General features: G+C 36.2%; 3 protein-coding genes and 1 pseudogene across 5 annotated transcripts; 3 read left to right on the forward strand and 1 right to left on the reverse strand.

Moving 5' to 3' along the window:
- Positions 1-35,503: 35,503 nt before the first annotated feature.
- On the reverse strand, positions 35,504-46,110 carry TSPAN19 (tetraspanin 19). The gene is given in 9 exon segments (XM_069877388.1): positions 35,504-35,575; positions 37,008-37,091; positions 38,003-38,146; positions 40,534-40,644; positions 42,141-42,215; positions 43,420-43,552; positions 45,122-45,192; positions 45,296-45,388; positions 46,087-46,110. Coding segments are annotated over 9 exon segments (807 nt in total).
- A 2,775-nt stretch (positions 46,111-48,885) lies between these two features.
- On the forward strand, positions 48,886-157,535 carry LRRIQ1 (leucine rich repeats and IQ motif containing 1). Of its 3 annotated transcripts, none has more exons than XM_069849815.1 (26): positions 48,886-49,014; positions 50,223-50,334; positions 50,975-51,069; positions 52,270-52,375; positions 53,086-53,315; positions 55,059-55,133; positions 55,310-56,515; positions 57,443-57,595; positions 59,709-59,859; positions 65,021-65,214; positions 65,595-65,722; positions 71,164-71,237; positions 71,524-71,617; positions 76,734-76,904; positions 84,492-84,968; positions 86,934-87,072; positions 89,585-89,704; positions 104,089-104,178; positions 104,895-105,019; positions 105,630-105,725; positions 106,069-106,154; positions 114,105-114,206; positions 135,263-135,395; positions 136,988-137,048; positions 141,901-142,021; positions 157,057-157,535. In XM_069849815.1, the coding sequence occupies exons 1-26, from the start codon at positions 48,886-48,888 to the stop codon at positions 157,194-157,196; spliced, it is 4,608 nt and encodes a 1,535-aa protein (XP_069705916.1). In that variant the 3' UTR covers positions 157,197-157,535. The 3 variants fall into 3 exon arrangements, with proteins under 3 accessions (XP_069705916.1, XP_069705917.1, XP_069705918.1); XM_069849816.1 differs by having other exon boundaries at positions 135,263-135,392; XM_069849817.1 differs by lacking the exon at positions 104,089-104,178.
- Positions 157,536-170,946: 13,411 nt separating this feature from the next.
- ALX1 (ALX homeobox 1) lies at positions 170,947-190,727 on the forward strand. Its single transcript, XM_069849818.1, has 4 exons — positions 170,947-171,357; positions 173,878-174,182; positions 177,839-177,967; positions 190,197-190,727. Exons 1-4 carry the CDS (start codon positions 171,129-171,131, stop codon positions 190,515-190,517), a joined length of 984 nt encoding a protein of 327 aa, XP_069705919.1. The 5' UTR covers positions 170,947-171,128; the 3' UTR covers positions 190,518-190,727.
- An 85,457-nt stretch (positions 190,728-276,184) lies between these two features.
- Positions 276,185-277,282, forward strand: LOC138731923 (centrosomal protein of 85 kDa-like pseudogene; annotated as a pseudogene).
- Positions 277,283-288,358: the final 11,076 nt, after the last annotated feature.

Below are 288,358 nucleotides of genomic sequence, written 5' to 3' on the forward strand. Positions count from 1 at the left end.
AATATACCTGGAGTACTCTCACAATTCGGTTTCTTCAGTTAAGCACTATTTCCCTCACAGCTTTGGTGGCTGTCCTATTATTTAACTAGTAGCCTGAACAATTTATGCACACTACATAAGGAAATATAAACCCTGTGAAGTGCTAGGCTGAACACTCTCTCTTTACCCTGAAGAAATCATTGCTGGTGGTAGGAACCTTTAGCCACTTGGGTTGTTATTTGCCATGAGAGAGGCACAATGAAGGGCATATGGTAACTATATCTATCTACCTTGTAGTTAAGCAGTCAGGAAATTGAGATCACTCTCTTGGGAAGTGAGAAACCTCTCTTGTAGGTCCCACACAACCTAAAAGTGAGTCAAGCTACATCTTCCACCTTGCAGATTCTTATAATTAGTAGTCCATTAGGTATCTTTGGTATAGATGCTCAGGAGCACTCATCCTAGACTTGATGCAGGTGAATATCCAGTGGTAATGCTTCCCAGCTAAACAACAAGAGTGAGTTTGTCACTGCTGAATTCCCGTTCTGATTCCCAGATCTTTCCGTCATCATCTGTAAAATAAAAAGAATTGGCAAGATGCCTCTACTTATTCTCTCTTGTCATTCCAAGTCACTACTGAATGCCTAGCTAGCTAACTAATTGGAGAAATAAAAAGCATAGCACATACTGAATATCTCCTGAGAAGCAGAATGAATATCCTGCCCATACTGCACTCAGCTGCAGTTTGGGTGTGCTGCCAGCAGTGTCTCAGCCAGCTAATTTCAATTTGAGATAGGCCACACTTAGAGCAGTCTTCTATACTGCTTTATTCAACATTAGACTGAAATGCCTCAGTGGATGTTGTGGTCATGCAAAACCAGGCCCATCTAGCACTTTGCAACAGAAATTACAGAGCTTTTGTTTTGAGATGGCTTCTCTCAAATGCATGGTTCATTCTATGGTTTTGATACAGTAAATAAACTAAATGTCATTTGAAGACTCTATTTATAAGTATTAATAATGTAATTTAATGCCAGAAGTGTGTGCATCTTTAAATAATGTGATTAATTGAGCATGTATTTACAGTACACGCTGCAAATTAGGCTTCCAAATATATTTACAGAAACTCTTTTTATGGAACATCTGCAATTCAAAGGTGCTTATGATCTCTTTCCATCATTTGGGGTCATAAGATGAACATAAAAAGTTTGTTCCCTTCTGAGTATTTTGAGCTCATTATTTTTGTCATACTGGTCTTTCCTCATATTTCTTTCTTTCATTTCCCCTGCAACACAATGAGTTAATCATTCGCAGACAGCATGTCCACAGAAAAATAACATTCTTTAGCAGATTTTTTTAAGTGTTCTCCTAAGGTTCATCTTAATAATTCTTCATCTGCAGTGTGGACATTCACATGATATTCAACATTCCTCTGAGAGACCACAATTTATTCTCTGTCATTTGTTCCTCTGTGCCGTTTCAAAGTATTTATCTTGTACAGTCATACAGGAAGGTTTAACACTAGTGATATTTTGGTAACCTCAGGAGAATGTATAACATAAAATTCATACCCTGCAGAAATGTATTTGAAAGATATAGAAATAAAACTTTTCAACAGTATCTTACTGTTTAATCTTTGGCAATGCAACTATTTGTATTTAAAGTATGTGTGGAAATGTTTTTATATCCTTGCTAACCTTCATAGCTGAATGCTATTCTTAGATATAAGTTCTGTTTATACACTCATGATCCAGTGACACAGGCAAGAGATGGTGACCCAACAACAAGACACAATTGCTTAGCCTAGCAAAAATCATTAAGATTGTATCCTGGACAAAGGAGACACTTTATACAATACATGTAAGAGAGCCTGATTCTGCAACTGTTGATCAGTTGCAATATGAAATGGAGTAATACCCTAAATAGTAAAATATACCTTATGATAAACATATGTGGACAGTCGTGGGCTTTTTATAATCAAAATTCACACTTTCTAGGATATTTCAAACTGCCTTTTAAGAAGAGATTTTTGGGTAGTGAAAATTAAATCCAATTATATCACAAGATTAATTGTTAATACTTGGCTAATATAAACTATTTCTGTCAGGTCTCCTTGTACAGCCTGAGCAGCTCAGACATAACCACAAAAAATCCCTTTTGGAGACTAATTTATAATCTCATCTAATGTGTGCATATGAATCTGTCAAAGGATATTTGTCACCTGATTACCAGGTTTCAACTACAGACTAAGAGTCAGGTTTTCGGTTCCATTTGAATGCTCCAGTATATTTATATGTTAACATATTTGTGCTAGAAATGTTGTATATTGTGAAGCAAAAAAATTCAAAAAAAAGGCGTTTAAAACATTTAAAGGGAAGGTGATAAATCAAGTGATTATTACGTTACAACTTCAGCAGAGGTAACAGGTCTGCTAACAGGTCACACAGCAGCTTAGGAAACTGAAATATTTCAAGGTTTCACAACAGTGTGGGCAAATAGTATTTCACCACTTCAAAACTGGGTGACCAAGATGAGGTTGCTTCTGCCGTGGTAAGGAGAGGTAAAGAAAACATGGAAGGACAAGAGCAGGAGCAGGCAGATATACTGCCCTTGGAAGCATGGGAAAGTTGGACTGGATGACTACAGGGAATCCTCCTTCTCAGCTCTAGCAGTTTTCCTCAGCAATTTCCTATCTCGCCTCCTCCTTTGGTAGCTGAGAGAACCAATAAAGTAAAAGTAAAGATGGGTTTGTGCCAATTATAGTAAATGCTGGTCATGTGGAAAAAAAGTCAAGTACCAAAAGTTATAGAAGAGAATAAGTTAGGAAATCTACATTCTGAAGTATTCCTAGGGAAACAGAATATCCTTTGGTCCTGTTCCACTCCTGCTGAACTCAGATGACAAAATTCCCGCTGGCTTCAAGGGAAACAGAACCAGAGCCTATTTTACAAGTTGTGTAAGTGTGTTGCATTGAAATTTCATGATTCATTTTCAAATGTAACTTCAAAAAATTAAATATATATAAATATTAAAATATTAGATCTGGTATTTCAGATTTTAAGGTTAGATAAACACTCAGAAAATGGATAATAAGGGATTATTGAAAAAAAATTGGATATGGAGAATGAGATATTTAATGGTTATGTAATTTTACTTATGCTCAGGAGAAAACAAATGCATTGTTAAATTATTAAGTGTAATTGTTAAAAGACAGGAAGTATCAAATACAACTTGCTAGCATAGCTGGTGCAAATGAAAATGTTACTCTCTCTTCTCTCGGTAACAGGTAATATCTAAAATAAAGAATGCCTTCAGAGAACTTTCTAGCAATAATAGAAGGTCATTTGGTATTTTTACAATATGGAAAGATTAGAGTCTCACCGATAATTTTTTTTTCCTGGAACCTGGTTAAAAAATCACCTTCACAAATGCTAGCTTCAATGAAACAACTTTCTGACAAAATAGCTGCCTTTGCCTAGCCCTGGCCAAGCTACTGACCTTGGCCTCTGACTGCCAAAGGGTTTTATACCACAAAAGAGAACACCAATGCTGATGCTTATTTTACCTTACACTTCCCGTCCAAAAACAGTATCTGAGTAATTATATTGCAAAATAAGAGTGTGGTTTAGTTTTCAGGACTTATTTTGAATTTTAGGAAATAAAACTCTTCTTGTAAATGGTCTTAGGGGCCAAAAGAACTCTGGTTTTAGGTCATCAGAGCAAAAATTAAGTTTCTCTGATTCAGAGGAAAGTGAGAGTAGATTACATACATGTATGAAATTTCTTATTCTGAAGGCTTTTTTTTTACCTTCAAGTGGAGCAATGTAGAGGGTATTACTTCTCCCTCCTTTTTTTATGAGGAGGGCTTTTTTTCTCCCCCTTCTCTTGAAGCAAGCAGTTCTTTTGTCTTGCTTGTCCATAAAAAAATGCATGCCTTCTAATAAAGCATATGGGCTTACACAGAGTAGTTCAGCAGACTGATATCTATACGGTGGTGAAAGCAACAGTTGAAGGGAAAACTTATTTTTCTATCCCAAAAATCAACTATCAAATGAATCCACTTCAGTCATCAAGGAAGTTTTTCATTGGGTCCATCAGGACTTGGAGCAAACAGGTAAAACCTGATGGAATCTTATGTTCACAGGGACTTATGCTTTACTCTAAAATGTAAATTCTTAGTATTCTAATGAGTTAGAATTAAGGGGAAAAATGTTCTTTCATACTCTGGCTACAGGATTTTCTTGAGAAGCTCTTTGTCTTTCCTGTTCAAACATTCATAAGCAAGCCTCATTTTTCCTCTGTAAGTAGAAATAGCAAAAGTAATAATGAATAATAATGTGATCAGGGTCTGCCAGCAAGCCTGGACTGCATGAGCCTTTCATACAGTGATTAGGAGTTTTGACTCTTTCCTTTGATCTCCAGTCTCGCCCTTGGCAGCTGAAACATTGCCAAATGGACCTTGACAACACTTCATGTCCACCCTGTGCTCATATGCTCAGGCTTCTGTGAAACTGTGCCGTAATTAAATCTGTCTCTATCAACAATCATAAGAGATTTTCTTAGCCTGTTGGGTGGAATGAAACATCTCTAGCATCTTATCCATTTATATAATGACCACAGGTTGAAATTAGAAGCAAGGATTTACCTTTCTCTTGCTTACACAGAATCTTAGATTCACCATAAAATGCAAGAGAACATAAAAGGCACTGATCAAAATTCTTACAATAGCAACAAATAAAAACAATACACAGAAAATTAGGGTCAAATGTTAGTTCTGCTCGTGTCAAAAGCAAAACACCTATCTCTTTCACAACTGACTTCATTTTAATTAAAATAGCATGAATGAAAATACATTTTGTAAATATATACCTTCAGAAGTTTTTTTTTATTTTGTTGCAGATAATTGTTCTTGAAATGAACAGCTGAACAAAAGAAAAGATTCAATTAATCCCTGAGGAACCAATTGTTATTTTCTTCTGTAACTTCTGCTCCCTGAGGTGACCATCTCAAGTAGGGTGTGTCATACATACCCATTTTAATTTTTACCAATGACTAGTTTTCTCAGTCTTTTTTCTTTTTTTTTGTATATTTTTTTCTTGTGCACCATTTTTTACATGCTTACAAGAACATAAAGTTGTTTGGGAAGGAATAAAAAGTATTTCTAGTACTATAGGGTAGAATTTAGTTTTAATTTAACTATGACTAATGTTTTTTCTGTGCTCAGTCTACTTGAGTGCCCTGTGTTTGCCATGGTTAGTTTTATTCTTGAACCTGGTTTTGCAAAAAAAACTCTTCATTCTTTATCATTAAGGGATAGTAAGATAGTATATATGTTTATTGCTTCAGCTTTGTATGTAGAATCTCTAATAGCTACAGTGGACTCTTATTACTTTGGAATGGCACAAGTGTTCAACACAGATCTCAGAATTAGGATTTTATATAACATGAGTAAAAAATTCTTAATTGGCTTTTTCCATGGACTTTTATTAAAGAGATATCATATTCATTCTAAAATCTTCATCACTTCCACGTGCTTGTCATCTCCAGGCTGCATTCCTGTATGCCATTATATCTCTGGCAGGGAGTGGGGCACAGCACCAGCTGGATGGCATGGGACAGCTAGCTCCTCAGTTAGGCAAGTTTTCCTTGTAGATCTAATTCATCCACCGGCTTCTAATCATTTCCCATTCCCTGTTCAAGAAGTTGCATTGGTCAGCTTGCTAACAAATTCAAGGATGTGTCAACACTTTGGCAGCAGATTTGCCAGATTTGCTGCACATTTCAGGATTTCAGAATAGAATAAGACCAACTGCTTTGGTTTCTCTTTATTTTTTTGGGGGGCGGGGGAGTCTGTGTTGAGGAAAGGGGATTTTATAGTGAATAGAAGAGGAATTTCCTCCCTCTCCATCTAATAAGCAATAGTTTTACAATCATCGTGCTTGGTTAGCCTATGGGGGCCAGGGCTTATAATTCTCTTTTTGATGATTCTGGTCATAAATTTAGTTCCCCCATTTCTCAGGCTGCGTACATAATTCGGTTGAGAGGGATACTCATCATAGGCTCCTGAGGTATAAGGAAGACGACCTCATGTCTTGGTTTGAAATCATTAAACCAAAACTTAAACTTAGGACTCCTGTAAATGTCTTTACTACAAGGTGATGACCTTTAGGTTATGAGTATTTAATCATTTTTTCTAATTTGGGTCTAGACAGGACCTAGGTACATCAATGTCTCTGATCAAGGCAAGAAGGAAGTAGAGTTAACTACAGTAAACACAAAATACTCGTAACTTTGACAAATTCTTCTTCTATAACTGTTCCTGAGATGTGAAATTTCCAAAGCACAATCCAATAACAAAATGCCTTAATAAGTCTTTTCTACTATGGTTTTGTACTGAGCTTGAAAGGGTTCTACCTTAAAATGCTAACTGCTTATTCCAGATTTTTTGCAGTCTTGTGGAGCCAAAATCAAGGTTCCTTGAGGAAGTCCAGCTCCTAATATTTGCTGTGCTAGTTGGATTTATCTATGACTACTGACACACCATAATGACAGGATCTACAGAAAACCTTACAAGGAAAAGAAATGTAAGTTCCCTAAGCACAAATCCTAGAGATTTGATTCTGTGAAGGACATTCAGCAGTGTCAAAGGATAAATCTCAGCTCCTATAGTATTTCTAACCTTTCACCATACATTTTGCTCTGAATTTTACTGCTCATTTCCCCACAACTGATATTAGCAATATAAGTAAAATGACGTAGAACAAGAAGTGAATATCCTAGTGAAAAGCATACAATTTAGAACCTGCTATCTCACCTGGAGACTAATTCATTCCTTTAATTGGATTATAAAAGTTGCATTCCAGGGGCTTTGGAAAATATTAAACTCACTTCCTTATCAGCAGAGTATATTGATAAGGAAATGCAAAAATTTGTAAAAAATAAAACATGAAAGAAAAAAAAATTTAACTGGATGTCCGATAATGCAAAGTTCATTGTGGGTGGTTAATTATGGACAGTGGAATCACTTTCTACATTTTTTTCTTTTTTATTGGAAGCTTGCTGTGTGAATTGTAAATATAATAGAGAGAAAGGGCTTTCATGTGCCCCAGCATGCAGCAGTAATGATTAAAAAGACGAAAATTTAAACCACAGATTTTCTGTGTTTTGGAGACAGTAATTATTTTAATAGGCAATTTTTGTTTGTTTGTTTTCCAGATCTGGGGTTATGGCTTAATTCAGAGACTATGCAACTATTAAACATTTTCCCATATTTATCTTGAAGTGAAAGAACGAAAAGTCCTCTTTCTACATTTCTTCCACTGGATAAATATACATGTTCTGTGAAGTTCAACTAGAGAAAGAATAGATGAGACATGTTTTTAAAATGTGTGAAATGAGATGACAGTAACATTCCAGTGAGGATAATGAGTCCTCTAGTTTTCCTGCCTTGGGCATATCCATTCTCACCTGTAGCCATGTACAGACTCAATTCCGTACTGACATTTCAATGCAGGCATTTTGAAGAGAGGCATTAATAATCTAGAGTACAAGGGACTATTTTGTGATGATTACTAGATGTGATAAATAGTTATGAGTGGCTCAGCTGATTTGATAAGCACCTTTCTTGAAAAGCAGGATTTCACATTCCGAAAATGCTCACATTTTTCTTGACATCAGAGTGGGACTTATATTCACTATTTACCCTCCCAAACAGTTTAAATACTTCTGGCTCTTGTCACGTTCTGCAGGTTTCCAGCATTCTGGAATCTACAAGTCCAGTTAACAGCAGCCCCTACCAGCCCCAGTCTGGGGTGGACCCAGAGCTTTTTGCCCAGGGAAGGAGAGCCAGATCTCCTAGAAGTGCCATACCAGAAATCATCTGCTGGCAACTCTGAGTAGCACTGGATTTGCTGGAAGTTGGTGAGTGTGAAGATATTTTGCATAAAATATGTCAAATTATCTGGTATTAATGAAGGAAACATGAATTTTTAGAAAACTTTTAACCATCTCAAACAGTAAAAATATGCTGATATACCTAGTTGCTGGTTTTTGCTTACATACTTATGCCTTTGTGTGGAAAGTAAGGATATAAATCTGAAAAACAGATTCTTTCCAGTGATACTCACTGTAATTTTCATAGTAGTGACAGAAGTTCATTTTAGAACCGGGTCTTGTATATCTGCCAATGCACAGCATGCTTGACCTGCAATGCCCTTGCTATTCCAGTCCTAAGCCTCTCCTGAGCAAACTCTGACAGTCATGCAAACTATGGCAATGTAGATCTGTAGCCAGTTAACAGGAAAGTTACATCAAGAAATTAATTTCCAACTGTGACCTCAAACAATTTGCCAGATAAGACAGCTTAGAGATGTCACCCAGTGTTCCCCAACCTTTAACAGCAGTACCTAATAACTGGTGTTCAGCTGGCTGTAATTTTTAAGTCAATTCTTCAAAAATATAATTTGCTGATAAAACCAAATCTAAGATACCTTCACAGCATGAAATAGAGTCAAAGTAGAACAATACATTTTTATTAGCTAGTCGCCCCTTCCTCCTATCAGAAAAAGTCAGGCATGTGCTTTGATGTAGTTGCTACACATCTATTGCAGTAACAAAGAAGATATAATTTTATTACTGACTGGCACTAGCAAAGTTCTTGGAAGATCATGTGATCTTAACACCAGCTTAAGCAATTCAAGGAGAGGCCATCTAAAACTATGGTGTCAGAACTCACCATGTGATGTAGAGGGACCAGCTCTCACCCTGCTGCACCGTTGCCCATAGCAACAGGGAGGCATGTGATGGCTCTGGTGTGTTACAGCCACCCAGCCACAGCCAGGGCTCAGATTTAAATGAGAGAGATGGAAATATTGATTTGGACAGCTGGAGTTCCTGGTGCATTACAGTAATAACATGGATTGATAATTCTGGTGGAAAAGGGAACAGGTATTAAGAAAAAAAAAGCCCTGTGAATAGAATTACCAATTAATTTTCTAAGACATATTTCCAAGAACTATTTATCCCTCAAAAAATGAAGCAGGTGAACTTACCATTAAAAACACCAGTTTGGGGATTTTTTTTTCATCTATGCCTACATAAGAAAAAACAATGGCCAAGACATTAATGGAGGAACTATCGTATATTGAGTGATGAAAATAAAGAATGAAGTAGAATGTATAAACCTTTAAGAGGAAAAGGTAAGATTCACTCATTTTTCTGAGTCCTTTTATCCCCAGGAATTGAAATAATGATAAAACAAAGAATAAAGCTGAGAAATAGTGCTTTAATATTCAAGTCATGATATCTAGATATTAAATTTGCACTAGCCCACTATGTAAATTATATACTTCTGCAGCTTGAAAGAACGGCAACCTCCTGGCATATCCTACAACTCAAAACCATTATTTTCATTTTCCATTCATCTTAATTCCAGTAGATATATTGAAGCATTTACGTGTACAGCAAGTTAAAAGTCTCCAAGTGGAATATTGCTATATCAGAAAATGCTACACAATATATTTTGATTAGACATCACTTGGAATGTAAGAAATCAGAGTAGTCCCACAAGATAGGAATTTTTCTGTGTTGCATACTTCAGTGTTTCAACTTCTTTCCTCATATCTGCAATTTTTTTAAGGTTATACTTTTGGATACTACATTGCCTTCAGAGCTGGTTCAAATCACTTTTTAAATGTTTGAGTAACCAAAAAGACATTTTTGAAACTTCATTTATTATAAATTAATTTTTTTTATTTTTCTAAACATAAAAAAATTAAAATTTTCAAAAGTCTGCAGAAGTTCAAATCCTTTTCTGTTCATGACCTCATATTTGCAGCAAAAATTTGCTCATTAAATCATAAAAAAATATATATATTGTGGTTTTGCCTTATTCTTTCTAAAATTTTGTATATTTGATAAAGATACCTAAACCCTACACCTCTGCAGTTTTTATGAGTATATGCTAGGGAGTATGTATTGTAATAATTAATAATAGGCTTTGTTCAAACAGCAACAGCAGTAAAAATCACTCAGATGTCTGAAGGATAAATCTCTTTCAGTAAAATTTTCTAAAGTGTTGAGTTGAAGCAATAGAGAAAATAGAAATATTTTCTCAGGAAATACTTTTTTTCAGAAATTTCTTTTTGTAAGAACAGAATTACATGCAATTCATAGAATTCTATGCCATTTAGCCATCATAATGTGCAACTGCTCAAGTGCCTAATTCAGTCTGCAACAGGACCTTTCCATTAGATGCAGTAGAGGACCTAAGCTAGATTTAGGCAGATTCAGCATGACTAAAACAGAAAAATCCCCTTATACTCTCTACCTCATTGGTGTCTAAACATGAAGGCTGTTAAGCTCAGCTGGTTCCTCTCTGTTTGATTTTCAGGTTCTCTTAAAATCTTGTTTCTACCCCAGCCCCAGAAGATGCTTATCTCCTGTCTAAGCCTGAAGAAGATCCAGAAATAAGGTCTTTCTCTGCCAGGCTCCTTCAGGGTCTGACACAGGCTGACAGGACCTCACAATAGTGTTTTGGCTGCTTTCTTTCTAATTGCAGCTGGCAGGGGTTGGTAGTAGCCACAGAGATTCATCAAAGAAACAGGTGATCTAGACTGAGTTCTCTTCTTCGCCTGAGGGATTCAAACCCACATCACCTACCTCCCAGGAGAGTCATGTACGAACAAAGCTGTAGGTTATTCAAGGGAACAGGAGCAAAGCAAGTATGTGAAGGGGTGCTCTTTGCTTATTCCTCCTGCATTTTACCTCTGTGGGTTCAAAACAGAAGTCAAATGGGTTTACGGGTTTTAGTTGGGCATCCATCTGAATACAGAGAGCCAGAGCCATGTTTTATTTGAAATACAGAAGCAGTCTGGAGAAGGGACTCAGGAAACCCTACAGCACTGTTCAGGTCTTGGCCATCAGTTTAGGACACGAAGCTCCTCTTTTACTTGCCTCATGTGCTAACACAAGAGAGTGAAATGGGATCTGACCATGTGTAATAATTGTTGTTCAGGGACTGTGTGGCCTTGCTGCCATATAATGAAGCTTTATGACTCTAAACCAATCTTACTAAGGAGAATTTTGAACCCAAGCAGCGTCCACTTTATAACAGAGGCATAAAAGATAAACTACTTCCATCTCTCTTTTTGCTCTTTCTCTCCCTACTGACGCCCTCTTTTTTTTTTTTTTTTAATAAGAAGAGTAAGCGCTACAGCCATTTAAAAGACTGGATAGCCATGTCTTCCTGTCTTCCATAGTTTGCATCTACCTACCCGAGCCTTTTGAAAACAGTGTCCTACAGCCCTTGTTCTTCACTTACAAACTACTTTTTCAAATGCACTGTTATTCAGTGTGCTGTGCAGACTGGTCATTTCCAAGTGTCTTATCCTTCCTGGATCCCATTCTGAATCAATTTTCCTTTTCCTCTTTGTTGGAAGCCTAAGTGCCTCACTCAAAACTTAGTTTCCACTAAGAAGAAATGCCTAAACCATAACGAAGTATACATATATCTATGTATTAAACATAGTTCTTCATTAATTGCAGAGATTCAAGAAATGGAAAGAACCTGGCTTAATGCTCAAAGTGTGTAAAATAAGTACTTATAAAAAATCTAAAATATTATTATGCATCTAGGCTTAATATTTGTGATGTGAAAAGCCTTGCAGTACTCTCTGAATTAGATAATTTCCTCATTAGGTTTGCTTTCTTAGTGCCATCTTTACTGGAAATCACTTGTAAGACATATTTGGATGCTGTACATCCAGCCAGTTAGAGTGAAAGCGAAATGCCGGTTTGATATTGAATGATTATAGTTTTTTTCCTGCATAGACACTCAATCACAGTAATATTAAGTAGTTTAATTCTGTGAACCTTTGTATATCTCCTATTAAGATTAATCTCTTGATTGCTTGCAGATCAGAGATTTCAGAGCAGCAAAGAGAGGGTATCTTAAGGAGTGCTTTAAGTATCTCACAATTGGGAAGGCCATCAAAGGAAGAAAAAAAGCATATGATTGTAATAAGTCCAATAGTCATAAAAGTTCTATATCGTTTAGCGCCAGGAGGCTGAATTCATTTCAGTGGTAAAAATATTACAATGGACAACAACATGTCCATGCGTGTATGTAGGTGTATGAATGAACACACAAGCATATGAACATACAGAGGAATATAGCTAAAAGACAGTGACAAATATACTTGTATGTACATAACAGACAGTTTCCTTTTCCCTTCATGCACTTCTTGTTTCTGTATCTTCATATTCTTAAATAAAGTCTGAATGGTTATAGATAGACAACATTTTTGTCAACCCTCAAGTTTACACTGGATCTTGACTTTTGGCTTGCCTTGTCTAAGTGCCATTGTGTAACCTTGTATAGTTGTTTCACTGAAAAACAACATTTAAAATAAAGGAACAATAACCAAATGTATTTGAAGAGTCTAATGCTAGGCAGAGTGATATTGTTAAATCATCTATTGTTTAGCCTATTTTATTGGAAAACCTACAGATGAAATAATTTACAAGGAAAGAACCTGAACATTCCCTGACATGATCCTGAATTTATTTCTCATAGCTTAGGAATTTTAAACTGTAGGGGATCCTGGCCAAACAATATAACACAACTGTGATTTGTATTGCTATAGACATAGTGCAAGCTAGTAGATTTGAAGACTATAATCATAATACTTGCTACTTAGAAGCAACCCATGCCAAATGTTTGGAAGGATTTAAGGACTAGTTTTACAGTAAAGTGTGGATTAATAAAGAAATAAAAAAAAAAATGAGTAAAGAACTTGACACTCAGAATCCTGATTTCAGTTCAGTGTTTCCATGTCTTCTCTAGTCACATATCAGGTGTCAAAAACTCTTGATTTTGTTCCCAGTTCTGCAAATTATTGCTAAATGGGGGTAATGTTAGAAAGTGCCAAAACGGAAAGAAAACATTATTTTCCTTATCTTGTTCTGTTAAAAATTGCAGTGATGCCTAAAATACGGTATGGTTTCCTTGAAGATTTCACAGGCTGAGAAGAGCAGATTTCACAGGCTGAGAAGAGATAGTTAAAGTAGTTTCAAACCCTTGGACTTCCGCAAAGCATTTGACAGTGTTTCCCACAGAACGGTTGGACTCGATGATCCGGTGGGTCTCTTCCAACCTGGTTATTCTGTGATTCTGTGATTCTGTGATTCTTCTAGACAAACTGGCAAGATACAGACAGGATAGGTGGTTGGAGAGATGGCTAGGAAACTGGCTTGCAGGCTGCATGCAGAGGGTGGCAATCAATGTTTTTTACCCAGACTGGCAGCCTCTCACATGTGGGTTCCCCCAGGGATCAATACTGGCCCAACATCAACATCTGATGGATCTGATGGATCAACATCTTCATAAATGATCTGGACAATGGGATTGAAAGCACCCTCACCGAGTTTGCTGATGACACTAACATGGGTTGTGTCTTCTTTGCTCAAGGAGGTTCAATTTCTTATTATATATGTTCTTCAGAGTACTTTTTAATGCTGTCTTTATGTCCAGCATCTTCTTTTGATATCACTAGTCCATCACTCCTAAGAAAAGATGCTACCAACATTTAGTCTGCATTAACTTTCTGATTTTGATATTGTATGCACTCTGCTCAGCAGTGGTAGAGAAAGAGAATAACAGAGAGCAGTCCTGTTGGACTTGTACTAAGGCTTAATATTTTATCTGAATTAGAAATTATGGAGCCAGTTTCCTTATATATTTCTATATGAGGAATGGATTCTTTGGTGTCTACTTAGGAGAAAGAGCAGTTTGAGGGAACTTTCCTCTGTGCAAGTTATTTTTTTCCAGAAATGGTGGATTTCTATGAAAGTAACTATTTTGACATTTGTGTTTCTTTTACATACTTGGTGTCTGCAAGGAGATCCAAAAGAAGGGAATGTGCCTCCAAAAGCACTCAGACATTAAGTATGATGGTATAGAACTTTTTATCTTGAGGAAGTTGAAATCCCATTCTCTCATTGTTTTGAATCACAACAGGAGAAAAAAAATTAAAAACCATTTTCATTGTTAAATATGTATTCTATTATAAATCAGATAATTTAAAAAATGTAGCTTATCCCTAAATGTTACCGGAAATCAAACTTAAGTCTTCAGAAAGGTGTTATGTCTGGTTAGAAATATGTACTACATAAGAAGCTGATTTATTTAATTTTATGGACAATCTGAAGGGTTCATCTAGTGAGAATCACTTCTCACCATGCAAGAGCTGCAAATTGTATTTGAAACTAATATTTCTGATTAAACATGGCACTTCTGAGCCTCCTGTTGACTAACCCCAGTTTACTTAAGCAGTAAACTCATTTCAGCTGAGAAAGCACACGCACTTCCAGTTCTGTACTTCACTCCAATCTATTTTTGCAGGACATATTTCAAACACTTATCCCAGACATAGCCACCAGGCTATGGACGTGCCTTGAATGTTTTCCCTGCAGTTTTTGCAACTGCTGTGATGAAATAGTAGGCAGTGTAGTAGCTGAAAATTTCTGCTTTCCTCTCAGTTGGTGTCTCTTACAATTCTTCTCATCACCTGCTGTTCTACTACTGCCTTGTGATCACTGGCCATCTGGACCTCCTGGTGCCAGCCCTACTATTTTATCTTCTGACATCATTCTGATACATTTCTACATTTTCCTAGATGTGTTTTAAGATACAGCAGCAGCCAAGCAAAGAGTTCACTGCTATACTTCTCATTCTGTGAATATAAACACTTTTCTACCCCAAACCCAGATAATTATTCAAAAATAAAAAAATTGTGCTATATCTGCCTTCATCTTCTAAATTCCGATCTTTTTGACTGCAAAAATCCACATTTTTACTTTTGAAAATGTTGAAATATTCCTCTGCGAACTGCTTTGTATACCTCCAGAAGATAAAGCAAGTCAACATTTCTTTCTTTTCTGGACAGAAATTATCACTCCTCCAAAGTGAAGAATGTAAAAGAAATATAGCAAAGGATATGTTTCCAAAGATTTTCTTCTCAGATTTTTATTTTTTTAAGTACATTCTGTCTCACCTTAAAAACTGTAGCTGACCTTATGCAATTTCATCTTCATAATATCCTTTCAGAAACACTTCTAGCATTATCGTCTTCTGACCTGACATGGTGACAGAATTTTTATTGTGATTCTAAAGCAACACGGTCCTTCAGTCAATATACTTGGCATCTTCTGGTAATTGCTATTCAGAGGGATCTTGACAGGCTTGAGAGCTGGACCTGTGTGAACCTCGTGAAATTCAACAAGGCCAAGTGCAAAGACCTGCACCTGGGTCAGGGCAATCCCAAGCGCAAATACAGGGTGGGTGGAGAATGCATTGACAGTGGCACTAAAGAGAAGGTCTTGGAGGTGCTGATGGATGAGAATCATATAATCATAGAATAACCAGGTTGGAAGAGACCCACCAGATCACCGAGTCCAACGATTCCTATCAAACACTAAACCATGCCCCTTAGCACCTCGTCCACCCGTGCCTTAAACACCTCCAGGGAAGGTGACTCAACCACCTCCCTGGGCAGCCTGTTCCAGTGCCCAATGACCCTTTCTGTGAAATTTTTTTTCCTAACGTCCTGCCTAAATCTCCCCTGGCGGAGCTTGAGGCCATTCCCTGTTGTCCTGTCCCCCGTCACTTGGGAGAAGAGGCCAGCACCCTCCTCTCTACAACCTCCTTTCAGGTAGTTGTAGAGAGCAATGAGGTCTCCCCTCAGCCTCTGCTTCTCCGGGCTAAACAACCCCAGCTCTCTCAGCCATTCCTCATAAGGCCTGTTCTCCAGACCCTTCACCAGCTTTGTTGCTCTTCTCTGGACTCGCTCCAGAGCCTCAACATCCTTCTTGTGGTGAGGGGCCCAGAACAGAACACAGGATTCGAGGAGTGGTCTCACCAGTGCCGAGTACAGAGGGAGAATAACCTCCCTCGACCTGCTGATCATGCCGTTTCTGATACAAGCCAAGATGCCATTGGCCTTCTTGGCCACCTGGGCACACTGCTGGCTCATGTTCAGTCGGCTGTCAACCAACACCCCCAGGTCCCTCTCCTCCAGGCAGCTTTCTAGACAGACTTCTCCTAGTCTTTAGCACTGCATAGGGTTGTTGTGCCCCAAGTGCAGGACCCGGCACTTGGCCTTGTTAAACCTCATGCCATTGGACTCTGCCCATCAGTCCAGCCTGTCCAGATCCCTTTGCAGAGCCTCCCTACCCTCCAGCAGATCAACACTTCCACCCAGCTTAGTGTCGTCTGCAAACTTGCTAAGGGTGAACTCAATGCCTTCATCCAGGTCATTGACAAAGACATTGAACAGGGCTGGATCCAGCACTGAGCCCTGGGGAACCCCACTTGTCACTGGCCTCCAGCTGGATTTCACACCATTTACCACCACTCTCTGGGCCCGGCCATCCAACCAGTTTTCCACCCAGGAGAGTGTGCGCCTCTCCAGGCCAGAGGCTGACAGTTTCCGAAGCAGAATGCTGTGAGAAACTGTGTCAAAGGCTTTACTGAAGTCCAGGAAGACCACATCCACAGCCTTTCCCTCATCCCGCAGCCGAGTCACTTTGCCATAGAAGGTGATCAGGTTACTTTGGCAAGACCTGCCTTTTGTGAACCCATGTTGACTGGGCCTGATCACCCGGTTCTCTTGCATGTGCTTCATGATAGCACTCAAGATCACCTGTTCCATGACTTTCCATGGCACTGAGGTCAGACTGACAGGCCTGTAGTTTCCTGGGTCCTCCCTGCGACCCTTCTTGTAGATGGGCACGACATCAGCCAGCCTCCAGTCCAGTGGGACTTCCCCAGTCTTCCAGGACTGTTGGAAGATGATGGAAAGGGGTTTGGCCAGCACATCTGCCAGCTTCTTCAATACCCTTGGATGAATCCCATCCGGCCCCATAGGCTTGTGGGTGTCTAGTTGGGCTAGCAAGGTTCTGACCACTTCCTCTTGGATCATGGGAGCCTCATTTTGCTCCTCTAGCTCCTGGGTTTGTACAGAGACGCAACAATTTTCTTTACAATTAAAGACTGAGGCAAAGAAGGCATTAAGTACCTCAGCCTTTTCCTCATCCCCTGTCACTGTTGTTCCTTCTGCATCCATTAGGGACTGTATGGTCTCCCTAGTCCTCCTTTTATTATTTATATATTTATAGAAAGAGTTTTTGTTATCTTTCACAGACTTTGACAATCTGATTTCTAGCTGAGCCTTAGCCCTTCTGATTTTTTCTCTACACAATCTCACTTTCCTCCTGTAGTCCACCCAAGAGGCCTGTCCCCTCTTTTGTTTATCAAGGAATATAGTGATAAGGTGAGAAGTAATGATTTTAAGTGGTAAAAGGGGAGATTTAGCTTAGATATTAGAATTGTAGAAACATAGAATCCTAGAATGGTTGGGGTTGGAAGGGACCTTAAAGATCGTCTAGTTCCAACTCCCCTGCTATGGGCAGGGACATGTTCCACTAAATCAGACTGCCCAAGGCCCTATCTAACTTGGCCTTGAACATCTCCAGGGGTGGGGCATCCACAACTTCCCTGGGCAACCTGTTACCGTGCCTCACCACCCTCATTGTGAAGAATTTATTCCTAATGTCTAGTCTAAATCTTCCCCCTTCCAATTTAAAGCAGTTCCCCCTCGTCCTATCACTACATGCCCTTATAAAAAGTTCTTCCACAGCTTTCTTGTAGGCCCCCTTCAGCTACTGAAAGGCTGCTATGAGGTCTCCCCAGAGCCTTCTCTTCTCCAGGTTGAACAGCACCAACACTCTCAGCCTGTCCTCATATGGGAGGTGCTCCAGCCCTCAGATCATCCTTGTATCTCTCCTCTGGACCCATTCCAACAGCTCCATATCCTTCTTATGTCGAGGGCACAATACTCCAGATGAGGTCTCACAAGAGAGGAATAGAGGGACAGAATCACTTCCCTCGACCTGCTGGCCACACTTCTTTTGATGCTGCCCAGGATGCGGTTGGCCTTCTGGGCTGTGAGCATATCTTACCGGCTCATATCGAGCTTCTCATCAACCCACACCCCTAAGTCCTTCTCTGCAGGACAGCTCTCAGCCACATCATCCCCTATCCTGTACTGAAACTGCGGATTGCCCTGACCCAGGTGTAGGACTTTGCAATTGGCTTTGTTGAACGTCTTGAGGTTCACATGTATTATCAGTGATTGTTTGCTCTTAGAAATATGCTATAGCTGATTAATGAATTAGAGAGCAGATGTAAAATGGCTAGTCCAGGAAATAAAAGGTGTTCATGGGAACATGTGTAATTACCTTCTCAGTGTAAGTATTAAGAGCTTAAGTCCTCACACAATGCACAGGATTAACAAAAGTATTATTCTCTACTGAGGGCCAATACCTAAAGTTGACTAAAACTCCATGAATCACACTGAAAATTAAATAGTTCTGTAGAAAAAAACCTGCAGAAACACAGAACACAAAGTGCTCGCAGGGTATTGATGCAATCATGGAGACACCCTGCTCAGTCCATTTAGTGATTTGTGTATTTGATGATGACAACTAGTCAACAGTATCTGCGAAACTACTGTTTTCTTTCCCTGCCCCACTGCTTCACTCCATTACTCTAGTTCTCCAGAGGCGCTTCTTGTCTTAGTAATGCTGAGCTAAGAGATTTCAATGGAAGAGCATATGATAGGACAGAAAATGACAGCACATGAAGTGCTTTAAAGAAAACACATGAAGAGAGAAGTTTGTGATCTATATTGGGAATATTCTTGGGACAGCATGACAAACACTCAGGCTTGAGGAGGTTTTCATCCACAACGTTAGCACAACTAGTAGTGGTTTGGAAGGGGCTAAAATAACAAAAGCTCTTTGGAGCTGTGGGAAAGATGAAGTCTGGGAAACAGTACAAGAAAGCACCCACCAAGTGCAAAGCAGTACCTAACTCATCTGCCTGCATTACAGATGCAATAAAAAGGTCATGGCCCCCTTCCTGTTTGTCTATTAGGAAGCTTATGTTTGCTGAGTCTTTAAGAAGCTACAGGTTTAAGGTTGTATTCATTCTTCCTCAGTGAGATAGTGTGCTTTTGTAACACAATTTTTTTTGCAATTCATGTTATTATGACAAAAAGTTGAGACGTTCATTGAGTCTTATCCTTCTTCTTTTAATTTTAAGCTTCTCTGTAGGACAATAGGCTGTATTTTCCTGTCATTATTACAGCCATTATTACATGAAAATAAAGAAGATTATTGTAATGCAGGTGTACTATTGTTTTGGAACAGTCTACTGGGCTTTTCCAACACTTAAAAGTGCTTTCAGAGTCATGGCTTTTCATTCATAACACAGATTCAATCAATCTCTAATTCAGGTGCAAACTGCAAGTCTAAACCTCTCCTAAATGAGAGTTTATTTCAAGTCAAGCACTAATTCAAGATAACCTTCATTTTGATGTAAATATTTCCTATATTCTTTTAACAGATGTGTTTCAGAAATGCCTCAGGCAAAGTTACTTATAAGATATTAGCATCTTATTGCAGAAACCTAGGCTTTCCTGAGAACAGTACTTCTAAGTTTGAATATCGTTGCTTTTCCACAATTCTTTTTATTTCTCATATATGCTGTGCTTTCTGTCTGTACTAATCACTCACAAATAGATTGGATATAGTCCTGAAATCAAATTTTTTGGCCATTTTTGTTGGCCCCTGGGTATAACTACCATTTCTATTTATTTTTTCATGGATTGAAATCCCTAATTTTATTTTTCAGCCCTAGCAACTCTTTCCTCTGTTATAACCACATGAAGATTACCCACTGTCTCACACAGAAAATACATCAACTTCTATTTGCAAGTAAAGGCAGGATGTAAGAGAAATTTGATTCTTCTTCAATGTAATGCACCAGCCACTACAGCTCGGTCAAGAACTAGAAGGCATAAATAACCATCACCAGACACAAACACTTATGCAATATACTTCCTCCTGAAGGAAAGAGAGACAAGAATATGAATTACAATTTAATGCAAACATTAATGGTTCAGAGCAAATAATTAGATGTTCTCTCTCATTAAGGGCTGGAGATAAAAATTGAACCTACAATCACATTATGCAACCTTTGGACTCAGGACCATTTCTTCCTGTGTTTTCATAACAGAAATTCACAGCACAGTCAGATTCAGAATTCTGCTACAGATGGCAAGACACTTGAAAATATATGTTTGTTGGACTTATTTCCAGTCCTTGCAGGAGAATAGCTGCATTTATGTAATATTTTTCTGCCTATGTGTATGCAAAGAGTAATTTTGTAAACATCACTTTTATTTTATTTTGAATGTGCTCAGAGAGATCTTTGGCTCATAGATTAAAAAGTTTTTATGAGAAAAATGAAGATATAATCGGTTTATTTAAAATAATAAACCCCAGCCATTTTGATAGTGCTGGTTTAAGAAAGCTTTTATTAGAAAAGGTAATTTTACCACTATAATTCTTCTAATCTATTTAAAAAGAGTTTTAAAATCAGGATAACAAACAAAGTTTTCTGATATATTTTTCCCAGAAATTTGGGGAAGAATATATCACTAAAAAAACATACAAATTTTACCCCAAATTGAATTCTCTGATTTAAAATGTAATCTGTTCAATTGTGCTGCTGAAAGTAATTACTCCAGTAATGAGGGTAGTAGAGAATAAGGTATATATCACTATCTTTTATGCTGTGTTAGGGGTGCAGCTGTGATTCTCTGCTCCAGCTGTAGTGGGTGAGACAGTCTGAAGGGGAGCAGGAAGCGTGCTAGTACCAGATTCTACATCCCATTCTCTGCTGTGTCTGCTATGAGGACAGACAGGTGCAGCAGACCATGGGACAGCTGCCTATGCTTCAGTAGCTCCAGCATGGGGGTGCTGATGTTTGACCTGTTTGCGGCTGCTGCAGCCATGGGGGAAAGAGTTCATGGCAGACGACAGGGCTGAGCCCTTGAAGCTAGCTTGTAAGAGCAAATTGTTATGAAAGCAGAGATTTTTTCTTCTGATCTTGTAGAATTTCCTCTGAGAGTGACAAGCATAGCTTCTCACTTTGCTCTTCTTCTGAGAGATACTGTAGCAGTGGCAAATTGTTCCCTTCCCTTGATATTTTAGCTTGGCTAGCAGCCTGTTGCTCCCTCCTCTCTAATTTGTCAGTTCCCATTGCCTTTATGGTATTTTCTACTTTTTAAGTTCTTGCTCCAAAATGGTATGGTTACCTGCTGATTTAAGCATTGCTTTATCACCGTATACTGCTCTAATTTTAGTATACATGAAAAAAAGCTTGAATATGTAATCTGTGTGTAGTCTGGAGACTCAGAAATTATACATCAAACAGAAATTAAAACTGTTTATTTCTTTTTCCATTTTTTTAATCCTGTGTCAAGTCAGACAAATGTTATTTTCAGACTTGACTCATTATTCTCACACGCTTAAGACAGCAAAATTAACCTCCTTTGCCACAACTAAATCAGCAGAACAAGAGAGAAGCAAGTATACTGATATCATTACCTCCAGGATCCTGCATTATACATGTTGTCTTACAGGACAAATGTGGTTGAACTTCTTTTCCTGATCCCAAGTCAGTACAGATTTCCTAAAACAGAAACTACCTTTAAAACCTGAACAGAGACAGGGATATCAGTTCAGTAGGACATTGTACTTCTAACTATTGAACATTACTGCCTTCTTACCTTTACAGAAACAGCTCCTGCTTCAGAAACTATACAAGTCTGTAGTACGCTATTAGAGAATAATGGATCTTTCTCAGACAAATTCTACTGATAGAAGTCTTGGACAAAAAAAAAAATTGTTCCTGTAACTCGAAAGTGATACAAGAGGCTGAAATACAGAAATACAGCTAGCATCAGGAGGGGCTGAATGGTTAAATCATCACATTTATTTCTGAAAAAGAGAGCCCCTTGAAAAACACTGCATGAGGAGATCTGAATAGTTCTGGTTTAGGGTTATTTGTCAAAATAAAATGCATGCATACATAAGATTGCTGACCAACAAGGTCAGGTTCTTTTATTGCTTACTAATTTGTTAGGCTCTGCAGGCCAGGACAAATAACTTCCTCACTAATTATGCTGTAAGATTTTCCTTGGTAGTGGAAATCATTATAAGCTTTAGAACATCCTCACGGGAAATGTATATCATGGCAACAGCATCACTTCTGTAAAGAGAACCATCATCTCATGAACATTTACTGGCTAGAGAGGAAAGAAACCCAAGAGATTACCCTTAATGGAGTGAATTAATATGACACATTTGTGATACAGAAAAAAGAAAAATACATAAGAGTAAGGCAAAGTACCAGACATTAAAAGATGTGCGGTGAAAGCTGAAGTATGTGGAAGTCAAAGAAAATGTTATTACTGGTTTCCAGGGCTGAAGTTTCCACTCCAGAATGTATGTGCACTGCCAGAACCTCCTGTTATCATCACGCATATTTTCTTACTCAGAAAACATTTACCTATTTGCTTAACTTTAAATGTATGAGAACTCTACTTGGGCTTTCTGAATTTTTCTTTATCTCTGTGATTAGTGTGAAAAAGACTTTGTTGCCAAGCACATGAAGATGACTTGAAGCAAAATTAAAACTGTTGTCTGTATATAAGAAGCAGTCCGGAACATTAATTATCTTTGTAGTGTATATGCAGAATCTGTTCTGGTGACTTACAATACTCATCCTTCCATGATAGAGACACCATGTCTGAGGCTCACTTTTATAATGTGTGCTATTATCAAGCTTGTCAGACATCAGTTAAGAATGAGTCAGCCCAGATACAGATATGGGTACAGGCTCTTGGCACAGCAGCAGGAAACATTTCTGAGCCCCTCACAGTTAACCCTCAAAAACACCATGCAGGAGAGTGAATGGCCAAACTCATGAGGCTAAGCGTCTTCATTTTCACCTTATTTAATACTACCTGAATGCATTTTGTTCCTCCCAGGAGACATAGCTCTTGAATACTCTCCTAAAGGTAGTTACCGATGTCTTTCTTTCAAAGATGGAACAGAGATTGTTTTTTCCTCCTAAAACCCAGCTGCAGATGGTAATAACTCAGTGGTTAAAGCACTCACATTCACTTGCCTGAGGGCTATTTTATAACCTATCAATCCTCCAGCTGCATCTGTAGCTCTGCTCATCACTTAATAAGTCTTCCAAGAGAATGTGCAAGAGGGGAAACCTCAGCTCTGCCTTTGAAACAGCAATGGTCTGAAAGAAAATAATGCCAGTTTTGGAGCACAAATAGGTGACAAGTGAAGGCCAGTAACTGGGACAATCTGCCAGGAGTGAGCTAGTCTTTCAATGGGCTGTTAAACCCTCTTATTTACTTCTATGTATGACTGTGTCTTATTCCAGAAGTGCTCACCACCTCTGTGTACTCAGTCACATAGAAAATTTCTGCTGTTCCTCTCTCTTTCATAGTGAGGAAATAAAATACTAGTCATTGAAGGTGCTCAAAGTTCTTCAGCTGAAAATTAGATTATCCTTTATACCTTTCCCCTATTTGAACTTTGTTGCTCTTGGCCTGCATGTCCCTACCTCTGAGTTTAGTCTCAGATTGTTCCTTCCCTTCCCTTTTCAAATGTCAATGTGTCATGGTAAGAGCAGAGGTAAAGTGGAGAAAGGAAAAGGTTGTTTATTTGGCACAAACCAAACCTTTGACACCACTACTTTTCTCTCTCCCATGCTGCAAAACACCTCTCCCTGGTCCTGTCATCACAGCATGCAGTTTGCAAGCACCCAATGAATCTTCCATGTGCTGGATGAATGTGCAGTTGCACCCACAAATTTGCTTGGCTGGAGTCCCACATGATCAGTGAGCTCTGAAAACACCATCAGGGTAAAGCTCCTTGGTGGACAAGACCTAGCTGGTGAATTCTGATCAGGCTTAGAGACAAACAACCACCTCAGCTTTGGTTATGGAGATGAATACACTTCACAAGATAGAGTTAAAACAAAGAAAGAAAAAAATCTAATGATTTTACAGACCCATAGCTTTGTTTCTCTGAAGTGTCTATGCTTGTTTCTTTTTTTTATATTAACTTTGGTTAAATGTAGAGTCTGTTATTTGTTTAAACTTTGGATTATCATGCTATCTGACACCCTGAGGGCACTCAGCTGACCTTGTAAGCCTGGTTATTGCTTGATCTGTTCATAAAACAAGACTTTTCCTGTACTTACAAGTGTTCTTGTCAAGTATTAAATGATATGCTGAACTACTGTGAAACAATGTGTCTCATGACAAATCTCTCAGTGAGCATATTGTAGTAAATTTTTTTAACTGGTTAAATAAATTGCATTTCCTAGTTTTAGTTTTTTATAACTGAAACTATAGGAGTGATAATTAAGCCTCATCAAGCTATTACAATTACAGACAGGCTTGCACAACACCATTTATAAAGGACAGAAAATGCACTAAGAATGCAAGATGTATGTTGTCTTTCACTTTTTGAAGAACAGAAATAAAATGATCTACTAAAGCTATGAGCTCCCTCTTTGACATGCAGAAATCAACCTGGTATTTGTTTTGAACTCCTGAATCAACTGGAAATAAGTATGTGGAGGAATTTCGAAAGGTAGTTTAGGGAGGATAAGTTGATGCTAGATGTTTCCTCAGTTTTGTTTCTAGTTTTACTTCTCAGTTTTTTTCTCCATGAGACAGCATAGTTTCTGAATTTTTACTTGTTTCTACTCCCTTTAAAATACGAAATTTTACTGAAACCAAAAGCTGAACTCTCCTCCAGCTAAATAAGGGCTGTGATTCCCCACTCAGCTATTTATGTCCTTACCTTTTCTGATTTTAGGTAAGTATAATTTTTCAGTTTTAACTCCTAAATGATGAGGAAGTTCGTGGATGACCCTTGATGGTGAACAGATTCAGAACTGTAGCAGGAGGATAGAGAGTAATGTCCGTGCCTACATGATTATAGATGTGTTTTAGAAACACTTGGGGGGTTCTTAGAAATTCTTGGGCTCACTGGGAGAAATGCATATTATTATTCCATATGTCAGGGATCTTAGGGATTTGAAAAAAATTCAGTAGATGCCCAGAGGTAACTGAAACTTGCTGGTTTAATGGCTAAGCAGTTTCCGCGAGAAAAAAATCATGTGTTTACTGTCAACAGATCTTTCCATTGATCATGAAAAAATATCAGGATCCAAGGCTCAAATTTAACCACAGGATGGGTAATTCATATACTAAGGTTAAATTAGTGTAGAAGAGCCCAGTCTTGTTCTACTGCACAGGACGGGTACAGCACAAATTAATTTCAAAGTAATTTCTAGCAAACCTTAGAATTGTTAATGGTGACTTCAATGGCAAAGAATCCAATTACACTGTGGCAAGTCTGCCATGTGAATAAAAATCACACAGGAATTATATACCTCTACATTACTGAAAGTGGAAGAAAAGGGTTTCCTGTTTAGGAGAATTACTTCAAGCTAGACAGGAAGCTAAAAGATGTTTCTTTACAAAACATGAAACCTGGGCTGAATGTGGCTTCATCTGTTTCAGTAAAGCTGACCTTATCAACTTAGGGTTTGAATTTGCTTCCATAACTGCTGATGCAAGAAAATCTTTGGGAGCTGCTGTTAGTCAGCTGCCCTTAAGGCAAGCTTATAATTATTGAAGACAATTACAAGATATGTTATATTATTATGTGATGTTATTTGAACAGGTTAAAACTCATTAGAAACCACATAAACACTTTTTTCATTAATACCATAAAACAGTCCAGTATTCCGTTTTTGTGTCATAGGCAAATTTTTCTGATGTTACAAACACACCCTCTCATGTACTGTACTGGCCTACGATCATGGCCAAGTGGATTATGTATAAAATCAAAAACTTTAGATTTGGATTATAATTCCCTTCACTGTGACCAAGGTGTAGATTAGGGAACAATCTCTTGCTGGCAATGGACTGAATCTCTTTTGCTTCAAACTTGCATTTTCTTGCTGCCACATTTTTTACTTTGCTCTCTCAGCTACACAGACTCTTGCATAATTTATACCCATGGCCTGAGACTCTGTAAGTGATCTTACAGAAATCATTTACACTCTCTGAACAACAGCTCATAGTCATCAAGGAGTGCAGGGAAACTTTGGTTATATTTATTTACAATTAGTCCTCAATGTTGGTCTTTGTAGATGGCTATTGAGTGCTTAGTTAAGCTGACCTTACACCACAGCTCAATAAACTGTCCTGTTGAGTTATTTGTTGACTGATGAGTTTTCTCACATTTAGAAGTTGTTCCATACAGATTTTGCAGATGATTTCTACTGTTTTGCATGAAGTAAAAGTTTGGAGATTAAATAAATGTATTCATTCTATGAAACAGCATGCTTAAGTGAATTTAAATGTCAAAAGACAAAAAATAAGTTTTTAGGTATAAATACTAAAAAATAATGTCTCCATGTCTTAAATACTAGAAATAATTTAAAAAATAAAAAACAAACAACCCAACCAAAAAACCAAACAGTCATGCCATGATTTACAGATTTACAGTAAAGAACTTGAAACTACAGAGCTAGGAAATAGGATACTAACACACCTTTGATTTGGGAAATATTTGTCCTGACATGCCACTTGGCACACTCAAGTAAGGGAGGCAAAAACCATGTAAATTTATAGCACTCTATTATCTATACAATTCTTAGACCTCAGATTATAGCAATAAGTAATTCTAACAGCAAAATCTCAACAAGATTAAGCTTCTATGTCTTTAAGTTACATCTTGAGTGCTTGTTTCATCTTCACCTTGGCACAGGTAAGTAGGAAGCAAGAAAGTAGTGCTGGTGATTTCTGCCACTAAACTGGCAGAGATGTGCTGCAGGCTTCCATTTTCTTTGCGAAACAGGAAGAAAACAGGAGGAAAACTGAAAAGTGACTGTTGGTGCGAGGTTCTTTCTGAGATCATGTATTTCTCTGGCCTTGTAGAAAAAATCTGTTTAAAAACTATGCAAAAAAGCCAGTAAACTTGAAAGATGGGGTCAAAGCTTATCTGATTTAATGGAACCATCTTAATAGGGTTAGCTGATGTGCAAAAGAAAGTATTTCCCACTTTGTCAATGTTCACACTTCCAGAGGAGTTCTCGTGACTCAGGAGTTGTCTAGAAAAATCTGTAAATCTAATTAGTTATGATGATCTTAAAAACTGGTATTTTGGACAGCTTAGTCAACGCAGTTCTCTAGCCTTTGAGGTGAACTTGTCAAGAATATTCATAATTTCTGTGAAACATAAGGTCAGAAGTCTGATCTAAACTATGAAAAGGCAAGGATTCAGATTTAACCTTTAAACTCCTTCTCCTTTGCCCCTGCTCAATATCAGAACTCATAACAATACTGAGTGATTATGTGTCATTTAATGTCTTGTAGCATAACTCTTTCTGAATTGTGGACTAAAAATGTGTCTTGTTGAGACAGGCTTGTTTTAGGTCTAAAGTAAATAAGAAACCATCTGGATTAAACACACTACAAATGAGTCAGTTTAAAACTTCTTCCCAGAATCCTCTGTCAGCATGGGGAACAAAGCAGAAATTAAAGCAAACAGTTAAAAATACTAGAGATTCCCACCAGGAAACATAAATTAATCTCAACATTTACTCCACTGTACTGTCACTGACAGTACATATTTAGAAGACTTTTATTTTATGTACTTTCATAAACTCCTTGCTGCATACTCATGAAACTTTCTGCGAACATCTCCCTCAACAATGCAGTGCTAAAATGCATTTGATAAAAATACCTTGGTAATATAAACAGAAATGCTATCCAAACTTGTGTGATTTTAGACTGGATTTGCTATTGATGGTATAAGCTTTGTGTAAATCTGTGGATGAAGCTGTCTGGCCCCTGTCTGGATTTAACTGGCCACAACAAAAGACCTGAACACCTTTCTCACTCATAGAAAGCAGAAGCACTGAATGTTGCTAATAGGAGCAGACATAGCCTGCTGATGGCTGGATTTTAAGCAGCTTTACTTAAGTTTTATAAATTACTTTATTGTGATCCTACCATGTGAATTTTGACTTTTACCATTGTAGAACCCAACCTGGATAACCTTAATGGTAACAGTGGAACTATTATTTATTAGAATAATGCCCAGTGGCTCCCAACAAACACCACTAAACAAACACACAGAGTTAAAAAGCAGGCTCTGTATCCAAAAGGCATAAAATTTAAAATAAGTAAGACAAATGAAGATGAAAACTAGATGTTCTTCTTCCTTTTTACAGAAGGGAATTTGGAAAAAGAAAAGATTGAAAAGATTCACCTACAATGACCCAATATGTCAATGGTAGAGAAGAAAAATCAAGAATCAAGAATTTCTGAGTCTATGTCTCCTGTCCTAAATACAGCGTTCCAGAGGTGGTTTGAACACTTTATTTCCAAATCAAGATCCAGCTAAAGGTGGCCTTGAATAACTTTTTTGGCTTAAACCTCTCCTTTCTATTCACTTTTCTAATCACCCTCACTGTAGTTTATCCTATCTCCACATAACCCGTCCAGTATATTACATTATATATTTTATATAAAACACAATCTAAAGGAGTTCTGGTTCCCATTTGAATAAATGAACAAATATTCATCTATTGTCATAAAGGCAGCAAAGGGAATACCTTCTTTCAGTTATTTAGACTTTCCTCTCTGCTTCAGAAAAAAAAGCTGTAGAGAGCATTATGTTCAGGCTGTGTTCTTGCTTGCACTGTTATTCATCTTGAGGAATACCACTAAACATGGTGGAGTTACACCCATGTGGCCTGGAGTGAGGTGAAGAACAACCTGGCCTTTCTCTTCTTGAAGTATTCCTCTTTGGCTTTACAGCTATACAGGACACAATGAAATGTGTGCAATGCAAAGAAGCCAATTAAGGCATTATATGAAAGGTACATTTACACATTCACATATATGTATTTAAAAGAAATATGTCTTTGAGTTGGAGGAAATTGAAAAAGCTATAAATAAATACGGAGAAATATTCCAAAGGCCCTTTTCCCCTTCATGCATGCAGAGCTGTGTGAACATTCTAAATGTGTTTGCTTTTAGGTTTTTCATTTGTACTTTTTATTTCCGCAAAGCATAATAATTCCGTATAGGAAAAAAAATCTTTGCCTGGAGGTTTTAAGCTAGTGCATAAAAGCAAGTATCACAAAAAATCTATCAACTTTAGCAGAGACAGAACATAGCACTTTGGAAAGGGTATAGCAGTGATTCTGCTATTAAAATACTGGACTACTTCTGTTACTTTTGGTCTAGTTTCTCAACAACATAACTACTTTCTAACATATGGATCAGACCCTTAGCACGTGTGAATGCCCACAGATATTTGAACTCATCAGCGTTACATCAAGGGTTTGAAAACTATTAGTGAACACAGCTATCTGTCAGAGGTAATGCAAAAGAATCCTTTCTAGTCAAGGAAAATATTATTAGCATTTCAAGCCGTTTACATACAGTCATACCACAGTGTAATGAGTGTGGAGATCACGTCAGGTCCTGACTCTTCAGCTGCATTTCTTAGGAAAATGAGATCATATAGATAGTATAGCCATGCTGTAATGGTATGCCTGTGTGAGTGCACGTGGAAATAAGTGTATGTGCAGGTATATGAAAACATATCTTTGCCAGAGTGTACATCTCTTATTCTTTCCCCATATCTTTTGCATCTATTGCCACTCTTAACAAGATTTGCAAGAGAAAGTTTGAAAATCTTCAGTTTACTATTATAGTAATGAAAACAGATGACTGAGGGTAGGAGAAAGCTTCTTAGAGGAAGGGCTGCTACCTAAACGCCCTTGATTAGTAATATGAGACAATATACAAAAAAAAGAAATTATGAAAATGCCTAACCAAAAATTATGTCCAGCTGAGGCTTGTTTAAGGTAGCAAAATGCTACTCCTGTTGCTTTTGCTTTCTGTGGTGAATGTCAGGATATTACCAAAGTTTTTATTCCATTCCTTTGAACTGCTCAACAAATGAAATATATCTTTGCCTGGATCAGTGAAGTAAGTGAGGTATTTTCATGGAAATGTATCTAATCCACCTAAGTATATGAAACTTCATTCAAAATAAGGCATAAAATCTAAGATCCATTAGTCTAGTAATGATTGATGAATGGAATCACTTATAAATAAAAGCAGGATGGATGTGATATGAGAGCAGGTACCAGCCCAAGAATACTTGAGGTGAAGGTCGCAAAGGTTGTAACAGTCACAGTCATCAAATAATTCAGGACTGAATCCTGGTTAAGACTCAAGAGCCAACGGGAACTGTTTCCATGCTGCAACAATATTTTCTTTCTAGAAACTATTGCTGCTAAATGAAACAGTGCTTTGCCACACTGTGCTGCAGGCTTTCAATAATGATTAAGTTTCAATGTAGCCGTTCGGAAAGATGGGTGTTACCATCAATAGTCAAACTAGAATTACATTGCTCAAGATCATCCATTCCCCCTCAATTCATGTTGTCTACAAATTATATATTATCTAAGAATCATGTGCTGTATTAGACTTCAAGACTTCAGGTTGAAGTCTGCAATCTACCCTGAAACAGGACAGATAGCCAGAAGGCACACCCATGGCTTCCCCAGCACAGGGAAAGCGTGGAGCTACAGGCAGAGATATAAATAGGACTAAGTCTTAAAAAGCAGTAAATCACCTACATTCTGCATTTATTTCATACAATGGAGAGGACAAGGGCGCACCACCCAGCCACTTGGGACATCATTATATTCTTTACTCTACATTCAGCAAAAAGGGGAGAGGTGGGAATTGTCTCATGTCTCCTGCACTTCCCATGGGCAACATAACTGTCCAATATTACCAGTCTGTTCCTCTAAAGCTGTTAGGCCCCCTACCTTTAAGTTTCCTCTGCACTGCATGATCTCTGGGCATGATGGAATAGAACTGCATTTGGATAGAACTACATGTTCTGTATAACAACTCCAATATAGCATTTACAAAGTGACGTGCATTACCACTGATGTCTTTTGCAGCTTTTGTTTTCATTCACTGGATTTTAACTTACAGTTCATGGACAATAGGTGTCCTATTGGGTGTTGCAATAATATGTTGGGTTTGCCTGCAAACCATTCAGATCCATCTGGGAACCCAAACAGTAACACAATTTAAAACAGCTACAGCCAGACCAAAACCCCAAGAGATGCAGTATTACCAACAATTGCCAAGCCAAGTGCCCACAAAATATAATACTTGATCAATTTTTACAAGCTTTTATTAAAAGTTCAATCTGTGGCTCCCCTCCCCCAATCTTTTTTTTAAGCCTATATGTTTTATTGTAAACTTTTCAGCCAAGACTACAAATAAATTCTAATGAAAGCCACTGTTCTCACATGAGAATCTAGAACTTTAAGAAATAAATTATTATCCAACATTTAACAAATCCTAAGAATTAGCACACTCTAAGACTACTAAAAGCCTTAATTAAAATAAAACCAAAGTGTAAAATATGTTTAAATAAAAGACAATATTTACTGTAGGCTAATTTTATAGTTACTTTCCACAGGTTCAATATTTTGAAATTGTCAACAAAAACTATTTTTTTATTTAAAGACAGAAGTATTTTAAAAGGTTATTTAATGAGCCCCAAATTCCAGTAATTTACAGGGGGAAAATAATTTCTGTGCCTTTTAGAAATATTGAGATTATTTATCCAGTCGATTTGGAATAAAACATTGATCCTTTGTCTTTGGAAACTCTTAATTTAAATCAGTATTAAATAAATGCAATTTACTTAAAAATCGCTCAAACTAGGGAAAACTGATATATAAACATATATTATTTCCAAGTGAAAATTCATGATGGGAATCTATCTATTTTGCTTTACAAAGTATGAAATATACAGATCATTCTAATCGCCTTATTGTCATAAGGGATAAACTCCCTAAATTCTGTGATCAAAGCATTGTGCAGGATTGTCTGTATATGTATTTAGCATAATTGAGGCTTACAAATGTTCTTTAAAGAAAGAAAGGTCACCTTTCATTTTGAAATATCATTAGATCACTGGGATCATATGTTAATGTCACTACATCTGTTAAAGTAAAAAGAATATTATTTACTGTACTGGTTTTAGATTTCTAAACATTTTTAGTAGAGAACAGGAGCTTGGCTAGTGATTATTCAAAGAGCTAGAAACTGTAACTCATTTTTTTAAAAAAGACTGTTTACACCTTACATTTTTCTTTTATATTTTCATCTTTAGTGTTTCTTTTTTTGTTTGTTGATGGATGATAGCATCCTAACAGCTAGTGTCCTTCTATTAAAAAGCAGTTTCCATTTTTCATTACAAAAAGCTTTTCATCGTAGACAAATTCTGTCTTTAATGTGTCCTGTTGTTTTGAACTTGGATCCTCAAATTCTTGGAAGTCATACCTGAAATTATCCCATCTATTCTAGCCCAAACTAGTATTTAAAATATCTGGAGCTGTTCCCTATGACTTTTCTACTGAAGTAGCTTTATCTGTATTGTTACAGCATCTTCTCATTCAGAATATGCATATGATATTCACAGGAGAACTGACATAGACTAAATTAGCTTTGGATAAGTATCAAACACAAATTAAAAATGTCCTGTGGGAACTGCACATTCTGCTCCCTTAGGAGATGAGCACTATGCAGATAAAACTATAATTTTTATTTCTTTCAGAATATGAAAATGAAATAGCCAGGTGCCATCCACACCACTTTTTTGATGACTCCCTAGCTACATAGTCAGACATCTAGTTCATTTGTGCCTCCCTATGTTGCCCAAAAATTATTTGGGAGCTTCAGTCACTACACATTTTTAAGATACCTGCTTCATTGCTACCTGGCATCTAGCTTGTACCTGTAGCTCTATTAATAAATCAAGTTTAAACTGAGGAGAGTAGGATTTATTCAAAGCCACATTAAGACCCTGGAGGATTCCCCAAACATTAGTCACAGTGAATACCAGGACTATTTGTTTGATGTAATACTAACAGTGATTCCATCTCCTTAATTATTCGGTGTTATAATAGTTGAAGGACCCATTAGAGAGGTAGGAAATGGAGTTTTCAGTCTTATTCTCCCTAAAGGGTGTAATCCACCTTGACATTTCAGGATAGCATTCTTGTTCTTAAGTCATGAGACAAGTGAGTGAGAGGATTCAATGTCCTTTTACTGAACCTCGGGCATTGTGCACCCAAGCACAAACAGTAGGACAGATACTAAGAAAGCAAGAGGGACCTTTAGTTTAGCATGGGGGTCAGGACATGGGTAGAACTAAAATTCCAACTCTGTAATGCATATATATTTTACACTGGCCTAATATAGGCCAAAAAAGCCCCAACAAAACAAAACAAAATAAAATAAAACAAAACAAAACAAAACAGGGATTGGGGCAAAGCTAAGAACATGAAGACAGTGGAACCATCTCTTTAGCAGCAGAGTGCTTTTACGTCACATGAAAGTGACTGTTTAGCTGCACTCATTTCCTCTCTCTACTGATTTGTATAGGGAATTTATGCAATTAAGATTTTCCCCTGCACGCTCACACCAATAATCCCTTTGGGATTTATTGTAATTTTGGTGATGCAACTTCTAAATAAACTGAACTGGATTTATTAATTTCCTTACTGAGCTTTAACACAGCTCAGTTTTCCATGAATTGTTTTCCATGGCAGTCCTGTGAAGCAAGTGCACTGTTGCTGAATGTCATTTTCTCTGATGCTAGTGTCACGTGGCTATCACCTTCAGACTTATTCAATATGTTTTAAAATATAAGGTGTGTACATTATGGCATTCTGTAAATCTTGTGTTTATTTTCCCATGTCCTGTATAATTCTTAAACTCCCTGTGTCCTCTACTGTCTACCTATCAGCATTGCACAAATTGGCAAATGCTTGTTTCCATTTTCTTTCCTCAAAACTTTAAAGAAAAAAAGTTTAACTTTCCATCCTATAAAACTCTTCCTCTGTTCTTTCTTATTTCTTTTTTACCAGCTGCTATATTAGAAATGATGCTTTTATAATAATTCTTGTTAAGCACCAGCACATGTGGCAGGACTGCCAATATTTTATACAATCTTCTAGCATATACACTCATGTCTATTATCTAATCATCTTCCTGCTTACTGGAGATTTTATATTTTCTTATGAATGTTGATGACAGGTAGTGGTAGGTATTGTGCAGTATTTTTCTACATACTACAGGACATTCTCCTTCCACTTGGGCATGTCAAACTGGCACTAAGTACAATAGGAGCTGCTTCTATTAATCCTAAAATAATATTTCGGTACAGATCACTGTACATGTTTACAGAATTTTTATTTTAGCCTCCCGTGGCAAGCCAGTGTGTGAGCACATAATTGACAACCAATTTATAACATAGATACATTAGGATGAAATTCAGATTCCACATGTGACTTTATTTGGGGCCTTCTGAATTCTTGACTATATAATATTAAAGTGGGATTCGACTAATCTAGTGTTAACTATTTCAACTTGTAAATAGTATATGCTAATGCAAGTAGGCTTCCACTCAAACCAGAAAAATAAAGGTACTTCTATAGCATGTCATTCTATAATACCTACCTAGGAAAAGTAGGATGAATTACTCTGTAGGAGTATCTTACTCTCCATCTGCTCTAGAATGCTTGTCCAGCTTTTACATGTCTGCATTTACCCAAATAATCCCATCCTTATTATCCTTTTGAAACAGCGAGTGTGCATAAGAAATTATTTTAAGTGTAACAAACCAGTGAAACATGAATAGACATTTATTAGATTTGGATGCAATTTACTGCACTGGACTAGCGAAGAACCATCCCACGTGGACTGAATAGAAGTGTTTATATATCTGCAGAAGAGACTTCACAATGACTGAAGTATTCTGTTTTTCTGAAAATGTAGCTATTAGAGGGAAGAACACTCCCCTGCCAACTTAACTTGATAGCTCAGGAAGAATACATAGAGCTTTGCCTTTGAAGGTCTGATGAGCCATGTGAGAGTTTATGGATATGGATCACAGGACAAATCCATTCAGGTGATGTCATAGCAGGTATCTACCAGAGACTGCTTGATCAAGAAGGTGAAGTCCACAAACAATTCTTTAGGCAAATTGGAGGAAGGAGCCTCATAAATACTGGCCTCTGCACTCAGGAACCACCTGACATCTGCTCAAACAGTGCAAGCAACATGAGATTCCTGGTGTAGGTCAACAATCTTGGGTTGACGCAGGTAATCTACAATCCAGCTAGACAAGATGATCTTCTGTTACTCAGTTTATCAAGACATTTTATTAACCAACTAGTAAATGGTAGGCTTTAACACACATAATTTTGTAGCATATTGCTATATCCATAGCCATGAACAGTAAACAAACATATGACAGCCCAAACGTTAGTATCCTAGCAATTACTATATGTAAAGCCCAATCCAAATTTTAGTGGAAGTAATTTTGTTGACTGTTGTCACAGGCATGGATCAGATACTTCTTGCACCACAGCAATTCTCAGAAGAAGTCATTATGTATTTGGCCAAATACTGTTCTTTCTGATATTTCTAAGTAGCTGAGCAGTTAGTGTGATCAAAAACACCTGAGAAAGGAAAAAAGGTGAGTCAAAAACAACAAAGAAAATGCTGATACTCACTCATGACAGAGTCAATCTGGCACCACAGAGGGATGCAAACGAGAATGAACACATGTGCCTGAAGACATGAGAAGAATTCTCTGGTCTGCCACAGGCTTGTTGTATGACCTCCAGCAAGTCACTTAGGCCCACGTTCAAAGAAATATCTTTAAATCAATTTCAAATGGCATATAATTCAATGAAGTGTTAAGTGTTTCAGTGCTCTAGGGATCTTGGTATTCTTGAATGGGGATAACAGCTCTTGCCCACCCGACAAGGTGTCAGCGATGGTATATTGAAGACAATGAGACACTCGCCTACTGCACTAGTGAGGATTAGGTGAGTAGTAATAGAAACATTTTCATTACAGAACTTGCCCACTTCATAGCCAGAATGTTTTCAACACATACCTCTATGGAAGGTACTACATATGGAAGAGGTAAAATAGGTCATACTTTTAATTCTTGGAGAAAAAATGAACTAATCTCAAAGTCATTATTTTAGATATCAAGAAGCTGGGGAGGAACACTTTACCAGGGAGAGCAGTGATAGAGTGAGGGTAATGCTTAAAGAGGTAATGCTTTAAGCTTAAAGAGGGTACATTTAAATTAGTTAGTAGAAGGAAATTTTTTACTGTGGGGCACTGGAACAGGTGGTTCAGAGAAATTATGGATGCCCCATCCCTGGAGGTGTTCAAGGCCAAGTTGGATGAGGGTTGAGCAAGACGATCTAGCAGAAGGTGTCCCTGACCATGGCAGGAGGGCCAGGACTGAATCATTTTTAAGGTCCCTGACCACGGCAGGAGGGCCAGGACTGAATGATCTTTAAGGTCCCTTCCAAGCCAAACCATTCTGTGATTCTATGATTTGATTATATAATCCTTCTGGTCAATGGTACTCAACCTTCAGGGTGTCTCTGTGCTGACCAATTGACTCTTATTGCCATTATTCATATGATTTTGCTTTGATATTGAAAACTTTATTCCTCTTTATTCAATAAAATTTTCTCATAAATATGTGGAAGGAGCAGTTTATGATTTTGTGTTGTTTGACTTAGCATATTCCTGGGCATATTCCTTTGTACTAAAAGAGGACAAAAGAGGTCTTTGCTCCACAGGTTTTACATTTGTTTTAACTGCATCCTTTCCTTGCAATGCTCTTTGCTTCCAAAGTCAGGTCAAATATTTCATCTAACAAAATTTGGATACCAATATATGTGCTTGCGCTTCAATATATCTGATTTTGTCACCAAACATTGCTTGATCTTACTTCTAATTAAAGGTTATGGAAAGCTTTACAAAATTTTGGAGAGTGTGCCAGAGCCAAACGGCACTGGATTGATTTTTATTGACCAGAAGAATAGAAATGTTTTGTGGCATTTTGTTTAAAAGTACTCTTACCTGTGTAATTAGTATGCTGACACTAATTGCAGTTAAGATCAAAACATTGTTTTCAAACCATGTATTCAAATATTCTTCACATCCCTAAGCAAGTAAGGTCAAACAGATTGAAGAAAAATAATTTCAACTTTTGAATTCATATTGCACCTTTTTAAGAACATACTTCTAATATACATGGAATAGAACTTCCTGCATGTTACAATGGGTTCTGATATTAACTTGCCAGAAAATAAATATATCAGTAATGTGTGGTGCAGAGATTTAGCTATAACATTTTAAAATCTACCAGAACTAAACAGGTTGTACTTAAGTAAATCTGATATTCTTGTATGGAAAAGTTCCAGAGCTTGTGACTTCTTCAAAAGGGAATTTGCTTTTGTATAACTGAGAGACTACCTTACAAGAAAATGTTTGAAAGAATATTTTCAATCTTGTACCGATTCTCATGTATTATGCGTCCAGAAATGGGTGTGCAAATTTTCCAGATTACAATTTCTTCTCACTATATTGATTTTTAAAAGAAATTATAAATTATTACATAGATTAGAGTATCTATAAATATGATAAAATATATAAATATATGCTATGGAAACAGAGAATAGAAACCAGTGAAGACACTGCAGACATTCTGTAATTACTAGTGGAAAATGTACTGTATACTTTTTATATACTGTCACTTTCCATTGTGACCGATTTGCGAAAATGGAATTTTGAATGCCAAGATGCTTATTACTTCTTAAACCACTACTAAATGTCCCAGTAATATTAATCTATGATATTCACCACTCCTGTTTTCCTGAAATATCTTTAATTTAAAACTGCCCACATTACTGACACCTAATGACTAAAAGGTCCCATGAGAGTGACCAAAGGCAGAACAATTATTAATACTTCAGCATTTGTAAACCATGTTTTGGTGGAAAACACATTTTATATATTTGTTTCCAAAGCCCATTTAGTAGCAAAAGTTACATTCTTCATGTTTCATTTCTTACCATAACATGCACTGAATCCCTTGTGACATCACAAAACCATTTCTTCAGACCAGATTTTATGCACGAACATGGGATGTGAGCACTGTTTTCCTTGGTTTTATTCCTTTCCCACTGTGTGACATAGTATCTTCCACAGCATTCCATCTATAATAGAAATTCTGCAGACTGTAACTCCAGCACCTATGAAAACTGTCACACAGAGGAATTCTACCCCAACCAATGCTAGCTATTTAATTTAATTGGATTACATTAGCTATAAAGTTTCCCTCTATTCAGTACAGAGATGTTTCTGCATGCAATGTTGTACCCTTGAATATTTATAATTTCCCATTATAAGCACAGGGTAGAACAAATTTAAGAAGGATATTATGTGAAAATATACTTTTGAGAGGAATTTTCTTTCAGACTCTAAAATATTCCTGAACATATGTAAATACAAACAAAAAATTAGAAACCCATATTAAAGCAAAACATTTTGACCAACCCCATTAATCTTTCAAAGTAAATTTGGTGTAGAAAATATGTGGAAGCAGCAAGTGTATTAAGGATGTGCTCACTGTGAAGCACTACAAAAAGAAGAAAAAAGCCAATACATTACTGGAAACAACACAATGAAGGTTGTTTCATAATGAATGCAGTAAATAGGAACAGATTTTATAAAACATATTTTAATAAATAAAATTAAAAACACATACACTATTTTTCTCTGACATAGGGAATTAAATAAGGATCAGATTTTGAAAACTTTTTAGTTATTCCTTTGTCACTTCTAATGCCATATTTGCAAGAATTCTCTGACCTTAGCAAGAGATCTTTAGAAAGTCTCCCTATTACAACTTCTGTTTTAGCAGCAATTGACCTTTTGTGAACACATAGCTGAAAGTCAAAGCACAAAGCAAATACTATGTCCTGTTCAAATGGATTGTCAGATAACTCTTCACAAAAATCTATTTCAATACCAGTTACACAAGACCAAAACAAGTCACCAAACAGCTTGCAGAAGAGAATTCCTGTCATGTAAGAAATTCAAGCAGGTTTTTCATTTTGAATCAAGATGAAACTTCAGAAATGGTTGGTTTTGTTGTGGATTTTGGTTGGTTGGTTGGTTTGTTGGTTGGTTGGTTGGTTGGTCAGTCGGTCGGGTTTTTTATCAGATGAAAAGTTGGCCCTACTCTGGCTTAAACAAAAGCTAAACAAAAGCATCCAATTTGGGTGTTTTGAAAAGTCAATCCAAAATATTCCACTTCTAAATTTTGAAAAACTAGATAACCTAGCCAAAACTGTCCTTTCCATGTGAAAACATTCAGTTTCAACAACCCTATAAATTCATTTAAAAAAAAAAACTTGACATATTAGCAGCACGTTAAATTTTACCATGAATATATAAAAGTATAGTTCTTTTCTAATGCTATTCATGATCTTAGGCTTTTTATTTTTCTCATGGCAGATGCTGACGACACTGTAAAGAGCTGAAAGCATGTAACTCAAGACTTGAGGTTTTCATTCAAGAGTATGATTATTGTTCACCTTGGCAGACTTAATAGCATTTTATCTGGCATAGGTACCAACAGCAAAATATCCACATAACTTTGAGATATGCCACAATTTAAATACACCCACCAGATCAGGTGATGGGTAGGTAACTCTGCCAAAATCTGTGGTCCCACGAAAGTTCCATAAAACTGAGCTCAAGTACACCAGCACTGTCTAGCTGTACTGTTGACATAATAAGGTCACCATTAATCACTAGAGAAATTTTGAATGTAATGAGAGAAGACTGTATTTTCAAAGAACAGATTTTAAATATACATTACAAATGCATTTGTAATCTTGAGTCTAGACATACATGCTTTGTGAGTTTTCTGGAATCATAAATTATCTTCAATGGTTGTCAAGAACTACAGAGCTCACCTCTGCAAAAAGTCATACTGAGGGACTGAGAGCTGGTCTATAGAATCATGTTAAACCATATTAAAATGTTAAATTAATTTGAAGGGCCACTGGTCAAAACATTGCTAACAACTTCCAAAATAATCGCTCCAATATAAATGCTTTAAAGGACTTTTCTGAAGCAAAAAAAAAAAAATTACATTCTGCCAGGCCATAAAAATTGTTATGATTAAGTAGGTGTGCTGAAAGTATTGTTTTGCAAGCTCATTTAAGCAATATCAAGCTCATCTGTTTGTGCATGGTTCAGGTCAGTCTTGAGATCTAAGCAGACCAAGTGTTTTATGATATCTAGTATTATCAAAGATATTAGGAAACCGATCTTTAACATTCACCTGTATCAAATTTCAGTGACCACAACAGTCTGCTTTTGCATACATTGACAAATCCTTCAAAAACCTAATCTCATGTGCAATAATCAGTATAACAGCAAGGAATCTGCCCACTCACATCAGATATTAGCAGCAGATCTTGAAAAATTCATGCTTTACTACAACAGTTGTATTAGTTCTGACTGATATAAACACTTTTTTTTGGTTGATACAGTATTTTCGGTGGTGATATTTTGTGGGCTTTTTTCTTACACTGTGCTGCACAGCATTCAGAATGTTCCAGTTGGCTTCTTGCTCAGCCAGACTCTCATTCCCATATTCAGAAATAACTTCATCAATTCTGTTGTTCCATTGATTGTGGACCTGTTCATAAATATTTATAGCATTTGATATATGCATATTGATAAGAGTGTGGATGTATTGTACGATCCTTGATCTGTTAATGATATTCGGGCTTCTTCAGGGGTTATTTGCAAGCAGCAGCATCCTAATCAATTTGCCAAACATAATATAAGACATGCCATAGCTGTTGCACTAGTGGGAAAGTTGAAAGCAAAAAGGGAAGATAAATGAAGTGACTTATATCACATACCTAGCACAGGCAAACACAAGGTGATTGTGAAATACTAAATCCTACCCCTCATACTTATTTTTAATAATAAGAATAAACCCAACATTTATTCTACACATAATGCAGTACAAACTTGTGACAGCACCACACAACCTGGCCTGGACATGTATTACTTCGAGCTAGGGGAGTTAACGGCTCATGCTAGCCCAAGATTAGTCATCTTTGCAGGGACTGTTAAAATACAGCTTCAACAGTAATTGGATAAGCTGATCATAAAGAGTGTGACTATATTGTGCAACAGGGAATACATGCATAAGAGAACTCCTAGGCCACTGAAAAGTTTTGTTACAAAGCAAGAAAAAAATAAAGCTCCTCCAATTCATTCCCTTTGCTACAGCCATTCTAAAAACAAAATTCAAAAGCTTGTACAGTGAATGATGATGTTACCATCATTCATTATACTCCAGTAACACTTAATTAAAGTTGAGATCAAGTGTAATTACAGTTGATAAAAAAATAAATTTAATTGCAGTCTTTCAACCAATTTTCCTAGCACAAATAGCTGACTCCAAAATGCATCATTCTGACAGTTCAAATCTTTCAGTATGCAAAACCATCTTATAAAACACGGAGGACTCCATCATTATAAATTAACATTTAATGAAAAAATACTGATGATCGAGATTCACTTGGATGGAGTAAAACTAATTTATTTGTGGTGTACCCTGCCTGAATAGCAGCAGGATTTTGAGAATTGTATAAACCTTCTGAGATCAGTGTCTCAAATAATCAAATTAGTAATTCGTTAGCATACTTTATGTGCCATGATACTTATGACTCCTACTATCCATTGCACAACAGACTACTGTTATCATCAGTAGTGCCAGCAGATGCTAACCTATGCTAGCAGACACAGGTTAGCATCTAATGCTTTCTTCTACTACTGCTGATGTCCAGGAAAGAGGGACTTCCTGCGTCATCCCTCAGAAAAGAATAAAGCAGTCCCTTATACTGTTGTTTCCACATTCCTGAACAGGAACAGTAGGTTTTGTTGCAGAGAAGAAACTGGAACTATGTTTCCATGAACTCTCCTTTACAAATATTGAACCATGCTGAATTCCTTAAATTGAATTTTCCACAACTTTTGCTATGCCTGGTTGACATGTAGAATACTCAAGTTCAAACAGATGGTAATACAGCGTACACTGCGAACTATTAGAATTTCTTTAATTAATAGCAAGAAACTATTTTGAAATTATCAGCAGTTTCACATAAATTATTTACATGCCTCTTCTTTCTTCATGAGTATCAGCACCGATATTGCCATCTGGGCAACAAACACCAGGATCTGAAAGCTAATATACTAAAAAAAAAATTCCCAAATTAGGTATAAACATAATACTGAACAAGAGAGCAATGTAATAAAAAAATTCAGAAGCTCATGTATAATCCTTCATGACTACTATTTAGAGTAATTCCAACAAAAGTAAGATTTTTTTTTTTCTGGAAGCCCTCTGAAAGTGATATAACAGTCTAAGAGTCATGCTTCATGCAAAGCATAACTCACTGTTTTGGGCTTAAAGACAAAGCTATAACTTTCTTGGAAGCAAAGAACAAAAGCTGTTGCTCCACTGAAGAAAACTCTTATTTAATTATTTCCTGTTTGAATTATCATGGTACCTAAGTCTCATGTCTAGTCAAGAAATCTTCGAGTTACGACACACAAACAGAGCAAAAGATAGTTGATTTTGTTCATTTGCAGAGACCAAATTTTTACCCACAGTTCTTTCCATTTCATCATCTAATAAAAAATGAAGAAGCACTATATGCCTAGGGCACTAGTAGGAAGGAAGGACGAACAAGATGCCTGGTTATAGCACCTGTGCTCCTCTCACTGCTGTGACAATTGATATTTGTGGTGCTTAACAAATGAATCACCAGGTACAGTTCTCCGCTTCAGGCTCAACGTAGTCTAAAAGAGATTGCTCAAAAAAGGGTTGTCAATAAACAAAAAAACAAAGGGAAAAATGTAATCAAAGTGATCATAAGAATGCATAGTTACAGTATAATTTTTCAGAAATCAAAGCGTTCTTCCCTTAAAATCATGAATGGTATCTAAATACAGAGTATCCAGGTAGGTCTACATAGATAACAGCTTTTTAATCATACTCTCTCTGTATCTATATTGCAGACATACTGTAGCTACTTGTGCCTTCAACCCATAAAATATTATGCCAGGCTTTTGTTTATTACCTCAGGACATACTAAGCATACTAAATGAATTCTAAAACCTCTAAGTTAATAAATACTGTGGTGAAAATCTTTGCTATATCAAACTGCAAATGCTTTGTCAATAAAAGCAGGCATGCAGGGATATGGAAGGATCTTCAGTTTTGTTTAGTTTTCATTTAAGCCAGGGTTTTATGTTTCTATATTTCTAGTGGCAGATTTCTTAAGCACTGTATGTGGAAATCATGCCACCAAGCCAGGATCACAGTTTTCATGCACACAAAATCTCCTTTTTTTTTTTTATTTTATGAGAAAGATGGAATCTGATTTATACTTACTGTAACTAGTAGATACTTGATTTCCTTAACACTTCCAATGAATCCCACAGCTGATGTAAAAGTTACAGCAGATCCAATTCCAAGTAACATACAAGAAATATATGACACTAGTTGGTTCTCGCCCGAAAAAACTGTAACACAGTGCATTCATACTGTCACGTCTCTTTTTTTGATACTTCCATTTACAAAACTTATTCCAGAAAAACAATTAAACCTTTTCAATACCATTATTGAACAGACAGAAATAGTAGAATGATAAAAGGGTATTATTACTACTACTACTACTTAGGCTACTACAGTCACAGAAAGAAAGTGGTATATTTTCATAAATTCGGAGGATGATAAGAACATAGGAAGGATATGGAACTGTTGAAACTGGTCCAGTGGAGAGCTACAAGGATGATCCGAGGGCTGGAGCACCTCCCGTATGAGGACAGGCTGAGACAGTTGGGGTTGTTCAGCCTGGGGAAGAGAGGGATCCGAGGAGGCTTTATAGTGACCTTCCAGTACCTCAAGGGGGCCTACAAGGAAGCTGGAGAGGGACTTTTTACAAAGGCATGTAGTGATAGGACTAGGGGCAACGGCTATAAACTGGAGAGGGGCACATTTAGACTTAGACATAAGGAGGAATTTCTTCACAATGAGGATTGTGAGGAACTGGAACAGGTTGCCCAGGGAAGTTTTTGCTGCCCCATCCCTGGAAGTGTTCAGGGACAGGTTGGGTGGGGCCTTGAGCAGCCTGAACTAATGGGATGTGTCCCTGCCTATAGCAGGGGGGTTGGAACTACATTATCTTTAAGATCTCATCCAATTCAAACCATTCTATGACTCTACAATTCTGCGATTCTATGAACACAGGAGATGTAAACAGAAGATACTCAATTGAACAATGTGAACAACTCACAATGAAATCAGAGAACAATTATAACTTTTCAGAATTTTTGTTAGTAAAAAATTAGAAGGACATATGCAAATCCTATGTGGATATAGAGATAGTTCTTATTAAAGCCAGACTCAGATTCAGTGCTATCCTCCCTCTTTGTAACTGGCCTTTTCCTCCTTTCCACTTCAACCAATTTTGCGTAGATATAGAAAGCAGCAGCAGTTTCCACTACTTGCATCTCAAATGATTGATCCCAGAACTACTGTACTGGATGATTCCCATCCCACCAGTTGGGAACTGATGCTCCTTGGTGCAGCCAAAGTAGACAGCTCTTTAAGAGCACAGATATTGTTACATGACCCAAAACTTATTTCTCAGGGAAACAATTTAATAGACAGTTTGGGAAAAAGTAATATCTACATGGAGATAAGCTCCACCTTGGGTTCATTCCACCCAAATATCCACCTAAAGTATCTACAATCTCATCAAATATAGGCCAAATGAAATCTAGTATATTATATAAGGAAAAGACTAATAGACTTGATTTATATTGCAGTGATTCATCTATAAGACATACACCATGAGAAATAAACAAATCTAATAAATTATAATCATATATAAATTGTAGCTACACTGCTATACATTTTCCTCTATTTTGATGATCATACTATCTACTGATTTAAAGTACACACAACAGAAAAAAATGACCTGCGCATTTCAATCCAATACTGCCACCTTGTGAAAAAAATCTATAGTTATTTCTGTTGATTTACCTTGCAATCTTTTGAAACAAAAGAAAAATTCTATTTATACTCATATAATACACTGAATAAATTGTTTCTGTCAAAGAAAAGCCACAGGCCAAATGTCAAAAGCATAAGACCCAGAGCCTGGAAAAAAAGGAGGATTATTATTTTAATTCAAAATATTTTTTTAAAAAAAGCATTCGAAGTTGCTAAATAAGAAAAAGAAAACAGATTTTTCTTTTTTTACCAAGAAAATTCCATTGAGGACATTTAAGTAGTACTTCTGTGTTAGCGTTTTATCCCCTGTTTTCATTCTTAGGTTTCCAGTTTTGAATCACAGCTGAAAACATACGCATATAGTCAGTTCAATATGAAACAGATATAATTATGCCTATCAGTTAAAATTATTTTCTTCAGATAATGGTTTATACATTTAAATAGTCACTTGATAAATTGAATAAAAAATAGTGGCAACAGTAGAAGCATCAAGATGGTGTCTGGCCTCAGTTGCCGCTGATGTTATATTGTTCATTTCTATTTCTTTTTTTAGCTTTTATATCTTAAATATTAAAGACCATTGGAGGCAAGTTGCATTTAGGCAGATTTATATTGCAGAGATGGCAAGAGTTACATAGCCTGGTACACACTTGTCCTTATATTCTTTAAAACACTTAGTTTACTAATTATTAAGCACACCAGATGAAACAGAGGAAAAACATAGCCCTCCTTTGTCTATAAGACCTGATCCAATTTTTGTTGAAAATAGCATGTAAAGTATGTATTAGAACCACCTGTACCATCTGTATCGTCCTTGCAAATGTCAACAGGACTGCAGTGATGTCACATGGGCTTTCACGTCTTGAGCATGTCTAGCATATCTAAGCAGGAAAAACTTATAGCACTGTAAGATTACTGATGCAAAACTTTTGTTATATTTCATTATTACTATTATTATTATTATTGGACACCATATATTCTGGGCCTATCAAGGCTTTTGCACATGAGTGAAACATATTTCTCCTCAGTGTTCCCTTTCACCTGTCTTGCCTCTTGTGTAAACATACTCTGCAATTTTGGTCTGCCTGGCTTTGTGGTACAAGCTGAGAGGAGTCTAAGAGCAGCAGTGTTAGAAGATGGTTTCCGCAATGGCAGTTGTCTGCGGTCAACCTATACTTCTCATACATAAAGCAGGAAGGCACAGAGGTGGGAACATAACCAGCATAGGCATACTTTTCAGAGTATTTTCTAAAGCAAAGTGATTTGGTTGAAAGGAATTGTTCTTGTCTTCTGCCATAATTACTGCAGATTGATTACAGTAAAAAGTTACATCTGTTATTTGTAAAACAGAAAAAAAAATTACAAAGATGAAGCTCCTGTGGTCAAAGACCTTGCCTTTGAGATAGACTCCACACAGAGGTGATTACAGAAGACATCTGTCTGTTCAGCACAGGTCATACTTCAGACAAGACGGTATCATCTTCAAAGAAGGAACAGTGTCTGGGAAAAAAACACTGCTTGAAAGAAAACATGCTATCAGAGGGACATTCTGTCTAACTTTCAGAAAAAAAATACAATTACTTGGATGAAACTTTACTTCAGCTTGAATCAAAATATTCCACTTTTTGTAGTAGCAACTACTCCTTGTATCACTGGAAAAAACCCAGCCATGTAACCCATCTTTACTTCTTTTTGTCTTCAGATTCCTATTTTTGTTTGCTTGGTTGATTTTTTGGTTGTTTTTTTTTCCACTCTGGTTTATTCCATTAGTTGTTCATTCCATTAATGCCATTAATTGCCGGTTCCAATTTATTCTGAACATTAAATTCCAATCCACTACTTACATTAAGAAAAAAACACCAAAAAAAACCAGAAAACACTAACAGCAACACAAGACCAAAAAAAAGGGGGGGCTTCGAGTTGTTCCATCCCACTTTCGCAGCCTCTCGGGAAAACCTCCGTCCCCGTGCCCAGCGGGCGCGAAGCACCAGCCCCTGGCGAAGTTTGGATCCTCTCGCTTGCCTTCCGAGCCGCCGCTTCGCGTTGCCGTGGCGACACTGCCGCTTGGAGGCCGCGGCGGCCGGGTTCTCGCCGTCCCCGCTCAGGGCCTGACCCGGGGCTGTTGCGGGGAGCGGGATTTCAGGGCTGAGGGGCGGCCGGTCTCCCGAAGGCAAGGGCTCCGGTAGGAGTTCAGCTGAGCGAGAAGTGAGTAGCTACACGGAATGTATCGCGGAGAGCGAAAGGCTATGGGTGAGCTGAGGAGCGGACTACAACTCCCAGCATGCAAAGGGGCGGGGGTGTCGCTGTTCCGCGGGTAAACGGCGGGGCGGGCGGGCTCCCCGCCGCGGTGCCTCCTGGGAGGTGTAGTTCGAGCGAGGCACCGCTTCACACCTTCGTGGCTGACACGCGATCAGCGTGTCCCTCCTTCCGATTTAGAAGACGGTGAGGGACGACGAGCTGCTCGCTGCCTCTGGTGGAGCGAGTCTGGGCTGCCTCCCCTGTTCCCTAATCGAACAAGAGGTGAGCAGAGGGACACTGGTGGTGGGATGAGGGGTATGGCAAGAGACAACTCCTCCCGCCTGGATCCATCTACAAGTGGGTTAAACAAATTATCACTGCTTTCTCTGTATTGTTACAGCTTCATCAAGTGCTTTGTGGATTTTTATTCTTATTCTGTACTTGTTAACATATATGTTTTTAAGCCTTTTTTTTCTGTGTAGCTTTTAGGGTTGGAAAAGAAAAAAAAATCCTTTGTGAGGCTTAAGTCACAGAATCACAGAATAACCAGGTTGGAAGAGACCCACCGGATCATCGAGTCCAACCATTCCCATCAAACACTAAACCATATCCCTCAGCACCTCATCCACCCGTGCCTTAAACACCTCCAGGGAAGGTGACTCAACCACCTCCCTGGGCAGCCTGTTCCAGTGCCCAATGACCCTTTCTGTAAAGAATTTTTTCCTAACGTCTAGCCTAAACCTCCCCTGGCGGAGCTTGAGGCCATTCCCTCTTGTCCTGTCCCCTGTCACTTGGGAGAAGAGGCCAGCACCCTCCTCTCTACAACCTCCTTTCAGGTAGTTATAGAGAGCAATGAGGTCTCCCCTCAGCCTCCTCTTCTCCAGGCTAAACAACCCCAGCTCTCTCAGCCGCTCCTCATAAGGCCTGTTCTCCAGCCCTTTCACCAGCTTTGTTGCTCTTCTCTGGACTCTCTCCAGAGCCTCAACATCCTTCTTATGGTGAGGGGCCCAGAACTGAACACAGTATTCGAGGAGCGGTCTCACCAGTGCCGAGTACAGAGGGAGGATAACCTCCCTGGACCTGCTGGTCACACTGTTTCTGATACAAGCCAAGATGCCATTGGCCTTCTTGGCCACCTGGGCACACTGCTGGCTCATATTCAGTCGGTTGTCAACCAACACCTCCAGGTCCCTCTCCTCCAGGCAGCTTTCTAGCCAGACTTCTCCTAGTCTGTAGCACTGCATAGGGTTGTTGTGCCCCAAGTCATAACACTGATACTGTCCTCAAGGAGAAGAGAGCTGGCGGAATTTTTTAATATGCAAATTTCATAAGACTTGTGAAATTTAAAGAGGTAGACTTGAGAGGGCATTCTCTAATCATAAACTATTTTTTTCTTGGTTTCTTTTGCCTATTGGTATGGAGTGAGATGTTCAGAACAAACTTCTACTGTTCCTTCCCATATCTTAAGACAACTGTTCAATGAATACATCTGAATAAACTAATGCTAAATGAGCATTCCCCTTATTTTGGTTTAAGCAATGCTGAAAGCTACTGTTTTCTTTACTTAGTTTGAAAAGCAGATAAGACACTGTGGAAAGAAGAATGTCAGAAGATATTGAAGGCATTGAAAGAGAAATAGAAATTGAGTTAAGCAGAATGAGTGTTTCTTCCTTTGAAGCAGATGATCCTAATACAGAGGTATCAGATGAAGCTGTGAGTGACAGTGAGATAGTAAGTATGCAGTGGAATAAAGCTGCTTCTATCTCTGCTTGAAAATAGTATGGGCATTGGAAAGCCTATCTTATGAATGAACTTCTTGACGTACGTGATCTGAGTAGTATTGCTTCATTAAAAATGCAGTCTGCAGTGGTGACAAGAAAATATAAGAGATTAATATCAGCATTCTGCTTACAAGAGAAAATCAGATTCGTAGATCATGATTTTTTTTTTTTTTAAATCCTCTGAAGATGGAAGATTTTATTAAAGCTGGTGAGGTAGGTTAAATCTGGATGAATAAGTCAATGATTCTTCATTTAAATCTGTAATTAAATCTTACGCAAGACTGTCTCATGTTTGAAGACTTTCTGATATTAATTTCTTATAAATTTGTGCTTCAAGTCTTCTCTTTTGGATGACTTCTTATTTTGTGGAAAGATTTTCCTCTGAAATCTAATCAATTATTTGAGCCCTTTGCAGTTATTTTAACTTTTCAGACTTGTAGCAAAAGGAGTTGTCTATAGCATATTAGGGTAGATGATATTGGTCAACATGTGAGCATAAGTCATATGTTTGATAGGACATAAAGACAGGCGAAGGCATTAGTGATAACTCTTTATGCAGTCACCTGCTGAATGCCAGCAATGTTTATTGCAATTTACACCTTTGAGGAAAGGCAGTTCATTTTCCCAATTCCATGCAGTAAAGGACAGTCATTTGGACAGGAAGTACCTATGTAGTAAAGAAAGTAGAAGCATCTGATTTACGTGCATACTTTAAACATCAGTGAATTTAAAGCCAATTTATTTTTTAAAGAGTCTGAAAATTTTTAAGAAAAAGATCCTATGCAGCATAGGTATTCATTAATTTTTGTCTTAACCTTTTCCTTAATTTCTTGGTCTACCATAATTTAAAAAAAAAATGTTAATTGAAACCTGTTTGTGAAGGTTGCAGAAGATAAGTTACTAAAATTTGTTCCAATCAAAGTTTAATTAGAGTGTAATTGAGTGTAATAAGGATTATTAATTGTTTGGTAGGTAATAAGGCAATGGGTGAAGTGTAAGAATTGGGAACAATTTTGGTAGTAATTGCTACTAAATCTCCATGAATGCTTTATATGTGAAGCCAAAATCAGTCTTTGTTCTTGCATGTCAAATATCTAGGCCTGGTAATGGCTGTGAGATGAAAGTGTAGAATTTGCATCAAACATAATGCTTTTCTAGATTTCAGATGACTTGCCAGAATCAGTTGTCTCCTATTTAAACTTTATAAAGAGCAGAAATCAAGATGCTGAAAAGCTTATACTGCGAGACTCGGAAGATGAAGAAACTGCAAGTAAGGAGATGGTTAAAATATCTCGTATTGCCAGTGGAAGCTAGACCAACGATCGTTAGTAAAATAATGCAAACTTTTAAGTTGAGCAGGCTATGAAACCAGTTGCATCAGCTTCTGAATGCCTGATAAAAATATCTAGGAATAAAACTGGGCAATGCTGTCTTCTAGGATTAACATCTGTTTATGTATGAATTGAATTTTTCTAAAAATTCATCTGATATTAACCCATATATTTAGGCAAGTTGGAGGATCGTACTCTGAAATATTCTCTGAAAACCTGGGGCAGATTTTCTGTGAGAATCTAAAATGAAATCGCTTGCATCTGCAATTAAGGGTTCAGATACAATTGAACCCCATAGGCTTAATGTTTGTCTTTAGAGATACCCAAGCTACCGTTAAATGAAATTACCTTGCAATCGAGAGCAATATTTCTGTGTCAACTGTGATGTATATAAGTTGTGACTCCCATAAATATTTTTGACTAAAATAGGATGGAGGGCAGGATGGTGTTTAAGAGTTTTAAAGGAAAAAGTGCTTTCTTTTAGTTTAAAGAAATATAGTACCTAGGCAGTATAGAGCAGAACTGAGTACTACTAAGGGATTTTCTCTCTGTGTATTAAACTGTTTATTTCTTCTTTAGGTAACATCTGTGAAGTAGTTTCTTCCCACACTTCAGATTATATGGCAGAACTGGCTTCTGAATATAACAAAGATGCAGAACAATTTAAAAAAAGGGTATTCTCTATTTAACTAATATTTACAGAGAACAAAATTCTATTAAGTAATCTGGATAACTTACACTTGTTTTGTTAGCCTCCTGAGGAGACCTGTAGGTGCTTTCAGTTTTGTTTCTGTCAGACTGTCCATAAAGTATTAAGATGAGTTTGTATATGTCATTCTTTAGAACTGCGACCTGAGCTGTAATACACCATGTCTGTAAGTTTTAAAATAATATATTCTGTTTATCCGTAGTTGAGATGCTGAGCACAAAAATCAATAACAATTAGACAGAACTGAATAATCCTTTATTGTTAATTATTTGCAGAATATTATCTCCACAGTGTGATAACACTTTTGAACCTTTCTAATCTTAATTCTTTTTATGATGACCAAGAGGGTATACAACTATTAATCCTGCTCCTAATATATTCCATTATTTTATACAAAATGTAAACAGTAACATTAAACATAATGTCCCTAACTTTCAAGGACAAACCAAGTTACCAAGCTGGGTAACCCATGGGATTGACTGAATAACTTGCTGATGTTCTTAGGAAAACGCAAACCTGTATTTTAATTTAACAGCTTTAATTTGTTGCCTAGCTTTTATTAGTGAGCACTTTTGCAAACATGAGTTTTTGTTCTCAGAACACCATTGTTTAGAACAGCAAAATTACTTTATGTGACTTCAGCTGCATTACAAATATAAACATGTGCCCTGAGCATGTGATGAACAGATGATAAATGAGCAGGAATAAATTACTTCTTGCCGGCAAAGAACAATGGAAGAAATATAGCAGTCGTAGTACCCATGGCATTATTTTTCAAATAGGCTTCTTGAGAATTTACCACGTAAATAGTTCTTCCCCTATGTGCATAACAGTATTTATGCATAAATACAGTGCTTAGTTCCACAGAAAGTAAAACAAATCACAAATGCAAAACATTCATTTTTACAAGTAAAAATGTAAAATATGTTTAAAAACCACATAGAAATATTATGTGTTTTGGGATATACTCCAATATTTATTTCTCTAGAAAGCAATATTTTGACTGATAAGTTTCCATTATTCCCTTCCTAAGGATTCCAGTCAGTGGTAAGTTTTGTGATGTTGTACTTGTCATATGATGAAAAGCTTATCCTCATTCTAGAATATTTTTATAATGTTCTGCTTTTAAATTATGTTTCTGAATGACAATGTTAAACTATATTAGGTACTGTCTGAAATTGAAAATGAAGACTTGCAGACTGCTACAACACCTGGTTATCATAGTCAGTCCACCAGTGATAAAGTGGTCACTGGTGACCATCTTGTTACAGGTAAGCAGATGCGTTCCTCATGTAGTTCAGTTGATCTTTAGCTATTTCCTGCTTTTCTGTTTTCATGAGTTTCATAACATTCTTTGTTAAAAATTACACATTGCAGTATGCAGTAGGTATTGATACTTCATTAATTGGGCATGGGCAAATGCCTGTGCTTTGATCTCATTTCAGGGTCACAAAATTATTGTAGTCATTAATGTCTTCATATAAATTTGTTTCCAAAAATTTGTTTCAAAATTCCTACCCAGAAGTGATTTAAATAATCTGTGAATAAAAATGAAAGCCAGATTTGTAGGCACTAAGCAGATTGTGCTTTGGCTACAGCGTGTTTAAACTTCTTTATAGTCCCATTGGCTGGGAATGTTTCCCTCTACTATGGCCTGTGTGTGTTTTAGGGCAGAGTGCATCAGTTATGAAACCCCTGCTGATAGCCACAGAAGACTTTAATTCTAAAGTCAAAGTGAAATTCTGAAATATACATTGGTAGAATAAGCATGTTTGTAGCAGAGTCATTAAGTGTGCATTATGGTAATAAAACATCTCTGGTAGAAAAGACTTGTATTGTTCTTATTTCCTTGGGGATATATATTCCTGGCTGTATCTGCACAGAATCCGTTTCTTGTCTATACATTAAAGACTGTTTTATGTCCCCCAGTGCTTATTAGGAAATTAAATAAAATTATTTTTGGTTCATTACAAATTTGTAGCTGATGTTGAAATGTTCATGAGCTTTACCCATCATGAAGAAGAAGAAAAGTGTAGACAAGCATTTGAGCAGTGGGAGAAAAGACAAAAGGAGCTTGAAGATGAAAAGGGGAAAAAATGGAAAGCTGAGAGGGAAGCACAGGAAAAAAAGAATGAAGAGGAACATGCAAGAAGGATGCAGATTCTGGAGGAATTTGAGGCTGAAAGTATGAACTTAGAACTTCTTCGTAAGGTAATTAATGACATTGAAGCCAACCTGTTCCCATCTAGACTATCTGAATTCAAGATCTAATTTTAAAAAGAGAGTACCATCCCAAGCTGTACAACTGTCTTAAACTCTGTCTACTTGTGATAGCAAAATGAGATGTAAGACACGTGTAAGTACAATCCATTGGGTTTTATGTGTTTACGGCTTTGATAAACAGTGAATGACTTTGCTGTGTTAAATGCTGAATTATTCTTTAGGCTTTGCCCTTACTAAGTTTTTATCTTAAGACACCAAAGTACTGGAAATGAGAATTGTGCAATATTACTCACAAATGAAAAATGGTCACTGTGGTTTAATAGAAAATACTCACTTTGGAACTCCCACCCCAATTTCATGTTTAGATGAAAAATCATAGGTGAAGTATTCTGAACCAAAATTATTCTGTTCAGAAATGCTGGTGCTGTGCTTCATCTAGGTACAAGTTGCGATATTCCCTTTTCTTGCCTGTATTTGGAAAACTGAGTCAAGCTTCATCTACTGAGTTCTGTCACAAGTAAAAATGACTCCACATGTTGACTGGTTGCATTCTCAGATAACTAGTCATGCTTTGTTATAACGCTTGGTGTATACTGAAGGGTAAAATTTGATAGCTTTCCACGAAAGAGCATAAGAACATGAAGAAATGCAACCCTCAGACATTATACTGGGGAGAGGCACGATATTTTATTATTTAGCCTAAATATTTGTATTTTGAGAGATGCATTAACACTGCATTTTCAGCTAACTAATTTGTAGCTTTTTGAAAAGTTGGACATCTTGGTCCCAGCAAGGCAATTCAAGTCACCAAAGTTAAGGAAGGGCTTAGTAGGTGAATAGACTTTTGATCTCTGCAGGCCAGTTCAGTGTCTGATATGGTTCCTTTTTACACAGGTCACAAAATTGATTAGGCCTTGTCTGCTTTTTGTCACAAATAGTTTTTGGATGTAAAACGGCTTGCTTTCTGTAGACGAGGTGGGGCATGTCCCTATTCAGACCCTTGAGTAGTGCTGTCGCTAGCATACTCTTTTTGGTGGTGGGAGATGAAGACTAACTTCCCCTTTACAAAAGGATCTAGATGTCTAGTCTCCTATTGTCTGAACAGCATGTTTCTGAGCATGCATGAAAACTAGTGCTAATGCACCTGGGAGACCTTATTCTCCAGGCTGGAGGTGCTGGGTTTTTTATACTGGTTCCTCCATATCCTGCTATATATTTGCTTTGGCTGATACTGATACACCAAGAGTTCTGTTGTTCTGGATCAGCCTCTGGTTTTCAAATACTTACTGTCTGCTAATTTTCAGTCAGGTGTAATTCCAAACTATTCTATTTTTTTTTTCCTGTTTGAGAGTATTGGGCAAGGAGGGAAATGCTGTTTATTTGCAAATAGTGAGAAGATTGACTTGAACTTTCATTTTCTGTTGAGAAACAGTTTCAGTGATACTTTCAGAGTGTTTGTTTCTATTATGTTTGTATTATCTAGCTTTACTTTGAATGTTACTTCATAAGCATAAGTCAGTACCACGATGCTGGCTCTGAAGTTATGCATCTTTCAGTGCATGACCAAATCTGCATTACCAGTTGTTTATACTGATCTTCATACTGCTGAGTTTCTCTTTTTAGTTCAGCTATTCACAAAAGTGGACGTTTGGGAAGGGGGGGACTGGAGAGGGGTGTTTTGTGATGTTCCGAATTTTGTACAATATTTACTTAAGTTCATTTGTTGTGCAGAAACACCAAACTGTATTAGAAGATGAGTTACAGAAAAATAAGAAAGCTTGGAGAGACAAAATGATGCAACATGAGGTGAGGCTGTACAATGAGCTTCTGTCAAAAGACTCTGAGGTTGCTATCATATATTTGAGAATAATTTTTTTTCTGGAACATTTAATACACCAGATTCTACTTATTAATGATAAATATGTGCCAATGTTAGTCCTACTTTAAAAGTGGTTGAACCTCTCCTAATTGTTTTGGCCTAGGAATTGATCATGAAGCTACAGTTGCAAATGGAAGAGGAGAAAAATGCCTTGGAAGAGCAGAAAGCAAAAGAAAGACAACACCTGGCAGAACAACAGAATGCAGCAGCTGTGAAAATCCAAGCTAGATTTAGAGCATTTTTAGTCCATAAAAAATATGTACCCATCTTAAAAGAATGGAAAGATGAAATAAAAAAGAAACAGAAAATACTAGAAGAAATGGAGAGACAAATAAAAGAAAAAGAGGAAAAAATGAAGAGTCAAGTGGAAGAAAATAGGCAAAAGAAAGAAGAGAGAAAAAAGAGACAAGAAGCTCTTGAAAAACAGGAATATTTGGAACAAGTGAGGTGTGAGGAGTATGAGAAAAAGAAAGAAAGCCTGAGACTTGAAAGAGAAAAACAGCTGCAAACAAGAAGAGAACAGAGAAAAATAGGAGAAATAAGAGCAAAAGCTATGATGAGTGAAAGTGGAGAAGACAACAAAAAGAACATAAAAAAAGATAAGCAGACAGAAAAAATAAAAGTAATAGAAGAACAGAAGAAGGAATTAAGTAAGCAAGTAGAGGAACAAAAAGAAAAACAGACTGAAACAATGGATGAAACAGATAATTGGATGATTCCAGCAGAAACAAACTCGACACCAACACCAAATAGGCTAGACTCTGAGAAGACAGAACACTCTTCTCAAGTAAATAATGAGAATATATGCCTGAATTCAGTAATGCATGCAGAACAAAATTACTCACAAACTAAAGATCTTAATAACGCTCCGAACAGTCAGACTTCAAAGGAGGTATCTGTTAATTTTAGAGCTAATGACATGGTAGAAGGTAAGGCAAACAATATATGCTGCAGTCCACTGAATATCCAGCCAAATGCTAGTAATGGAGAAGTAAAAGATCAATTTCCTCAGCGTGAAACAATGAAGAAAACTGTCTTTCTGGTGGAAGATATTAATGAGGAAGTCAGAGTGACCTGGGACAGGATTCAAGATGTAGCTGAGTTTTCCAGTAGAGTTCTTCCTGATGATATTGAAAAGAAGAGAATAAACTGGATGAACACATGTAAATCTTGGTCTAAAATATATGAAGAACACCAAAGAAAGCAAGCGACTATGAAAAAACAACCAAGGAAGAGTTCAGTTAGCAAGATGCCTCCATTAAGCATACAAAAGATAATTCTTAGTGGCCCTTGGAGTTCTCTGCAGCAGGTAACTATACAGGAGATCTAGAATTAAAGGAGAATCCACACCGTCTTTTTTTTTTTTTTTCCTTTTTAATTTGGTGCATCAGCAAAAATGCTGTTTTTGAAGAGATTATCATTGAGCAGGATACGTATCTCAGTGCATTCCTCTGAACAAGTGCAGAATAAGGGTAATGAGAATGAGTTGAATTCTTGGTTGCATTGTGGAGAAGACTGCTGTGGTATTAGTCTTCAGGTGATTCAGAGTAAAGTCTGTAAAAGACAGGAGCTCCTAGTTCCTATTTTCTACTAAATTAACATGGGTTTGCCTTTGTATGAGGGTCTGCATTTCACCTGCTGCTAATCTAGCCCCCTCAGAGTTTTGAGAAGACTAGTGTCGTCTAGAAGCAAGACATTACTGATCAGCTTATAGATGGTTTTTTTGACATGAAGAACATCTCTTGGTTCCTAGCACTTAATTTTCTTACCGCTTACTAACTTATCACTGTATGCTTGCTCTGTCCTATTGTCTTGGTATCCACTGTGAGGTGACATGCTAGACTACATACACTTTTAGTCTGAACTATTTTTATTGGTTCTTGTGCACTCATTATTTATGAGAGCCTGATGGGAAACAATTCACACTATTAATTATGTTGCTTAGGTTTAATCTTTCATCCACTCAAATTCAATGTCATAAGCAAAGGATCAGTTTTATTTATTTTAAGGTAGGTATTAAATTCAGATTGTTTCCAGAGTAACTTCTCTCGTTTAACAAATCAAAGCTATCATTGCCATCCTGTCCTAGATTAACATTAGGTGCTTGCATTTTCTGAACTGTTAGTAAAGTGTAGTTTGTGTCTCTTTTTCTTTGTAAAGAAAATATAATATGACACTGTACAGTGAATGTTCAATATACAAACAATTGATATTATTTATCAATAAATGCATGTAGGTCACAACGCTTACGCTCGAAGATTTGCCAGCTTGTAGCCTCTCAACATTATCTGAGTGTTCAAATCTTCAAGTTCTGACTGTGAGGCGCTGTGGACTAACTGTGCTGGGAGGACTGAGTAGCTGCAAAGACCTAATGTATATCAATATGGAGGTACCAAGCATGTTTTCTTCTTTATTATAATCAAGAAAGAACTGCCAGTTTTGCTGCTTAGGTGGTTATGCAGTTGCATTCAGTTGCGCGTGTAACTTTTATCAACAGAATACTCCCAAATGTGACCAAAGCTATACCAGCAGATTTGCATTGCATTTAACAGTTTGCATTGTGCTAAAGCAACATCCTGCAAATGAATCAAGCTATACTGAGAAAAGTGCATGATAGCAGCAGTCTATGATTAGCACAGTAACAGGATTTCCTTACCTCAGTCTCTCTGGTTCATGAGTAGGCAGATGCTGTTCACAATAGCAAGTGCTTAGATTAAACAGGAGTAGGTAGAAGGAAGTGTCCTTTTCAATACACACCTTGAATTTTAATTAAAGCTGCTCATATATATCCTCAAGGAGCAGTACAATAAGTTACACTAGAGGCATAATATCTAGGTAGTTGCTACTGCACAGTGTTGTACATGGCCTTGAAAATTTAATGTCTAAAGAGAACATTTTACTCTGTGATGCATCTTAGTTGCAGAACTTGACAATTTTCATTGAACAACTCTGTTCACTTTTTTTTTTATGTATTTTAACAACACCAGTTCACAAGGAAGTTAATATACCTTCATTATTCATAGAAATCTTGACTGTTTCTGCTGTAACTGGTGTTCGTTCCAAGGTATGGGGCTTTTGTTGGTTTTGTTTTTGTTTTTTTTTTTAATTACATTTGGAGAAGAGGGTTGTTAATAATTATGCTTAAAAGAGTGTTGTCTGCCCAATAATTAGAGCTTTGCAATAGAGTAAGTTGAAATACCTATGTCCTTTTCTCAGTTTCCTTATCTATTCAGAATGTAATTTCTGGGATTTGATAATTTTGGGTACGTCAAAATGCAAGAGCAAAGTATTACTATAAGGGCATAATGTATATCTAAGCTGCTGGTCTTACTAAGATTGCAATTAATATGTGAATTTTTTTAGATCAAATATTGTCTCTTGCACAACACTTGATTTTGTGGGTTTTGTTTTTTTGTTTTTTTTTTTAAATTTATTTTGAAATGTTATGCTTCAAATAATATACAGGATTGATATGTCAAGATAATTTAGTTAAGGAGAAGATGCTTAGGTATAGTTCTGGGTATGTTCTATTTAGAATTTAATATTTATATATGTCATTAATAATAATACTTAATACATTAATTGTGCCAGCTAATGTGGCAGTTGACTTCATCCTTAGTGGTGAAACAACCTCTTTGAGACAACTGAATAAACTAAAATTGTTTCATGGCAATTCATGACATAGCTAAAGCAGCTGCCTCTGTTTCTCTTGGACATTCAGTCTTACTTGATACAAAAGCTAATGTTTAAGCCTTGAAAGGTTCAAAGGGAATTTGTATGTATCTCTTCCTGCAGCTGAAGGTAGTACCTGAATCTAGTCGGCATGTTAATTTTAGAATAGGAGTTAGACTCCTTGGCTTAATTGGCTTGTTACAAATGCAGGGAATTTAAGTTTTGTTAGTTTGAGCACCTGCAGATGAAAAGCAGAAGGAAAAAAAGCAAGGGCAACAAATAGTGAAATAAAACCCCAAGGAGGTCTTATTAAAATGGCCTTGGGAAGGGGATATTAAAAAGAGTAAGATTTCTTGGTGCAGGAATATTAGCTGAGAATAGTGTTAATATTTGTGACCAAAATATCTCTAAATGCAGATTTTAACTTATAATAAGTAAGATTTCAGCAAACTTATAGCTGTCTTCTTTAATGTCTAGTACGCATGATGGTTCCTATGCAGTTTTTAGTTTGGTCTCCCAGAATTTGGGAAGCTAGGAAAGTGTGTATGGAAAAGACCACTCTGTCCTTATGCTTTTTGTGTCAACTTCTGAGTGTGTTCAGACCTAGAATGAAGTTTGAGATATATTTTTGTTCTGTCCCAGCAGGTTACAGAAGGCAGTTTCTATGACTCATCAATTTATTTTCCTAATGATAAAAAATAGAGGTGCCGTCACTCCTAGCTAGAAGTTTAGGAAAAGAAAAAGCAATGATGGCTATCTACCATATTTTGAAGTAGTTCTGCTGTTTCATTGCAGGTGCTATTTAATATCCTCATTTTCCTTTATTGCAGGAAAACAACATTCAGTTCATTGACTGTGGAAATCTTGAAAATCTCTGTATTCTGATTCTGAATAAGAACCACCTGTCATCAGTTTGTGGCTTAGATGGCTGCATAAATCTCCAAAATCTTGAGCTATCCTACAACAGAATCACTCGAATTGGTAAGAAAATCAATGAAAAAAGATTCCAATTTTTATAACAATATTTGTGCTGTTGATGATCAGAATTATACTTCAGGTCCAGCCAGCTCCTCAGCCCAAGCAGACTTAGAACAGGCCTGGATTTCAAAGCACACCCGGGTTATCACTTATTGTAATATGGCTTAGCTACTGCCATGTATTCCATCTACCAGGTCATATAACTATTATCAGCCTAAGAGAGTTAAAGATCTTTCTAGAAGGTCCCCTTATGTACAGAAACAATTTATATAAAGCCTAGCCTTGTGGCTGCAGAGAATTCCAGTGTATTCCTGACTCACAGTAAGTAGTAAATAGAAATCATATTATCTGTCTCATATCTATCATGCTAACACTTGACCACAGCCTCTAAACTAAAATGCTGCCCATTCAGGCTCCAAACTGTTGTTCTGTATTTTTCTCGCACTCTGGCTCTTCGTTGCTGCTCCAAAGCTGGAAAAAAAGAATGAGTCTAAGGTAAAATCATACAAATCATTTAGGTACAGCAGGTGTGCCAACCTCTATTGTATTTACAAAGGCAGTTTGTTGTATTTGTTAGATTGAACAATTGTCAGCCAACGGGTGTCCTTTGAGCGTGCAGTTAACCAGTTAGAATTTACATGCACCCAGAGCACTCAGCAGATGCTGCACTAAGTGAAATCTTCCTGCCAGGGAGGTAGATGTTTTGTGTTAGCCAGCCAGCCAGGATTTTTTCATGTAATGAACAAGCGTTTGCCTCTCTGCTTGTACTCCCACTCAGACTGTAAAGTGCCTAAGGGGTGGATACTTTGTCTCAGCTTCTGGCAAGCTAAAAATACTGCATTGTGAGCCTTTTGTTACATAGGTTTGGTATAGCTCTAATGAATATCCAGAGCCTTTCCTGCTGACAAAAGGTCAGGGAAATGTAATGTGGTGAAAATAACTGATAGCTTTGCTGTGTGTAAGTAGAGAAGCCAATTTTTTGTTTCTAAAATGATGTACGGAGGGAAGACCATTAGTGGTCCCTCAAAAGCAGCATTAATGGTTGAGAAAATGTATTAGTAAATTGCCAGATCATTACTTGAAAGGGAGCTCTCAAGGCCTGAAAGTAGCAAATTTCCTTCAAGAAGGCAGCACAGCAGATAGAACCAAACTAGATTTATCTGCTGCCCTAGGGACTTGAGTTTTGGTGCATGACATACTGTGAAATTTGTGAAGACCACTAAATACAGGTGACTATAACACTGAAGTTATAGTCTCAACAGAGGTGAATCTTCAGGTATTTGTCCATTGAAATAAAATCTTACGACCTGGAAAAAAAAATTGCATGTGAAGAAGTAATTGATTTTCCGGTTTTGTGTTTCAATTTCTAGAAAAGGTGACTTTCTAGTTTTATTCTTAGTCTGCAAAATCTAAAGATATTACTTGGAAGGACTGCAGAGCTGAGAATAGAAAGGATATGAGATTTTTATTTTATTTGCCTTGATTTAGACTTTTAATTTTCTTTAATGTATGTGGACATATGTTATTTTCCTACGGGACAGCAGGAAAACAATATAAAACAATTTTTAAGCTGAGAGATGAAACACATTTGTGTAAAACATTTATACAAAGAAATGGTTTCCACTGTTAAAGAAAAAAAGGAGATAGAAGCAGTATGAACATGGATAAATTCCATGATAAATAACAAGAGCACAGCAAACAGGAAATGAGGAAGCTTAAAAAAGATCTGTTATTTAGAGGGTTTAATGTTAATATTTTTAATATTTTCTGCTGATATATGCAAGTTCAGAACGTTAGTATTTGTGAACAGAGTTTATAATACTTCAGAATAAAAGTGCTGAGATAACAATATTTACCATAAAAATATATGAGTACCCTATTGAGAAATAATAAAGGAAGCTGGTTAAAGAAGCTTCATCTGTATGCTTCTGGCCAATAATTCTGGATAGAGTTCTTATTCAAATTTATCTCATTTGATGAAAATGTCTGCAGGGTTACTGTAAGAATGACATAGTACTAGTGGATGACATTTAGGAATGTGGCATCTGTGTGGAATGTTATATCTTTGTACAGGCCCAGTGGAGTAAAATCCTCATGTACTTTCTGTACGTTCATTGTGTTGCTATGTTTACTAAGTCTCTAATGAATTTGAATAGGTAAATAAATGTTCACAAAAATCGGCTTTGAATCTGTCTTCCTCCTCTTGGGAATTGCTTTGAGGATGTCTGGTTAAAACAGATGAATAATACAGGATATATTTCATACAACAGCAGTGGTTGTAAGTAGTTGCATAGAATGCACAAAAATGGATTTATGGATTTTAAGAAGTTAATGTATCCCTTTCATCTGTAAATCTTGCAGGATGTCCCTTAGCAATTTTGGAAGCTGCAGTACTGTGCAATGTTCTCTGTTAATTCAGCTCTAAAAAAGGCTGTGGGATTTTTCCTAAGAAGTAAGGCTTATTTAGGTTTGTAATATTTATTTTTTAATAACTTATCATAGGAAACTTCAAGCATACTATGATTTCTCTTTTCTTCTTTTTCTTCTCTCATTGAAATGTAGCATCAGTAGGGGAAAAATTAGAGTTGCCAGAAAACCCTTAAAAATTACAATAAAAGTACGAGAAATATTTCTCAGTTACGGTTTTCTAGAATGCATGATTGCAAATTAAGTAATTGTGTCAGCAATACACTGAAGTTCAGTGTGTATGTTTGTATCTGGAAGTTGAATGATTTGCTTAAACATTTTCTTACACAAAAAACAGCATTTTGACTTGAGTCATAGAATATGCTTTTGTAGGATATCTGTATTGCCATAGTATGTTGGCTGAAATCCTGGCAGTGCTAAGAATAGCAATATATAGCAATGGATAGTTGTAAATGCTGCTTTGGACCTACTCAAGAAAGCACATAGAGGTTGTGTTGTTTTTTTTTAATAGACATCTTTTTGTTTGGGAAGGGCTTTTGTAGGTGTTTCTTTGTGTTCACTGTTAGCTTTCACTCCTTTCTTATCATTCATCTTTGTCACCCATAAATTACTTCAGAACTGCATTGATGGCCAAGATGGGGTCCCTGGTAAGCAGGCTCCAGCTGCCCTTTGCAAATTCCAAAGAGCTACTTATATAAAGGTTCTCCACAAATCTTGCTGAAACCTTATAGAGATTTCATTTTCCCATATGCTGCCATAGCTGTTGTTAGTTGCATCATATAGAAAACAGACAGTATCTTCTGGAAATGTGCACAAGACTTGCGTGCTTATTTATAATTTTGAGTGTGTGCAGAAGAAACATTAAAAACCATCTGTTTGTATGACATTATTCTCCTTTGTGTATATTTCTGTTGGACTGCATTTGATAGTTCCAGAATAGATTATGATCCCATTGTATGTAGCCCTAGCATGCCTGTTCCAAATGACATTCAGTCAAATTAAACAAGACAGATGAGGAGAAGGAGATGTAAAAAAGGTGCTTTACGCAGCATGCAAATTAGGAAAGTTCCAGATTCTGTATTAACTCCTTGCATTTTCTTACTGTGTACGCAGTCTCTACTCTCTATTCCATTCCAGACTACTCCAGTGCTTTTAAAGGTTCCAGAACTGCTATGCTGATAACTTAAAACTAGAGATTTAAGGACTGCTCCTGTGAGCAGGAGTCTTGGGAGATGGATGATTTTGACAGTTTGAAACGAAATTGTTTTGACACCACTAGATGGGGCTGGTGCCTTTTTTATTTTTATCGAAGCATAAAAGAAAATGCAGACCAGGATCTTACAGTTAGGATAGTATGTCATGAGCATCTTTGAAATTCTTTCAGAATAATTCAACGTTTGTACATTTATTTCATAACGGACAGTTTTTGAAGTTACAGTATGGGACATTTGTCTAAGATTTAGGATGATATTGCTTTAATATCAGGTGGCTGTGTTATTTCCACTAGGTGCTTTCCATTTTGAAATTACTACAGTTCAAAGGCTTGTATTTGATTGGGATTTTTTAAAGGTACTGTTAGTTTTGCATTTAATTGTTTACTTATCTTTTCTCCGTATCATTTTTTTTTAAAAGTTTTCTTCTGTATTCTTAATAATCTATGATGCAAATAGGTCTGTCCTCACATAATCCAGTTTATTTTCACAGGAAAATCACAAAGGCATTCATCTCTGTAAAACTCACACAGCTTCCTTCTGGGAACTTGGAAAATTTTGTGTGAGGTAAAGGTGGGACAAAGTATTACCTCAAATAGTCCCACGAAGAAGATATGAAAGAAAACTACATTCAGGAATTATTTGTTTTAGATATGTTTTGTAAATGCTGTCCTTTCAAATGAGTTTTCTTAGAGAAATACAGAAAAACTGCTTGGGCCTGTAGCAAGCCAGATGCATCAATGCCATTTCAGAACATCTAGCATGTGTAAGGCAGTAGAAATACAGTGTGATTTTTGCAGTTGTAAGAGGGTGATTGGGGAAAAATTCTGTGAAAGAAACAGACGCTAACCTTTTCCTTTGCATCTTTTTGGGGTAGAGACTACTCGTTATTTCTCTTTACACTAGTTGGCAGGAGTAAGTTTGTTGAGTATAATGGGTACAGAAGTATAGCTTCAAGGGGCTAAATTTTCTTTTTAAATATCTTCATTAAAAATATTTTATAACACAATTCCTTAAACAAGATGCATTTAAATAATAGTGGTGGTGCTGGTCTAAGTTTTAACATAATTTGTTCTCCCCTTGCTTATGGCTTAAAAAAAAAAAAGCTTTTAAAAATGAAATCATGAAAACTATCTTTGAAACATAAATACTGTTTCCATTACTGTGATTTTTAAGAGAGGTGTTAGTATTTCACAGTGACCATAGGTTCTGAGTAGCATTTATAAAGTGCTTAAAGCATGGTAAGTGTAGTTAATCACTAAAAGAATGTTCTGTTCCAGCAGAAGTGCTAAACGGGTTATGAACTGTTATTATTGCTTGGTTAATAGGATCAGAAATTTGTAAACTGTATGCGTTGTATATTTGATAGGGTCAAAATACAGTACTTATTTTTAAACCTTGTACAGGAGTAATTGCTAACATAGATAATATAAATATACTGAAAATTCAAAGTTTTCTTAGTACTTGAAACCTGACAGGTTTTTATTTGATTACAGCTTACTTCAGGTACAATCTTTAACTTTCAGGTGGTCTGGAGTCACTGAAAAATCTTCAGCGATTGATTGTGGACCATAATCAGTTAGTCAGCACAAAAGGTCTTTGTGAGGCACCTACTCTGATTCACCTAGACTGCTCTTTTAATCATCTCACACAAGTTGAAGGCATTGAGAACTGTGGCCTACTTCAAATTCTGAAGTTGCAAGGCAATAATCTCCAGGAGGTATGATTGAATGAAGTATTTTGTTGCTCCTGAGTCCTTGAAAAATTTGCCGTAGAGTAATTGTATTTCCCTCATCTGTTTATAGCATCTAGTCTGCAGTTTGTATTATATGATGCTTTATTCTTGGTTTAAAATGTAACAGAATATTATTACATGTAAGTAATAGTACAAGCTGATTTGATGCATGCTGATCCTCTGAAAGTTGAAATTCATGCTGCAGCATTTCAAATAGGAAAATGCTCATATTTACTGATGATGAGTCTCTTCAGAATCCGAGAAGAAAACAATTGTCAATAAGCATCAAATAACTGCAAAATAAAATTCCATTGTTCTTTCTCTAATTCATATTAATTTTAAATAACCATCTCTTTTCTGTTTAGCTTCCAAGACTGGAAAATCATGTTCTCTTAAGAGAATTATATTTGGATGACAATAGCATCTCTGATGTGAGAATGCTTTCTTTGCACTGGTTGCCTCTATTGCAGATTCTTTTGCTGTCTCAAAATAGGTGAGCAAGAAACAATCTTCTTCTTACAAAACAGATGCAGAGTAATTTATTAACGTAACACTTATATGAAATGTATAATAATCAATATGATTGAAATATCACTATCCTTTCCAGATATTCTGTGAAAATATGTAGTTGACAAGTAATTTTCTTGGCTACCTTTAGCAATGAGTATGAAAAGTATTTTTTTCTACTAGATGATATATGAAAATAATTTTTGAGTTTTGTGGCATCGTTAAAATCATGTTGTTTCTTTTTTTCCTTTCTTTAGCAATTGTTTCTAGAGTATGTCTGTCAAACTTCATATTTCATAGCTAGCTTATTCGAAACAGACTTCAAAGGCTGTGTTAAGTGCAGCTACTAGAGTTACAAAGGACAAATGAGATTGTTGATCTTTATTTTACATACATTTATTAGTGCCCTCCAAAACAAGCATATTTGCTTTAATTTTTCAGTCTTATTGTTCAAGTATAAAATAAAAAAAGAAGGATGAAGACAAGCAGCATAAAACTAGATCATGCGCTCAAGTACTCTGTAGTTAGATTTCCATTCGTGTTCTAGCTAATCTGTACATCTGTAGAGGTAGAATGACCACGCATTCAAGAGTCAAAATATTAATTTCCCCTCATTGTTGGGCTTTTAAGTTGTTGGGTTTTTTGTTATTTCATTAGTTCTTCTGGAGTCTGGAGAGAGTGTTTCCTGCCTGTGATTAACAAGAGCAGTAGTTGTTAGGTAGTGAATCACGTGTATTGGTTTAATTCATGTTTGTCACTTTTGGAATTTTCCTTGTCCTGTTCAGCTTTTTGTGGAACATGTAGTAATGTGACTCTATCTTCTTGTAGTTTCTTCCTCTTCCTTCAATTTGCTTTTTGTTAAAATTAAAGTGTAGCTATGCTGTGTGTAATAATAAAAAGTTTGCAAAACTGTTTGAAGAGTTCATGTGCCAGCTAGGGAAAGAACAAACTTAGAAGCGCATTCTAAGGCATAGCTTGAATGGAGTCTCTGGATCTAGGTTGTGCTAGACTGGCAGTGTAGATGCACCGTATATCACCCACCTGTCCCATGATCCTACAGTTTTTAATGTCCACTTCAGTGCTTATTCTGCTTTTCCAGTGGCCAAGCTGAGATGCGGTGTTTTGTCCACTGAATTTCTTCTGCTGGACTGGGAGAAAGTGCGTACTTTTGCATCGGCAAGCTGGGTGTGCTGAAAATAAACACACACCTCCTCCTGAAACAATTAATTAACTTTCTTTCCTTGATGTATCTATAGTTTATCTCAAATCTTTTTAACAAACAGGATGAAATAGCGTTAAATGCATATTAAAAACCTCAAAATTTCTGACAATTCAGTAGCCTGTTCTGTTACACTCACTTTATGTACGCTTATAAGCAGCTCCATATGTGTGTGCTATAACATAAGTAACTTGATGTTCTATAGAAACAGTGAATGTAATGGAGTAAGCTGTTGAAAGAAAAGCTGTTTCTTTACTTTTATCCTACAGCTAGTGCAATTTTGTGAATTTTTTTCAAGTGTGCACTGAGTGCCATTTCCTTTTCACTGATTGTGGGAAGCCCATAATGGCAATTCTATGAATCTGTATTCTTTCTAAAAGTGAAGTAATGTGAAAAGAAAATTCTTGCACTAATGCGCAGGGGTTTTTTTTGTTCCTGAGATGCTTTGTGTGTATCATAAACCCAAAACTGCCAAAGGTAAAACTAAAAAAAAAAATTAATCTTTTAAAGCCTACAATCTAGCAACAAGGAGTTATAGTAGGTAGTGATTAACTTCTTCTTATTAAAAAATGGCAGCTACTTCACCAATAGTGCTTTTATGAAGTGTTTTATTGGGGCTTGAACATAAAAAACATGTACTTGGTCAATTGACCAAAGTCAGTGATGAATATCCTTCTGACTAGGTTACTGCAGAATTGGGACTATGAAGATCTGTGCTCTATTTTACAGCAGCTGGAGAACACTAATGTTGTTAGTTTTAAAAAAGGCACCATTTTTCTTTTGTTGTGGATAAAGATTTATGTGTAGGAGAGAAAAACCTTGCCCCTGGAACTAAAATTAATACATTTTCAATATGTTAAGAGTTCATGTGGTATTTAAGTGGGATTGCATGTAAATATAATTATATAATTTACTTGTTAATGTCTTTTTCATTTAGATGTTTTACAGTGAGACACTAAATCCCTTTGCTGTTCAGGTAGCCGTTACCTTTTTTTTTTTCCCCCAACTTCAAACTGGATAAATTTATCCTTCTTAGAATTTCTCTTTTAATGTGGCATTAATGTGACCAGTTTTGGGTTTTTTTCTGTCTCTTCTTTTCATTAAGATAACCTAAATGTGGTAGGAAAAAAATCAGTTATCTGCAAAAATTCCTATTTTGGGAGATGCTGGTTTGGCCAGAATCAAATTCTTCATGAATGTATTGCTCCTATGTTTGCAAGTCTTCCTAAAAGAATCCTATTCTTAAATGGCTTATAACTGAAATGCTAAAAAGTCGACTCAACTCTTTCCTAGTACTTATTGTTCTCTCTGCTTAAATGTATATGGTATCGGTTAAAAAACCAAATTTCTGAGATGTAAGAGTTGAACACGCTGTCATTACAAATCATGATGATTTGGAAATTTGACAGCTTTTCCAGTGTCACCATAATAAATCTAAATGTCATCGGATGTCAGTGATAAAAAAGCTATACTTATGTATGGTGTGTTTTCCTCGCATCTCATCCGTACCAGTCTAGATTTTTTTTATAACTTTCAGTAATTCTTCGTTGTTGATAAGTTTATCTCCAAGTGCATCACACTATAGAGAATACTGTTGAAGTACTGTTTACCAGAGCATTCCAGAAACAAGTGGTTAACTGATACATTTCTTGTATTATATTTGATTATTCTTATAAATATGGTGAATACTGCAGAGTAAAAGGTTTTTATTTTTAAAGAATGTAAAAGAAATACAGGTATTATCTAAAGATATAGATTAATATAAATGTATTTTTAATTATTTTGCTCTCCTTGCTAACTTTCATGTTAACATGAATGACAGTTTTTCTGGAGAAAAGCAGATGCACAGCAGGATTCAGACCATTCAAAGCAGTAACTGCTATTCGTATTCAGAAAAAAAAATCTTTATTTTTTCTGATGCAAACTTGCAACTATTCTGGTCTCTTAAATCTTTTTTTCTGTTGCTCTCTGTGTCCTGTCCTGCTACAGCCTTAAATGGGAGCAGAAAGAGGAAGCTATAGCTTGCATTTTTTTGAATATCTTTTTACTTTTGTGTCTTCTTTGTAATTTATATCTCTCTTATGCCCAGGGCTAATGTGACAAGGTCAAGTAGTATTAAGTTTTCAGTAATGTCCTTTGTCTTTCTGGTTTGAATTTTCTTAGGAAAGAAGTTAACAAAGAATGTCAGTAAAGGAAGGCTATAGAACGATGGGGAAACATTTTAACTCTCATAATGCCAATGGCAGGCAAGGGTAGTCTAGTACAAGTATAATTTCTAATTCACCAAAGCATGTACTGATAAAGATTCAGAGAACTCATTTAATATAAATAAAATACTATGTTATCATTCACCCCTTGTGCAAATTAGGATATTTATTTTCCTGAGTATTTCTGAATATGTGACTCTGTAATGTGAATAGTGGATTTTCAGTCTTTGCAGCTGTACTGTTAGTCACTAATATCTATGATGATATTTGTTACAAGTATTATATTGGCTACTGTCAATAATATTATTAATAAATTTATTATATTATGCTACTGAGAACCTAAAATGCTGATATTTGTAGTGCTATGTACAGATCTAAGTTTAATTATTTTTAGAGTTAATACTTCATATTTATTTGATTCCATGGAAGGCTGCCAAGGAGGTAATAGAACTAGATAGGTCTAGACCCAGGAGAACTTTAAACTGTGGTTTCAGAAAGAAATGGAAGCATAGTGACATATACTTAATTGGCTTTATATCTGTTTCTATGTTATTATTAAATATTATGCTGCCATATAAAAGTAATTGTCAGCTGAATGTGATTTTTGTTGTTTTGCATATTGTCAAATTTTCAACAAGATTAAAGTATCTACAACAAGCATTTTGTTTGTACCAGTGACATCCAGCTCTGTCTTTCAGTTGCAATGCCCATGTTAGAAATAGGACATAGTCGCACATTTCAGCTGCAAATAAGTATTTTTGACTCTGACTAGTTGCAAGTTTGTAGAGTGAGTGGGTCTTTTTTTTTTCTGACCATAAGAATTCCGATTTATAGCTTTCAAAGGCACTATACCCTCAGAAAATACTGCTTTCCATAAAAATTAGCAATTACAAAGTGACCACACATTTGACAATTAGTGTTACCATTCGTCTATTATGCTTAGGCCTTGTTCATTCAGAGATGCACCGAGTTACCAAAACGTGTTTGGTTTTTTTTTAACAGATATTGTTGATTTAGTATGTGCTTATATATAAGCAGTCTGGTTTTAGTTGAAGAATTTATTTCTTTACATTATGATTTACATTATTTTTCCTCCCTCTTTCATAATTATCATAAAACAAAATAAAATTTTAAATCTGAAATGTAATATGTGGAAATAGCCTGGCAGTTGTCTCCTAGTTGCACCAATGCAAGTTTGTAAGTAAAGAAATTTGAATACACTGGACGCTAATGTTTTAATAGTAGTGATATATACATATTACAGTCCAGAATCCTTTGTACATATGAGTGTCAGATCAGTTTCCTTACATTTACTCTTCCATACTACGAAGAATTTTGTTATGGCGTTACTACTGCTTTGTTGCACAAGGAAAGTTCTGATATGCAAGAAGAGCAATTCCATAGCTGTCTGTATAAAAGGCACCTATTTGACACTGCTTTACAGAAGTAGTAGGACAGTGGAAGCCCAGGGCAGTGCAGCCTTGACTTGTTAAGAAATACAACTGTGACAACAGTTGACTATCTTTGGTAACTAGTTTTAAAATCTAGGAAGTAATACGCGGAGTGGAGAAGGGAAACAAACTGACAAGAAGTTTCAGCAATGAAAAATGAAGAAAGCGGGAAGAGGAAAAGCAGGTTTTTTTTGTTCTCCAGAATTGAAGTCTTGTGTTAGTTTCTTTCTACTTAAGATGCCTAAAGAAAAGCCAGTAGAGTTGTGTAAATCTTACAAGACTACAGATTCTCAGCACTAAATGCAAGGAACAGCATGAAATACTTAGCAGATAAAACAAAACATTAATGAATAAATATTAAAAACTGAACTATTAACAATTATTTTCAAGTTAAAATGTCAGTAATTAGTTCTAGCACCTTGGATAGCTAAGGAGTGTTTTCTTATAGAAATAAGTAAATTGTCATAACTATGGAAGATTTGGGTACCCTTCTGCTTATGAACTGTTGCTTTATTTAATTGAAAAAAACCCTCTTCTGTTTTGTTCTTAGTTTAACTGAGCTTGTGCCTTTAAATTCATTTGTGTCTTTGGAAAAGTTGGATATCAAAAATAACTACTTGTCAGGTGAGTTGTATAAAGAACATAAAGCACCATCCAAAAAAGAACTCTTAAATTATTAACTTATTTTATCTTGATTGTTCCCATTTAGTTTAAAAAGACATTTATACAGAAAATATATAAATTGCTTTCTGAACTTGGATGTTATAGATGTTGATCATAACTATGCGCTATAGATAGCAGAATTGCTTGTAGTCTTTTATGATTTTGGTACATCATATAAGATTTTATGAGAGTTAATATGATTCTGTATTCAAGTTTATATTTGATTTTCTTTCCTGCTACAACACAGATCTTAAAGATGTCATTATGTGGTTAAGTGGCTGTCATAAATTAAGGGAGTTGTCCCTCAGTGGAAATCCTTTTCTCCAAGAAAGGAATTGGAGGTAGGAAAATTAATTTAATGTAATTTGCTAAATTAATCAGCAAAATCAGCCAAAAGCTAGGTGTACATACATTAGTTAAATAGTAGAAATGAGACAAGTATGAACGCTACCACAAATTGGAGGAAAAATGTATGAAAATAACAAGTAAAATTCAGTTCTATGATCTTTATTTTCTAAGAATTCCAGTTTGTGGGTTTGTTTAAATAAAAATCTTGATGTTTCGCCTAGCACCTATAACCTTAATAGGAAGTTTGTGCTAAAATTCAACAGTGGTCTCTCTGTGCTCTTTAACTATTATCCTAAATGAGTGTTTTTCTTTATGATAATTTGTTTAAGTAAATGCAGAAATTATAATCATGATATAGACATTCTCTGTCTGTTACTGCTTCTTTGTCCACTGACCACAATATCTTCTTTTTTCAGCTTGAGATCTGGTTGTTCCTCTTTACTGATAAGTTTACCATCTTTGGTAATTTTAACATTCTGAGGTTTTGTCTGACTTTTATTACCCTGTTTTATATTTTATTAATACTTTTGCTCAAAGACATGACCATCCACTCAACCTGTCTTCTCCTGCTCTTTCAACTGCACTGTTTAAAGCCTTTATTTTTTTTCTCAGACTATTAACTGTCTTACTCTGCTTACTTGCCCTCCTCACAGCCATCAATTTCTAACTATCACATAGTTTCTTATAGTGTTTCTCTTTCTGCTTTTCTGTCTTTTTTTCTTCCCTATATACTTCTTCCATCAGTTCATCCGTTCACTGCCTAACAGTCTTGCTGCTTTGACAGGCTCACACTGCACATAGCTAGAGAAAGAGTGGTATCTATAATAAATGTATCAAGGAATCCTTGGTGTAGCATCTTTTAAGGAAAAAAATTTAGAAGAAGAAAAAATCAGAATGAATGGTTGATTTTTCCTTTGTAGCTGAAGGTTTGGCTTTTTTTCTTTTTAAAAGAATTCCTTATCGTTGCACAAAATAGTAGCTCTTATGATTATGAAAGAGTCACAGATGTAAAAATAATGTTATTCTTTGCTGAGTATTGTGTCCAGGTCTGGAATCCCCAAAGCAGGAAGGATATGGAACTTTTGGAACAGGTACAGAGGAGGGCTATGAAGATAATCAGAGGGCTGGAGCACCTCTGCTTTGAGGACAGGCTGAGAGAGTTTGCGTCGTTCAGCCTGGAGAAGAGAAGGCTCTGGGGAGACGTCATAGCAGCCTTCGAGTACCTGAAGGGAGCCTACAAGAAAGCTGGGGAGGAACTTTTTACAAGGGTGTGTAGTGATAGGATGAGAGGGAATGGCTTTATATTGTAAGGGGGAAGATTTAGAATAGACATTAGGAATAAATTCTTCACAATGAGGGTGGTGAGGCACTGGAACAGGTTGCCCAGGGAAGTTCTGGGTGCTCACCCCCATCCCTGGAAGTGTTCAGGGCCAGGTTGGATGGGGCCTTGAGCAACCTGATCTAATGGGAGGTGCCCCTGACCGTGACAGGGGGGTTGGAACTGGATGATCTTTAAGATCCCTTCCAACCCAAGCCATTCTTTTACTCTATAATACTGAAATAAAATTAGAGTTGGACTTAGAGACTGGTATATGTGTACATAGTAAAACCAGATAGGGTAGAAAGGGAACTTGACATATGAAATGAGATGCTGTCACTAGAATCCTTGAAATCAGTAGTTGTGATAGGAATGTATTTGTAAGCTATGTGAATGAATTGTACATGGATAAGGGTTTATGTATATTTTTTTGTATTTTAGTAGAAGTTGCCTGGTTTCTTGAATTCATTGGTTTGAAACCCTGTCTGAGGGCTAGTGCTATCAAGACTTAAAGCCATCTGAAAGAACTGCTCAGCAATAGAATAGCAGTACTGTTAATTTTATATCAAGTATTCTTTCAGCTTCCTTTGAATTCATGCTTTCTAGTCTACCAGCCTTCAGGAGCAGAATGACAAGTTGGAAATGCAATTTTAGATTTTTAGTTGGTGTTCCAGAATACATATGTTGAAATGGTAGAGTGTCTTTTAGTAAACTCATACTATAATTCTATTAAATGTACAAAGAATAATTTAATCAATAAGACTTTGAAAAATTGCTGGTTCTTTCAGCTAAGGGAATGAAGAATTTATCTAGGAATGTGTTGACATGATAAAATGTCTCAGGAAATTAAAGGAGACACAACAGTTAGGCTATTATGTTGTGTATAATACAAACAGGTGACTGAGATTTTTTAAATAGGGAAATATGATTTTTTTTTTAATTTTTGGTTTTTAAGCCTAGGAATTTGAAACAGTTTTCAGTCCATTTCTATCAAAGGTGTTCATTTTGGGGGGGGTTGGGCTAAATGACCTTTAAAAGTCCTTTCCAACCCAAACTGTTCCATGATCCTATGATTTCATGATTCAATGAAACTAGGATGAGTTTTACAAACATTTACTTTGTTGTTCATTTCTGTAACAATCAGAATTTTGAAGAATGACCAAACTATTCCTTGTATAATTTCAGGTCAATTAAAATGAGACTTTACACTGCACTGTTGCACAAGAATGTGTTTTGATAAATTGTGTTTACATTTGATATATTAGATTGCCTAGTACTGCAACAGCAAATATGTGTTTTTATGTATGTGTTGTATTAAGAGAAAAAAACAAAAACAAAACCACCCTTACATGTACGAGGTCTGACACAAAAAAAAAAAAAAAGAGACTGTGCCTGTATCTTCGTATTCAACAAATTAAGAAATTCACCTTTAAAATAATTCCTTTCTGAGTTTACACACAGCTGCATACAATTCTGCCAATGTTCAAAGCAATTCTGCAGATCAGTTCCTGAAAGGCTGTTCTGGATCTCCGTTGTTTTTGGTTTCACATCTTCTACTGACAAAAAAGGTGTTCCTTTGAGCACTGACTTGATCTTTGGGACCCCTTCACTGTAAGCCTCAGTCAATAACTGAAAAGTTTCTGTCACAGATTTCTTCTTTTTCACAAGAAATGTGATGTTAACTCACTGTTAAGTCTTGCACACTGACATTTTTCAACCGAGGGTAATAAGGTATCTGTATTTAAATGTGTCTACATGTACTGAGTGAAGCAATCGAGTTTAGCCTTGTCTCACTTTTGACAGGTTGGTACATGTTCTATAACTATGTCTTTTTTTCTGTCCTCCCACTCTTGGTTCCTGAGCTATAGGGTTAGTCTGAGGGATTTTTGTGTCAGAGCTTGTATATCTTCCACTAAAAGATTTTTGTGCAAATTTCTCAATAGTATATCAGTGGAAAAAAGAACTGTTTGAAACTTATAGTTGGAAATCTTAGAGTGGCTTAAAAGAAAGCTGTACAAATATATTTTCTCTTGATTTGTTTTTTTTTTTCAATGAGCATACTTATTTGCATTCCCATAATACTTCAGGTAATTTTGTGAATTAAATTCAGTGACTGTGACAATATCTTAATTTCCCATTTGCATTGTTTTAATTATCACCATTTTACAGAATTACTGTTATTTCTCATTTCACTTATTACCTGGAGGGAAAACCTATCTGAATTCCAATTTAACTATAAGAACTGACACTTTAGATTACTTGACCCAATAGAGCTCTTATGATTAGACAAGAGATTCATTTGTCTAAAGGATTTAAAGTATGGGATACTATAAAATATGGATTTGCTGAATACAGCCTTGACCATATCTTCAGGCAATATGTTCCAGTGAACTTTACATAACCCCTTGATACCAACAAAGGAATTAGTTGTAAAGTTTCCCGATTGGTTTTGTACTTTCATGTCCAGCCAGTGATAACACCAACAAAAGTGAAGTAGTAAGAAAATGCTTTTTAAAAATTAAACCCTGGGATCAGTCTGAGCACTCCTAGGGGAATGTGTTTCAGTGCTGTAATGATTAATAGATCCTCTTAAGTGACAGAATATTCACCAGGAAGTTTTCACTAAATGAAATATTGACTCAGCCCTTCACCAGGAGAAACCCAGCTGGAAAAACTAGTGTTGAGATCCCAGGGCTCTAAGACACGATACTTCCAGCATCAATCAACTTTGATATGGCGTATTTTTAATGTATCACTGTTCAACTTCAGCTTTAGTAATTCCCCTCTATGTTTTCAGGGACTGTCTGTCTAGACCCATTGCTTTATTCCAAATGTAATAGTCCTTTATATTCACAGGGAATAGTCAGGGAGTTCTCAGCTTTTGAAAATGGTATCTTTTTTTAATGGTAAGGGAACTTACAGCCTATAATAAGTGTTTCCATGTGTGTTACTTAAAACTAACTGAATGTTGATGTATTAATTTAAATAATTTTGCATTCTTGAAACTTTCAAAAAATTTGGTCTGTTATAAGAAATATTTGAAGGAAGTTTGCAGTATTAGATTATGTTTCATAATAACCTAGAAGAGACGGCATTGATACTGTGTTTTTTTAAATCAGTAGATGAGTTTCTCCTATGTATTTTTTCTTACCTCAGTGGCCCTGACTGTCCTTTTCATAGCAAGGAAATGTCATCTCTTCTGTTATCCCTTTCACTGACCCAAATTCAAAATTTCAAAGGTGGATTTTTTCCAATAAGTCATAGTTAATATTATATTGCTCTGTGTGGTATATGCAAATACTATAAGCAGTAAAACTGACAATGTTTAGTATTCTGTGAAGTTTTCAAATCTAATCCTTTCAATATGCCAACAAAGCCAGTGCTGTATCTGAATCCTGTGACTTAGCTTCCTGTCTTGCCTGCTGATCAAATGCATTGCAGGTGCCTGAGCACAGGTGTGTCAGATTTTCCTATTGGTGGTCAAGCAGGTAAAATGCTAGCTTTAGTGAATTAAGAATGTTGTCATTGACCTCCCTGGGGTCAGCATTTCAGCAGCTGTCTTTATGCCAACAAAGTATTATGAAAAATAGTTTTCTTAGTGAGATTTCTTACCAGTTTTATGGTTTACTAAGAATAAAGGTTTTTTTAGTATATCGACATATTAAGTAAGAATGAATATATGCAAATACTTAGAACTTTTACATTCTATCTCATTACACAATTGTATCAATAAATAGGGGGTGTTATTGGGACTTTATCACAAAACTAATGATGACTTTTTCATTTCTAAGGCCTTCCCTGTGTAAGGTTCTTCCTAGTTTACAGTTTCTTGATGGTGAAAACTTAAGCTGTCATGCTTTACCCACAACTGATGAAGAATCAAAAGCAAGAACTTGTATAGAACTTTATGAAGTTCAAATAGAAGAAAATATTGCTCTGAAAAAAAAGGCTGCTGAACTGGGGTATGTATTTATGTGACTATAAGTTGCTTTCAGAAATATGTTTTCATTTATCATTAGTGTAGTTCTTGGTGTCTTTCCTATGAAATTACTTAATTTTTCTCCTGGAAGTGTTTCATTCTAAGAAAGAGACTAGAATCATTCACTTCAGTGCAACAGGTATTTCAGATAGATGTTAAAATATGTGGGTCTCAACTTTTGTTTGTTTAAGTTTGAGAAAATAGATGGTACAAAACCTAGTAGTTGTTGAACAAATTCATACACACAACATGGTACAATGGTATGCAGGAATTGTAGCTTAAATCCTGAAGGTGTTATAATCATATTTAACATGACTTCCAGCTTCAGCTTAATCCAACTTAGTCTGGCTGCTGGTGCAATATGCTCTATTTTTTTTCCTGATTTTTTTTTTCATGTCTGTATTATTCATGTTCTAAATGATTGCAAAAGCTTTCACCTCTTTTTTTCTAAAAGCAGTGGATTGAATAGCTTAGTTTACAGGTCTTTGATTTTTATCATAGTTACCACCTTTATCATTGTTATCATGATTAGTTGTTGAGTGACTTCAGCTTTATCATTTATACCTGATATCTTTTCATCGCTTTACAATATGTAAACATTTCAAGTTTTTACCTTGGAAATATTGCACATTTTCTTCTTTCTTAGCTCCTTTTAATTTCCTAACAGGTTCACAATATCCTCGTAGTCCTTCTAATATCTAGCTTGTCTGCTGATGTTTGGAAAGGTAGTTTCCTTGATCCTGCCACGTACAGAATGTTATCCCAGAACAGGTGAAGCATGTGACATTTGACGGTACTTTAGTTTGAACTTCTCCTTGCGTACTTTGTAGATACAGGAAAAGTACCTATATTTTTCTCGTAATCTAGCTGATTTGCATTTACATGTAAACTTACCTATCTATAGTGTCATCTTACTATCTAATGGGACATTACATTGATGTGTTATCGGATGCTTTTAAGCTACAGTAAAATCTTATAAAACAGTTTCCTGTGAAAAGAGTTTATATTAAGAATTACATTGAAAGTAGATTGCGAAGAATTATATAGTGCAGTCTTCTAATGTTTAGGTGGCTTCTGAATCACATGTGTCTCTCCATTAAATCCCAAAAATACATCTTCACTTCTGTGATTTTTGGCTCCTGGTTTGCAGGTAGGAAGTTGATATTTGCTGATCTGTTTGCCATTTGAAATAGTGTTCTTTCTTTTTCTTAAAAGGAAAAGAGAAAAATTAAAAAATAAAAAAGGGTATTCCTCCTCCTTTATGGTAGAGAAAAATTTCTTACGTCTGAGATATAGGACCTGTTTCATCAGTATCCTTTGCAGAAAAAAATATGCCAATTTGTAATTAGAATATGACTTGTGAGAAAGCTGTAGTAGCATTTAAGGATTTAATTTTCATATATATTTCTGCCAGATTGTAAAAAGTGGGCAAGAAAGATAACATTCACAAAATTTCATGGTTTATTTAACTGCAGTCTGTATGAATCAATTAACTTTCAATAGTTAATGGCTTGTGCTACTTTCTGGAGGCTGAGACTTATCTTTATCAAGTCTCTCTTTATCAAGACAAGACCTGGGGCAGGAGTTGGAGTGCCCACTTATTATTGTTGCAGATGACAACAGTTGGGAAGAAACTGTTTATATACCTGAGGGAAGGGCTACCATTCAGAAGGACCTAGGCAAGCTGTGGAAACAGGCCAACAAGAACTTGTGAATTCAAAAAGGACAAGCACAAACTTCTTTACCTTGGAAGGAGTGACCCCTTGCAACAAAGGGGCTGGGCCTGACTGGTCTCTGCTGAAAAGGACCTTTGGATCTGTGTAGATAACAAGTTGAATGTGAGCCAGCAGTGTGCCCTGGAACCAAAGAATTTTCTGGACTGTATTTACAGGAACACAGCCAATAGATTGAGGAAGTTGTTATTTCCCTCTCTTCACCCCTTATTATCTAGAATACTGTTCCTGGTAGTTTAGGTCACCAGTACATAAAAGGCATTGATAAACTGGAACGAGATTGGTGTGTGAGATGGTCAAGGGGTTCTAGCCCATGCTCAAGAAGACAGAACCAGGGTCTTTGCAGTAATGCAAGGCAGAAGAGTGAGTAACAAGAACCTAGGATGAGACAAGAGAGGTTCAGACTGGTGTAGCGTGTTGATCTCAGCCAGTAACTAAGCACCCATCAACTGCATGCTTACTCCTCCCCTCACCAGCAGGATGGCAGAGAGAATCAGAAGACCAGAACCAAGAAAAAACAGTGAATGAAGATAAAGACAGTTTAATAAGTGAAGGAAAGAGTAGAGTAAAAAACCCAAAAAGCAATCACTCACTCATCACCTCCCACCAGCAGACTGATGCCCAACCATTCTCTGAGCAACAGCTACCTTGGAAAAAAAATTTATTTCTGAACTGACATTATAGGGTCTGGAATATAATTTGGATCAGTTTGTGTTAACTGGCTTGCCTGTGCCCCTTCCCAGCTTCCTGGCCACACAGAGCCTACTTGCTGAATGGGGCAGAGGAGGACTTCATTCTATTCAAGCACTGTTCAGCAACAGCTAAAATATTAGTATTTTATCAGTACAGTTTTGGTCACAAATCTAAAACACAGCACCAATTGGACAGCTTTAAAGAGAATTGACTCCATCACAGCCAGACACAGTACAACTGGTCATAAATAACCTTTTCACTGTTAGGACAGTGCTACATGGCATCAGGTTATGCAGAGAGGCTGTGCAATCTCTGTTCTTGGAGTTTTTCCAAGACCTGAATTGATAAAGCCCTGAGTAACCCGGTGTGATCTCAGAGCTAATCAAGCTTTGAAGCAAGAGATTGGACTAGAGATCTCCTGAGGGTTCCTGCAGTTGAGACTTCTTCTATGATTCTGTATAAGTTTTGTTTCAAAGATCTTGCAGCTGTTTGAGAAGAATAGTGGGAAGAAGAAATTATATAAAAATCCCTTCTTTCCTGAGGATATGGCTGGGGGAAGAGCAGGGAGAGAGTGGGTTGTGGGGTTTTTTGAAGTTTTGAGAATTAATTCTCAATCTGTTAAGTTGGTAACTTTGACATGGTTGAAGCAATCTCATATTAAATTTAGTCTTAAAATGAATTTCTTGTTTGTTAAAACACACTATGTTTTGGTCAAAATAAAAGTACAATTTATAGATGATTTGAAAAGTGTCGAAAACTGCAGTTCATAAAAGGAACTGTAAACAACTTTTTTGTACATAAGCCTTTAAAAGCACAGCTATTATATGTACATAATGCAATACGTTCCCTGAATTAATGTGACATTGCTAAAAAACAGGCCAACAATAGAAGAAACTTCTGTCTGTTTCACATCTTGCTAAGTTATGAGCCCCTGTAGGTGTGACCTCAAGTATGTAAGCTGCCAAAAGTAATCGCTTCTTGCTTTCCTAATCCATGTTTCATAACCACTGCTGCCCGGTTAAATTGTTTGTTGTTTCTGCCTGAAAATTCACTGTGCTTCCCATAGTTAAGTATTAAACGTATTTTAAAATTAAATTTCTCGATTCTAATGAATGCTTTCTGTAACATAATCTTTAGATATCTTGTAAAGAGTAGAAATTAATACAACAACTTGACTGCACTCATTTGCTTTCAGTCATCACATATGCAGATTTCAGGGTAGTTTATAGGCGTTTCTCCTAACACAAGTTATATTTCACCACAGTGTTATGGAATCATAGAATGGTTTGGGTTGGAAGGGTCCTTAAAGATCATCTAGCTGCAACCCCTCTGCCATGGGCAGGGACATGTCCCACAAGATCAGGCTCCACAAGGCCCCATCCAACCTGGCCTTGAACACCTCCAGAGAGGGGGCAGCCACAACTTCCCTGGGCAATCTGTGCCAGTGCCTCACCACTGTTACGGTGAAAAAATACTTATGTCTAATCTAAATCTGCCACCCTCTGATTTATACCCATAAACATTACAAACAAAAGCTCAGTTAAAATTAGGATGTGCTAGTTGCACATTCCATGTATCAGAATTTATACATTCCTTTTTACAAAACGAACCAAATGATGATTTGTGTTTGGGGGAGGGGAGGAATCTAACCCTTCAAATAATTAACTTGCCAAAACCACAGTAGAGCTGCAAACTGAAAACATGATGCTAGGTGCAATGGCCAGGAGAAAACTGCCATTGCTGGTTAGAACTGGCAATGTTTGTCTGCTGTCTCTTTTCCCTCTGAGAGGATTTTTTTCCTGTTGACTTTTCCATATAATTTTAACAGTCTCATTCTGATGAAATTATGCACTTTGAATAACCTAGCAGGCCTTGCAGGTGCAGTTACAAGAGGAAGTTTTCTAGAAAAGATGTCAGCTGTGTAAGCAAGATTCTGCTACCACCGTAAACTTTCAAAGTGGCTGCATTTTGGCTGATTTAAACTCCATTGGAACATCACTGAAAGAATGAATAACTTTTCAGTTTCTATTAAGTCAGCCAGTGCATGGATCCTTATGCCTCGTATGTGTCAGTGAGGTTTGCTTTTACCTTCCTAGACATTGCATGAGAAACTGAGCAGGTTTTGGTCTAGATTACCAAGATGACAATGATGGATATTCTTGGTTTGATGTTAGGACTAAAGTTGTAGCAGTCATTAATAAGTGCCTGACTTGAATTTCCAAATAGATTATAATTGAATTCTAATGCTTTTATCTTTCCTCAAAGTCCCTGGAAAATCCTAGCACCACCTGTGAGATATCTTTTTGGTAAGAAAAGCTACAAATGGCTTACTGCTCATAGCGTTTGTTTGTGAAAGTAATATTTTGGTCTTTAGGTACTAGCAGGGCCACTATCCTGGCACATTTGTACCTTCCTGTGAAAGACTGATATCCTCCTTTTCTGGCATATTCTCCTTTTCTCCACCTGCAAATCCAATGCATCCTTTTTGACTATGCTAAAATTTACATATGGCATAAATAACCTTAACTTGTTAAGATCAAAACAAAGCTATGGGTGGCCATTTAACGTATGGGAATGTCCTGATCAGAGCTGTAAGTCATAGTAATTTTGCTGTAGCAAGACTGCTGTATTCATTTATATTACATTATATGGTAAGCAGTCTGAGAGTATGAATACTGGTGCTTCCATCAGGATAATCGTGTTTTGTCAAGATGCCAATTTATGCTTAAAACCTTAGTTGTATCTTAACCAAGAAGCAATTCCAGAAAAGTTAGTGTGACTTGACCCATTGACTTAGAATGCCAAAAGGCCTGAAAGGCAACTTTGTCCTTTCTCTTTCTTCCTATGGGGGGTGCGAATCAGTCCTGGATGTGGCAGCTTCCTTTCTGTAGTTTGGATAAGTGATCTTTGCGAGCAAATTTCTGGTATTGAGAATTCAGTCCTTCTGACACACTTAGGAAACTGCAGTGCATTGATAGCTCTACCCCAAGCTCTTGAATAGTTGTTTTTTTCTTCAGAGCTGCCTGAAATCCCTATTTGCCTCAGGGAACCATGAAGCTAAGCTGACTGCCACCTAGCACTCAGGTTCCATCATAATACTTTGCTTTGGAGCTTCACCTTTGCAGGAGAGCCCCAAATACAGTTATCAAGCCACGTCTTTTGCTCATAATTCTCTGGGCTATCACTACAGCTTCCTTTCTTGAAACTTAGGCTGATCTGACTGACTAAAAGAAAAGCCACTGAAGCATAAAGGACAATCCGAAAATTCTACAAAATTAGAGTATAGTTGTGGATTTTCAGGGAATGCATGAGCTGGGAGATAGGGTGCATGCGCACAGTGACAGAACTATATTTTGCAGCCTTTGTTGGCCTGAACTGTTTCTGTTTGCCATATTCATAGCTACTGGAAGGGTGAAACAGCTGCACAAGATGTCAAAGGCGAGAATGCACAAGTAACCTACTTTGTTCACTGTTAAGATGTTTTGGTTTTCTTTGTTTATGTTTTTGAGGAATGAACAAGTATACTCAGAATATACTTTTCAGAAATAAATTTATTCTGTCCAGTGTATAAAACATTCTGGGTTTTTCTGCCATGTTTTAAGCCTCAAGTAAACAAACAAAACTAAAACAAGATAGAGGACAAAAGGTGGGAATGGACTTCGGTGGGGTTTTTTTTGTTTTTTCTTTTTCTGTCTTTTCCCCATAGTGTGTTTTGTAGAACTTTGGTAATGGTCTTGTACCAAATTTATCTTCTTAATTAATTTGACCAACTGTTTAGTTAAGGTGTATTTAACTAATGCTTTAAGTATTTAATGTTGAAGAAATTGCTATTCTTAGCATGTAGTTAAATTTTTTAGATCCTTAAGCAAACGTATGCATTATTTTAAATATTTTTAGGAATTGCTGCCGTATTTGTGGAACTAGCAGGAGTAGAAGTAATGTTGTTTAATGGGCAATTAAATGTACAGCTAATGCATAGTGAGTTGTGTAATTAAGGTGCATGAATTTGCCTTCTAATTTAGCCATTCATATTTTCTCTAACAGCAGTCAAGTTTTACTAGCAGAGGAGGAGTTAGGATCTTTTTTATTCTTGTGAGATAAATTCTGTATGTTCTTAAAAATCTAAAAAGATCTAGAGGAAATGGTTGTATACATAAAGATTATTTTCACAATTGAACCTTATAAAAGCCTCACTTTTCAAGAACGATAAACAGGAAGGAAAATTCTGTTATTCAAATTGTGATGTTAGGACCTGATTTTTCCAGACTCCCTAGAGAATCAATCATATTTCTACTTGTTTTCTTGGATTGCTGACCTAGAATTGACTTTGTGCACTGAAAATGGAGCTCTGTGTCCATCTATGCAATCCAAGGAAAAGGTTTTTGTGATTCAAAAAGTACCTGCTACCTAATACAATAGATAAACACTGTCTAAATACTGCCAGCCTTCTAAATCTGAAACAGTTAGTTCATATTTGCTCTTACTCGTCCTCGTCATTCAGATGGTTTAACACAAAGAATTAATGAGAGCTAGACTTTGTAAATTACTCTTGCTTCAGTCTAGCACTGTCCCTTATGTTGATAAAAATATCTATATTTAAGTTTGTTTTCCTACATTCTCTCTAGACATTGCAGTTTATTGGTTTGAATCTAAGTTTTGGGTTTGTTGCTGTAGTTTAATCTAAATTTTAAAATAACTGTTATTTTTATATTAGCTTTCATATTTTCCAGATAAAATCAGACTATTAAGGCTGTTACAGGATTTATAACAAAATTGCCTCAAATCCTCTACAATTCTCAGCTTCGTATGCCTCTAACCACGCAGAAAATTAATAGTGAAATATATGCTGTAGTGCCTATTTCAAACAGACTGAAACCTTTTCTAAAAAACAGTCAGAGTAAAATAAACAATCTAGTTTTATGAGTACATTCTAAATGCTGCCAAAAGAAGAAATATGTAATTAAGGTTTATAAATACTGTGAATTATTTTCAATCAGAGTAATTACTGTTCACTGTAAGATTATGGAAACATGTAAGGATACTGGAAGATACACGGTAGTTTAGAAAATAGTACAGGGAATATATGTTTTAAAAAGCATTCATACAGTCTGAAACATGTGAAAACGTTTTTATCTTTTTTTCAGAATTGTCTCTTCCATTGATTCTGCACAGGGACAATGCCGGTATTTTAATCAGTTGATGAAACTTAGTATTAAACATCGCTATGCACATGAGTACAGTGAACTAAACATTACTGACAGAAATGGACCAGAAGCACTGCAAAATCATTTAAAACCAACATCCACTGCCTGCCCACAGGAAAATAACCTCTTTATCATGGGTGCGACAGAAAATAAACAGGTCTTGTTGGATCCTTCCGAAAGATGGATTACTACTGGCCATATTCAGGCCACAGTCGTTAACTCCTCCATACCTGTGCACCATAAGGAAAACAAAGAAGATCAGAGGGTGAAGCAGAAGAGCACTGAATCTTGTATTAATTACAGTGGGGAGAGCAAAGGCAACAATAACATTTCAGCCCAACTCACATTGCAACAGTCAGTGATAGCGGCAAGTAGTATGAGAAGAGATCTTCAGTATTTTGTGAATGATAAAGAAAGGTAAGACGGATGTCAGTTTGATTTCAAATACATTGTATGGAGAGGCAATAGGAGTGAGGATTTCTTGTTTAAAACAGAGGCACAGGACTTGTAAGAAAACAATAATTTTAAGCTTGTTAGACAATGAAGAGTTATTTCAAGGTAGCACACGCTAGTCTATATTAACAGTACTTTGTGGTATTCTGTCAGTTGATATGTTAGAATATCATGTGAAATGTATGTGAAATAATTTAGAACCACGATATAGTACGAGAATTTGAAAACTTTCTCTTGGTCTCCTACCTTTTCCTTTTTTTTCAATAAATTTACTAATTCAATGACACATAACAATGTTAGGGAGGAAAATGCTGGATGGTTTGTCGGAATTTTGAGGCAGTTTAAACTACAAACTAGTGAAAGCCTTTTTCACTTTATTATTCGTTAGACATTCAAGAGTCATTTTTATAGAGTTTATGTTAATATTGTTTAGAAGGCAAAAAGGATAAGTTGCTTAAATCCACCAGCCAACTCCCTTAACCTTAGGCCAGTCTCCTGCTGTTATGATGACTGAATTGCTAACGGCCCGTCCTGCCCTTGGTATTCCTCAAACATGCCTTAACCTGCTTCTTAAAAGTGGAGGCTGGGGTGAGGGACCAGTTCAACTTGTTCTGTGCCCCTAAGTATTCTCCCACATGAAACAGACTGGTTTATTACCTCTTCTGAATGTATTTGCTGCTAGTCTTGGGAACACTATGAAGAGCAAGCATGGAAGGTGGGCTTCTTCATACTGTTTTGAGTTATTGTAAATAGGCAGTAGTGCTTAGTAGATACTTACACTAATAATTTGTCACAAAATTTATTGTTCAGGAAGATTATAGAATTCATCATTGTCTTCAGGAAGTTGAAATTAAGCGTATAGTAGTCTATAGATGAATGCTTCAGAAAAATCTTTTGGAAATAGTTCATTTTGAGTTTTTAGTTAATGTTTTCAACGCATTCTGTAAGTCTATTGGACATTTCTTTTCAATGCAAAATGCAAACCATTAGAGGACTGTGGGGGGTTTATTTGTTAGTTTTTCTAACTCAGCTACTGTTTTTATAGGTGCAAAGCTTATAAACAAACTGTACTTGGGGGCTGGTAAACTTAATAAACAAGTTTTAGGAAAAACCTCTGAACTGTGCATTTTTTGCCGAAAAATATTCCTCTATTGAAATAGATGCACTCCAGAAGGAAAGAAAATATGTAAAGATTGGGGGAAGTTTAGATGTCTTTTGTTAGAGCTACTGTCCAATTGAAATGAGAATTTTGTGGAGAGAAGGACTCGAAGATAGTGAAGTCATAATGCAGAGCTGCCTTTAAGCTCTTTCTCCATCAGTATAAATTAAGATGAATTCAGAAAGCTTAGTCACAGAACAAATCTAAATAGTCTGTAATCAGTGCTTGTTAAACAATGAGCAAATTAGAAAACATACACATATAACCGGTTGTCAGTAGTGTTAGATTAAAGGGTAAAAGTAAGCAAAAGATGAAATTGCACTTTCTCAGTTTTTCCTTTCTGCTCCATTGGAGATACTTGTCTCATGCACTTTTCAGGATTTAGCTCCCCTTATTTTTTTTTTAATAAAGACCGTGGAAATAAGTGAACCCCTCCAATACTTCATTCTGTCATTGTTAAACCACTTCTCCACCTAATCCTTCCTTTGAGGTGACTTTTCCTCTCCAGTGTACATACAGGCAACAGAGTCCTGCGGAGATTAGTCCTGTTACATAACTGGATTTCCAAAGTTATGTGATGTGAATGTCCTCCAGGGTTTCTGAACATATATGGCCCATCTAGATTGTAATTTCTTTACAGTTTAATGGCAAAGCTTTCCGTTTGTCTCAATGCTTAGGGCTGTGTTTTATAGGTATACTTTGGCAGCTATGATAGTCCAATTGTGCTGGTGAAACTATGTCATTCATGAAGTTCTTTATTTCTCACTGAGGCTACATAGGGCAGCATCAAGGATCCAGTCCCTCTGGCGGCGGTATTGTGCTAGGAGGAAAGTGGACTGCACCAAGACAGAGAATAATCACTTTGCAGAAGCTTTAAGACAGAAGCATCAAGCTGCCACACTAATCCAGGTTGGCCTATGGTATTCTCTTTGCTTACTTTGCAAACTTAATAAGAGAAGAATCTTACTAGTTTTGCATACTTGTCCTATTCTCTCTATTTTTGTGGATGATTTTATTAATAGTTTCATACCTTAAAACTTTCTGGTTTGTTTAATCAGCATAAACTTCATGTATCTGAAAGAAAGCCTTCTTTACAAAAAGTTCTATAAAAGCATAAATACGTTTTCCTTTTTTTCCACCGAGTATTTCTCTGAATTAGTTTTGCTTCATTCAATTCTGATATTATGTTTAAGGCATATAGTGGCCGTGTTCTTAGTGGGGGATGTTTATGCTGTTAAACTGACAGATGCTGCTTAACTGGTAAATCATATGTGGTACCTGTACAACCTATCCATTTCTTACTTTCTCTCCCCATCTCCCCAAACCAGGATTGCCTCATCCATACTGCTGTTGGGAACAGACCATGGCATAGATTGTCACATGATAGACATTGAGCGAACAGTCCAACAGAATGGATTACTAAGTGCAAAAATTTAAGTCCATTCCTTCACTGTATTTAGTTTGATAGCCAGATACAGTATTTACCTGCCAAGTTGCCAGGGTTCATGGGTTTCTGTACATTTTTAAGCAAATGGACCCTGTATTGATTTTAGATTTCAAGTTAGCTTAAAAAGGTTTGATATTACAAATCTTCTGTAAAAATGTCAGTAGTGCCAAAGTGATTTAGGAGCGTAAGTACCATCTTCAGACTGAAAATCCAAGTAATTCTTTACTATCTAGTCAACAAATGGGCAGTAGCAAAATGTTTAGTAAATGTGCATACTGAGAAACAGTACAAGCACAGAATCATATTAAGGCAGTTAGTTACTGAGTAGGGTGTGTAGCTATTATATTAACAATTTATCTCCATAAACTTATTTTAATCCACTTATGTATTTGGCCTCTATTATGCATTAAAGTTATAAGTTTCACAAATGTATATAATGATTAAAATGTGCTTCTTTTTGTTTGTTTCAGACCTGATAATTTCCAAAGTTAGTGTGAAAATAGAAGTTTTATACTATATATCTTCTGTGCATTTAATGGATTTTTAGATCACTCTTATATCCATCCTTATTTTCACTCTCTTGTAAATAAAAATGTAGTCCATTTAGTCTCTTTTGACTTTACTCTGTACTTCTTTTTATCTTTTTACCCATCTCTGAACCTTTACCTCTTTGTATTGCAATCTTTTTAAAAGAATTTACTAGAACTGAATTTCTTAAGTAGTTATATCACAATTTGTATGGTAAGACAGTTTTGTCTTGTTTCTTAAAATCTACTAAAATGTAAATTTTCTTTTTGATCTTAAGTAAGTACTGACCTGTTGCTTTCACAAATCTGTGTTAACAGCTGCTTTACAGTTTACCCTTCTGCTTATACCATTAGGATTGCTTTTCTCCTTTGCATTTTTAAAAACTAATTAAATTGTTCAATGTTGAAGTAGTTTTCATTTGATCACTCAGTAATATCAGAATATTTTATCTGGACAGTTATGAAGAGCTGTAGGAGAACAACAACAATGAAATGATATGAAAACAATTCTAATACTTTTAGTCATTTTTATAATAATAAGGAGATGTATGTGTAAAAGCAGCAACATTTTCAATAATTTATGCAGTTAGACAATCATTTTCTAAAACTTCATGTTAAACATTAAGGCAGAATATGACATTTAGCCTTCCTACTTTAGTGCCTTCATTGTAATGCCATTAAATGTAGACAACATTACATCTTTCAGGACAGTGGAAATTTTTGGCATGGTGGTTTTTAAATGCTTAGGCCATCTTGAACTCTAACTATCCCAAAAACCAATTTTAGGAAAAATTGCTGTCCTTAATTTAGTTTTCTTAATTCCATCTATATAATTTTGATCTCTGAAGTGTTTTACTGGATCTGATTCTGCAGCTTGGCATGTGTTCCTGGCACTCTTCTTTTTCTAGCACTTAATTCCTAATGTGCTTCTTTTCTTAGATATGATTATGACTGCTGGTAATATTTTTTTTAAATAAAGATCTTAGACAGTTAAGAAAGAGTAACTGACCTAGGTCAATTGCATGAGATGTCTCCAAGAATTGCTACTTGTAAACTGTAAGACTATTAGTGCAAGTGTATTTTTATTCTCAGTAATTTGAAAGTTGACACTCAGCTTTTTCTTATGTAGCCTTTCGTTTCAGTTTATAATAGTCCCTAAAGGAATTGTCAAATAATTAATTAGTTGACCCAGGTTTGTAGTTGAGGGAGTTTCAAGATTCCTTTCTGCTTACTTGTGGCGAGCCTCTTGAGTACTCTAAGCTTTAGACATGTGCTGGCATTTAATTTGTCTTGTAGTTTTAAATGTCACATAAAGTTCAAAAACCAGATCATTGAGCTATTAAACCAAGGCCCAAGATGTTTTATCTTCCTAATGGGATAACATAGAGAATCTGTATTTGGGTTTGATCTATGGCTTTGTATAACATACTTGAAATTTTTTGTTTAGGCATTTTGGAAGGGTTTTCTTTTGCGAAAGAAACTGGCCAGTGCTCTTGCAGCTGTTAAAAGTAATGAAGTGGAAGATGACTATGAAGAAGTAAATGTGGATGATTTCGTGTTTTCTGAAGTAAGCACAGTTATTAGCATAAAAATGTCATGTGAAAAATAAATATTTTTCTTCTTAAGCAACTGTTTAGGTGTTGCAAATAAAAGAAATTGAAAGGAGTACCAGGTTAGAATTAACATGTTTGATGTCCAGAAATAAAGAAGCATTTGGTATATATAGTCCATTTAAATGTATTAGTCATGGATTAATTGCTTCCTGCTCTTGGAGATACACTATTAATGTCACACCCACTGTAGAAGCCCATATATTTCTAAAGTTAAAGAACAATCAAATGAGAAAACAGAAACAGCTACTTTTGTTCTAAAATGCTTAGCTTTTTATTGTTTTAGTAACAGATTATAATGTCAACAATATTTGAGTGTGTATTGTTCATTTTCTTGATAGAATGAGAACAATAATATAGTTAAAAATATAGAAAATATAGTTGAGATTAGTGTTGCAGTATTCCAGTAAAAAGAACACACCCCCAAAACCAGAGGTAAAGCAGATTTATTAGCTCTTCTTTTGTCTTACAGGTAAAAGTGCTTGAAAGATCACAAGTCTGAATATAGTAGTAAATTACAAAGACAAGTATAGTTAAGTGAGAGAAAGAACATACTTAAAAGTTCTATGCCGCACAAAATCCAGAAATTATTAATAGTAATTTTTACAAGTTATATAGAGTTAATAATGTCCTTTCATTTTCAAAGGATGGAAATTGGCTCAGAAGTTTCCATTCTAAGAAATAAAAGCAGGCATCAAAGGAATTTGAGGAATAACATCACATTCAAAACTGAGTTTAGCAATAATTAAGTGAAAAATAAAAATGTCTACAGGATCAATACTGTCATTAATTAAGCAAGGAAAAGAATCTTTTAACTAATTTTATCTTTTATAACCTCAAGAGACACATTCTATATGGGAAGTTCTAGACTGAGTGTGCATAGCAAGGCAGCTGTTGATGACCTATATGTTTTTCTGGAGCACTGGTTTCTCTAATTGTTCATATTCATTGGTTTTTTGGTTTGTTTTTTTTTATAATGGTTTCAGGTAAAGCAAAGAAAACTGATAGCAATGTGGCCATTTGAGACCTAAAAGTATATGACAGGGTTTTTTTTTTCATGAACCCTTATCTCTGAACGTGCTTATTCAGCTGCTGCATCTTTGCAAGAGCCACTTGTCAATATTCCACTGTAATGTTGCAAAGGAGACTGATGTGACAGTCATCAAAGGAGACTGCTACTGACAGATACTATTTATGATCACGTTTGTATGGCTTATAGAGAGTTATGAAACCAAATATGCTGTTAGTTGGAGGAGTGCAGTTTACGGTTGGTCAGTATTTAGTCACCTGAGTATCAGCCTTATTTTGCCCTTTCCCTCCCCTTAGAAAATAGTTGGGCTTTGTATGAAATTATTACCAATGGCTTGATGGCTTGGAAAAATTTTATTTTTTCTTTCCCTTTCAGCAGCTATTTTAAGATACATTTTCAGGATTACTGTCTTATTGTAAGAGCATGCAAAATGTTTGAGGCAGGATTCCCAGGAATCATTTGGTAGACAGGAAATGTGTGTCTGTAAACATAGAGATCTGGCTTAAATTTTAGGATTTTTTTCATTTTAATTTGAAATATATATACAGAAAAAGAACAGTCTCATTAGTTGATGTTCTCTGATCCCTGGCTTCTTTCTGAAGTAATAAAAAGCAGAAAGTTGAAGGATTTGTTTCTTCACAGAGGAAGGAAGTATCTGTTCATATATTGAAGAAGGAAAATATCCTGTTTTGAATTATTCAGCCAGTAGAACAGTCTGATGTACTGCAAGTCAATTGAGCCATTTTTGTTTCACTCTGTTCGGCCCAAATAATCCTGTGATTTTATTTTTTTATTTAATTGCTAAACTGAAAAGTACCTGGACAGTTTTTTTCTATCTGTCTGTCAGCCAGACAATTGCATTTGGACGGGTGCTTCTGAGGCCAGGGAGAAAAGGAAGGAGTGGGGAAGGCAGGGAAAAAAGCTAACTTATTTCAGAGAGGCTTGCACATTATCACCCTCTGGTGTTGTCACACATTTCTTCCTTATTTTTTTTTTTCTCTCCACAGCATTATTGAGTTTATTAGGAAAGAAGTAAAACATGGTTTTAGGGAGTAATTCCCAGAGAAAGTGTTTAGGTTCAGATCATAACAGGAAAGCCATGACCTGAAATTGTAATTGGCACAGCAGAGCAGGCTCAAAGGCTGAACCAGTTAAAAAGTTACTTAAACCCTTAGCTTCTTGTGATGAAAATATAAGAACATCTATCTTCTACTGAGCAATATGTGCAATAAATTTACAATATATATGCCCATGAAGGATATACTTTGTTCAGTGAGTGAGCATTTCAGTATTCAAAATTGATGGCTGTAACTAGAATTATACCCAGCAATATTTGTAATATTTTTCCCATCTTTTTTTTTTTCTTTCTTTTTCAAGCATGTATCTTGTCTGTGCTAAAGAATTTCACTGTGAGGCTTAACTAAAATGGGGCTACTGGAACTGGAGTGTGAAATAATATCTGATACAGCCAGATCATGTTATTAACTGTGTGTTATACCAAGGAATACTTACTGCAAGCTTATATTAGTGTCCTATAAACTTTCTGTGATTATTTTCTTACACTCTGTTCTGTCAAGCCCAGACTAGCCATCTTCAGTATTAGGTTGCCTGGTTCCTGGTCTTTAGCTTTTCCATTCTCTGCATCTGGGCAATATTAAATCAGATGGACTTTCTACTTCTGCAGAAACAAGTAGCAGAAGCTTGGAACAGTCTATACTCCCTATTCCCTCCTTTCTGACCTCAGAGTTTTATAGCAAAGTGCTGAAGTGGAGCCAAATAATGACACGTGATATCAATGGCTATCTGTTGGCTTCAAACAAGTATGTTAGGAGGAGTACATATTGCTGGGCAAAGAGATCCCATATGCTAGGGTGTGAAAGAAGAGGAAGTTGTCTGGACATCATTTTGTATTGAACATATCACTGCTGGATAAGGTGAGTGAAATGAGAGGGAAGGACAGAAAAACCTTTCCTTATTACAAACCAATGTAAATGTTGTCAAAAAGTTTTTGGAATGGTCTGCTATTTGGTGGTGTAGTCATTGGGGTTTTTTTTTATACCAATGTTATGCAGATTTCAGTCATAAGCATTTTATTCAGTATTATTTAGCATTCTGCAAAAACACTAGTGTGCAAGCACCTATTTAAACCATTTGCAAGTGTCAGAATGCAGTAAATCATTAGGCACTAGTCATCATTAAATTACTGTTTAATATCTTCTTTATAAATTAAGTGTACCCAATGCTTTGTGGAAGGTGAGGCTGTGAAACAGCAGGGGGAAATCTAGTCTTTGCCAAAGACCTTCTTTTTACTTCATTTATGCATATTGAACAGTGATATATATTTAATTCAAGTTTGGCATGGATCACATGAAAATGGATTGCATTTTACCGAGCTCTAGGAAGGGCCTTTATTTTGCTCATAATAGTGTGAATAGTAAACATTTCACCTGAACAATTACTGGTGTCTTCTTGTATTCGTATCAGCTCCTGTATGTTGCCAAAAGACATTCAGAGGCAATTGATGGCAGTAATGTTTTGTGTCTGTTGTATTGTGCAGTGTCAAACAGGCTATCACATGAGATGAAAGATCTGGCCAACACATGTCTCAGAAAGTATGAGCCTGGTATTTAGTGATATTTTCCTGTCTTTCATGTGGACTTCGGAGAATTCCAGCCTATATGCTATCAGCATTGTTGTTTTCTTGATTAGAATATGATGTGAGTCAAATGCAAAATGGCTGAACTTGCCATAAAGCTGAACCAATTGAATATGATCAGTTTTAAGACACTTCTTTACTCAGATCAGTGGTTCAGTGATGGAAGTCTATTGCTGGTTCCTTTATCAGAGGGAATAAAACTTTTGCCCTGAGACAAAGTCACAAAGTGTTGTTCTGCTTCTGAGCTTGATTATGTAGAATTTTAAAATCCCAGTCTTTGTGACACCTTTTGAAATTATTGACCGGGAGTTTCCTTCAAATTTTTTTACATATCCACACTGAGACACATAGCTGTTCCTATATATGTTTTTTCTTCTTGAAGGGGAGGGAGGAGGAAAAATAAAACTACATAATATTTCCTGATTCTTGAAAAGTAAACAGCAATTAGAACGACAATTTCTTTACATCTCCCATCTTTGGTATTCTTATTATGCGTCCAAACTAGACACATACGATGTGTTTTGTTTTCTTTACACATAGTGCTTTGTGATGTGCTTTATCTCAAACTGTGAGCTTGTGATACTGGGCTTGTGACAGTGATTGCTGTTTTCTCCCTAGTGCCAGGAAATAAATGTAGCCTATATGCATTATAAGATCCTCATAACATTTCTTGTATCCTGACACTCTTACATATGTCTAGCTCTTGTGATTACTTATAAATGCCAGATCAGAATCCAGTCTTTCTTTATTGTGTACTGCAAAATATGATCCTTTTTTTCATCATATTTCTTACTAAGTGTTGTAGAAATAGAAAAAAGTTTGTCATAAATATTTCATTAGATATATCCTCTTTGAAATAAGAGGGAAAAAACTTGTAGGTAACATATTGGAAGATTAATCTTTTCATTGAGTGTGTATCTGCAATCTCTTGATGTTTGCTTCTTCAGCTATGTTAATGAATCACATGCCATTGTCAGTCTGTGGCATCATGAGATACATAAGGCCTGTTTTCTACCTCTTTCAGCAATGACGCTTATCTAAGATGCTGAAATCTTGTTATCTAGTTATCTGATAGATATCCTGGCCTTGGAAGTAGGTTGTTTCCATCAGTATCTGATAAAACGCACACAAACACAGCTATTAGGAGTTGAAGCTGTTGTTGAGCTTCACAGCTCATGCAGAATGTGCTGATTACTTTCTGGCCTTCTGCCGTGAGATCTAGTCCTTAATGCCACCTGAAATGCTATTATTTTTTAAACAGAAGCTGTCTTCATGGCTTGTCTTTATCTAATTCTTGATTAAATACCCAGATTCAAGCAAGTACTTCCAAAGGAAAGCCCACTAATGATGCATAATGCTAAAGACATCATTTAGAACTTGTATTTGGCGAAATGGTATAGTATTTTCCTAAATTATTTTTAGCTTATGTGGCATCTCAGAGTATAGTGATCTTATAAATTATACTTCCTATTCTTATTTCTCTAAAGACGAAGTCAGGCATCAGAATTGAATAAACGGGCCATGCAATGGATAAATGCGTAAGTTAAAACTGTCTTAGTTCTGTGGGGTTTTAGACTCATTACCGTCAACTCAAAGGAAAATTGTAATTAGCAAAATGCATCATTGTAAATGGAAGGAATAACAGAGCCATCAGTTCTTGGTGAGTACATTTGCATCTGGACTGCCTGAAAGTGAAACTAAGGATCCCTAATCATTGAATATAACTTCCCTAAGTTCTGTGATTTTTGTCTAATGTTACAACTGACGTTTTCATTTGAATATAGATTGTGTTTAAAGGATCTAATTAAATGTCTAATATTTACCATGTCCCTATACATTGTTTTCCATTGAAAATTTTTTTTAGTAATGTCTATTTACAAATTTCAGGAACTCTCAACTGATTTGTCTGTGCTCTGTGAGAAGATGCAATTGATGCAGCCAATGAGTAATTGAGTTAAATAGCAATAATTTTTGAGGAACAAAAGAGGACAGTGTTATGTCATCTTCCTTTCTCCTCCACGCTTAAATCCATACATGTCTTACTGCCTGGAGTTTGAAGTCCTTTTAGTTAGGACATAGCAGATAATATCCAACCGCAGCACGCTTTAACTCGCCTGAACACATACAATGCCCATGAAACAGACGGGATGTATCCAAGTTTGCATCAGCTGCCTGATCTCATTTTGAGGTCACTTTCTAACCTCCCTGAAAGTTCATGACAACTGAAGGAGATTACTGATGACTGGAAAAGGGCAGACATCACACCCATATTCAAGAAAGACAAGAAGAAAGAACCAAGAAACTAGAGGCCTACCCCCTTATGAGCAAATACTCTTGGAAGCCATTTCTAAACCCATGAAAGGAGGTGATTGGGAGCAGCCAGCATGGGTTTATGATGGGCTGGTCAGCTTCATTGCTTTCTAACATAAGGTAACTGGCACTATGAAAGGGGACAGGCAGTGCATATTGCATGCCTTTATTTTAACAAGGCTGTTTACAGTCCCCATGAGTCTTATTCTCTATACGTATTGAGGTATGGGCTGGACCAGTAGACAGAGTAGAGTGACAAACTGACTGAACTGCCAGGTTCAAACAGTTGTGTTCTGTTGTGCGAAATTCAGCTTGTGTACAGGAATTAATGAAGCCCATCATGCATGGGGGGGACCAAAATAGTTGATATTTTAACTAACAGTTTCTATGATGGAATAGCGTGGAATCTCAGCAAGTGTGCAGATGATACCAAATTGAGGGTAGCAGTCAGTATGCTGGAGGACCACAGTGTTCTAAGCGAAACCTGCAGAGGCTACATAAGCCTGCTGCCCAGAGCCTCATGGTGTTCAACAAGAGCAAGTACAAAGTCGGATATATAGGCTAGAGTCACCCCATGCAACACTGTTGGTTAGGAGCTGACATTCTATGAAGCGGGACCACAGAAAAGGATCTAGGATCCTAATGGACTTCACCATGGAATTCTTTAGTTTTTTAATATCAGAAACAGAGGAAGGTGGGGGGGGGGCAGAAAAGAAGTACCCTATTATTCTTAGTTTAGCTAAAAATTATTTATCTTTGTCTAGTTTGTCCTTGAACTGAGTGGGCTAATGAATCCTAAATGCTAAATTCTGGTTCTTGGTCTAATCATTTTTTTTATAATGGAAAATACTTTAAAAAATTATTTTGATGTGGAAGTGGCAGTAGCTATTGATCATTTCACAAATCTGAGTTTACAACAGGAAGACATCCCAAGGAATCAGCTCCTGAATCTTTTTAATTTCCCATACTGTGGTGTTGAGACTACAGTTATGAATCAACAAATTTCAACTTGCAGATTCATTAGTGCATAGTTTATTTCAAATAGAAGTGTTAGTGTTAGGGACAATGAAAGACAACAGTATAAGTGAAGCCAATAGATGATTAAGACATTGCTTCTTTAGAATTGAGCTTTTTTAGTCTAATTAGAGATTTGTTACCCTCAATTTCAGAAAATATATGCTTATAACCCAGTCCTTCTTTGCTCTTTATCTTGGAAATTATTTTTTGTTCTTATTTCTGAAACAGGCACTTTTAAACAAAAATGAAAAGTTGTCTTGAAATTGAATCAAATGTCTTGTGACATAAACTTTGAAACATTAAAGTTTAGATGAGTTTAAACTTGTGATTAATATACTTTCTATTACCCCGTGCTTCTGCCTGACTTCCCTTCCGTGGACAAAACTGCATGCTGAAGTGCAACTTTCTTTACTATTGTCTTTCTTCTATTCATTTGCCAAACTTAATAGAATGTTTTTGGTTGTCATCATTTAAAATTGTGTATTCTCTGAATGTACAGTATTTAAGGACTGAGGATGAGTATTCCCTTATCTGTTTCATTTAGTGGGTTTTTTTTTTAATTCATTGCCCTTGAAAGTTTTATTTGTTTTCACAGAGATAAAAAGGCTTGGGAAAAAAGGCTTATAGGGACTTACCAGCTCAAGTTTATGTAGTGTGGCAGCAAAGTCAGAGGGGGAAAGACCTGACGATTTTTGACATTTTAGTGGGGAGAGACTGCATATGGGGTCTTAGAGCCATTTCAGGGGCGGACTGAAGGTGCTAGGAGCCTGATGTTTATTGAAGTATGTGAGGGTATACATCTCAAAATAATTTTGAAGCACACTTTTCTAATGCTTACTTGAACCACATCTAACCTCTGAAGCTGAGGTTACTGTTTACCTGTATGTATTTTTTATTTCTGCATTTGAAAAAAGATGTAGGACCCAGAGCGTCCTTTGAACACTGTCAGGCTTAAGACAAAAATGCATTTCTAGAAAAGTTTGGGTCATACAGGTCATGAATGACTGACATGAACTACAGTAAGATTCAGACTTTTGAAGAGTTAATTATGTATGTACACATTCAGCCTTCTTTGTGAATGAAAACTTCTAGGGACCTTGAATTTTTCACTATTCGTTTACTTTTGTATATTCCAAAATAAATTATTTCCATAATTTCAGTCATGAATTTAGAGGAATCACAGTGGTACTTATGTGTTTTTTATATATGTATATACACACACACATATATATATAAATTTGAGAGGAAAGTTAGCTTTCTGAGCTTATTAAACAGTTTGTGAAAATGCCATTTGGAAAAGACGTTCTCCAATAACATTTTCTTGAATGTTTTTCTTAACAGGATGTTTGATTTTTCCAGTAATTTTCAATATATCCTTCTTATAAATGGACAACTACACAACTATGCTTTCCTCTAATTTTCCTACAAGAATGTGCTCTAGTAATTAACTAGCTTTTTTTAAGTCTTTTAAAATCCCTTGGGTCAATTAATCATTGTGATGTTTCTGGAAACCATATGATACTCACTACTTTTTTTTGGCTTGAAACACTATTTGGTTTTAGCAGTCATAAGAATGCAGCCATGCCCAGCTTTCCTTCTAATTCTCTTGTTTTATCTAAAGACAGGGTTGAAAAAGAAGCATTGCCAAAGGTTAAAATAACCTTTATTAGAATGGTAACCTATCTATCTTCATCGCATAAAATGCATGAAAAAGCATGAAAGACAAATGCAGAGAAAAAAGGCTATTCTTCCTACTGTTCACAGTTCAGAGATCTGTTTTCTATAAAACATACACCCACTAAACTAATTAAAAAGAAAAAGTCTTTATAAAATGGGTCAAATCAACACAGTGACTTGTAATTTTGAAATGGCAGGACTTTGACTTTCTGGAGTATTAGGAATGGAATAGTAATGCAACTAATAGATGATTCTGTTAAAATTGTTCATATTTGATCCTACCCTAGATTTGGATTTTTTTTTAGAAAGTTTGGGTCTGAATTGATACTCAAGTTCCTAACATTGAACTAAACTTTGTGCATACTTGAGCAATTATTTAACCTACAGGATGTTTACCACTAGAAAGAGTAGTTCTTCATGTGGTATGTGTTGCCCAAAAAGAAATTTTGTCAGCTTGTTTCAAATAGTCTTAGAAAGCCATTGAATGGCCTGCGTTGGATTCATGTACTGTCTTTCACTTGACTTTTTGTTTTAACTTTTTGCTTTCTTTCTTGTAGTGAACTAAACTTCAACTTGACTATTCAAATATACTCACTAAAAAACTAGGAAAGTAGAAATCAAGGACTTCACCACCCTAAAGAACTTTATTTAAATTTGTATTCTGTGGAGAAAACCAGTAGAAAGGTTCATCCTATTTTATTTATTTATTTGCTGTTATTACATACTACTCTTATTAAAAGCTAATTTGAATATAGAGAGATACTTTATAAAATCTGACTGAAAAGGGGCCATTCTCACTGAGAATGACACTAACGACCTGTCTTACTAAGGAGAGCAGAAATCCAGAAAAACAAGTTAGGCAAAACCAGGCAGGTGAACTGGAGGATGAGTCTTTCTTAAAAGAAAGGAATTCCATATGCTGTTTCTGCTTGCTTATATTCTGTTGTGTAATTTTCTTTTTTTTTTTCTTAAGATACCATATAAATAAAGGCACTGCATAAATATCAATAAAAACTTTTTTTTTGGCTATAACATTGCTGTCCTGCAAACAGTGAGTGAGTCAATAATGAAATTAAAGAAGAAAGGAGAGAGATATAACGATTTAGTTCTCTCTAATTTTCAAAAATAGTTTCACAATTTTGTCAGATGATGATTTATCTTGTGATTCTGAGGTTCACTATGTTTGGAAAACTGAGGTAGCTTCAGCTCCTATGGCAGTCAACATGTTGACCTTTTGGAGTTAAACTACAGTGCACTCAGTTACATGCTCTGAACTGTATAAATTATTTACATTCTATCTTGATCAACATAGAGATGACCTTGCAAACACATGGACTAGATGGTTGTATTTATCATAAGAAGTTAGATCACTGTTTTAAGTTGAGGAATCTTTTTCCTAGATGTTAGTAGAAAGTCCTTAAACCACCGGTTTCCAGGGTCTGAAATAATATACCAAGGGAAGAATTGTCCTCAACATGTCCAGCTTCCTTCATTCTTTCCCTAAGCGTCTGCTACTAAACTCTTCTGTTAGCAGAGTACTGATGTAGATAGATATTTGATCTGACCCAGAACAGAGCTGTCATATATCAAATACTGGCCTTTCTTTTCAGCCTGTATTGTCAATGCCTTCTTTCATGCTCTGCTTCTAACTGTAGTACAGTTTGGGGGATTAGTTTGGGATTTATTATACTCTTGTGATCCTCCTTAGTCTAAGAGAGATGAAAGCTTAAAACTGAGTGTAGGATAGACACCATGTCCTGTAAGTTATTTTTGCTACTGGGTTAAATATGACTCAAAACAGCCTAAAGTACATGTGTAGTCATTATAAAAGATTATGTGACTCCGGAACCTAATCCAAGGCGTAGTAAAGATGCCTAGAATTAAATTGTGTAACTAATGTTTGCACTAAGAATTAATCTCTGAGTTCATTGATGAGATATAAAATGAAAGGGGGGAAAAAAATCCCTATGGTGTTGCATTGTGAATCAGGATAAAAATTTATCCTAATTTTATCCTGATGGGTAAAATGAAATAGCTAATACTGTGGGTGTTTTATTATTAAAATTCAGAAAAACAGACAAACAAGGAAAACAAACCTCAAATATATTCAGACTTTCTTCTTCTTAACAATGATATCAGGAATAATTGTATTGTATTTAATAATGAATTTAGTAGTCTGTAGCCTTAGAACCATCTTGTTTGTGTCCTGAGCTAAATGAAAACTAACAGAAAGTTGGGGATAGGGAAGACAAGAAAGAAATCCTGAAAAGCTTAACAAATATTACAATAAAAATGTGTTCCAAGTAGTAAGTTAAAATTACTTTGTTTCTGTGATGTTTTAACAAAAGATTATAAAGTTCTATGTGTGTTTTGTGTGATGAAACTTTTTAAAAGTAATCAGTACAGTCTTTGATTTGAAACAAACACTGGAAATAAAGCATGAGGGATACAGAAGCATGAAATATATCTTCAGATGAACTAATACATGTTAAATCGACTGTATGTGATTTGCACATATGTGTAAAGCTATGTTATATTCCTCGCTATTTGGAAAATCAATTCCTTAATGTGGCTTTGGAAATAAACATAAATATAGTATGCTTATAACTGTTTTTGTAGACCATACAACCAAACTTTATAGTTTTATTTGCTTTGTGATTAATCTCAGATTCTTTTATTTTCTTTTACTGAACAATATTACTAGAAATTGATCTATTTTTTAGCCCTAAGTATTTCTATATCTGTCATAAGCTTTGCATTAGTTATAATTTAGCACTGTGTTTATGAGAAAGATATGGACAGAAGTTTCTTGAACTTAGTGCTGTCCAAATCTCTAGGGATAAACATAGTGGAAGAGCATATATTTGAAAATCAATTATGTGTTTATTTTTTTTGGCCAAAGCAGATGACAGTGTGGTATATTTTTATAATATGCTACACATTCATATGACTGCCAAATGCACTTAATGACAAATCAGTTATCTTTTTTTTTGCCTTACATATTTATACCTTTGAATCATGTTTTTATGTTTTCATTGGTATTTCTTTTCAACACTTACGGCACTGAAAGACAGTTTATGGGCTATGAAAGAAATAAAAACACCGTGGAGACTATTAAATTAATAAATGGCAAACACTGGGCTAAAAAAATATTTGTGAGAAAAGTTTCAACTTAAATATTGAAAGCAAAGAACTTTAATTGAGTTATGTTAAAATTATAAAGCAAAAAGATTCAGTCAGTGTACTGCTTAAGTGATTCTTGTTCCAAAAAATTGACTACAGCTTTGGAGAGTTAGATTTCCTGTTTCATGATTTTATTGATTTTGTCATGAACAATTCCATCAGAGAGATAAAAAAGGATGCAAGCCTGCCCTGAAATCTGACAGAAAAGCTTAGATCATATTCACTGTTAATGTAAGACATAGAAGTACCCAGGTAATGAATGGACACATGGTTATAACACCAAGTAAGTTGATAGACGTTTAAGTTCTCCAAGAGGTGAAAATCTGTCTCTCTTCCAGCTGCACTGATTCTTTTTCAAATAGACGAGGAGGAAATTTGCCATCTTCTCATACCTTTACATACCAGAAAGGTTGAAGATGCATCTTTTGCAGACGTTGAGTTTACCTGTGACTGGAATGCATGCTCACTCTCAGAAAATAAGTGAAAAACTCTCACCTGTAAAGACAGAAATATCATTTTCATGGTGCAATTGGAAAGTAAATTCAAGGAGGATGAGGAGGAATAGTATCACCGTCTGGTTTTGGTCAGATTTTCTCCCCCTTTGACCGTTATTTGTTTTGACCTTTTTGCTCATATACCCTAGGCAACTTCAAAACTTGAATGTTGTAGCTTTGCTTTGCTGAGATACAAACTTATTAGTTTCCTGTGTCTGAATTGTACCAATATCACAATTTTAAATGATTGACTTTGGATTATGATTTACTGCAGTCTGCTTCTGGAAGAGATTTTGACTGTGACTTTTTTTTTAAATGAAAATTATTTGAATCAAACACTCAGTGTTTATCAGCTAAGAGTAGTCACTGAGGAGAGAGAGGCTAGTGGGTTGTAGGTAAATGTAACAGGTAAAGACCATGATACATTTTATTTGTTGCATGCCTCTGCAGTTTATTTACATAGATTTCTTGATATATACAACCACATGAGAGAGGAGGTTTGATAAAAAGAATAATGTTGTGTATCTATCATGAATTGGACTAGTAAGAAAGTGAAGAGTGGTAAGGGGCATCGTCTGTTAATAATAAGAGCATAGAACTTATCTGGACTTATATTATTATATCTGGACTTTTATTTATAAGTATGAAAATCAAAACATACTTTAATCAAAGAATAGGGAATTCCAGAAAAATGGTATTAAAGGTGTAAGTATGCATCCCTTTTAAGACATGAAGATAAAGTCAAAATTTATTGAAAATTTATTTTAAAAAGCTAGATCAGAATGGAAGAAGAAGGATAATCTGGTTCATGATTACTTTAAAAAGAGTGCTCTTAGAGTCTCCCAATTGTATGCCCAATAACTGAAGTAACCTTTCTAGAACAGCTGGAATATAATCCTTTTGTCTCTCAGAATTTCAAAGTGCTTGGAAGACCTTGTTCATCAGTCTAAAGCCGTGCAAAATCCCATTTACAGAAAATACACAGTACAGTGTCCTAAGTTAGGATGAATTCTCAGGGTCAGAAATCAGTGCAATCTGAAATATTCTATGAATGGGAGAAAGTTAGTCCCATTTTATAAATCAGACATTTTCAAAAGAATGAACCTCAGGCTCTTTGCTGCTGAATTAAGAACAGCCTGAATGACTGAGCCCTATGTAAGTGAAGCCAAATTGGTCAGAGATATTTACTTCGTGTGTAGGAGTAATTTACTTATGCCACTTATCAGAATACATTCAAATAACGTAGTCAAATACTCAAGCACGCATAAGAAAAATAAGCTATATACAGGTTGAGTTTGAAACAAAATCTGAATTTTGTTATTATGAAAGAAAAATGGGTTCAGCCTTGAAGTGCTAGAGACACCAGTTAACACCTGTCACCCCTCTTCATTCCAAGCTGTTATTTTAGTTTGCAAATTGATTAATTGAAGGAACAAATGCATATAGCATTCATTTTTTAAATGTTTCTTTAACGAAAGCTATTCACCAATGCACTTCAACTCAAAAAAAAAAAAAGAAAGTTTGACAGAATCAGGCACCTACATCTGGATATAAAATACTCAGTCAAAAAAAGCAAACAAAGCTGTTCATGTTTTCTAGGCCTTTAAGTAACTGAGGTTTGTATTTTTTTCAGAGTTTGGCAGTCTTCTCTAATAACTTGGGTTTACTAACAACATTAGGGTAAAATTACAAGAATCTGGGGAGGGGAGACATCTTATTTAAAAACAAAAAAATCAAAAAACCAAAGCCCCTCAACCCGCAAATACTGTTAATCTGATTTGTGTAAAATAAAACAGTACAACCCAGCATCTCCAAGGGTGTGGTGAGTGCATTTGCTCTGCAGGTGGCAGTTCTGATATATGACTTGAAAACACTTGAAACAGTATGTAAGACAATTTAAAAGAGACTTTGCAGAAGTTATCAAAACTAAAGTGATTTTATCAGTGCACTATTTGACTTTCCTCATTCATGCAGGCTGCATTAGAGAAGGAATGGCTAACTGTAGATTCCACCCGTTTCCCTTCAAAAACACTCCTGCTCTCAAACCAGCTGCACTGGCCAAAGGTAACATGTCACAGAAACTTCTTGCTCTTCAGTCTTTATTCATTCTTTTAGGATACGCTACTCTGGGGTGATTAATACGACAATCTGTTGACTTGAAAAACACAGTTACTTTTAGAAGTCTCAGACTTCCTCCTCATCCCCAGATGCAATCATTCTTTTAGATTTTCTTTCATTTGCTTAGTTTTTTTCTTTATTTTGGATTTATTTCAACACTTCACAGTAGCCAAAAAAATGATGATGTGCTTCATCTGTACATTTGGCAATGGATTAAAAATTGCTAGTTGACACACAACTTTAAAAATACTAAGATCTGCATTATATGACAACAGCTGAGTGTTTTCAGAAAGCTAAAGGTCACAGAATTGCAATGTCTTCTAGTTATTTGATAAACTTTGAAGTTTTAGCTTTTTGTTTTGGTAGGCTTTTCTCTTCTTGTTACGAGTGCAGTATTACTAATGTTTTATTTCCTATAATTAAAAGTAAGTAGTCTTATAAATATATAATTCATTATATTTGGGGATGTTATGTGTAATTAAAGTTACATTTTGCCCTATTTAGTTAGTTGAAGGTATCGTCTGTAATAAGCACATCACAATTAAGAATCATTTCTGTTATAGTAATAGACTATGCAGATCCTGGTGTAGGTTTACCTGCATTTTTTAAACTCAAAGTGGCAGGAATCATCAACTGCACTTTTTTATTTTCTTTTACACTAGAAGTATTCTACACCTTCAAATTCCAGTGGACATTCAAGTAGTTTGCCATTGTCCCCACAAGAACATTGGCAGTGTGTTAACAGACCACGTTCATACTCAGACAAAAATATCCGCTTTCATGGCAGGTAAGTTAAATAATATATTTTTTCATTTTACTTAGTTCACTTTGATTTGACCAAAATCAGAAGGAGGAGAACTTGAGACTTTTTTTCTTATGTTTTTGCTTCTTTTCATAATTGTGATATTACTGAACTTTAAAAGTATTTACTTGCTAACCCCAAATTTATTAAATTCAGTTCTTCATTGACTACCAGATTTAAGAATATATGAATACATGTGTATTTTTGTTTATCTTGGTATCTTGGTTTGACTATAAATCATAAAATGAGTATTTTTTCACATATATCACAATATAGATGTTGAAACAGATTTGTAAGACTAGATAAAGATTAAAAGGGATTCCTTACACAGCTGCATTCTTTTGGAGAGAAAGGGCTGAAATACACTTCAAGTAATTGAAATGTAAACATTTCAAATTAATGGCAGACTTTTATTACTCTCCAAGATGAAGCCTGCCTCAAGTATTAAAATAATTATTTTGTATTATTTCCAAGCTTCAAAAGTGCCTTTTAAAATGGACAAACTTCTTGCAGAGTAACAAACACTGCAAGATAGTCACCGCAGATGCTTCATAATTTACCTACCTTCCCATACCGTTCTTATACTTTTTTTCAGGTCAGGGAGGGGAATGGTGTCACAGTTCTCTGACTGGAAGGAAAATAAGAAATTTTCATTCATGTCTGGAAAAGAAGAGAAAATTTCAGAAGAATGGTATGCTAAGCTATTTTGCTTTCATTGTGACTTCCAGGGATAAGTATAATTGGCTGTTATTGCCTGCTTTTTTTAAGTTCCACCTTTAAAAAAGATCTGTTTTCTACAAAAGTAGAAATTATTCTGATTACTTTTACCAGTGTCTGGGAGGCCAACTTAATAAGTTGTAATAATGTAATGTTAAGGTAAACATTGCAGCTATCTGTGTAATTCAGAAAGTTTCATACCATACATAAGAAGTATTATATACTTGTATTGTTTTGAAAAGTGCATTACAGAATAATATGCAGCTAGTGTAACCTAATATATATGAAACGTTGAGTTAGTTATTCTCTTCCCCTAGGGGTTTTCAGGATGTTTCTACTGCACAGCTAATGCTGAAGAGGGCCCATAAAATGAAGCCCAAAAAATATAGTGATAAAAATTCAGGTAAGTCAACAGTTAAAAAAAAATTATTTGATGTAATTTTGCTATTCTTAAATACCGAAATACTGTCTCTTTTTTGAAAGTTTGCTTGCACAACACTAAACACTAATTTGAATAAAGGCAGAGTTTGGTTTAGTAAAAACGATGCAGTTTAAATCTCTGTAAAGAAACCCATTTGTTCCAGTGATAAAACACTCAAATTTTAAAAAAACATAATACTAGATTTTGAGGTTGAGTATTTGACAGCTACATTAAATAGAAATTTTGTTTTTTCTGTTCACGTCTCTCTTTTTCTAGATGTGGAATTTATATTTCTGCATTTTGTTCTACTTATGTTTTTGCTCTTGGGGTGATCATAGGTTAGAGTTGCCGTATGCAAGAACTCTTTATGAAAATCACAGTTTCATACATATGAAATGAAATTAAATAGTATTTTTTAAATTATTCATTATGGAATAATGAATCGAAGTTCTTTGTTATTGTCTTCTGCTTCTTCTCAGATAATTCTTATGTCAATGAACCTTTCTTAGAATAATCAACTGCTTGTATGATAGGGTAATATCAATCTTAATGGAATATGTTAATAAAAATATTAATAAAATACTCTAGTATAAGAAACTTTCAGATATCTAACATTGTTCTTGACAATAGAACCTGACTCTATCTGGTCTTTGGAAAATGTATCTTTATTTACTTTTTTTAATTATATAGAAAACTACAATTATTTTTTTCTTCTTTTGTATAACTTTGCAAATCTCTTCTGAATTACATGTTGAAAACATTGAAATACATTTTGGTCTTGGCAGGGGAAAAATTCAGCCTACAGGTAAAGTTAAGAAAAGTGTTTCTCCAAATAGTTTTTTTTCTACTTTGAACAGCATGCCTATGGCTAAATATGACAAAAAGAGAAAAGAAAGAAAGAAAAATGGAGGTGGCAGAGAATGAGGCATGTAATCAATAAGCCATGCTTTATTGTTATGGAAAGGAAAAAAATAGATAAGAGGTTAAAGGTATTATATTTATTTCTTGATAGCTTCTCATGATGCACTACAGTTTACCTGAAATAGAAAAGTAGTAAATATCTGGTGTGCAGATGAGTTTTTTACATATGTTCCATTTGGTAGCCACTCTATCATTGTTTAATGAATAGAGCTTATTAAGTTATATCATCTTTTCTCCATATGCTCTCTGGTTTATGTTAGTAGTAATTAATCCAGTCCTAAATGTCTGATTGAGGATATCAAATTTGCTATCCTATTTTTACTGTGATTCTAATAGATTTTTGCAATTTGTTCTTATTCCCTTTGTTCAGGTTATTCAGTATGGTGTATATAGGCTGAGCTTTTTCATTTATTGCTTGGAGTATTCTCAATAATAATATACTAGTTTAAAAAAATTAACAAAACTTTTGCACAATATTTTTATAGGTTCAAATTTTCTTTCCTTGACACTACCCTGTATAGGAATTTTTTGTCTGACTACATCAACTAGCACAAATATAGCCTGTATATATAATTTTCATGTGTGGAGTTCCCTCAAAGTGATTAAAATCACAGTCTTTTTTTTCAGATAAGCAGAAAACATCATTTCCAGAACCAAGAAGTATGACTGAAAATATTGCACACTCAATTCCTCTTCTGTACAAGGATTATCAATCCAATTACTCTTTCTCATACAACACACAAGTCAGTCACTGAGGACCAAATAGACACTATCAGTTAAAGCAAATGTTATTTAGTCTTAAACGAATGCTAAAACTCAGTTGTTGCACTAAAAAAATATCCTGATAGAATGTTCCCCATGTGAGAAGAATCTTCATGTATATAATCACGTTATACAACAGCTACACTCTCTGAAGTGGTGAGATTAAGTCATGGTGTTGTAGAGGGTTTGGTTGAACAGAGGGATGTTGCAGCATTTAAATGAGAGCAGATACACCTTATCCTGAGGCCAGTCTGCTCCAAATCAGGAAACTAACCAGATCCATTAAGCCGCCAGAATCTTTCTTGCATCTCTGTATGATACAGCTCATACTAGAATACGTACAGCAATTCCAGTGTAATTAGGGAGGGTTCACAATCTTAGCCCATTTCTGTGAGTTTAACCCCACTGAAGCAGGAATTCCATAAGAGACTTTATTTCTTCTAATATTTAAAAGCAGACTGAAATTAATCTGAATGAAATGTCGACATTATCTTTTAATGTTTCCATAGATATTGGCATCCTATCACCTTCCTTTCCTATGAAATGAGCTTCATCCATCATGTATTTGCTGAAGCTTCAAATAAAATAATAGGATTTGTTTTCAGTATTATTATCTAGTGTTATTATTTCTGTTATTTCTTTTGAATTTCTAGGTCCTCAGTGTTATTGTTATGATTGCAACTGTTTCCTTTTTAGCTTTCTGATTTAAAATAGTTGAAGGTATACTAACAAAAATAAAATAATCTTATTAGTGTTACAGATTCCTACCCACTCAAAAATAAGCACCCAGCATCCACCTAAAAATGTGAATCATACAGTATAAAAAAACAATTTTCCACGTTATAGCCATTTACTGCCACACATCTGACTTAAAAGCAAAACTTTAAGTTCTGACAAAAATCAAAGCAATGACATCTAAAGGTTGTAGATACATATAAATTATAAATAATTAACAAATAAACTGGTAGCCCTTAAGCTAAGATTTCAGCATCATCCCAAACACCTTTTATGGTGCTGTTGAGCTCTTCCATGGTCATGATCTTATTAGTTGCAGGTAATTCTAAGGTACTGCTGGATTTTGTAGGAACAAATGGCCTGTCAGTATGTGCTGTCTGCTTCCACGCAAACTCCTTTGCATTAGGCCTGAGGTTCATAAATGCAGCGTTGAATATGCCTCCAGTCAGAGAGTTTTACAGTTGCTTTTTAATATAGTCAAGATGTCTGCTACATTGAAACTTGGATTAGTCATGAACAGCTTTGTTTATTAACATCTTCAGGTGTAACAATTTATCCCTTCTAATTTTCCATCTAAAGCATTTGTCTTCTCCTTGTGCAACACTGATGGGATTAATTTGGTAAATTATACAAGTCTGTATCTCAGCTAGTCCTCTCCATTCCTTTATGGAAAGAAATAGCCACTTTAAATGGTATTGATTTCCTCCTAAGACATAATCCAAAACCAGTATACTTGAGTCTCACTGCAAAAGCACTTATAGTTCTCCATTGCCCAGACGTAAAATCTAGAGTGACTGGCTGAAGTACAGAGCTGAACTGTAGATATCCAGAAGTAACTGAGAAGTATCTTACCTCATATTTCTGGCCATTTGCCTTCTCAGTGGTGAAAAAAATATGGAAAATTCTAGCAAGTGCGTTGAGTCGTGTGGTTTGTATTACAAGGAAGAACTTAAAGTAGCTTGACCTTATAATAAAGAGTGATTCAGGCAATGCTTATGTTGCAGTAGACTAGTCCCACCAGCTAATGTTCTTGAGGCCTGTTTTGCCCTAATCCACTACAGTTATATTTGCTTGCTGATCTAGTTGAATAAAGTTGCGGCCTGTATTTTAACGATGCCAAATGTAGACTGTGCCTGCTTCAACTATTTTTACTCTACAGCAAGATAATACAAAAGTGTGGGCAAGGGACCAGAAATTTTGCAGCCAAGTAAAACTGGCATAGTTTCAGAAATATTCCTTTCTGTCATGGGTGCATAAAATTCCATAGAAATTCTAATTAAAGATCTAAATACAGTAGACTTTAATGCACCTAATTGTGCTTAAAATTTAAACATCTGTAACTCGTAACAGTCCTGGCTTTCCAAAGATGTCTCAGCACGGTGATACAAAATTTCTTGCTTAACTTCGAATTTCCTTGATTCTGTGGATTTTATATTAGAAAAAGAAGTTAACATTCAGAGACTGAGACTTCCTCTGCAAAGGAAAGCTCTCTTGTCAGTGACTGACAGCATGAGATCATAATTCTTGCCGCCCTGTAGGTGGGGGAAAAAAAGAGATAAAAAGTAGCTGGAGTGGACCTTGACTCCTAGAACAAGAGCACAAAGATAAAGATACTTCATAAAAGTCAGCAAATATATTTCAGTTCTAGTTTAGAAGGTAAGACAGCAATGCAATACTAATCTAAAAAAAACCCCACCCATACTACAGAAAATGCAACCTACCCTGCTCAAAACCCACAACTCCAAAACAGATGATCTGATTATTCAACACTGACTTGTTGAATTTACAACAGTCAGAATAAAAATCATGGTATGTTATTGGTCCACTGATCTATAGTTTTATAGTAGCAGAAACCTACTTTTCTAATTGCTGTTCAATTATGGAACAAAATGTGGTCTTTCTTCTAAATTAATTTACGAATTAAATTTTCTTATAGATAAGCATCTGTCACTCCATGGTACTTTGACATATCAACTCTTTAAAATTGGCATAGATATGATTATGTTCTTCTAATTACAGATATTGCACAACAAAACTGATTGGCAAACACTTAATTTTTTCAGTTTCACCTATTATCAAGAAGTTGTTTAGCAAATGCGGTGCCAGATCAGGCAGTAACTATTCCTTCCATATTGTTTTTATAACATTTCTTATGTTTGTCCAGCTTATCTTCTGTATTTGGAGTCGGCCAAGTGATGTGTATTAAATTACCTCCTTGGTTCCTAGATTGCCAGCACAGATCATCATCTAATAAGCCACATTCAAATGAGTATGCCAGAATTCAGGAAGATATTTGTATGATTTTGAACTATTGGACTCTTTCACAGTTCTTTGTGTGAAATCTAAAACATTTGATTGCTTTTCATCAAAGCATACATGCGTTTCATTTCTCTAGCTCACTCAGAGACTGAAAAGCACTAGTATTATAAAGTAATCTATGTAATATTGCCTACATTTGGGACTATATAAAGAAAAGGACTCATTTTTAATAAAAAAAGAGCTGTAGGCAATGGTTGAGGTGATCCAGGTAGGTACCAATTCAAGTAGTCTGGCACTGTGTTAAATCCCTGTAGATTAAGTTATTTTGCAGACTCAAAGATAAATCTTCTGATAGAAATCTCTTAGAAGAACAATTTCCATCATTTCCCTCTCTTCACAGTTTATGGACGTTCTTTACTACTGATACACTTGTGCACAAATAAATATTTGAAAAATCTAGGTTGACACAAATAGCTTCATGTGACTTCACCCAAAAGTCATTGGTATAGTTTAACTGTGGCCTGGTTGGAGTTTTCACAGAATTGAGTGGGGTGCTGGAAAGGTGATATTTTTAAAACATTCTGGAACAAACATAGGAAAAAAGTGTGGTTTTTCAGGAACTGTTTTAAGTTAATCAAAAATAGTTTGGAAATCTTCAATCACATTTTGTCTTAAGAGGTTTTAATCAATTTTGTCACTTTATCTTTGCTTTCCTATTGAAGAAAGACACTGTTTTTGTAACGAGCATAAAGCTAGAAGAAGTTAGAAGTCTTTTTATCAAGCCTGTGTTGTATCAACACTGTGTGCTGCATGTTGGAAAAACTGTAATTGCAAAAAATGTTATTCTTTACATTTTTATCCATGTATAGTACTCACATGGCTATGTATCTTACAGGTTTAAAACCACAGTAATTCATACTTAAAATATTTTTAATAACTTGCATTACTTAAGATTTCAGAGAGAACTTTTAAAATATAATGCATTGCTCTTTCAAGATATTTTTATTACAAAGCTTACTGTGATCTACTGTCCCAAACATTTGCTACCCTGAAGAACACTTGGTTGCTACAAATTTGTTTTGAGTTGAACAGCATGTCAAAATAGGCCTACTTTATCCATATATGCAAAGTGAAAATATCTATCAACTTGGTCATCTAGTTTGTGAATAAAGTGATACCATTATCAGAATCATTCGAATAATCTACCTTTAAAACTAATGGAGCTAATGATTATTTATTCTGCTTCTTGGCTTGTTTCACTGAATTTATACTCTTGTTAGTAAGAGTGGCTAAAAATTACCCTAAATCTGACATCCTGTGGGCTTATCTAGAAGCTGTAATCATCATAGAAGATGAGAGAGGTTCTTCTAGACAATTTGAGATAGCAAAGTGTAAGGTATTGCTGATTCTGCCTTGGGAAGAAGGCATAAATTACTTTCATCCCTATTTTCCATGATTCCTTCGTTAGTCGAGTTTGCTGCTCAGTGAGAGGTTAGCCCTGTTAAGAACTTCTCTCAACCAAATACTGCTATAGTGTGGGCTGAATACCATAAATTTTTGAGGGTTTTTTTTCAATGCATTATCTCTTAACATATCCACACCCCATCAGCGATCTTCTCTGGTCTTGTAAGGCAAAGATACAGTATGTCTGCATTGTCTTACTTGTGTAAAGAGTACATTCTCTGAGTAAAAGTGAAGCTCTTAGGATCAATTTTAGTTTGATTAGTTTATAACTGGAGCCTCTACTACAAATATAGAGGCCAAAAAAACCCAACTTTAAGCTACTGTTAAACTTCATAAGAAGTTGCCCACTAACAGGCCATTCAGATCTTTTATTTCCATAAATAAGAAAACAAAAGAAAATGCTACTTACTTTACTGCAGTATTATAGATGCTTTTATAACGTCTCTCAATAAACACGTAACAAGCTCAAAATGAAGCATCAGACATAATTAGTCATGTAAATTTATTCTGCCTGAATGCTCTTTAAGACATTACGTCTTCTCTTTTTTCCTGCTTTATCTGTTCTGGCAGTGTCTTACAGAATAATTTTTGCTACATTTGTATACTTTTTATTTATTTAAATTTAAAACCTTTCCTCATCATGCCTGCTTTCTTGCTGGTTTTCCTCCATATTTTTATTAATTTCTACTTTTTCCTGGCAGTTAATAGTCACTTTTGTAGACAAAATTCTTCTGCCTCATTGTTTCTCAAGACATTCCTGATAATTTATTTGTCTGCTTTTGCTGTTATTTTCTTCTTTTAATCATATGAAGCATATATTTCATTTTTCGTTTGGCTTTCTGTTACTCATATTATTGTGCTCAAGGTCATGCATACAAAACCCTGTATACTTTTGCTCATCATTAGCTATCAGCTTTTGTTTCTACATTCTTCTCAGCACATTTCTTTTTTTTTTTTCATAACTGACTGGTTTATTCTACACTGTGTGTAGTTTTCACATTCTTTCTAACCCACTGTTTCCCTTAAATGTCCCCTTCCCTCCTATGTCAATCAAACAATTCTTCCTTCACATAGAAATAATGCATGAAAATCACCTTTCCTGACCTGGGAGGTTTTGCATTAGTTTACTGTTTGTTAATTAAACTTTATAATTTTTTCCAGGCTAGGAACATATATTATCTAGGTTTATATACAGTCCTGTGCTCATCCCTGCTTCTTTGCAAAGTTTTTAAAATAGCAGTTGTGAAACTAATCAAGATTTTATACTGTGGCATTTAGTCTATAGGCTTTTGGAGTTTTTTTTATTTCAAAAAAGGCATGACATGGAAGAAGGTTAGTTTGTTATCTTTGAATTTAGCCTCAAAAATAAACTGCATCCTGTTAACATTTTTTAGGTGCAAATGACTTGATTTAGACTGCTGAATAACTCTGAAACAAAGCTTTTAGAAACAATGCTTGGCATCTACCCTGTTAATATTTCTGCTTTAATGTTAGTGTTTAAAAACAGTTTTTTAAAATACTTTATGCTATATATGCTTTAGAATTTATTTTTAATTTGGAGATGAGTTAGCTAAAAGGTCAACAGTTTTAAAGCCCTGCAAAATAGTGACTTTGATTCTCAGTTGCATGTGTATTTATGTTACTTTATTTTGGAAAGTTTAATCTTTTGTGATTAGAAAACCTACTTTTCAAGGTATTTTCATTTATTAAGTGGCTAAAAGGTGAAAAACTGCTTGAAGGAATGAATAAGCCAGGTCTGACCTTTGATTTTAACTTGTTCTTGTCATCTAGACCCAGCTGTGCGCCTGGCGTTGTTCAAAAATAATGAAAATAAACATCTCCATGTGAAACCACCAAGGAAGACACAGCCTATAAATGCTGGTTACTTTGAAGGTATGAACAAGTATTTCACTTTATGCGTATAATCATATATATCTTGTAATGTCTTTTAAGAAGCCTACTTGAAATCTAAAGCAATATGCACAAACAGAAGAATGCAGGAGTTTAAGGTTGTTATCTTTTCCTGGGTGTCTCAAGTTACAGCAGTGAAACATTTCAATTTCAGTTCATTGGGAAGGGTGGGGGGTGCTCCTAGAGATTAATTCAGAATGAACTGGTACCTAGTTTATCTATTTATTATCATTATTAAGTCTTCATCGTAAAAATGATCATCATAAAAACCAACAAAGCATGTCACAGAGGCACAGAATACAAAGCACTAGAATGAAATTTTATGCATGAAATATAACTTCAAATTTTTCACTTATTGTCACCTTTTCTTAAGCTGCGCATGAATTCCTGACAACCATTAAAATGTTTTTAGGAAGTTACTTTCATAAGTATTCCCCAAAACCCCACCATTTGACAGAAGGCAAGAAAACAGTCTTCCCAAGTAAGCATAAAATTGGCTTTCCAAAAGGATTTAGGTACTGATGTAGCTCTTTTACTGTTGAAATTAATGTTAAAACTCCGCTTGGTTTCAGTACAATTACAATAAGGCCAAGTCTATTTAAAATACCCTTGCTGTTAGAAGCTGAGCATCTCAAGAGGCATCATTTTTAGACTGTTTTGATTCCTTTTACACCTCAGTAGTGTGCTCAGAACTTTGTCACCTCTATCTTTTTTTCTTTTTCAAAGACATAGCCATATGTGGTACAATTTAGTCCCAATCCCACAAAGTAAAATTAAAAGTAGCAGTACTATATTGACATTACCTAATTACAGGTAGTAATTAGAACCTTTATGAAACAGGTATGTAGACAGTCTAGGTATACCTGAACAGCAATTCAGTCAGTTTTCCTAGCTATATAAAATTCTAAATTTCTGTCACATTCATTAGTCCATCCTCAAATATGTTTGGACACAATTCTTATTAAATTCTGAAGAGGATATATGTGTGCACAATTATTTGCCTTGGATCCAAGCATTAATTTACCTAGAATATAGAGAGTTTTTTGTATGTCTATGCTTAGTACAGCGTTCCTAGTGTCTCATCTGTTTCTCTGGTAGATGCTCACATGCCAAAATGCATCATATGCTGTAAAAATAGGATGTGCAGACTGCCTGCAAAACACTGGATGCCCAAAGCCTACGAACAGTAGTGTGAATATTCAAAACCATGTCAGAGAAAAGCCTGATGCCAGGCTCAGTACCCTAAAGTTGGTGTAGGTTTAGCCTAGCTTTCCTGGCACCAGTTTATCTATGTGTTCCTGCCGGGAGACATTTCCCTTTGTTTTTGGAAGCCAATGTATGTATTGTAAATATTACTGAAATTACTTTTTGAATACGTGGAGTTATGGCACCATAGCAGGTTAGATGTTGAAAGATAAGCACTGAAGTGACACTCTGGTTTATCAATTGTTTCAAGAACCATTATACTCCTTTAGCCAGCAAATAAAATGAGAGGTGTTTTCCAGCAATCTTTTATTGGGTGCTTACAAGCAATCTGCTTGCTGAGCCTTCAAGAAGGCAAGCGATGTTCTTCTGCTTGACCAAAAACTTTTCTACATGAGGCATTGCTACTTCAGATGGTATGGCCAGAAGACACTAGACGATGAGTTTAGAAACCAGAGTGCAGCACAGACCATTTATTTATGGGTATGTGAGGTACCATTAGACAGAACTAAGTTTCCAAATTTAGAATTTGGTAATGGTTGGCATGTTATCTACTACAAAGCAAAGCACCTGAGTGATAATTTCACAGAGTTGCATTATTAGTCATTTCTTCCCTCACACACAGAAAAGCTTGATTCCCATTTCCCCTCTCTCACCTTTTGACCATTTCTTCCTCTTTTGCCTGGAACAGATTTCTTTGCGGTCTGTTCTGCGATGGGAGTTCTTTCTGTAACAAGAAGGTGGAATGTTTTCACTCTATATCCATAAATCTTGTGGACACCATATTTTAAGTCAAGAGAGAACACTGACCAGCCCATTGCATGGCGGAAATAAACTTCCAGCATTTAAGCCCTTTTACCTTCACTGACTGGTAGTCAGTGCTCTGGTAGAATAATTGAGCTCCAGTCCATCTCCCCATCTCCTTCATAAACTACTAAATGAATTAAAAAAAAAAAAAAAAAAAAGCACATTCTAAATATTCCCAAGTACACATGTGTTATCTGTTAAATAACAAAATCACTACTTTTGAAAGTGGATGCCCTCGGAAGTGAAACAATTAGAACAGTTTTTGATTTTCAAACTGGAACACATCATGGTAGCGAATATTTAAGGGGTAATCTAGTTAAAATGTATGATGAATGTCTTTCATCTTCATTGTGTCTTTAGTTTGTGTTTAAATGTACAAATAAGACAAAAAAGAATAAAAAATAAGAGGTATAAAAAGTAAAGGGAATGAGCTTAATATCTTATGCTTGTGTGTTTGTGAGATAAAGATTATATTCTGTCATAATTTACATTCTCATCTAAGCTACTGCGTCGTACTGACAATGTGGTATCATGCAGCATCTGTCAAGCAGTATCTAAGCATAGTGAGGACTTAGTGTTGATGCAGTATTCAACTGTTTTCCTGTTACAAAAGTTGCGAGGAGCAGATATGCAAATTTTGATATCCTATTTTGAAAACCCATGCATAACTTTGATCCCATGGGACAATTCACATATCTCTAATTTGACAATACCCATTGCAGAAAATACGTTTTCAAAAGTTGAGTGACATCATAATTTTTCATTAAATTTTAGAATTGTCATGCTTTACTCATTGATGTTATAAAAATCCTCACAGGGAACCTTTGTTTCACATTTCTATTACAATAAAACACAGAAGTTAGTCAGAGACAGTCCCTTTTGTATTACACGCACCAGCTACAGCACAAGGTAACATTCCAACACACAAGAAGTTACCATTGAAAAATACAAACAATACATAAAGGCATGAAAAGTGGGAGTGTAATTAGACGTGTGTTAGTGCAGATGTGTGTCGCCATATGCATGTATGTATCAATATGTATGCATACAACACATGTGTGTATATGGGCATATACCGTGAGTATAAGTAGGTATATGAATTCAATAAGCATAACACTTATGCTTGCTTATTCGTATATTTTGAAAGGAAGGTAAATTATGAACAATTATTCTCTGGTGTAATTTATGGTATCAGCATACATTTTTGTAATCCTAATGCTTTCTGTTTAGATGTTGTTTTGGTTTCTTCACAATTAATTTAATGTATGTGGTCATTGTATAATATCGTTACACTAAAACTATTGTTTAAATAGATAGTATTTTTAGTCATAATTATATATCATGACATTAACTTCAGTAGGGTATAAAGTAAGCCACAGACTATGCAAGTATAATATGTATTACTGCTTCTGTTAAGAAACAATAGCCTGATCAAAAACTTGACAACGAATGAAAGCCTGACTTGATGTACTTTCACTTCTGATGATCTACTGACTGTTTCCTGACATGATGTATGTTACATATCTTTTTGGTGTGATAGGATTATATTTCCAGCATGGTTGTTGAGTTTTAGTTAGTGCTAGTTACTTGACTAGCAAAATATGCCTGCTTACTCTTTTAATGAACCACCTTGGAGATTTTTGTGTATTTTTTAGATGGTGACATTTCAAAGATCTCACAATTCTGGAAACATTATAAGGAACAAAGATAATTTTCATAATTTCCTATTTTGCAGCAAAGGATATTTTTAGAAAGCTTCATGACTGCTTCTCCTCTTGCTGTCCAGATGCTATTTCAGTTATTTATTTTATGTAAAGTAGTCTTTACTATTTTGGATAAAGTAGGTCTGGAACTGAAGGAAGAATCTATCCTTGACTCTTTCTCTTTTCTTGGGAATGTGTAACAGAGCATTTCTGCCACCTGTAGGTCTGTAATTAGAGTCTGTAATTTCATTTACACAGAGAAAGGATATCTGCTTTTCTAACAAACAGTGTGAAAGCTTTGTACTGGTGCAGCAGCTCAAAACTAAAGAGGGAACCTCAGGCCTGGTACATTGTTTTGCTTTGGGAACAGTGTATATCTTTATATCTTTTGGGGTCCTCTTTAATACATCTACCTCAATAATTTTGGTGGGTTATCTAAATCATTTCTGTTCAGTGGAATGGGAAGCTGGATTGCAATGTGTAGAGCAAGTTGGAAGAATGTAGTAGATCATCTGAGAGTCCAATCAAACTATCCAAGTATTATTTTGATTTGATTCACTTAGTTTCTTAGAATTCCATGGACTATGTTTTAATTATTATGTAGATGAGGTGATTTACCAGCACACGTAGTACATTACTTTTATTCATATCCATATTCATCAGTGGCACATCTACTATACCCTTCAAAGAAGTGGAAACCATGCAACTTGACTTTACCAATAATGTGCACAATGACCAATGCCAGGAAATTTAACTATATTAAAAATGCACTGAAATGTGCTGTCAGGATATGTTTACTGTAGTTTAGGAACCTGTAGTTCTACTTGACTGTAATTTTTTTTGTGTCATCCTATGCTTATTGGTGACCAAAGAAAACCTAGTGGATGTAATGTTAAGACAGATTTCACCAATACAAATTTGATAATGCACAGATTATGCTTTCTCAGCTGACTTAATTATGGAAATATTTATTAATTTCTTTTTAAAATGTCAGTAGAAATAGCTTTTATTTTTTACATTGGAAAAAGAATAAGAGATAAAGTGATCTTGTGATTATGTCATATGATTGGAAGATAAGTATCATAAATCTGTTTCAAGTTGTCTGTTTTCCAGCTTTCTGATAGTTCACAAATATGAAACTCCTTGTAGTCTAAAGTGGCAAATGTTGTAAAAATTCTTCTAGATTAGTAGTAGTGCTAATTAAAAATTTGAGCTTGAAACTTTGGAAAGTGGTATTTTAGGGTTACCTTTGAGTAATGTGAGAAAAATCTCACTAATGTGAGATTATTAAAATATTGTTACAAAATGGTCAACAGTTTCTTAGATTTTCTGTATTACAAAAGAGGAGTACGTTGAAGAAAACATACGTGGTAGTTAAATAGGGCTTATATTGATTCAAATCATTGATGCTTTGAAATGTCTGCGTGAGAGCTGAGAGAAGGTACTGAGAGTAGAAAGCTAATATTAACCTTTTTCTGTGCTTTAAATATTTTGTTCTTTATTACTTAAGGGCATTTAAAAAGACTTCAGACCATGGTTTGTGTTTGCTGTTTTCCTCTTCTAGAAATTAGCTATTTTCAATGGAAAAATATAAATGACATCAACTCCCAGGAAGCACATTGTTTATAAACTTCCATTCCTAAAATAAGTCATCTTTTATTGAGTTATGGTCTAAAAAGGATTAATAACCACATTCTAAACCTGCCCTTGGTGCAGTTCTGCTACCTGAATTGCCATGTTTACAGTAAAATGCAATTATTACATGTCTCCCAGGCTTTAAATTTGTATGCCACATTAGGGAAGCATTTTCTAAACCATGCAGCACTGAAAAAATGACAGAATAATGCATTTCCAGAGAATATAAGATCTACCCTGAAATGTGATGAAAATGCATTACAGAAACCTGTAGTGTGGAAGGGGACCTATCTTTTAAAATCAGAATTCTATGGCTTTGTTTCTTATTATTTAGTTTGAACTCGTACAACAGAACTCTTGCATTGAAATATTTTCTCATTTTAAGGAATTAATGGCTCTCCACCAGCCCTTTAACATGTAAAATGAGTAGGTTACTTGTGTCCAGTACATCCAAAAAGAGCCAGGATAAAATAAACATAAGGAGTTGGATATCTTGGAAAAAATCTGTCATGGGTTTGAGTTAATCATCTCCAGAAGAAATTCAACTTGATGCCTGAAATGTAAGACTTCTTGGAGAAAGCAGTAAAGCCTGAGGCAGTGTTGATCTGAAGGAGTGCTCTCCATGGGTCAGAGCTGCTCTGCTGGCAGAGTGCAAACCCAGTTCACAACAGCGGTAAGCTGAAAAGTTGTAAAAGACTGCAGGGGCCTTACAGTGCACGCACTCAAGCTTCAGTTACATAGTTCTAGTGTCCCAGTTTCTTGTTATAAAATAAAACTAAAAAATAAAATCTGTGCCTAATTTTCTAACCTCCTGTCCATCAATGATACTGTAGAATATTTTCAGTATTAGTGGAATGAAGCAATCTTGAAATTATGGTATATATTTAAAAGTAGATATGTAAAACATCATTTATGCACATTTATGCAGTGCACTTCAGTATCTGAATATTTATATGTGATTTAGACAGACAACATTTTAAGTAATAATCTTGGTTTTCACATTCAATTAAAAAAAAAATAAAGGATTTTATACATGCCTAAATTTCCCAAAGAGGAGCTATTTGCCATAGGTGCACACTAACTTACTATTATGAATTCTCACTGTGGTTCCAGTCTTTAGGGTTTCTGTATTCACATATTAATGGTGGACCACACATTTCACCTGCCTGTGTTCACCTACCTCTTTGTTTATGTCTTCACTGTTGTAATTTGTGGTGGTAGCAGGACTTTATTAGAGCATTAGAATTAAATATGGCCTCTGAGCTAGAGAGAGAGTTTGTTTCTTCCAACAAGATTCCAAAACATGGATTTTATACAATGTGTAGGTTACCACGTGCTTTCATGGCATAGTAGTTTTTCAGTCTCTAACCTAAAAAGACCTTCGCATAAGTAAAAAGAAGTCTTAATGCTTTTTGGCAATAACAACTCAGTGATGTCTTCAGTCGGAATAAGATTTCACCTGAAAAGTCATCAGAGATTGAAAACTATTTTTATCTCATTGTTGAATAAGGTAATGCTATAGTTCAAATAGTCTTATTTGCATCTTCTGAGATTTGTCTCTCTGTCTTCCTCCTTTCCTTGGTATTTTATATCCAAGAACTAGGTGGTGTAGATATATGCATCTCAGGCAATGTATATGTAAACTAGTTAATTCCACATTTATAGCTTTTAATACTACATAAGGCAATCATTTTGGATGAATGGACCCCTGAGTACCAAAGCATTTCAAATCCTTTTTCATTTGACCATTCAGTGACCTGATAACTATTTCCTGTCCCTAAGTAAGGTTGTGACCCAGGTCTTAGAGTGCAAAAGACAGATAATTTTAGCAACAAGTTAAATCCAAATGGATTTGGTTGGAGGGGGTAAGGAAGAATAGGTTTGGGTAAATTCCTCTAAAATAAAGTGTTACAGCACTTGGATTTAGTACGTCTCGTTAAAAGTAATTGTTGAATTTGTTGCCATCTGTTTGGATGCCTGGGGACTGTAGTCAGTATTGAGGTGATTTGTTTATTTGTTTTGCTTTTACTAACATTAAGCAATATTCTTTTTTACACTTAAAAAACCAATTGCTAATGAAGAGGTCATTAAAAGTGCATTTTCAGATACATTCCAGTCATTTTCCAAAGTGAGTATTTCAAGCATTAAAATCACGTTGGTATGCGTATGGTGTTTTAACATAGGCAGAGCATAGTCTGTGTCTGTAGAAGTTTCGTGAATGTTGCATTGCACATATGTTCATCTTTCAAAATAATTTCCATTTGGTATGGAGCTATGAAGAAGGAATATAGTGTATACTTAGAAATAGTCTATAAGTACAAATTTTGTTTCAGTTGGACAAGATATATTTTAAATCATAATTAAATGTTTCCTATAGCTATATATTTTAATAGCAGTGCCTCTGCATATTTTAAGTACTTTCAGAGGTGAATTAAAGGAAGGCCTTCACTCCAGAACTTTCCATTGATTTGAAGATGTAATTGATTAATGTTGCTTATGAAAGATTTATTTTTTCCTGTTCTGTAGTGGAACTATGGTATTATGGACAATTATTACTGTTAATGTGGACTGAGATCTACTGTGCCATTTTCATGTGCTTAATATTGAACATATATATAGGTCTCTTTATAAGTAATAATATTGTTGTTCAGATACATACTATATTTTGGTAAAGTACATTTTTCAGGCAAAACATTAAAACAAGGCTGAATTGAAATCTATGTATTAAAAATCTTACGTTTCTCTATACTAACTCATAGCAAGGTTCTATACCTTTTACAAGTTTCATGTAATCTGTAAAATAGTATGTATTGTAGACTTAGATAATTTCACAATGAATTGCCAGTAATTGAAATATTTTAATAAAAATGTACAATTATGCACTTATTGTTATGTAACTTCTATGGTGTGTTGTTTCTATAATGTACAACTTCCAAATTCATAATTTTAGTTCAGTTCTTATCAAGTGCAATACAAAAACATTTTAGCAGTTGGTTGAAATTTATAGGTTTGTGCTGTTTTTATGTATGCACTGCAGATATTTTATCTGACTTTTGTGCATAAAAAGGCAGAAATACTGAATTTTACAGTTAATTTATATATACAAACAGTTTTTTCTCATGTTCCTAAACAACGCTGCATACATAGATGGTATTTTTTAAATCCAATTTTATAAGCATGACAGTCTGGAATTGTTCTTACTTTGCAGGTTTATTGTCAGTTTAACTAATCCAGCATGGTTATAATCTCAGAAATTACTACATTTGTGGTCCAGGTAATGAAATAAAGAAATCCAAGAAGACAGACAAAATAGTAACTTCATTTCAGTTTCACGATCTTCATTAAGCATGCATATAATTAATAATTTTAATATTTTTAATGGTTTCTAAATGCAAATTGAATATCAGACTCACTAAGAAATTGACTATGAAAAGTCATTTTGCTAAAGCACTTGCATGCTTATTTTTTTCTTATATGAAGCAAGCTTAGTAATTTTCAGTTTATGAAGAGTCATGGGATATCTTTTGTCAAAGATAGAACTTAACTTTTAAAAAGAGAGAATTTAAGCACTACTGGGTATCTCAAAGTTACTGAGAAATTGCTTTAGTAGCTGATGTATATTTTGTAATTGAGAAATTAGTAGTGAATGTAAAAAGAAAAGAAACTATGTGCTACTAAGGCAGAAAGTTTTGTTTTAACCTACCAATGACCTGGCTTTGTTTGTTCAGATGACAGTTCTAAAAGTGTGCAGAGAATATTCCCTTTTAATACAGTTATTTGCCGCAAGCCGTGACCTCACTGCCTGTCAGGGAGCAGGTCTGAATTGGCCCTTTCTCTGATATCGTGACATTGCTTCTGTTGCCTCGATTGTGACCTCTGATTGCATGATACCCCTGGGAGTTCAATTTAATAAGCGTGACTCCTGACTCTTAGCCAGGTCTGCCTTCTTAGGTTTTGTCAGACTCTACTCATAGTCTGGTCTACATATGCTAAATCACTGCATAGCCTGTCATCATACCATTTGAGTTGTGTGCACTGTATTCAAAATTCTCTTTCAGACATCTTCCTTTTATTACAAATGGAAATATTTATAAAAGCTTACTTAGAATAAATTTTAAAAGTTGTTTCTTCCACAGTTATGGCTGCTTGGGATTTTTGGTTTGTACAAGTAGTTACTATTGTTTCACTATATTACTAAGCATGCATGTTATCTATGCATCATTCTAGTTCCTTACTTTGAAATTTGTTCTATTTCTCCAATGAACGTGATATATATTTCTAGGACTTGCCATGAAAAGTGTTTGTTCATTATAGAAATGGTAGGCACAAATCCTCTTTCTTCATTGCGTAATTAATACAGTTGCACAAGGAGACACTACTAATGAGCTCCCAGAGCACTGTGAGATGTAGTTATTCAGGACTAGTCAGATAAAAGCTGAAGAATCTGTTTGGAATCCAGGAGAAGGTGAGTAGAATTAAGACTTTTTAAATATCATTGAAAACTATACATTTTTATTTTAGTGACTATTTAGCTACATCATTGCATTTTTTTTCTCCTGTTTTCCCCCTCTTCTAGCCAGAACCCTGAAGGAAAGTCTGTTCCGAGACTTGGCTGCCTTGAGGATGATGATGCTATTCAGACATTTCTCCAGTTTTAGTATTCCTTGATGCATTCACTGAACCAGAATACAGAGAAGTTCAAAGATTTGAAAGAGAGTTTCAAGAACTGTGGCACAAGTTACAGACAAGTTTCTGTATTTACTTACATACATTTTTTGTATTCTCATTGCAGATATATGCATATTTTTCTAGCCTCTTTTCTAACCTTTAGCAAATCTTCTAATCAAAGTGTTTAGCTTTTCAGAAAAGAAGGGAAATCTTACTGCAACACAAGAATGTTTTGTGCTCACTTTTGTGGTTAAATTAAAAGATTTTCTGTAAATACTACCATTTAAAATTTCCCTGTTTCTTCATCTGTTTTAAAAAGTTCTGCTGGCATTTTCATTCACATTGTGTTAAAATTGCTGTCTTGTATGAAAATGAAACTATATTAGAATCTTTCTTATAAAACAATTTCTCCAATATAAGGCAAAAAGCAGGTACTTTAATGTTACTTTCAAACTTGGCAATGAAATGCTGTTCGTTCTACTTGACAGTGACTGTTACAGTGGAAGTAAAATCTTGGTTTGGCCAGTTAAATAATATATGCTTTTTTGTCTTTTTTGACAAATTCATATGTAAGATAATAAAATTTTAATAGCTTAGTATAGTCCATATGCTTGTATATTCCCTTCTTCTGGAGTAAATAATAAGAGTAGCTATTGAAGTTCCTTAATCTCAAGTGGGAGCTTGCTCACCTAATTGAAATCTATGGGATTTTTGAATCAGACCTTAGTACTCTGTAAGTTCCTGGGCTGTTTGCAGGAGCTTAGATAACTGACTGCAAACAAACAAAGTTAGGAATGGACAACTGTTCTACCTGTTGTTAGGCAACGAGTAAAACAAAGTATACATTTGAGTTAATTAGTTATGGCTGCCTTGAAAGGTATTGTAAATATAAACAGCGTGCATATGAGGCAAATTCACCTATGCAGAATCATTATGGCATTTAACTAATTCCCTCCTTTTCAAACAAATTACACATGTATTTACATATAAACATATGTATATATAGTTATACATGTATATGAGATTGAGTTGGAGAGTTTGGTAGCAAGTTTAGCTGAAAAGCAGTAAAAAACTAATTTAAACACACCTACTCTAAGAATAAAATATTTATAATCAAGCTTAAGAAAGCTTAAATTACGTTCAATAATGGAAACAGGGTTTTTTGTTTTGTCCTTATAAACAAAAGAATTTAAATAAAGGTCTAAAAATTCTACAAAAGAACAGGAGCAGTCAAGGCTGATTTATTCCTTTTGCAACTCTGATTTCCTCATTCGTTTAGGTAAATCATTCAAACTTTATCTGCATGGATAGAAAAAACTGTGCCATTGTAACTGTAACTAATCCAAAATCAGTGTAATGAAGTCAGTTCAATTCCTGTGAGGCTGAATACCTTTGAATATGTGCTGATTTCTCTAAAATTATATACTGTGTTTCAAATATTGCATTTTTCATGTACTTAGAAGCTGAAAATCTCAGTCCAGTTAATCAAGAAATCTGTAAAATACTAAGTTCTTTGAGCCATATGAACTAAGCGTTAACCTGAGGCAACTTGTAGACAAATTGTGGGTTTCATTTGCTTTTTACCTGTCCTTCTTTAGAAATGAAATTATCTTCTTTTAATAGATCCATATGACACTGGAATTTCATATTGTTTATTTTCTTCCATGATGTATCAACCGATTAATTATAATGTAATAAGAATTAGTACTTTTCTGTATATATTTATTTGTAGTCATTCATAAGTTTAGTATTTATGGTTATTTTTAAACTGGATGTAAATATCTAAGAATTGCATACGCTTTGGGTTTAACTCACTTTAGATGTTGAGTCAGGAAGAAGATCCATGTCTATCTGAGACTTTATTTCCATTTAATTCAATGAGCATTAAATCAAGCCTTGTTTATACAGTATTTGGCATAATGACAAGCCTGATCTTCAGTGGTAACTCTGGGTTTTACTGTAAAGTAAATTAACCAGCAGCCTTGCACTTAATCTATGTAGACTTTATGTGTATATTTGACAATGTAGAGTAATTATGCTCTTATGCATTACTGCACTGACAAAGCTTTTAATTGTTGTCATAGTACCTTGATCAAATACCAACAGGTATTCAAGTCAACATCAGAAAGTAAACAAATAGTTTCACCCAATTTTTAATTTGAAAATTATATGCATACGTAGTAGATAGAATAGATAACTGGTACATAGGTATTCATAGCTGAACTACATATGGACATTAATACAATAATTTCATTATTTCACTGTCAATGTTACTGTGCACTGATAAGTACCATTCACATATGGTACTCGCGTGCATCATGTGTGTTGATGAACATGAGTTCTTAAAAACAAGTTTATATATAAATCCGTTAACTATCTAGAAAAAATGTTTATTCACAGGAGTAAGCATAACAAAGACTTTTTTAATGCACGTTCCAAAGCACATTGAAAATTTTATTACTTCATGCTGCTCCTATGTAATGATGTTTTTTGTTTTAATACTTGGTGTATGTATCTTTTTGTCACACAGAAACCTCAGATTTTTATTTTGCACAACTCTTATGTAGATTTTGATTTTTCTCTTCCTTTCTTGCACTTTTAAGTCCTTCAGTACAAACAAAGACTACATTAATGATTGTCACACTCACTAATATTTATTGTATGTTGTATTCTTTACTGTCTTGATATGAGACAACATAGTAGTTAGACCTCCTGCTCTCTCTTAATGTTCCTTTGTATTTGTTTTTTTTGAGAATACCTCTGGAGGACTTGTTGTCTTAAATAATTTTTCTTGGTTTATTGAATATAGAGAAAGGCATTTTTCTGCCTTGGACTCCATACAGGGTGATAACCTTTTCTTACTTGGGAATACTGTTTCATTACTGAGCAACTAAACGCCTCTGTTCAAGTTCTTGATTTTTTCTGTCAGTTATTCTTAAGAACTAGGAAAGTGCAGAAATAAAATACATAGAAAGATTCTGTAAAAAAAGGTTTTGATGTTATGCTTCTTAATTTTTTCCTGAGCAATGTAAAATGCATTCCTCTTTTCAGTAGAGAAGATCCACCATTAGGGGATTTCTTAATTCCCAAAGATAATGAGAAAAACTAGAGATAGGGTCTGTACTAGGCAGATTTGAGGGATGTGACAGAAAATATGTGAAAATCTAGGCAGTAAGGGTAAACAAAACAGCCTCAATCTACTTCCATCTTATTTATTCCTTCCATTAACTAATGGATAATTAAGCATGGAAACACTGAACATACCATTTAAAAATATTTTTTACTCGTTTTTGGTTTCTTTGGTTCTTCAAGGTCCTTGACTGTCCAAATATCTCTGGGTATAACCTAAATATACTCCTCAGCAGTGCTGTTGATGGAATGTGCCCATGTTGAGTGGCTGAAGCAGGTAGTTTGTAGGAGAATAAAGAGAAGAATAAGTGCATAGTACTACTGCATAGTACTATGAGGTTTTTTTATGTGATTTTTCAACTTGTAAAAGCCTGAGTGGATCTTGAAGAGTGCTGATTGAAGGAAGTTTACATCAGGAACTCATCTCTTTGTGTGCATGTGGGTAGGATATCATCCCTGTAGTTTCTCCATTTTTATAGAGTTGGAGTTTTGGGGTGTTCTTTTTTCTTGGGGGGAGGGGGGTTTTGGGTTTTGTTTTTTTTAAGAAAGAGACAACTTGGTTTTTTTTTCAAACGTGAGTTTATTTCATGTTGTTTCCCAATCTGTACATAAAAAAAAAAAAAAAATCTGCCCTTGGGTAGTTGGACTGGGAAATGTTAGTCTGTTCTTCTTAGTTGTAATTTAATTTCTGTTTAAGTTCTGGGGAACTGAGGAAGCTATGTGTGCGTCTGTCTCTGTGTGCCTGTGTGTGTAGGTGCTAAAATACTAACATTTTCTTTATACATACACTTTATCCTACTTGTTATTGCTTGTTTTACATTTAGTCCTGAGTAAAAATGCAGTCTATTTTCCCTTTCACCACAGCATTAATGCAGTAGGAGATTAATGCAGTGGCTGTAGAGTTTCTTGTATGGATGCCTTCGATATTTGCCTCAGTACAAACAAAAATAGCCAGAGCAGCTGATACATCCACTGAATGGAGTCAGTAATCATGCAGCAAGTAATCAAAAAATTGATAAATGCAAAATTGTAGATTCAGTCACCAGAGCTTGATATTTGCATTTCCAGTTTTCAAAGAAGTTAGAATCTTAACATTTCCAAATGTTTGTACAGTTTATTCTCCTGCTTTTTCTTCTGTTTTTGTACAGTGAAAAATCCATGTGGCCTTTGTCCTTCACTGAGGTTAAAATAAATAACCATAACTCTGTGTTTAATTCCAGGCTTCTGTCGCATTCAGAAGAAATAAACCAATTTTGCTGCATATTTCTTTGATATGAATGCGTTTCAACAATAACTTACATGACTCTAAATGTACTTGTTTTTAATCGAATGCCAGAATATTGGTTTGGGTTTTGGCTTATTTCTTAAAGTAAAGAATTCTTTATTTGGTGGACAAGGGAATCTCATATGATTTATTACAGAATGCAGAACAGTGTTAAACCAATGTAGCACTGTTCCTTTATTTTTTCTTCCTATCTCTATGACTTATTTTTAATTGGCCCAAGCAACCTATTCTTACGTTATTACTGTTATTAGTCCTCCACTATTCAATCCCTATATCTCTCCCCAAGCAGATCTTCGAGTTTTTATCCCAAGATTCACTGCCTGAGTCATTCCAGAGCAGTCATAATTCAGCAAAAAATGAAATCAGCAATTGTATATGTAGCAGCTTCCTGTACACACTTCAGGTGAAATATTTCTTTAGGTTTATAGATCAATTCAGAAAGTTGTTGTATGACTTTCATGATATGAAACCAATATTGTTGTGAAGGAAATTATGGAAGTTAAATGAGAAATTGTGTTTAACATGAAGGAAGGAATACAGAAAGTAGTGACAACCCATAAAAGTTCCAGAAGTTGGATAAATTGGAAGGAACAGTGTTTAATGCTACTTTGAAGTCAGTGCCAGGAAAGTTTAGCTTATGAAGCAATGCAAAGGAAAATATACCACATTCACAAGAAAAGTAAAAGGCATAAGCAATTTAATATGGAGTAGTAGTTTGCAATATATTTGTGTGATCAGAGGGTTGCAGTGAAAGAGGTTCGGTAATCAGGAAATACTGAGAGAATGTCATCGATACTGTTGTGATATGTATAGAGAGAAATAACTTAAAATGAGATATCTTAAAAATACACCGTTGAAAATTAAGACTTGGATTTGCCTCATTGTGGGGAAGGGAACAAATTGAGCATAACTAGTTAACTAGGGATAAGTACTGATTGCTACTGATAAAAAGTAATAGTGGTGTATTTGCAGAGGCAGGAACAAGTAGCAAAATAGAAAATAATGTGTGGGAAGGCCCAAGTATGAAATCCTGTTTTCCTTGAGTTCAGAAGCTGAAATTTGTACAGTTTCAGTGGTTTAGGAATCTTAATGAAAGGGTTCAGCTTTTACATAATCTAATAATAAGACATCAAAGAGAGAACACAGAAAGCATAGGCTGAAATGTGGTAACCACTGCGGCAGAATGAACTAAGTACGTGAACCTTTATTACTGGTGTTAATTACCCAGAAACAGAGCACAGTGCAAAAGACAGCAAAAAAATAGAAATGAGAAAAAGGATAGCCAAAGGATAGCCAAAATAAAGACTATGGTCTTAATTGAAAGTGTGATGAATACCTGGATTCAGAACAGGAAGAATGAGTGTGAGGTCAAGAACAGTCATATGGTAAAAAGGAGGTAATTACAGTAGCAGATGAAGAGAAGTGAAGAAAGTTTGCAGATGGAATGGTAATATAGTAGACCTTGTTTATAGTCTGAAAAAAATCTGAAATACCTCTTAAAGAAAAAGCACACAAGTTTTAGGGGAAAAAACCTCAGAAAGATTTTTTTCCTTTTACTAATTGCTTTTAGAATTTTTGTAAGACACGCCCTCATGTGTTGATCAGCACTTCCATGTTCAAAACTCCTTCTGATGTGATTGATAAATCATTTTTAACCATCAAGAAATTTTGTGAGTCATAACCTGATGCAGCGGTCTTATGAAAAAAATCTATTTCATCTTTGTTCATCTGTGAGCTCATTCAGACACTGCTGTAAGTTTTATTTTAGTGATTCTAGTCCTCAGGATGGAAGTTTATTTAATCAATAGTTGCTTAGATGAAAAAGTAACATCTAAAATTAAGCAGTCTATACAATATAGCTATGCCACAAGAAAGTTTCTAAGATAGTAATGCATATGTTTCACTATCAATTATGTGTTGTAGATAAAAAAAATCTTATCTGGAGGTACTATAATTTTAATTGAAAAGAACTATGTATCAATTACTGCCACATGGTACTACTAACTGTCCAGAAGTCTTATATATATATTGCTAATATAAATATGTTCACTGAATACCTGTAAACATGCCAAAGACTAATATAAATACCATTCAGTTTCCAAAACGAGTATGTGGGGTACGAAGTGATGGCTATGTAATGCTTAGGTGTACTTAGTGACTTCTTACAAAGTAGTCTTCGGGTAAATGTGTCAAGTTTTTTTTGTGTAAGGGAAGAAATTCCTTCTTTTTCTCTTACACTGTGCTGTAAATTTCTGGATGGTTTCAGGGTAAGGCTAGGGAATAGTGGTGTGGGGATTTTTTATTGTTTTTCAATCTGTTTCCAAATTCTTCAGTTTCTTGCCTTGGCAGCGATGTTATTACCCATATTGTTCTTGCTTTCTGTTCTGTGTATACTACCCCGATTGTGACAGAAATAACGCCATTTTCTTTGTTGACTAACATAAGGAACAAATGAGAAAAAGTTGGACCTCAGGTTAATTATTTGTTAATATGTATTAAATCATGGACTCAATGATCTTAAAGATCTTTTCCAACCTAAATGATTCTATGACTCTATAACATAATTTTACAGAAGACAAGGGAGAAATTATAAAAATCATGCAAGGTGGAGATATATATATATATATATTTATATATATCAAATTTTAATTTTCGTTCAGAAAAATTTTTTTTCTGGAGTTTGTACACTCATGCACAGACTCACCTGCATACACCCTCGTAATATATATGAGTGACCAGTAATGTATACCAGAATACTGACAGATAAGAAAAATTTCACTGTAGTAGTAGCATAGATATGAATTTTATACCAAAGCTCAGCTACTTGTTTCCCTACATAAAGAGAACCATTTCCAGAATACATGTTGAGAAAATTAACTCTGGTCACATATTTTTTATATTAAGGGAGGAAAACTTAGAATGATGAAGAAATTCCGAGCCCTTCTTTCACATTGTAGATCTTAGTTTTCTTAGTCTCTTACTTTATTGGTATTGTGCTCTGTATAAAGCAAGTTTTAAAGTGAATTAAATTGCCATTTGGGCAGCTGCTACAGCTGAGTGCACAATATGCACCAGGCTTAAAGAAAAACCTGTGAGAAGAAAACTGACTCCATTTAGAACTTAGAGCACTTATCTAGAAGTAGTTTATGGATTCTTAGCCTTTCTTGTTCAACTTACTCAATGGATTATCCAGAGATAGTCTAATTTAAAATACATAAGTAACATTCATATTTTAAACTGAACGTGGGTTGTGCTGTCTCAGAGCAAGCTCAGCAAACAAATTTGAGGGACAGATAATGACATTTTTTTGGATTTCAGAGTTCAGATTCTTTATGGGTTTGCACATTGATTCCAGGACATGGAAAAGAATTTGTTATTTTCCTGTAGTGTTCCATTCCAAGGACATTGCAGGTGCCCAGGCTGCAATGAATAAATTCTCTCTACTTAGATGCCCATATTCCGTAGGAAAATGGCAGTAGCTGCCCCTGAAAGCTGCATTGGAACTGATCTAAGTGCACAGTATGTGTGTGAATGATTCATTAACAACACCTAAAAATCATTACTGTATTAATGCCAAATGTAAGACTATTTCAATCTTAAATTATTAACGTGTGTGTCATGTAAAGAAAAAAAAGAAAAAATATTGAAAGCTTAGAATTGATAAACTAATGAGGGTACAATACTTTAAATACCTCTGTGAGTAATTTGGTTTTTGATGGACCTTTGCCTCCTTTGATGTATTCCTTTATTCTTTGATATTCTAAGAGTTTTCTGGGCTTAACAATTAAAGATTATGGGTCTGATGCATTTCAAAGATGCAAAATGCTTACAGCTCTTTGGAACTTCTGTGGAATTTGTGAGTGTTAGTACAAAATTAGGTCCAGGTTTTTAAAAAATCCAGAGCCCTAATTTAAGAAAGCTATCAAGCAAATGCATGTTAATGATACAGATACACCAGATCCTCAAACACATGACATTTATAAGTGGAACAGAAAAATGATAATACTCTGTTTTAATTTATAACAGTATTTTTTCGTAAGAATTAAAGATACACGTTACTATTAAAAAGTAAAAATATGGATGTGCCAAATAAAATAGAATACAATGTCCTGCAGGATTATTATTCAACAAATTATTGAGCAGTGTCTGCCCATTTGAGAATAAAGCTGCTGTTACCAATAGTATGGAACATGAATGCTCTGTATAATATTATTATGTGTAGTTTTATCTTGGTCACTTTCTTGTTTCAATAATTATGCAAAAGTAAATAAAAATAAAGAAATTATATTAAATAAAACAGTTGTATTTCAAACATATTTCAATCAAAAATTCAAAATGTAACTTAGGCAAATTATTAACCATCATTTTGGAAAAATAACTTTCCAAGTTAAAACTGTTTGGGTTTTTGTAAGCTTTATTGTATGCGCATCTTCTTTTGACCATCACTTATACGAGAGTCAGACATGAAGTTATACTGGCTTTGAATTCCTTTAATTTCCATTTAATGGAAGAAAAGATAAAAAACATTTTAGTAAATGCATAAATAATACATATCCTTTTTAATAGGAAGAAGTACTTCTCCTGAGAAAGATTCTAATACTGGACCAGCTTTTCTGTAAATACAGATAAGAAAAAACTAAAGATAACATCTTGAGGAGGTATTCCTCTTTGGAGAACATGTGCTGAAAAGCAGAAGGCTCAGTCTTCAGGACTGCTCTTAGGAAGTCATGCAGAATGTTTCTTACTGCTTTTACAAATCAGAATCTTCTTCATCTGGAGAGCTATAAGCGTATTAGTGTCAGAAAGCTGTACTCCTGAACCAGGAACACTGAAGGCTATATTGTAAACTTAGAAAAAAAAGAAACGGCTTCCTCTTTAGTCAAGGAGGATTATTAACTTTTTAATTGGGATTCTTTATGTTTAAATTTAGGCATTGATTGTGCAGTTCACTGCTTAATATTTTTAGACAGTCCTCACAACCTTATTTAGGTAGATATAGCAGCTTTCCGTCCAAGCTTTTAATTTTCTGTCTTCCTAAGGAGGTAAATGGGAATTCTTTACAAGAACTGAGTATAAATTCTTCTGCCTAAGTTCTAGTCTGTGAATCAATAGCAAGACATATATGACTTCATATTCTAGATGAAGACCTTGCCTAATTTTAATAGGGTAATAATACTTATTAGCAATTGAACACATTCAGCCTAAAGAATGGATAGGCATTCTCTATATGGACGTAAATCAAGAGAACAACCAACAGACATTTGTATTTCAGACTCTAAAGAAGCCATGATACTTTAACAATATTCTCTTACACCCAAAAGATTAAAGCCATGAACTTATTGTAAAGCCAGAAAAGATGCAAGTGAGGGACTATTTTTGCAGCTTATACAAAGTAAATTATAATTTTCTCAGAATGAAAAGTTTAAAAAAATCTACAAATAATGTAGCATACCTTTTACAAAGGTAAGTTGGTAAATAGCCCGTAGCTGCAGTTTATGTTGTCAGGTAATGAATGAAAACTAAAGCATAAAATATGAGGAAACCATTCATCTCAAAGGCAGTTCTGACAGGCCCCCTTTTCCTCATTTTATAATTGTTGATACTGAAATCATTTATAGTGGGCAAATGGACTTGATACAAAGTGGAGTGATCTGCATTCTCTGCTGTTTTCAGTGCAAAAGGACAGGTATGCTCCTAGTTTACTAAGTGAATTAAAGTAGTTACTAATTTACCCGTCACCGAGAGAAAGAAGAGTCTTTGAAAGGAAAAAATGATTAATTAGCAAAAGGAAAGATAACTCAATGTCATCTGAAAAGAGATTAAAGCAAAAACCAAAATACTTTGTACTGAAAAAGATATGTTTTCCGATGTCTTATAAGAACCCTGAGTCAAAGGTGCATGTATAAGGACAGAAAATAAAAAGTTATTCTAATCCATAAATGTCCGCGTGCAACAATGATACTTCCTCTGCAGGCTCTTCCAATTCTGCCATCCTATTCTTTATGCTTCAAAACATATCTGATGGTCCCCAAACCTGGATGATCTCCAGAATTTTACAGGGTTTTATAGGCTATTTAATTCTTTACTTCTTTAATTCTTTGTTTTCGGGTATCATTTTGGTCCAAAAGTAAGTAGTAATTTTTGAAAAATAACTTTATTTATGTATCTGATTGCTTTGAAAGCAAGAATCATAAAGTGCCAATAAAGTGCAAAATAAATCACATCAGTAAAAGATAGAGAAATAAGATTGCTATGTGTCTGCTGTGGCATATAATGGTGATTCTTTTACCTTATAGGTAGGTAAATAGAATTATAAATATAAATATACATGAGTGTGTATTTTTAAGCATAGAGACAGGACAGTAAGACACATTCACAGGTGCTGTGGCAAGCAATTTATGTATAATATGTATTTCCAAATATATTTCAGAATAAAGGTGAATTTTATTTCCCAATAAAAATAACCTTGTTCAGAAGGCCAGAAAAGGAAGTAACTGTCTTTTCTCTTTTGTAAAAGGCAATATAGTCAAAATTTGCCTAGGGGATCTTAAAAAAACTGATATTTTAAAATAATTATGAAAGACGCGAGTATCTTTTTTCCTCCCCAGGTAAAAAAGAAGAATTTTCTCAGCTGGGTACTACTTTAGATGAGAAATCACAAAGGAGAAAAGACTTTACATACCAATGGCTTCATACCCAGCTTTTGGATTACGAAGCTGCAAGTTCCAAAAATATGAAGTGGTGAGGTCATTGCTTTTAAATTAGATTCTTTTTTATTTTACATTTATCTTGTAAGGTGAAACCTTACCTTAATAGTTCTAAAACAAACATGACTTTGTAACTAACAGACAGTACACCATATTTCTGGGTCCCAAACATGATGCCCTTTAGATTTGGTTAAGTAGTCATTCTACAGATACTTCTTCCACATTGATAATCACATGACACACAGTTCAGAATCTTATGATAAATATCTACATAGCTTTACACTAGCAATGCAGTGGTTTTTTATATTGAAAAGAATATAGAAAAAAAGTGCTTGTTTGTCATGTATTTTATAACTTTATTGGTATGTATTTTGGTTTTATGTAATTGGATTAACTGTAACATTACCTGTATTGTTAGATTTAATTAAGGAAGTAAGAATCCTACTTTTTAACTAGATGGTATATATTTATATTTTACCTTCCAAACATAAACCCAGCTTTTACATCTTCATGGTATACCTTAGTAAAATGTTGTAAACATGTTTCTTATTTTATTTTGGTTATTAAATAGGTAAAATATCAATATAGTTAAACAAAAGATTAGTCTCATTCCCTAGACTAATATGAAGACTTAGTAAGTATATTTTGGTCATAAATTCAATGTATACCATTGATATCTTAGTGAAGTCATTAGTGATGCAATGCCAAGCACCTCTAATAAAAGCAAACAGAGTGTCAGTAGACAAGCAATGGATTTACATTTTAACTTTTTTTCATAAAACGTACTCAATAAATGTATTCATAAATGTATTTAATTTGTAATGAAATGGGCTGCATGTTGTTATGTTCTGTATGGAAAAATATTCCACATTTCTGAATTGTATCAATGACTGTAGGAATTATATGCAGCACATATTAGAAATTATTATATTAGAAATTATTTATGTCAGTCATGTTCCATAACAGAGAAATACTCCAAACATTTGTTTAAGATAGCTGTGATGACTTTTAATTTGAATGAAAACACTGGAACAGAACATGTCATGATGTTTGAAAGTAAGAATGCACAAAAATTTATAAAATAATTTATTTAAATGTTATTATACTACCTTTATAGGTGTGTGCTATGCACTAGTATTTGTAGTAACTTTTTAAGGTTATGGTGCTGTTTTTGAATGTGGTAAAAGTTGCACCGATCTCCATTGAAGCATCGCTGCTAGACTAAGCAGCTGATATATTTATGTAACAGAAAAGAATTTTATTCATATGGAAAAGTAATGTGACACCTGATTTGGCTATAATTTATGTCATGCAAAAAAATCATGCATGGTTGCATTTACTGACATTTATATTTTAAAATTACTATTCTGTCATAGAAATAAGCAATATCAGTTGTTAATAGTTTATTGATTATTAATGTTAAGCACAAACATGTTAATATTGCTTTGATATTTTAACATTATCAATTAATATTAATTACTTCAATACATCTTAAGCATGGAATTATTTTAAACAGTATCATTTCTACTTAAGCAGGAGTGTTTCCTGGAAAATATTCTGTCCAGGTATTTTAGTGAACCCAATACAGTAGGATTTATTGATATTTCTATTCTGCATTTTTCCCAGCTGTCATTTTTTGCCTGAGTTGGGTCCTATGATATGTGACAGCAGACAAGTACAACTTGTGGTAAGAACTCATTTACTTGTGGGGTTTTGCAGAATTCAGAAGTGCCTTGATGGTGTTTTCGAATGCATACTTGGTGTAAAAGCAAGCAGGACATTTTTCTGATTTAATATAATTCTTCAATGTTGTCTCTATTTAGCAATCAAGTCACCTGTTGATGGAGATCAGAAGAAAATATTTGAGCACAAGAACCCATGTGTGTACATAGGGTTCTAGTTTAATAATTTGCTACTGGTTTTATTTTTAAAACATCAAATGTTACTGCATGCTTCTTAAATTTCCTAAATCAACCTTTTAAAAAATGTTTAAAAAAATTGAAAATGGTTCAGCAGTAATTAAGTTATTAACTGAAAATATGTATTCATGTCAATCAGTTTAAACTTTCTTAAATTCTGTAAGTCACATATCTAAATCATTCTAATATGCCTACAGTATCATTTATTAGAAGATAGTAAGTTGGATTAGTATATTAACACGGTGGCAGTTCTAAAAATAGTTTAAAAAAATCAGACTTATTCCTACAATTTCTTTTCTATAGTTTTTTACATTATAAAATGTCGTCTGCTCTTTTCATGATTCATTCTTTGCAGCTTTAAAAAAAAACGTGTTTTCTGAAATGCACAGTTTTGTAGATTGGCAGGAGGGAGCATATAAGCAGTTTAACAGTCTGAAGATTTACAAAATGAGAAGATTCAATGTCAGAGACGCTCAAAAATTCCTTTGATAGTGAGCAGTGTTATGATGCCTACAGGCCAATTTATAATGTGTTACACACCACACATTTTATTGCCAGATGACCCATATTCTTTTTGATATAATTATGTAGATGTTAAAAAAATAGGACAAAAACTTACAAATTATACAGAATTAGTGTCTTGCAATCATATACATAATGTAAAATGTTGAAAGTATTTACCAGTATTTGCCAGTTAAATGATATGTCATATGTGTCATTCTGTACTCAGCAATTTTGGCCCTTTCTAACATGTCTTTACCTTAGTTTCACTACCTATATCAATATGCATGTTTTGGAAACCCTTCCATGAACTCCTCTAAAATTCCGTGTTGAAAAAGTGTTTTTATGACTTAGAAGTTACTATTTCTATTTTTTCCAAGTTACATTTTGTCAAAGATTTTTCTCGAATGTTGTCTGTGTCCCGTTCTTAGGTTGTTGTTAAAGTTTAGTGGCTGAAATTATGAACCAGGCAACCATTGTGGGTTTCAGTTTTAGCAGCACTAATAGTTATTTGTTAAAACAATAATTGCTCCAATTTGAGCAAATCATAATCTAATAATGTTATCTAAATTGCACATCATGTAATTATTGGTAAGCATATGTGCACGTAGGTAGATTGTATCTTATTTACAGAAAGCAGTTCTGTCCACAAAATTCTGCTGCAATCCCACAACAGTATTATGTGGTGTGGCCACATAACTGGCAATGTTATGGAATTGGCAAAGCCTGTGCCACATAATTACATAGCTGTTGCACATGAATGAAAAATGCAATAGAAGTTCAAAAAAATAGAAAAATGAATAAAATGTATTTCTAATGCAGAAAGCAGTACTATATAGTCAATGAAATAATGATGTGGTTTGTATGCAGGCGGATGGAGAATTATGGTTTTAAAATTTATCTGGGTTCTCTGAATCTTTAAAGGTTGAAATGGGAACATACTCTTAATACTTTCGTACAGTAATTCAGTTAAAAGCTATGAAATTATGACAAAAATGAAGTTAACGCTTAGCTGCAATTAGTATCAAAAAGAAGGGGGAAAAAAGAGAGAAATAAAAGAGGAAAGCGTTCCTGGGCATTTCCAGTAGTTTATTCATATATCATATGCTCTATCATAAACTTTGCTGGTGTAATAGGATTCCTAATTTGTACGTGTTACATAAGCCTGCTTTCTGAAAGCACAAGACTGATATAATTTTCTAACTGATATTTGTGCACATTCCAAGAATTTAAGATATTCTTTTTTCATGGATACAAAATTATATTTCAGTGGTTGCATATTAGGAATAAAGACTTAGCCCTTCTCATTGGGGAATAAGCTTTATGTAGTAATGTGCAATAAATCTATGACTTTATTATGTTAATATTCATAATTTTGATTATTTTTCTTACTACTTCTACTAATAAGTGCTTAGTAAAGCTAATAAGTGCTTAGTAAAGCAGTCTGATTTACAGTTTAATCTGGGCACTTGAAATTAATGTGATTTTGCTGAATGACAAGTAGGATAGATTTCCTAGTTCATCTTTGAATGCAATTTAAGTTACCTAAATGGTTAGCCACTTCAATATTAATCAATATCTCCAAATCATAATGATATAACTTTAATTTAAAAGCACTTTTTACCTCAGAAGGTTACAGAATATTTTGTTAACTTGACACAGGAATAGATTAATATTCAGATGCAGAGCTGGATTCAAGGCAAAGGTTCCTTCACATCAAAATTAGTTTCCAATTAATTGGTGAAGAAAGATTTGTAGTAGCAAAACTGAGGACAAAAAGTCTGAATGCTTAAATATGATCATCACAACAGCTAGAAATCCAGGACTGCTCTCTGTGAAAAATCTCTGTGAAAAAGTGTAGCACTATCTTAAATTTATTCCAAATTTTTTGCTCTAAGCTATAAATGTAAAAATGAGGATTTTAATTAGCTTCAGAGGATTTTCAATCAGGTCTTTACAAACCTGAAATTAAGTTTAGTCTAGTGATTAATACAACCTTGAATATTTCTCTATCATTGGTTGAAAACACTTGTCTTTATTTGAAAGAAAATAATGAGTATTTTATGTCAGAGAGCCAGACAGCCCTATTAAAAGCTGGCATATAAAATTGAATATTTTTGTCTACAAGGTGATAAAACCTCAGACTCTGTGATAATGGAGATTGTATAATAATGCAATGGAAAGGTTAGTTGTTTGAAATACTGTGGCCTCCTGGGTCTTTAGGAACTGGGGCTGCTGCTTGTGAAACAGGTTAGATCAGAAGAATGATCAATTTTAATGGACTGAATCTCTCTGAGTGTTACAATTATTGTATTATTTCTGCTAAGGAAAGCCTAAAAGTTTTCTGCTTAAAAATTTTGAACATATGGGGTTCTCACACGCTTAGAGCAGTTGTAAATATAAAAAATAGAAAAAATAGAGAGATTTGGCAGGATAGAACCGTTACTCTGCTCAAAGTGCCTGGATTCTGCTGTGGAAGTGAAAATAAAATATTGATGTTAATAGCAATAATTCTGCCTGCTACCTGTGCAAAGCAAAACTTTAAAATCATGGATATTAAACATATAAAAGGCAAGCTTCAGAATACAAGGGATAAACTTTCTGTGCTGGCTCAAAGTGTAAGCAGTTGGTAAGGAAGAGCATGAAATCGCTGTATCTTTGGAGTTGTTGGTTTGAAAATGCACGAACTTTTAAATGAATTTTACATTAAACAGTGACTGGCTAAAGACAAAGAAATGAAACAGGTCTCCATTTCTTCTGAGTTCTCTAAGTAGACTGGACTACAAAGCCTGTCTGCATTGGTGTCATGCTGCTTTTGGTACAGTGAGATAGTTTGAACAGGAAATCTGGAGATTGTCTCCTCCAGAATAGTCTACAACTTTGTAGTAATGGCATTTTCCTGAGAAAAAGGGAGCTGCAGCCTTCAGCCCCCCTGAGGAAGTTGTTGAGACCCAGTCTCTTGATTCTTGATTAAGCATTCTAGCTACTATGATATTATGAATAAGTTAGGTGACATTACTACTAACATAATCTTTCCTTTTTTACTGTGTATTCGTTTGTTTGATTGATTTTATAAAACGTGGATGCTACTCAATTAGACACTTAGCTTCTGAAAATACCTGGAGCTTTTCAGCCCAGAAAAAGAAGGACTTAATCTGCCTCCTGGACTCCTCTTCTGAAGGCCCACAAACTAGAAAACTTAAGTTGTATCCTTATGTTCAGTAATTCCAGCTGATGAGCTCTGCACTGGTGATTTTGTAGATGACTCTTCTGCAAGTGTCTTTTTCTCCATGCTTGTTACTGGCCTTGAATATCTAGCCAATAGTATTGTTAGGTGCTTTTGATGTTGAATAGCTTTTAATTGCAAGGAACAGGAGTTCTTGAATAAACGTGGAGCCATTTCTGCAAAACTAACAATCTGTCATTTAAGGTGTGTGGTATTTTCCAGGTCAGTATTTTTACCTTTTGCCGTGGATGTTCCCAAAAGAATGACCCATTGCTAAAATAAAGTATAACTTTCATTTTTTTGCATATTTATGTGCAGGTAACATGCTTCATGCCAAAATATACTCCTACTGGATGTTAGAATTCCATAATTAAGATAATACTCTTACCTAAAGTATAATTAAAATGCTGTCTGATGATTATGGTTAATTAGCAACAACCTAAAAGATTAAATTACTTACTGGGCCCTTGACTGATTGAACTGATACATGTCCTGGATAAAACATAAATATTGCAGAAAATAATCCAATGTGACATCCCTGACATTCAACTATAGCTTAAATTATAGACTGGTCAGTAAGTGATCTTAAGCTGTTTAAGGTTTCATCAGCATCTGCAAGATTGATTTTCTTCAAAATTACTGTACTAAAATGTTTTCTTTTGTTGTTCCACTGACTCAGATCACAAACCACAATTTTAAGATCGGCTCTTATTTACAAAAATGCTTTGACATAGTGCATTTGTTCAGCCCAGGCAACAATAAAGGATTGTGGTATCATTTTGAAGAAGGTTGTTTGACAGACCCTGTTTGTTTATTTGGGGTAATGTGAGCTGCATTCAGAAAATGTTATATTTTGTTTCATGGTTGTGTACATTCTCTCCCACTGCTTCCAGGCAAGCCCTGTAAGCAGAGAAGACATGGATTTAGACCTTGTTTCCATGGCCAGTGGAAGTGCTTTGACTGAGAACAGAGAAAAAAATAAGCAGCCCCACAGACACTCAGCAGTATCTTCAAGTAAGTTACTGTTTTTTTCAATATCAGTTTTAAAGTTCACTTTAAAATGCTAGATGGAACTGAGCATGCTTGGAATCCCTAATAACACATGCTACTTATTTTTCTGTTTCTTTCTTACTTAAAACCTTTTCCTACCTTTTCTACAGTTCTGTTTGAAAACTGTGTCATTAGTATCTGTAGACTTACCTCTTGTGATTTTAACCAATGGGAAGTTCCCTGTGACATGTACTAGGTCTTCTGATGAGTTCTTTAAAGATTTTCTTTTCTCTACACTATGAAGCAGGGTCGTGTTTTTTATGTTCTCCTTCATTTTTTTTTTCCAAAAGAGTTTTGTAAAAGATATGTTTTGTTAACTGATTACCCGAACAAGTAACTTAATCAAGCCGCCAATTTCTGTCATGTCGATTACCAATTATGCTGCAGTATATGCATCCTACTGATCTTACTGTAGCTCAGTGGCAGAAGATCCTTTACAAGCCTTGTGTTTTTACCACTCTGCTATCATGCAAATCAAAAGAAGCTACACATATGTTAAAAAAATGGAAAAATAATACTTTAAAGTCACAAAATGGTAGTGGTTTATTTTGTGTAACATAACTGAAGAAAGTTGTAATATTTTTAATAGTACAACATACTATATTTTGTCATTTATATACCATGTTTTTTCTAAATAAATAGAACTCCAATCCCAAAAATGTATGTCAGAGAATATGAGCAGTATTAAATAACTTTGGCGAAAGCATTTAAATTCCTAAAACTTTTTAAGTAGTAAAGTTTCTTGAAATGCTTTATGTCAAAATAGAAATCAGGTTAATTCATAAACTGTACATAATTGCTGGATTTTCTTCATTTGATTATGTTTTCATATATGCTGACTTTTTGCTTACAAAGAAAACCAAATTAGAATTCAAAGAAAATGTGAAAATACTTGATATCTCTATTTTTCTGGCATACTTTTTTAAAGGCTTTGGAGTAAAGATTTATTACATTATATTAGTCCACCACAGGCAAAAAATAACATGAACAATTTTTCCATTCTTGTTCACTGGATTTACATTCCTAAAATTAGATTAGATAAAATTTATCATCCTAGTCTAAGTTAATTGTACCCATGGAGAAAGAATATGATTCTTTCTTTCTGCCTGCCATCTAGAAAATAATTAATTGCGTCCTGAGTTTTTCTGTTTCTCTCCATTGGCTAGTGATGAAGCCCCACCATTTTAATTAGATGAGATTCCTTACTGCTAGGATCCTGAATTTAGGTGAGATAAGTCTAAGGTGCTGATGTCAATGGCAAAATTATCATAATATTCATATATTCAGAACAGAATATATGCATATCTTGAATAACTGTCTAGACTGTAACCTACACTATGCCTCCATCCAGAAAAATGAATAAGGAAAAGTTATTTCAATGAAGATAGACATGTAGAACTTGCCTATGTTTGGAGCTTGAGAACAGTAAAGTGGGAAAGTGTCATTGTATAATACCTTCAAAGAGAAGAGACTAGGAAAGAAGCAGGAAAGAGCAATGAACTGGCAGAGTCATAAGTGTGAGAGATGGAGAGATAGTTTAGTGTGTCTGGAAATATATGTGTATTTTCATAAAATATGCATCTACTACAGTGCAATTACATATTCATTCTTCTTTCAGTAGTGCAAGAACTAAGGGAAAAAAAGGCCCAGGCCTTAACATCTGTCCATATACTTATCTGTATGTGCATCTATACAAGGTTTTTCATCATGGATTTGAGAAATTAAGCAGCGATGATACATGAAATTGTAATGCAAATTATATTTAAAACCAGCATTACTGTTATCTTTGTGCAATTATATGCAATATATAAGCAGGTTGATTGTATTACTTTGGTTTGCCAAAGACTGTTTATTTTCAATGATGAAAAATAAATTATTAGCACTGTCGTATCCTTAATCTAAAACCATTAGGATTTGCCTTTATTAATAATGTATTAATTACAAAGTACTTTACTGTTGTCTCTCATAGTTTTCTGAAATATTTTATGAACTATTTTAGCAATTAGTAGGTGTATTCCTTTTGAGTTAGCCTGCACTTGTAGTACAGAAGAGCTTAAAAAAGATGCTGTGACCTTAGAGGTGCTCCTCTTGTAATTAATTATTCAATCAAGTTCTTGCACCATTTTTTTTTAGGTGAATTAAACCTCAATGGTTTAACAAGCTGTAATTAATAAAATGTTACTGGGTTTGCTTTGCAGCATCCATAATACTGATTGTTTCTCAGAATTATTTTTAATTATTGGTAGGAAGTCTTCAACAAACTGCACCATACAACTGAGAAATGTTAGTGTATAAGAGATGCTGGCTGAGGGTATCATATATATATCTTATATATAATTTGTAATTCAGCAATTGTATCAATAAATTGTTGAGAATTTCCAGGCTGAAGAGTGAAGTCTAAAAATGCAGGATAATTTTTAAGTATATTTATGCAAGAAGCCCTCAAATATATATGATACTGAAATAAATACATCTTATGTACCGTGGGAATGTTACTGCACATGAACATGCTTTTTGTTGAGATGAAACATGCAGTACTTCAAACTTATTCTCCATTAATTCAGAAGTTTTTTAGAAAGGCTAAGTCAAGATTTTCAGACCTGTTTTGGGGAACTGCCCAACTTTGATGTGCATTCTGTAGATCTTATTTTCCAAGGTTAGGTTCTTAGAATTCCTGGTTAAATAATTTTGCGGTTTCTATCACCCAAATTTACTATTTTTTTTCTGCAAAACCTGTATGGTGTACATTATTCCTAAACTCACTAATTGTGTTACTTGACGAAAAAAAATTAATTAAAGAATGAAGGACATGCTAGGGACATAGGACATCTCAGTTTAAGGAATGTATCTAATGTGGTTCCATGTTGTGTGTTCAAAGGGAGAATTGACTGTGGGTGAAATTCACTCAGTATTTAAAAAGATCAACAAAAAAAGTATATATAACCTAAAGAAACAGTAGCAGTTATTCAGTTAGTCTAATTGGTTACCTATGTAATTTAGAACCTTACCCTTATTGACAGCCAGTACATTTTGTTCTCAAACATACTAGTTTATAATACTTTCCAGAAATCATAGTTATTTCTTTATGCTCCCTGATAATGAATTTTTTTTTCTGTTTTTTTGAGGTGGGGTTTTTGTGGTGGGTTGTTTGGGGGTTTTTATTGTCCATTCTTGTCTGACCACTACTAAGATCTTAATCTCTGAGGTGCCTTGTGCCAATAACTTGCAAAAGTAAGTGTGTTAGGATGACCTTTTATTGATTATACTTTTTGCCTTTCAGTTTCACATGAACTTACCTTCCTTCAGAAAAAAAAACAAAAAAAAAGAGGGGAAAAAAAGTTATTTTTCCCTGATGTATAATTTCCCTGTAATACATATAGATGAGCCACGATAGTTGGTGGTTTACAGTCCTAGTTATACAAGATTTAAGTATCAGTCCTGGTGATATTTTTATTAACTCCATAAATGCTGGAGTGAATTGATAGTTGGTTTTTTTTTCTAATACTTTTCTGGACACTAGTAGTGAAGTCAGCACTAAGCTGTAAGGGGGCATAATATTTTACAAGAATTAAAAGTAATTATTTTTTTATATCTAGCTAGACAGGATGAATTTTTTTCATGCCAATGTCCAGTTTGGGAGTAGGCTATGAAAATCATCAACTCAATCATGTCATACTAATCTGGTTCTGGCCAACCACTGTTAGACGTTTAGATGAGTCTTCTGTATATTTACGTATTTTACCTATCATCATAATTTTGTGGTTTTCTTCTCTCTGAAAGTCTTAAACTTTATTTTCATTGTACTTCTTCTGTTGTGAACTACAATATTTTGACAGCAGTTTCCAGAAGAACTAGAATTAGAAAGTGGAGTGCAATGGGAGCTGTGCCTCTAATTATAATTTAAAATAATACCCACAATTCTTAATTCTTCTCTTTCCTGAGTTCTGTTCTTTCAGGAAGCTTTTGATATCAGTAAAACACTGTTTTCCTGAAAATAGAAAAAAAATTAAATATGAATCTTGTCATCCCTTAATCACTCCTAGTTCAAAAAATGGCCATAAATACTATCTCCACTACAAAAAAGAATTGTTAATTTAATTTCTCAGATAAATTCAAACTTTACCATTCTTTCTTGCAATTCTTGTTCTTGACAAAACCCCCACCTTGATTTTTATTGCCTTCCTTTCTTTTGATAACAGGATTCCTTAGAAAGTCTTCAATTCTTTTTTAAGCAGTCTTTGGTAGAGCTTCACTTTGTTAGAAAACTCCCGTTCTCCTGCTCCTTTAGTAACATCTATATATTTTAGTTCTGCAACTACGGTCTTTCATGTAGGATTTCTAAACTCTCTGTGCAATAAACATTTCAATTTTAAGCTCTCTCTTCATGCCTTTGCTCATATTTTACTGAGGGGTTCCTGGTGATATTTTTTTTCTTTTCTTCTTTTTTTCTTTTTGCGTATGCATTATGAAGGTACTTATTTACTGGTCCTTTCAGTTTCTCAGTGTTTACTTGCTTAGAAGCCTGCCCAAAAGATAATGGTAAAATCTATGCTTTCTCCTTAGAAAGCTGTAGAAATGCTGTAAATTTGTAGAGGATATTTACAGTACAAGTCTTATTATTCCCATTAAAATACTGAACCCAACTTGCCTCTGCTATTTTTAGGGATAAAGCTGTCTCTTTTGTAAGCCACATTTGATCACATGAACCTTAGCAGACAAGCATTTTGTCCAATAAAAGATAATTACATGATTCCGTACAGCTAATAATATTGTGCTCAGCAAATCAAGGCATAAAATGAATGAGTTCTACAGTTCTGAAGTAATTAAAATTATCAGGCCTTGATACCTACTAGAAAAGTGTCAAAATTGTTTTGAACATCCTTTCAACATAGTACAAAAATACTAAAAAAAATACTAAAAAATACCAAAAATTTCCACAGCAATCTCTCTGTATATCCTACCAGAATACAAAATATGCCTCAGAAAAAAAGCTGCTGATCCACTATATATTAATGCATAGCATATATTTATATGATCAGAGGAAAACAGAAACTAATAAACCCTATGATATAGGCAGAAAGAATGCAAAATAGCCTAAATCAGGAAACCCTTAGACATATGAGGACAGGCTGAGAGAGCTGGGTTCATTTAGCCTAAAGAAGAGAAGGCTTCAGGGAGCCTTATAGCAGTCTTCAAGTATCTTATAGCAGTCTTCAAGTACTTAAGGAGGGCCTACAGAAGAGCTGAGGAGGGACTTTTTATCAGAGAGTGTAGTGGTAGGATGAGAGGTAATGATTTTAAGCTGAAAGAGGGTAGATGTAGATTAGATATTAGGAAGAAATTTTTGACTGTGAGGGTGGTAAGACGCTGAAACAGGTTGTTCAGAGAAGCTGTGAATGCAGCGATGAAGGCTGGGTTGAATGAGGCTTTGATCAATCTGATGTAGTGGAAGGCGCCCCTGCCCATGGCAGAGGGGTTGGACTAGATGATGGTCCCTTCCAACCCAAATCATTCTGTGGTTCTATGGTTCAATTTTAGAATAGATACCTAGGCATAAAGCTGTGCAGAGAAATGGGTAATTTAGCAGTGGCACAACTCTACATGAAGTTCTTCAATGACTTCCAGACAAGAGCTTGCTTATATTGTGCGAACTTATGATGCAGGTAGATGAAGCTCATAATCTTAATATTCTGTCACATCCAAATTTTTCATCTGACATTGATGCTTTTTTTAAATAATTAGTGAGAAAAATCACTGTATTGGAAATTAACAAATCAGTACAATACTCTTCATTATGTTTTAAACATTCTTCAGCATACTGAATTTAACTTGATGCCTTATATGTGAAAATATACAGCACAATGGAACTTGTTCATGTGCAGACTTAAATACTAAAGCCTGCTTTTAAGTGCATGGTAAATGTATGGTGCTGACAGAATAAACTTTATCTACACAAGCTAAAGTGTTTTTCTGCAGCTTCAAGACTTTATTGTGGTTTTTTCCCCAGTTCTACCACTAGCCTGTTAGTTGATACTAGGAATGTCATTTTGAATCTATATACATCACTTTTCCTGTCTGCAGAAATAATAATAACGAGATATACCATCCTTGTATAATGCTTACGTATCTGCTAATGAAAGGATGATAGCATCATTGAGTTTTACTCTTAAGAAAGGGGAGGGGCCTCCTCCTCCTTAGTGAACTGGATAAACTATTTGGAAGCTGCCAGGTATAGCCATGCAAATGACAAACTAGTTACAGTATGGAGACAAAATCAAGGGATATGTCAAACTATGGAATGATTAATTCACAAAATAAAGATAATTGGTGGCAATGTAGTTCTAATTCTGTTTCTTTCAGAGTTTCTTAAATTCGGTGATGATTTTTTTTTTCATAACTGAGGAGATGTTCTACTCAGTAACAATGGAAGTGCAGTAGTCCTTAAAGACATATGATTTTAAAAAGTGAATGAACAGTTTATAATGATGAAAATAGAAAAAATCAGGCATGTACTGTGAATTTCTTTCCAGTACAAATGTAAATCCTGTGTTTGGAAGTGAAGTAAATAAGCATAGGTGTCTCTGTTTATGTATCTAGAGAGCTGTTTATCTTAATACTACCTACTAGAGAAGGCTTCAAAAATGGACATAAAATCATGAAGGTGAAAGTGAATTTCTGAGGTGAAATTCTGGCTTAATCAAAGCCAGAAGGCCAGATTCAGTATGATGTATGCATCTAATACAAGATGCAAAACCCTTCAATTTTTTAGTTGTGGGTTTTTTTTTCTATTCACAGGTACAATTTCTGAGTATTTCCCTGTTCTTGCACTATGCAACCTTGATAACTTTTTTTTATTTTTTTAAATTTGAGGGAACACAGGTGTAGGCCTGGCTCATCAGCATAATTCCATTGATTTCTATGTCGAAGTGTTTTAAAAATTTAACTAGTGCTGAGTGAGATTAAGAAGCAAACTCTGGACCAGGAAAGAACTTTTGCCTAATTTTGCGTAATGAGAATACTCATTCATGAAATTTGACATGTTCTGCAGGGTAAGAACTTTTTTCAAACATAGATGAAAGATGGTGCTTTCCTAGCCATTCAAAATTATTATGCAGATGCATATATGCTTTTCTATGTTTTAGTTAACTATCGAATGGCATGTGCCTAATCTTTTTGAACAGACTGCAGAATGATAATTTACAAGATGCTGCTTAATTCACTTTGAAGTCACATATTTAAAAATTGTTCTGAATAAAGATTTTGAGAATCACTTAGAACTTACTTTCATTACATTTAGCAGGCTAGGGAGAAAAATGATATATTATCACTTGTAATTTCACATCTGTGTTTTGAATTATGAAAATAAACCAAGAATTATGTATAACAGATAAACAGAGTAATTTCCTAAATTTTACAGCCTGAGGGTCTTTTAGTAGGGTTTAGGGGTCCTTGGAGGGGTTGTTTCTTTTTTTGAAAGAGAAATCAGGTTAAAAAAAAATAGGGAAAGTCTATTCTGGGATAGTGACTTACATGTAACTTAGATACCTGCTTGGAATCTTGGAAACGCAAGGATTTCTGTTATATGATGTGAGTAAATAATAACAATTTTAGATTTCTCTTGCTGTGGAATACTTGTAAAGTAGCTTCAAAAATATTTTTCAAGTCATTGCTCAGAAAGACCCAGTAATGAATGTTGGGCTACTACAGAGTTGTTGCACTGGATGGCATTTCCACACTTGTGTTTCCTAGTCCTTTCTTTTACTTAGAACAATTCTTGTTTCTGCTCCTTGAACTTCTTATTCCAGCATAAGCTTCCTCTCCCATCTACTTTTAGGTTTCCTTTCCACAGTCACCATTGAGTTTTGTGTTTTGTTTCCACAGATCCTTATCTGATTACCTTTTTCTTCTCTCTCACTATTCCTTTTTGTATCCAGCTATTCCTTGCCCATATTCCTCAGGTTCATTGTCTCCTAGTTTAAATCTCCCCCAAATCTGGCCTTATTTAATGGACTATTTAGGCAGATCTTGAGCCCAGATTCTTAACCTTGTTATTCTCTGTATCCTTTCTTATCACCACCTGTATTTTCAGTTATTTTAACTGTGTGAGTTCTGAAAGTTAGGGCCCATCTAGTGCCTTTAAATCAGTTCTTAAACTCAGCTTTCCTAAACTTTCTTCTACCCCATGGTTTTAATCTGCTCTCAGTGTCAGACTGTTTGTTAAGTTATTCTAGTTTCTTGAGCCAGCTGTGTCAGGGTATTAATTCCCAAGTAAGCCTTAGTTTCTTTCACCTTAACTCCAAGTCAGGAGTCTCACATTGTGATTCCAACCCTCTGCCTCTTCTCTCAGTCTCCTTCCTGCAGCAGCTTTGATTCTTATCTTCTCCATGGTTCCTGTATCTCGACTCCATCTGCCATAGAGAGCATGAAACAAGTGGGCTCTTAAGTTCCCTGACCTAGCGTGATCTTCAACATTATTTTTAGAAATAGTCTTGCTTAGCTGCGTGTAACATCATGGTAAAGCACGTTTCCATGTTGACTGATATGTCAGGGAACATAGCCAAAAAAATCAAGACCGTCTCCTCTGATCATGTGGAAACTTCAGTTTGTATATACTTGATCCAAATTTGGACAGATCCTGAAAGCAAAGCTCTGTTGCTTGGGGGATTGAGAGTCCCCTCCGCAAAGGGCAAAATAAATATTTGACATATTTTCTTAGATGTGACTGACCTGTCATAGAACTTCAGCCAAAGGCAGAAACTCAGTATGCAAAGTTTTGTCCTAAATGGTCAAAATTGGGAAAATAGATAAGGAGCTGAGAACCATTGTGTTTTAATAACCAATGCTGCTTGAAATCCTGTTTGTAGTTGGGAAAATAGATAAGGAGCTGAGAACCATTGTGTTTTAATAACCAATGCTGCTTGAAATCCTGTTTGTAGTTAGGAAAATGTTATACTTTACAGGAAAATATTTGGAGCATTATGTTTATTATGTTATTTGTTTTAAGTGTGTAGCATTGCAATTAAGAAATGTTTATAGCATTCTTGTATATGCTTATCTGAATTCCTTCATGCGACTGAGGCACATTTTAGACATCAGATTATTCAAGTGTGTAATTGTCAGAACATCATCAGTGTTTGATAAACAAAGGTATTTAAGTTCATTGTTTCTGTAAAATTTTAAGATTAGTTTCTATTGCTACCAACTTGAAGTCAAAGAGATTTAGAAACAAAGTTAATCATATGCTTACCAAAAAAAAAAATTAATCATGAGTATGTTTTATCTTCAAATCTCCATACAGAAAGGATATATATATAAATATGTAATAAATGCATATTATGTAGCATTTCACAGAAGATGCTCCTGAGGCTTCTGAATACTATTCAAATATGTGTGAAATAATACGAAACTTCCAGGTAAAACTGGAATACAATAAATATCTTTTTATGTAAACAATACAAATAAAAAAAAAAAGGTTTGATCCAACTTCAATATAGCCATAAGCAAATTTATTAAAAAGTACCTTTTCTGAGATTGTGGCATTTACTTTTTTCACAAACCTGCTGAATCTATCTTCCTTCCAGAGCTTAAATTGATGTAAACACTTTGCCGCTAAGGATTTGTTCTGGTCATTTTCATTAAAAATGTTGAAGTTTTTTCTCCATGCCTTCTTATGCTGTATTTGCTCTTAAGTAATACAATATGGTAAGGACTTTGTAATAAATTCTGTCTCCAGACACACAATGTTAAGTGGATTGATAAATGCCCTATGACGTCTACTATACATCATAAAATTTCTATCATAACCTGTTTAACAAAGCTTTTCTTCTTGGACACCAAGAATTTCATTCAAAGAATTTTACATATTGCATTACTTATCAAAACAGAGGATATGTAAACCTTGACATTTGTTAAAAGACCCAGGCTTTAATCAAAAAAGACCAGAACAAATCAATAGCAGAAAAAAAGATTAAGCAACAGAAAAGCGACTTCTTAGAAATAGAAGCATGTTAATTTAACCCAACACAAGCTTTCAGCACATACTCAAAAGAAATGGTTATTTGATATACACAGGCACCTGAAAATCTCTCAGACTATACTGGAGCGTCATATAGCCAAATATTGCAATTAAATGAAAGTACAGTAAATAACTGTTACAGCCTGTCTTCCAAACCCTAGTTTGGGATAGAAGTTAAACTGCTTTTATTGGCTAAGATTTTGTTCCCATATGAATGGGTATTACAATAACTGTGTATCACGTTAAATTATATTTAATAAACTGCCAGATTCTATTTAATTCTAGTACCAGTAATGGTAAAAATTATTATTATTATTATGGTTGTCAAAAGTGTCAGTACTTTACAGAGTAAAACCATTGTAATAGTTCTACTTCATATTTACAAAATATACTTATATCTGGGCTTGAAATACTGTGAATCTTTCTGTTGTTGCCTTTGGTTACGGCCTGCTACAAATAAACTCATGGAACATAATATGAAAAGAATGTGTTTATATTCATAAAACACAAATACACATATGCATACCTATGTGTGCATGTATGCATATTAATGAATTCTGTGCTTTACAAATCTCTTTCTGTTTATGACAAAGTATGACTGTAACATGATCTTTTATTTTACCAGTCAAAAAGTTCTACTAAGAGTAATCTTGTTCACTCATATGTGCTAACATATGAACCGTTCATTTGCAAGACACATTGCAATTTAGGGAAAGATGGAAGTATTGCAAATCCAAGTGTGCTGTAAAAACTGTTGACATCATTAGTAATGCTGTAAGAGAAAGCTATAAACTCTCTCAGAAAACTAATGAGGTGTAAAGTAAGACTTACAGATAAAATACATCCCCTGAAGAATAGTTAAAAGATCTCATAGATATTTTTAATATTTTAATAATACCTGAATATCTGACCTTGTAGCACTTCAGGTATATGCTTGGTAGAATATTTTTTAAAACACAAAATTTCTTTAATTGCTATCAATCATTCGGTTTTTGGTGAATCTTCACTTATTTTTCTGTATATTGAACTAAATGACCTCTCAACTTTTTATTATTTTCTACCCTTTTCTTAAAGTAAAAAATTGCATAAAGGAGTAACATTGCACAACTTTACCATGAGCAGGTGTAAATGTATTTACATCCAAGGAGAAGGTGTAAAGCACAATAAATATAAATAATACATAATATAAACACTACAAATATAAATGAAACAAATATTATAAGGATTCAATTACCTATTCATTTTAATATAATTTGGGGGGGCTGGGTTGGTTGGGGGGTTTTCACAGAAAAGCAAGGCTGTTTTTTTAAGGAACGTTTCTACACTGAGTCTCTTAATTCAAAGTGACATAGTCATGCCCTACTAGGCTCTCTTGTCTTCTCTCCTCCCCTTGATCTAAACAAAACTCTAGATTTTAGCTAATGGAGCTGTCTTTATTGAATATTTCTAAAGAAAAATTTGTCTGCTTGAATAATTTAGGATCAGAAAACCAGTTGTAAAAACAGTGTTAACAACAAAATAACTGAGGTTTAGTTTTAACTTATATGTAATATTTTGACTTCTTGCAACACTCTACTTAGACTCCTACCTTATACTTGAGTACAAAACTGCTCCTACTTTACCACAGGAGTGTTTATACCTAGGTTTTCACTGACAGCAAAAGACATGAATTAAGAATAAGCATAGTAATTTGTGAGCATATGTGTCATAGATATATCAGATTAATCCTATATTTGCATTGTATTCTGTTCTATACTTTCATTTTTGTTTCTATTCTTGCATTAAACTCTAGGGGAAAGAACTGCAATAAAAGCCTGTCTCATATTTGACCAGTACCTTCATTATAAACGAGGTGTTTCTTTGCTTTACAACACAATTTTTCAATCATAATTAACATTTAAGCCACTAGCAGTTTGTAAGTATAATGTCTGAGAATAAGGTATAATATGATTAGACGTAAACAAACCTCACTGTGCTCATATATTGGTATGACTCATATCTGTGTTTGATAGTTCTTCAGGAAATAGGCTATTGAATCTCCATGCCAGTTCTGTATTACATCATTGCAGTTAGACTGGTAACTGGAACAGCAATGCTGATGATAATACCCATCTCTTAGTAGTATTCAAAAGATATCAAAAGTGCTTTATCAGAAGAACAAGTATAATTATGCTTATTTCAATGATGGGAAGATGGGACGTAGAAATGGAGTGGTTTGCAGTGATTTACAACAAACCTGTATTGTAGATATTTCATTTTAATTTAGTTGATCACTCTCTAGAGTGGTTTTATTTTACTTGGCTGAAAGTGCTGAGAATCATGTGAAAGATGAAAAGAAGGAACACAGAGTAGTCTATGTTTTTATTTAGTTTGTCCAGGTCGCTGTTTCATAGTAAAGTTTAAGGCAGACCCTAGGAAATTTAACCAGCACTTCAGGCTAAATAAAGAAAAAGAGAGCCCTGACTGTCAGATTTGGCTGATAGCCTCTGATTTGTTAAATGTGCATTCAAGAGAGCAGAAAGCCTATACCTTCAAGTATCTGGGATCTTGCAAAAATACCTTCAGGCTGAGGAAGTCATCCTACTTTACTACTGAGGGTCGACAAATCCCAAGCTATGATTCTTACAGACATCTAAAACATTGTTTAGTATTACAGCTAATATGCACTCAAGATTAATAAGTTATTACATTTTACTCACAAAATATTTGACTACATTACCCTCTAAAAAATACATAAATCAGTTACAATTAAAAATAATTTTTTAAAAAATTGTGAACTCTTGACTCTGATGTTTAGACAAGCACAATCATGCTGTGACAGGTACGGCTGTTATTCTGCCAAAATAAAAAGACATATGAGTAATTTATGAAGACCTTTCACAGGTTTCTTATAGCAAATTACAGAAGATCTTTGGGGATTTTTTTTGGGGGGGTCAGGGGGGAAATAATATTATACATTTCGTACTAATGGAAGGAGAATATATCCTTTCCAATGAATTTCATATTCTTACATGTAGAAAGCCAGAAAATCTACATTTACATGTTTCTGAAGTCCATCATGAAAATAATATGTAGCAGTACAGACAGGTTCATAAACAAGTGAGATTGTTAGGCCAGAAATAATCCAGATTACACAGTTAGGATGTGTTTGGCTTCCTGTTTTGCTACATTGACTCTGTTGCTTTTCAGCTAGTTCTTAAATTTATTCTCACATTTGTATTTATTCTGGTTTAAGAATAATATAAAAATAGTTGTTCTGTCAAAATATAGAAATAAATAACTAGTATGTCTATTTTAGCTTTATTATTGATGCAGCCTTGAAGATGAGTGGAGAGAAAAGTTGATTTCAAGCATAATTTAGCCCCAAATGTCTTTTCCAGTCTAAACATGCAATAGCTATTTCCCCCTTTTTTTTAACAAAGTACATATTCCATATTTTTTATTGTTTAATATAAACAGATGTTTTCTGAAGTTGCAAATATTGTTTAAAGATGGGATGCAATTTTTAATAGTATTACCATGTTAGATTTATTTTGAAGTTTCACTAATCAACCACTTATTTTGCTGATTTGAGGGCTTCAAATTACTTTAGTCTTTGCTCTTTAACAAAAGCTTTTCTGCACTAGAAATATCTGTTAGCATTTGAGGTGTTAAATAAAAAGATCCAAAGGCAAGGAAAGTGGGAATGCTGTAAAGGCAACACATCAGTATTTAAAACTTTTGTCAGGTATACCTAGAGTAAGTTATATATTTTAAGAAAAAAAAAGACATCTCTTTTAGCCATAAGAAAACAAATAAGAATCATATTGAAAATCCTTGAAAACTCTTGACTGCAGAAAAGGGAGAACTATTTAGTAAGATACATTTGCAATAACTTAAAACTTCATTAAAATAAAGGAATTGTAGGCTGGGAAAAGCTACTGACGTTTATGTCTAGCAGACTACAGAACAGAGTCCATGAGAAGAGACAGATTTTCTTACTGCTTGAAATATATAACTATGTTGTATATATTAGCAGATAGACTTATATTCAATCATATGAGTTAAGCTTTAATTTATTTTTTGAACTGTTGTCAGAAATTTAATTTTGCTATTATAAAATACTAAAAAATTAAAATATGAAAAATACTGAAAATATGTAGTTAGTAATCTTTTCCTTTGACATATGGCAGAAAGATGTTTGTAATTTGTTTCTTTGATAAGCTAAGGTAGCATGCTAATTTATTTACACACACATACACATATAAAACTGCTGTGCTGTGAACAGCATATCATTCTTTTGCAGAGTTTGAGTTGTCATCCACTGATGCTTTCTTCCTTACAGATGTCTAAGAAAAACATTTTCACTTGTAAATTGTTGGTTTCTATAAAAGAAATGTCGTGCCTTTGATCACGTCTACTATATTTTATTTAAATAATTGTCTTCAGTATTTTGGAGAAACTATTGTCTAAATTACACAAGCAGTTATTTCACATATTTCTGTGTGCTTAAACTTGCTGTGGCATCATTCAGCATCGACGTTTAAGTATTCATGGACTTTGAAAAAAAAGACGTGTCTCCTTTATTTGGTCTGATATAGTAGAACAATAACATACTAATTAGATATATCTTCTGAACTAGTTTTCAGTTCGCTTGAAGAACGAATGAAATTACAAGTTTCTCTGACAAAAGCATTGTGTATCTCCATATATGTTTAAAATATGTTCAAAATTGACAGATGATGGCAATTTTAAAAAATACGATAATTTTGTTTAGTAATTTTAGTGTCTATTTTGATAAGGAGTTTGTTTTCCTAAAAGTACTACCATATGAAAATATTTGGATTACTTTTAAAACTGTAGGAAGTACATAATTATAAAAGTTGTATACTATCAAATTAGATATGTTATTGTATATTGTTACCTTAAAAAGAATATGATGCAGTGAAATTTGTGGAGGTTGGTTGGTTTTTGTGTTAATTTCACGTGTCTGTTTATTGTTTAGAAATGAATATATCAAGTCCAGAAAAATCATATTTGGGTCCATCTCGTAAAGAACGGATATCATTCCGAGACCATCCAGTGCAGCTCAGCGGAGGATGGGGAGGAGGCAAAAAAAGGCAAAAGCTTAAAAATATTAGTTGAATATTGGAGAAAATTTAACTGCTTGATTTAATTAAATATGGAGAGCATATGGAGAGCTGTTTCTGTTTAAGCCTGTGAATGTCAGTTTTTGTATGCTCATTTATTATCAATATAAACAGCTTCAGTTAGGACATTTGACTTATTTCATTAAACACGGTTACAGTGATCTGGAGGATTTTTTTAGTCCAAGTATTTTATACCTGTCAGTAAGTAATCATAGTATGTGTTTTCAATTGCTTATATGTTCATGTGGCATAGAATGCAGAACTGATTAACTCTACGAGGGTTATTGAGTCTTACTTGTAAGGGCAGTTTGAGATGTGCAGATACAATAGTGGCTCACCCTCACATGATGTGTGTCACATATTGAAACATCACATTCTCATTTTCTCACAAGTAAAATACATTATTGCCAATTGTAATGTGAGCTATACCAGCCAGAAATTACATTCTTAGAGAAGTGGGTTAGGATCTTTTTTGAAGCAGCAAAAATTTGAAGCAACCTACAAATGGTGGGGATGCACTTTTTTCATAATATTGTAAGTCCTCTAGATCTTTCGTCCTAAATTATGGTCATAATATCATAGAACAACCTGTTATAGTTTTATACTTTCATGGACTTCTAACACTTTCCTAGGGTGTTAAAGAAAAAAATTAATTTGCTAAGTTCTCATTTTGTTCTGAGATAGTGTAACATTGCATCTACGTGACACTGTTAAGCCAGCTTTATTTGTTCACGTAGCCAGACTGCTTCAGGCCCATGTGTAAAAGTTTTGTAGTACAAAGAGATCTAGAGAAAGAGAAGAAATATAATGTCAACTGTTCACGGGTATCTAATGCATTACTTCTATTGAATGCTTTATCCATTAATATACAGAACATAAAATATTCCTTGGTTTCAAAACCTAACATTATTTTAATGTTTAAGTTGCTAGTGGGATCGGGAGAAGTCTGTCTTTGGTATTTCCTCATCTGTTTTGTCCAACATTGTGAAGTCTCAACCCCCTACAGACTGAGAGAGGTGGGGAGGGTAATGGAGCTTGAAACTTCGGTCACTAAAGAACATCAATTTTTATGTAGTGTTTGTTTTCAAAATGTACTGAAATTACATAAGACATTATTTTGTGAGGTGCATTTTATGCTAACATACACTTGTGACTATGAATTGAAAACAGTTATCTCCTTTTTTTGTGAATACTCACATTCATTTCCAGATTAAAGGATGGCTGGTTTTATGGAAACTTCCAGTAAATAGTCTTGCTCATTTGAAACAGCACGCTGCTTTTATTATTTTACTTTTCAAAAGTCAGTGCAGCCTACTTCAGAAAAGATTTATCTGCTTTTCTGAGGAATGAAATTCAGTGAAAGTTGCTTGGCGTGTGATTGTCAGTAAGGTCAGTAAGTTATAAAATATCATTAGGTCCTTAAGCTATCTAGTTAGTTCCCCAATACAGGTAGACAGTATTAAACTGACTTTCCGGATCTGCTATTTAATGACATTTAGATGTCACCCACAAAGACAAGAGCTTCTGTGATTTCAGGTGTATCATCAAGGACAGAATTTTTGTAGGAAAACGGTTGTTAGTTCAAGATGTCTGCCACTATATGTGGCAGTGTGGTTGGTAAATAGATACACCACCATGATGGGTGTTAACTGGAGACAAAATGCAAAATTAAACAGTTCACAGTTTGGCACTTCATATAGATTATTCCCTCTACTTGTCTAGTGTCCATAATATACTGCACATCACCATAGCTGTAAATAACAGACATATATAGTTCAAATTTCGTGAATCTTTCTAATGTATATAATCTACGTTTATATCTACTTCTTTATCTAAAAAAGATTTGCTGTATAAAAGTTGTCATACCTGATGTCTTTTGCTTCCCAGGTGTTTCTGAATGATAAATACTTCCAAGCCTAAATAAAAAAGTTTTGTGATGTGTAATAGGATAGTGTCTTATTATTGTATCCAACGCTTTTTTTCAAGAATTGCACTGTTGAAAGTACAGTGTGTCTGGTCAGATATGAATAAACGTGCAAGGTGCAACTTCCATTCAAGCTAGCAGAAAGACCTTTATTGCTTTCAGGAATAAGTTGAAGCAACCCTAAATCTAGGGAAGTGCCTGTTGTTTATAGTCACATTCTAAAGCATCTAAGGTCAGTGGTAACACAAATACTACACGTGGCAACATACTATGACATTAATTTTTCAAGCTGTTCATGCTTTCTTTGTGTCTTTCTTGGGTTTTCTTTTTCTTCTTTCTATTTTGTTTTTAATACTTAATATTCTTTAAACTAGTTTTCTCTGGCAATCTGCTCTGATGTTGGAGTGGCTGTGAGTCACAGTGACAGCCTAGCAAAAGCAGCACCACAAATCTGCAAAACTGCATGCCTCTAGGTGCGCTCTGCCTTTGTGGTGCTCCAGACCTCTTCAAGACTCACTAGCATCTTCATCGAAGCACCTTTTTCTTTTCCCTGTACATCTTTAACATGAAGGAGGAGGCATTTCATGTGAATAAGCTTTGTAAAAAATATTCCTCAGCTTTATGGATCACAAGCCTTGGAAATGTAGAACAACATTCATTGAAAATTAAGAATTAAACAACTGAGTTGATTTTATGTATTGATCCTTTGATGGAGATCATTCATCAAATCGAACTGGAAAACCTTATATGAGCTCTCCTGGATGGATCTTTTCTTGTGCACCTTACCTGAATGTCTGTGCAGTAGTTCCATCGTTTGAACGGTGACATTAGGAGCATCATTACCTCCTGCAACAGAAAAAATGCTCCCCAGAATAGGTATTCTGAATGAGAATGAGGTGTTAATGGTACTCAGATAACCTACATCTGAATGACAAAACACTGTGAGGAAATGTTTCTCGCTGAATAATGGTCAGATTTTCCTACTGACTATTAAGACACTTGTCACAGAATGACAGAATCACTAAGTTGGAAAAGACCCACTGGATCATCGAGTCCAACCATTCCTATCAAACAGTAAACCATGTCCCTCAGCACCTCATCCACCCGTCCTTTAAACACCTCCAGGGAAGGTGACTCAACCACCTCCCTGGGCAGCCTGTTCCAGTGCCCAATGACCCTTTCTGTGAAAACTTTTTTCCTAATGTCAAGCCTAATTCTCCGCTGGCGGAGTTTGAGGCCATTTCCTCTTGTCCTGTCGCCTGTCACCTGGGAGAAGAGGCCATCACCCTCCTCTCCACAACCTCCTTTCAGGTAGTTGTAGAGAGCAATGAGGTCTCCCCTCAGCCTCCTCTTCTCCAGGCTAAACAACCCCAGCTCTCTCAGCTGTTCCTTATAAGGCCTGTTCTCCAGCCCCTTCACCAGCTTTGTTGCTCTTCTCTGGACTCACTCCAGAGCCTCAACATCCTTCTTGTGGTGAGGGGCCCAGAACTGAACACAGGATTCAAGGAGCGGTCTCACCAGTGCCAAGTACAGAGGGAGAATAACCTCCCTGGACCTGCTGGTCACACCGTTTCTGATACAAGCCAAGATGCCATTGGCCTTCTTGGCCACCTGGGCACACTGCTGGCTCATGTTCAGTCGGCTGTCAACCAACACCCCCAGGTCCTTCTCCTCCAGGCAGCTTTCTAGACAGACTTCTCCTAGTCTGTAGCTCTGCATAGGGTTGTTGTGCCCCAAGTGCAGGACCCGGCACTTGGCCTTGTTAAACCTCATGCCGCTGGACTCAGCCCAGAGGTCCAGCCTGTTCAGATCCTTTTGCAGAGCCTCCCTACCCTCCAGCAGATCGACACTTCCACCCAGCTTAGTGTCATCTGCAAACTTGCTAAGGGTGCACTCGATGCCTTCATCCAGGTCGTTGATAAAGACACTGAACAGGGCTGGACCCAGCACTGAGCCCTGGGGGACACCACTTGTCACTGGCCTCCAACTGGAGTTAACTCCATTTACCTCTTAAACAGTAACCATGCAGACTCAAAATATTATTGCTCAAGTATAATAGATTATTGTTTTAACAGATCTGTAGATAGCAGTATATGTATAGGACAGGCATTGCTTTGGCACACAGTGAATTAGTTTCACATTTTTACTTAGCAAATAATTATAATTAATTATTAATAATCCTGTTATTCAAAAATGCATTTATTAAATGACTGACTGCTGTACATAACATTTTTAAAAAATATGCTGCAAGTAGTGTCCAAATCTGTCCTCAGACACATGGGTGCAAAACTGCCTCTTGGTTTCCCACTACAACTGTTGTATGCACTATGAGGAAGATATTGGATCAATATCCTTTTGATTTTGATGTCATATAATCAAAATAATGGCAATGTATATTTATGGAAGTACAGTCTTTCCTTGATACACACTGAAGTTATTCCCATTGGCATTAATGGAAGTCAGGTTAATATTCTGGGTCACTGATATCTTAGTATGCTTTTCTTAGTGAGAAAAACACATACGAAAAGTAGCTATTACCGCATGGCCCCAAAAAGGCAGGAAAGTAGTTCAACCACATTATAAAAGATTGTGCAGCCTGATATCACATCTGAGATCCAAGCTGTTTGTACTTAGCTGTACTAACTGAAAAAAATAACCAACTTCCACAAGTGAACTTTGTTTCTTTGTTTATTTTTACAGTCATAAGTGAAAAACAAATTAACTAATTTTATTTTTTATGGGAGTTGTGAAAAACATTAGCCCAGCATAGGAGTTTTGGCTCATAGTCTGTGGTAAACAGATGAATCGCAGTCACTGCTGATTTCACCATTGCATAAGGTCTTAGAGAATGGAAATCTTGGCCCACAGAGAACTACTACAGCATTTTAAAGAACCTGTGTGGTACATATATATATATATATGAAAGTGGGATGCCAACTGGTCATGAATGTAGATGTAGTTGAATAGGAAGAGGACACCTCTTTCTTCTCACACAGAGGCAGAGATATGTGTCTAGAGTAAAGAAAGAGACATAGGTGTGGCCTGCAAGTAGAAATATAGATCAGCCTAAAGCAGCTGTTGAGTCTTGTGGAGAACCATTTCTTGATGTTCAAGGTACATAGTGGACAGGAGAGTACTAACCACATCTCCTTGGATACATTCTGAAGAGGCTTCTAGATGCCAAGTTGTGCTGAAAGTTTGTTGATACTAAAATCCCCACTGCAGAGATGAAGTTCAGTGGCCATCGATAAAGAGGGACTGGGTTTTCGAATAGATTTTTAGCAGGAATGCTGTGTAACTGTCCCAGACTGACCATCCTTACAGGGACTGGAAGCTGAAATGAATGACATTATGAACTACCTTGTTCATAGAGCAGATCACGAACGGATTGTTCTTCATGAGCACTGATACATTTCCTTCAGTATTTTGGTGACATAGGTGACCACAGAACAGGTTAGCACATACCTAATTGCCAAGGACTAGTATTTGCTCCTCTCCTGGTCTTCACTTGAATGGCAGGGTTGTTCGTTGGGTTTTTTTATTAAGCAAACTTTTCTTAGATTTTTAGTTGATTGATCTATAGCTAGTTACTTTTTTACATCAAGCACTAAAGAAGCCTGAATACCTAGGTAGATGCAAAATTATTTCTGACTGAAATGCAGTTCCTCTGTCGTTAAGAAGAAGCAAACAAGACCATTTTATATTATTTTATATTATTTTATATTATATTATCACAAAGTTGAGATAAAAAAGCCCTTTTGTCAGTAGCTGAAGGATGGATTTTCTTTATTCCTAGTTCATTCATTTGTTAAATTACTCTTAGACAAAGAACCAGAGGTTAGCATTTTATTTGGTTTGGGGAGACATTATTTCAAGCCTGAATGCAAATAAGGACCACCAATTAACTGAGCCGCAGCCAACGTCCACTATAGATATCCTGAGGTACCTGTACAAGACAGCTTTTTGGAGACATCGCTAAAGCTATTTAGTTAAAATTCTAATGAAGGATTAATGCCCATATTTCAAGTCATCTTAATTTTCTGTGCTCGTAAGCCACACTCTGGAAAGGAGAAGGTAAAAAGAATTAAAATAAGCTTTGTTTTCCTGCTACATTCCGGCATTAAATGAGATGTATCCCTTCCAAATTGCATGGGTTTTGCCACTAGCACCATGTGTTGGAGATTCGAGAAGTTGTTCATTGCGAGGACACAAGTCAGCCGTAAACTTGACTCTAATTTGCCTAACCTGTTGCCCTTCTCGCGATTTAATACAGTTCTCCAGCGATTTTTCTTTAAACGACAGTTCCCTTAATGTGAGAAAAGAAGGCGTGCCGCGGGAATAACAGCACAGCTAGGCGAGCGGCAGGAGAGAAGAGGGGAATGCATCGGCCACACAATAAACGGTAACTCCTGATGGCTTTCTCTCTTCCGTCGCAGTTTATCCCTTATTTGCGGCTCCTGCGGACACAGCAGCGGAGCGAGAAGAGCCGGTGCCCTGTGTTTTGAGGAAGTCGTTACACGCACTCGTTTCCTTTCCCACCAGCATCTTTCACCGCGGCTTCGATTTCTGCGCGACTTTTGCCTCAATAAAAGCCAATAGAGGAAGACCCTTCGCGTCGGTGCCGCTTTCGTTCGCTTCTAAGGGCAGGGCACGTCGCGGGAGGTCGTTGCGGTTGATGCGAGATGCGGTCGGTGCCGGGTCTGGAGGGATGCGCGGGATGCGGCGTCGAGTGGTCCCGGGGCGACCTGCTTTCTCCTCGCGGGTAACTCGCCCTGCGACCAGGAGGCGAGAGAAGGCTTCGGGCTTACACCGCTTCCCCCTGACTTGATTATTTGGCGACCTTCCCCCTCGTCCCAGCGCAAATGCAAACATTAAATAAGCGACTTTCCCGCTGGGTCATGTCCCCAACGCCCAGCGCTGCCTGGTGCCCCCTGTAGAAACAGCCACCACCACACAGACGGGCTAGGGAAAAGCCCTCTCGCGGGGACAGATGCCAGGTATGGGTTTTGTCAGGAAAAGTGAAATATTCTGCAGCAATTTGTACTACAGTGGATTAATTTTGATTGCCCGGGGTAGAAACAAAAAGAAGACTGTCTCTAACCGTAGGCTGGGGGCTGACTTTAGTTGCCAATATCAATATTTGTGTGGAAAGCTTAAAATATGTTGTTTTTCCAAGAGCTGAAGTTTTAAAAGGGGAGAGGGAGGAGGCTCGTAGGTGAAATATTAGAAGCATATCGGTTAGCCGCTAAGTCCTTTTTTGTATTCATCTATCCGTTTCTGGTAAGAAGGGCAGAGAGTCTAAAGACTCGGGGATAGATGCTCCTTATTGCACACTAGCTCTTCAAAAGATACAGGCAGCTCTCAGCAACGGACAGAATAAGGCTGAGACTGTACAGAGCCGAGTGCTGAAAGACCAGAATAAAGTTGCTCTGTGGCTTTCAGCATTGCTGAATTACACATTTTTTATCGGATCTAGTACACATCGCTTTGAAAAAAAAAAAAAAACTTATAAAAAAAAGCAACCGTTCTTTCTAACGAGCTAGCCTTGAAAACCAGCAGTCCCTGTCAAGGCAGCTCAATGCATCCGTTTGTTAGTGCCTCCGACCTGAACAGGGATCTATTTCTTAGTCCCCGTCCCTTCTGTCTCACACCTTCCTTTAGTTTCGTGCTTAGAAACCAGAATGTCGACCTATATTTCATGCCTTAGAAGAAATCAATTCATCTGAGATGACAAGGCAGCCCCCCACATACTCTCCAGGCCCCTCGATACAGTCAGAACCTCTAGGTCGCTGCGGTAAAGTAGCCTGTATATTTTCGGATTTGTCCCGATATTAATCAAACTGCTAGCAGGGAAGGCTGCGTTACTTCCAAAGGAAGGTTTTTCTTTTGGTTTGCTCGTTTGCAGAGTGCGCTAATGCCCGGTGCTCTGCAGTCGCTACGGGGGAGCGAGAAGGGGTCGTTGGTGAAAAAAACCCAAAACAACAACAAAACAGCTTTATGTAATTAGACTGCTACATTTAAAACTCTTAATCAGCTCCTTTGGGGGAGCCCCCTTTCCTTGGAAATAAATTCCCGGAGAGGGGGAGAGAAGCAAATGTTCCCCCGTAACATGCTGCAAAACGTACCAAGGAGCTTTTTCACGTTTGGCTTTTTTTTTTCTTCTAAGGCGTCTGTTTCTTTGATATGAAGAGTGGTTGTTGCTATTTTGCCTCGCGTCTATAAATTGTTGGAAAGCCCGGCGGAGAGGGCAGAGGGGGAATTTGGATGTCAAAGAGCAGATGCAGCTGCTGGAGCACAAGCCCCACAAGCCTCTTTCAGTCAGCAGGTTTGTCCCCCAGTCAAGGGGACTGGGACAGGCGTCTCCCCCGGGAGCCGCGACATCTCCAGCTGGAGACAGAGGGAGGCTGTGCTTGTCTTCCCTATGTTCCCGAGTGGAAATCTGGATCCTAATCTTACACGAAGTGCGGAGGAAAAAAAAAAAATCGCATCCGAGAAGCATCTTTAGGAGCAGACCTCTTTTTCCTAACGGTGCCAAACTGCACGGGGCTTTGAGTCCCACGGCCCAACTTTCAAATCCTTTCTAAACTTGATAAAGGGCTACAATAGCAGCTCGATAAAGCATAGATTAAATTCTTGTAGGATTTGTTTTTATAGCACATATGTAAGTAGGATTCATTATAATTTGAACTAGATCGAGATATAAGATTAATGGTTTTATAGGGCATCTCTGCTGAGATTTCCTATGGGGCTAAGATTAAATCCACACACTAAATATTATCTCGTTCTGGTTTGTGTTGAAAGAAACGTTAGAGCTCTCAAGAAGAGTGATTACGTGTTGCAAAAAAGGATATTGTCGAAGTTCGCCCATCTCTGACAGCGATCCCGCTTTTCTGACGGGTGGAGAGGGACAGGGGAACGCTCCGATTCACCAGTTTCTTGTCTCTCGCCTGAAAATGCCTTGGAGGTACATGAAATCTTAGTTTTATCTGTGCAGGTGTCATACGGGAAACCTCCCAAACAGCTGAGGTGCTGTCAAAGCGCCGGTCTGCAGGAACCGTGAAATGACGCCTGTCGTTACCTTTTGGGTGTTTTGTGGACTAAACCTGGGAGCGTCTGAACCTCAAGTCTGGCTGGAAAAGGCTCCAGGCTGGGGCCCAGCCTAACGAGAAAGGACACAACACTTTGCCTGTGCGAGATAAACAGGGGTCAACGGTGTCGTCTGCCACCCACGCAAAATTAATATTGAATTCCCTAGTAGAAGAGTAGTCGGTTAGCACCTACACTTCCACTTATTTCTGAAAATACAGATCCCAGGTTTTCGGTGAAGTCACTCCGAACAATGTCAACTAAACAGTTCCCCTCCGAGTGGAAAATTTGAAGGCTACCCACCTACACCAGAACTGATTTTTTAATGTGTTTTCTTAGGTGAATAAACCCTACCCTTTAGAAGGAAAATTCGTTAGATTGGGACCTTTTTGCAGCCTGGCTGCGGAGATTCGGAGCAAAAGCGTCGCTTTTAGGCATTAGGATAGTGATGCTTAACATACTAGTAAAGAAAAAAAAAGAAAGTCTCTCACAGCCCCTAAAACCCAACTTCTTTCACCTTTCATTGAGATGCATTGCACATCTTGTTGGTTTTTTTTTTTTTTTTTTTTTGCTGACAATAAGAATTTTTCACATGATCCTTTTCACAAACAGGATGTCTGGAAAATTATAACTCAGCCAAGCTAGATTTTGAATCTGTAATTTGCCATTTGCCACATTCCGCTGGGAGGGGGGATGTGGAGCGAGTGTCTCTTTACACCTCCTCTCGCCCCTAAGCTAGGTCACTCCTTCTCAGAACCGGGCGAGGTGGGCTCCTCTCTCGGAGGATCAATTTGTAGCCTAACTCCCGAACCGACCTAATGCAAAAATCTCTGGGTCTGAACGTGAAATGGAACAAATAGGTGGGGTCCCAGGGGAAAAAAAAAAAAAAAAAAAAATGTCTTGTGGAAATACTGAACGGTTTAGACACCTGTTTTTCGAGACAGCCACTTCTTTTCGTATTTCGGGGACCCTCCTTCCTCCCGCAATTGTTTCAGTACTCGATCTCATTCAAGAAAATGCATTGCTCCCCTTTCTGCCCTGCTGCCCCTCACTGCGGGGTCTGTTCTCCCGCAGGAACCCCCAGCTGTCACCTTCATAGCTTCCCCTGACATTTTCACGGATAACTGGAGTATGTGTATGTGGGAGGAAGCGAATAATACCCTCCAAATTCGTTTAGTCCAGTCCCAGGTAGGACTGGTTTCTTCCTATTCAGTCTCTAAATAAATTCCATGCAATAACTTTTCTGGAGGCATGAGAAATGCTGGTGTAAAGTAGATTTAAAAATAAAAACGTCTTCCCTGTGGCCTGACATCCATAGCTAAAAATGGGTATTAGAGAGGAATCATAGAATCATAGAATAGTTTGGGTTGGAAAAGACCTTCAAGATCATCTAGTTCCACCCCCCCTGCCATGGGCAGGAGGGACAGGCGGATGAGGATTACTGGGAAGTTGGAAGGGAGACCCTCGCCCGTATTGTCGCCGTTCTCACTTTATTTAAACAAACGCAAGGATTTGAGGAGCGCTGTCGAGGAGCCCCCTCAGAGGTGTGGTAGCGCGGTTTGGGCTGGGAGCTGCCACCCAGAGCGGCAGCATCAGCCGAGGACCAGGGCTGATTCCCACCCTCCTTTCCCCGAATCCGCTCGCTTTTCGGCAGCAGTGTGTGCGGGATCCTCATTCCTCCGCTCCGTTCTGTAACTTTTGATCTCAGGGAGGGGAGGAATGCGAGGGCGGAGGGGGAAAAGGCAGGAGAGCCCCGCGGGGAAGCCTCCCGCGGCCGGCTCGTCCCAGGGGACACGCTTCCCTCGGGGAGCTGCAGGGGCGAGCTCCTTCGCACCACCTCTGGCCACGAAACGTCTCTCCATCACACCTAACACCCTTTCACAGAAGGTTTAGGAGATACTCCATCTCTGGAAACACAGCGGCACATCTGTGCGCGGTTCTTAATAACCGGGCTGCCTGGAGGAGGGAATCAGTCCCTGAAGAAAGATGCTTTTCAAAGCTGTCTCACCTCAGCATAGGATTTTTTTTTTCCTTTGCCGCCTTCTCCCCCGGGATATGTCCAACTCCTTTTAAATGGTTGTAGCTCGCTGAAGCCAGCTTTCTGTTTTCAAGCATTTAAGGAGAACGAATGCCATACGTGGCGCCGATTCTCCCCTAGGTTACATCTCTCCTTCCCTTTGAAGTCAGCTGGGTTGCACAGAGGTAAATGAGGGCAGAATTTGGCCCCCGGAGCTAACAACGACGTGGAACCACTCTGATTCTTATTTATTTATTTTCCGGGGGAGGCGGGATGCAGATAAGATCCGGTTATAATTTGCGTCGCCGTCTTTAATACTCAGACAGCTGATCTTGTGAGCGCCTAGATAAGCCTAACTTCGTCGGGGAGCGCTTTGCGAAGACGAGGCGAGCAGCGAGGAGTCCCCACCGGGTGGGTGGGCGAGGGGAGGGCACGGAGGCAGCCGGTTCCGAGCTCGGAGCGAGCCCAGCGCTTCCCCTGCGCCGCGGCCGCCAGGTCTACCCGGAGGGAGGGGACGCGCCGGGGAGCCCGGCTGCTGGGGGCCGCCCGGCAGGGAGCGAGCGCTGCCGCCGCCCCGGCGGCTCCTCGCAGCCCGCGGGACACGCGTGGCCCCGCAGGCGGGCACCCGCGCTCCTGCAGCCCTCTAGAAAAAGCCCCGCTGCCTCTCGCTTTCTGCATTTTTTATGGGCACATGAGATGCTCCTCGTCCTCGGCTCCCCTGGAGTTTACTAGCTGCCTTTAAAGAGGGACATTTATTGGGATAAAAGTGGATTGCAGGCTGCAACAACATTGCATGTGTCTTTCATTTAAAAGACACCGAGAGCTCCTTTTTTTTTTTTTTTTCCCTTTCCTTTTTTTTCCCTCCCTCGAGGCATTTAGTGCTTTTAAGGCGCAGTTGTAAACAAGCTGCCGAAACGCCAGCACACGGAGAGGCGGGCGGCGGGGGGCAGGGAGAGGATCTGTTTCCCCGGCTCTGAAGCAGACGTCGCTCCAAGAAGTGCGAGGAGGAAACGTTCCCGGCGAGACGCTTCTTCAAGTAAAACCCAGGGACGTGAACCGCCCCCGGAGCCGGTCCCGTGTCCTGCCCCTCTCCCGGGAGAGGCAGCAGGGCTGGCCCCCGTGGCACCGCTCGCACTCCGCGCCCCTTTCCCCTGGGAACTCACGGGAACCGCTCCCTCCTCTCCCTCCCCACGGGCGAGAAAAGCAGCACCCCGTGAACACCCTGCCCGAACCCCAAGTCCCTAAGCGCCACCTCCGCAGTGTCCCCCGGCGGGCACGAGCATCCCCGCGGGGCTGGAGGGACGGGACGGGGCTGCGGTCCCTGCCAGGTGTCGGGGAGGGCAGGCGGGACGTGTAACGCGTGCCGGGCGATGCCCGCTGCTGGGGCTGAAGCGAGCATCCCTCACTTGGCCACCCCTTTCTTCGCGCAATGTCAGGCCGAGGACCAGCTGAAGGATGAGGGCAGCTGCTCTCCGGGAAACACACCGACCCCGACCTGTCCGCCTCTTCACCTTGGGCTGGGTTCACGGGAAAGGGCTCAGCATCCCGTCTGGCCATCACCGCACCCAGACTCAAGCCGCTCATTAAAGCTTCGCTTCTTCTCCCCCTCCGTGGACGAAGGGCCCATTGAATTGATTTCTAAAATAGGCTTAATAAAGCAGACAAGCTTGGGCCCACGGTGCTGAAGCACTGATCTCAAGTGATTGCAGGCTCGCTTTGACTTCACCCCGTCGAGCGCTTCTTTCACGACAAAGCAGGGAGCAGCTCTTTTCCGTAAAATGGGCCTTTTCTAAATAGTTCCCTGTGTCTCTCTTGCCTGTGTTTTAAATCCTGTCTATGTGCAAAAAGACCAAGGAATTCAACACTTCAAAGCTCACACTTTGGGTGAAAACCACCCACTTTTTCGACATCCACAGGAATGCATGCATATACGGCTCATTTCTTTTCCCTTTTACTACCTAAGACTCTGTTTTAATACTTTCATTCAGAAACTGTATTTTTTTTTCAAAGTTGGTAGTGATAATGTTTCAGGAGATTTAAAATAAAGGACCTGTTTTAACCACTTTGCACACACACGCTCAGCGGCAGACTGGAGGTCTGTTTGATAGCTGCCAAATTCTCTTTTAGGCTGATTTCTGATGTGAAGGTTGTCTAGTTTTAAGCTCCTCTTTTTCCTCTATTCCCTCTACACAAACAATTGCCTGTAATATTTCTTTCTTTCTTTAACTCCAGGACCAAACTTCTGAGCTGTTTAATACAGAAGGAACACCGACTCTTAATTTTACAGCTTCAGAGAACTGAACTGCAGCTACCGAGGCATCAGTCAAATTGATTAATGAAGATCCTTTCATTGAGGGTATATGCTCCTGAAATTACCTTGCTCTAAGTCTCTCGGGGAGCTGGGGGAGAGGGAGAGAAGCGAGGGATTACTTTCTTTCCTGGATAAACGTGAATAGGTTGCAGAGGGGAATTCTCCTTTTCTCGTCTCGTCCCCGTCTCCCCGGACACTCCTCACAAGCCTGTGTGTGTGTGCGTGTGCGTGTGTGTGTGTGTCTGAAACGGATCTGTCTGTCGAAAATGGGCCTGGAACTCCCTCCTGTGTTGGGATTAGGTCTTGGGGGACCTGGGGTGGAGTTACACTGCTTGCCTATTTTCATATTCATTAGAAATGGGAGGTTGCGTAAGGAGCCCTGCTGAGCTTCAAGATATAAATGCAACTTCGGGTTCCCCCTTTCAAGACAAGAGAAATCAAAGGCTCAGAGGCTAAACAGCTCCCTGAGCTCTGAAGGTCTTTCCCTCCCTCCTTCCTTCCTTCCCTCCCATCCACTCACCCACTCTCCCTCCCTCCCCTGCTCACAGTCCAGCCTCTGTCTAGGGAAGAGGCTCTCAAGCAGCCTTAGATGATTATGGATTTTCTGAGCGAGAAGTTTGCCCTGAAGAGCCAGCCGAGCAAGAACAGTGACTTTTACATGGGAGCAGGAGGCACTTTGGAGCACGTTATGGAAACTTTGGACAATGAGTCCTTTTATAGCAAAACGTCAGGCAGCAAATGCGTGCAGGCCTTCAACCCTCTGCAAAGGGCTGAGCATCATGTGAGACTGGAGAGGACATCACCCTGCCAGGACAACGGTGAGTTCCCATCCCTGGGTTATTCTTGCTCCTGCTCTTTGCCCTCCCTGGAGAAGTACAGAGGAGGCTACAGCTTCTCCTGCCCGGGGAGACCAAAGGCAGCTGGGCAGCCTTTGCGTCCTGACATGTGAGGGGCTTCCAGGTAGTTGCAAATAAGAAAATAAGTAAATAAGATAATAATAATATTAATAATAATAATATTATTAATAATGAAAGGCAGCTGTGTAGCATTTGGGTGGTGATGTGTGAGGGGCTTCCAGATAGTTGTAAGTAAATAATAACAATCACAATAATAATAACAACAATAACAATAATAATAATAACAATAATAATTATAACAATAATAACAGCAACAACAACAGCAACAAAGGCAGCTGTGCAGCCTTTGGGTGTTGACATGTGAGGGTCTTCCGGATAGCTGTAAGTACATAATAATATTAATAATAATATTAATAATAATAATATTATTAATAATGAAAGGCAGCTGTGTAGCATTTGGGTGGTGACGTGTGAGGGGCTTCCAGGTAGTTGTAAGTAAATAATAGTAAGAGTAAGAGTAAGAGTAAGAGTAAGAGTAAGAGTAAGAGCAAGAGTAATAATAATAATAGTTGTAGTAGTATAGTAAAAGTAATAATAATAATAAAGATAATAATAATAATGATAATGATGATAATAATAGCAGTAGCATCACTAATAGTGGCAATATTAATAATAGTCGTAATAGCAAAGATAACAGCGATCACGGTAGTTACAACGGCAAACCTGTAGATCTCAGCGGCTGGACCAGCTCGCCGCCCGCTCCGAGCCGAGCAGCGCGGCAGCGGGTCCCCCCGGGTCCCCCCGGGTCCCCCCGGGCCGGGCGGGCAGGCGGCAGCCGCAGCGCCGTGGCCCCCGGCCGCCTCCCCCCTCCCTCCCCCGCGCTCCCGGGGAAACGCCGCGGACGGCCCCGCTCCCGCTCCTCGGTGGCGCCCGGGGCTCCCGGACACCGCTCGGCGGGAGCGGCGGGGCTGCTCGCTGCCTTCACCGAGCCGAGCGGCGACTCTCCGGACCGACCGAAAACCACCGCGGTGATTCAAACCGCCTTAAATGTTATTCCTAACCGCCCCCTCCACCCCCCACCCCGCCATGACCGGATCGAGGAATGTTTCACTTTTGAAACGTTTTAAATTTTCCCCGCTATTCCAACGTGATGTAAACCAGGCGTAGAAAAAGTAATTAAAAAATGTTTTCCCAGCAGAATCGAAAAAACACGGTTAATATCAAACGCAATAACGACTCCAACAATATCTTACAGTTTTTGATCTCATATAGGCATTAAACTATTAAACAAACTACTTTTTCAAGAACATCCTTATCGTATTAAAGTTTGTAAGAAATAATGACAGATTTCTGCAAGTATAACTTAGGAAAAAACCAACTACAGAAAATTGATTTATACATTCATGTTTTTCTTAATTAGCTCATTTAATGTGTGTCTTGAGGGCTTTGGGGCATTTCCTATCTATATATGTATTGATGGTAAGTATTTAGAAATTGCTCTTGGTTAAAATGAGCTCAGACTGAAAGCAAAAGAATTACTGAGAATGTGAGAAAATTCCAAAGCAAGCTTCTTATCGCATGTTCCATGCCATCTTCGTAGACTGTCATTTCAATAGAGTTTTAAACTGGTTTTTTTTACTGTTTTTGAGAGAAAAACCCCCAACTTTTCAAATCCAATAATATATTGCATGACTTTTCTGGTGATACGAGGTATGTAAAAACAGAAAAAAATAGGAAATGTTTTCATTTCTTATTAAGAAGCTACAGAGGAATATTTCTTATCTCTACAACTCAGATTTTACCTAAAGACAAATGGTTCCTGCAATCTTTATACAAAGTATATGAAGCAATCTTTTAATAAGTTAACATTTTGCAGAAACTCTCTGTATTTTGTAACCATAACAAACTTAATTGGAAACAATTCCGCTTTACAAGTGCAAGGCAAGGTATATGGAATCTATTGAGTTTGTAAAGTGAAGTCAATTTTCGTTTTCATTTGCTTCTTGACTTGTCAGTTTACAGCTATTTAGTTTACTTCACAGTTATTTTGTATTTTCATGGAAACAGAGTTTTTTACATCTGCTTTCAAATTTGGCACGTTTGTCAATAGCTTTATGCCACTAAACCAAAAATCTGGTTTTGGGCTAAGGTTTCTTATCTGTGCAACTCCAGTTGAAGCTGATTTCATGGATTATTAACTACTTCAGTGGCAGAGTGAAAATATTCAAGTGCTCTCATACAGTCTCTTTACAGTGGAATCTTTTAGCTTCTGTTTTCCGATTCAATTCTCTGTTAAAATTCAATGTGATTTTGTACTTTTACTCTGTACGTGTTTAATATTACAGAATCCTCTTCCACGATCTCATATAGAAATACTCCGCTACATAGAATCTGATTGCTTATGAAAATGTTTTATATGAGCTCTTGAATCTAAAGCCCTCTCCTTTAACCTGTTATTTCCCTCCCCTATCTCGTGTACAGTGAACTATGGGATTACTAAAGTGGAAGGACAGCCTCTTCACACAGAGCTGAACAGGCCTATGGACAATTGCAGCAATCTCAGGATGTCTCCAGTGAAAGGGATGCAGGAGAAGGGGGAACTGGATGAACTTGGTGATAAGTGTGACAGCAATGTCTCCAGCAGTAAGAAGAGGAGGCACAGAACAACTTTCACCAGTTTGCAGCTGGAGGAGCTGGAGAAAGTATTCCAGAAAACTCACTACCCTGATGTCTATGTAAGAGAACAGCTAGCTCTGAGAACAGAGCTCACTGAGGCCAGAGTCCAGGTAGGAACCAAATTTTAGCATTTCCAGGACAAGTTGTGTATTGTAGGAACTGGTAAATGACACTCTTGGGGATTATACAAAAGCCCATAAAACTAAAGTAAATAGCTCCCTTTCATTTATTTCTTTATGGATATGAGCTGTTATTCTACAGCACTAAAATAACTTGTTATTTTTTAAAATTGCTTGTGTTGCTGTTCCAGAAACCTGTTTAAAGGATGATAAAACAACATCAATAGTAAAGCAGTGTGGGTCTCCGGGATTCCTGTTTTACTGTCAGAATTCCCAGCAGTGAATGCATAAAGCATTCTGAGTAAAGGCCCCATTAAAGAGATACGTTGCATGTAATTCAGACCGATGATGATGCAGAACTTGTCCGCAAAGGATTCTCTCTGTGTTACAGCATGAAAAGTACTGTCTGAAAAGTAATCAAATCCCTTGTTTAGGTCTGAAGAGCATGCAGTGAAACTGCACATACATAGATGTATGTGTGAATACATGTGTGTGTCTGCGTTGAGCGAGGACACAATCCTTTCATCTCTGTATGAGCTTAAGAGTCACAAAACTGAGAAGTTTATTTGCTGGCTTTAAAACTTGCATAGTTGATGGATAGTGTTGTTCTAATTTTTGGAATGAAACTTACTGCTGACCACTTAGCGCAGCATGTGAGTATTTTAACTGAGTACAAAGTTGATTCATTCAGTATGCGGTTGTACAGTAATCTCAACAATATTTATGGCTTTGGACGTGCAATGGTGAGAAAAGAAGCTAAATATCCAGAAAATGCAGCCCTTCCCCCGTTCAGACATGTTCCCTTAGAAAAGGGTCTGAACTGCATTTTGTGAGTTTTTTCTGTTTTCAGAGATTTTCCCCATTCTGGTAATATGCATCCATTCAATTTAGGGAATAGCAGTCCTATCTATTCTTACAGACTGGGATTCATTTTTTTTAATTTAGTCACTTGTATATGATAACAACTTTGCAACTTGTAATTAAACACATATTCACTCAGGCATCTAAAGTAATAGACGTCATTGCACATACATACAACTGAAAGGAAACTAGAGTCTCGTTCTGAAACGAACTCAGCTAATTAATTTTTCCAGAAGCGCTCTTCTTGTGACTATTCAACCAGATGGTATATTCACTGTTGTCACTGGAAAATAGAGTTCGAAATCAAATGGCAGTTGCATCAATATGATATAAGTGATGCTGATGGAATTTAATTCAGTGGCTTTTAACTCTTCGGGCTCTGTGCAATCCCTTTCTCTCTGAATGTGGAAGTATGACTTCCATTCATTAGGATTTAATCTCAACTGAAAAAATAGCTTGCATGATGTCAAAATGCTGTTCTTAAAATTGTGTAATTCCAGAATACGGAGAACTTCTCCAAGAATAAATTAGCAGTCAGAACAGAGGCAGGAAAATAGGGCTAAAATGTGCCAACTAACTTTTTAATCACTTTTTTCTCTTAGTTTCTTAAACTTAAGTTCAGACAGTAGAATTTTTAAAAATGAGAGTAAATGTGAAAACATGTATGTCTGCACCAGACTTTCGCACAGTATTTCTACTTTAGTAAAACATGTTATCCCCTTTCTTAAAAGAGAACTGATCTTTGCATTTCTTACACGCTAAGTATAAAAGGAAATGGTGATCATTTTTATCCAGAGTAGCGACAGTATTCCATCACAAGAATAAGCAATTTAAAAGGCCTTACATCATTAGAGGCAAGCATCTGGCAATTCAAGGATAACAAGCAGCAGATTTTTACATTGCTTTGTGGAGGCAAATGGTTACTTTATCTCTGCCAAGATCCAGTTTCTAGTAAAGTGATGTAAACAGAAACATTTTGGGGGATTGTCAGGGGAAAAAAAAATGTGTGCTTTTTTTCTCATTTAGTTACTATAAATTCAAGCAAATTGTTTGATTTAGTTTAGCAGAGTGATCAGCTGGATACCTTACCCACATTTCCCTTCACCGCCATTTCATCAAGATCCAATTTAATATTTCTGCTGCATACATGCAGAGAGCCAACCTGAACCTAATTTATCTAAGTTGTTCTCTTTCCTGCTGCATGTCAGTGAAGTAATTGGCACCCATTTTAAGGAGATTGTCAAGGTCTTTTTTCAATGAGAGAGCCTCATTACTAAATTCCCTTAGCGTGTTCTTGATGCCTCCTGTGGAGCCGGGAGAACTTTTTTTCCTTTCCTTTTCTTTTTGCTGAGCCTCAGGCATCATAAACAATACAAATTTACCAACAAGGTCCCTAACAAAATCTACTCAGCATTTACATGCATAGGCCTTGCATTGATTGCTAAGCATGTTTTAAAAGATTACACATTACTAAATTTGCAACAAGTCCTAGGGAATTAACATGAGAAAAATTATGCCCTGGTTGCTTAAGTAGTATCAAAGGACAGTTGAGTTCTCCAGAGATCAAGGCAAAAACTGAGTTATAGAACAATGTTATTTTAAATATTTTACCATCAGGGATCAGAAAATATTCATCAAAATGTGTTTCATAGGCAGTGAGTGTCTCTGTATATAAAAAAAAAATCTATTAATGTATTTATCTATCCAAGTGGATTCAAAATCAATTTAGCGGGAAGACTAATCAATGACACAGTTTCCATAAGAAAGAAAAAAATAAAGGTTCTGTTAGTAGTGTTACTTCTTTAAAAAGATCCAAAATGAGTGTGCTCAAAGCTGAACAATAAAGACTTAGTTGAATAATATTACTTTTATAAAGGACCAGTTACTTTTCTTAGCAATCTCTTTATTTGTCAGAATAAAGCTTAGCCAGTCCAAATTACATTGTCTGAAAGAAAAAATCTTGAAGATGACAGGACAATGACAGATATCAGTCGCAGAAAGAAAGGTGCCTGTAATAGGTTTTGAGATAACACCCGATGCTCAAAATATTGCACAGCAATCCAGAGGTTATTAAGCAAGAAGAAAATAGCTTTTAGTTAACAAGAAGCTACTGTTTTTCAGGTCTAAATTTGTTCATAGTGTAAACGTAAAGTGCCATTCTTTAGTTTTCCATTGCTAGAAACATAGATAACACCCACCACAAATGTGTAAAAAATGTGGCAATATTTTTAAACCTGTCTGTTCTCGTTATTTTTATTATCTTCCTGCCCTGCTAGATTTACAGAAACATTTTCTGCAGCACAGACTACCACCCTGGTGCTAGTTTTTCGTGCCTTTTTGTTACTACATTTGGTGAAGATTATGCATACCTCTAGGAGGCAGATGATATGTAGTCATATTAAGTCAGTGGGCATGTGAAATTAAAATAAAGTTTCTTTACAATTTGACTTGCTGCTGCTTGGTGATATTCCTCTTCAGAATGGAACTCTTGTCAGAATTAGCACTGCCTGGGAAATTTAACTGATCTTCCCACTGCTTTTTTAATTTTTTTTTGAAACACTAGACAGGAAATAGTATATACTTTTAAAATAGCCGGAAATAACTTAAACAGCTCTGACACTGAGCAGATAGAAGCTGCAAGAAGTTCATCTTCAGGCAGAGAACTTTCCTTTCTTATAAAAACAGAAATTTTCAAAGCTACTGTCCAAAATCTCTTGGCTTTTTCCCTAAAACTGCACAGTATGTACTTGAGTTTACCTTGATGAGTGTTTCCACATATCCTGTAGGTTTGGTTCCAGAATCGAAGAGCAAAATGGAGGAAAAGAGAACGCTATGGTCAGATCCAGCAAGCTAAAAGTCATTTTGCTGCCACTTATGATATATCTGTTCTTCCAAGGACTGACAGCTACCCTCAGGTATGGTAAAGACCAAGTAGTACTTGAGTTCTATTTTTACCTTCTCTTCCACCCATAGGCACACATATGCAGAGAAGATCCATGAAGACTTTCCTGTATTTGGCTTTCTGTCTTCTTTAGATACATCAACAGAACGTGCCACTGTGAACAAGAGTTCCAGCATCCAGTATGAATAATTAACTCTTAAACTACAACAGTTTTTTAAAGAACAATCTTAGGAACTACAGAATTTTGCATACGTTGTGTTCTGAGAATGACTGGCAATGGCAGTTATGTACTGAGAATGAGGGTGAATTTTTCTCTTCACATAAAATTATGGGGGGATTTGAATCACTTCTAAGTCCATACACAAATTCTGGATAATATCTAGTCCCATTGAGATTGAAAGTAATGAAGTAAATTTATATAATATGGTCAGATATATATCTGGTCAGATATATATCTGGGATATATATATTCACAGGCAAAACTGTCTTAACAGCTCTGGTCTTGTGTGCTTTGGTAAAATGTGGCATAAACTTTGCAATCTTTGGGCAACTTCCTTCTGACATAGTAAACATGCACAGTTTCTTCACAAACCACAACAGACCAATGAATCCACAAATTTTCTACTTGCATGGAACTGTAGTATGGCCATGTACAAACAGACTTGAATACATATGGCTGGCAGAGGGAGGCAGGAGCTCTCTCAGTCAGTAGTAGATTTTTTTTTTCTCCCCATTAGTATACAGTTAGGTATTGCTGCGGAATAAGATCAGAATCTTCTGTTTCTGTTCTCCAGTTCTTCGGTTTAGTGCCTTGCCTCACTCTCTGCTATTGTTTGTTTGCTCGCTCACTTGTTTTAGTGCATTGAATACTTTCGTTTTGAAGCCATTGTTTTTCATTATTTCTAGCTTCCCATTGCTTTTACCACATAATTAAAAAAAAAAATACCATACTAAGCAAAAATTTGTATGGGTCCTTGCAGCAGAGTCCTTCCAATACCAGTGTCCGGGTAGTCTTCTAGTTCATTAGGTAGCAGAGTCTCTGTCAGCCTTAGGAGTACACCCATGTTCTGTGCGGTCTTGCTTTGATCATGCTTTACGTTGGCTGAATGTCATTAGCTTTGAATCAAAGGTCTTGGGCTCACATGTTGTCCACCCAGGTTAAAGTGCTTTAGCTCTGAGGGGGTTGCATGTTATTAGGTTTGGTCCCTCGGCTGGATTTTGGTTTTGTTCCTGTAGCTGAGAACATCCATTTCAGATCTGGCAGCACTTACCAGTTTGCTTGTTCTTATTTTATAATGTAATAATTCATCAGCCAAAATTATATTAGAAACCACTATATGATACATTCCGTGTCTAAGTTGGAGGACACAATACTACCCAGGTGGAGGTGTGCAGTAAGACCTTGAGCACTCCTAGGACATAGATACAGTCACTCACAGATCTCACTCAAGGTGTTTAGGTATCTTTTGAAGGCCTTTCTGACTTACCTATAGTATCACAACAGATGATAAAAAGAATAGTACTTAAGCTTTGGGCTTTGTATCCCAGAGTCAGTTCTCTAGATCAGATTTTGTATCTCCAAGATCATCTTGTATTAGGATGTTTAGTAGGACTTCATCTATAAATTTTCTCAATTGACAGAAATTTCATTAGCATAAGACAATGGAATAATGGAAGTAATTGGTAAGCACTTAAAATGCTTGTCTTAAAATTAATGTTTTTTTTTTAAAAAAACCCCATAATTTAAGAATACAATCTGTAAAAATCTAAACCCAATGAAATATCTATTCTGTACTTTCAGGCTCTTAAAAAGATGAGTGAATTCACCGCACTTCTATTTACAAATTCGTTAAAAAACATCAAACATATTTCCTAGGCTGATGACACAACTAAGTTTCAGCCTGGCAAAACTTTCTATCATTAATTTTTAAGTTTTTAAAAACAGGAGATTGAAATGGAAATGCTGGTACCATAATCTTAAAATAAAGTATCTCTAAAATGTGTAGAAGTATAAAATCTATATTCATTAATAAACATGAATATATACTAATCACCTACAGCCACAGGATAACACACTGCAGGTAAACAGACAGGCATAAACATGTAATTGAGTCTGATCACCTGCAAGAGAAAGTTGTTTTGTCTGTACTATACTTCATGAACAGAAACAAAGAGCAAAATGAAGGTGTGAGTCCACTTTACACTGCCTATTTCAGTTGAGTGCGTGCACGTATAGTTTGGCTACATGATAAAAGCAAGGTATCTGAGTCGTCAGTGAAGAAGGTGGCTGCTTTGCTGTGTACTGGAATATGAATAGGTATCCAGTCAACTATGACAAAACAGTCAAAGCAAGCTCACGTTCTTGCTAGCCTGATGGCAATTCTTTATGTTTCTACATCCTTAAATCCTCACCTTCAGTAAAATCATTGTGTATCATATATGTAAGATTACCATTAAGAATGCCTGAGACAACAAAATTCCATATTCAAAACATGATGACCACTAACATCACTACATTAAAATCTTTCGAACTAGACGTCTGTTTATAAGTACCTCCTTTAGGAAAACAAATATACAGTACACGACTTGCTATAAACTCATTAATCTATCTTACAGTTTAAGCAGAAAAAGGTATTTAAAATTATGATCTGCATGTTTGGTTTTAATGTTATAGATTTTCCCAAAAATAATTCTACTATTTTAATACAATTAATGCAAGAAAGGAAATTCCTTCCTTCCTTCCTTCCTTCCTTCCTTCCTTCCTTCCTTCCTTCCTTCCTTCCTTCCTTCCTTCCTTCCTTCCTTCCTTCCTTCCTTCCTTCCTTCCTTCCTTCCTTCCTTCCTTCCTTCCTTCCTTCCTTCCTTCCTTCCTTCCTTCCTTCCTTCCTTCCTTCCTTTTTCTTTCTTTCTTTCTTTCTTTCTTTCTTTCTTTCTTTCTTTCTTTCTTTCTTTCTTTCTTTCTTTCTTTCTTTCTTTCTTTCTTTCTTTCTTTCTTTCTTTCTTTCTTTCTTTCTTTCTTTCTTTCTTTCTTTCTTTCTTTCTTTCTTTCTTTCTTTCTTTCTTTCTTTCTTTCGTACAAACACTCTTACTGTGACATTGGCATTACTAAAAGTTAGATAGTCTTTGCCATTCTTTTGAGTAACTAGTTTTTCTTGGGGATTGTGGAACAGTTCACTAGAGCTTGTTTATGAAACTTGTATTAATATGGTGGAAAACAGACATTCAGTTGCTGGCAAAAAGCATAGGACGGTGTTGAAAAAGGATAACATCAGGCTGAGATATTTACTGCTCTGTGGCAGAAGGAACAGGAACAAATTGTGAATTTCTGGTGTGCATTGGATGAATTTGCAGTCTGAAGTTTTCTGTTTTTAGCCCTACCACAGATATGTTCCCAAAACTGACATTCCACTTGCATTCCAGCAGAAACATCAATCTCTTGTACTCAGTGAAGGGTGTGGAGATCCCTGATCAGTCTCTTCACCAATTATCTTCATCAAATATAAATAAGAACATGCTGCTGCTATGCACTGTGTGACAGTATATACCTGAAAGGTTTTCCTGTGAGGAAATTTTCTTTTCAACTTATTTCAGATAGAATGTTGGCTCGGAATCAGAGAATGGTTGAGGTTGGAAGGGACCTCTGGAGCTGGTCTAGTCCAACCTCCATTTCTGTAATTCATTCTAATTTTACTGTTAAATAACACATTGTTATCTTCAAAATAATAATAAAGGATTTAGGTTTGGTTTTATTTTTCTAGACTATAACAGTTTGCTTAATTAATTTTACAGTACTTTGACTTTAAGTTTTAATTATTGAGCAAAGTAACTGCTCAGCTGGCTGCCAGGAAGTTCAGAATCTATGTACACATGGATCTTCCATTAATTATACTGGCAACACCTGGATTGCAGAGAAGGACAGTTAGCAGAATATTCCAGGACAACAATCTGTTATTCAAGTATTTTTTCTAGGCTTTGACATTAAAAATACCACTGAGTTGTTAAGTTTCCACTCAGATAAACTTTCAACAATATTATGCTGAAAATCAGTTTTTTTCTAGGAGAGTATTATGCACAGTACTTTTTGGTAAAAGGTTGCAGTTTCATTAGTTTCATGTATTTAAGCTTCAAGTTTCTCATGAAGATACAATATGTTGTGGTCTAAGTAATCTTAAGTGAACTCAGAAAACAATTCACTCTTAAAACTCAGACACTCCGAGCTTCACTAGGCAGCAACATTTTGCTGATGGTATGAAAACTAAGAGGCAGCATTCTAACATCAGTGAGAAAATGAGTGCAAGATTCACTTCATGGAGTTTACTTCAGCTCACCTGAATAAATTTTAGTGAATAAGTACTACTTGTCTCAGTCACCTAAACACAGTGCTACTTAAGATATCTTGGGATAACTGGGGCACTGTTACAGTGCTGATGAACAGGACGTAGAAGAAGTGTGCATCCTTCAGGAGAGGCAGCTGTTGGCCAGACAGATATAAGACATTTGTGTTTAGGAAACTTAATCAAAGGGGCTTACATGCCAGAGGTGGGTTTCCTTTAAAGTTGATGAAAATACGGTCAATTAAGTTGTCTCTTCCTAAAGTATAAGGTGTAAATTAGGTAAGACGATCTCTAAAACTGTATTTTTTTTCTCTGGGCCTTGGTTCAGCTACAGATATCTATAGGTTTCTAGATGGATATCAATACTATCTGCTGAGAGATGAACAACAAAAAGGATGCCTAGACTTGGTCTTATCTTATTGGTCTCTACTTGACTTTGACTACTTTTGCTGTCCTATGCCTAACGAGAAGGCTAATTTTACAAAGGGTACTTGACATTGATTAAAAGTTTCAGTATGAGAAGTAGCAAAGGACCAAAAAACCTAAGACAAACTTTCATTTTTATGGCCTCCTTATTTGCACACAAGAAGGTGAAATTTGATCAGAAGCCTATGCTACTATTACACAGATGTCTAGCTTTCCCTCTGAGTTAAATTTATAAAGATGTCTTCTTAATAAATGGAAGTGCAGCAGTATGTAAATAAACATTAAATTTTATTCTTGAAAAGCTGGTACATGGGGCAAAATTTTTTCTCTAGATGGTCTCTTTCCATACTTTAGATCTTTTCTTCTTGCTTTTCCTTTTACTCTAGTTACTTTCTTGTCATTTTTCTTCAAACTTATTTTGAAAGTGTTTATCCTGTCACACCAGTATACTTTCCCTCATAATCCTGTGTGAAGGGTAGTTTCCCTCTCTTATTTGGTTGAAAATGCAAGCAAGAGTTGGACAGGACTCTATTTATTTCTTTTTTGGGTAGAAAGCCCAGCCCAGCACAGGTGGGAATTGTGGGGAGACAAAAGCATTTCATAAGTATAAGAACTGGAGTGATACAGAAAGTGTAGAAAGAACAGAGAACATTGAAATCTCAAAATGAAAAGGAAGAGGCTGAAATTTATATTCCATCCACCAAACTGATAAATCAAATTAAATATGTTGAATAGCATGACATCACATGATTTGTTTTGGCAATCAAAGAGTGTAGAAGTGGTATCAGTATACATGTGTTATGTACTAAGTTCTAGGATCACCATTACAGTTCTGCTCAAGCCTTAGTACATATGGGTAATTCTCATTAGCAATAATCAAAGTTAAATGCTCTAATTAAATCTTTCATATGGCATGTATTAGACACCACATGTTATTTGACTTAAAAATTCTTTTAACTGTAGTAAACATACAAATGACAGTTAATCACAATAGTTCATTAAGGTTATGGGTACACTGATTAAGTAGGAGTAGATGTGGTAGACATATCTGAGCTAGCTTCAAAGAAGTTTTATTGTATACTCATGCTGTCTAGCTGTGATAGTATGGAGCTCAGACTGGGCCACCACCTGGATGGTATGTTGCTTGCTGCATATGTGCTGACTGCTGCACTGCTGTGGTTGATATTCCAACAAGCATAACACTTCTAATCTTTTTGGGTGGTGTATGTTCCACCCAAAGTAATTTGTGCACTGCACTTTTATTTTTTCTTGGTTCTGAACCATCTCTGTATGTGGTCCTTCTCACAGACTTAATATTCTGTTTGCTGCTTTAATTATTTTTTTTAATTTTTTTTTTTGTGAAACATATTTCTTTAAGTCTGTCAGGGACTTTATCTGCGGCTTAATTATAAAGCAAACCCCCCCCTTTTTTTTTCTGAGATAGAAACTTCTTTTTAGTAGTATTTTTCAAGATATGAGATTCTGTCTTTAACTGTGTGATAGATGTGAAATGTAACTAATTCTTATAGTAACTGGCCCTGAGATTGCATTTGGGAGAAGTTACAGTTTATCTACAAAACATCCTATACAGGAATGAAAGCTTGATGACTTCTCAAATCCTCATTATTTTGCACCTAGCAAACTTGTTAAGCATGGAATAAAATGAACAGGCTTTTACTTTGTTCACCATATGTAAGGCTGAAAATGGAGTGAACGGGTCTATCACATTTTTTAGAGCTGCAGCATTAAACCTTTCACTGCCAAGAGCCAGCTTGTGTTTTATGGATATATCTGAAAATGGTGTGCTGCAGCTCTGTCATATGTACCTAAACCTTATAAGGTATGGAGGATCTTCATATGTTTGTTAGGTCCAGTTACTCCTATAAAATGATCACAAATTACACCAAAAGCATTTTGTCTAGATATAAAGGAAAAAGTGCTATGAGAGTGGTAAAGCCTTTGAACAAGTTGCTCATAGAAGTTGTTGAATCTTCGTAGTTGGAGCTACTCAAAACTTGACTGGATAGGGCTTGAATAACCTGATCTAAATTCAAAGTTAGTTGTGAACAAAGGTTTGGAATAATAATCCCAGAGGGCCACTTCAGTTTAAATTTTTCTGAGAAGCTATGAATCTTTACGCTCTGGAAGTACAGGTGAATCTCTGCCCATACTTTGAACGTTCTTAAGAGTTCTCCAGAAAAGAAATACTGTGGCAAGTCATAGACCAGATTAATTATGCTGATGGACTAGGAACATCCTATAGATCATGAGTTGTAAACTAGCAGTTTTAAGTAGCTTAGCAGCTATTGCATTTAATCTGTCTATAGTAGTTCTTTGTGCAAACACAGATTTTGTGTTTTCTATCAGTACAATGATTGTCATTTCCCACAAAGAGAGAAGTGATAAAAATTTATCAAAACCAGCCCTTTGACATTTGCATGTTTTCTATAGTTAGGAAAATTCTTAACTGTATAATTAATGCCGCTGTTGTTTCTCTTATAATGCCGAGGAAAATCTGGAAAACAGAGCCTGTGTAGTTTATAATTATGTATGTAGTTTCTAATTACATACTAGAATAATTATAATAACATACAACATATAATATAACATATGTTATGTAATATAACAACAATAACTTTTAAATTCACATCTAGAAATCTTAAAGAGATATTAATTTTTTTTCCCACGTGAAGTGCTAAAACATATCCACTCAAATAGTAACTGTGTAACTCCAGTCTGGGCATGCAAGTTAAGATGTTTGGTGAGTGGAGAACTAAAGGTAACCTAGCTAAAACCCTCAGAAAATCTGGAGATTTGAGTTTAGACGTTTTCTCCAGGTGCTGCGTCAGAAGGCCAAAACTCCAAGAACTTGAAATTTTAACAAAGAAAATAAGCAATGACACCAAGTGGAATGACCAATTACCTCAACTAATTTTCCTCTGCAGTGTCAAGCAGAAGGTCATATGCTTTGGAAATGATATCTTAACCATGCTAACAACCATCAATCTCCCGTTATGTTCTTGTCATAGCTATGAAATCCTACTTTTTTTTTTTCTTCTTCTGTTGGGAAGGGTATGTGTGTGTATGTGTATAAAATGTACAGAAGGTAAATATATTGAAGGGTCTGGTAATTTCATGGTAACCACAAGAGCAAAGCTCAAGTTGTTTGTGATGTTAACAGAAACCAGAGATGTGCTGTATGTGTAGCCTCATTCACAGTCTCTGAATTGCCTTTTATATAGTTCATGGATCACACAAGAGTTTAAGAGGAAAAATATTTTGTTTAAATTCATGTACATAATGTCCCTTTTCCTTCCAACATACCAGAAGAAGGTCTGATAATTTTGACTTATTGTAAAACTTTTCTATATTTATTTTTGACATAGGAATACCTTCTGCACCTCAGTTTTGCTCTAAGATATTTATGTTGTAAAACCTTGCTAAGAAATGAAAATCTTATACCAAGAGCCAAGTCACTCAACCAACTAAAACGAACAGAAAATTGATATGACTAAAACATTCTTTTCAAAAACATCATTGTCTCATGAGAGAAGACATAAAGCTTTCCCAGCTTCTTGTGGCATTTCTGAAGTTAAGTTTACTAATTTGGATTCTTTCCTTTAAGGAAGAAACCTAGGGCACCCCTATGAAGTTTTAGGAATTAATAGCTTAGTCACATATTTCTTAAACAAGACACTAGTATATTTTAGGTTGTATAGCTGAATTCTGTTCTCATTTACACCTGTAAGATCTCACTGAAGTTAAATTGAAAGAATTTTGTCTAGGATAAAAAGATCAGGAAAATTGTTGTTACTAATCTTAGTTTTCTGCAAACCAAGTTACTAGAAATATGGAAGGAAAGAGTAACTATGTGATACCTCCAGACCACATGGGTTATTGGGCACTTTCAAGCTAGCCTCTGAACTTTTTGAAATCTTCCTATCATGATTGTATTAAGGGCAAGTTCATCATATTCTTATTTAAACAGATATTTATTTGGAAAGTTATTCCTATAATTATATCTGTGAAGCCTGGGTGACTGCTGCATTTGGGATAGTGTTTCTCAGAAATACATCTCAGTAAGCCAGATAAATAAGATTTTGTCATATGTGAATTCACTTTGGGGATGATGAACTCCTTCAGAATTAGCTCTTGTATTAGATATGGCATAGATGAACAAGTATCTCCCTAGAAAAATTCTGTTGTGAAGGTTGTGGGGCTAACCATTTGGCCCGGATAGATCACCAAAAAGAATGGGGTTTTGTGTGCCTGTGTTTGAAATATATGTATATATATTTTTCTTTCCTGGATTCTTTCTTTTTTTAGCTGTATCAGCTCCCTGTTTCACTGCAATAAAGCGTTGTTTCAGCAAAACAAACAAGTGGAACAGCATGGAAATAGGAATGGATGACTTATTTTATTGGAAGAAAAGGGAAGGAAACCGCAACAGCTGCTTTATCTGTCATTGTTGCTGCAAGAAATCTTTATGTTACCATGAAATACAATAAAGTACAATTAAAAGGTTATAGTGTTCCTGACAAAAAAAAAAAAAAAAAGATAAAGATTTTTTGGATAGGCAACTAGGTTTCTGATTTTCCCAGTCTGTGACTGAGACAGAATGTTTGCAGCTTGGGCTTTCAAGCAAAGTGAAGATATTCTACAGTTTTTATATGTTTCCAGCTGCTCTTTTCTTTACTAATCTCCTCTGTACCCTAATCACATGCTATTTGGCTGAAAATTCACTAAATCGAAGAAATTAGTGCACCTTATGAGTCTTAGTGGGTCACTTCCCTGTTGCCATACACTTAACTATCACACTTCGCAGCTCTTTCTGGGTCCATTGTTTCATTCTTGCCATATTCTGTAAATCTGTACTAGGATCTGAGAAACCTTCTAGGCAATAGGACATCCAGGAATCCCTGTATCCCGAGCCATAAAAGATGTACTGCTCTCTTTGGGAATGTTCTGCGTAGCTGAATGAAACAAACTTTTGTAGGCAAGGCAATGGTTCAAATAGGCTCAGGTACGATATACCCTTTGACCCCAGACAAGCCACCTGTTTTCTGAAGATCAAGAAAAAAGTCTGTGTGATTATAAGCTGAAACTAGCTCAGGTACGTTAATTAGGGAGCACTAAGGCAGCTGAGGATCACATTAAACTGTGGAGGACTTCCCACGAGCTGACATTTGAGAGGCTTTTAAAAGCTGCTGAAGGGAGGAGGGAAGGATGGGAACTGGAAAGCTGTGAAACTCTCACTAGAGTCTCTTTCCTCCTGTAGATCTCTGAAGGCCCACAAGAAGGAGGAAAAATCCTTGATATCCTTTCCCAGGCACCTTACTCACCCCATTACCTCTCAGCAGACCACCTAAGATATACAGGAGCAGATGCCTGAGGTGTGCACAACTAGCTGTGCATGTGTGTGTGTGTGAAAAGCAAACGACATTCATGTGAGTGGGTGTGGAAGCGTGTGTATGCCTGTACAAATGCATGTCTGTGTGAACAAGGAGTTGGGCAGACTGAGAGTTTGGGAAACTGTCTTGTTACCATGACTTTTCTCCTGCCTTCTGCAGGAAACCAAAACAGAGTGTTTACTCGTTCTTTTTGGCTGCTGGAATTGCCAAGGAGCCCAACTTACTTTGTCAGCTCCTGATAATCCCTGCTAATATAACTCTTCAAAAACTTAACTTTTAAAATAAGGCTCTGTCTCATCCTTGCTATCTGCACTAGATCTCAGCTAGATGAGTTCAGTGAACCATAATTTATCTCATTAGCTTGTTGGTGGTTCGGTGGGTGGGTATGTGTTGCTGCAACGTGATATGACAATGAGAAAAAAAATCAACTTAGCATTAGAAGCATGTTTCCATTCTGTGTGCGTGTATGTGTGGGTCTGTCATAATTCATTACTTCCCCTGACCTCTACTTTGGTAGAAAAAACCCATCACTCAGCTAGAGAGATAACCTACATATCTTAAAGCCAAAATTCCTTTGTCTATGGATTTGGAACATGAAGGCAAAAATAAGTTTGAAGTGGGATTTCACTTTACAGTGCTAACCGAAGAGTAATTGCAATTACTCCAACATATAGCAGACAACAAAAACATGTGGGCTCAATCCCAGTTCATCACAGCAATAATGTGCTGAACAGACAACAGATTCCTAGGCTGAAGACAAATTTAGCAAAGTATGGCAAAAAGAAAAGTATATAGTTAGTGACTGAGAAGTTCTGTACTGTGAATGAGGGCTACCAATGTCTTGTATAATGGTGTCTCTAGATTTTTTTTAAAAATCAGCATTCAAGGGAGAGAGATAAGTGCTGAAGAAATACAATGCTGTTTATTCTATAATGGTCAGTCCAAGTGAGAAACAATGAGGAAGTTACAGTGTGTCAGAAAATATGCTCGTATTGTACTGATAGGAGGACAGAGTAGTGAGTTTGAAAAACAGGATAGCTGATGAATGTGGAGTTTGATTAAAGCAAAGCGAACAGAGGAGGTGTGAAAGAATACACAGTCTGAGATAATGACGGAAGCTGACTTGTGCCAGGCCTTGAAAATCTTTGTCTATTCATCTAGTAACAAACAAGTGAAAATTACCTATCTGTAAGTAACACCAATTCAGAGACGATAGGAGAAGGCCTGGGACTTGGAATGAAGTTTTTACTGACTGCCAAGTAAAGAAGGCACTACATACACGTCAAAGCTTGAATACATGGTTACTCCAGATCTTTAGCAGACATTGCTGGCAACCACAAAGTTTGTCTCCTAGTCTATCATGCAATGTTTTCCAGGGATGCACAGTGGAGCCAGTTGAGGCTGAGAGCTGAAACAGAAATGCCCTCTAGCACAATTTCATATAAAAACATCACAAAAATAATTTTTATCTTAAAACCATCTTTGAAACAACTTTAGGAAAAGTTCTTGGATGCATTATCAACCATGCCTGTATTTTATGGATTCATTTGTTTTAAAGTAATTATGCAAGGATTCTCAATATTTACTTTTGCAAATATTTGCTGGGCTTTGTTGCTTGAGAAGTCTTGGTTTGTTTTGTTTACTCTTTTGTACTGTTTCCTATATTACACTGAGAAAGAATTCTGATGAGGAGGAGCTTTTATAGTAAAACCAGCTATAATACTGTGCACTCTTTTGACATCTTTTATTTAAAGTCAGTTATATGCTTCTACTAGATTTACTCACTAGCTGGGCTGATGGTATTTTGCGTTTCAATGGTAAACACTTGGGGTGGAGCCACAGAGCAAGGAATATGACTCAGCAGCCCTTGCTCTTAAGTGAATGATCCAGTATTTTGTCATATGTAATATCTTCATGATATTTTCTACTATGCTTGCAGAGAACTAGTTAAGGATGGGTTGTTTGTTTTAGAGAACTAATAATAGATGTGTTTAAGTAAAGAAAACAAAGTGTTGCAGAAAACAAAAGATGAACTATCTAAGTTTAATCTTATTCATTTTATATGTTCCAGATTCAGAACAATCTGTGGGCAGGGAATGCGGCTAGTGGTTCTGTGGTTACTTCCTGCATGCTGCCACGAGATACGTCCTCCTGTATGACACCTTATTCCCATTCACCCCGGACAGATTCTGGCTACACAGGCTTTTCAAACCACCAGAATCAGTTCAGCCACATGCCCCTCAATAATTTTTTCACTGACTCTTTACTTTCTGGGGCAACAAATGGACACGCTTTTGAAACTAAACCAGAGTTTGAAAGGAGGTCCTCCAGCATTGCAGTTCTACGGATGAAAGCCAAAGAGCATGCTGCCAATATTTCTTGGGCCATGTAATATAGCAGTACCCTTTCTTAATTTCCTTTTTTTTATTATTAGCAAACTGAAAACATTTTTATTTTCCATATTTAAAGGACACAACAATAAGCTGCAGTGAGTGGAATGCTAGAAATCATAATGCACATGATGTCTGCTTAAACAAATGCAATATAGTATTTAACAATAAAACAAAACCTAAACCAAATAGATTTACCATGCATCAAGATCAACAAGCCCTCTTTGTTTTGGTTTTTATATAGAAATATGTTTTGTTGTACCAGTTGATGAAATATGATTATACAACTTGCAAAAAGAATAAAACTATTAAGCAAAAATGTCTACTCCATTGATTTTAACAGTGTTGTATACAAAATGAATACTTCATAAGGGAACAACTCTGTAAAGAAAAATAAATTTATTATACTAAAACCATGAAGTAAATCTTTAAGAACACCATGCAGAGAAGGAAATATATGATCTTTCATGTTGTAGGTGGAATTTACAGATGTAACTCTTTCAGCACTGTGCTGCTGCTCTGAGCCAGCTCTGCTGGTTTTCCTAAATGCATGTTGAGCTTGTCAGAATTATATCAATGCATAACCAATGTAATGAGAAGGGAAGGTATTCATTCATTTTATGGACCTTAATGTACTACTATAAAAGATAATGAGATTTTTCTGCCAAACATATCACTAAAAGCAGGATCACAGTGTTTAACAGAGTTTTCAAAGACATGCACAGATTATGTAAGTCAACTAGCATTTGAATGAAATCTTTAAGGCTTCAGATAATGTATCTTGAAACTTAAGTGACTAGAAGAGAGTATGGAATAGTGCTGTGACACTTTCAACACAATCCGGATTTAGAAAGAAGTCCAGAAAAACAAAGTCTTCCTTCCAATCCAGTCAGTCTTAGTAACTGGGTTTTTTTGTAACATTATGGTTAAATTGGAAAGCAAAAAGTCTAACAGGACTTAAGGGTTTCTCTGTAACTAATCTCAAGATGTTATAAAATTACATTTCCTTTATTTTTAATTACATTTGTTGATCGTTTACTTTTTCTTCTTTTTTTCTTCCCCCCCTAGCCCTCCACCCCCTCCTTCCTCCCCCCCAAGTGGTTTGATCCCTTCAAATTTGATAGGTAAAATCTTTTTGACTGCAGTGGTAGCAGGATTTGGCTCTCAGCTCCCAGCCTATCACAAAGGAATTAAAATGTCAGCAGACTTTCTGACATTTCTGGTGGAAAAAAAATAGAGGAGAAGAAAAATACTTTACATCTGGAGAATTGCTATCTGCTTTGATTTACTTCTCCTCCCTTTTCCCCGTCACATTCCAAGCTCCTTCAGATGAGTGAAATGTCAGCCTCTTTGAAAGCAACAGTCAGTCTCTCAGGTTCATAAAGGCAAAGTAAATTAATTGAAATAAAGAAGGGCTTGCATGGCTGTGATTAGAACAAGATACAACTCTCTGGGCACCCCCTGCTCCTTCTTGCTTTTCTCTCTGGATATTAGTTAGGAACGGAGGGCTGATGGGGGCTGAATGAAGGACCAGGGAAGAACATTTCATCACAGCAACCGCTGAACTACCAATACTCACAAAATCAAACTCACAGGAACACCCAAATTATCTCTGCTCACACTCAGGAGGCTAAACTTGAAAACAAAAATAGGAATTTGGTCCATTCTGTAATCTTTCAGTGGAATAACTTTGCAACCATTAGGAACAGCTGAAAACTGGAATGCTAAAGTAAATTCTCACATAGTTGATTGAAAGGAATTTTGTCCTATTTGCCACTAGTAATAAACTCAAAATTTAACACATACGTATATTCCAATTTGTGGTTTCCTAATTTTATTCTCCCTCTAAAAATTAACTTCAACTTTGGCAAGAAGAACTGTGAAGAAATATTCCAGCTAGAATCTTTTCCTTTTTCTTAATGGTCTATTTAGACAGCAGTAAAGCGAGCCTTGTGATTTAAAGCAAAAAAAAAAAAAATTAGCACAGATTAAGACTAGTTCTATATAGACACTTTAGACACTAGTGTTACATGCAGAAGGATGAAAGTGGTGGAAATACAAGTTTTTCTTTTTACCAGGTCAAACTCCTTTCTGTTCTAAAATGTGGTGGGTTTTGTTTGTTTGCTTGTTGTTCCTTGGTTTTTTTTTTTCTTTCTCAGTTTCCACATGATAATTATTTAGGATATAACATCTAGAACATGTCAAAGTGTTTTTCAGATATTTTTTATTAGAGCATCATTAATGGATAAAGAAGAAAAAGCTTAGCTGGCAAACTTCAAGTCTTCTTTATTGTTGCCTTTCTTTCAGTTTACTTATATATTTGGATAGCAGAATTTGTTATTATTGTCTTGTGAAATTCAGAAAAAAGGTTCATTTTTCCAAAGCTTTTTATGTTAAGAATAAGACTAAAAAAAATCCTGGCAATTTACCATAGTAACAGAATATTTGGGGAGAATAAATACCCATTTTTGAAACATTAAAACATTTTCAGATGTTTGAAGCCTCTAAAATCAAAGAGGAAAACTATGTAATCTTCCTGATGATTTTAATTAAGAATAGGATAAAATTCTAATTAATTCTTCATCCTCAGTTTTAGCCATGGAAATTATTTGTTACATGCCGCTAGCATAACTTTATGCATTAGACAAACAGGGATTCAACCCTTCGTTAAACCTGAGGTGTGATAAGTTGCAGACCTGCATTAAGCTTGTCATGCTCTTGCATCAGCCTCGTCTCAAAGAATGAATGATAGTCTGTTGGTTGCAGCATTTCATTTAGCTAATGAAAAAGTATCTTCATGTTAGATGTCAAGTACTACAACAGGGTCACATTCTGCCACTTTTATTTAGTAGTGCTTTACTCCATGAGTAGATGCATTGACGTGAGTGAGACTACTCACATAGGCCAAATTGTGAATCACTTGTAAATGTTTATTCACAATGGCCCCATTCATGCAAAAAGCCGCTCAGCACAACATGAGTAATCGGTTCATAATCAGACCCAGCTTAAGGTACTATTCAGCTCTGGTAAAGATGGCAGAATCTGGCCCACTCTGGCTTAAGGCCAGACTCAGATTTTTTAACCAAGATGAGTAGCTCCTTATTCCACAAATAGTGCAAATAGAGCTAACAGGGCTATTTGTAGGGTTCTTTTTTTTTAATAAGAAAAATCTAGAAAGGAGGCATTTCAATATACACAAATAATTTCAGTAAGTTTCTATTCAAGGCAAATGATTTTATTTTCCATTGCACTATACTCCCACATTTGACAGGACTTGTGTTCTTGTGCTTTGATTTTATTCACTTAATGATTTCTTAGCAAGAGCAACTAATCTTTCTACTGCTTCTTCAACATGTGGTAAATGCACTAAAAACAAAAGGAGGTGATTTACATAGCTTTCCTGCCAAGTACTTTAACTGATGTCCGAGATATGTGATCATCATGCAATTCTGAGAAGTAAATTTATAGAACTTCTGGGCAAAGAGTCCCTATCCTGTTAAAAGAGAAAGTGAAATATTGTTGTAATTACTCCTGTGAAGAATTTGTGATGACATAGCGCTGTGCTGTTTTTTCTCCATTGACTGATTGAACAACAATTTGAAAATGTTAAGCCTGTATTTGAACAAATTTTTGAACAGATGTAAATTTATCTATGAACATTAAAAGTCCTCTTTAAGATGTGTGCAGGCTCATGTGAGTGATGGACAACACTGTATTTAGCAGCTAAAGACCCAGTCTCCATACTTTAAAAGGTGGTCCGAAAAGTTTGACAAAACTGATTTCTACCTACAGTTTAATCAGCAGTGTTACACACCACAGGAACACATCAGTGAAGGTTTCTTTAGTTGATGAGAATAATCTGAAATGAAGTGTATTTCTTACTTCATTTCTTTACAGTCATAATATTTTACACTGTCAAATGTTGAAAAAAAATCCAGTTCAATATGTTAAAGGCATTTTATTTTGAATGTGGACTTTATGATAAGGCCTTCAGGCATACAATTTAACAAATATGATCAATACTGTGAATTCAATACTAAGACAGATTAGCATTATAGTTGTAAATTATTTTGTTTGCAAAGAATAAAACATTACAGTGTTTTCAAAATAGCACAATTATTATTTTATTGATAAATTTCTAAATATCATAGGTATTTAGAAATCAAGGTTAAATCAGGCTGATCAGAGTTAAAACTCATTTAAAACACTGCTAAAATTTAAAACATTTCCAGGGGATGTTCTCTTTGACAAGGCACTGATTTTTATCTCTGCACTTTCATACCCAATTAACAAGTGGCCTACTCATCTCATCTCCAGAATACACCTTTCTTATCCCTCTACAGTGATGATATTGGAATGACAGTAAGACATTGTGAGTTACTGAAACTTGGTACACATTTATTTAATATCACTTTGAGTAGCCCAAAGAAACTGAAGTATATATCTCGTTTAACAAGGTTTACAGCTGTCAGTGCAACACGAAACATCTGTGGTACACTCATCAATCATATGAAATATTGGTGGTATACGTAAACTTATAAAGTAAACATCCAAAAAATAAAGTTGTGGTAGTTGAAAGAACACATTTTAGATTTAAATTGTGTAAAAAACCCCAGGAGGCTGAGCAAGCACTGAATGTGAGATGTGGGTGTGATATAAGGAGTGTGCAGTGAGTATGAGGATTTGATGACTGGGAATGGCAGAATAAACTTCTGGATGAGACTCAGGGTGCAAAGCGGGAGAAAGGAGGAAACCTAAACTCAGTGTAGCCCTCCCTTCTCTCTCTTGCCTAAATTCCCCCATCTAAATCTCACCAGGACCTGTAAACATAAGATTTATTTTATTGCCACTTCTCTTGTCTCTATTTGCAAGAACAGTAAGGTTTAAGGAAGGTTATAAAGAACCCAAAAAGTAAATCTTAAAGAGGGAGGGCTGGTAGGTGTATGTCTGTCACCGCCTACAAAAACACATCGGGAAATTAAAAAGCAATTATGGAGAGAAATACCTATAATCATGGATTTCAAGTTTTCCTTCCCTGCATTTTTAAGGCAGCATGAGAGCAGAACTTTAAAGCACAGTGACAGCCAAAGCAGTGAGTCTACCAAATTCCTAAGCACAGCCTTTCTCCTTTGCATTGCGAACTCATTATGCCTGATATAGCTGTGGCACGCAAATGAAGGAACATATTACATTACTCTCACAGAAGACATACTTGAGATATTGGCCTATTTCCACTTATTATTTTTACTCTATTTAAATAACAATAAAAAATTTAAATAGTTCCTCAACAAATCTGTTTTTTCAAACAGTCCAACCATGAGATGTCATTGATTTTCCAATATACATAAAGAGCCCAAACAGAGTAGTCTTCAAAATCTGTTCTCTCTCAAACAATAAGGGCTGTTGTAAGGTCTCACACTAAACTTCAACTTGGCTCATGCTGCCCACCTTCATAACAATGATTATTCCCACAGGAATAAGCAGAAGACTAGACTAAGAAAGACATTGATGTAGAGGTAATAATATTGGGTAAAGTCAATGGTGTTATTGTGAGCATGAAAAACATTATGTGGAAATGTGTATGTTATGGGATCAGGTAAAAATAATACTTTCTGACTGGTTTATACAGTGGTACTTGATGGCTCACAAGATGCTGTTACAGGAGTGATTTTCCATGCTCTAGTCCTAACTCCATAACCTAACAGCTGGCCACTCAGATTCTAGAAGCTGAGGCAATGATGGTTTCTGCATCCTTTAATTATGAAAAACAACTGAATAGGCTTGATCCTCCCTGCCTTGTACTCCTGTGAGAATATACATATCTATGTACCAACCATAGTTTAGTATATTGCCACTGTCATTGCAGCGGCGCAAAGTATTCTGCTGTAATCCAGTCATTGCAAAAGATTAGATTCTTGCCCACAAAACTGGTGAGTGAATGCACAATTTATTGCTATGGAGAGGGGTGACTAAGAGGGTAAAAGCCCCCCTTTTTTAGGTTAAAATCCAAACTGCTTGCAGGTGGAATAAGGGCCTACTTAACACTTTCCTAATGTTTTTGCTCTTCTGAGAAAGAGAAAGGTACAGTTAAAAGGAAAGGTTTGTCAAACAGTATCCTCGAAGAGAGACAGACGTATCTGAATCTGTGTAAGACTATTTACGCAGGTGGATTTACCCAAATGATTTTGTTTTAATTATTAAAGATGAAAACAGCTGATATCTTAAACTGTGAAAATGACAATTCTAAACATGTTAATTGTACTTTTGTTTCAAAGTGATATTAAGGGAACAACTCAGCTTCTAGCGTACTAAGAATGATTTTCTCATTATTGTTTATAAACGTTTTAATATATAATGAAATACATATTTATGTATGGAAAAATCTGTCAGATGTCATTTGAACACATACGGTAAATAAAATACTGAATGATTTTGGGAGACTTTTAGAAAAAGTTCTGGAATAGAGATCTGAGTTAGTGAATATTATTTAGTAAATGCTTAAGTAATATATACAATGCGAAAAGACAAAAATATACTCATTGGCTGGGAGCTTATTGAATATATATAGCCAGAAAACTCAGTGTTGGCAGGGAAGGATGAAATTTCCTTAACTCTACTCAAAAATCTCCTTATGATCATGTCCTAAGTGAAGTTAATGGGAATCTTGCCAGTGACTTCACTTGGGAGTGGAAAATGATCCCTAATAAATACGTAATAGAGTTACTATGCTAAATCAAATTGTCCTGGAACAACATTACTTAGTTTATATGAGTATTTTTTTCATAGGTAGTCCATTCTGCAATTTTTAAATCACTGGACTTTATTAAATCGGTGTTTTACATCTAGTTTACTACAGCAGTTTCCATCTCTGTGTCTGAGTTTTTTTTTTCTTTAAGAGGATCCAAGAAGTGAGGATGGACTGAGCAATGCTTTTTCTTTTTAGGGAGGCCTGTTCTAAGGAGGAGTGTTAATTTTAGTTTGAAAAGAGTTGTATGCATATGTTAAATTGCCAGTTCAGAGGCAAAGAGCATTAACCATTATATAAACTAATTGTTCTAATTATTTTCTGGAATTTTGGCAAATAATGTAACTGAGATAAACAGAGTCACTTATATGTCCACATTTATCTGCACTTCCTATTTACAGTGCTAAATGCTTAAAACAACACTGGCTCATAAATTTGCCTTTTCATTCTCGTTCTTTTGGCAGTGTTTCCTACATGCTGCACTTTTAAGAGTGTAGTTTGGTCTCCTCTCAAATAAATAAGAGACTTGGAAGGAAAAAACTGCAGCTACAAAGTAGTTCTAACCCATTAAATGCAGATGGCCCACAGGGGGTTTAATCATAAGAGAGAGAACACACATCATGCTGAAATATAGAGCTGTTTTCTATCACTTGTTACCATTTGAATGTCTGTCCCAGGAAAGTGAATTCAATATATCTTCCTGGCCATCAGTTGCCCTCTGAATACTCCTTCTCTCTCTGATGTAGCTAGATTTCCCTTTAGAACATACAGAGATGAATGAGCTCTTACCACACGTAGAAGTGAAAGAAAACATTTCTTTCTGCACCAGAACAGATGAGATTCATCATTATGAGAATGGATTTGACCTTGTCAAGTGGACCAAAGCAATTTATAAACAAACTCCTACAAGGGAGACTACTTTTGGCCAAGTACTATATTAGCAGTGTTTTACTTATGCCCACTGCTACCTTACAATAACTTCATAAACAGGCTGACTTCCTGAAATATAGGGTGCTGAGAGATATCACAGATGTACCTAGGAACACTGGGATAGCATAGGGTTACTTCCCTCCCTAGAGACTGTATAGAAATATGTCCACCCACCTTGCTATCTCGTTCTTGGAAAAAGCTGGTGATCACTAACAAGATTAAAACCCTATTTGATGTTTAACATATGTGTCAAAGAATATGTTTGTACTTCCATTTGCCATTTTTATATTGCTGTTTGTGTAAACAACACCCATATGGAAGGTAATGTCCAATATAAAATTGAATGACATCTAACTATCATAACACTAGCAGAATAGCAAAAGCAATTCAGTATGTAATTCCTCTACTGGAAAAATATTACGAAGAGTCAATGGCTTGCTACAAATTTTTTTAGACCAGCTGATACTCCCATTTCTCCTGATAATATTTATTCCTTTAATAGGATACGTACACTGCAGGTAGGAAATCTAAATCTCCTCCTCCCAAGTCTGTGTCATATATGCTTTTTAAGTAGGAGCAGTATTTAAATGGTTACAAAACCACAATGCCCCCCAACTCCTTGTCCTGTCCAATAATCATAAGAAAGGCAAAAAACTAAAGATATTCAGTGGCTCAAAGAAAACCATTTTGTGTGGGAAGAAATGACTATGTGCCAATCCAAGGGGATGGTTGTATGATAAAGTGAAGGAAATACTCATTAAATGTTTAAGCTACATCCTATCAATAAGAAAAAAAATGTTTACCATGTATACATGACTTATCTTCTCATCTATATAAACTCTAGTTGTGCTAGCAGAGCCGATAGTGTTATAATCTCTTCTATGTCTCCAAAAAGGGAATCATGGAACATTTGTAGAATGGAACTGACCAAAATATTCACTATTCTCCTAGACTCACTTTTCCTATGGCACCTATCCGAACAAAAGAGTTGGAATAACTATTTACCTCAAAGTCTACAATAATAAGACTGTGTGTATTGATAATGTTTTATTGCACTTTTTGTTGATAATGTTTTAGAAATTGTAGTTAGGATTGATGTCTGTGAGAAGGAACATTTTATTCTAATACTTGGAAGCTATAATAGACTGTATGTGGAGTCCTTCAAACCACTAATTTTCCAAAAGCTTTCTGAAAGCACAGAACCTCCATCATTTATGAGTCTTATGTGACTAGCCAAGAGCTTGATACATATTTTAGCTCGGGAGAAATTTATGCTGTCTAAGTCTTGCCTGCTTTATCATAGAAGCTCTTTAAAGTTCAAAAAATAAAACAACAGTCTCAATTATGTTTCATTGCTCGGAGATAACAATATTGACCCTCTTGGGTTCAGAACAATGAAAAGAATTTCTGAAGTCCTTAGAAGGCTCTACATTGCATATATGCATAGCTGTTTAGCAGATTTATGCTTTATTCTTCAGTAGGTCAAGTTCTCAAGGTCTTCTGCTATTAGGCTGAGAAAAGAGAAAAGGCCACTTGCCTGCTTCTTATAGATACTATTAATTATTCGTGCACCTCTCTCAGTGTGTACTAGGTGTTTCTAAGTTATATATGGAGATGAGAGACCCAGTTTTGCTCTGAATTTCTGAGGTGTAAGGAAGAACAGAGTCAGGACCTTGACCTCTGGACCCAGTATGCTTGTAATGAAAATAGGCAAGTTAAAACAAAAAGGAAAAGCTTGTGGCAAAGAGCAAGTAGTGTAGCTTATTTAGCTTGACTTACATTCTTTGTAAGTATGCATCTGTTTACACTCTTTAAGAGGAAGATCAAAGTTCATAGAAAATTTTTATTACCCTGGGAAGAAATTGTTCTTTTTTTCTTTTTTTTTTTTTAAAGAAAACTTGATTTATTAGCTGCCTTAATGGAATAAAACCAAATTTATTCCTCTCTTTGCTTTTGCACCAGGCAGAAAGCATCCAAGATGGGCAATACTTAATGAAAGGTATTCTACTATGACTCAAAATTTCTCTAAAAGCAGTATTCATCCTGAAATCAACCCTTGCACTTTTGCTTTGGCTGAAAATTCATTAGGAACTTCACGGATATGATATTTTGCTGTGTTAAATTTGGTCCTATAGATTAATGGGCTAATAACATTTCTACTGTGCTTCAGCTTTATTTAATTCTTTTGGAAATTAAAGCCTAGGACAAAAAGTGTTATCTTCTATTTATTCTTTGTGCCACTATTCAGCTGAGGGACCTTGGGGAATTGTCAGAGGCAAATATTCTACAAATTGCAATAGTTTGCTTCAGAAGACATTTTATTTAACTTCTCCATCTCCATTCCTCTCCATATGTGAAGTATTGCTGCTACTTTCCAGTGTGAGTTTCTGGTTTTTGGCTTTATATGAAATAGTTCTGTTACATTTCACAGAACCACAGAATTACCAGGTTGGAAAAGACCTCCAGGATCATTGAGTCTAAATGTTCCCATCAACCATGAAACCACATCCTTGAGCACCTCATCCACCCATCTTTTAAATACCTCCAGGGAAGGTGACTAAATCACCTCCCTGAGCAGCCTGTTCCAGTGCCCAATGAGCCTTCCTGTGGAAAATTTTTTCTGATGTCCAGCCTGAACCTCCCCTGGTGGAGCTTGAGACCATTCCCTCTTGTCCTGTCCCCCGTCACTTGGGAGAAGAGGCCAGCACCCTCCTCTCTACGACCTCCTTTCAGGTAGTTGTAGAGAGCAATAAGATCTCCCCTCAGCCTCCTCATCTCCAGGCTAAACAACCCCAGGTTCCTCACAAATTTCTGTAGTAAGTCAAAGGAAAATCAAGTTTGTTGTTACTCTTACATATCTTTGTGTAAAGGGCTTTACACCTCTCTGCTTTCCTTATGTTAATATGCAAGCTGGCTATCACCTATAGTTTCTGCTTAACCAATGTCTGCAAAGTTGTATGGCAACTTCCCTTCCCCTTTTATATTACCATGATAGAGTATTAGAGTCTTCCCATGCAAAGATTTGCCTGGATATAAAATGAGGGTTTTTTTTTTAAAACAGTCTTTCTTGTTTTTGTAAGATGTTATGGATTTTACAGAAATTATCCTGTGTAATTCATTTTCCTGAAAGTTCAACCCATGACACCTCAAAGCATATACTGTCCATAATTTTATACAGAATGATTGGCACAAAGAACTACATAAAATAATTATTGGAGGTCACCAGATTTATTACTTCCTTTCAGTTCCCTCACTTTTTAGTTTTCATTCTGAACAAAGCTTCCATATTCACTTCAGAGTGACTAGCTTCCATCTATTCAGCTACCTGATTGTCATAAACTAGTCGTCTTGAACATTATGCAGACTCCATTTCCTTTCTCAGCTGCATCCTTCTCTTCATTACCCTAACACATTTTTCTGCTTTCAGCCTTAATCTAGTTTCCATGTACTGGCCAACATATTTTTCCACATAAGTGTGTGCATTATTTGTTCTTGCTGATGCTGTTGGTAATGGGAAAATCATGGTAGAAGCAAATTAACCACAAGTTGTACATTTTAATCTGTGAATGCTGGGGGAGCAAGAAGCAATGGGCATCTGCCTGGATCTGGTTAGTTCTCTGTAAGCTGCCCTTCTGCAAAGTTCAGGGGGCTTAAGGAAACAATACTTGACTCCTTCATCACTGCACAAGTAGCTCATGAGATCATTTACATGCAGCTTTCTGTTTTACCGACAAACACATGAAAAAAGGTCATATGTTGAATATGGAGAGATTAGTGGAAAAGGAAGAACTATATGAATTATATACATCAAAGGGAATTCTACTAGATAAGGTTTTTCAAGACAGGACTTTAGTTCTTGCTTCCATGAACACTTAATAGAAGAATCTGTAAAAATCGCTGAAACAGGTTAGGAACTTTTTCACATGAGAGTCTAGTTATTAAATGATAAAAGTTATTCTCACTCATGTTTTCTCTCTTTCTCCCTTTGCATGGAGATTTCTCAAGCTTCTGGCTAAAGGACACTTCTGGCTAAAATAAACGATGTCTTGTTGCAAGGATAGTTTGGGTAAAAGTTATGATAGTTTTCAAGCAGAAGAAAGACCCGTGTCTAATCTCATAAAAAGCAGAAACCAGTGATAATCCCACTTGTACGAGGTTTTCACACACTCTGAAAATTCAAATAAATTTTTTGCAAAGAAGTTTGCAAATCCTGAAAGTTTTAGCAGTGAGCTATGCTTTGTGTTACTGGAACCTAGAGAGAAGATGGTCACACTCAGAACAGACTCCTCCACACCTGGAATACTTTGAAGTTGAAGACACATGTACCTACCTCTTGAGTTAGACTTCATCTGAGATGGGGTGTTGAAGTTGTAACTTTTACATTAAGTTATATAAAATGTCACCTAGATGCCTAAATCATCCACAGTTCCTATAAGGATCCATCATAAATTCTTGACTCTGCTCCCAAATTATTCTCTCTTTTGTCTCTTTTAAGTAATGTTTCTCCTAAGGTTCATGATTTGCAAAGCAGAAATGACCGTGTGTCTCGAAAAGTCTATGTTTTCCATATGTGCATTACATAGGTTTTAGTGTTTGTTACCATATTTATAAAACAATTTTATGATGATTAACCATATCCAGGCTACATTTTTATATTTCAATATTCAAAACCAACATAACACAAGACATTGTTCATATATTCCAAATATACCAGCAAATATTTTAACTGTCACAAAACACTTATGTTTGAATTTCTCTACATATATTTTAAACAGCATGTCAAATTCTCTGAAGAAAGTTTTGTGGAAGATATTAAAATGCAGACATTGAAATGAGTATATATGGCTTTTTCAGTGTAGGTGATATTTACATTAAAGTGTTGAGCAGTCAAAACCGCATAAATCTGCATCATTTGCAAGCTTTCAAGCAGAATTTGTATCAAATTCCAGAACCTAATCTTCATTCCTGACTTTGTCTTCCATAAAAATATGGGGGTTTTATTTTTCAGGTTTTGAAGAGTCTACACACAAATGGTATAAGAATTACAAGTGCTGTGTGGAAGCAGTGACCGATTGGTAGTCGACATTGCTTAGATGAAAACACTTGGTGCATATTATTAAGTTAGGCCAAATTTTATTGACTGATTAAGCTGGTTCCTAAACTCTAGCACCAACCATTGTATTTCATCCCTTTCCCTTATTGACAACTTTATGGTGTGTAGACATGCTGGGCGGTTGCCTCTGTGGAGGAGGCTGATGGCTACTGTGTGTTGAACCTGCAGGACCGACGTGAGCCCATCAGTGAAGCTACTGATGCTTGCACAATGCATTTAAGAAAAGGCAAAATCACTGGACAGACAAAGGAGAAGGTAACAAAAAGAGTGAGAAACAGTGGAGGGAGCACGAAGATCAGAGGAATGAGTGCGGAGGTGCTCCGGGAACCAGAGCAGCTGTATGCTGCAATCTGTGCAGAACCCCTAATGGTGTGGTTATTTCTTGAAGGTAAAAAAGCTCACAAGGACAGTCCATGCTGAGGCAGGGTAGAAGTGTGATGGGGAAGGAGGAGCAGAGAGGAGCTATTATGTACTGACCATCACCTCCCCATCCTCTCTGCGCCACTGTCAAGGTGGATAGAGGAGATAGGGATGAAGGAGCAAAGCTGAGCCTGGTAAAGAAGGGAGGAAAGTTCTTTTAATCATAGAATCATAGAATAACCAGGTTGAAAGAGACCTGCCGGATCATCAAGTCCAACCATTCCTATCAAACACTAAACCATGCCCCTTAGCACCTTGTCCACCCGTGCCTTAAACACCTCCAGGGAAGGTGACTCAACCACCTCCCTAGGCAGCTGTTTTTCTTTGTTTCTCACTACCCTAATCTGTTTTAACTGGCATTTTTAAATGGTACCATTTATGGTGCACTGCATGAAAAAAAGGTTTTAAAAGTCCGTGTTAGAGTCTGGAGAAAAGGTCCTTCTTATTTTGAGTTTAATGCCACATCCTGCAAAGATCACCTCTCAGTTTTACTTTTTTTTGCAGTATACTGGAAATCACTGACAGCTGTTATGAGTATTTGCATTGCAAAAGACTCATATAGTGAGAAATTAAACTGCTCCAAATATGTACAAAGGTGTTCAAGATAAGAATACTGCAGAATGAGGTCTTTGATGAGTAGATTGCGCTATTATAAACATCCCATTAGCCATAAATAGAAGTTCAGCATTACCTCAGGAGCTGTCAAATAAATAGCCAAATAAATATTATAAGGAGTAAAACATGCACTGTAAAAACACCAGTCATGCAAGAGGGAGTACTAAGAACTATCCCATTCGTGGATGCTATTTTATACCCTATTTCTACCTTTTAAACATTTTCTGTATATCCTAACTTCTCATGTGTGAGAGTACACGTAAAGTATAATTTCCTCATGCATTTCCAAGTGCAAAGAGTAAAAGGTGAGTTATGGGATTCCTTTCAACTCCTGTGGCGGCTAGTCCATGGAGATGTACCGATTTGCTGCTGTTAAACTCTTCTGCAAGAAAAAAGTGTCAAGATAAGGAAGCAGATACATCCTATAGTGATATAAAAGGATATTTCTGCTCAGGACACTTCTATATTAATGAAAATATAATACTAAAGGAAACTCCTAAACAATGTTTTCATCTCATAGGTATTAGAGAAAGCCTAGGAAAGCAGGCTTTGCCTATCTCCAGTTTTTGTGAACACTTTGTGAAAGTAATAGTTTTATTGAAGATTTCCCACTGGCTTACTAGGAAGAAGGTATAGATATCTTCATGAATTTAAGGCACAGAAGTGAAAGGTGATTGCAAGATTGACTACTTGTGTAAATATAAGCTTTCCTGGATTTGCAATAACTTACTGCAGCCTGTCCCAAAATGATTAGGGGCAGTAAGGAAGAATGTATAGTGAATTCTATTTGGTCTCTGTAGAAGTGATTGGTCACTGCCCAGGGTGAGCCTCATTACTCTGAGACTCTGCCAGGAGTCAGAGCAAATCTGGTTCTGCTTACCCCACATGAATCTGCCTGCTTTGGATCTTTCTTTTGTAGTGCTGCCCCCTATATTTTGTGAAGCCACACATAAAGACTAAGATGAGAAGCAAGGAAGGAAATAAGACTATATTTTTAAAAAATTACATGCATAGGCCTGCACATATATAACGTATCTCACAAAAGTTATGGGAGCTAGGTGGCTAAAGCCCTTAATATTCTTTTTGTTCTCCTGTAGCAAGAAAGTTGTCTTCCCCCTATCCTTAAAGGGGAAGGGAAACCCCTCTGGAGAGGTCATCTGTGAGGTTCATTATCTCTGAAATGCAACTATTTTATAAATCAGGTTCAAACAATGTGGAGCACACAAATGTATGCAAACCTCTGAGGGCAAGTATGTGGAAAGGTTCCTCCCTCTTCCTACTTCCTTCTCCCTCCCCACAAGCAAGGCTTGCAGATGTTTTCTTCTGCTCTTTATTCTTTTGTTCCTGTTTGGCTGTGACCCTTACTCCCAACTGATTCTTTTTTGTCAAACTTTGTTTTTTTTCTGAGCCTTTGATCCTGTGCTTTGACTCTTGCAATAATGAACATGACACTATTATTTTGCTAGATTCATTTTGTGAAGTCTTACTTCTCAGAGTTCTCATGAACAATAATATACATGTCTTCTTTTGACAGTGCCTTGCAGAAAAATATAGGGTCTCACAAAAAGCACTACCTCACCTAAGGACAGGTGCAATATAACTTTACATAGATTAAATACTTAGGTTTATGCATTATACCTATACATTTTATTATCTACTCTGTCTTTGATAATATACATTTCTGCAGTTTCCCAGCTAGGAGAAACTAGTCAAAGGTTATAAAAGATGCTAATAGAACCAAGATTAGAAGACACAGCAGACAAGAAGCTAGGGCTCCAGCACTGGGTCAGGAACAACAGTTCCTTGTTCTTAATAAGAAATGTTGCCTTGTGTCAAAATTGTATATACTCTTAGATATTCTGTTTCCTTTTTTTTCTTCTTCTGATTTTTGTTTCTAGATACCTCAGTTTAATTGAGAAAAGTGGGAGAAAGAGAATCTCTGCTTCAAGGAAATGAGCCTACACAGAAAACATCCTCGTTGTTGTAGCTGAATATCAGTTGTACAACATATGACACATGCTGTGAGAATATAATAAACTACAAATCTAGACTGACCTATATAGATCTCACTAGCAAACTAGTAATGTCTTCCTCTATACATATATTGAGTAGCATACAAGTGTAACAATATTTGTAGAAACTACAGCTTGAAAGATACTGCAAGCGGGATTTTTCATGTACCTCCTTTAAACTACTGCAGTGATTTACTAGAATCCTAAAGTTGGTGTCTTGCCTTTGAAGTAAGGTGGCTTTCTAGTCAACACAAAGTTGATCAAGGAGTCTGTCTCTCCTTTGGAACAACAGTGGAGGAAGTTATTTAAGGTTATTACTGTCAGCTGCACACAGATCTTCAGACTATTTTAATTTATGTCGTAGGCAAGCAGGCCTCAAGCTGTGTTCAGATGATCAGACGCAGCAGTAATAACTCGGGAACAATATTTTTTCTCAAGTCTATGTGCTAAGTACAACTCAGCTGGAACAGAGGGAACCAAATGCAACTTTTGATTGGGTGAAAGGCACAATCTATGTAAAGAGAGACAAGGGAGATGAAATTGGCTTGTACACATTGACTGAAGATTTATTTTACTCCTTTTCTTTCCTTCTTAAATAAGTACTTTATTTAAAAGCAAAAATTTGGTTAATTGCTATTATGTGTGGTCAGAAGAAATAAGGAAGTAGCTTGTGTAGGAGAAAAAACTTCAACAAGGAAAGGTGAGTAGAAAGGAGAGAAGGGAAGAAGAGTCTTCTGCTTCTTTCCACCTTTGTAAAGCATGTTCTCATTAAACAAACCCCAGAATGTGAAAGCAACACCAAGGGGGATGCGGGGGGGCGGGGGGGGGAGGTGGGGGTGTGGGGAGTAGGAATTATATATCCCCATAAGGTCAAATCCATATAAAGCAAAAAAGCTATGGTGGACAGTAAATCAAAATTGTCCCTGCTTCAATCTGAGATGACTTGTCTACAAAGTTGCCTGAATGCAAATGAAATGCTGGTGAGATCTGTACTTTCAGAGTTCATATTGGTTGCATGTAGCTGAGCCTTAGATAATTCCATTACTCTGCCTCCGACCCTTTACCATGGCAAGTGACACGCCCAACGAGCAGTGCTGGGAAAGGCATTTAGTACTGTAGTCTCCAGTGATTACCTTTATGTAATTTCACATTTGTGTTTCCCAGATTTAGGCAGCAGAAAATAGAGTAGTGCTTGTTGCAGAGCTGCTGGCAGAAAACATTGATTTATTGACAATAAAAATAAAAAATCCTGCTGGTAAATTGGCTGAAAGCTGGCAATCTTAGGTAGGCTTAAAGGAAAGGTTTTCCTGGGTAATAAATTCAAGAGGCATGTATACTTAAATTGTGATGTTGAACCGTTTCCATTCTAAAGGACAAACACACATATTTCTGTTACATTTTAAATCCTAGAGCAGCCAAGATTTGGATCTAGTTCAGAACTTCTCCAAAGTTTGGAAATACTCCGAAAATTTATATACTAGTAGGGAAATACTCTGAAAGTAAACTAGTAGGGACAAAAGCAATAAAAACTTCATATTTGTAAGTAAATGTCATGAAAATGCAGGCATGTTCTGTTCTGGGGTTACTTTTTTCCTAAAGAAGAAATTTTTTTAAGTATTATATAGGCTACTGCCAGATAGTAAGCGATCCATAGATTTATTCTTCTATTGCACCCTAAAAACAATTTGAAAAACTCTTAAATACAAGAACATGGAATATAGTGCTCTTGAAGGTTTTAGTGCTCCTTAATGGAGATACAATTATAAGAGATATACAGAACAGAGAAGGTTGAGTTGAAATCCTGAGTTGAAATCAAAGTAAGACTTCGCCCAGGTCCTAATATATTTATTTCAGTTCTGCGTAACCTCTACTCTCTTAATATGCTTACATTGTTTCCCAGAGGCCAAACGCGAAAGCTTTTGCATTTCTTCTCCACCTAGGTTGATTTGCTCTCAAGCCATGAAATACATTGTGGTATTATTGGTTGCAGATTTATAGCTTAGTCTGCTTTGTAGGAGCCTCTTCTTTTATGGGTGGGCTTTCTTTGAAAACTAAGAAATTTATGCTACCTCTTTTTGGTCGGAACAGTTTTTCAAATCCCACTAAGTTTTCCTTAAGATCTACAGAATGTGGGTTGCATTTTACCACTTAGATGATGCACAAACCACTTATCATACCCAGATGTTACTCCATCAAACAGTTTTTCAAGGTATGACCACACATCTATTGCTCAGCAGTGAAGCAACTAACTAGCATTAATTGAGATGCTGGAGTTCAGAGCTAGCAACTCATAATGGAGTCATCATAGTCCTGCTTCTCAGACAGTTCTCCAGATCTAAAGTTTGATGATAACATAAATCCAGCTTTTGAACTCTTGGTATTGGATCAAAAGCATCATGATCACACAATGCAAAATATTTCTCTGATGCAAATTAAGTTTAATTCTTTAAATGTAACTGATTGCCTAAAAACCTGGGTTTTTTTTCTACATTTTCTCCTATGCAATTACTTGTTATGGTTACTTTCCAATGTGTGGTTTACACCAGCAGGGTAAAGTGTACCAGCTTTGTAAGTTTGTGTGCAGGCTTTTCCTCTCAAAAGACTACCTTATAATTATTTTGAGGTCAGGGTAAATGACACATCATAAACCCACATTACAGATAATTTTTTTTTGGTAACTTTAAAATGGGACTATATCATAAATATTGTCATTGTTTATAATTAGTCTTATCTAGATAGAATATTTTGTTCAGAAACTTCCTGTGTGACAGCAGGCATATTTATTATTATCCTGGAGCACTTAGAGTTAGACTTACAAGTGCAGGCTTCTTAGTTTGAGCTATAACAAACTCAGGTCATTCGGTAGAGACTAAACAATTTGTAGCACTTGTTCATCTCTAATTTACACTTACCTGCTCTGAATGCTAATTATTTTTATTATTTTATATTCTCCTATTTAAAAATTGTGGTCCATGATTTTCCTTTTTGGAGAGAGTACTTGAGAATGCAAGACTTATTGACAATCTAACTTCTATCCTTATGAAATCATCACCTTTGTGAGCAGAGGTGAAACAAAGCATATCCAGTCCTGAGCTAAACTGGAAATCCCATCCTTAGAAAAACAATGTGGAGTTTGCACTTCCTTGATTTTCATCTGGTACACCCATTAAGCTTCCCAATATTTATTAGATAATAAAGTAACTTAGGACTGATTTTTTTTTTAAATTATTCTTTCATCAACAATTATCTCAAATTAATGGTAAAAAATAATATTTCTCAATTCTATATTCTTAGAACTGATTAGGCTATTCAGGTACTGTTTCTTTTTTTCTCACTACTAATATGAATTTAAGTTAGAAAAAGAGAATAGGAGACACAGACAAAATTCTGCCTTTTTCCTGGCATGAGGCACACAGGTTTGAGTGTTTGATCTGGGCTGTTACCAGCTTCACTTTCATATTTAATATTTTCAGGTAACAGAATTAAGCTCTATCTTCTCTCACTGGTATAAAGAATTTGATATCACCCATATATATGCTTTTAAAACTTCACAAAGGTGAAGGGAAGCTTTTGTGAATTGCCATTTCAGATATAAACTAAAAGTATAGTGCCTGATCAGTATAAAGCAGGAGTTGATAAAGGAATCACAAACATAGCTCTGGACAGACTTGGTTGGCCCAGTTGAGCAGCAGATAGAAGCAGCTCTAATTTAAGTTGGTCAAACTTTGTCTGAGTGAGATGTCTGAAACAGATCATATATTTTTTTATGAATAAAAATCTAGCATTTATCTAGAGAGATGGTCTTGTATATGAAATAAAAACAGTTTTCATGTTGCCAGAAACTGTTTAATTAGGAACAGTTAAGAACAATAAGTTGAGATGAAGGAAAGTTTCTTGTACCAAGGGTGACACCTGAAACAGAACCCCTGTAAGATCTTTGGTGAGTACAAAACGGTGTTGCAGCATGAATCTCCAGTTTCACCATAGCATATGTAAGTGTTAATATTTCTACTCTTTGACATTTCCTGGAACATGTGAAAAACTGCTGTATTCACTCCAGGAATATGCTATTGATGCTCCAGGTTCAGCTAAGCCGCTTCATGAAAGGCAAAAGACTGTGCCGCTCAGGCTGCATTTTGAATTCTAGCTGTGTCTGTGCAGAGAGTGATGAATGAGCTGCGTGTGGTGTAAATGCCTTTTAAAAAAAACCACAACCCCACTTACATCAGAGTCCTAGAAGGCAAACCAAGGGGGGAAAATCATGAAAAAACAAAGAAAAAAAAGATGTTTCCTTTTATATTTAAAGAGGAAACGTTTAATTGTAAAGCACATATAGAATGCTATGGTAAAGCTATGGTAAAGCACAGGTAAGTTGGAGTCCTCTTTTTACTTTTGCAATATTTCTGAAGGCTCTCAATGTCTTTTTCTCATTGTGACCTTACTTCTTTCATGAATGCATTTCTCCTTTGGATTTCCATGGAATGATGAAGTTGAGATAAGGATTCTTTTCTTCTTGGTCCGATGTGGAGAAGCAGAGTTTGTTCTAAAGGTTTTACACTCAAAAAGCTCAGCCTTGGAACTGGTAATGCACAAACATTAGTAAACATTGATGATAGTATCTCAGCCTCAAGTATCATATTTGTTTAACTGACACCCATAAAATTTCATTGCTTCAAGCACATTTGCAATTGCAACCATTGCTGATTCACACATTTTTTTCACTAGCTGGCATACAAATGTTTTCACAGGAGACAAATAGCAACAGTAGCAATTTGCTTAGCGGTATGGTAGATTCTGAATGTACTCCCTAAAAGCTGCTAAAACTCAGACAGAAGTTACAGGTTTAAGACAAGTTAGATGAGTTTCCATTGCCTGTGTATTTGTGATCATGCTAGTCAACACAGATAATGTCTGGCTCTGAGAGACACACATTTGTTTACTAAAAGGAGAAATGAAAAGAGAAGTTGTATTTCCAAAGTTTAATTAATTAATAATTTTGTATGTATTTCTAAATATTTGGAAGCATAACTCTCAAGGCTACTAGACAGAATAAGAAAATAAGAAAATTTTGATAAATTTTCTCTAATGATCCTTGTCATTGAGTTGGTGTTAGGGATAAAAACACAATTTTAATAACAATTTCGTATTGCCCAAGATACTCGGCCAGTCAAGCAAAAAAAAAAGTATCCTAGAAATCCTCATGCAATTTGCCTCACTGTGTTCTCAGGTTTTTGGTCTTTGGTTAAGACTGGAACATACTAAGATGCTGTAGAAAAGTTTATGTCCTTCTGGTTCTGGGTTGAACTGGGTTTAGAATAACCAGGTTGGAAGAGACCCACTGGATCATCGAGTCCAACCGTTGTCTTGTGTTGGCTTCCTCTGGGTTGCCACTGTCTGATTTGGACTGATTAAATCTATAATACTCGTCAGTCATATTTCCATCAAACAATCCAGCTGCTATATTCCCCTCCCACTGATTTATCATCATAATCCCATGCATAGCTCCAAAAAACAAGGAAAGCTGTATGATAGCTCAGTGCAGAATGCTTGAAGGTTGAATGCAACATCAGTTTCATTTTCTTTTCAGTATGTGTGCATTTGTGATTGTTTCTTGTGCAAAGTTTGTCCATCTGTGCCTCACAAATGGAGAAGACAGTAAAGACAATTTGTAATTAAGATCGCTTTTATCACTTCGATGTGGGTTATTTTTCTATATGTTGATATTTACATATGTACACCTAAGAGAATGGGTGGCCTCAATACTGATACAGTCAATGTCCTAAACATGCCGCATTTGCAATACTTATTTGCTGTAAAAAAACTACCTGAAAGTGTCTTATTTAACAAAGCAAGTAAAGCTATTCAAATAATTTATTCTGTGGAACACCTCCTTTACTTAGTTTAAATTCATTGCCTTTTATTCCACGTGTTTCCATATCAAGAATTGGCAAACCTACATACACTGCACAAAGACAGAAGCTTTCGTTTTATGTGCAGAAGCATCCATCTTGCTAGCTGTTGAAGGGAAGACTCCCAGGAGCTCATTCCAAGTGCAATGTCAAGTTTACAGTAAACAGAATAATCACACTATTTATAGGATTCATTTTATTACTATCCTTGCAATTACTGCAATTGTAAATAAATGTGCTCCTTGCCACAAATTTATTTTGTTTTCCAGAAAGAAGGACAGATTTGCTTCCTTTCCCTGCGATTGTGTTAATGGAAAATATATGTTTGTATTTAGATTTCTTTAGCCAATATAAGCCATACAGCCAGGCAGCTGTTGATGCTAAAGGATTATCATAAAACAATTTCAATTAGCTTTAGATTGTAATTTATCATTCAAGACAAAGTTCTGAATGTGTTTTTAAAACAGTTAAATTTTTAAAATGGCAACTTCTAAGTATATACAATATATTAAAAATTACGTATTCTTCCATGAGAAACAGCACTAGTCCATGGTGATCATGTTGGAATACTGAGGTTATCAAGATAAATGCATGTGTGTTATCAGCCATACAGCAATTAAACACAGAAGACCAAAATATACTGACAAGAAAGCACATTTTTCCTGGAACTTCTGGTCGTCTCAACTTAGTCAAATTGGTTTTGCACCACCTCTTCCTCTAGAAATTGGAGGTAAGATTAAGGCCATATAATGCTTGAAGGACTGTAAATGTACCATTAATGTAAATAGACACGCAGTCTACTTAGCGAATCGATAAGCTACATTTGTTTTAAGGTAGTAGCTTCTCGTGTGGGTTTTATTGTTACTTTGCCCTACAGCGTCAGCAGATCCTATGGTACTACTGAAAAATCATCTCAGTACAGGACACTCCCTTAGCACAGAAAGAAAGAAAGACAGCTGCATCCTCTGTACTTCTGGTTTAATAGAGCGACAGCAAAGAAATGGTCCCATCTTGTTTCATGCTAAGCTGACCGACACCTAATATCTTTAGTAATTAATGTAATCTGAAGGAGTATAAGGGTTTTCATGTACAGAACAGGACCAAAAGCCTCAGATCAGTTCACTGGAAACACACAAGGGTGTCATGTCATGGCAGTGGTTTGTTCAAGCCCTAAAAATGAAAAAGAATTTCATAGGGAAAATTCTAGTATAGTTTTAATATACAGAGAGGCGCAACTCATTTCACCTTATGTAAAGACTAGGGATCTTAATAGTGTCTCACTCTAGAGAATTTTTTTTCAATAAAACTTAAAAATATTTTCAATAACTAGTTTCTGATAAAAAAGTCAAGATCAGGGTTGGCAGACTACACAAACTGCATTTGATTTTAGCAAATATTTTAATGGAAAAAAATCCAAATAAATCTCAAGTGAATTTAAGAAGACCCTAAATTTCAATATTTTGATTACAAGCACATCTTAATAAAGAAAACATACCCTTTTTAAGTTCTCAGGAAGTTCAAAACTATCCAAAAGGATTTTTTGTCATTATTATTTAATTGGTCAATCTACATTTTTTGTTTGCTATATTTTCAAGCTATCATTCAATGAGAAACTGAATTCTTGTTGGAATCTATTCTGACATGATTTTACAGGATTTTAAAGGTATGTTTCATGCCATGGAGTACAAATGGGCAAACAAAAGAGAGAAACAACTCAAAAAAACCAGTTAGATTTTTTAAATCTTATATTGAAATCATTAAATACACAGTCTACCAAATGTTTTGCTTTTCTGTACAGTAAACATGAGCAATGTTCTTTTTCTGCCACTTCTACATACCCGTCAATCCATGTCTCAAGCATTTATAAGTATCTGTCATCACTTTCCTCTGAAAAAGCTTTACAAATAAACCATTTGGCTTTTTGCTATTTGATAATGGGTAAATCCTGTGGTATTACACTAGTATACAACACAGGACATCATTAGCAGAGGAAAAAAGTCAGCAATAAAATCAACTGGAGATTAAGCTTATTCACAAAACTTCAGTCCCTGTTGAACATCGTGTTAAACATGCTTGACTATTTCATTCAATAGCACAGCTATTGATGGGGTCCCAAAACTCTAGTTAAGTTTTTATGTGGCTTTTCACTGGAGAACATAATTGTTATTTCCACATACCTACATTCAATTTTCAGGGATTACTTGAAGTGTGAATTCTCAGGTATTTCTTCCAGCTGTCTCCTGTCAACCCATAATCCCATATACTGAGCTCTGTCCCTGCAGGGTAGGCACTTGATCCTAGGGTCAAAGGTCCTTTAGCTTTTGAGTAATGCACCTCATTAGAAGAGGAAAGCAGAATGTCTCCAGCAATTCAAATGTCATGAGAAGTATCAGAACTATATATTTTTAATCATGTTAAACATGTTTGTTTTATTTCAGACACAACTTAAAAAACCTGAAAGCTTCCCATTTGTAACTGCTGGAAGTACCAAATATCTAGTTAGTTGTGCATCCAAGTGTGATGCAGGACTGTGCAACTAAATAGGGAGGAAATAAAATTATTAATAGTTTAATGATGTGCATTATCTTTTTTATTGTAGTAGGAGTCTAGTTATCAATTATAAATATCATTACTCAAGTCTTTGGACTAAAATAAGCATATTAGTTAAGTCAAATGCTGGTTTTCTTAGTATTTTATGCTAATGCCAGGTAATGTTTTTATCCTGTGCTGAAAAAATAAACACCTCATAAACCAATAGTTTTTGATTAAACAATGAAACTGGAACTTAAGTACAACTGAATCCCTAAGCAAATGTATGTTGCTACATTTTCTACAAAAGCTTCTTATGAACTCACTGTAGTCACAAAAAAATTTACCTTTGCTTTAGAAATCAGACAGAGTTATTTGAATTCAGACAAGATTGTATTTTGAATATTTTATTACTTTAAACTCACATCAGCAATTCTAACTATCTGTCATCACTGCATTCTAAAGCAACTTTACAAGGTAATTACATAAGCTGACTTGTTTGTTGAATTTGAACTGTAATTATTCACTTACACACGGGCATTGAAATAACTTAAAAGAAAGAAATGTCAGCTATACTTGTACAGCAATTTATTTTTAAACAAAACAAAACAAAGCTCTTTATGTATTCTTTGGATTGAGATACAGAAGATGAAATCTTAATATCATCAAAGCCAAAACCACTCTCCCACTGATTTCAAAGTGGTCTGAAATGTCCCTAAAATTTGTTCCATCAGTGTTCTGCCTTACATGAGTTCTATATGTAGGATTTTCTGGCATTCTCGGACAGTATGTGGAACACAGGTAAGTTTTACATGTGATTTTAATCATTAGAGGAAACAACACAAGGGTAGATGTGATGTCATGATCTCAGTTGTTATATTGTGACTAGAAGAGTTTCTCTGATAAAATCTTGGTGTCAGAAAAATTGTGTCACTTCTTCTATGTTTAGTTCCTTCTAATGTAATTATGGAACATAAATGTGAGACAAGGCATTTTCTTTTGCAGCATTAACTGATAAAACTGGAAAATACTGGACAAACCAGGCATATAATTCTTTCTTTGTCTTAAGACTGTCATGGTTATAACAGCAGTACTTCTATGCCTTACTTAATGTCTCTCATTCTGAATAAAATGTGATTTCTCATTAGTTTAGAGATGCATTAGTAAGTATTTTTATTATAATTTCATAGTAAGCCTTGAAGATTTGTTTGTAACGTTAGGTTTGCTACCATTCTAGATAATACATATTATATTATTCTAACTAATTTTAACTTAAAAGACTACATAAATCGATGTTTTATTCCATCTAGGGACAGAGGAATTACACAGTGTATTATCTTTGATTTTTTCCCTGTTTATTAACAACGAAAAGAAAATACCGATTTTTATAAACAAAATGGGAGACATCTAATCAAGTGTTTTCCCTACCCACATCTCTGTCAGCCAGCATTCCTATCAAAAGCAGATGATTGTTAAGGTCCCTTTTTGAGCCAAAAGGCAGTTGTTTAAGCTTTGTAACATTTTTCTCTCAAACTTTATGTTAGTTTGCATAGTTCTGAGTTCACAACCTAGCCCATAGCCAGCGCATGCACCATTTTCTGCTAAACTGTTTGGGCTCATGTGTTCATTCTTTGGAGCAGTCTTCCACTTGTGTCTTTCTCCCATCAACTTCCTTATGTGAAAAACAGTGAACCTTAACAGCTCAGGGAGACTCAATCAGCCTCTAACAAAAATGCATTTTAATTTAGGCTATAGTAGTGAGAGTAAAGTTACTGGACAACCTCCTGTTTGTCTTACCAATACCTATTATATCAAAGTGTCATTTACTGCAGCTGTAAACTCTAGCCTTCTGGTTTGTAAAAGTTGTATTAAACCCATCCAGCTCATTGAAGAAAAACAGTTACATCTGAGGTTGCTGTCACTAACAAATTGGTTTTGTACATTTATTTTCCTGCTGGCTGTTGTTAGCTGCTATGATCCTCTCAATAAATGAGCGAAATAGCCTTGCGGGCCCTCAACCCTCTGTTTACTGTCTTGTGTATCCTAGTCTTATCTTTAGTTTTACAAATCAATCCACACACAAAAAGTTCAAATTTGCCAGAAAAGGAAATCCTTTCCAAGTGTTTTAATGATGGTTATTGGTTACAGCTAGAAATATAAAGTATTGTGATAATTATGTGTTTTTGGAGAGATTTACTTATGTATACTTAATAGGCCTGTTTGCAAGTAATCCACACAAGGACTTCTTTCCTCAAGTTTTGGTAGTATTGTATCACTTATGGTGCCTGAAGGTAATAGTAATTTTTACCCTTCATTTCACTGGGCTTGCCATCAGATTCATGCTGCTGTTGGTCCTGTCCATAACCAGTATACTGTTGAAAAATTGACAGCTAACCAGACAGCAAAGAGGTGAAGGGTCGCTTGAGGATGAACTGTGCTTTTCTGTGTCTCCCATTGAGCTGAGATGTTAACTCTGTTTATGATGAGTGTTTCTCTTGCCTGTTTATCCTGAAGCACCAAACATTTTGCATAGCAATGATATTCTGCTCTGTTCAAGCTGCTTACACAGGAAGAAGAAAGTATCTTTCTATGAAGCATACAGATGCAAAAGCACAGCAGACTTTGACAGAAAAGTAGATTCAAAACACATTTGGGTTACCAGAACACTTTTTCTTCCAAGATGTTGAAAGGCATGCATCTCTACTTCATTTCCATTATTGTAGCGAGACAAGGCTGATGGAGATGATAGTTAAGAAGCTATAATCTCAATATAATTTTCATTTGCTACTGTTCTGCATCTGCAGGCTTCCTCTTATGAGTCCTGTCTTACGAACAATATGTATGCTTTTGATTTAGGAACCATAACATTTTCAACTCTAATGCTAAATAGAGAAAAAAAAAATGCGTAGAGTTGGGGAAATGATTGAATTACATAGAACACATTTTTCTTTTAAAATGTAGTAAAAGATTCAACAGTCCAAATTGCTCAGGGGTGATCACATTTCTTTCAGAAGGTGCTCTGTATCTTGGGGGCAGTGTATGTATCAAATGCTGCTGATAGTTCAGCAGATGCTTTTTTATTGAAAGTCATAGAAGAGAGTTGCAATAAAACCTGCATTAACAGCCAGAGCTCAAACTGAGGCTGCCTTGTGATTTATGCACTATGCTTTGGTTTTGATCTTTTAATGAATATGACTTGCCACATAATATACTCTTCTGGGATTTTCTCTCTCATCATTCTCATTCTTATACTCTCACAGACTCAATCTGATCGTGCAGTTTCGAATGACTGAGGAAAAGGAAAATTAGCCACTAGTTGTTGACTTTAAGTGGTATGTACTTTTTTGTGGCCAGAGGTCTTATTCAAAATGCAGTCAGACATGTGAGAGGACTTTAGTTGTTTTTAATGGGCTTTGGATCAGTCTATAAATAGGATGCTTTTTCAAAGTATACCATTTAAGGGTATTTCTTGTGCATCTAATTTTTCTTTTAAAGACCCCTTTATCTCTACATAAAGCTAGTCACAGTAAATAAAATAAAATAATTCCACAATTTTTATACTGTTCATAATAGACAAGCTTGATTTTTTTCTTAATATTAAGGAACAAAACACTTTAGGAGCTACCTTAGACCAGAGACTGCAACATATGAAGAGTTTTTCAAGTACCATCTGTAGTTCTTGTTTACTTTTGAAACTGTTCAAGTTTTTACGTTATACTTGCCTCATAAAAACAACTTTGGGTAAGAATAATTTTTCAAATGTTATTAGTAGATAAAATGTAATCCAAGGATAAATGCTTCCAGACTGCAGCTACTGTGTGTATCTAGGCTAGACATATATATCTCAGTGTTTTGTTTTTTCAGTCTGACTAATTGTCTTTGTCTTTAATGACTCTCCTTTAAAAGTCTGCTTTATGTTTCACGAATACTTAATCATTACTTTTCTTCATCTATTTATTAATAGAGTTTAAACACACACATATGAACCAAAATGACATTATCTGAGGGAACACTGGGCAGAAATCTATATTTTTTTCCCATCATTGAAATAAAATATTTTCTCCTAGCTGAAGCTAATGAAAACAATCTTGTTTTCCTCCCTTGCTGTAAATACAGGAGTAAAAGGCTGCATAAATGAGAAGTGTTACAGCTTGAATAAAATATGCTTAAAAGGAGACCACAGGAGAAAACATCCCTGCTCAGGACCCCATCCTGGCCTGTATGAATTGCACCAAGAAGACTAGTAAGCTATTCATGCAACTAGACTTTACACATGTGTTAAAGGCTAGGAGAATGGTGTCTCATAGATGGAAGCTCTTACACTCTAATGAAACACCTTTGTGTTATGTTATGTCAATGGAACAGCATGTGGCTTTGGTACATATAAAAGCAATTATGGAAGAAATATTAGAGCCTGAATTGCCTTTTTACATTGGTTTCAGGGTTTCAGGCTTCCTAATAGCTCTAATCTGAGTCAGAATGATAGCACTTTCCTTCTTGTCATCATCTCTTTCCATTCTTTTAGTGGCCCATAAGACCTTCAGATGTGTTGTTTATGTTAGAAACATTTCCATCAGCTTAAATTTTACAATTTGTGGGGTTTAGTTCTGGTTTTGTTTTGCTGGGTTTTTTGGTCTTTTTTTTCTTTTTTTTTTTTTTTAAAAAAAGTGTAGATGTTACTTATTGACCTTCCCCCATATGATGTGTCTTGAAACATGTCCAGATTTCAGAGAAACCAAAAACTGTACTGTCAGATGATGTAGCTACAAAGAGTATGTTTAAGACCTAGCTTGACCATATTGGCCACTGATAACCTGCTCCATCTGTCTTGCCTCTGACATGTTAGCTAGGCAAGGGAGAGATGGGGCAGCCTTTAAAAGCAAGAGGCATTATGAGAATAAACAGCAGCCCAGCAGCAATCAGGTATTTCGTTGAAAAGTTCAAGAGATCATCTTTTTTTCTTCTTTTACCTGCTTTAATGTTGATTATCTCAGCAAACATGGTATTTCCTTAATGAGTTATGGAGGATGACTCAGTCTTTCTACCCTACATCAGTGCAGTGTAGTTGGTTCAGATTCCTGGAGCTCATCTGGACAGCAAAATATCCGCACTTGTCTCTTCTTTCTGTCATTTTTGTAGCTCAGGACTTAAATCCTGATCAGTTCTGGCACAGTTACACTGCTTCAACACTTCGTACCTATCCTCCTGATATGTCTTTAGGATGAGTATTCCTACAAGTAGTAAAAGATTTGTCCCTTCCTTTTCCTTGTAAATAGCTTTGAAAATGTCAAGCCTGTTTACATAAAAATAATCTGATTTGTGTACTATGCATTATGTTAGTCATTATATTAGACTGTATGTGGACTATATGCTCACATATGTGTACAGTCAGTTAAGAAAGACTATTATCACTTGTTTATGCATACACAGGAGTATTAATGTTTTAAATACTTTGTGACCTAGATGATGCATACATCTTTGCATACACCAGACTTCACTTCACTTTCCGCTTCTCTGGCACAAATACGTATGAAAATATAATTGGCCTCTAGTGCTCTAATAGAGATGGAAACACAGTCCAAACAGTCTTATTGTAAATTTTCATACTGGCAGTTCATGACGTGCTTTCTGGCTACTGACTAGATGAAGTGGGAATTTGAAACAGCAGAGTAACTGTCTCAGTACCTCAGAGCTTAGCATAAGAACCCAGGGTGAGAGGAATTGGGAAATGTTGAAAGAAGAAGTAAATATGGTATACATGCCAACTACTGAGCACTTGTTCAAATCATGCTGTGTTTTTAAGTGGTTCCCCCTTTTGGTTAAATAATAAAACTACTCCAATTATAAAAGGAGTGTAACATTCCATTTTATGGAGAAAAGTCCTCTATGAACAATAAATTTTACTTGTTCCCAGACTTCTTCAAATTCTTCCTTCCTTCTTCAAATGATACTGAACTGGAATACAACTGACGGCTTGTGATACTCATACTGAGCTGAATACAATTTCATCTCTGCTATTTTGCTTTCATAGCTTCGTTAGCTCATCCTGTGAATAGAACATGAAGCTTTGGGGTAGTCACTTGTATTTATTCAGATTTGTTTGTTTTACTTCCTTATCCTTCTGGTTTGAAAGCTAGCACTGGAAGAGTAGATGGAAATTTTCTGGAAAATTATTGTAAGCTCCTAAAAGCCACAATTACAGCCTTATGGTATCCCTAGCTGTGGCAAATACCAGACACAGCTACTGTGATATAGCAATTATGATGTCACTTTCTTTATAAGAAGCATGGCAGTTCATATGCTAATACATAGTCCTGATCACAGCCAAGATCCCTGACCTAGCCCCTCCCAAAATTCTAGGGTTGCCAAAGTAGTCCCCAAAAGATTAATAGCAGAGATTCAAGGATGCAAACCAAGCAGTGCTTTTTGTGCCCATACAAAAACTGTAACAATTTCCCTACCTTAGTCAATCATCTCTGCCACTTTTATCTGTGGTCTCATGAAGACCTCAATAAGGTGTTAATAATAGTGTGAGCATTGTATTGCAGCTTTTACTGGCCTACTGTTCTTCATTTCGATCTTAGTATGAGCTCTGTTGTTTTAAGGACTACCTACAATGAACATTAACCATTTGTCATCTCATAATATCGATCCCCAAAATGTGTGCCTAAAATTAAACTGCAGATGGTGTTCAGAAGATTAACCTTAGCCTAGGGTGCCAAATTCCCTCAGAATCCCTACACAGTCAGTGGAAAAAGGAAATGTCTCCTTTAATGCCATATTCCTTCATCTGTACTCTGGGAACCAGTAGTGATCTGGAAGACATCTGATCACCGAAAACGTTGGAAACATTTAACATTCCCCTGCAGAAAACACCTCCAAACTATATACAAAAAATGCTACATATGCACACAAGCAAACAATCTATTTGGGAGATTTTAAAAGTAATAAACAAACCTTGAAAGGGTATTTGGCTGTAAATAAAAGCCATTATGACAACACTTCATAACACAGTATTTAGATTTTGTTATTTTTTTAAATGGTTTGGTAGACTTTCAATTAGAAAAAGAAAAAACCTAAAGCTTAATTTTGAGTCTTTTTCTCCCAGGTGACTGCACAAATGTGTTAAGGAGACACACTTGCCTTTGATAAGAGTTGGTTCCCATAGAAGTCTTTATATCTTGAAATAACAAAATATAAAAATCGATGTCCATGGAGTAGTACATCCAGCATGGTACATTCAATGGTCATTTCTTGAGAGGTCATCTACTGCATAGTTAGCATTATATCATATATTTCCAAATGACAGTGTGAAGAATGTATTTAATAAAAAAATATTTAACAAATTCACCTTAAACTGAGTAAGCAGTCTTTACTTTTTGAATTAAATCTGGTGATGTTCATTTTCAATGTGAAGAGTTAAAATCAGAAGCAATATTGAATTCAAATAAACATGCTGTGTCATGTAAAAATATTCTTAAGTGTAGCTAGTAAAAATATAATCTTAATAAGTAAACTTTTTCATTTGCTATTTTATCTGACTAAAGAATCTGCTAATTACAACAGCTTTGAATCACGTAAAATTCATTGCCATGTGGAAGGCACCATAAGGATTTCTGCTTAACAGATGGGCTTCTCATGCTTGTAATTCCTTTTGGAAATCTTGACTTTGTTGTGTATGAAACAAAGAAGAAGAAGAAACCATTGTGAAGGTCCTTTTGCACAATCCTTCTCTATTGTGAGCTGCACCAGGGAATAAATCTGATGCTATATGCAGCAAAAAGTTTAAAAACCCCCACATGTCTAATGCATCCCTTTCAGTGTTCAGCATTGAATTTTCTAATTTTAGAGTTATGTATATTTACTGGCTTTTGCTCAAATCTGCACTGTAGTTCCACTGATGGTAAACTGTAATAATCTGTGCTGTGATCATAAATCACGTCCAAGAATTTGTTTCCAAACAATCTGTGGCTAGTTTCTAGTCCCATCCCCAAAGTTACTCCTAAGGACATTTGTTTCTTTTCATTTGAACTATGCTAATTCTTCTCAAGAGATTTTCTTCCATAAGTGCTCTGATTATTCATTGTTCCAGGGAAAAAAGTAGAAAAGATGCTTTATGTATGAACAAAATAGTATCTAATAGAAGTCTTTTCTTCTCCAACATTCCAGATTTTCTTAAACATGGGTAAAGTACTTAAATAATAGTTTAAACATTAATTATAAGGAACAGAGAATTGGTGACATAATAAGTTGTTAAAATTTTTGCATGCTAGGAACTAAGCTGTCTGACTAGAACTTTAGGCTACAAATAGCTTTAAACAGTGTGGCATAGAAGTCGCATTCCAGCATGACTGATTTTCTCAGATCAATCACATTTTGAAGTACACTGTGAGTGTTTACTAGATAGCAAGTCCAGAAAGGGCATTTCAGGGGAACTAGGGTGCAGGTGAGGGCAGTAGCTGCACAACTGACTCTTCCCGCAGTATGGAACATTTCTGTTAGCTCAAGATTGCACCAGGAACAAGAAATTGTAAGCATTTTTCTGATGCCTATGTGAAATTGCAGAAAACTAGATAAAAAATATAGATTTGTGAAGTCCCATTTTATTCTGGAGGAGTTTTAAATCTAGTATCTTCCGATCAAAAAGCCCTTCACATTCCTCTGTCTGTCCTAAACTAGATAATCTTTGAGGTTGTGAAGAGGTAGGTTCTCTTTTAGAGAAGAGTATGGAAAGCAAAAAGTTGAAACTAGAGTTATTTTTCAAAGGATTGATCGAAACTCAGTAATTTCTTAATATGATTTCTTTAATGTGTTTACCTAAATTTATGAACTTGTGTTTAAAGCAAAAAAAAAATCAAATATAGTCTCATATAGTTTCTTTATATAATTTACAGCAAATTTACATTTTTGAAAAAAGATGATTTTTTTAAAATATAAAAAGATATAGATTTTAAAGAATACACTCTTAACTTACATCTTTCTGGTTATTAATAGTCTTTTTCTCAAAGATCTTAAAATTTGTAATTACAGAGTAATCTTTATCCTGACCAAAAATTGCCTCCTAAAGAAGAATTTGCTTACAAACACACTGAAAACAAATGTCGGGCAAATGAGCCAGTATGGAAAAAAGGTTTATTATCAGAGAAATGAGATGCAGAGACGTTATAGATTCACGTACATGACACAGGTCATTGCTGTGTGATTTAGTTCTCAATGAGAAGCAGGGAGGTGAAAAAAAATGATTCTTTGAAAAATCCCAACAGGTTCTACAATGAAGTCGAGCAGTTCACTTATTATAATGCTATTGCAGTACCCTCTTCTAAATAAAGATTAATAGCAATGTGTTGCATTTGTACCTAAAGATGAAGATTTCCATTTAATAAGCTTACTGTGAATTATATCCTCAGTGCAACCATTTTTCCTACCTCTTGCAAAAAGTTCTGTCTTCATTGGCTTTTAATTGTAATCCAGAGCAATGTCTCTTTTACAATCTATATGCATTTTTCACAAACATGTCAACATACACTCCTCAAGGAGGACATTGTTTACTTTGGATAAACCTGCCTTATGAAGGATAAAATTATTCTTTGTAAACACTTTTTTGAAGGACAAGAGTGAGTGTGCTACTTATGAAATGTTTCATTATACAGTATGTGGTCTCCATTATGTAAATAATTCCTTCCCCTCATCTACTTCTCTGTGGGAATATTGAATAAATAATTAAAGGAAAAAAAACGAGTAGGAAGAAATAAGTATAAACAACTTGAAAGATGGGTTATGTTAATTGTATTTCCTATTGAAACATCAAAGGACATTTGGTAACATGAAATACATGCACCTTTCCAAGATTTTATATTTTGGCTCTCTTTAGGGTGCTGATAATTGCATACAATAACCTCATGGAAAATATCCCCAAAAGCTTTGTTTAGTGTTTATTTCCGCAGAGCAAGACACCACTTATAATGTCTTTTTTTTTAAAGGGTTATTTCTTTTCTCTTTGTTATGGATTATGGAAGTTTGGTGGGAAACACTTCTGAATCCACAGTCGGGATATATAAGTGCTTATCACAGTCACATAACATTTCTATTTGCTGCCTTTATGAAGCTTGTCAGCCACAAGAGAGAGAGAAAAAATCAAATCACCAAAAAGCCACAAGAGTGGCAGAGCACTATAAATGACTGCATTTTAGCTACTCTCTTTGAGAATTATTATATGCCAAAATAATTGGGTTCTAATTTACATTGCAGTAATGTATGGAGGACCTGATTAGAGAGTCAGGCTAATATTTTTCTGAAGTGAGAAAGTAATGCAGCAGCTACAGCCCTAAAAGAACAAAGAACAAATTTCACATTTTTGCTCCATAAGACCAAATTTTGGGTACTTGAAGTCTAGTTCAGATGTTTTGTTACCCTGGTAGGCCTTCGTCGCCAGTGTTTCTGCTACTGGATGTTTGCAGAACTTCTCCAGACTTGCCAACATGGAGATGTTAATATGCACCAAGAGTCATGATAGGGACTTTAGATCACCTATGTGTTCTTGTGGGTCTGCTATAGAAGACAGTTCTTACCAAATAAGAGGAGCACTCCTGTCAAATTTGGATGGACTAGAACAAAGACTGGCAAAGCAATATCCTCTTCCACTCTACTTTGAGAGCTGCAAAATACGTCTACAACTTGCTAAAACAGCAAAAAGACGCAAAAGGCAGGAAAATGATGACTATGCATTAATCAGACATTACCTTATTGTCTTTACTTGAGGATAATTTGAATGACAGAAGCCTATGAAAAATCATCAACAGGATGGAATAATACTTTAAAGACCAAGAAACTCACTTGTTAAGCCAGGTTGAAATAATATACTACGGAAAAGGTAAAAGCTTCACATTAAAGTTGTCACTTAACCTCTGTTTTTCTCCAGAATGTTAAGTATCAACAAATACACAAACTTGGCTTCCTGGGAAAATTTCTTTAACCTTTAGGACTACTGGCTATTTTGAGATCTCATTCACACTTTCTGGCTTCCATCTTATATTTACAAATGTCATTGCTGAAAATTGCATTATAAGCTGTGTTTTCTCTAAGAAAAACTCTAAGTTGGCTAAGTTGGGCAATTCCTAGTTACTCAGAACTTTTGTTGGCAAGAGTGTTGCTTTAAAAATTCAAAAATTTGTTTTAATGGAAATTGGCCAAGGTAGTTATTTTCTATAACTACTAGTGAATAATTCTCTATAACTGCTTATAATTTTCTATAACTACTAGTGAATAACTTAAGATATGTATTATCAACACTGATTTTAGATGCACATAGATACAATATTCTATCTTCTACTAGCTGAAAATTATGGATTTTGAAATGATTGTGCATGCTGTAATATATTCTAATTTTCACCGTATTTCAGGATATATTCAAGTGTTTCCAGCACTGATAATGTTTAAAAGGTGATTTGTTTGTTAAATTGAATCAGTCTGAATAAGCAGTTTGAAATCAAGCCACAAGTAACAGATTTTCTTTTTTTAAAATTAGTATACATTTTACTTGCTTGATCTCTTGTTTTATGCATCTCATATCATCATCAGCATCCATGAGAGATGCCCCATACACATTCAGGTTGGCTGCTATGGAGGAATTACCAGCCCAGCTCTGACATAAAAAGTCTTGCAGTATTTTCTGACTACAGCATGATAGCCACAAACCACTGGCAATGACAAGGAAATTAGGAGCTGGTTAGCAACACAAAATTGTTAAGTCCTGCTATGGTGCCTTGATAAACTCTCCTGTAGACAATTGAAACCCTAGATATTTTACACCAAATGTACTTCTTTTTTCCCCCCAGATTTTCACTTAGTTATGGTCTATTTTGACACTGCATTCTGTAATTAAAACATCTTAAAAAACCATGATTTTTTTTAACTATTTTCCATACTTGGAACTACTTTCAATATGTACTTTGCTGGAGAAAAGCACTTTTATTCTAAATGTAAAACTGTAGCTGTGTGGTGATTCCTATGCCTGCCATGAGGGGTCTTTTCCTGTGAGACAAAGTTGAACACAGAGAGCCAAACATACTCACTTTTTTTTGAATGCTCTTTCAAGCTCACGTTCCAACGCCAGTGAAAATTATTTGACATATTTGAAAATAAATCTGTGTCTACAGATTGCAACAGTGATCAGAATCTGATTCGTAATTTCAGAGTTGAGAAAGATCTGAACACAGAAAACAGGGATGATATTCCCATGTTGAACTTCAGCTATGCTCCAATTGCCTCTCCAATTTCTCCTTTTCCTTTTTGTTTGTTAGTCTGATTTCCTTGTTTCTTCACAAAGTGTGTAATGAGCATGTGTTATGCTCTCAGGCTCAGTGCTCCTGTGCTAGGGTTTCATATTTTTTGTAGAAATTTATGCTAATAATTTTATTTACTGCATTTTGAGATATTACAAATAAACTTCATGTATGTTTTGACAGACTTTGCATTTGCTTCTTTCTTTAATCTAAAATCTTCAGTGTTTGTATTTGGCATTTGAAAAATGTGAGATTTGTGAACAACACAGTCTTCCGGGAGGCTCTGCAACAGTGATTGAATTTTTAATGGATAAAACGTATCTCATTCTAGTTTTTAAACCTTATGTCATAGTTTTATCCACCAACTGCTGCTACAAAAGGGAAGAAATAGATAAGACAAGAAAAAATGGAAATGTTTGAAAACCAGCAGATAGCTGATAGGATCTTAGCAGAGTATCCTATCTGTCACAGCTTTAGAGTTGTTGTGTTGATTGATAAATGAGCTTTTCTGTTGTTTGTATCGACAGTGAGCTTCCTAGGTAGATAATGAAGTCACTTAGGTCTTACAAAAGTTTTGCTGCATCCATACTGGTAAAAGACATTTTTATTTAGTTAAACTATTATTAATGTGAGTACTATTGCTTGGAACTATAGCTTGTGGATGGCAAGATTTTAGTTGAAAAAAAAACCAAAACAAACCAGAAAGATCATAATCAAGTTTCCATTAATTTTTCTTCCACTTCATTGATGGTAAATGAAGTGGCCCTTGCTATCATTAATGCAACAGAGAAGAAAAATTAACCTATATCAAGCATATGCATGTTTTGTTTCTTTTTTTCCTGTGCTAGTCATAGGCAATATCTAATTATTGCCAAAACCATCACTCAAAATTAATATGCCAAGTACAGTGGATCAGCAAAAGTTTTAGATGCAGAGAAGCCAAAATGTGTTTTTAAGAAAAAAAAATATTGAAATGGTAAAGAACGATTTTTTGGCAGGCTAGAAGTCAATCTTATTTAAATTCCTTCTGCTTTTAATGTCAATACTTGGCAAAATTCCTGTAGTCAGATAAAGTCACCATGATTTCAAAACACTGTAAACTATTTATGTTACCTGATAACATGCCTCATTTGACTCCCCTTTCCACACCCACGCCAGAGGGAATTGCACATAACTTCATGGAGAGAGAAGTTGGACTATTTTGGCAGTCCTTCAAAATGGAAATAAAGTTTGAATAAAAAAATATATAAGGAAACAATCTGGTTATGCCCTCTGATTTCACAACAAGCATATATTTTTTTAAAATTTTATTTAATTTCTATTGCCTCTGGTAAAGTATATTCCATCCATGAAAAACTCATTTCTGATATTGTTCATGCACATAATCTTAGTGATTTCCCACAGCATTTAAAAGATGCTGTCCACTTTACGGCTTACTGTACAATTTGCCTTGAGTTCTTTAGCTCCTCAAAGAACCAATGTGGGACCAATGTGTTGCCAGTTATGTCCTTGATGGTAGGTGGATCCTGAACAAAGGGCAGGCTAAGCATTGTGTACATCGTAAATAAAGAATGTAAGCAGCTTGAAACAGAAAAGATTTGGCCCAGAGATAGGTGATACCCTTTTTTTCTGAATTATGACCAAGACAATTTGATCAGTGCATTCCACACAGCAGCAGAACATACCTGAGTGATTCTTGATTAATTTTGAGACAAGTGATATCATTCAACAAGTTAAAAAAAATTACTTAGATATATGTTTATAGCTTTGCAAAAGTTTTACATTGCCATAGCACATTTGCTAAATTATACGAAGGGCTAGAAGACTACTTACAGATTTGACCAGTCTCTAAATTTACCAGCAGGAGAATGAAAACAAAAGTACATTCATGCAATAGTGCAATGTACTGATGAATAGTATATACCTGGGACTCTGCCAGGCTGTTCCTAAAGAAGTATGTACCACATATGTGGTCAAGAAATAAATTACATTTATCATTCATATTTGCTTGCCCCTTCATCCATCTCTGCATGGACTACCTTAAACATTCCAAGTACTGAACTGCATCAAAGTCCCTGTCCAAAGTAAAAATAAAAGAATGAAAAGTAAGAAAACAATTAATTTTCCCCTCACTCCCAGCTCCTACAACATTCATATTTCCCTATGAAATACTGACATTTGTTGCTGGTCTATTTTGAGATGGGCAAACAGCAAAGTATTGTCTAAGTGTTTGGGTAGACAACTCCTAGAACACTTTACCAACCTAAAAAGAGATGGACCAGTTTCCTGAACTTTTAGTTTTAAACTCATTTTTCTGTTTTCCAGATGAAGAAAAAAAGACAGAATAAACTAGATCTGGCAGAGGCTTGATAGGTTGCCTAACTCCTCCCCTCTTTCAATATTCTTTCTATTATTTTCTAGTTTTTTAAAAACAGTTATTTTTATAGTATTTTCGATCTTCATGGATTAAAGATTTCTAAAAAGCTGCAGAACAACAATTGTCATGGAAAACTGCAGATCATTGATTCTTAGCTTCCTGTCTTTATTTTCTCTTTAACAGCAAGTTCAGTTTGATGTCAGATACTTTCTATGATGAAAAAAAATTCCCTTGCCTTGCCTTCTCTTCCTTTTCATTTCCTTTTTCTCTTCCTTCCCATCTGCGTAATGATATAAAAGTGGTACAGGATTCATAAATACCTTCCAATTTCTATTGGCAGATTAAAGCTTCAGTGATCCGGCACCTCTGGAGAGCAAGAAAGACTTCATCTGAGGTCCTACAAGAGGAGCAAAATATTTGACCATTGTGTGGGTGATTAACTTCGGTTAAAAGATGTGCTGCATTGATTCTACTAAATCATCCTGTCTGAATATTGAAGAGAGACAAAACGAAGAACATAATTAGAACACAAGGAATGCAAAAATCTAGCATATCATATCTCCATGCCGGCATAACACCCTCCTATGTTTACGAAACTAGGAGGAATGCAAGAGACAGCAGTTTATGGTGGGAACTGGGGAATGGGAAGGGTTTAATAAGATTGCTGAGAAGAGTAGATGAAGATTTCAATACTTTGCTAAATTTGCAATGACTGGTCTTTCAGAATAGTGCAGGCTTTGTGTAAATATTTCTTTTGGAGATAATAAATTAAATATCGAAGGGTCATACCACAAAGCAGAACCTTTAGAGAAGATGTATTCCCCTGTCATCTCCCTGCTTTTTGCACCTTCTCCTTAACTCTATCTTTTTCCCATGTCCTGCTGACATGGTGGTCTCTTTGACATACTTTTTGCTTGTCCTTCTAGGGCAGGCAGGACCTGGTATGGGAAGTGCAAATACCTTACCATCTTTGTGTTCCCATGCAGTCAGAAACACACAAAGTCCACCACAGATCCAGCAACACTGAGGTCAGTGCTCTGATGCTTCAAGATAAAAAGTTAAAACAAGAATTTTGAACCTTGCTGAAGAAGGAGTAACTGTTTAATTCCAAAACTAGGTTTAAGAACCCCACTATATGAATCACTAAATCTAATGAACCATTAAAACATTAACTACAGCTACAATTCCAGGAAAAGGCAGACTTCAGCATTTTTTAATAATGAAAAATCTATACTCAAACTCAAAACTAGAGCTCACAAAAGACTTCACAAAATGTTTGTGCTCATAGAATTAAAATATAAAAACCCTTGGAAAACTGAAAGCAATTCAAGTTTCTAGAAAGTTGAATCAGTACAGTCTAGTGTGTTAAAGGATGGTGAAGCATAGAGAGTCTTTCAAAAATCTGAATGGTATGCCATTCCCTGAATGCAGAATGGTTTTTAAGGCATTTTGCACAGGGAAGTATTCAACAAGGAAAGGAGATGCTCTTAGCATTAAGTATCCAACCACACAACTTTTAATAGTGCTTTTGTGACATTAAAGAAAGAAAAAAAAGTGAATAGCTTAACAAATATCAATAGTTCACCCCTTAAGTATCAATAACCACCCCTTAAAACAGTTTAGAATAATGCAGTGAGAATGCTTTTATGGATAATCTGTAAATTTAAATTAGTTATCTGAATAATTACTTGGTCCAGTTTTCAAAGGCAAGTCTCCTATTCAAGTCAATAGGAATTTTGCCTGTGTTCATCCTCTGTAAAGCTTGAGAAGACAGAGCCCATGATGTTGCTATTAGCAAAAAATATCCTTTGGATTTTTTACAAGCTGAAACCAGGATTTGAAAAAAAAATGCACTCCATCTGCTGTTATTTGTGGTACTGAAGCCACAGCAATGGTGTAAAGGAGATGTTTCTAATAGAGCTCTGTCTCCAGCCTGCTACGAGGCTGGAGGATTTTCAGGCTGTATCCCACCGGGAACTTCCACGTGGATCTAGAATCCCTCTGGGGAGACTTCTACCTTTGCCTGAAGCTAATTAGAATTCGTGTTTTCTTAGCGAATTAAGGACAGTGATAGCCACTCACCCTTTAATCATAGCTAAGCCTAATGGGCAGCCCAAGATGGATAGTTACCCAAATTATCTAACCAGCAAATATTTTGACACTTACCTCAATTTCACATTTACCACTGAGCACTCAGCAGGTGCTCCCATTTCCGAAAGGAGGTGCTAATGCCTCCAGTCCTTCTCTTATTCTGGTTAGTATGCATCTAATTGATGGTTCACCTCTGGGAAAACAAAGACAGCAAATTCAGGTTAATGCTTCTGAAGACTGGGAGGCATGGCTAGGGGTATTAACCCAGCCAAGCTCAAACCACTGACACCTATAACAATATAAGGAGAAATTGCAAAGTCTTCAGGAAAACATTATATATCCAAAATAGTTTCCAAATGGTATAAGATAAAGCTAAGGATAATATTTGGAATTACTTCTGTGTTCAAAGGGTATTAACCTGTAAATAAAAAAACCCCACATTTTTTTGGGAGACTTCTGAGTAAAGAAGCAAATGTCAAGGCCAGAGGATTGAGGCAAAGATAAGTGGTTCTTGTTTTTACTCTAGATACCTCCACTGAAGAGTAGCACCTCTCCTTCAACACTGAATTGAGAATGGGGCATTCTCAAGACAGACTGAGAAATTCACCTTATCTGACTGTGGGTGCCCACATTTCAGGTCCTGGGGTAGATCTGGACTAGTCATGCATTTGAAGAATGAAAAAGAAATCCACAGTTTCATGTTCTTTCAAGTACCACCCCTAGGATGAAGTGTTCACCACATTCTACGTGGTTTTTCCTCTCCATTGATAATAAAAGTCTGGACAACTCTTTTAGTTGTGGAGTCTCATTTGCTGTTCATTTCTCATCTATTATCAGGTCACCTTATGAAATCTGATATGTAAATAATGGTACGATGGTATAGAGAGAACTGATATTGAAAACACAGCTGTAGAGCCAAGTGTTCATCTGTGCAACCATGCTTCACTGTAGTTACTGTAGCCATTTATATTTACACCAGCTAAGAATCAGTGTCAGGATGATGTACAGCATGACCCAAAGCCTCAAAGATTTGTGGTTCCTGTGAGAAACGTACACCTTAATACTTCTGTAAAGTACATGGCTATTATTCAGAAATCTTCTCTTTTGCATTTAGTAGCTCATTTGCTTGCAACAGATTTCAGAAGTTACTAATTCATTACACTCTAGAATCTAGAACCAGCTGGGAAGTAAAAAGCATGAAATCATATTTATTAGCTATGCTGAATTGCCTCTTTATAAAATAAATTTACAGTTTTTCTAAAGACAGATGTTCAACATTGCATTACTAAATGGTTTAGCTCCCAGAAAGAATTTACTGATTTATGTGGTTCAAGGTTAAAGAAATCAGCAAGTAGTAATCAAACATCTATAGAAAAAAAAGGCAATGGACTAAGTCTGACCTTAGTGCCACGTGTTAAAAAAACAACTTTACCATATCTAAATTCAGCAAATCTACCAAAAAGTTGTTTAGAATCATGCTTTTTTGTGTATGAAAAAGGAAAGTGCAGGTAACCACAAAGAAGATGAACTATTTTGAAACTTCAGAAATATTCACTCTTTGGTTCTTCTGTCTCTTAGTAAAGTTGGGTGTTATCCCCAATAAGCAGACTATTAGTGTTTTGTGCTAATTCTACACAAGATTATGACATTGAAATACGCTGCTAACTATTTGAATCTCTGTTACTTTCAGTGTTTGGGAAATGGACAATGCAAAAATGAAAAATATTCGTTCAACTTAAGCTAGTAACGAGATTCTGTAATCAATTCCTTCTGTTCCTCCTACAATCCCCCATTACAAAAATATAGTGATATTGTGAATGGAAATCCTGTTGCTCCACACTCACAAAGGCATCTTCGTATTTTCAGTACTTTGGCTAGAGAGGCATCACACCTTCCCTGGTGAGATGTGCGTTTATTTTGTTGTCGGTTCCTTTTGTTTGTTTGTTTTGGTTTTCATTGTACAGATATTGTTGTTTAAACTCATTTGGATGAAAAAGACTTTGCACACCTGACGTAATGATATTCTTATTATTTGGACCTGATGTAATGTAACTTTATGAGGTTTTTCACAAATGAGAATTAAGCCACCTCTGTATTATTTTTCCCCAATATTTATGAGTAGCATTTGACAATAGAACAAAGTAAAAGAGTTGGCAGTGTATCTCTTTGCCCTCATCTTGACATTCCTTAGCTTTGAACGAGTCCTTCAGTGTACACTTTTAACTGGCATCAAGTTGCTGCTAGCGAAAGGAGCATTTCTATTTTTTACACACACCCTCTTTTCTTTCCTTTACTATCTTGGTCTTTTGCAGTTTCACAAGCACTGGTGCAGCTGAGCAACAAATCAGACTGGAGAATGGATATAGTTTGTAAGAAAAAGAAAGGTAGCGTCAACACTGACTAGTTTCTCAGTTCATCTCACCACAGATAAATACTTCTGTTATTCAATGGGGCAGGGAACAGGAGGATGGGGATGGCTTCTGTGGGCCACTTCTTTTAGTGCCAAAGACTGTCTAAAAAGAGGACCAGGGAAAGCTACAGTCAAAGCTGCCCCACAACTTTGTTAATGTTGACCAGCTGCAAAAGATGAACTCAAAATGTATATCTTTATTCTTAATGAGAAAAGGAGTACATCTTTGTGCTCCTCCGTACAAAAAGACCCAAGCCCAGTACTATTTTCTAGTTATGTGAAATAAATAAGTAAAGTTTTTGAAGCTCATATTTTTGTAGCTCTGATGGCTACAACTATTTTATTTCATCCCACTGTCCTTCATTATTTCAAATCTTTCACTTTTAAATAATCCTTTTGGAGTGTTTATTTCATTGAATATATTTTGTTTGTGTCATCATTATTGTGAAGTGATTAGCAATAGCTTTATTTTCATTAAACACAAATTACTTATTGCTATACTGCATTTTGCATTCCAAAGCTGCCCTTCATTACTTTCAGCATATGATTTTTCAGATTTTTTTCTGCAAGAAACACTATTTGAGTCCAAAATAAATGAAAAGTTTTGTGTGGTGAAATGAAGAAAAGCTGCAATATAAAGATAACCAAGAAAAAAATATCCTGCTGTTTCTACTTCTTCATTTATGGTTTTGATTATACTAAATAAATTCGCATAGGTTGGGTTGAATTTTGGAAAAATTATCCAATGAAGAGACCAAGGAAGCCATTTTATGATATAAGTCAAGTCTAAAACACTCAAAGACATCCCAATAGAATTCAGGAAGAGCAGCACACTGATTAAGGACAGTCCATGAATAATCAAAATTGTTTCTTGTAGTACAATTGGATAGCAATATAGAAAGCTGGTTTATATTTATTTTTCAGATGAGAATATACATCAGTGTTTGGCTTGTTTATACAACACCTCACACATAAGTATACATACAAATGGAAAACACCTTGATATTTACATACACACTGTGGTGTGTTACTCAGCCCACAGGGATGTGATTGTGATGACAAGTAAATACTAATGATTGAGTCTCAGTCTTGATATGACAGCTCACATGATTTCATCTGAACTGATACTTGACCATAAAAAGATATTGGTGCCAAGGCAAGAAAATCACAAAATCCACTCATGTATAATAGATAAACATATGAGATGCAAAGAAATGGCCTCCTGAGTGCTGAATTAGCCAAAAAAAAATGTAGGAGGAGAAAAATATCACTTTGGTTAAAACGGAAAGAGAGGTTTTCCAGAGCTTTTGACAGAATCAGCAAAGGAGAAAATGAAACAAAACCACCCCCAAACATGAAATCCCTGCCTCCCCCTAATATTGACTAGTCAATATTCTTTAATTTCTTTAAGTAGAAACAATTTACAGTATGTCTTAAGAACATTGTGGAATTCAAGAAAGAAAGATTTAAAACCAAGCAAAATTTTACGACCTTCAAGTATTTCCCATCCGTGTTTTAGCCACTCCAGTTAGTTAGTTCCTTGACATATCCATGAACATTTTGAGATCCCCAGAACCTCATCTTTCAGAAACAAATTTAATTTTCACTGAAAAAACAGTCTGTTGTTGAATCAGGATCACATTTAAAGATTCCATAATTGTGAATTTAATGTTGGAATACTGCAATGTGCTTTTTATCTGTATTCATTCAGTAGGAAGGGAGAGTTTGAGCCAAAAATTGTATATTTTAGTTAAAAATAAACTGTTACATAGATAACGTAGAGCAATGACCTGGTTTTATTTTGCATTTCTTCACACTTGTTGCTAGGAATAATTTAATTTGCATATTGAGAGCAGATATTAGCTGCTTCTTCCAAATATATCTTTGTATATCTTACAAACTTGACACATATCTATAACATTAATTTATGTATACGTTTCAGTCAAATTAATAATTTAGAGTCACAACCTTCCATAACGTACTTCTATAGAAAAGCTGTCTATATGGAAATCATTCCAACCTATAAGTAACAATTAAGATATTTTTGTCATGGAAATGGAAAGAAAATATTCTTAAGATGGCTCAAGGTAGTACTATAGGTGGTCAGCAGACAGTTTGCATCTTGAAGTGGATTAGATTATCAGATTATCTGTCTCTGATACCCACTTTCCTGCTATAAGGGCACTGAAGATGGATCAGGCTGTCTCTGAAAGCCACTGGAGGAGAGATAGAAAACAGTGAGTGGGAGTGTGCAGAACTGGTGTCTGTGGGAAATGCAAAGTTCTGGGCTGAAGATGTTGAGATCTCAGCTTCTGGATGATGGGGCAGGAAAATTTAATTTGTAGAAATCCCTTTGAGGCTTTTTCCTGCAACCTTCTCAAAAATGACACTGTTGTTTTTCCATGCCTGTCTTTCCCTACCACTCAATTACAATGCAAAATTCAGTTCTCTAGACTGTCTTCAGTGTTGAGAAACATCTTACTGGTTGTATCCGAGCGCACAGTGATATCACTCTAGAAGTGAAATCTTGGCCACTCTGAAATCAAATGCAAGTCTCAAATGGCCTTCACAGAGGTTGAATTTCATGCTGCACACTGCACTTACTCTAGTTAGTCTTCCACATGAGCTGTAACTGTAAGAAAATTATAGCCTTGTTTTTCTTGCTTATCAGGTAAATATAAAGGTAGCATACATTATACATGCATGATGTTTCCTTTCTCATTACGAGTTTACTTGCCTATTGAGAACATAGTCCTTACTCATCATAGCATTTTAAGCACATTTAAAATTAAGACAGAGTAAAGTCAGATCTCAAATACTTTGCTCAACTGAGACCAACATCTTTCAACACAGTATTGTGGTTATTTCTTTTTTTGGATCCAACGTGGCATACATGGGGTTGGAGAGGGCTAGATTTCAACTCTACTGTTACATTTCCCTCCTTTTAGAGAAAAAAATATTTTCCAAAGGTCTTAATGGACAAATGAACTAAGAATATATTCCCAGACAAAATTAATTAAAAATTGAAGGTAATTAGATTTGGCAGAGTTTGGCTTAATAGGAAAATCTGGACAATTTGATAGGAGATTAACGTTTAGAGGAATTTGTAGTCCAATTTTTTTTCTGTCATTCATATAAAACCAATAAAGCACAAGGCTTGTCTGCAAGTGGAAGTATTTGGTAAGGAAGGAAGAACGTGAATACTGCAACAGCGTGATTGTTATCGGTTTTATTTTTTGCAAGGACAATCTTATTTCTGTTCCTAGGTGTAGTTTAACTGAATCCATCCCCAAGGGGAGAAGAAAAAAATCTACTAACGGACATCATCTGGTGTTGAACAGCTATTACAGAATAGCCATCCTAGCCTATTTTCTTTGCATAAAAGACAGTTTCAGTTTTTATATACTGGAATAAAAATGGTTGATTTCCTTTGTTGATTGAGCTTTCTGTGCAGAATTGTGACATATTATCTATGTTAATCTATAACACTGAAATATTCAAGGCTTCAGGAAAGTTTCAGACTAGGAAATCTGTGTGTCTTTTATCCTCTGAATATGATTAATGATGCTTTGTGTTTCGCAAAACATTATTAAAAACAGAAGCCTGTGACTTCATTGTCTCTGACAATGACTTTGAACATAGGGTCAGTTATTCCACTTTTACATTTCTTTGCAAGATTAAAAGAAAGTAAAAACAATTGCATTGGGAGGGGGAAACTTTACACAGATGTGACAAAGTAGGATACACACACGTTTTCAATATGCTTCTTCCAATGAAAATTCACCTCATTCATATGATACTGCTGGTAAGCAAACACTAGTGACAGGCAAATCTAGCCATGAGGAAAACATACTGAGTTCAGGATTATCTCAAGCACCACATGCTAGAATTGTTGAAAACATTAAGGAAAGGGCTCAGAATTTGATTGGGGAAATTACAAGTAACAGATGCAATTTCTTATTTGTATTCCTGGACAATCAGTGATTGACAAGAAAGTTATCATTATGACAAACTGAAATAAAATGTGCAACAGTGAGAATTTATATGAAAATATTAGTGAGCTATTAAATATCAGTACTTTTTAGTTTCACATAAAATATACTACTTTCACAAGCTGAATATGTTATACATTTATACAGTTTATATGCAGTATTGTTTAAAGTGCTGGGAGTGCTAGATATCCCTTTAACATCTAAACAGGAAATTATTTGCTCTTTTTGGGATATTCTATTCAGCTGTGGTATATTCTTTTATTGAATTTTTGCAATATAAGTGTTCATTTTTTTAGTGATATCTTCACCTTTTTTTGAATGTCAGGAACTTTCCCATGGCACTAAAAGCCCAAAGGGAGAACTAAAAGCCTCACATAAATTAATAGGAAAACTCAAAATTATTTCAGCAATGTTGAGGTTTTGCTAAGTGAGGCTGGGAATACATTTGCAATAAAATCACCATTGCTTTGCCTACTGAGTGTTAGCTAAGACTAGCAGAATTCTCCATTCAGAATACTTAGAAAAGACACCAGAAAAACATGATGCTTTGTCAGATTGTTCTGTTTTTCACTACATTTTAACTGACTTAGGTGGAAAAATTGGTCTGTCCAATGAACTTTGTCTGTAACTGACTAGAATAGTTATGACTGTTACACAGTGCTAAATTAATTTTGTGTACTATCAAGATGTCTTTTTCTGAAGTTTTCTTCTCTGATCTTTTAGTGTTCTATTGGCCTCAAATCATATTGTAAACAGGCAATACTGTAAAATAAATTTTATTCAGTATATGATCACTGAAGGGGTGGAAGAGTCAGTTGATATTGCATTGAGGCTCTTCTGTTTGGATCTACTCTGACTTAACTAGAAGTCTTTCCTGATGTCTCTGGCTCGACACAAATCTAAAACATCTCCTGCAATCTATTCTACTTCCTCATTTACTACCAATACAATGATTTGAAAAAGGGATTCCTAACTCCCTTCATTGGAGACTCAAGAATCCGATAGGAATTATCATTAAACAGTTTGTACTAACACTGAAGTTTAAAAGAGATGGTCTTACAGTTAGGTCTTAAAAACCAGTCAAACCAGTACATAATAGTAGGACCCTTTCTGTTTCTCTGCAGTCAAATAACAAAGAATTTGTTACTATTTGCAAGGGTCTTTTACCAGCTGGACTTTTGTAAAATGGGATTACAGTTTCATAAAAATACTCAGATCTGCAGAAGTTTTGGCCTGTCTGAAATGACAATAAAAGCCAAACTTTTATTTAAAAACATAAATGAATTTCACTTCACAGTGGAATATGCTATTTTCATGGGGAGCTACCTCTACCTATATGTTCTCTGCATCCTCCACTGTAATCTAGTGGCCTGTTAGATCATGTTAGACTGGCATTGGCTCCCTGATGTGAGCACAATTCACATCAGAATATTAGTTGCTCATCACAGACAGCAGCCACATATTTTTGTCAGATTTTTGCTGTTATGAGTATGCTTAGATGTAGTATGAATTTTAATACGTGGCAATGTCTGAAAAGAATCATATAAATGTTCTGGCAAGGTCTCATTTGCAGCCTTCAGATCTGGGCTTGCAGAGTCTGGGTACATGGAAACCCTGAACCATTGTGGCCCTTTATAGCTTAAGTGAGAGACTAGAGAGTAGCTGGGATCCCTGGGATGAAACTCCTGATTCTCCTTGGTTCTTAAGTCAGCTATATCTTCATACCTTGAGAGTTATGGAGCTTAAGAAGCTACTTATTTAGCTATACGTACAGTTCCTGTACATATCTGTGAGGAAGCCTGCACAGCTGGAAGCTCAGGAGATCACTTTCAGAGAAGGAAAGTTAGAAAGCAGAGAATCAGGGCAGTTTTGAGGCTTTCTTTGGTTTCCTAAAGAATTTATCAAAGCAGAAATGTTTTAAATTCCATTATAAGTATCTTTTGTCATTGCTGCCATAGACTTGCCCAAAAATTCATTTAATTGAAAGTTTAGGATTAGTTTCTGCAACATTAATTTTAATATTTCTGCTGATGGGTCTCCAGCAGCCTCCAGACACCCTGAAAAAGTTAGGCTCGGCATTGCTCTTTTGCACTGCTGCAATAAGACTAGATAGGTAGTAGGTTTATATAGAACCAGTTATATTTTTCAAACAACCTTTCTGTCAACACAGAAATGTCTGAAGAAAACCCCAAGAACATATTGCACTGACATACAGATATTTTCTTCAATAGGAGAGATGTAAATGTTTGTGCAAAGAACAAACGCAGGGTGGTCTTGTATTTACCAAGTAAAGGTAAAAAACAATGGCAGCACTTTAAGTGTTACTCTACTGATACTTTTCCTTCTGCTTGTGTAAATAATAAGTTTTTTATTATAAACAATAATTTTATTATTGAATCAGAAACTTCTGGCAGCATCTGTCATATTGGCATGCTTTGATATGTGTAGGTATGTCTTATATATCCAAACACATATAAGTATGTAAAATATATAAAATGCATATGCACGTATATAAAAGATCATCTTCTTAGAAGTCTAACAGAGCTTTGTCATTGTTACCCACTGACGGATTCTGCACTTAACAGTAGTATAAATCTGAAGAAGTCCATTATTCCACACAATAATGGAACTGATCTAGTTTTCAGTTTAACCAAGAACAGGCTCCTGTCCATTCTCCCCTTGTTTCTCTTCAAAATCAGTTTCAGAGAATTACTGTTCTAATGTTACATATACCTCACTGGTTACCAGGCCACAACCTGACCTTAAATTTGTATGAAAAATTAAGTGGAAGGCAGACGATTGAGCTGTGGTTTCTTTCAGTTTCATATCATTGCCCTTGCATCTGGCTGGAGGGGAAAAAATAGGCAGCTGCCTGATACTGTAATGTCACTTTTAAGTTTTACGCTGAAAAAGCACTAAGCAGGGTTACTCAGAGTCATTTTTCAGCCAATTCTTCTTCCTGGAAATGTGATGATGTGAAGACAGACAGAACTGAGGGAAGAAACAGTCCAAAAACCATCTCCCTCACTCTATTATCATGAATCACCCCTGCTATAGAAGGAAAATTGCACATACCCAGCATGCTTCAAAGAAGGAAAATGATGTGACAAAGCCATGAAGTTAAATTAAACAGATCAGATCTATACAACCCATTTCATGTCTGCATATTTTTCCTTTTAATTAAAAAGTATTTTGAAACTGTTCTTACGGTATGTGATATCAAGTTAATATAGTAAATCACAATGTAGTTAAGTAACATATCTGTCCAAAAGAATTTCATGGCTTGAGTTTGATTGATCAAGTTAATTGAATTAGGGATTTTATTTTGTAGGGCTATGGCAAAGCTAGCTTATATATAACGTGCACTTTGAATTAGAGTTTGAACAGTGTTTCAAATACATATCTTAACATCTAATACTTTAGGATTTTAAAACATTTATGTTTCAGTAAGTACATTTTAAAGTTAGGAAGTTACTCATACTAACATGTGTAGTTTCCAGGATAAGATGACTTGTGACTTTAAGAATAAGACTTCTTGATTCTCAGTTCATATTTTTCCTTCTCTTTCGTAACAAGCAAATTTTACTTATCAGAAGTAAGTGCAGTAAAGTTATTAAATAACACATTCCCTTTATCCACTCAGTGAGATAGATGATGCATCAAATAAGTCATGTGCTTCTTATAAAAACATGAGCAATTAACAGTGGACAAAACATTCATTGCTGCATTGCTCATGAATTAAAAAATCCTCTGCTATTCATGGATGAACATGGTGGGAGATTACTTACTTCAGCCCAAAGCCAGTTTCCAGGAAGGATAAAAATGTCCTTCTATAAATGTTTGAACAGTTAACAGTACAGCAAAACTGCAGAGAAGTTGTAGGGATTTAGGATGTTGTCAGTTGATCTGGCAATGATTTACTTAGAAACTCTGTTGAGGAAAAAAAAGACTATAATTTTTTATTCCATTATCAGCCTTAAGAAAAAGTATCCTTAGTGCCTCCGTTAGTCCTTCCTTGGGCATAGACTGCCGACTAAAGAAAAGGATGAAGGAGGGATTATTTCCCTCATATACACAAAAATCACCAAGAAGTATTGAAGCCTCCTAAAAGAGAGTATGTTGGTGGCTGTTGACACTTAGCTGATGGTGACACGTAAGTTCTGCCAGCCTTCAGGCACTTCCATACTTGAGTTACTAATATTAAGCTCCCCATTAATTAACAATCTAAAATAATAACTAGGGCAAAGTTTGCCTGACCTATTTTAGAATTTGTTCCTACTTTATAATGGAATTAATTTGGCCTAGATGTTCCTGCTTGCCTCTGCTGATTAAAATTAATCTAGAACAGATGAGTCAAGTTCCTAGATATATGGTCTAACATAGGTTTTGAGGAGAGAGCAGAAAATATATCAGCAGCTCTGTTCATGCTGTTGTTATTGATGTCTGCCCAAACTACAGTGTAACACTGGAAAATTTGAAGAAAAATGCTTTTGCATGTCTTATTCTCCATTGTTTTCTACCATTCCAGTGAACTAACTTCAGTAGGGTCATCTTGATCTTCAGTGGGTGAAAAAGCAGTTACGTCCATTGTTTCTGCTGAATGCTATCCAACTTCTAATGTCTCTCTGAACAAAAGATATCTATTAAAATGTCAGCACTCTGTCTTCAACAGAGATGCAAGAGTTCACAATACACTTTTCTGATCTTTCTTTTCTCATACCCTCAAGCAAAATCAGAATATATCTACCCAACAGATGACAAGTTAGCTTTAAAAGAACTAGGTTGAGAAGATACACTGTGATATAACAGAGCCGTAAAGATACAGAACTGTACTCATCTTTTAAATACATTATACAGAACAGGGAATTGTTATCTTCCAATTATTTTAAATTACTAAGGACAAGCCAACATTAATATCATGCCACAGCCAAACTCAGATTGCTAGCTAAGTCAAGTGCAGTTACAACCCATCCCACATCAATTGAAGGATTTACTCTCTGGTTGTGCTATAGCCGTCCAGGTCTTTCCTATTAAAATTTTAACTGGTTTTTTTTCCACAGTAATTACCTAGTTAATTGACTTCCAAAACACTGCTGACCTTCAGACTTTCTCATGTATCAGCTTGTATAACACTTAACTGATCTGACTGAAAGCAATATAAATCTTGTGCTCTATGGATTCATAGAGTACAAGAGTGGGCCAGCACTGGACCACTGACAGTGACCTCAGAAATCACCCACAGTTGCTGGATTACAGTGCAGAGTCAGTGATTTAAGCCTTTTAGTTTTTCCTTATTCACTCAGGACAACCAAACATTGTTCTATGACCTACTTTAGCTGGTGGTACAAAAATAATTAAGATGACTTAAAGTGAAAACACTAAGACAACAAAACGTCTTGTTTCAATAAATATCCACATTCCTTTCCAATGTATGTATTACTGAAATCTGAAAAATAGAAAAGTAGATAAAATGTGTCTTTGATTAAAAACCACATCAGTTTGGGTTTTTTTTTACAGTTTGAGTGTGAAAAGACCTACATAATCAATAGGATCCAGAGCAATGGTAAGTTCTTAAAGTCATTCAGATGCAGAAAAAAAGTAGGAATATTAATAACCACTGCGTAAGAGATCCTATTTATTTTCTGGAAACCCAATTTTTAATATTATGGTTTTGGTTTATGTTAGTATGCTTGTTAATGAGAGATTCAAATTAATTTCAGTTGATGCCAGGAAAAGAACACGTTCAACATTGTTGGGTAATACACATGCATATCATTGCTGTTTTATTAGACTGTGAAATTACTACTCACTCTTATGGAATAATAAAAAATATATTATGGAAAGCGTCTTTATGCAATTTCTAGCTATAAATGGTAGATATGTTTTATACTGCAGGCAGTAATATTCCTCCTAAATGTATACCATATAGCACTTTAGTTTGAAATGAGGGAATAGTCTAACCAGACTGAAAACCATGTGCTATGCGTAATGCACTGTGGAATTTGCATGCAGACTTTTAGTATAATTATTCCTACGTAACAGCATTATGGAGGAGAATGCAGCAGTAGATAACAAAACTTACAGTACTATAATATAATGAAATCTCTCTGGAAGGCTTCTCAAGATTTATTTTAGATATTAAATTCTGATTTTTTATTATTGTTTGGTCTAATGTTAAAATAAATGCTGTTCAGAGGCAAACTAGAGATTTAATTACTGCTAATCATCTAACTATTTACCTAGAAAGTGTCACAGTATCGGTGCATTAATAAAAAAAAAAAAGAAAAATAATTTAGCTTTACCTGGGGAAAGAAACCTGCACGAACACAATTTAAGAAAGATTTCATTATCTTTGGTAAACTCAATATCCTTTATTATAGAGAAATCTAAGTAAGTCTTTAATAATTACGAAGTGGCAAAATTGTATTTCCTTTAATGTAAAAGGATAAATGCAGCATTTTTTAAATAGATGTCAACATTCATGACATACAAATCACTAAAATTGCAATACCATTTCTACAATCTTACTGGGAAGATATAGAAAACTGCAGAATAAATTATTTATAATTTTGTAAGTTTTGCTGAAAATAAAATCTAAAAATCTATACATACTTCAGGAATGACCATTTATATTATACAGTCTAACTCCACTCATTGGCTTCACTGTAGTCAGAGACAGGGTAAGGAAAGTTGCTGTAGCAAAACATCTTCATTTCTGTAAAATGGTAGATCTTTAGAGCTCATAGTAAAACTTTTAAAATGTTCTTATAAAAAATATGAACATTTCATACAATTCTGTTTTAAATAAGGATTAAACAAACCTATTATTTTATATAAATGTCTTAATGGATTTGATTGCTAATGGCTTCAAGTTAGAAGGTGGAAGATTTAGATGAGACATTAGGATAAAATTCTTCATGATGAGGGTGGTGAGGCACTGGAACAGGCTGCCAGGGAATTTGTAGATGCCCCCTCCTTGGAAATGTTCAAGGCCAAGTTGGATGGGGCTTTAAGCACCATCTAGCCCTTAGTCTAGTGGGAGGTGTCCCTGCCCGTGTCAGTGGGGTTGAAACTAGAGAATCTTTAAACCCATACCATTGTATGAATCTATGATTCTACAATTCATTATTGTACATTACCTTATATCTTTTCCTGCCTACTTAAATGTTACAAATAATGTCATTTTTTTCCAAACACAGTAAGTAATCTTTTTATTACTTAGCGAGACCTGAGCTGAGAAGGAAGTAGTCACTTAGCTTTAAATACAGCTTTGAGTAAGTGGGTTCTTCTCTTGATAGACATATTTTCTCTATACTATGGTGAAAAACAGCCTAGATGATTCTACGGAGTTAAAAATGTTTTAATCTAGTGGGACTCTACCAGAAGCATGGATATGATCTATAGGAAGTACTTAGGTGTGAAAGTATGTTTAAACTCTCCTTTCTTAAGGGCTTTCAGTTGTTTTGCTTTAATCCTGTATCTGTTTATATATGTTATCATGTTATGTATAAAGAGCATAATTCATTGGTACTTGCAGAATATAACAAAATTCACATAAACGTTCATATTCTTCTGCTATATTTCTTAAGATTTTTACTTAAGGTCATTACATTTCTTCATTTGGTTAGTCATAGTTAGAATCCCCCACTGCTGAAGTACCAAGGTGCAGATGCTAAAAATGGTAAACGCAATAATGTCAGGTCTCTGCTGGTGCATTGTGTCATGTAGACCTGCTCTGTGAGAGGTTAGATGACAGCTGTAAACACAGAAAAAAAAGCTTAAAAATAGATCCATCATAAGCCATTCTGTGCTTGACTTGAATTATATCAGCAGATATTTCTCAATGGGAAATTTCAATGAACTTAAGGTTGTCTTAAGATATAAAAACAAGAACAACATCATAATCTTCATCATCAAAAATAATAATAATGAACAACTTATATTAATCTCAATGGAATATGTCTTATTTTTAATTTGATAACTAAAGATGGCAAATATATCAAGTGTGCAGTTTTGAAGTTAGTCTAGACAGTTTCTTCTCTAGCATTTGCTTAGTTAGTGTCTTAAACATTTTGATTTCTGGACATCATTCAATTAGTATTAGGTTTTATTTTGGTTTTGAGTTTAAAGTAAGCAATAGTTCCTCACTAATACTTCCAAGATTTCCTTGAAAAAAAAATCAGCCCCCATCCAGTAATCCCTTTAAAAGACATTTGTTAATATCCAGAAACACTGAGGGGTAGAACCCTAAATAAGTAATGAAATACTTAGGATTAAACAGCAAAGAAATGAATGTTTTAGGCATGAAGACAAGTAGATGCAAAGACAAGCAATAAACCGAGGAGGCTTATAATACAGAGCAAAAAGGAAACCACAGAAGTTCAGAGTTCATTTTGAAAAGCATTTTACAGTCTGAATTGCTTTTCTGACCCTATGACATGCTGCCGTCTTACATGTAGCACCTTTTTCCTCTAATTCCATTCAGTAACAGGATGTGACATCTACCCACATCACTAAGTAGTCCACTTTTCTCCTCCTCCCCCCATCTAAGAAACATAGGTAAAGGGCTTATCTCTCCTTCCAGATTTTTTTCTGCAGACCTCTTTTTCCTGGAAACCCACTTATTACAGTTAAGTCAAATAAAAAATTGTGTGCCTGTATGTGTGTTATTAACATTTGACTGGAAAAAAAATCAGTGATCTACTCAAACTTGAATTTGTGGCCTAGCTTAATGGACTGAAATATTTCTTTAAAAACACGTATTTAAAAGAGTAATTAAAAAAACCATTTCTTTCTCACAACAGAGATTAAACCATATATCTGAATAGTCGGGGTGTCCTGTGGAGCTATTTGTGAACTAATTAGTGGTGACTGACAGGGCTACCCGGTGTGCCAATGTGTATCTTGTTCTGGTTTATCAGATAACTGGTGAAATGTAACACTGATTGTGTTAGCTTCCTATTTACAGTGTTGTTGGATAAACAAAAACTGCATAGGATTGTTTGGGATTTTTCACTCATTTGAATCCTTAATTTGTCCTTTCTTGTAATGGCCCTGCTTTTAATTAACAGCATTTAAAAGGAGATTATCTCTCTTTTAGCCTCTACCAATTAGGCCACGGCCAGTTTTAATCTCTGAGTGGAGCTTTCTACTGTAGCTACAATTTATGTTCCAGAAATAGAAAAATAAAACCATGAAATTATATTTTTGCCTTTCTTCCAGGCTTAGATTTGCCTTCTCAACTGAAATAAGTTGTATATAAAATCAATTTTCTACTGTGTGGAATGAAATTTTTACTAGTGTAGAAATAACACAAAAGGAAATATCTGTATCGCCAGAAAGTACTAACACACGTTGGGAATTCTCAGTTTTCACTCTCCAAAATTATGAGGGCTTCTAAGTTAGATAATTTTGCTGATGAAATTAGTTCACCTTACTTTAGGTGACAGTAAGCCAGGTAACCAAAACTTAAATTAATTACCCTAGATTTCCAATCTTAATAAATAGTAAGGAATACAGTCTCCCAGAGGACTTCCATCTCACCCTTAAGCAGTACCTCTACATAGATAAGATTAATGAAATATTTTTCCAACTCTATTATTCATGCAACAGCTTGTAACATTTTCTTCATAATTTCCTGTTTATGATGTCATTGTTAAAACATAAGATTTGGTACTGTGTAGGTCAAAGATATAACTGAACTTTTACTTCTTTCTGAATAAGCAATTATACTCCAAATTCATGCATGAAATTCTTATCCAGCAGATTCTTTATATGACTAAAGTTCACAGAGGCATAAGGTGCAAGACTACTGAAATTTACTGATGTTATTGGACTTTTCTCATTTGCTCGTCAGCTTTTCAATTTCCATCAGTTATCCTTCACTAATAAGGAAAGTCTTAATTATTACAGAAATGGAAGCTGATGCATATTATGTCCACCACTATGAATTACTGAAAAATTACTTTCATGTATTCCAAGTAGGATCAATAAACTATAAACTAGTTGTATTTTAAATTGTATTTACCCAGTGATAATAAAATATTTAGAAGATATAAAAATTGAAGTGTTTTATTCTCAAATCAACAACCTGGTGACTTAAAAAAAATAAATTATACAACTCCCATTGATTTGCACTATTTTCTCCTGAAATCACATTAATGTAGTTAAATTATGGATATAGCATGCAATATTCAGTCACAGGCAATCCTCTTGTTTACTTCAGCAAATAACATGATGATGGAATGAAATAAATAGAGAGCAATACTACTGACCTATTGCAGGTAGACAGAGTGGGGTTAGGGTTAGTTTTCCAACGTGATTTAATTCACAGTTTTATTTTTCTTGTAAGTTCTACTGCCTTTTATCTGGAACTTCAGGGATCCCAAAGTTTTGGTGAAATGTTCCCTCTCCTTTCACAGTATAGGGGTAACAAAGGAATGCCTGAATATCTTAGAAGACTCAGATGAAAGTGCTCAAATAACACGTGGTACATGACCTATATGAATCTTTCATGACCTACAGACTGTGACCTCACCGACTGGCTGTGTTTACTTATCTTGCAAATTTACTCACTTTTGAAAAATAATATTAACAGTAAAGCAATGAACGACAACAGGAATCTTGTAATATCCTCAGGAGAAATACCAGCTTATGATAGATTTGCTTATACCATTTATTAATTATTTTATTTTTATCTTATTGATGTGATTATGTGTTGTGGGTTAACACTAGCAAGCAGCCAAGCCCCACACAACTGGTTGCTCACTTCCCACAGTGGAATGGAGGAGAGAATTGGAAGGGCAGAAGGAAGAAAACTTCAGGGCTGAGATAAACAAAGTTTAATATGAAAAGCAAAAGCTAAGTGCACAAGCAGAGAAAATAAGGAATTTGTCACCACTTCCCATTGACAGGCAGATGTTCAACCACTTTTCCATGAAAGCAGGATATCAACACACACAATCGTTACTTGGGAAGACAAATACCATAACCTCTCTATCCCCTCCGTCTTTCACCCAGATTTTATTGCTGATCATGACATCATGTGATATGGACTATCCTGTTAGCCAGTTGAGGCCAGCTGTCCCAGTGGGATATCTTCCCAAATTCTTATGCACCATCAGCCAATTCACTGGTAGCTCAGTGTGAGCAAAAAGGGCCTTGAATCTGTGCAAGATGTGTTCAGCAATACATAAAACAGTGGTGTTGTTAACTGTTTTGGTCATAAACCCAAACTGCTATGAAGAAAATTAGCCAAAATGAGTACAATAACAAAATGACGTCTCAGGAAATACTTCTCTGGGCAAAAGAACTAAGAACTCTAGCAAAGTTAGGATAAAAACCAGAAAAACATCCAAAGATCTATAAACAGTTGTCCAAAATACTTCAAAATTCAACTTCAAACCACATTGGGTGGAACCAGAGACAGGGTACCAAATAGCCACTGCAACATGAGTTAATATGCTTCTCATGTAACATAAATTAAGGAACATAATACAAAGATTAAAGTATTCTCTGCTGTCCTCTATTAAATTATAGAAACTTGGAAAGAAAAAGCTAATAAAGCATGACTTCAAAAGAGAAGTCGATGTACACAAAGATGTAGAAACAACTTTGTAAATATGCAGGAAGGAAATTCTGGGCACATTAAGTCATACCATTTACTCATGTACCAACATATCTCTTCACATAGTACACCTCAGATTTATTTTAATTTCTTTTTCTTCATATGAGTTATCTAAATAAACTGCAAAATGATTAGCTGCGGCATAAGAATGTTGATATCTTTCTGAATTGCCTGACTAAGGCAGAGTGTTGCAGAGATTTTTAAAAGTGAGAATTATGTCCACATTGTTAATATTGTCAATGTTTATGTGGATAAACTAAATAGGAACAAAAAAAAAGTATAAAATGTTCCCTTAGAAATCATAAAACACTGTAAAACTTCCATGAGGGAACGTGAGTGAAGCTGAGCCACTCCTGTTCTAGAAATACTGCTCTGTCCAGAATGAGCAATGGTATCCAAATAAGAATGTGGTAACTGATTTTTTTTTTTTTTCCTGGAAACTCAAAACATGCTGACCTGATTTGGGGATTTAGTTTCAAAATTTCATTTTACTTGCTAAGATCTAGCTCTTTGCCTAAAATTAAATTATAAACAGAACAACATAAAAAGGCTGTAAGAACTGTACTAAGTAGATGCATTTCATAGAATCACAGAATCATTAAGGTTGGAAAAGACCTCTAAGATCATCAAGTCCAATTGTCAACACAATACCAACATGACTACTTAAACCATTTCCTGGAGTGCCACATCTACATGTTTTTTGATACCACTGCTTCCCTGGGCAGCCTGTTCCAATACTTCACCACTCTTTCAGGAAAGAAGCTTTTCCTAATATCCAATTTAAACCTCTACTGGTGCACCTTGAGGCAATTTCCTTTCATCATATCATTTGTTACTTGGTTGAATAGACCAGCACCCACCTCGGTACAACCTCCTTTCAGGTAGCTGATAGTAACAAGGTCGCCCTTCAGCCTCCTCTGCTCCAGGCTAAATAATCCCAGTTCCCTCAGTTGCTCCTCATAAGACCTGTGCTCAAAGACTTCAACAGCATCATTACCCTCCTCTGGACACAATTCATCAGCTCAATATCTTTCTTGTAGTGAGGGGTCCAAAACTCAAACACAGTATTCAAGGTGCTGCTTCAACAGTGACAAATACAGGGGCATGATCACTTCTCTGCTCCTGTTGCCTGCACCATTTTTGATGCAAGCCAGGATGCTGTTCATCTTCTTGGCCACCTGGGCACACTGCTGGCTCATGTTCAGCTGGCTGTCAATCAGCACCCACAAGTGCTTTTTCTTCTGAGCAGCTTTCCAGCTGCCATATATTTCTGCCTATTTGTTTCCATGTATTTCTGGATAAGTTTGAAGTCATATTTGCAATATTGCTGTATTCCATGTTATTCTTTCAATGAGACAAGTATTACACTAGTCTAAGAATTTGGATGACTATAAAGACTGAAAACAAAACCTATTACCGGTGAGAGACTCTCCATTGCATATATGCGTAAAACTAAACTGGTTTGCAGTGAAATGCATAATTTCATGCTCTGCATAAAACATAAGAGTTATAAATTTTAGTTATTGTGAGGATCTGGGCTTCACTTTGGAATCACATGCTGTCTATAGTGGTTTCATACCATATTGTCTTCAGGAGTCCAAGACCTGAAATAATAACAGTTACAGAACTGCTTGATTTAAGACTGATGAAATGATGTTCTTTCACGGAAGCCGCACAGGTTTGCCCATTGACTTCAATGAGAACAAGAGCTCAAGTAGGCTTCAGATTTCCTTCCACTTTTAACTGTTGATTTGCCATATCAAACAAATAGATTGCATATATGAACATGAGTCTTAATAGCACTGACCTCTTTGAAGAACACAAGATGATTGCAATGGGTTAAAGGCTCCCCACTCCTGTCTTGTAGCCACTAAAATCTGCAATTACAAAAAAGGTCTTGATCTCTGGAAACCATGCCTTGTCAAATTTCCTTAGCAGACAAGATGGTACCATGTAGCATTACATGTGGTTACTGTTAGTCATGTCCTTGCTGTAAGTTACCATAGTATAGGTAAGGTAATAAGATGTGACAAATGGCAGCACGATAAGTCAGTCTGGGTAGTTTCCTTTCCAGTGTAAAAACTATATAAGAAGAGGCTTATGCTGCTTTTCACTGGCCATTTTTTTCCATGGACATAATAAACAACCATTAACTTAGCATTGAGCCATGCTTACTTGCAGAGAGAAAATGGAAGACCACAGAGAACTGCAAGAAATCTGCTAGTGATAAATAGTGAAGCAAGGCAGAGTTGGACACTGTGCAGAATGGATATAAGTGTCGGGTCATTTATGTGATTACAATTATGTCACAAATACACTTAAACCATTATATATTTTTAAAAAAACACAAACCTTAATTTTGCCATTTAGGCCCGCAAAACTCTAGGATATTGTGGCAATTGCCCATGAGGTGAGATTTTGCTGTTGGGTATATGCAAAGCCAACAGCAAAAAAGATTCTATTTCTCTGCGGTATTGATCTCTAAAAATAAGATTATCAACATAGGAAACTGTACACCTCAATTTTCCCCTAAATAGATACACCGTGGGCTTCTTTCTTTTGATTTACTGATGCTGGTAGATTTTATTAGTTGCCTTATAAATTGCTGTTACTCCTAAGAGCTTTTGAATAAAAGAAGTGGGCTGCAGAATGATAATATTTTTCCATAAGAAAGAGGAAAATGCATAGCACTTCTTAATGATAGAAGGTTAGAAACACTTCAGTGGGCCTTTCACAGCTGTATGGCTTCCTCTAGGTCATAGAACTACTAGAAATAACTGCAGGCAGCAAATTATTTCAGTGATTATTGGGACTGTGGACAGTAGGTTAAAAAATATCCACAATTTAATTATATCCTATTTTTTTTTTTTGTTACAGCATGATAGTAGCCATATAAAACAATCTGGAGGAAAACGGCAATTATTTGGGGAAAATTTTTTTAAACTTGTGTTTAAAATAAATGGTGAAAATATGTTGCTAAATTTATTTTCTGACTTCTATTATAGAAGTAGGCTATAATAGAAAAAAAAGTAGACTTGGGTTCTACAAAAGCATGTGATGACAGAGAAAACTTAACAGAAATTTATGATTATTTGTTGCTGACCATAGTATTGAAACAGAAATTATTAAAATAAAAAATCTATTTCAGTTTAATAAACATTTAATCAGACATATATAGATATACAAGATAACAGTACAGATAGCATGTATGCTTCAGTTTATTTCCCGAGAAGACAAATGGTGACCATTCAAACAGAAGTACTACAGAGTAGTTCCTGTCATTGCTGTTGAAGACACAGAGAATTAATAATTTTTCACTGAAAGCACTATTCTGTGATTTGGAAAAACAACAACCATAACTTTGAAAAATGAAAGACAAGGGATACAAATGGACCTTGAAGAGGCATAATATATTGTAGAAGTGTGGCTTAGGTACTTTCTTAGCCCTCCTCTTCATTAACTTGGGATTATTTTTGTGTTAGAATTATTGCTGAGTACAGCCATTTGTTTAACCTTAGCCTATTTAAAACACCAGATAGCCTTACAGAGGGAAGATGTCTTGGCTTTTGTCTCCACAGAAGTCAAATACAATGCTCCTTTTATTTTGAAGATAAGATTTCACTTTGTGGTTGTACTATGAAAAACATGCAAAGAAGACCACTGTAGTCATGTAACACACAAAACTTGGAGAACATTATTTTTAAAATGTCAACTGCTTTTAAAGGGTCCTGTCAGTGTGAAATTCAAACATATTAAAAAAGGTTTGAGAAAATGTGAATTTCACAGTTGTTTCCTTTTCCTCATTATTTTAACTAAAACTAAAATCAGTTTCAATGAGTAGGTGTCCTTTTTATTCTGCTTGCTTTTTTACCCTCACTCAGCCATTTCTGAAAAGAAAAATGAAAGGGTCTTGTAACTTCTAAAGCTGAAGGAAGTTGGACAAGTTACAGTGACAAATTTTCACTTTCTATTGGGTGCTCTGAGAGCTTCTCAAATTTGGAATAGGCTCTAAAATTACCAATTAGGCAAAAATAAAATAAACCCCTGAAACTCCGGTATTCCAAAGAAACACAAAATATGATGCTTCAGTAGTGAAATGATTAAAAGATATGCCACTGATTATAGGTTAACTCAGATGGTGTGTCTTTGTTCAGTTTTTCACAGCTTTTGCTGTATGTCCTTTCCTGCAGTGTACCTGTACTTCCAATGGTGTATGCCCCTGAGAGTGATCTAGTCTATGCACTCAAGTTTAGGTCAGGCTAACAGCTCTCACCAGGGATCTGTCCTACCCTGTCTAACCACCATTGAGGCAGTATTAGTGGCTACTGTCCCTGGCCAGTAACTTCTCTTCCTACCAAAGCTGTTTCCTTCTCATCCAGTTCTGTAAAGTCCTGAGCAGAAATATGCAGCTACTAAAAATACTAACCATGTTGACTGCAGAATTGGGACCAGACTAGGGGCACAAACCATTTTACCTGGATCAGTGAGAACCAGAACAGCACGTCTAACTCTATCCTTATTGTACAGAAATGGTGCATTAAATTTCCCTTCACGAGCCTCAGGCATTCATCTTCTGAATACTGATGTATTACATTTATTCTCTGGTGTTTGAAAGATTTCCAGCCTACAGCTACCGTTACATCTTCTCTTTCCTATTGACATTTTTGCCTGTTCAGATATCTAAAAATTATTGATTTTGTCAGTTGCTAGCACAGCTCTGAACACCAATGCTCATGAAGTATTTTAATTCTTTCTCCTCTCAAGACTTGCTCTATGAATATAAGCAAGTCCCATTGTCTGGAGTATGCCAGTGTCTTCAAAATGTGAACAAAATATTACCATAAGGAGCATGAAGGAAAGGTTGAGATGTGCATCCTCTATGCTCATGGATCATATTTGCTATAATTAGTGCATGATGCACATGACAAGGATTTGGTATCACATTCCTGGTGATAGCTGAGAAATATTAAGCCATTCATAGTCACAAGACGATCTAGGTATCTAGGTAGAGGAATGTGCTTTTTTTGCAGGCCTTTTGCAAAGCAACAGATGGGAATTCAACAAACTTTTTCTCTTTCCTGTTCTAAGAAGGAAGAATAACACTCCTGCGGTGACATTGAATTTATTGAACATTCTACAGTCATCCTAAATATCCGAGTAGAATTTTTGAAGGAAGTGTTTTTTCTGTATTGAATTAATTGAATTTTAATGAATTTGATTTTAATTAATTTGAATTTTAATGGAGTAGATACCTTGGAATAGAGGATGAATATGTCTTGGTTCTGCCTTACTCTTAACTGTTTTGATTCTGAATATTAATTTGCGGTAATAATTTAATAAATATTCTTTAATGAGCCAATTATTGATAATTAAAAAAAATGCTGTCAAACATTTCACCAGGAAATTAATCACAGCTAGAGTTATGTGATATTTTGTATCATTTTACTTTATGTTTCTAAAATTTGGATTGAATTCACCGCTAATTTCATCCTGTTTTTAATTTAGTTTCATGAGAAATGGTTTAAAAAATCTTGCCTAATGCCATTCACCAATCTGTACTTGCACTTGATCAATATCCATAAAATACGTGTATATTAAAAGGCACTATGTGCTAAAAGTCAAACAAATGTAGAGGAAAAATGTGTATTTTAGTCAATAACTATAGTTGCTGTCATTTCATATAACATATATAAAGATCATTTTAGTTATTACATTGAAATGTGTTTTCTAGAGAATTATTTCCAGTCTGAGTAACCATATGGAAGCAGAAAACCATAAAAAATGAAAATAAGATGGTTTATATCACCTGCATAACTTGTTTTGTTCTCTGCCTTCAGGCTTCAAAACCCACTTCCCATATTTTTTCCTTTCTTTAAAAATAATGTACATCAGTTTAATTTATCCCAGGTCCCAACAGAAGGATCATATTTTAAGCTTTTAATGCTGCGGTTTCAAATCCAATTTTACAGTGTTCATCGTTTCAGAAGTGGCAGAATCCAAAGTGAGCTTTAAAAAAAAAATAGGAAAAAGAAACAGAAAAGCTCAAGCTGCTCAGTTTGCACACTCATTTTTTTTTAAGGTACAGCTTTGGTATCAAGTTGTAATGTGATGAATGTTTCTGAAAGTGTGAGTTAGGAATAAGCCCCATTTTAAGAACTATTTCTTATTCAAAAGTAAAGTTTGAAGGACAGCCTTGTGTCTATGTGCAAATTTTTGTGTACTTACTCTGGTGAACCCTACTAAAATCAGTGCACAGGAAGACAGTATTTCAGATTAGCAGGGAAAAAAATCACTTGAATACAGAGTGTAGAATAATCCCTTTGCTGATAAATGTAAGACTGCAGTAGCTAGTATAATATGATCTGTTCTTCCTTTTCATGAGATTCCTTGAGTAGTTTTGGCTATCTTCAGGCTTGATGTCCATTTGCATGATATGGCAGCATCTCTTTTCTTTTGAAAGTACCATTAGCAGGTTCAAAAAAAAAAAAAGTTTCAGGTACTCTCTACCACCCCTCTGACGTGCCTGGGAATAGTCTGTCATCTGGGCCAGTCTGTACAGATGGCTTCATTTACCAACTATCCTCACTTTTCTGGACAAGTCTCAGGGGTTTATGTGAAGATTTTTACTATCTGTGTTTCCACCACCTGTAGGGTGCAAGCCCTACAGCAAAGATCCTAAGCAGAGAAGAAAAACACTATGAAGGTCTCATTGACAATGCTACTTTCAGCAGGTAAAATTTGCTTTCTAAATTTCACCACACTCTTCAGTGAATAGCAAATGCTATTCATGTGTCCAGTTTTGTTGGCTTCAGGAGTGGGTTTGTTACTCAAAATCAGTGTTGAGTCTACAGGACAAACAGAGCACAGGAGTGAGAAATGATTAAGTTTTGGGTCCACACAGAAGTTATCACTGAGGGAGACCAGAAAGGAACTTTATTTGCTGAGAAAAACAAGCTCTGGTAGAGGGTTTTCTCAAGTGCAGTAACTGACTCCCAGTCACAAGATTATGATTGTCATATATCTGCTGGATATCTTTCGGACCTTCCCAGAAGATCCTGCTCCCCTTGAGATATTTTCCCTCAGAGAAATTTGTAGCTCACTATATACCAATATAAATTTAGTAAATGAAATTGGAACTTTGGACTGAAAATTTTCACTGCATGAAGTTGGCTGTTGGATGAAATTTGGGTATAATATCTTAATTGAGTGTAAATCGGCAGTGGTGGAACCAGTGAGGCTGCAGGCATAACAGCTAAACACCTTCTTTTTGATCACTGTAAATTCAATACAATTGACTGTCAGCTTCTCAGAGGCTGTGACAAAAGAATGCATGAATAACGTGGTTTTGATGCTGGAAACAAGTCAAAGATTAATGGATGCAGAAGGTGAATTACCTTCACCTTGAAGTTCACCATGAAGTCAGTTACAAGTGGTGTTCCCCAGGGCTTGGTGCTGGGTCCAGTCTTGTTCAATATCTTTATCAATGACCTGGATGAGGGGATTGAGTGTACTCTTAACAAGTTTGTGGCCAACAATAAATTGGGAGGATGTATTGATTTGCTGGAGGGTAGTGAGGCTCTACAGAGGGACCTCAACAGGCTGGATCGATGGGCTGAGGTCAATAGGATGAGGTTTAGCAAGGCCATGTGCAGAGTCCTGCTCTTAGGACACAAAAACCTCATGCAGCGCTACAGGCTTGGGGAAGAGTGACTGGAAAGCTGCCTGGCAGAGAAAGACCTGTGGGTGTTGGTCAACAGCTAACTGAGCATGAGTCAACAGTGTGCTCAAGTGGCCAAGAAGGCCAACGGCATCTTGGATTGCATCAGAAACACTGTGGCCAGCGGGACCAGGGAAGTGATTCTCCCCCTTGACCTGTACTGGTGGGGCTGCATCCTGATTACTGTGTTCACTATAGAAAATACATTGAGGTCCTGGAGTGCATCCAGAGAAGAGCAACAAAGCTGGTGAAGGGGCTGGAGAACAAGTCTCACAAGGAGCGGTGGGTAGATGAAGTGCATAGTGATATGATTGAGTAGCGAATGGGTACAGCTGGAGGTGATGATCTCGGAGGTCCTTTCCAAAGTAATGATTCTATGAATGAGCTCCTATTTGTGAGGGTTCACACATATTAGTGAGGTAATGTGACAAAGTTATGCTGATACTATTTCTTCCAAGGATGCTTGAACGGTGTTTGTCAGCTGGGTATCACAGGCAGTCCTAGACTGGGTGGAGAAACCATACATCATCCATTTTGCTATAGCAATCCCCCTTAAAACATTTTAAAATAAGAGAAAATAAGATTTTGTTATTTTTTAGCTGAGTTGTAGCTCACTGTTTGTATGCAGCTTCCTTGTACTGCCTTTTCTTTGTAAGACATGTGGAATGCTAAAATTCACCCCCTTTCTAACAAAGTGTAGCCAAAAATAGCATAGACACATGATACTGAAGCTGCTCTTGTGCTACCCATTTAAGTTATGTATCAAGTCTAAATTTAATCAAGGCCACATTTTATTTATACATTTCATGCATTAAACTCATTTAAACTTTTAGTCAGATTTCATTAGAGGAAATACTACCGTGCACATTATGCAGTAGTAAAGCTAATGTGCTTCAGGAATTTGAAAGGATTTAGAGATCGGAGAGTCTGATTTCAAAATTTCTTTTTCTTTTTCTGCTTAGTGCTTGGAGCAGGTCTGTATGCTGCACATAGTTTGTTTTCTAGGACACTAATACAGTCAGCATGGTCTGTACAAATGTGTAAACACAGACATTCTCTGTAATCAGTGCATTTAGTGTCTTAAGGCCAGATTATGTTTTTTTAGGAAATGCAATTTATGCTGAAGATCAAATTTCTCCTCCAGACTGATAACGTCTTGAGGTTGAATGAGATCATAAATATTGTGTCCTGACATCTTGTTCTCCATCTTACATCTTCATTCCCTTTTCCCAGTGTTTTAGGAAATGGAGACTGAAATAAAAGTATCTATAATAATCTACCTATATAAAAATATTATCTGCAAGGCTTGATAATATGTAAATAAAAAAAATACATCTAAAATTGTGGACAACTACAATAACACTCCTAATCAGCATTGTTGTTTCCTTCTGATTACTTCCAAGGTTAAAAACCCCCAAAAAACAACCAAAAAACCCCACCCCACACATAAGAAAACAGTACCATAGAATCAAATGTTGGAAGGGACCTCAAGCATCATCTGGTCCAACCTTTCTTGACAAAAGTATGATCTAGACAGGATTACCCAGCACCCTGTCCAGCTGAATCTTAAAAGTGTCCACCACTTTCCTTTGGAGATTTTTCCAATGGCTGCCTGTTCTTACTATGATGACTTTCCCTTTTGTGTCCAGATGGAATCAGGAGTAACTTGTATCCTTTACCCCTTGTCTTTTTCCATGTAAGTCCTGGTAAAAAAGGGAGTCTCCATCTTCTTTGTAGCCACACTTTAAATACTAGAAGATGGTGATGAGATGTTTCCTAAGCTTTCTTTTCTCAAGGATGAACAAACCAGGTTCTCTTAGCCTTTCCTCATATGGCAGGCTTCCCAGTCCTTTTATTATCTTTATGGCTCTTCTCTGGACCCTCTCCAGCCTGTCCACAACTATTTTGTACAGCAGAAACCAATATTGGATGCGATATTCCAGGTGTGCCCTGACAAGTGCTAAGTAGAGTGGGATAATGACTTCTTTATCTCTGCTGGTGATGCCCTTGTTGATGCAGCCCAACATCCTGTTGGTTTTATTTGACACAATCGCACACTGTTTGCTCATATTGAGCTTGTCCGCCACAACACCCAGGTCCCTTTCCACAGAGTTGCTCCCCAGCTGGGTAGATCTCAGCTTGTGTTGAACTCCTGGGCTATGTTTTCCCAGGTACAAGACCTTACACTTGTCCTTGTTGAACAAGGTTCTTGCTAGCTTGCTCTTCCAGCCTACCTAGGTCTTCCTGCCGGGTGGCTCTCCATTCTGAAGCATCCACTTCCTCACTCAGTTTGGTATAATCAGCAAACTTCATCAGGGTATGCTTGATCTCATCATCCAAATCACTTATGAATATATTTAAGAGCTTTGGGCTTAATACTGATCCCTGGGAAATCCCACTTAAGACAAGTTGCCAGTTTGAAAAGGAGCTATTTACCAGCATGCTCTGGGTACTGCCTATAATCCAATTTCCCATACACTGCACAGACCACTTCTCTAGACTGTAATGCTACAGTTTCTCTAGGAGGGGTCTAACAGAAACAATGTGAAACGCCTCGGAGAAATCCAGGAAGGCAATGTCTACCGCTTGACCCATACCAACAGAGCAGGTTATTTTGCCATAGATAGCGACCAGGTTGTCAAGCATGATTTGCCCTTGGTGAACCCCTGCTGGCTTTTCCCAAACGTGTGCTTAGTTTGACTTGTTATATGCCCCAGAAGAATTCATTCCACAAGTTTCCCAGACAGAAGTATCAGTGCGGGGCATATAATTTCCTTGACCCTCCTTTAAGCTCTTCTTGTAGATGAGGATGACATAAGCCTTCTTCCAGCCAGCTCTCCTAACATCCTGGGGTGGATATTGTCAGGGCCCACTGATATGTAGGTGTCAACTCCTGTAACAGTTTGCATACCAACTGTCCCTTCACTGGTGGTAGGGGTCTGTGTTTGCACCAGTTACATAGTCCTAATTGAATTTAACTCTTCTTGCTTGTTGGATCTCTTTTTGTCAGATTCTCCCTGATGCTGAGTCATCCTACTGTCTACAAAAATGTGGAAGCTTCATGTTGTGGCTTTTATTTTAACTCATCTAGGGGAATACAGGTATATATATATTCCAGAATTGCAAAACAGATTCATTTATCTTTGCTACAAAAAGAGAAAAAAAAAATAAAAGAAGGGAAGAAAACCAAATATCAACCCCTTCTCTGCTTTTTCAGGCAATGTAATTGGACTTTGCTTTGGTGTGAGACTTTTTTCCTCCTGGTGCAATTTCAACATAATCCTCAAGAATGGAGTTTTGCCATTCTTATACGCATTGTATCTTACAATGCTAAAAAGTGAGTACATGGCAAGCTTTAGTGACCCAGGGCATATTTGAACTTGTGACCCAGAGATGAAAGGCTTCATATTCAATTCCCAGTCCCATGAGTCATCCAGTTCCCCAGAATAATTTTGGTTTAGGAAAGAAGTTTTTGAATTACATGTGTGTAAAAAGCTTTCCAACAGAACTTCAATTTAAAACCAGAATGGCTTGATTTACAGATATGATGAACCCTCAGGGTGCTATTGAATTAAGAGTATGCAACAGTCAGAAAAGCAGCACTTACTTAGCACCTGTCTTCAAAACACTGCACACAAGGTAAATGTATTGCTATAGGATCTAAGGATTGTGATCCCAGATGCAGATATGAGACCAGGCTTGGAAAGGACTGTATCCTATAGCATCATTCCTTCTCTTCTCAGCCTGTGAGGAAACCACTACAAAGGAGCTTTTGAAGACTCTGGACATGTGGTGTGTCCTGAAGGGCTAATGAGACTAGAAGCTATGCTTTCTGACAGCAAAGAATATGATTACATTCCTGATCTCTGATCATATCCTTTACACCTCCATGTCTTTCATGGAAAAAAAATATTTCTCCCCTCCTTAACAGCAATACTTGTGATGGAAATCTATTTTCCCCCAAGCCCAAGTACTCTGTTTCTCTCACAGAAGGCTTCTTTGCAATAAGGACTCAGGCTGTCAGAAGGTGTATGAGGAAACCTAGAGCTGCACAAAAGGAATGAAGACTCCCCTGTGATATATATTGATTCAGGTCTCAAGCTAACCCCCTCAGTTGTATTCATGTCACACAAGTCAGATAAATTTCAGGCACTCATTCATACTAAGATCTGCATCATGTTATTTAACATACTCAAATCCTGCCTGCCTTAGCAGCATGAACACAGCTTGTGTGAGCTGTGTGCTGTGGTTAACTCAAAGCCTATGCTCATGCACAGCTAACAAAAGCAATGTAATTGTTCTTGTAGGTCTCAGATAACCTCTTAGCAGTTAAACTCCTTTGTCATATGGTCACACTGACCATTATTTCTCCCAGAAGAATTTTTGGAATGCGGTAGCTAGGTTAAAAATAATTTTAACAACAGAATTCAGGAGACATGTTGTCAACACAAAGAAATCAGGAGATCAAAGAGTGGCAAAACAACTTGGTTGAGGGATCTCTGTTAGCTGGAATCCTTATGAGTTCCTCTCCTGTTTGTAACTTAAGCATCTTAAACACAGATTATAGTGCTTTTGTACACCAAAAAATCTTTCCTGTTAAAATGAAAAATAAATTACTCCTGGCTTGAAAAAGGTAAATTATGTCTCATCATAACATGAATTAATGAGTGGAGACATTATAGCTACTATAGGAAGTTGCAGTTGAAACTCTGCTGGTGTTACTGGGCCTGTTTGGTGGAAATGGATGCATAATAGAACTTTAATGTAGCCTAAGAAAGAGGTAAAATGCAATTGTTGAAGAATACAAACACAAAACACATCTGTAGTAGTTGCTAGCACTTTATGATGTTGCGCCTCTCTCACTGTCTTTGACTGGCACAAGATGATCATATTGATTTCACACATAATCTGTATTCTTGTTAAACGAAAGACAACATAGCACCCTGTAAGGAACAGGAAGATTTTCATCATATGAATATGATGAGATAAGTAGATAAATACAATTTTTCAATAGAAGATTTACTAAAGCAGCTTGAAAATAGAAGGCCTTGAAAACAGAAAGGATTCGACAAATTCCATGGCTAGCCTCAACTGCAAATGGATTACAACTTTGGGCCAAATTACTAGTGAGGGTAGAAAGCACTGATTTTTTGACCTGATTTTAGGTTCAGGAGATTTAAATTTCTATAGAGGTTTTGGTTAGCTAGATTTTGTGAATGCTGGTATTAAGTTTGCCTCTTTACAGTTAAAAATCAAATATAATTGCTAGGTTTACTTCACTTTTAAACAAAGATATTAAAGCCATTATTCCTTCCCGTGGTCCTTGGAGAAGGAAGTAATTAACTTTAAGTTTGATCTGTGTTCAAACACTACTACTATAAAAGTGTGAACTCTAAAATATCTTGGAATGAAACCGGACTACGCTTTTGCTTTCAATGGAAATCCCAACTGACATATGTTTCCTGTGGATCGGTATTTTATGTTGAGCTGTTTACACAACTTAATGCACTTTGCATTTAAAAAACAAGACACGGGCATAATAAATATTTTAAAGCTGAAGTGTCTCTTCCCTCCACTTGGTGTCACCATAAGGCAACTACAAATTGGTTTGGAAATCTCAGTGAAAAGTTCGTTGGATCAGAAATTTTTTATTTACTCCACAGGGCTGCAATGGAATAATGATACTTGCTGACCACTGAATAAAGCCCTGTCTAGCTCTGAGGTCAACAGATACAGTGAATATCAGAGCAGGCCTGAAGGTGCTCACCAAAATACCCTACCCAAAACAAACACAAAAAGCCCAACAGACTGTTTCTATGAAAGCCTGCAAGTAGATTTTAAGATTCCTTGTAGGCATTCATGAAAGAATTAAATGAAAGAACTTCCACAAAAGACTGAAGGCTTCATTGAAACGTTTCATTTCAGAACAGAGGGTGGGGTTCAGTTACTGCTAGAACAGTTGCTGTAGGGAAAAGCTTTTTACCCAACTTCAGAGCAAATTTATCATAGTTTTACTTATCTATATTATTTCAAAGTTCCCCTGTGCATTGAAACACTTTGCTCCAAGCTGTCAGTTATCTGTCATGGGGCAAAAACTTAAGGGAGTCCCAGATGACTCATGGGCAAACCCCACAGCATTGTGCCCTTCACCTGCAACAGTTACAGCTGGATCTGATTGCCACCAAAGTGGCCTGTGGCTACAACCCAGGAAAAAAATACATTTGAAAGGATGACAGCCAATAATCATGTATCTTATTTCTTATTTTTTTCCCCACAAACTATTCTTTAAGAGACCATAAACAACCTCTTCCTCTCTCACCCTATGTTTACCTAATTTGATTTTATTCCTTTCTTTTCTTCTTATTTTACCCCCCACAATAGCCTAGATGGTAATTGATTCTATTGGTTAAAATTATTGTGATTCTGGATGCCTATCAAATATTCCTCAGTGTATACTATGAATAAAATATTGAGAATTTTTGTGACAATTCTGCTACATTTGAATCAGAGCCAGATTGCAATTAAAGAGCAAAGGCAGCTCCTGTGTTTTGATTTTTTTTTGCTGCACAATTTTGTTCAAATTAGGAAATTCAGAAATAGGAAAAATAATGAAAACATAAATCTAAAGGCTGACCTATCCATCCCACATTATTAGAGTACTTGGTTTTTTTCGCTGTTTATATTGAAGGTGAATAAATTGTAAAAGATTAAGGCTACAAAATGAAAATGGATTTGGACACTTCAGAGATGTTCATGTAGACTGACAGTAAGTTAGACAATATTTCTTTGCTCATTATCAACACTTGAATTGAAATAAAACACTTTCTGCTTAACCTCATATTTTCTTCAATACACAAATCTTTTTTTTATTCCTATAGGGATCATGTAGTGGCTTTTATTTCTGGGAACAGGAGAAGATACTTTGTGAAAACTGTTGAATTTTCAGTCCAATGTGACCAAATCAGACTTAAAAAAAAAAAGAAAAAAAGAAAAAAATAGGAATTAAAAGTAAGAGTGTTATACTGGAAATGCCAGTAACATGCAGGAGATCAGGATTGCTACCTGAAACGTCTGAGACTGAATATATACTCTGAAGCTGGTTCCCTTCCTTTCCAACCACTCAAAAGAGGACCGCTGCTTGATCTATTAGTTTTATATACAAATATATCTAGGCCTGCATTGTGCAGCTTTCAGAAGTTGTGTGTACATCTTAGTGGATGACCAGGACTGCTGGTCTTGAGCATCTGTAACGTGATACACACTGGATTTCACCTTCCTGGTGAACTCCTTAGCTTAGGGCAGAGACTTTGTTCAGTAGCCATTTTTAATAATAAATATAATTTACATTACTCTAATTAAACTTATGAGTCAGGTCTTTCACCTCCTGCGCTGATAAAGAACAAGTTTGGCCAGCTTAAGAGGTGAGTTGATGGACCTTATAATTTCTTTGAAAGGATCCTAACCCTCTGCATGAACTAATGTAGTAGAAAGTATCAGATTACACTGCAACAGATCTTGTTATAATCAGAGTTGAGCAAGACCAAGGGAATCTTAAAAACAGCACGAAACTTACTTGAACAATTCCTCTGGAAACATCAGCCCAACTTCATTTTGGTTGGATATGAGATTCAAATACGTTAGAATAAATGCACTGTCAGGAGTATCATAAACAAGACTTTCATCTCAGAAGACAGATCATTCCTGAAAATTTGTAAGCACTGGGACTTACAAGCTACAGGTCTGGTGTTTCAGTTATTTAAAAATCCAGTGACCTCAAAAATACCATGCAATCCATACTAATAACAAGGAAATAGGAGCACAAAGCTCCAAGTAACCCTGGACTGAAAAAGGTTATGGGAATTTTCTTTAGGATAACATGAAGTCTGAGCATAAATTTTATCTAAATTATATTAAGAGTCGGAAAAATTAGAGACAATCTAGGCTGCAACAAAGGAACAAGTTGCTAGTACTAGGCTACCCATTCAAAGAATAAATAAAAAATTCATTTTTCACTTTTTTTAAAGATATTCTAGTACTTTTCACTTTTGTGAATGTATTATGAGTAATGTCACCTGAAAAGAAAGAAAAGTATAGGGTGCAAGTTCACTCTTTCTTGTTACACTTTAGAGAAAACTTGCTTTCCAAGTTTTGTACTTTGGGCACTGGAACAGGCTGCCCAGGGAGGTGGTTGAGTCCCCTTCCCTGGAGGTGTTTAAGGCATGGGTGGACGAAGTGCTAAGGGCAATGGTTTAGTGTTTGATAGGAATGGTTGGACTCAATGATCCGGTGGGTCTCTTCCAACCTGGTTATTCTATGATTCTATGATTCTATGATTCTATGATTCAAATTAACAGGCTATAAGACTCCACCAGCCCTCGGTTTCAGATGGACACCAATGCTGCCGTATGTTCTGTGTCAACTGCTTAGTATCAGTCTGGAGAACACTGACTTGTTTTTATTTGATCTCTGGGATTTCTGTGAAGCCATTTTGTGTGTAGTATTTGGCCTTTGTCCTAGTGCGGAACTGTTCCACAAGGTTCTTGCCTTTGTTCTTCAAGGCAGAAAATGCAGCAATCCTCACCTGAAAGCTAATTATGCAAAAAACAGATTCGCTTAGGCTGACTGATTATTCCTAAATACTCCTTTTCTCTTCAGATAACAATGATAGTGGTCCTGATAATGTGATTAGAAGAAACAGAAAGCAATCCAGCAAAGTATAGTATAGGAGGCCACATATTCAGATATTTCAAATAAACATGATATCTACTAACTAAATTCCGTAAGGCTGAGTTAGTTAACCAGCAAATATTATGCCGTAAAACATATTATTTGAAGATTAAATACTGAATGCAGAAATTCTTTTCTTTGAAGGAAGAAGTGTTCATTTGCAGCGCACCATAATCTATGCACATACTTCCTGTTGCTATTACATCTGGGAGAAAATATCCTTCAAAAAAAGAGACTAACTTTGGAAGTTGATATGTTTTACATCACATGTGGACCATACTGGAAATTGGTTCTGCAGACAGAAATCAGCACCTGCAAATTTCTTTGAAAGTCTATGCAATCTGTGGTAGAGAACTGTTACGAACTGTTCTCTGCTCATGGTCAAAAAAGAGGGTGGCAATGAAGGCAATGGCTACTTTACACACTGTATTAGCATTCTAAATGTCCATATGGTACTAATTTCCAGCTTGACTTTGAGATGGAAAACACACAAATTATGGTTTTGAAATAAAAATTTGAATACCCTTCAAAAGGTTGAGATACTCTAGTCAAAATGTATACCAAGTGGTTGTTCATCAACAATGTAGAATCTGTATCAACAAAACTCCTAAAAAACCCAGTGGGATGGATATAGGACTTTTCTAGATTGCTTTGTAAGATTCTTCATGGTAGCATGCCTCACCTGACACAGTAGGCTCTTACTGCTCCTGAAAAATACCCAGCCTATGATGTCTGGGACTATCCTTGATTTCCTATGAGATATTTCCACACCTAGGCTATGGATGTTCTACTGAGAATATCAAGTATCACTCATCTACTTTTTTGATGTCACTATTCATAGGAAAGTAGATATAATAGTAGTGATGATACCACTACCTTTATGCATCCACACTGGTCTTGTGACAGTAACACATTATAAAAAGAGGACATATTGGTGTGAGAATGAACAATGGGTCTTGACAGGCAAAAGATGGTATGTATAGGATTACACTAGCCTGGGAAGCAGCAGCATAATGATATTGGTTGAGCTAGTTGCTATTTTACAATAGGAACCAGCCAAAAATCCTTTAAGAAATGATTAAGATAGGCAACGGTCTTCGTGTAAGTCTCACCATCCCTGATACAGTAGTCTGTCTACTAATTCTCTTTAGGACACTTTCTAAGGACAGGCTGAAGTAATTCCAGGCCTATTTACAACATAAGGAGGTTAATATAAAATCCTTTTGGCTCTCTACTTTCCTTCTGAAGAGATTCTGTGGAGAAAACACAGGATCCTAAGGTAAGCAGGATGGCATATTCTGCTTGGGACAAAGCAAACAGCTGTGGTCCTTTTATCAAGGATGCATTTTTGAGCAGGAGGGAGGTATAATTCCTTCTTCCTCATCTAGTTCATGAGAAATTATAAACTTTCAGTAAGGAATTATGGCCTACAGCCCTAAGCAAGAGAAGCCTGGCGACAGCTGACCTTTGGTTTCTCATCCTATGATCATCTGATGCTGAGTGGTCTGGCTGCCAGGCAAACAGTGAAAAGGGCCAAAGGAGTCCCCTCTGAAGATGGAAGTTCAGCAATGTTAAACTGCTCTAACTCCGGCTTTCTGACTTTGAGTAGTGATCTTTGCTTGAATGTAGCTGGGTTGTATGACCCAGTCACAGGAAATTTTCTGCTTAGTGGTCATGTAACAGTGAAAAGAGAATGATCAGCCACAGGTGAGCACATATGCCAGCTGTTTCAGTGCTGCTTTTCAGTTCCCTTTCTCTTCCTTCTAAGCAATGGTTCACTGGAGTCACCCATGGTCATAAGTTATCCAGCAACTTCCTTGCTGAGGACCACTTGAAGCATTTTTAGTTTTACCCTGAAAAGTTTCCTCCTCTGTCTCATGAAGTTAGTTGTCCAAACTAAATATATGTCCTCTATCTTTTACACCATTATCTTTTCACTGGTCTTCAAGGCTAACCATATATACAGATAGTGACTATTCTGATGAAAAATCTCTGAAGAAAGATGGCTGCAATGTTTTGGAGCCAAGCAACCCCAAGGTTTTGTCTTCAGTGTAACAGCTGCCAAAATTTAGATGGTGTGGATAGCTAGGGAAATTAGTACCAGGTGTCTGGGGGCTTTTAACAGAATAGTGTAGACTTGGCCTTCATAGCCCTGCCAAACCACATATCTTGCCAGCAAGTCTTCTTCATGTGAACCATGTTAAATACTTCAGAAAAAAATATTTTCTGATAAAGTGTAATGAAAACAGTTGACTATGATATAAAAGGCTCTGAGAGAGGTCATATCCCAAATATCTGTTAGGCTGAAAGCAGACTGGTCAAAGAGTTTTCAGTCAGAAAATGAAAACTTTGTTTAGCTATAAATTTTTTAGTAGCTGTTTGCCACATGACTGGAAAGAGATAAAAGCACATGCAATGAGGGGTAACAGAACACCTTGTTCAGATGTTCAGTCACTCCTCTTTCTCTCTAATGTTTTTGATTTAGCAAGACATTTAGGTCCATAGGTCAGTGTTTTGCTGAGCTGAAGCCTATATTTCTGATAATGACAACACACTTCAGAAATAAATATACTGCAAATCAAAGCAATTGCATGTACTACCTGGACTCTGGCACTGAGGCTAGTTTCTCAGCCACATTCTTCCTTAGCAACGCATTCACAGTCATTATGAGACGAAGAGGAAAATAAAAACTTTGTATGCATATGGCATACAGTGAGCTTAAAGGGCTATAACTGCATGCAGTGTCTACTGCAGAGCTGCACTGACTAAACAGGAGAGCTCGTCATGCTTGAGAAACTGGCCTGACTTCTTAACCCTGAGTTACTCCAAATCCAGGCCACTGTTTTTAAAATAGTGCAGACTGTTAGATGATTTACTCACCTCATAAGAACAGAGCATGCTGACCACCTCCAGCTAGCAGCCCACATATGTGACGGAGGTTTTATCACATCGATATTGAGCTGTGCTCCTGCATGTTGGAACACAGCACCACCTAGCGAGCCACAAAAAACAGATTCACACAGGCCACGGTCTCAAATACAAAAATAAATTATAAAGAATTTAAACAAATCTAGGTAAACCCCCTTTCCTGCAGAAAAGGAAATCTTGTTTATGAAAGATTAGTCTTCATTTCTTTCTCCCAGTACAAATCTTCCCGTATCTTAAGTTATTAAAGGCAATGATAAATCAGGGCTTGGCAGGCTGTTATTATTCATTTAGTTATGCAGTATCAAAATCAGAAGTGCTTTTTCAAAGACTAATGATATCCTCCTTCAGAACTTAACATGTTTTTACCTTTCGAAGAGAACAAGAAGAGTGGACTTGGCTGTCAGAAAAGCTGCCACTGCTGTACCTGCTATGGGACAGAGATTTATTTAACTGAATGTAACAAAACAGATCAAAACAATGCTCTGTATGTTTAGTATGATCTATCAGTGTGCTCCCTCACTATGGCAACATAAGGTAAAATTTTCCCATGCAATGTGCTTTGATGTATCTGAAACTATCTGTAAGATGATATCTAATTCCATCTATGTACTTTTCCTCTCTTGTTATCTGTGTTACCCTTATGACATTTCACTTACTAAGTCCTCTGTGTCTTTATCTTACTCATATATATGCCTTCTTCCATGTCACCGTTGCACTCCTTGAAAATCTACATGGGCTAAGCACTTCCTCTTGCCTCCAGTAGTTTCTTAAAATGATATCCCCTTGGGAGGTTTCTCAACAAGGAATCATTTATTTGAAACAAAACAATGCCAATCAGCTTCAAGACTTCCAAACCAAAATTAGTGATATACTCAGTATCATCCCTTGAAAACCTTATAATACTTTAAAAAGTGGGCAATCTTCTAAAATAGGGAAATCAGGGAAATAGGTAGCCTCAAGTTCAGACACTTGAGGGTTCTTTTTGCTGCTTTCATTTGGGTTTGTTTGGTTTTTTTGTTTGGTTTTTTTTTCCACTGTTTGCATAAGAAGTTGTTTAGGACAATCTAAATTTATTTTAAAGCACACATCTGTGATGAGCCTCCTTGCTCGCAGTACTACGTTTGAAGTATTACAAAAGAGAGGGGTGTAGAGACCACGGTTCATGATGTGAATCTAGTAGCACCTGACAAAAAAAACTATAGCTAGATTGTCATAGATACAGTCTGCACAGTTGTCTAATTTACATGACAGTATGTGAATCAAAACTTCCAGTATAATTTGCAAGTTACTCTGTCAGTACAAAAGATAAAAAACAGTAGATTTTCTTAGAGGAGGTATTGATTTTAAAAAAATCAAGCTGAGGAATCATCACATCTGCACTGAAACCTTAGTCCCAGAATTACCTTGTTTTTGAAGGCACTCTTTCTACCAAAAATAGACTCTGCGCCTCTCAGCTGTCTAACTATATCTTAACAGGCTCTCAGATGGCACAGGAGAGAATGCAGGATTCTGACAACAGATCAATTCTTGACTTCCCTGCTCTTATTATCAGAAAATTCCAGAATACTTCTATAACTTCATAGAAAAGAAAATACCACGATGCAGGTGAAATGCTACAAACAGTACAGCCTTTCGCTAGGAGCAGGCATGATAGTTTTCTTTCAAAACCTATAGTGTTGATATAAAGACGTTTCTAGCTTCTATCTAGACACATCTATCTCCAAAAAACAAACTCATATATGTTCTTCATTATGGAATATAACCGGTATTTAGGTTATATAGGGATATTATATGTCTGATTTTTCTATAAATATATTCTTTTTCACCTATAAAAAATTTGGCTATTTGTCTGTTATATCTGAACTTCTGGAGACACTGATAGACTCCTGGATATATCAGGTTTATGCCAGCGGTTCTGTTTCATAGGTGGGCTTGTACTTTTTTCAGGCATGCTTTAGCCACAAAAATGGAAACCTCAGATCAAAAATATTTTGTAAAAAAAAATCAAATTAACAAAATAAGAAACCAAATAATGTTAATATATAATTTAGAGCAATTTAGTTTTGCTAGCACGTGTCCTTGAGAGTGGCCTAATAAACGTAATTTTATCAAAGCTCTGTAACAGCAATACCGTGAAAATACCAGGTCATATAGTCAGAACCAAAGAGAGTCAAATAACTTTTCTGTGAGAGCAAGCAAACTTCTAGGCAAAGAAAGTATGGTTTAGTTGTACTTTGATCCAATTTAGCATCTCTGACACTCACACAGAGTGAACTAGGAGAAATCAATGTTCGTTTCTAAAACAATTTCTCCGGATCTAGAGTCATTCCCTAACATATTTTTTTAATATGGCTGAGCACTGGTTCACTGGTTAGTTGATACCTGTTGTCCTGTTGCTACAATACTTACTTAAGATGTCTTTCTTTAAAAAAAATAATTTTCTGGTCATATTTACACCTATATAGTAAGTCTCATTCCTATTAAACCTCTCAGGGTTTCTAGGTATCGGCATAACAACATACTGGCATAATGTCCTCATATTAAATCCAGCTACAAATGCTACAGATATAAGAATGATGAGAAAAGGTGGAGTAACGAGCATACTTAAAACTGTTTTCCTACATTTTAGAGTCTGAGATCAGATTCCGAAATCAGTTTACGTATGAAACCAAAGACTGCAATGAAGAGTCATTATAGTGTCCTGGACAATTATTTAGTGTCTTGATTCAGTTTTCCCTCAGTATGTTCTATACAGTCTGTTGGGGTCAATAAAATGAAGTGATATTATACTTTGACCTTTGATTAGGTGTTTGGATTTTACCACTGCAAAGTCAAAATTTACCCTCTCATGTGACCTTATATTGAAATAGTGTATAAGTTACCAAGCAATACAGCACAGGAGTGGATCTGTAGTGTATTTCAAGGGAAATTATTTATTTCAGATTTGCTCTAGTCTAGCCCCAGACTAGTAGACTATACACTTATTATTATGATAATTGTAGCACGTTCAATGTGATGCTGAAGGCTATCATAGTTTAATATGGATCACATTGAGAACCCTTCAGGATGTGAGCACAAGCACAGCAGGCAGCAACACCCAGGAGATTCACAATGGAAACGCTGATCTGAGCTAGAATGCTAATATCCTCAGAAATATTCTGAGACATTCCTGTTAATTCCTATTCTAAATGTGTGAGGAATGTGCATTGATTTCATGATTACTTGTTATGGCAAATAGTGATAAGCATTCTGTTAATGCACTTTGCCTAAATTCTTTATACAGATTCTTGATTTCCATACTAGGTTCTGGTCAAGCCGCATAAGCACCGGTGGTGGAAGAGGCTTCACATAAAGAGACAGTCTGCAAAGAAACAGTAAGGATCAGGCAATGCCTGTTGCTAAGTCTCCAGCCCCTTGGCTGGAAGAGGGAGGAAGACTGCCCAAGCTGGGACAGGAGCCGGTGGATGCTCCACTCTGCCCTACGCTGCCGTGCCCTTCCCTGCTCCGCTCTGCTAGACTGGTCCCTGTGAGAAACCTTGTGTGGAGCTCAGCAGCCCTTCGTCCAAGCAGAGATGGCTCCTTTCCTCTTGTCTGACTGAACACCTGGCTCGAGCAGGGCATGTGCTTGCAGAAAGACACCACACAGCCGTGCCGTTGCTGTTTAGAAATCCCTAATCCCCTCTGTCTCTGGGACATGTCTGATATGGGACTGATCAGGGTTAAAACCAGAGTTCTATACAAACTTTCCAGTCTCCATAGATGTAGGTAGCCTCCAGAGACTCCTGGCTTCCAAGACACAGTCTCTCTTGCTGTGCTTGATGGCTGGGCAGCCCTGCTGGAGGCAGAGACCAGTGCCTGGGCACAGGAGTCTCTTTGAGCAGGGAGCCTAGTGGTGGGTGAATTAACTGCATTTTGCCTATGAGCTGAGCATGCCTTGTCCTGCTACAAACCACTGCCGGTCACTTCATGGCACTAGATCTCGACTTCAGTTCTTCTTCCCCTCCCCTCTCTCAGCCTGGATTGATGGGAAGCAGGAGGAAAAGGTGCCTGTAGTAAAAGTCCCTTTAGGAAGACAGCAAGCTTAAGGATTTGCTCTAGCAAAACAAGATGTTCATTCCCTGCCTCCAGGCTTCTGGCAAAGTATCAGTATGGTGCTAACACACCATTTAGCAGAGCAGACTTGACCTGGAGCACGTTTTTAATGTTTTCTTTCCTTGTTTGTTTGGGGGTTTTGTTTTGGTTTTAGTTCTGCTTATGAAGCAAACCTGAAAGCAGTCTCTCTCTGGAGCACCAAGAGACCCTCTGCCACGGGTGTTAGAAGAGAATGCCTATGCAAAGTAGTTAAGCAGTGCAGTGCTTGGAATGCAACCCCCATCTTTCTTGGTCTCTTGCTACTCCACTTAGGAGCTCTTTAAAAAAACGGCTCCTGAGACTAACCATGGGAACACCTGAATCCCTTCAAAATCAGGACTGGGTTTGAGGAGATGTTACCCAAGCATGATGTGAAGAGTTGTTGCAGCATTACTGCAGCATCCTGATGAGGTACAAGCCTTGTAGTTAGATGTTGGTTTTCTAGTGGGCTCATTATCCTCCCCAACCCTTGAAGTGGAGAGGGGATTTATCAGATGTGACTGTAGCCAGCAGGGATGAGTTACTCCAGGGGCAAGAATAGGTGGCAGTATCATGAACATGCCTGTAGTCAGTGTTTCAGTCTCCACTACTCTAATTGTGCAGTAAGTTGTGTGTGAGTTACTCTTTCTCAGTGGTCTATGAATATAGGTAGAATGGCAAAGAAATGGCCATTGAATTCCAGCAGAAAGTGTATGCAAGTGTGTGTGTATTTTTATGGAATGCATTCCCTTCCTTTCTGTGTGTAGTGTTACTGACCATCAGAAGGATGATGCAGAAGATGAAAAGACAGAAGGTTGTTCTGCGTGGGGCACAAAAGGCCAGGAAAAAATGGAGGCGGCTGCAGCCTTTCCCAAGGGTGAACCTATATCGATGAAAGAAGGTAGGACACTTGGCCATGGAGGAGGCTATGGGGACAGATTGGAGTAGCCTGTAGGAGGCACAGAAGTATTCTGTGTCTTCCGATGATGGGCTGGACAATGACATTGTTCCACCTTCAGACAGAGAGGGAGCATGCTCATGTTCCATTTCAAAGAAGGATTGCAATGATAATTTCCTAATGAACTAAACAGGTCAAATTTGCAATATCATCTGTAGTGAAGGAGATGGGGAAAAGCACCATGAAAAAGCACCCATAGCTCCTTTGTGCTTTTTGCCTCCTTTGCAGATGTCTTTCCCATGTCAGACCTTGAAAATGACGACAATGACAAGGACATCTCTGAGGATTTTGAGGTAGGATGATAAAATCTGTAGTTACGGCACAAAATTGCACACGGTATTGGAGGAGCGGTCTCAGCAGTGTCAAGTCGAAAGGGGCAATCACTTTCCTTGTGATGCCGACCAGACTGCTCTTGCTGGTAATGGTTAAGAAGAAGCCAGTACGAGTGCTCACGTATGTCTTTTAAATTACACAGGAGGATTATGTGTCCTCTGACGATGGGCTGGAAAATGACATGATTCCACCAGCAGACGGAGACGGAGCATGGTCACGATCCATTTTGGAGCAGGCTGGTGATGGTAATTTCCTAATGAACTAAACGGGTCACCTCTGTAAGATTCTTTGTAGTGAAGCAGATGGGGAAAAGCAGTGTGAAAGAATCACCCACAGCACCTTTTTCTTTTTACCTCCTTTGTAGATGTCTTTCCTGTGGCAGGTGTTAAAGATGAGGAAAAGGAAGAAAAGGAGGACATCTCTGAGGATTTTGAGGTAGAATGATAAAATCATTTCTTTTGGAAAAGACTCTTAATCTATTGAGTCCAACAGTCAACCTAACACCCCAAAGTCCATCCCTCTAAAACATCTCCCTTAGTGCCATGTCTACACTCTGTCTAAATACCTCAAGGAATGACGACTCAAGCACTTCCCTGAGAAGACTGTGCTAGTTCTTGACAGCCCTTTCAGTGAAGAGCTTTTCCTAATCTCCTGTCTAATCCTTCCCAGGCAGCATTTAAGGCCGGTCCCTGTTCGCCTATGATTTTCCACTTGGAAAATGACAGTGACTTTCAACTCAACCCCGTCTACTTTCAGGTAGTTGTAGACGGCAGTAATGTCTCCCTTCAGCTTCCTCTTTTCTAGATTAAAAAAGCCCAGTTCCTAAGCTGCTCCTCCAAGCAGTTGTTCTCTACACCATACACTGGCTCCTTTGCTCTTCTTTGGAAGCATTAGGGCCAATCAAGGTCCTTCTGTAGTTACGGCACAAAATTACACCGGGTATTGGAGGAGCGGTCTCAGCAGTGCCAAGTCGAAAGGGGCAATCACTTTCCTAGTCCTGCCAGCCAAACTGCTCTTGCTGGAAGCCATGATGCTATTGGCCTTCTTGGCTGCCTGGTAACCCTTCCCACTCATATTCAGCACCTATTGAGCAACACCCCCCAGCCCCTTTTCCACCAGCCAGCTTTCCAGTCACTCTTGCCCTTCTCTGAAGGAGGCAGTGGAGCCCCACTGGGCTGACTTGCTTCTGGACTCCTTTTCCTCTGCTGCTTCTGCCACACCTTCTCACGGGGACCTTGACGCACCAGTGCTGCAGACAAGCTGTTCAATTAGGACTGAGACAATGTTAGGGCAATCTAATGATTTGGCTCTCCTAGCAGCTGCCCTTTGAGCTTGATTTCTAGTAGAGGACTGATGCAGTTAAGCCTCCTGCCACTTAGAGTCCTCCGAAAACCTAGGTGGCTTCTGCTGCGAGAAGAAATGCCTTTCCACCACTCAGCTGTCTTGCAGATCCCATCTGTGTCAAATGATTGCCCATAGGACCCACAGTCTAGACAAACAGGTGCTTCTGCCTAGCCCCTGTGCATCCTGAGCTGGTGTACTTAAGCCCCTTTCAAAAGCCCTTCTCAGCAGAAATGCCAAAGATGCTCTCGGTACTTCTCCCTTCTCTTCTATCCCTCACCTCTGACATTTTATGCATGTTTTCAAAGAGGGAGCTTTTTGTGTGGCAATGGTTAAGAAGAAGCCAGTGCGAGTGCTCACGTATCTCTTTTAAATTACACAGAAGGATTATGTGTCCTCTGACGATGGGCTGGAAAATGACATGATTCCACCAGCAGACAGAGACGGAGCATGTTTGTGATCTATTTTGGAGTGGCATGGTAATGGTAAAAAAAAAAGCAAACCTATGGCAGCCAGCTGTGAAGCTTTTGGACAGAGATATGCAACTCTAGAACAGTTTGCAGCAGCTGAAAATAAGGAATTACAACTCAATGAACTTATAAAACAGTTTTCAAATGAATCTAGTGAAGAGAAAAAGAAGATGGAGGAAAAACTTAAAACTAGAGACCTATATATTAATAGCCTGAAAAAGAAATGCCTGAAGATGTCTGAGCAAAGCAAAGAAAAACAAAGACAAATTGAAACCTTATTGAAATATGACTGATCTGCGAACGCTGTATGATATACAAGGGCAGACTAAACAGCTACAAATTTTAGAAGAGAAGAACAAGCAACTTTAAGAAACTACGACTAAGTTAGAAACGAAGCTCCGAGAGGTCCGGTCACAGTGCAGAGAGAGAGAATTGCAACTTGTGTGTCAGAAGGAAAAAGAAAAAGAGCTGGTCACAATGGTACAGGGTTTACAACAGAGAGTAGAAAAATGCCTGGAAGATGGTATTCGCCTTCCCCTGTTGGACACAAAACAGCTTCAAAGTGAGAAAAAGAGAAGAATGAGAAAGCCAGTAAGGTCATAGACAATCAACAAAATCATGTAGCTGCACTGATTTTAGACATGCAGTCTATGCAAGAGAACCTTTTGCAAGAAAAGGAGATAGTTGAGCAGATGACAAATGAAGTTGAAGAAAAAGAAAGGAAAATAGAGCAGTTAAATGAAGCTTTCTCTGAAAACCAAAGACTGATGGAAGAGAATGCCACTCTGAAAGAGCAGATGCATCAGGTGGAAGATTCCAGGCAGCCAGTATCTGAGAAGATGCCTATAGCAGACCAGTTGTTCAAGGAATTGTCCCATTGCATATTTGACTTGAAAGCACCGTGCAGTATTCTGACTCGGAGAGCTCAGGGTGAGGAGCCAGATCTTTCCTTACTGCTGGGAATCCGATCACTGAGCTGTTCAGTTGAAGAGAATAAAAATTACCACAGCACAGAAAGCCTTTCAAAGAAGCTCTTGAATGTTTGTCAGTTACGAAAAGACATTGATCAATTAAGGACTATGATGTCAGACCGTTATGCTCAGGACATGGGGGACAATTGTACCGTTCAATAACAACATTTATTAAATGCTGCTGTGTCACAAGTCTCTGCGTTTTTGTTTAGGAGCCATATTGGACGACTGCAAATAGCACAACACATGCAAGTCCCTGCAGCTTGTGAAGATTTAATCTTGGGAATCTGGTGAGCAGGGGACAGTCATCATTTGAATGGAGTGGTACAAACTACAAGAAATCTTTTCTCCAAACTACTGAATGTAGGAACAAGCTGTGAAGAATGATTAGTTGGATGGTCTGTTTCCTTCATTAGGGCTCATTTTATTATTTTACCTAGTGTCTGGAATCAAAGCATCAAAACAGCCACGCTGCTACTACTCTCGGTCCTTTCCTTCATAAAGGGTTTGTATGGTATTACCTATGTTCTGAAATTAGAGCAGAGGGTTGAAGGACCTTTAGCTGCATGGAAGCTGGTGGCCCTACCCCTCTTTGGGACACCACAGTAAATTCCCCACCCCTGTAGGCAGCAGCCCTCAGTGCTGTTGTGGCTGTGCCTAGACTGGCAGCACTTCTCTGCCTGGCAGTGACGAGACTCAGTTCTTGGTTCTTCTCACCCTCCCCTCACAATCTCCCCCTCCCTACGCTTTCTACACCCCCATCCCCATTGCACCATGCAGCGCCTCACCAAGCACCTGAGGCGGGCATGGGAATGACTGTCATGCCGCAGCGCTTCTGCGGCTGGTGTTCATGAGGCTGATGAGCCAAATGAGCCCAACGAGCCTCAGGAGAAGGATCAGGATGGACTGCACAGCAGTTATTCCAGAACTGATTTTGTTGAGTGAGACCTGAACAGCACAACTGTAATCCAAATAAGGGAAGAAATAAAATTCTGTAGTGAAGAGGGAATTCTGCAAGCACTACTGAAATGGTAATTTCTTCATAAGGTATAATTACATTGTATACTCTTAAAAAATACAGGACTTTTTTTCAAACAAAATTAACTCTTAGGAAAATCTTTTATCTCAACCAGATGCAATAAAGAGGACCTTATCTTATTTCCAAGAATACATTTTGAATCTACTGAATTTAAACTTAGTTATGTCAAAATTGTTGAATTTATTTAAATTTGTGCAGAATTTTAAAAAAGGAAGTAAATATAAACCTCAATATTATTTACATCTTCGTTTTTAAGTGTTCTTTTCCCAGATTTCATTCTTTTTGAGGGGTATGAATACCAATAGATCTGAAGGGTACTTTTCTTCCTTTTTTCAGAAGTATTTTGTAGCTTTTCTTTCAAATCCACACACATTAACTCTACATTCCAAATCACAACACATAAAACCTAGCAATTTAAAGTATCCATATCAAAGGATTAAATTCTTCGTAGGAAATATAGTAACCATCTTTGCATTTCACATTTATCATGCATCAGCAAGAGACATGAGAAAATGTTCCACCTACTGCCTTAAAAGCAGTCTGCTTTCCCATGGTACGCTCCAGCAATGAGTTGAGGAAATATTATGTTGACAAAGCTTGAGGGAAGAAGAAAATGAGCACTGTTCTTCAACAGCTCTCAAATTCAGCTTTGGTAGCAGAGTAAGCAGCTGCAATCTAATGGCACGTTGTGTAAGTGACTTAACAAGATTTTGTATCTAAGGATCATCTTCCTGTTATAAAGTGCATATATCAAGTAAGAGTTTTAGGAAGAGTAATTGTGATTAGTTTTATGCATAGCTCTTATAGTTTCTCTGACAAAATAATTTTAATTAGTTTTAACTTTTCTTCTTTTGGAACCATATTCAAAGCTTATAGTTGTTGTAAGTGGATTTGTGAAAGGAATGGGATGGGAACACCTTCCCTTCCAAGTTCTAAAAGAATATCAACTTCCAAAACCTGTCAAATGGATGAATAACTTGTCAGTAACTTGTGGTTTTTTTCTGTCTTTAGGCAAACAATATTCACATAATTAGTGATTAAAATTATAAACCAGTTTGATAGTCGAAACTGCACTAGTTCCTAGTGGTAGAGCACAAAATAGTCCTTATCTGTGGGCCTCCCCTTTCTCAAGGCAATTTGGACAGAATGTGAAAGGAGTGTGGTTGTGCGTACTTAATATGAGTTATTGCTTTGTTAGTTTCTTAGTAGCAAAGTGGTGAAAATTAATTTCAAAGCTATTTTCAGTCATGAGATTTCTCATTTAGAATACTTTTAAAATATGGAAACTTTACTAGTAGCATTGATATATATATTTTCAGGATATGTCAGAGAGGTTGGTAACAGAGTAGTTCAAAGATCCATTTCTTTACCTTTTCTTTGTCTACAGCTGAGAATAGAAGTTACATTGATTAGCAAAAAAAAAAAAAAATCTGGGAGCTTTTGCCTTGTTTTTGTTGCTAAGGAAACCATTTCTTTGGCATCAATGCATCCAGCAGGTCTGTCTTACTTTCCTGTGAGTTCTGACAGAGGCAGCATTGAGGAATGGCATTGTGGAGCAAAAACATGCAGAGATAAACAAGGATGAAAAGATCAGCGAAAGTAGCTGAAAGTTAATATGTGGATGCTGCCTAGCTGAATTGAATTAAGTCGTGTTTCTGTATGAGTCAGCTAGGGAGCTCTGTGTATAGGTAAGGATTTAGGGTCCCAATAAGACTATAGCTAAAAGCGAAAGAGGAACAGAAGCCTCCATATCAGAAAGCCCCAGACAGAATTCCAACCCTCACCCAAATAATCCCCCAAAAAACAAAAGGAAGTGGGATAGGTGGAAGCACGTGGTCTAAAGACAAGGATATTTGGCTTCCACTCTTCTACCTATCTCAAAATGATAGCCTTCTTCCCTTATTTTCAATAGAGGCCTTTCTTCTACTGGTCCCATCATAAACATAATTTACCTAATGTAATGTCAGATGGGGTATTCCATGAGAATATAGTTATTACATGTTTTCAATGTTATAAACAGTGTTTTTATTGGCTTTTTTTGCAGCTGTAATTTAATTCTTACTTCACTTCTGCATTGTATAGCACAAAACCAAGTAAGGAGAATGAGTACAGATAACTGGCTCCACTAGCCACTCTTCCTGGCTGACTGTACAATACTGCAGCTGTTTCCTTTTCCAACACTATTCCTTCCAAATAACTTAAACTCCGATAAAAATGAAGTGAGTGACAGGCACGATACTCCAAACGCCACATTTGGCAGAAAGCTGGGTGATGCATGAAAACCTGTCAAATAAGTTATATTAGTGAAACCAAGGGAATGCCCAAGTGGCAAAATGGTTGGCTTGAGGACATAATAGTGGTATACAAGCTTTTTCTTTATTTTTTTTGAAAAAAAAGAAAAATCTGTAAGACAGTTGTATGAATCCAGCAAGAGAAATAGTAAAAGTGTCTCTATCACCTTACAAATTTACAACAGCCTATCACATCTGAAGGCCATTAATAGTCTCTTCATGTTAAAAAGTTGGGCACGGCACACTGCCATCACAGCTAGGAGTTTACATTCTTAAACTTAATACATTTCAAAATGTATTATTGGTATGAAAGTGTGATGGCACTGATGCTGGTGCCTTAAGTGCGTGAAGCAAAGACAGATGTTCCTAATTCACTTAATCAGTGTTTTCCCTATTTCTGCACATAAAATAAGTACATTTTTCTGTATATATCAAGGTTATTTTTGTGATTATGAACATGTACTGATACAGATATCATCAAAATATGGATGCATTTAACAGGAGCTTCAAGAGTGAGGCTACTCCATAGGGAAGCTGAATGGGAGCCAAGGGTTCCCGCAGCACAGCTGAGTGGTAATCCCCCTGACCAGGGCACAGGAATGCACAGCAAATGAAGTAGTGGCAAGAAGGTCCCATCAACTGGCCAGGGTCATCAGATAAAGGCCAAGTAATCTCAGAGAAATGTTCAAGGTCACTTTGGGAAAGACAGTAAGACCAACCCTAAACATTGATAGACCTGCTGGATCAATGGGGTGTTGAAGAGAGTCCAGGAAGCTGAGTTTATGGGTGGTCTCAGGGCCCCAACAGGGACCTACTATAGAATAAATTGAAAAGTTTCTGTTTATTCTGTTAGTATGAGTGGAAAATAAAACAGTTTCTTGTATATTATTGAACAATATATCAGAGCTAACCATGATATGTGAGTTCATTACAAGGGTTTAATTATACATTTATCTTACAGTAGGCTCACAAGATCTTTGCAGCTTGTCCTCATTGATCGGAGACACAAAGGGACTCTGAACATTTCTGTTCCAAATGTGAACCTAAAAGTTTTTGACATTACTTTGTACTTTGTCTTCCATAACGGGAAATGTGAAAATGGGCAAATTCATCCTATGGTAATCCTTACAATACAATAAATATAAATAACTGGAAACTGTCAGAAAACAAACTATGCTATTGTTATGATATTCTGATACAACAGAAGATAGCTGGCTTTTCAAAACTGGTTTCTGGTTACTTTAGGATCAGTTATCTTTTTTAGGGAATGCATACTATTGATGGACAACTTTGAACTGTATGATGAGTTTAAAATAGTGATTGATATCCAAACAGACCGCGCCACCACAAACACTGAGATGTTTGCTCCGAGTTTGCAGTCCCTCCAAAAGAAAATTAATATTGATATCCTAGGCTTAAATCACCTCTGAATTCAATAAGGTAACACCTTCTGTAACAAAAAAAAAATTAGGGTATTTAAAAAAAAATTTAAGATACCCTTCTTTTGCTTTTATGGAGGCAAATAGAATCTTTGTTCTGCATGCTGCTAGTATGTAATACCAGTTGGTTGAACATGTACAAAATACAAGATTTCCATGGGATACATTGAGAATACAGATGAAATGAATCTAACTGAGCACTTTTGCTTTTAAAGAAAGAGTAAATTGAGAGAAATAAGCCTAAAGATTGCATGAAATTGGCTTGATGGTTTTGAAGCCCTAATTATGTCTGGATAGTAAGTCTACAAAGCACACGCAATACATAAATAAAACCTCCCAGTTTTTTGATGGAAGTAACATCCTGTGGGTGACTAATGTTCACTGTATAATTAGACTACATGAAGCGCTTATTGACTAGCAGAAAAATCATCACTTTTACCTCCTCTTTCTTTGAGAGGAATTTGTGTTTATGTAAAATACCACATGAATTAATACATATAAGGAAGCCATTTGTTTTTGTTTAGTTGTAGCCTGAATACAGGCTTGTGTTTTATTCTTTAATGTTAATACTTGGACTCAATTCTGCAGGAAAAATAATCTCAGTTTTTCTTCAAAGACTGATATTAGTGTTCTAGAAACAGAATATTGAAATTTTATTACAATTTTAGCTAGAACTCAGTGCACACAATAGTTCAATATCTGAGTAAATTTATGAGATTATTCTATACTAAAAAAGTATTTTTTCCATATAGTGCAGTTCTGTTAAATACTATGAAAGCTGATAAAATGAGAATCAATCACAAAGTCCAAAGCTAAATTTGCCTGCATGTTTGGTATTGTTCCCATTGAGAACTGATTTTTAAATATGTAAGTGAGGGGAGTTTCTTTCTGCATTTAATATAATCAAAATTTTATTTCTCTGTAATATATATATTTTTTTTCAAACGATAAAATTGACCAAAATCAGATACTTGTTTAAACTGGTGCCACCCTTGGTACTCCAGATTGAATTGAGTAAGTCTCAGTTGTTAAGAACAACTCAGTTTGAAATCTTTGTCACAGATGTGGACAACAAGACTGAGGGCATCTGCAGCAACTTTGCCAATGACATCTGTCTGTGTGATGTGGTTGACATGCTGGAGGGAAGGAGTGCAATTAAGAAACTGGAGAAGTGGGCTTGTGCTAGCCTCATGAAGTTCAACAAGGCCAAGTGCAAGGACCTGCACCTGGGTCAGGGCAGTCCAAAGCACAGTTGCATACTGGGTGAAGAATGGATTGAGAGTATCCTTAAAGAGAAGGATTTGCAGCTGCTGGTGGATAAGAAGCTCAACATGAGCTGGCTCTGAGTGCTTGTAGCCCAGAAAGCCAACTGTATCCTGGGCTGCATAAAGTGTGATCAGCCTGTTGAGGGAGGTGATTCTCTCCCTCTACTCTGCTTTTGTGAGACCTCAACTGGAGTCTTGCATTCAGTTCTGAAGTACCCAGCACGGGAAAGACATGAATCTGTTACAATGAGTCCAGAGGAGGTCCAGAGGTGTTGGAGCACGTCCCATTTGAGGACAGACTGAAAGTGTTTGGCTTGTTTATCTTAGAGAAGAGAAGGCTCTTGGGAGACCTTCTAGCAGCCTTCCAATACTTAAAGAGTGTCTACAGGAAAGGTAGGTAAGGCCTCTTTATCAGGAAGTGCAGTGACAGGATGAGGGACATATGGTTTTATGCTGAAAGGGGGTCAATTTTGATTAGATACTAGGAAAGAAAATTTTACTGTGAGGGTGATGAGGCACTGGAACCCGTTGCCCAGAGAAGCTGTTGATGTCCCATCGCTGGAGGTGTTCAGGTTAGATGAGGCTTGAAGCAACCTGATCTAGTGGAAGGTGTCTGTCCATGGCAGTGGTCTGGAACTGGATGATCTTTAAGGTGCCTTCCAACCCCAAACATTCTAAATTCTATGTTTCTATGATTCTGTGATAATAATGTGATCTTAAACACCTAGTTAATATTAAACACCTTAATATTTACAGTGAACTAAAATTCCCACTTCTTTAGTCAAATAAAGTTAAAAGTAACTGGTTTATTTTGGTCTTCATATTGGGACTTATTTCTCCATATCTTTGAGCCTGTTTTTTGGTAATTGTTTTCAGAAACTGAACACAAAATAAACACGAAGCATAGTTTAAAGCTTGCACTTTTGTACAGATTTGGACCAAGGTCCTGTTTTGTCTCTATGTATAACACTTGCCCACCTACAGCAACTACATGAGGAATGTGCATTCCTGTTTAGGTTCTCTTTTACCTGTGGGCTTTAACCAAAGCGAACTTATGTCATGCCTATTTGTTCTAGATTTGTCTGAAGAGAAAATAGGTAAGAATTTTCTCACACCTTACATAAATTCATATACAGATCAAAATTCTGGAGTTGTAGGATTACTGTGGGATTCCTGCTTTAGTGCAGCTGGAGAAGTGAGCTTTTCTATAAAAACAGAAGACCTTAATCTGAGAAAAATAATCTGTTTGAAAGAAAGAAAATCCATAGTCACAAAGCCTTGTAATGCCCATTTGTAAGGGTTTATGGAAAACTCAGAAAATGTATTCAAATATAAAAGGCACCATTAGGAAAAAATATCCAACCTATTTCACATTTATGCAATGCTATAACAATTCAGGTAAGTGTATTTTGTTAAGTCTTCTGTTTATCAGCCGTCAGCTTAGATTTCTGGTGTCTGGTACAGTTATTAGTACCAGTGTGTTGTGCATTTCTTGTGTTGTAGATAGACAATGTAGCACTTCTCTTCAGAGCAGAAATTTTTATATGGAAGTTAAAAATGTGAAAAGCGGTTATTTCTTTACCTGTCACATGAGAATGGGAATAAGCTTAGTGAGAAACAAAAGGTTTGCTGTTGAAGACATTATATGCTATTGCTTCCAACAAAAAAAAAGTCTAGGTATCTCTTTCATGTCACCAGCTCTTAGTAATCGAAGATCATTTCAAGAGGCAGAAAAGAGAGGTGTTCTTTCATGTGGGTGGATTTATCATAAGAATTTAACTCTATATTACATTGTACTCCAATAATCTTGGGAAGTCAGCAAAATTTACCTGAAGGACTTGATTAAAGAGAATGTACTTTAATTTAAAAACAAACAAAAAAAAATCAAATAACGAATCATTTGATCTTTACTTCATAGTTCTCTTCAGCTTCTCAAAATTTCACTGGACTGCTCATGAATATAACTGTGAATTTCTGGAGAGAAAACATGAAAATATCACCATCACTGGCATGCCCATGCCCATACAGCTTTCATTTCTAAAAGTAAGACAATTCATTTTGGCAAATATATGCACCTACATAAATTAAAATACTTCCATTTACATTCCTTCCATATATATATATATATATAAAAAAAAAAAACCACAATAATCTGCCTGGGTTAGGGTAAGTAGTTATGGATGTTTTTGAATTATACAGAGAAAATCACTGAGAGACTGAACAAAACAACAGGAAAATGTTTCTTGACCTCTGAACCACTTTTGGATTTTTAAGAACTCCTATTTCTACCTTTCCCTCACTCCTTTTTTAAAGTACTTAATGAGGAATATGGACAAAGAAAATACAAGTATTCCCAAGTAATATTCATAAGTTTACAATGGTGTGAATAATAATCTAAATAGTAAAATATAGTAGTCTATTGAGGCTAATTTATACATTGGAAAAAGCATAAAAAATGATCAGTAATGAAGAATCCTGATTATTTGAAAACAAATGGAACATTTTTGCAATGGGCAGCAGGAGATTTGAGAGCTCCTCTTTTAGCTGAATTATGGGAGGCTTAAATCTTTTTGAGGTTGATGAATGTTTCTGGAAAAATCTAAACCATATATATGGTATTCCTTAAAGGGCGCTTTAGGTCATTACATGTTCCCAAAGAAGTGTTATAAACCCCCAAATGCATGCACTCTTTAAATAGGTACCATTCATTCCTTCCTACTATTCATGCTGCTCTGATGCAAGCCAGAGGGGTGACCTAGGCATGATGGCCATTAATTGTCAGAAAAGAGATCTGTTTCTTTCTGTTTGAGCTACAGTCCTGATTCTGCTAACTGAAGGAAAAAAAATCTATTTCTTTCTGTTTGAATTTCCTCCCAGATTCTGCTTGATGAAAGGCATAGAAAGCCTCAGAACAGTAGAGAGATGCAGCATGAATTCATAGGACTACCCAGGATATTTTCTAAAGTTGCTTGAAAAAAGTTTCTAAAGCTGGACATTAGATTGGAGGATTTCAGTAGTAACTAGGAAGTAGCAGGTTGAGGAGGAAGAATCCTACACTCTTCCTGAAGTGTCACTGCTGCAGATGATGTGGAGCAAGATGGGTCATAGAACTGAAGTAGCCTTGATATCTGTGACCGTCATCTAGAAACTCTTTGCTGGCTCATCAGAAATTGCAGAGTGAAACCTGTCTAACAAATATTGAAAACTAAATTTGTAACTGCATTTTTACATGGAATAAAAAATTCTTTCTAAAAGTGTACTTTGTTCTTATAGGCATAACATTGGTACATCTCTTATCCATGTACAGAAAAAAATAGAGAAAAAACATTCCACATGACTGCCTGAAAAAGAATAATGTGTCTTGAGTTGACTGTTTATTAATTTCTTATTTGTCTGTAATTCTGTACATTGTATTGAAGTGGCACTTTTCAAGGATTAATTACAGAGGCAGGAAGTTAATGCTCTCTTCTGACACAAATATATGTTGGGAAATTTTGCTTCAAAAGGTATTCAATGGTGACAGTTTTACCACAAATCCAGAAAGATCAAAATTGAAGAAAGAAGGTGGAAAAAGAAAAAAAAAAATAGAAACCAGGTATTTTTTAAAATTTTGTGTGGTATCCACATGTCTCCAAATGACTGAGTTATAAAACTGATGTTATGATGGGAAAGCAGGTGTCAACATAAAGAACTCTTGCAGTGAATTAATGAATTGCCCTTTCACAAGGGAGTGGTCCCAGTGGGATGAAAAGTTAGTAATCTAAACTATACCTTACTATAATAATATCTCAAGCTTTAAATAAGCTGTTGTCTTAGTCACCGATTAAATCATAAAACCACCAAGTAAAGTAATTGATATCTTTGTCAATAGGAATTTAATTATAAAGCTTTAATCCTGGTGATGCCACTTGAAAAGAAACTTTAAACTGTGACCAAAAGTATGTATGTTGTTATCCTTCCCACTTACTAATAACACTTCCTTTACTTAAGGAATTTCCTTTTCTTAAATAATTTACACATTTGACCTTTTATCCATTTTTGTACACACTTGAGAGAAATATGCACTTATGGAAGGTTGTTCCAAAACTCATGGAAGTCAAAAGCAGGTTTTTTTCATTTATAAATTACCAGTTTAATACAAAGCCAAGTAAAATTCTAGAGTGTTCCTAGATTTCTAACAGGAGGGAAGATAAACAAAAATAGTTAATATTATTTGTTCTTTGTGGTGGTATAGAAGTATTTTTTGTCAAAATTCTCTCAAACTTAAGAAGCCTTTATAAAAAGAATATCTTTTTATGGAATGCATGGGGTAATAGAAATATCATAGCCTTGGTAGCATTCTTTATCTTTCTTTGCTAGCACATTTTTCTATCTTTTCTCTTTCTTTAAAATTGACTATAATATATAACTATTAAACAAAGTAACAGGCTATATATTGATATAAGTACATCATATTAATAATATATTGATTGCTGATAATTAATATAATATGTATATAGTAATATTATATTACATATTTTCAAACTTAAAAATGTTATTTGCACTATTTATTGGGTTTAGTTCTAAATAAACAAATAATGTTGTTAGAAAGGCAAAAATGCAAGCTCAGGCTGCTTTTTCTTGAAAGATGTTCTGCTAGGCACGGTGAAGTTTGGCTGTGCCAAGTTCCAGTGTTCCTGTGGTGCTACAGTTCTGAATAGAGCTGTGTAAACAATTCATGTTTGTAGATAGATATCCACATTGAAGAAAATATTTCTGTCAAGGAAATCTACCAACGCAAGAGCCAACTCCAAATCAAATGCAGACCATGATCATAGAAGAGATTCTCCCCTTTCTTTCTTTCAAGTTTCCTACAAGGAAGCATCATTTCTACAGTTTAAAACAGAAGCCATCTTCTCAGTTTTCGAGAAAGGTTGTGTAGGGAGGTATAATGTGAGCACAGAGTGGGAACTGCCTCCAACCTCCTCTGTTGTAAGCAAGTGGCTGTATTTAACCCCTTGTGTCCAAGGAACTTGTGCAGCACAATACAGGCCTGAATGCCATGCTGTATTTGCAGCATGGCATAGCCTGAGCCTGCTCAGTTTGTCTGTGCTGTGTATCACTCACTCCTTCATGGTCAGGTGTCTTCAGAGCAGATGCAGAAATCATGTAGATTACTCAGCTCTATGGAGCTTCAAAGGATGTACGTGTAACATTATTCCCAC

This window comes from Phaenicophaeus curvirostris, chromosome 1 (assembly GCF_032191515.1).
Source record: "Phaenicophaeus curvirostris isolate KB17595 chromosome 1, BPBGC_Pcur_1.0, whole genome shotgun sequence".
Classification (NCBI taxonomy): domain Eukaryota; kingdom Metazoa; phylum Chordata; class Aves; order Cuculiformes; family Cuculidae; genus Phaenicophaeus; species Phaenicophaeus curvirostris.

Bases quoted from the DNA above. Each gene is read 5' to 3' on its own strand.
- LRRIQ1 (XM_069849815.1), top strand. From the start codon at position 48,886: ATGTCAGAAGATATTGAAGGCATTGAAAGAGAAATAGAAATTGAGTTA. The intron at 84,969-86,933 runs GTAAGACGGATG...TTTCTCACTGAG, and splicing joins TTTGTGAATGATAAAGAAAG to GCTACATAGGGCAGCATCAA. The intron at 106,155-114,104 runs GTAAGTCAACAG...CTTGTCATCTAG, and splicing joins ATATAGTGATAAAAATTCAG to ACCCAGCTGTGCGCCTGGCG.
- ALX1 (XM_069849818.1), top strand. From the start codon at position 171,129: ATGATTATGGATTTTCTGAGCGAGAAGTTTGCCCTGAAGAGCCAGCCG. The intron at 174,183-177,838 runs GTAGGAACCAAA...CATATCCTGTAG, and splicing joins TCACTGAGGCCAGAGTCCAG to GTTTGGTTCCAGAATCGAAG. The intron at 177,968-190,196 runs GTATGGTAAAGA...TATATGTTCCAG, and splicing joins GGACTGACAGCTACCCTCAG to ATTCAGAACAATCTGTGGGC.